The following is a 253357-nucleotide window of genomic DNA, read 5'->3' as shown; positions in this document are numbered from 1 at the left end:
GCCGGGAGGCGGAGACCGGAAGCAAGAGGCGGCGGACGCGTGCGTGCGGTCGGGCCCGCCTGTACCTGCGGGAGCTGCGGCGGCTGCGGCCGCGGACCGTTCGCCGCAAGTGCGAGGTACAGACCAGCCCGAGAAGGGTCTGCGGGAACCTACAAGGGGTGATGCCTCGAGGAGGTTTGGAGTAGGCAGACGTGGAGTATAAAGCTGTTCCTACCCAACTGCGGTAAAGCTCTGAAGTCTCTTAGATTCATTAAGGACGTCAGGTACTTGGCATTTCACACGCGCGCTTACGTATTCTGGTGATGCTCACGTTTGGCCACATTCATATCCCAGACCCACGCTGTGGTGTTTGCGCCAGTCCTGCTCATCATGGCTTCGTAGCGTCTGCTCTGGGGCTGCCCAGATGACCGGCGTATGTGGACCGAGAAAAGATACCGACTTCTTTAGACCTCCGATTTTCAAATTTAGCATAAAAATATTTTAACATGCAGAAAAAACAAAAAATAGTGACACGGTAGATTCCAAAAATTAAGGTTGACACGGTCGCTTCATCTACTGTTTTCTTTTTCTTTGCTGAATTGGACAACCTGTTTCCCTCCTGTTTTATAATGCACCCCATTTTTAGTAGACTGTTAACATACCAAGTTGGCTAAATTAAAAGAGATTGTTCACACTCAGCACTGGCAGGTATTTGGGTAAGAGGCGCTTAAACAGTGGATTGAAGAGGGAGAATTACTGCTCATTTAAAAAAATTAAAAAAAATCATAGATGGCAGGATTCCTGCAGAGGTGGTCCCAACAATTCCTTCTCTGCCTCTAACTTAACGTGTTATCACTCTCATCAAGAAGTGAAGTTTATGGGGAGCCTGGGTGGCACATTGGGTTAAACATCCAACTCTTGATTTCAGCCCAGGTCGTGATCTCAGGGTTTTTTTTGTTTGTTTGTTTTTAAGATTTTATTTTATTTTTTTTTAATTCATGAGAGACACACAGAGAGAGGCAGAGACACAGGCAGAGGGAGAAGCAGGCTCCCTGTGGCAAGCCTAATGCAGAACTGGATCCCAGAAAAAAAAAAAAAAGAAAAGAACTGGATCCCAGGACCCCGGGATCACAACCTGAGCCAAAAACAAACACTCAACCACTGAGCCACCCAGATGTCCCTGATCTCAGGGTCTTCAGATGGAGCCCTTTGTTGTGCTCTGCACTCAGGACGAGTCTGCTTAAGGCTCCCTGTCCCTCTGCCCCTCCCTGCCTCTAAACATAAGTAAATTAATCTTCAAGAAAAAAAAAAAGTGAAGTTTATTCCCCCTTCCTTGATTGTCCTTATTACTTGCTTTGATCAACAGAAAGTGGTGGAAGGCCTCATCAGACTTGAAGAGGCAGAAGAGAGCATCAGTGAACTAGAAGATAGAGCAATAAAAATTATACAGTCCAAAGAACAGAGAGAGAAAAAATTAGAAAAATGGAACTTCATGAACATTCCAATACACATCTAATGGGAGTCTGAGAAGGCAGAAAAAAAATATATGAAGACTGCATTGGAAAGTTAGTAGTGTTTCTAGGACTTTCAGCAAGGCCCAAAGAGGACTGGCAGCTTCCACTTTCATCCCCTCTGTATCCAGCTACCATGTAAAGAGATGTAGTTCAGCCTAGCCAAGTTGACTTTTTTTTTTTTTAAGATTTTATTTATTTATTCACGAGACAGAGAGGCAGAGACACAGGCAGAGGGAGAAGCAGGCTCCATGCAGGGAGCCTGATGTGGGACTTGATCCCAGGACTCCAGGATCATGCCCTGGGCCGAAGAGGGATCCCCCCAGTTGACGTTTTAAAGCCATCACAGTCCATCCCATGTCAACTTGACACACATTTTACAGGAACTATTATAAAAGAACCCTATATGGCATTATCCCTTACTCAAAAACTATGTTGTCCTTACCATACATAATATTCTGGAAAGGCTGTAAGAACTAATGGCATCTTTAACTTAAAATTAGCAAAACTTGGGGTGCCTGGGTGGCTCAGTCAGTTAAGCGCCTGCCTTCAGCTCAAGTCATGATCTTAGGGTCCTGGGGTCAAGTCCCACATTGGGCTCCCTGCTCGGTGTGGAGCCTACTTCTCGTCTCTCCTTTCCTCTTCCCCTCCCCCCCCCACTCATGCTCCCTCTCGCTCTCTCTCAAATAAATAAATAAACTCAATAAAATAAATGCCTAAATTTTAAAAATAGCAAAACTTTTAGAAACCCTTTGGCAACCCAGCCAAACGTAGTCCTTAGGGCCAGAAACCCTTATGATTATGTGGATCACTCCCTTGGAGATAGAACAGTTATTCCCCTAAAAACTGATTACTGGAAAGCCCATTTATTTAGAGGTTCCAGTTCCAACACTCTACCCTGCTGCATGCAGACATGGCAAAATATTGCAGGAGAATCTTATACCCAGTCTTAGCATCAGCAGGTTAAGGCCACCTACCCACAGCATCTTCCTAAATAGCCTCTTTATGATCTTCAGCCATGAGATTTTTATCTACAGGAAGAGACATCAGAGAAAACTCTTGAGGGGATCCTTGGGTGGCTCAGCGGTTTAGCGCCTGCCTTTGGCCCAGGGCGCGATCCTGGAGTCCTGGGATCGAGTCTACAACAGCCTCCAAGCATTGAGCCTGCTTCTCCCTCCTCTTGTGTCTCCGCCTCTCTCTCTCTCTCTCTCTCTCTCTCTCTGTCTGTCTCTATCATAAATAAATAAGTAAATCTTTTTAAAAAAATGCTCTTGAACCTCATTGTATGGGACTTTATCAGGTACTGTCAACAAAAATACAGCAGTGAAACTTCAGGGAGTTAATTCTTCAGTATATATTTCACAACTAAAAAAGGAATTATTCAGAAAGTAGATGTAATACAACTGGAAGCCTACTCCACTAGAGGACTTCAGACAGGATTCTCCAAGACACTTTAGAAGCACCTGATCTTCAGAAGTATATCTCTAACCAAAGACTTCTGGAATAAGTAGGTGACCACAGATAATAAGTAGCTTCTGCCCAAGATGTCAGACCAAGATTTCTGTCAGTCCTGTCTTGTTTTTTTTCCTGCTTGCTTGTATTTTTCTTATTCCTATAGATACGTGGTTTTCTGCTTGCTGATATTTTTCTCATTCCTACAGATACGTGGTTGTTATCCACCCATAATGGTCCTTTTTTCTGTTTTCTGTCCTCTTTTCTATAATTAGTTCAGAACATATTCATTCTACCATTCTTAAATTATCCTAAATGGTAAGCACTACTCTGTCTTAGCTGCTGAATATGCCATCCATTGCCAGGTCACCAGTGTGTGTGTGTATGAAAGCAATTCTGGTCTCATCAAATGAGACTATAGGGAATTATAGTCAACGGTTTTTCCACTTGTACCTACAGGGACGAATGATCTTAAATCAACCTGTGACTACTAGAGTCCCTGTCTCCCATAAAATACTAGTTATTACACTCTAATGATCAGACCACAAGTAACTATAAATTTGAATTTGACAGCCTTTCTGAATATCTTGACCTCAGCCAAAGACTCCTCTTTGAGAATGAATTCAAAACAAGCAGCTTGGGTAGCCGGGATGGCTCAGCAGTTTGATGCCACCTTCAGCCCAGGGCGTGGTCCTGGAGACCTGGGATCGAGTCCTGAGTCAGGCTCCCTGCATGGAGCCTGCTTCTCCCTCTACCTGTGTCTCTGCCTCTCTCTGTGTGTCTCTCATGAATAAATGAAGAAAATCTTTGAAAAACAAAACAAGCAGCTGACACCCCCACAGGTGTCTCTGCACTCCTGATGTGCTTTCCCAGACATACCCCGCTCCTTTCATTTAAAGAAGCCCCATTCTTCCAGTTGCTAGGGCCATCTAGATCCACCCTAGACTCCTCTAAAACTCTTCGTGTAAACAACCAAGAAATACTGTCATCTCCCAATTAAAAAAAAAAAAAAATTCTAGCATCTGACAGTGTCTTACCACCTGTTTCCACCCTCTGGCCCAAACCACCAGCATCCCTTACTAGACACCACAAATGGCCTCCTAACTGGTCTTCTTGCATTTGCCCTCGTCTGTTTTTTTTTTTTTTTTCTTTTTTTTTTGGCTACTCAGCACAGAACCTGATAAATCAGTCCATGCAGCTTTATAGTATAATGGGTCAGTTACTTATCACTTATAGGAATCCAAATAGGTAACAGAGCTAATATAAAGCTTTGGTCCCAATCTCATGTCATGAACAACATGTTTCCCCTTGACTTTTATGTGTCCCTACTAAATTCTACCTCCTTTGCAGCCAGGACAACTGCCTTGTTTTTCTCAGACTAAAACCTAATGCAGTTTAGGAATAGTATCCTGAGATCTATGTACAGAAATCCCTTGTACAGATTTCCTAACTGTAAATCACCAATGCTGGAATATCTAACTCAGGAGCTCCATAATGAGGAGCTTGATTATTCAGGCACTCTGGTGAATTGCTAACTCATTGTTTATGTGAACCATCAGAACAGTATTTCCAATGGAAGGAAATAAAAAAACTTTAAGAGACCTATAACTGACTCTGGCAGATGTTATTAATAATATCACCTTTTTCCCCAAAATAATAATAATATCACCTCTTCACTACGTAGAAGATCTGTTGATCTGCCTTATTTTTACTGGCACAAGTAGTTACAGGCAATTTCACTGCTCTAAATTTTTCATTGATTAATCATGATGGTATCTGTACCATGGCTATAATTTCTTGCTATTCTTAGATGCATGAAACAGGCATGGTAGCACAGGCTGTAGAGTGCCTTAAAACATTACTTGACTCAATGCTTTTGCACAGCTGCTCTCTTATTACATGATTGCTATGATGATACAACAACAAAAATATCTTAAGATACAGTTTATATGAAGACAACTGAACAATCCCCAAGTTGTGAAGATCTGAATGTCTAGTGTCTCTGAATTGGCTAACCTCTCTCAAGCAAGAGAATGACCAAAGAGGAGGAGCTGAGGGACTAAATATACCAATGGACAATGGACACACCAGATAAGACAACAGACCTCTGCCAACCAGCCTGAAAGGCAAACCACAGCCTCTACAGCAGTCAGCTCAGAACAGCCAGAACTTGGTCAATGACTGCGAGTTCTATTTTGTTTGCCCCCCACTTTCAACTTAGGACCAACCGTAGAAAGCCAAATAAGTTTCCCAAACCAATCACATAAGATGTTCCACTCCTAGTTAACTGACCTCCAGCTTTCCCATGCCAACAACCTCCAATCAGGGCATACCTGAAGATTTCTTCTCATTACAAAGCATTCTTACTTTCTGTATGCCTCTGGATCTCTGCCAAATGCAGGTGATAGTAGCTGATCCTTTGCTATAACAAGCTCTGAAAAATAGCCTTTGTGTTCTCATTTGAGTGGGCTTCACTTATTTTCACAAGTACAGAGCCCTTCATCTTACAGAGAAGGCTGATACCGGAGAGTTATGGATATGGCCTCACACCCAATTGGCTTTGCAGTATTTGGGTCTCAAGAAACAGATTCCTGGTCATCTGTCAATATACATCATACTCTTTTTCCTTAATAACAGAATCCCCCAAATTTTAACTGGGCTCTTTGCTGCCCAAAGACCAATTTCTGGCCTCCCTTGCCATTAACTGTGGTCCTAAGTCTAAGTTCTTGCCAGTGGTCGATAAGTAGAGGAATATCTAAAGTGTAGTCTTCGTGTTTATGATTTATCTGAATACTAATTGAAGAATTGAGGCTATGGAGAAAAAGGAACCCTCTTGCACTGATGGTGGGAATGCAAACAGGTGCAGCTGATGGGAGAACAATGGGAAAAGAATGTAGATAAAATTAAGTCCCCTTACAACGTACAGCCCATTGACAAATACTTGGATGAAAAGAAAAAAATAATTGAAGAAGCATTTTCACATTGTCTTAAGTGTGTCATAAAGAACTTGGCTGGTCTTTGTCCTTAGTTCCTGGAGTTAACTAACTCCTAAACCCATGTTATTTCTTCAGTGAAAACTTTGGGCTATGAAGCTCAGGTGAACCTCTCTAGATGTCAGTACTCTGCAGTTACATATTGATATGCCAGCAGGTGATGTGTTCCTGGGAAAGATGAAAGCTTCACATTTGAGATGCTCCCAGACCTCAATCTATGTGCCTCTTCCTTAGGTTGATTTTGATTTCTATCTTTTTGCTATAATAAAATTATCATAATAAATATAGCCCTTTCCTGGTTCTGAGATTTGCTCTAGAGAACTATCAAACCTGAAGGGCTGGTGGGAACTCCCAAGTTTGTAGCCAGCTGGTCAGAAGAGTAGCCTAGGGACCCTCAAATTTGTGGTTGGTATCTGAAGTGAGAGCAATCTTGTGGGGTACTGTATCTTTAACCTGTGAAGTTTGGCCTAATTCTGAGTAGTTGATATAAGAAGTCATTCTAGTGCTACAAAATAAAATAGCAATGAGTTTTTATGTATACACATACCAACCCACCCCCAAAAGATGGATCAATGCCAATCTATATTTGAATTTGAAAAATAATTATAAGAAGCAACACTATTTTTCTAAGAAAATATTTAATTGGTAGTTTTCTAGAAGGAAAGTTTTTCATCTAGTACAAAAGTATGAAGTCAGGAGCACCTGGCTGGCTCAGTCAGAAGAGCATGTGACTCTTGATCTTGGAGTCATGAATTCAAGCTCCATGTCGGGTGTAGAGATTACTTAAATAATATTTTTTAAATGTGATATATCTGTACAGTAAGATATTTTGTTTTAAAGTGTGAATTCAGGGTACCCCAGGTGGCTCAGCGGTTTAGCACTGCCTTCAGCCCAGGGTGTGATCCTGGAGACCTGGGATTGAGTCCCATGCCGTCTCCCTGCATGGAGCCTGCCTCTCTCTGTGTGTCTCTGGTGAATAAATAAATAAATCTTAAAGTGTGAATTCAGTCAGAAGCAGTGAGTAAATGTAGGCAATACAATATTTTTCAACTTAATACATGGTTAGTAAGCACCTACTGTGTGCTCATTTGAGAGGAAGTATGAGAAATTATCTGAAGCAGCTAAAGTTTCAGGAGACAAGAAAGTGGCAAGCTGATAAATGATTCAAATAGATCAAGACAGTAATAAAAACTATCCCAAGACATCTTTCATTTTTAAAAACTTTAAGCAAACATAAGTGCTTTTACAATTGCAAGTCAGTAAGATAATGACTTCACAGTAGTGTTCAAGAGAATTCTTCCCTGGGCATCTGGGTGGTTCAGTCAGTTCAGCGTCTGCCCTCAGCTGAGGTCATGATCCCAGGGTTGTGGGATCAAGCCCCACATCTGCTTCTGTGCTCAGCACGGAGTCTGCTTGTCTCAAGTCTACTTGTCCCTCTCCCTCAGCCCCTCCCCTGACTCGCGTTCTCTCTTAGGTAAAGAAAATATTTAAAGAAAAAAAATGAGAATTCTTCCCTGATGAGAGGGTGTTTGAACAGGGTTCTGACTGCCTATTAGGCTTTAGAGAAGTGGAGAGGGCATTCCAGGCTGGTGGAACAGGCAGGGGACTGTGAAGGCATGTTTGAGGTATGGCAAGCAAGTTCATCTGTAATAGAGGTTCTTGTCAGGAGCAACAGGAGGTTAAGGCAGAGTGAAGAGGGCATTAAATACCCAAGTGAGGAGTGGGAATTTATCTTGTGGGCAGTACAAAGACTTTCAGATGGGGAAGTCAGTGCACACTGATAAGAATAGTTACCACCGCAAAGATAACAAGAGGGGGGACACCTGGGTGGCTCAGCGGTTGAGTGTCTGCCTTTGGCTCAGGGCGTGATCCCAGAGTCCCGAGATCAAGTCCCGCATCAGGCTTCCTGCATCTCCCTCTGCCTGTCTCTCATGAATAAATAAAATCTAAAAAAAAAAAAAAAAAAAAAGATAACAAGAGGGACAGATGTTAAGCAAAGACCAGTTACAAAGTTTCAGGTATCCGGGTATATAAAGTGACTTAAGTTGGGATTAGAAAAGGGCACTGGGAGAAAAGGTAAGTCAACTAAGCTGTTACTAATGTAATTACATTTGCTATTTCTCTCCTGTACACCTTGGCTTTCTGGGAAGAAATTCCCATGATTTCTAGGTTCCCAGACTGGCATTTTGATTTCAGCTGTCCAGATGCCTCCTGTTTATCCTATCTGCCTGCACCCCTCTGCATTACCCAACTTGTGGGGCCCCTAGATTCTCCCTGTCTTCATGGATCACTTTGAACCAATTCCCTGAAGTCTAGGCTCAGCTTCCTCATATGGATTTAAAATGCTTGAGGGACTGTCTTTAGTATAAACTAATATTTTTAGTCAAGACTCTTCTGCTCTATGCTAGCTCCTACTCTTGGCTTCTCCTCATAAATTTCAGATGCAACATGATATGAACTTGAGACCCAGTAAGCTTAGGGTTAACTACTACAGAAAATACACACAGATGGCTTAAAGTAACAGACAAGATAGGAAAAGTAGTTTAGCAATAGTTGGTGTATCTGTGTATTTGATATTTTATGAAAACAATTTTACTGAGGTGTTATTTACATACCATAAATTTTACCCATTTTGTGTGCACAATTCAATGATTTTGTTCAACCATCACCATAAACCAGTTTTAGGACATTTGCATTACCCCAGTAAGATTCTCTGTAACATCTGCATTTACTCCCAGTTGCTTCTCCCAGCACCAGGCAACCACTAATCTATTTTGCCTCTGAGGATTTTGCCATTTCAGGACATTTCCTATAAATGGAACTATGCAATACATGGTGTCTGGCTTGAACTAAGAATAATGTTTTTGAAGTTTTTATTTTTTTACATATATTTTAATGTTTAAAAAGATTTCATTTTATTTCAAAAATTCCAAATCTCACAGCATAAAGATTTAATAAAAATTGTTTTTTGGTCAACTTTAAAAATACCACTCCGTTGCCTCTTAGAGGTAACATTTAGTGCATGAGGTTTTGTACAGAAGACCTTAAGTCTCTCAATCTCAAAACCACAGCTGTGAACCAGAAGGAAAGAGGCCCAGCCCAGTGCATGGTATTTTCAGATGTTTTCTTAGCCCTAAAATAGGGTGGAGCTACATCACTGGTGGCTCTCCATCTTGTTCAGCCTCCATTCTCTTCACCCACACAATAACACCTCTGCTCCCATCAGTAACAGGATGGGGAGGTGAAGCACAGTGCAGTTATAGAGAGCCTCCACCAGGTAGAAAATCACCAAATTAGTTGATTTCTCAGATTCCTTTCAGCTCTTGTTTTATGAATCTCAAGTCTGAAAGGAACTTCCCCCACATTTGTTAAGTTCCCAGGGTTTCTCTTTGGAAAGTCTTAGTGTATGCTGAAGCCTGAACTATACTAGTGGGTTTTCCCAGTTTCACCAAGTTCAGAAAGTCACTCTAGTGCACATTCTCTGATGTGCAGAGTGAATGGAACATATGCCAAAGGCTTTTCCACATGCAATACATTCCCAGGGTTTCTAGTAGGGTGAGTTCACTGATATTTATAAAGGAAAGAGATTTGGCTGAAGTCTCTCCCACATTCATCATTTCCATAGTGTTTTTCTCAAGAATAAATTGTCTGATGTTTACTAAGAGATGAGCTCTACTAGAAGGCCTTCCCACACTTATTGCTTTCAAAGGGCTTCTCTTTTGTATGTGTACTTGGTGCTTAAAGAACTATCACAGATGGCTTTTATCACACCTGCAGTCTCTCTCCAGTTTGAGTTACATATTTACTTACTGAATAATATGTGACTGAAGGCTATGTCATACTCATTGCATTGATAAGGTTTCTCTTGCCAGTAGAAACTGTCTTATGTTGAATAATGTGTGTCCCCTGACAAAAGCCTTTCCAAATCAGTCACATCTACTTGATTTCTCACCAATATAGCTTCTCTGAAAGCCCACCTTCTCTCTTGACATCAATAGAGCTTCTCTTTAGCATGTACTGTCTGATGTTGAATAAGACATGTTTTTCAACCAAAAGTCTTCCCACATACATCACACATACAAGATCTCCCTCCAGTGTGTGTCATGTGAGTAATGTGTGCACTCCAGCTTCCTACATTCACTGAATTTACATGGCTTTTTTTCCAGCATGACTTTTCTGATGTTTAATAAGAGATGCAGTATGAGCAAAGGCTCTCCCACATTCATTACATTTGTAGGGTTTCTCTCCAGTATGAAATCTATAATGTTGAGTGAGAGATGAACTCTGGCTGAAGGCTCTCCCACATTTATTACATTGGTAAGGTTTCTCTCCAGTATGAAATCTATAATGTACGATGAGAGATGAGCTCTGGCTGAACGTTCGCCCACATTCCCTGCATTCATAGGGCTTTTCTCCAGTATGAGTTCTCTGATGTTTAATAAGGGATGAAGTATGACCAAAGGCTCTCCCACACTCATTACATTTGTAAGGTTTCTCTCCAGTATGAAATCTATAATGTAGAACAAGAGATGAACTCTGGCTGAAGGCTCTCCCACATTCACTGCATTCATAGGGCTTTTCTCCAGTATGAGTTCTCTGATGTTTAATAAGGGATGAAATATGACCAAAGGCTCTTCCACATTCACTGCATTCATAGGGCTTTTCTCCAGTGTGACATCTCTGATGGCGCCTAAGTTCTGATTGGAAATGGAAAGACTTCCCACATTCATTACATTTACAAGGTTTCTTCCCTGGATGGGTTCTTGGGGAGTTATTTCTCCCTGAAGTCTGTCTGAATTCTGTATCACATGTATAGGATCCTTCTCCTATAAGAACACTGTGTTGATTAGCAAAGACTGATCTTAAGCCTAAACTTCTCCCAAGTTCACTCCATTCATGATCAGTCCTTAGGGCAGTAGATTTGTGAGTGATTGATATTTCTTTCAGATGGGTCTCCTGGTCTTTTGGATGTATCTCTAATTGGTCATCATGACCACGGGTTGCTTTCAGTTGGCAGAAGCAGAGTTCATCTCTGATATGTTTTTCCACTGGTGCTGTCTGGAGTAAATCTTCTTTGGAAATTCCCTGATTTAGTACTGATTCCTTGACTTTAGGCTTTTTCTCCCAGTCTGAGGGGGAAAAAAACAAAAAACACACAAAAAAACACAAAAAACCAACATTTTAGCATTACTTATTCCATGTGCCCAGAGGAAGTCCTATAATGGATGTAAGATAATAAAGTTTTAAAATAATATCTGAGACATACACAGTTTCTTTCAAGAATAGTATATGTCCAAAGAAGGTTTTGAAGTTATCAAGAAGTGATAAGCAAGTGAATGGAGATTAGGAAAATCTGAAAAAACAGTGTTTGGATTCCAGTACATAAGGTAAATCCAAAGATCATAAAGATGAGAAGATGGTAGGAAGATGTTCTCCACAAAGTCCCCTCAGCCCCTCAGTAATATATTGTATTACTGTATATAATTGAGATAGGAAGAATAATTCTCCCCAAAAGACATCCATGCCCTAATCCCAAGAACTTGTAAATATGTTACCTTACATGATAAAAGGGACTTTGCAGATGTGATTAAGGGCCCACACCTTTAGATGGGGAGATTATCCTGGATTATTCAATGGGCTCAATCTAATTACATAAATCCTTAAAATCAGAGAACATTTCCTGGCTGGGTCAGAGAGATGTGGTGTGAGAAGGATTCAGCCCACCACTTCTGGCTTTGAAGGTGGAGGAAGGGCATCATGAGCCAAGGAATGTTAGCAGTCTCTAGAAGCTGGAAACATTCCTCAGTCTGCAGCCAACAAGAAAACAAGGATCTCAGTTTCACAACTGCAAGAAATTGCTTCTGCCAACAATTCAAATGAGCAGAAAACAGATTCTCCCCTAGCCACTCCAGAAAGGAAAACACCTCTTACTGACATCTTATGTGAGATCCATGTGAGATCCATGTCAGATTTCTGACCTATGAACTGTTAATAAACTTGTGTTGTTTAAAGTCATTGTATTAGTTTGTTTCAGCAACAGCAGAAAACTAGTACAATAATAACACTGCTGGGATGCCTGGGTGGCTCAGCAGTTTAGTGCCTGCCTTCAGCCTAGGGCATGATCCTGGAGTCCCAGGATCGAGTCCTGTGTCAGGTTCCCTGCATGGGGCCTGCTTCTCCGTCTGCCTGTGTCTCTGCCTCTCTCTTTCTCTCTCTCATGAATAAATAAATCTTTTTTAAAAAAATAACACTTCTGAAGAGGTAAATGACTAGTGATGCCAGATTCTAAGTCAGTAGGTCTTATGTGACCCCTGGAAATCTGGATGTTTAAGAAGCTTCCTGAGAGATTCTGAAACAGCCATGTTTGTAGAGCACTGTCAGAAGACATATTTATCTTAAGACTAGATCAATAGGTCATACCCTTGTTCCCATTCTGGATCAAAACGATCAAGAAAATATTCATGAAGCAGGGATCAGCAAGTTCCCTCTCTGTCCTCTCTTCTAGGCTCCTTTAATGAGGCCCAGCCTGGGGGCGCCTGGGTGGTTCAGATGGTTAAGTGTCTGCCTTGGGCTCAGGTGAGATCTCTAGGTCTAGGAATCAAGCTCCACATCGGGCTTCCAGCTCAATGGGGAGACTCCTCCTCCCCCCACCTTGCCCCCCTTGCCATTCCCCCTGATTGTGGTCTGTTTCTCTCTCTCTCTCTCTCTCTCTCTCTCTCTCTCTCTCTCTCAAATGAATAAATAGAATCTTAAAAAAAAAATAAAAATAATTCTTAAAAAATGAGGCCCAGCCTGTGCTCTCAGGATTTGAGCACTGAGATTTACCTGTGATCCAGGGCTATGATTCTACCTCAGAGATAGACATTAGCACAGACTGTCACCTTCCTCCAGTGTGCTTGAACTACACATGGCAGGTGGGTCCAGAATTCTGCTCCAAGAGGTGAGACCTGTCAAGTACTCTCAAGTCACCTAGGAATGCATGGTCTCAAAGAAATGACAACAGACAGCAGGGAGTAATCTTTGTTCCTGGAACCAGCTCTGTTGAAGCTCAGCTTAATCAAACTTGAAGGTCTTCACCTTGATCTTGACATCCACCTGTCTGTCCTTGCCTATAACTCTTTAATATATAGGCCACTCAGCTGCACTGTTTGGTCTTTCACTCTCTTAACCCTGCTGATACAGGACAGCCTGGCCATTTACAACTGTCAGTCCTTAGATTCCATCGAACATTGCCCATGTGACATCTAGTGATGCTGAGTGGCTCCAAGAACCCAGAAGGGGTGGGCAGAGATAGGTATCAAAGAAAGCATAAATGCTAGCGAAGAAAATGAACATCTCTTCTTCTGACACCAGATATAATTACAAAAGCCAAAGAGTATTTAAAATACTGCAGTGGAGGGCTCCTAACAAGTGGCCTCACCTCAAAGGAGAGCCCCCTGACCCCCAGGGGCTCAGGACAACTTCTCGCCCATGGCTGGTTCTTACTATGTGTGATGCTGCTTAGGTCTCACTCACTCACCTGTTGAGATTTCTCCCTCTAACACACAGGGCTCTTTCCCTTCCTCCAACTGGGAGATCACATATGGTTTAGACACTGGAAGCCCTGACGGTAGAAAAAGAAAAGGATCATGACTGCATATGTTAAAGGCCAAGGGTTTGGCCCTAGGTCTTTCTGGGGGAGAAATACTGTAGGTGTAGAGAGTCTCCAAAGAATAGGCACTGTAAAACATCAGGAGCAGAATCATGAAACTTATTACAATTTCATATGGAACAGGACCTTTCTTAGGTATGAGGACCCCAAAGACAGTGTAAATGTCTGATTCCATAACCCCAGGGCAAAACTCAGCCAAGAAGCCTAGAAACTCCAAGTTTTTAAACACCAATGAAATAAAGATGGCAGGCCTAATGGGCAGACTTTGGGCTTTGGAGGAGCCGAGCTCACCCAGAGAGGCCAGGTTCTTGAAGTTCTCCAGCATCACTTCACTGTACAGGTCCTTCTGAGCAGGGTCCAGCTGCCCCCATTCCCACTGGGTGAATTCCACAGCTACATCCTCGAATGTCATCAGGTCCTGAAACATAGAAAACACCCTTGGACCCTTAGGGAGTGCACTAACAGCCCTGAGGAGAAGAGAGGGTGGTGTCTGAGTAGAACCTTAGGATGTACAAGGGATTCCAAGAGTTCCTAGCTATCCCAATGCCCCGTTTTGGGGTTTGTCATCTCAAAAATATTTTAAGCTGCTCTAGGAATTGTATTGTCCTTTCTATTTGGTATTCTATCCAATGCCCACTTTTGTCAATATCATGGTGCTTAGAAATATAATTAGGACCTCAAGGGAATCTGGCCTGTAGAAACATTCTGCTTAGGTAAGGGAAATAAATGCAATCCATTTTCAACAGGTTTTACTCTCAAATTAGTTGCATTTAATTAGAATCAACTAGAAGGAACAGACTAATACGTTTTTCATTCTTTAAAAAAAAAAATTATCTACTTATTTGTGAGAGCATGTGAGTTGAGTGTGGGAGGGGCAGAGGGAGAGGGACAGAGAAACTCCAGCAGGCTCCTCACTGAGCTTGGAGCCTGACATGAGGCTCAATCCCACGACCCTGAGATCATGACCTGAGCCCAAACCAAGACTCTGATACTTAACCAACTGGGCCACCTAGGGGCCCGTTTTGCATTCTCAAATACACTAGTATCAGCAGTCTCCTATTTTTGAAACATGTGACCTATAATTTTAATGACAATTTTACTAAGTCCAAATCAAATAATTTGGGATTTATAATTTATCACCCCCTCCCACTAGCACAGGCACACAGTTCAGCAGAAGTATATCAAGTGGCCTTATAATAAATCAGTTAAGTCTTTTGTGAGTTGGATTACCATGAATCCTCTCCCCCAAAGCCTAATCACTTTTTAATTCCTACTCATTCAGTTCCGGAATGTGCAAAACTGACAGTAAGACCCTGGATCCCATGTCCCCATAAGGTACAACTATTCTGGGGGTCCCAGCCAGAACTATCCTGTCATCATCTAACAGCAATTAGAACACGTCCCAGTTGACTTACACTGTATAATAATCCACATATCTGACCTAAAATGCAGATAAATGAAGGCAGTATAAATTTACTTTTTCCAAAATATGTTTAGAAATCAAATCCCATTTAGGCATTGATTCCATTGGATAAGTAAAAAAAAAATTTTACATTAACACAAAAGTCTGTCCAAAATATAAAATATGGAAAACTCACTACTATTTGTTCAAAACAGTCACTGGCTCTCCCTACAGGATTGAGTTCCCAGCCCCACTGCCCTAGTGGTATTCAAATAATCTGCTTTCCCAAATGGAATGTAAAACATGTAATGCAGACAAGATATAAACCTTTGTTGGTATAAGTCTTTGAGGATTTGCTGTTGTTATTACAGCATAACTAGCCTAAAGTGACTCATTAAAAAACTGGTACTCAATATAGGGTTCCACCATAACAAAAACCCTAGAACATGTGACTTTGGCTTCAGGGCCGGGTAGTAAAGAAACTTATTGGTGAGATGGCAGCCCATGTGATTTGGTGGCGAAATGTGTGCTAAAACTGTTGTCTGCAATAACTGGAAAGATGGACAACATAAGCATGAACTTGTGATGTTTAAGAAGAGGCTAGGACATCAGTAGTGTGAGTTGCTTGTTATTGGCAGAATTTGACAAAATACTACAAGAAAAAGAAATGAGCTCAAGAGTTTACCAGTTTGACAAAAATAAAAAAGGAAAGCAAAAGAAAGTGTCCAGAAATTTCAAGACTTGCAGAGTTAGAGATTTAACCAATTATCGTTTCCAATTGGTCAAAGGCAACATAGATAAGGCTTTTGCATGACAAAAGATTATTAAAATTCAACCTAAGGGAAGAACCAAATCATGAGTGTGGTAGTCAAACCTTTTGTTTAAATCTCTGAATAATTTCAGATAGCTCCCAAGAAATCCCTTTCAGGGCAACTAAATTGCTTAGTGACTAAAAGAATGGTTGTCCCAAGATAACACCCAAGCTCCGTAATTAAGCCTAAAGAAAGGAGCATATTAAAAAAAGATCTCTGGGTTAAACTGTTGACATATAGAAATGATAGAAAACAAATAGATTAAAAGCTGATTACAGTTCAAGAGTTACACTGAAAGTCCGTGACTTGAGAAAATTCTTGGGCCATCAACCTACTCAGGCAGGATGAAAAACCTGCTTAGCCCTCAAGTGACATTATTCTCCAAAATCATTTCATTGACCAAGGAGGATACTGCAAAAGGAACTTGGGAGCAGAGCCAAGAGCTAAGGAGAACACTGGACTGAGAAGCTCCACCTAGGAAGCAGAACCAGGACTTAACCAAAAGACTTCCCAATCCTGAGATCAGTGGGGCTCACCAAGTCTGCCAAGTGGAATTTCATAGTTGTAAAGGACCTGAGACTGCTGGGCTCCCCCCATGCTTCCCCATTCTGAATAGGGATGCTTATTATGATTATCCTATCTCCATTGTTCCACTGTACATTGAATATATGGATTGAGGCAATTTGTCCTTTAAGCTCATTGTCTCCAGATCCAAAGGAGAAACATCCAGACCTGAAGGTGAGGCCATCACACCATCCAGGACTTTGATCTTGATGCTCCTACTAGTTAACTAAATGGAGTTTTGGGTTATCTTGAGGAGAGAATTTGTGTGGAGGAAGGGAAGTGAGTATTTGTAAGAAAACAGACCGTATTAGACTGATTGTGTTCAAAATATTCACTGCTCCTCCTCTGGCACCCCTCACTGTGGGAGGCTTATACTTCCCACTTCAATGATGTTAGTTAGGCTTGCCACATGACTTGCTTCAGCCAAAGGGTTGTGGGCAGAAGCAACACCTGCCCCTTCTGGGCAGAAGCCAGAACCACTTCCTGGTTCTGACATTGCACTTTTCCCTGCCACATAACATGTCCCAGCACAGGGTTGATCTTTCAGCCTTAATCACAGAGCAAAGAGGGTTGGAGCAATCACAGCTCATCCACTACTGATACATAACATAAAGAAGAAATACACCTTTGTTACTATGAGCCATTGAGATCTACAGGCCATTGTTATTACCACATAACTAAATTAAGCTGATAAAACTCTGAATCTCTACATTGAGGCCAAAGAGGTTTAAACTCTATTTATTACTCTACTAGTTATTTGTAAGAATTCCCTATTGGTGGGGGTTCCCCTACTGGCTAGAAGATTAAACTCAAGTGTCTATCCTTAAGCTAGAATACATGAAACTACCATATTGTGTGCTAGGAAACAACGCAGGCTGGCATCCACAGCCCTCCACTTGGTTCTCCAGCCTACTACAGCCAAATTTGAATCCACTTCGGAATCAGTCACCATTACCTCCTCTACCTCCATCACAGCTGAAGCTGACAAGGACTAAGCAGTTACTATTTGCCGGAAGACTCCAGCAACAATATGAGGTAATTGCATTATTGAGTGGTTAAGATCTTAGAGCCAGACAACCTGGATCTGAAACTAGGATGCCTTTCTTATGAGCTAGATAACCATGAACAAGTTACTTTATCTCTCTGTGCCTTGATTTTCTTGGTTACCTCTCTGTGCCTAAGTTGCCACTCTTCAAAATGAGAATGTTTGAAAGATGAAATGAGGCAGTATAAGTAAGTTGTGTAGAGTAGTTCCTGATACATATTTGGTTCTGAGTACATAATGGCTATTGCTGTTTTTATCACTATCATTAATGTGATTACCATCCTCATTTTACAGTTGGCAAAAACAATGCATGGAGAAGTTAGGTGAGTCTCCCAGCCAGGAAGTAGTGAGTTAAGTCTATTTCCTCACTAATCCAGGAAGATAACATTCGAACAAGGACACAGCCTCCCCACCTATCCATACCTTCAGACCTCCTTGTCCCCTCTTCTCCATAAGCCTTCCCCCAACCTCTCCAACACAGGGTTATTCTCCTTTCACTAAACCTTGAAGGAAAGGCCTATCTGTGCCACTCCTCTCCGTCATTAACCACGGATATCCTTACTGTGACTGGGGCTGCATCCTGAGCACCAGAGTCCTCCCCTTTCTGTGGTAGTGACACATTTTCAAGGCCAAGGATCTCTCACATTACTTGGTACTCACTGCAGTGCTCATGACAGAAATAAACCACAGGCTCTGACTGCATACTGAGCAGACGGGAGAGGGTTCTGGAAAGGGACAGGGAGGCCAGCATCCACCTTGATGAGCTCAGCCTCCTGCAGAGCAGGAATTGGGGTCAGTCTGGCGAACAAAGAGGCCCCAGAGAAAAGGAGGCAAAGACACCCATAGTCCAGTAATTTGAGGTAAAATGAAGAGAACCCCAACTCACCTGGGGCCTGGCTTTCAGGAATAAACTGGTTGTTCCCTTTTCTCCTGGGTATCTCTCTGGAGGAAGAGCAGGGTCCTGAGAAGGGAGAACTAGGAAGGCGAAAGGAGCATAAGGAAAGCTAACCCTATGGCCTTTGCAGCTCCCAGACTCCCCAAGCTGGAGATCCCTGAAGAGTCCATGTGTCACCTCCGTGGTTCTGGGGACAGAGCTGGGTCAAAGGGAGCTGAGGGGCAGCCTCTAGCTATCCCACACAAGGGAGAAGTACACAACACTCCACTCCCCTGTCCAAAGGCCACAGCAGGCTGCAGATAACTGAAGTATCACTATAGTCTGGCTGCTCCATTGGACAGTTGTTTACTGGGCATCCAACATATAGGTCCTCTACTAGGCCTTTTAAAAACATAAACATGGAGAAGACTTTCAAGGAACTTTAAATCTAGCCTGCCATGTAAGGCAGGTTAAGAATACAAGACAAGGCCCAAGGCACAGCCAGAGAGGGATATAGACTTTAAGGAAAAGAAGTTATACCTTTCCCCTTATCCTTGGGATCCCAGGTCAAAGGTCAATTCTTCCTGAGTTCCCAAGCACCAGTAGGTCTCTGCAAGCACACTTTGCAAGTCCCTCTATGATAGAGTTTTGTTTCATACTATTTTTAAAGCCTGAATACAAACAACTAACCCCAGCCATACCAGAGTAGTGATTATAGCTAACAAAAACAGAAGCATGGAAGTGGCAGGCAACATAGTATAATATAGGTCAGCACTTCTCAAACTTTAATGTGTGTACAGATTCCTGAGGATCTTGTTAAACAGACTCTCATTCAGTGGATGTAGGGTACGGCCTGAAAGTCCTCATCTTTAAAGAGTTTCGAGATGATTCCTGTGCTGATGGTCTACAGAACACAGAGCATAAAGGAATACATGAGGAGTGGTAGTCTCTAAGATGTGGCCCAGTTCTTTTGGCCAGTCTTGCGACCTTGACACTGTGTGAAGAATGAAAAATCAAATTAAAATGCCCATTTGAGGAAGGACAGGAGATTCTAAATTTACAAAGGAATGGCTTAAAACCTCCTGGGTCACCTGGTTTGCCCGGTCCCTAATACTAATGAAAGGGTGGCTAGAGGAGGTACCCCCCCATGTACACTGCTAATCTCCTACGCACCTGAGCTAGCAGAACTAGAGGAATCTCACTACTTATTGAAGCAATAAAGGAAATGATGGCGAGGCTCTAAATGGCCCCGCTGCTATCTGATCTCTGGCCAAGGGCCACTCCCTCAAGCCTCCTCTCCCACCCTCCCTGCTCTCTGGCCTTTGGAAAGTCTTCCGTGGCCATGGAAGACTGGCCTCTACCACAGTGTCTGGACACTGGGACTTCATGCTCCTGGCCCTGAAAAATCAGGAAATACCACAGGGAAGGCGGCTGCAGCCTCTGCCCCATCAGTGGATTCCCCGGCCTCTCCCTCGGGTCGTCCTGCGCCTCGGCCCGCTACTAACTCCCCAGAAGGGCTTCTGGCCCTCTGCACCCTCGAGAGCCAAACCTGATGCAGTGGAGTCCATAGCTGGGGCTAAGGGGCGACGTCCTTTCATTAGGTCCAAATCTCTGTCCTGTGGCCTCAGCCCTTCGGTTCAGGGAGCAGAGAGCAAGCTGGGTGACACCGGGCATTCCCACTGCGCGCGGAGACGTCCAGCCCACCCGCGGGGACCAGAGCAGGGCAGCCAAAGCCGGACGCCCGGGCGGGGCGGTTCCCCGCCTTCGGGCGCGCTCTCAGACCCCTCACGAGCCGGGCCCGGGCCCGCTGGCTCCGCTCCGCCGCCCGTCTCCTCGGGACCGGGCTCTGGGACCCAGTCCCCACGCGGACCCACACCCACAGTGACGACCACACCACCAGCGACCTCGGTGCCCAGTGCTCCTCCGCGGCCCTAAGACAACCGGGATTCAGGGGAGAGCCTCCCTGGGGCAAGGACCGGCCCTGCAACTCTGTCCCGCAGCTCCAGGCCTCCACAGCCCCTGCAGGCGGGCAGGCGGAGGGGCTCTCCCAACGCCGTCACGGACTGGGGCGCCGTGCCCAGCGCAGGCCTGCCCGCCCCAAGGCGCGGAGCCCACAAAGAGTAGAGCCCACGGCGGCTGGGGTACCGACCCGACACCCGTCCCGCGCCTGCGCAGACGCGCCGCGGCGCGGAGGTCAGAGAAGGGAGGGCCCGCGGGGCGGGGCGGGGCGGCGCGGGGCGGGGCGAGGGGGGCGAGCGCGCCTGCGCCCTGGAGCCCGAGCGACGGGTTTCGGGCGCTGGGTCCCGGCGTCCCTGGGAGCTGCTGTGCTCCCACCCCTCTAGGAACTGGGAGCATCCCCTATCGTAGGCTCCGTAGCGGGGTTTGGGGCTGTCCAGCCAGAAGCCACTGGAAATTTTTAAAAAGAAGCCTGGGCCCTACCCTGATTTCCAGGAGGCTCCCTGGGCGTAATTCTTACCGGCTGCGCAAGAGATACTGACGGCTCTTTGCTAGATACGAAGCGCTGCTATGCAGGCTGTCCCGTGCCTCTCCGCCTTTTTCCCACCGCCCCAAGTTCTCGAATAAAGGACCATGGACTCCTTCCTGCTCCAGAAATGAGTATCGTTTAGGACTTGAAAGAAATGTAGAGACGGTCTGAATATTAAAACAACGGCTCCCCGGTGGCAGTCCTCGACCAGAGAAGGGACCTGTGGGGACTGAGAGTGGTTTGTTGTAGACCCTATCTAGGGGTTCAGGGACAACCCATTAAATCAGGGCAAAACCTCCCATCTTCCCATCTTGCTTTCAATCTCTGTGTCACTTTTTGCCGGCACTATAGTGGTACACATGGCCAGGATGGCACAGCAAGTGGCACAGCAAGCCCTCTTCTCTGGGGTGGGGAGGGAGCTCCTGAACCTGGCGGGGGGGAGGGGGAGGTGGTGGTGGGGGGGGCGTCTGCCAGGAAACCATGGCTGGCCCAGGAATTTCTGTTCTCCTTTGGACTCTGGAATTAAAAAGGTGAAGAGATGGACAAATGAGAGAAAAAAAAAATTCATCTCATTGGTAGCTTAGCAGGACTAGATAGAAATAGAACTGCTTCAGATTAACTTGAGGGGTGCCACCTGTCCCTGACAGGCCATTTGGCATTGGCCTGCTACAGAATCTGAAATTTTGGTCCTCTTAAATTTAGGACAGAGCTTGAACCAAGGCCTGTGTCACGATACACATTTGTTACCCAGGGGAGTCAATCAATAGCTTAACAGGGATATCCCTTCTTCCATAGTGCTCTGGTGTGCCACTTGATGTCAACTACTTTCAGAGTAGCTCTGGTTCCCAGCAACCTGGTAAATTTGTGCATTACCCCAACATTCCCTTTTGCTGCTCCTTTGCAATCAAACATTCCTCCCATTCCAACCCTTGTGACCACTGCTCTGTTCTGTCCCTAGAGTTTTGCCTTTTCCGGAATGTCATATAAATAGCATTATACAGTATGTAACCTTTTGAGAGTGGCTTTTATCCCTCAGCATTAAGACCTTGAGATCTGTGTTTTTATGGGGATCAAGAGTTCATCCCTTTGTACTCGAGTCCAGCTGTCCTGTAAGGAAGGCTGTCCTAAGGAACTATAGAGCACATCTATTTACATGCTAACTACCAGAACACTTGCCCACATTTAGCTGCAGAGAAACATACTTTAAACATGTGCCCAGCTAAAATTCTATTACCATGGAAGATGGAGAGAAAAAATGGGAAACAACAAAGTTTAGGAATAATATTGATAAACTGTAGTTTACCCAGAGGAAGAACAGGTAGCAAGAACATCTCTAAATCAAATTAGCCTGAAGGAGATGGCTTACCCAATTTTAAGAACTAATTATAAAAAACAAAAATGTGAAAGGTCCTTTTGTTTTTTTTTTAAGCTTTTTTATTTATGTACTCATGGGGGACACACAGAGAGAAGCAGAGACATAGGCAGAGGGAGAAGCAGGCTCCTCGAGGGGAGCCTGATGTGGGGACTTGATCCTAGAACTCCCAGACCACGCCCAGAACCACCCAGGCATCCCTGAAAGGTCCTTTTGTAAGACAAAACTGAAGCACAGATTTTTCTACAGGTCCTCTGTGTGCTCAGACATCCCTCATCACACAACCTCCAACTTTCCTGGGTTGGGAGCCCCATGGTAAAAACAGAAACGTGTTCACAATTAAGCCTCAGGTATATGCAGTCATTGAGGGTGGACTAAAGATGCCCAGTGCTGGCCATTTTGAAAAAAAGTATTACAAAAACAAAAACGTAGACATAGAAAGCCATTCCAATCTGGAATCAGACTTGGGTATGAAAAGAAGCAGTGTTTTTCAGGTATAGTGTGAAATTGTGCCTATTTCTCTCCCACCCTATCACCCAGCTTCTGATGATACTCATGCACTCCAGGAAAGAAAGCTAGTAGAAGTAAATAAACAATATTACTACTAAGTAGCCAAACCTCTTTGCTAGAAGAGTAACCATCTCCTCCCCCTTAGAATGAGTGACAAAAATTACCACTAAGGGCCATGCTATTCTTCTAAGGTAGCTCCTCTAAAAAGGCCCCATGACATAAAGGGGTGATGCTTTCTTCTGTGAGAGAGAGGTAGGTAGGTGGATAGATATTGGAAGGATGTAGATCTGAACAAAGAATACCAGTTAGCAGCAGCTATGAAGAGATGCTTAGAGAAATAAGGCCAAAAGGTGTCCAAGAAGTCTTACAACTAACTGCAAGAGGTGGCCTAGGAAGAACAAAGATTGCTGGTAGAAGCAACTTAGGAGGCAATACAGGCAAGCAGAACTGTGAGGCAGAGGAGTATTGGTTGAAATAGGGACACTGCAAAGCTACTAGCCAGAGTCCCTAATTACAAGCAATCCATCATTTTTTTTTTTTTCATTCCACTCCATCCCTACTTCTCATAGAGAAACATCCATAAAAGGGGGAAGGCTGAAATCCTATGTGGCAAGTTTGTTTTAATGGTTACAGATTCTCTGACACACAGTCATGGGTATATGGTGTCTTCCTTTGAATCTGGCCAAGCTTGTAACTGCTTCAACCAATAGTGTACAACCAATAGTGTACAAGTGACACTACTGATTTTCAAGGCTAGGTCAAAAAAGGCGAAGGGGCTTCTATTTTGCTCACTGAGGTACTCTCTTGGAGCACTGAGCAGCCATACACCCTGCCTGATTACCCTGAAACCATCTACTGTGAGGTAGTCCAAGAACAAAGAGAAACTACAAGTAGAAACTCTGGCCCATGGTCCCAACTGAGCCCAGCCGCGGCTGCCAATTCAGGTACCAGACACAAATGGAGAGAGAAGCCTATTTGAGTCCTCCTGAGGGTCCAGAAATCATAAAATGGTGAAGCAGAAGCAAGCCATTGCTGCTGAGCCCTGTCCAAATTCCTGACCCACAGAATCTATTAGCATGATACACAAGTTTTAAGCTACTAAGTTTGGAGTAGTTTGTTACATAGCAGCAGATAGCCATAACATCCTGAAGTTTGTCAGAGCTCACAGCTGGTGGGCCTAGCAGAAATCTGTTTTACTCTAGACTTGGTGGGTAAATGTTGTTTCTTGGTTAGTTGGTATCCATATGTCCTTGCTCTTTTACACCAATCCCTTGAAATTCTTGGAGCACCTTGGTGATTCAGTCAGGGTCCTAGGACTGAGCCCTGTATCAGGCTCCCTGCTCGGTGGAGAGCCTGCTTCTCCCTTTCCCTCTGCTACTCCCCCTGCTTAGGCTCTATCAAATAAATAATTAATTTAAAAAAATAAATTCTCTTAAACTTTCCAGCAACATGACAGATTGGATACCTTGAATAACTCTCCTAATTGAAAACACTAAATATGCTGAAAAGTTCTAGAACACCTTTATAAACACACTGGTGATCAAGCACAGAAGTGAGGAATTTGCAGATTTAAAAAAAAAATTGAGAGCTAGAACTCTGAGAAGTGAGCAGGGAAGCAAATCTTTTACATTGCTAAACCCTGGAGAACTTAAGTTTCCACGCTGACAGCTACTTGGGTGAGCAAAGATAAGAGATAAAGCCTACGGCTTCACCAAGGTTGGGGAATTCTAGAGGGAACTCATTGAGGACCCCCAAATTTCCATTCGTGGTATCAGGCTAAATAAATTAATAACAACAAAACACCACACAGGAGGAACAGCAAGAAAAATATATCAGTCTCAGACATCTTACCTTTAATCAAGTCCTTATTCTGGAAGGTCCAAACCCTTACTACAGTATAAGACTGTCCCTAATCCAGCCCCCAGTTATGGTTATCAGCCCCTAAATATCCACTGGCAACTCATCTTGCTATTAATTCTCCCCACTTTTATCCTCTAGTCTTTATCTTTGCAGTACTATTCTCTCTGCATTGATTGAACTTCTCTTTCTTCTTCTTTTTTTAATTTTTAGTTTATTTATTTGGAGGGGGACAGAGGCAGAGGCACAGAGAATCCCAACTTGGGCCTCAACCCTGAGATCATGACCTGAACCCAAATCAGGAGTCGGAAGCTTAACCACCTGAACCACCCAGGTACCCCTTATTTCTTCTTAATAAAGTACATATCCTTTTTTAAGTGTGCCAGTAGCGTCCTATAATTGGTCTTTTTCAAGTGTAGGAGTTACAGGCCTTTTTCAACTTTCTCAGCCATAGTTGATTGCTTCCTGGTTGTTCTTGCATGGCGTCTTAGAGGTGACATATAGAACACACTGCATTGTGCTGTAATACTTTTACATTCTGTTTTTTCCTTTGGACCATGAGTTCATTGGGGGCAGTAACTGTCTTACTGGTATTTGTAACAATGCTTTATCTACAGTAGGCATTTCAGGTTTTTTGTTTTTTTCAGGGAAAATGTGGACTTTCACTACTAGATCCGAAGTAGGATTTTATCATATTCGTGTAATCTCCAGTGTTTTCTGAAGCGCTAGCTCAGTGGTTCTTAGCTTTAGCTGCACTTTAGAATCACTTGAAGGTCTTTGTAAACTCTCGTTCCTCAGACTGGACCCCAGGTATCAATATGCCCAAAGCTCTTCGGGTGATTGCGACATGCAGCCAAGGATGAGAATCCCTACGATGTCTCCGACTAGGGCCCTTCCAGCAGTACCAGGAAGACAGGCTGGTGTGCGCTCACACTGTCCGGGGTCTGTCCAGTTGAACACACGTGTATCCTGGGCGCTCCTCTTCCCGCACAAAAATGTGCGCATACCGTGCCTCAGGCCCAGCCTCGTCCTCAAAACCAAATTCTGTGTCTCTCCAGCCCAAATTTCAGAACCAAATCCCCGAAAGTGTACAAGCTGAAGCAGAAACAAGCCTCTTTGAAGCGCCAGGGGACGCGTCCTCGGTCTTCCGGGCGGTGAAAACCAAGGCTAGGGACCGGCCGCATAGGTCAGACACATTTCCTTCCGACGGCCCTTCCATCGGAGGCCTGGAGGGGACGTGACATCACACGTAGGCGGTACATCCAGGGTCCCATAAATCTCCCAGGCATCAAACGTTCCCTCGCCCAGCTACAGCAACTGGGACACCACGACCGACCAGGTCTAAAGCGGACTCTTTCCCAGGAGCGTGCGCTTGCGCAGAACTTCAACGTCATATTGGAGCGCGCCGACCGCTTAGACTTCTGGGGAATGGAGTCCCTGTGAGAAGGCCAAACATTGGGAGCGCGGACGTCAGAGCCTTTGCGCAGGCGCATTGGTTTCCCGACCTGAAGAGGCGCCGTCTTCCTGGGTCCCGAGCACTCTGTGCCGGAGGTGAGGGCTGCTGGCGTTTGTCTTCGAGATGGCGGAGTGAGCGCAGCGGCCGAGAGAAGGGGACACTGAGAACTTGGGGGAGGTGCTGTAGAATGGGGGACGCGAGCGGAGGCAGCCTGCAGGAGAGAGAGTGAGAGTGTGTGTGTGTGTGTGTGTGTGTGTGTGTGTGTGTACACGTCCCAGCTCCGAGAAGCGCAGACAGAAAGTTGCCGCTCGCCCGCTATGTGTGCGTGTGTTCCGTGGAGTGTGGGCACTGTTACGAGTGGTCTTTCAGTATACACTCACTATATGCTAGATCCCAACTTTCAGATTGGAAGTTTAGATTCTTCCTCCGCTCCTCTCGTCCTCGTCCCCGTAATGGGTGTTTAATAAATATGAGTGGAATTGACACTAAATCTGTGGGACAGCCCACTGCGTCTCCCTCCCTCTTTCTCAGAAAGCGTCTCAGAGTGTCTCGCTTAGCCCCTCCCTTGGGCGTCCTTACGAGGCCCTCATTTAAGGGTAGATAACATTTTTTAGACCTCCTCGTTGAACATTTTATTTAATTTTAACCATGGCAGTTCAGCTTTAAAGCTGGTTGGAATCCATTGTTGACACCGAGGGTTGTTACTTAGTTTTAGCTTATTGACAAGTTTAATTCTAGAAGTAACTACGTCTCTAAAGATATCCGTGGTTTAAAAAAAAGGGGGGGGGGATATTCCTGAATTGAGTCTGAGATGCAGTCCTTTTAAGATGTTGGTTTGACATATTTGGTTATCCATTAAACCAATAATTAAAGCTACCTTAATGCCTAATGTGTCTGTTTCAGCTGTCAACATCATGCACAATCTTTTCTTAGCTCAGAGGAACAAGTGGTAAAACGAATGCTTTAATATCACTCTTTAGTTGCATCCTCTTGATGAGGTTGGGCCTTTCATGTAGGAGGCAGGATTTTTTTAAAAAAGGTTTTATGTATTTATTCATGAGAGACAGAGGCAGAGATAAGGAGAGGGAGAAGCAGGCTCCCTCTGGGGAGGCCGATGTGGGATTTTCTGTCCTAGGACCCTGGGATCACAACCTGAGCCAAAGGCAGATGCTCAACCACTGAGCCACCCAGGTGCCCCGAGGAGGCAGGATTTGAGGAAAACAAAAACAAAACAGGAAATAAGTAGCAAAGCATTAGGCAGATTTGAGAGGGAGCTGATTTTAACTGAAGTGTCAAAAAGTAGTGGGCAACAAGGGTGGAGAAAAGTACACCGGCATGAGGACACAGAGGATCAGGACAAAATACAATAAGCAGCATGGATTGTATAGTTCCAATCTGGAGACTGACAGGAATAAAACTATTTGGGGACAGTAATTCTAGAGGTCACATCCAGGACTAGAGAAAAGAAGGGACTAACTAGTGGCAGAGAGCCAGCTAGGAATGTAAAGTTAGTCCTTCATACCTGAAGTATGGTGTCAGTGGTAGGGAAGGATAAAAATGATAATGCAGAGTAAGGTCGGAAGGACCTGGTAACTAACTAGATTTGGAAGGAAAGAGAGTAAGGTAAAAGTTTGAGTTGGGGCATCTGGGAAGATAATAGAACATCTCACAGAAATGTACAGCTAGGGAGAGGGGTTAATTGGGGGATTTGCATAGGGGAAGATGTTTTGAGGTGCTAGCAGAATGCCTAAATCAAAATTTGCAGTCACTTGGAAATGCAAGCTGAGTTTGGAACAGGTATTGGGACTAGACTGGGAAGCATTTCTGTAGAGGTAGAAAATGGAGCACCAGGTAGATGGACTGTCTGAAGAAAAGCAAGAAGAACATTGTTATAAAGACTGAGCATTGGACAGCATCCGAGTTTCCAGGACAAGACCGGGGAAAAGAGGCACAGGGATGTGGTTTTATTGGTAGGAAGAAAGTCAGGCTGGTGCAGTATCATAGCAGCTACAGGAACCACTTAGAGAAGCAGGAACTTGTCAGAACCATCAAAAGCTGCAGAGAAATAAAGAGAAAAGGACTATTGTAATTAGAGATAGAAATGCATTGGTAATTTTTGAGGATGCAGTTTTGGGGTGGCAAAAGCAGAATAATGGAGTCAGAAAGAGGAGGTGGAATTGATAGGTGTGTGTTACCAAGAAGTTTGATCATGAAAAGGAGAAGCTCAAATGAAAACTTGCTAGAGACAGGCTGTGGGATGCAGTGAAGATAGTTTCAGATAGATGAGGGTCATGTATGTTGGAAGATGTGGGAAAAGAAGCTACTGGTGAGGTGGAAGATGGTGGAGAAAGAAAGACTGTATTATGCAAGGAGCAGATTCTGAGAGGCAACAGTAGTGGAAAAGGAAGTAGGACGCAGAGGACACTCAGGGAAAGACCTGGAGACAGACAGTTCTGTTTCTTTGTGCTCACACTCCATGTTAACCTTGCACATAGCGGGTACTTAGAGATATTTGTTGAATAACACGATGAATGAGTGGATGCATGTGGGCTGGTGTTGGGCAGTAGAAAGGAAAGCAATTTTCATTTATTAAACAGACCATAAGATAAATCCTTTACATTAACTGCCTCATTTACTATTTATAACTACTCTGTGAAGTATGTATTAAACAACTGGAGGTCCACTTTAAGTTTAACTAATCTGCCCACGCCTTCACAGTTAATAATTAAATGCCTGTGGAATGCTTTTTTTTTTTACCACACAGACCTGTCTCCTTTGGAACTCACTCTTGTGAGTGCTCTGCCCAAATTGGAGGGTAGCCATGGAGGTTTGGAACAGCTACAGAACAAGGATGGGAACAGTAAAAGCTTTCTAGGCAAGGACTCATTTGAAGATCTAGAATAAGATTTGAAGACTTTTCCTCCAGAAATACTATTGAGAGCTAGGACTAGGACAAGATAAAACATAAGTGATTCCATTTGAATTTGGTGGATTTGGGGAGCCTTGGGTATCACTCAGAGCCTCCTCCTGAAGTGACTGCCAGGGGAGGGAAGTCAGCCTGGCAGGGAGCCCATGGATAATGAGCACCTTGGGAATATCCACTGGTTACTTAATGGTTGGGGAGCTTTTATGCTCACCACTGTTTGTAATTTGTTCAATGCTCACTTTATGAAGTCATAAACTAATAAAGCTTTGAAAATTGTCTAAGGATTTAAACATTGAGCAGTTTCAACTACAATTTCAGATGTAATTCAACTGATTTGTTTGAAAAGCTCAGATGCTTTAGACAACATATTCAAATACTTTGATTCCAAAGTTATTACTACACTTACACCTACTCTAAAACAGCAACAACACACTGTAATTAATATTTTCATTATTTCTACCTTCCTAAGATTATAACAGTATTTTAAGCTAATGCTAACCGGTAGCATATTATTTTATATGCTTTATTTGTCTTCTATTTAAGAATCACAGTAACTGTATGAGATGGGTACTTTCATTATTCTAATTTTACAGATAAACTGAGAAAAGGTGAGAAACTTGCCTAAGATCATGCAGGTAGTAAGAGGCAGAGCTGGAATTCTATTTCAGGCAGTCTGCCAGAGTCTGTATATCTAATGATTATACTCTCCTGTATCTCTAAATTCTAATTTTGACATCTAACTGGGGCCCAAGAGTAATGTTTTAAGGCCCTCCTGGAAATGGAGGAATCTTGACAAGCAAAGGAAAGAATACTGTCTTAACACAGCTTGCATGCTACTGATGATATCTATTTGTTTCTATTTGTGTATATATCACCCTGCCTCTTCCTAAACGGATTAAAATTTCAATTTCTCCTCAGGTCAAAATTTTTATTTTATAGTTATACTAAACATGTTTTTTCCAGTAAGTTTTTTTTTAAGGCTTTTACCTTTTGCATAGGTTTTAAACATTTTTGCAACCTGATATTCACCCTCAAGGTAGTATTCTTTTAAAGTTCTGCTTGGCCAGTGTTCAATAACCCATTGTCCCATAAATATGTATTGATCTGATCTTTTGGTGTTTTTGAAAACTTAACTGCACCTTATTAGTATCTTATAACTAATAAGATGAGATAGTGGGATCTATCTCCTAAGGGAGGAAGAATTAAGTCTGCATGGTTACTTTGCCTCTTTAGAATCTGAGGTTGATTCGGTATTGGGGCACATGCTCTTTTTTCTTCCTCACCCCAGTACTGATGTGTCTGTTTGGGGTTTGTAGTTCCTGATTCTAGGATTACATGGTTTATCCCCATTCTCTAGGTTTCTTTTTTCATGTTTAGGTGAATTTATACAAGTACATATCCTAAGGATACTTTGTGAATAGTCATACAATTAAGAGGAAAAAAACCAAAGTACTTATTTATATTACTAAAGGCAGTAAACCTTGCTCTCTTTGTACTACCACTTTTAAATATATTAATTTTTCTAGTTTGAGTATGGAACTCATGGTCTTTCAGAATTCAAACTATTTCATTTAGCAGTAATACTTTTTACAACTTGGCCAGTGGAAACCACAGTCATTTGATTTTCTCCTATCCAAAGATGAGGGAAGAGCTCAAATTCTAAATATTCCAAACTGTACTCATTAGCTTTCCTTCCAAACCTTCTTCTTCTATCTTTCTCATCTCCAAGAATGGTACCATTGTGCACACTGTTGTTCAGTTGAGTGACCTGGAAGTCTTCCTTGCCTTTCTCATTACCTTCATCCTCCACTTGCAGCCAGTCTGTTGTCTCTTCTTCTGTCTTGACTCTAGTTTCCCTTGTGTCCATTTCTGCTGGCACTACTTCTGTTCAGTTTTGCATCATTTTTCTTTTTTTAATTATGAGATTTCTCATTGGTCTGCCCCACTTCCATTCTTGCCCTCCTCTAGTCCCATTCTGCTACAGCTACCCAGAGTGGCATGGCTGCCTGTGTTGGAGGGCCCCAAGATCACCCCATGTTAAGGGAAGGACATGGAGCTCAGCCTATAGTTGCACTCATGGCTGAGATTATGCCCATGATCTTGCAAGGATGCACAGCTAGGTCATAAGGGGAAGAGACAGGTAGAGTCTAGAGGAATCCTTATGGAGGCTTTCTTGTTCTCTCTTCCAGCCATGAGGGGTCATACTGAACCATCTTCTCCAGCAGTGCAACAACATGCATGTGATATTCCAGCTCACAAAAGCTCATTAGAGACTCAGAGACCAATTTTTTTTTTTTAATTGAGGGCTGGTCAGGTAGGCAGCCTCTGCATAACAATACCAAAATTCCAGATCCTCTAGCAGGAAAGCAAGTGTTCAGCATAAAGCACATTGTTTGCTCAAATAGTTCAGGCATAGTAGACCATCCCTCTCTCTTAGATAACCCTCCCAAAACTGAAGTTCCCAGACCCTAGCCAAGGGTCAATCTCACAAGTTGACCCTTCTAAGAATACCAGTCTTGAGTCTGCTATAATTTTTCTATATCCCCTTTCCTTCCTGTTATTTTTCCTGTAAAGTAAATACATACTTATAGAAACAAAAATCAGGATATAAAGAATTGTAAGAAATAAAATAAAACCACTTATAATGCCACCACTCAAATTCCACTTATATTTTAGTATATATTCTTTCAGTCTCTTTTCTATATATATGTGTATACATAAATAAGTGATTTTAAGTGTCCATTCTTCACTTAATATTTGTGAATTTGTTTAGAAAAAAATTTTTTTAAGATTTTATTTATTTATTCATGAGAGACACACAGAGAGAGAGAGGCAGAGACACAGGCAGAGGAAGAAACAGGCTCCATGCAGGGAGCCCGACATGGGACTCCATCCCGGGCCTCCAGGATCACACCCTTAGCTGAAGACAGCGCTAAACCACTGAGCCACCCAGGCTGCCCTAGAAAAAAAATTTTTAGCAAACAAAACATCACAGACAAAGTTGAACTCTCCTGGTTATCTGTCCCAATCCCGTATTGGGATAACTCACAATTTAGTGCTTATTGTCCCATACAGATTTTTGCAGATACTATTTACCTATTTTTAAGGTTTTTTAAAAAAGATTTTATTTATTTATTCATAAGAGACAGAGAGAGGGAGAGAGAGAGAGAGAGAGAGAGGCAGAGACATAGAGTGAGAAGCAGGCTCCATGCAGGAAGCCCAATGTGGTGGGACTTGATCCTGGGACTCCCGGATCACGCCCTGAGCTGAAGGCAAACACTCAACTGCTGAGCCACCCAGGCATCCCAGGTTGTTGTTGTTGTGTGTGTGTGTGTGTGTGTGTGTTTTTTAAATTAAAGATTTATTTATTTGAAAGAGAGGGGTGTGAGCTTGGTTGGGAGGGGCAGAGGAAGAGAAAGAATCTCAAGGAGACTCCCCACTGAGCACAGAGCCTGACTTGGGGCTGGATCTCACAACCCTGAGATCATGACCTGAGCTGAATTCAAGAGTCAGGGGCTTAATCAGTTGAGCCATACAGGTACCCTGATCTGTTTCTAAGTTTTATATAGATATTACACAGTAATTCTAAAACTTTCTTATTTTTGCTCAGTAATTATATTTTTGTGATTTATTATTAACATAAGGCTCTACTTCATTCATCTTAATGTATAATATTCCAATACACATATTCACACACATGGAATAAAAATTTATCCTTCTGATGAACATTTAAGTCATTTGCAGTTTATCACTAGTGATTGTTTACTCAGTGATTCGTAATGCCAGCTCAGTTGTATATCAGGTTTCTCTACATGCTTGGATATGTTTGGGGATTTTTTTTTTAATTTTTATTTATTTATGATAGTCACAGAGAGAGAGAGAGAGAGAGAGGCGCAGAGACATAGGCAGAGGGAGAAGCAGGCTCCATGCACTGGGAGCCCGATGTGGGATTCGATCCTGGGTCTCCAGGATCGTGCCCTGGGCCAAAGGCAGGCGCCAAACCGCTGCGCCACCCAGGGATCCCTGTTTGGGGATTTTTTTAGTCTAGTCTATTGGTCTGTTATCTGTGTGGCTATTTTCTTATGAAAATAAAAATCGCATTATAGCATAGAGGTTAAAAACTGATTGACAGACCTGGGTTCAAATTCTACCTCAACTTCTTAAAAAGCCTTAATTTTCCTAATCTGTAAGATAGTACCTACCTACCTTATTGATTTATGAAGGTGGAATTAAATTATCCTTTAAAAGAGTGCTTAGTTCGTGTGTCTGGGTAGCTTAGTTGATTAAGCATTTCACTCTTGATTTTGGCTCAGGTCATGATCTGAGTCGTGGGATCGAGCCCCAAGTAGGGCTCCCTGCTCAGCGGGGAGTCTGCTTGTCCCTCTTCCTCTGCCTGCTTGTGTGCTCTCTTTCTTAAATAAATAATTTTTTTTTTTTAAAAAGTGCTTAGCGCAGTGCCTGGTAAATAGCAAATGCTCAATAAATGCTAGTTATCATTAACATGATGTTAAATGGTATTACAGTGCATGTATGGGCTAGGCCACAAATTATTTACTCATATCTCCTGTTCTAGAAACTTAGGATATTTCACATTTTTCCTGTACTGTAATAATTAGTAAGATAATAAATGTAAATGTAGCACTCAATAAAGGTTAGTGTTAATGATGACTAAGGATGGATATATATATATCCTCACTTATTTCCTTAGGACAAATTCCTAGTAGAAATTTACTGAGCCAAAGAATATGTGTGTTCCAAGCCCCTTTATACAGATTGCAGTGATCTTTCTAAAACACAAATCTGATGATAACACTTCCATATTTAAATCCCTCAGTGATTTCCATGCCTGTGGTCCCTCTTCCGTGTATGGGACCATACAAAGCTGTCTTTGATCTAGCTGGTCTCTGTCTACTTCCCCACAGCACTGCTCACAGTCTAGACCTCTGCCATTCTAAACTAGTTACAGTTGTTAATCTTTTCCATGTAACGACCTGCCTCCTCGTTTTTGAAAAACTTGGTGCATTTTTCCTGCCTAGAATGTTCCACCTCCTCCCCCAAATCAAAACTTACCTTACAGGGACAACTAGGTAGCTCAGCAGTTGAGCATCTGCCTTTGGCTCGGGTCATGACCCCGGGGTCCTGGGATTGAGTCCCACTCTGCAGGGAGCCTGCTTCTCCCTCTGCCTATGTCTCTGCGTCTCTCTGTGTGTCTCTCATAAATAAATAAATAAAATCTTTAAAAAAATTAAAAACTTACCTTACATCCCACTTCCTCCAAGAAACTTACAACCTCCTATCTGGGTGAGCAAGCCTCTGATGGGCTCTCATAGTCTGTTGCGGGTATCTCTTTATGGTACGTATCACGTGACATGTTATTTGGGTTACCTGTTTTTCCTGTGTTCTAAGCTATAAGCTTTTGGAGGGCAAGGACAGTGTCCTATGGTTTTTGTGTTTGTTATAAATCATTGGTGCTAAAAAAATGTTAGTTGGATAGTTGAATAAATATATCCCCCTTGACTGCAGGAGAGTAATCAGTGAGCCACCTCTTTTCCTTATTCTTCCTGGAACCACATTTCCCTTCCCATTCATGAATCCCAGAAATGCTTGATTTAACTGTGTTTAAATAGACTCTTGACTGTGGGAAACTGAGACCTACTCAGCTAACTCAGTTGAGTAAAGGAGGTTTAATGATAGGATTCACACAAAGCCTAAGAGCGTTAGAGTGTTAATGGAAATCAAAGAATAAATAAGGCTAGTCTAAATGCAGATTGGAGCTCAGGGTGGTACTGCATGAATTAAAGGACTCAATGCCACTAAAAACTCTTAGGGCTTTGCTCTAGTGCTTCACTACTAATGTGACCAGGCTCTTCTTCCCCCTGCCTGTGACTAGTCTGTGTCATGCCTCCCACATGTTCATAGGTTTTGTTTCCTTTGGCTCCCCTGATCCTCATAGAGGATCCTCCATCATAATATCTTTTCCACTCATCACCCACCTGTTGTACCGACATTTCTTAGTTCACATTCACCTTCTCAAGCTAGATCACATTTCAGTCTACTGGCCAGCCTGTGCATTGCCTTCCTGTGGCCTAAGTTAGTGTGGCTCCGGGAGGAGACACAGCATCATGTGGAAAAAAACGTAGCTTCTCTGTTAGTACAGGATTGCAAATGGGGTATTTTTTCTTTAAAGAGGCTATGGGTATTTACTTGACATGTCTTATCCATTTAGTCATTTGTAAAATTTCTTAGGTTTTTCATCTGGTAACCATCAGGGCAATATTGAATGTGAGTTCATAAATCAGAATAAGCTTAATATGTTCTTGATTCCCAGGAACAGAACTTTTCCTCTGGGATCATGGTAAAACATGCTATTCAGGACCCTACTGTGTCCTGAATAGCAGTATCTGTGGCCTTTCACTCCAGTTGTGGGTTGGGTTGGGGTTGCTCCCGCGCTTGCTTTGCTTTGCCTTCCCTTTTTGTAGGGTATTAAGAAAGAATGAGTATATAACTCACATATTTGGAGATTTCTTGTTTTATGGTTCAGAAAACTACAAACCAAGACTGGTCTTTCTCATACCGTCATTCTCATCCCACACCTCTTCCTCATTAGGACTCTGCCCTTTTCTACAAGGAGAGCACATAGGAGGGAATGGCTGCTGTGTCTCCAACTGCCAGATGCCAGGTGAGGTAGACTTTGTGTTTCTGAAATACTCTGTTAGTCTCCAGAATATAACCACTTTTCTCTCTTTATGCTGGAGTTTCTTCAATCAAACCTAACCAGGTGAATGAAGGACTCCATAGAGAATGTGTCTTTCCCATTTGATTTGTGGAATCCTTCAGTGACCTTTTCTTGCCTTGAATGTGTGCCCATCACCTTGTCACCAGGCACACAGCTACTGTGGCCTTTGCTCTGAGAGATTTTGCCTAAAAAATGGTGGTACAGGTGGGCTCGGATGGCTTAGGGAACAGTTCTAGTCCTGACTTCCCTTCAGTGCATCCATCTGAGAGCAGACCCCAAGTATTCCAGGAACTGTTGGGTTAGGCTGGAGAATAGGACACTTGCTATAGAGCACCTCAGTGAAATAGTAGAGTCCTGAAGAGAAATGAATGTGGGTGGAGACATGTGGCTTGCCTCATTCTTGCCCAGGGACACAGAGTCTTGAATTCTATGCTCTGGCTTAGAACTTCAACAAGCACACTGGAGATTCATCTGGAGTTTTAGGATTGGGAAAAGATGCAATCTTATACAGTCACAAAGCATTAGCATGAAATGAGGGGATCATAACAATCTCATCAATACCATCATTTTAAGGATTTGTAAAAAAAAAAAAAAAAACAAACCCAGATAATTGGTGGAATTTGAATAAGGTTATAGATTACAGTATAATATCAGTGCTAGTTTCTTGACTTTTATAATTATACTGTGATTATACAAGAGAATATCCTTGTTCAGATAGAAGCAAATGTGGAAAATGTTAACATTTGGGGAAGCTGAATGAAGGGTACATAGGCATTCTTTGTTCCATTCTTGCAAATTTTCTGTAAGTATGAAGAAGAGCCCCTGAAACTCACAGGCTCAGCTGTGACTAGAAGAGTTAATGCCAAGAACTTCATGCCTCAGAGAATTATGCCACTTTCCCCCAGTGCTTCAAAGCTCTATTTCAAAACCCTCTCTCCACAACCTCAGGGCTGTCATCTTTAGGACTGTTTTATCTGGTCCATGTAAAGAGAAGGGGTATGAGCAAGGGGCAATGTGATTGTGTTTCCAGGAATCAGTGACATTCGAGGATGTGGCCGTGATTTTTACAGATGAAGAGTGGAGGCATCTGGTCCCTATTCAGAGGGACCTCTACAAGGAGGTGATGCTGGAAAACTATAAGAGCATTGTCTCATTGGGTAAGGAGAGTTTTCCATAAGAAGTTAGACTCTGTATTGTGTTGCGGGGGGGAGGTTGAGGGGCCAATAAAGGATACCTCTTTTCCCACCTGAGTTCTGAAGCACTGGAAGACAAGATAGAAGAGTAGAAGGAGGGACGCCTGGGTGGCTCAGTGATTGAGCATCTGCCTTTGGGTCAGGGCATGATCCCAGGGTCCTGGTCCTACATCAGGACTTGATCCCAGGACCTTGATACACAGGGAACCTGCTTCTCCCTCTGCCTATGTCTCTGACTCTCTCTCTGTGTCTCTCATGAATAAATATTTTTTTTTTTTAAAAAAGGAAGAGTAGAAGGATATGGCTTAGGTGTACAACAACTGTGGGCTTCTCAATCCTGAACCCCAGCATTGGACAGACTTGCTTCCTGAGCCATAGGCAGATTGTACAACCGTGGCCTTTCTTGCTCAGCAGCCTGTCCCTACAATATAGTTTGTCCTTCCTCCAGAGTGAGAGGGGGGAGGGCAGACATTAGAAACTGAGTTACATATGCCCAGTTCCTCCCCTAGCTCATCAGTCAGGTAACTTACTCAGCAGCAGCCAGAGGACTAAGGGTACCATCTTGTTAGAGAAAATTTCTCCTCAGAGAAGCAGGGAGGGAGAAATACTTCCCTTTAAAAAGAGGGCTGTATGGGTATAGAAATACAGGGCTATAACTGAGAGTTGGTCACTAGAAATGTGTTTGATTTTGAATATTTGGGAAAGAGAAATATTTTCTAATTGGGCCCAAGGATCACCTGTCTGGTTGTATGCTGATTATCTGCTGACAAATCAGCCACATGCATTGCCTCCCTGTGGCTTCTTGTTTCTGATTCTAGGAATTCTATTTTCCCCAATATTTCATCCCACCAAAGCCTGTGACAAAGGCTCAGCAATCTCCCTTAATGCTCCCTGAACATTCTATACTGTTTTTCCAATTTGGCCTATTTAAATTCTTGACCTGCTTGGTATAAAATCTATAGTGTGATTCCTTTGACTGTAACCTGCTGCTTCTTTTACACTACTTCTAGGATGGGTTCTATTTCTTTAAACAATCAAATATGGATAGATTCACTGTAGAAATTTGTCTCAAGGAAATCATAGGATTAGCAACCCCTGATATACAAAAGTGTTCATCACATGATTGTTTGTTAATAGCAAAAACAAGTAAAAACAGTCTGAATGTCTGTCAGCAGGAGATTAAATTAAGATTATTCCATACAATTAACATCATGTAGCCATTAAAGTGGTGAGGTAGATCTGTACTAATTGAAATAAAAAATATTTTCTGTTTATTATTATGTGAAAAAAATCAAGTTTACACATCAGCATTATTTTATAGCCCAGATTTTAACAGAATGTATGTATAGATATTTTTCAGTTTCAAAATTAATAGAAAAAATGCATACAAAGTACAAAAGGTGATTTTTCTTTTTATTTCTACTTACCTTTAATTTTCCTACAATGAACATGACCTACTTGTTTAAATAAAAGCTTAATATTGAAGGGTAAACCAACAAATAAAATTATACATTTTTACTCAAGATGATCTGTTTTCACTCTTACTTCCCTGAGCCAAGGATTCTTTCCCCCTATTCCACCAGTGCTAAAGCCAGGACATCCCATTCTCTTCAGTGGGGAGGATAAACACATTAATTCATATGATTTTATCAATGTTCTGACCAAGTGCTACTTGTTCCTTTTTAGAGCCTCAGTCTTCATCTCCATTCTGAGCTCCCTGCATTCTTTTGCATTACTTTGTACTCTGCGCTCCTGGTGTGCGCCCTCTACCTTTCCATTTTCTCTCAGAAAAATGTAGAGGCTGGGTTTAAACTTTGGGATAGTTGAGTATTTTCATCCCATACCTGGCTTGTTTCTTTCTCCCTGAGCAGGACTTCCAGTTCCTCATCCTGAAGTCATTTTTCAGTTGAAGAGAGGGTATGAGCCTCAGATAGTTGATCTTCATGGATCCGAGGAGAGAGAATGTCCAGAGAATATCTCTCCAGGTAATTTTGTGTGAACAAGGCAGGGCAGAGTTTTGTTTTGTGGTTGTCATTTGGGTGTGTGGGAGGAAGGATTGGGTACTATTTTTTTTTCACACTCACATCTTCTGCTCTAGAGTTTATTCTCTGTCACCCACCAGCTTTCCTTTTTTTTTCTCCATACCTGAAAGTGTTACTCATCTTTATCCACCAAATGTTTATTATTCTCTCTGATATGTCATGTTGCAAAAAAAGAAAAAAAAAGATCTCTCATGTTGCCCATTCACACTTTGATATTCCTCTTCCCCACTATCACCCCCAACACTTAGCATATGCTTCTAATTATCCTGGCCATACTTTCAATGGAAAGTCTTCTCTCTTCTGAGCTGTCCACTATCAGCTCTATTCTAGACTGTTCCCAGCATGTATAACCACCTGTGGGAGCAAGCGGGGCAGTCACCATGCACTACTTTTCAGATTTATTGTAACATGTCTTCTTTCTGCTGTAGTATTTTCTAGCCCAGGAGAGAAACTACATCTATATTTTCTGTCCGTTCCAGACTGGGAGACTAAGCCTGAGATTCACGGTAGTTCAGATAAAGAAAAATCAGAAGGCACAGTGAGGGGGAAGCTTGAAGTAGAAGTTCCTGTGTGCCCTAAATTTGAAGTTCATGCACTAGAGAGTGAGTCGGAAGCAAGGAAGGAGAGCTCTGCAGTGCCGACTTGCAAGAAGTCCCTTTCCCAGAAGGAAAACTTGCAACAAGAGTCCACCCCTCTCAAGAAAAGTCTTACTAAAGGGAGAGACCAGGAATGCAGCAACTGTGGGAAGACCTTTTTTGACCACTCATCCCTTATCCGCCACCAGAGGACTCACACAGGTGAGAAGCCCTATGACTGTCATGAGTGTGGGAAAGCCTTCAGTCACAGGAGCAGTCTCAGTAGACATCTGATGTCACACACTGGGGAGAGCCCCTATGAATGCAACGCATGTGGGAAGGCTTTTTTCGACCGGTCGTCCCTAACTGTCCATCAGCGAATTCATACCGGAGAGAAGCCCTTTAAATGCAGTGAATGTGGAAAAGCCTTCTTTGACCGTTCGTCCCTTACTCGACACCAGAGAATCCACACTGGGGAAAGCCCTTACGAATGTAATCAGTGTGGGAAAGCCTTTAGCCAGAAAAGTATTCTTACTCGCCATCAGCTCATCCACACTGGCAGGAAGCCTTATGAATGTAATGAGTGTGGGAAAGCCTTCTATGGTGTCTCATCACTGAATAGGCATCAGAAAGCTCACACTGGAGAGCCTCGCTATCAGTGCAGTGAGTGTGGGAAAGCTTTCTTTGACCGCTCATCCCTTACACAGCATCAGAAGATTCACACTGGAGACAAGCCATATGAGTGCACCGAATGTGGAAAAGCCTTTAGCCAGAGATGCCGGCTTACACGACATCAGAGAGTGCATACGGGAGAGAAACCCTTTGAATGCAGCGTGTGTGGGAAAGTGTTCAGTTCTAAATCATCCGTTATTCAACATCAACGGCGTTATGCCAAACAAGGAATAGACTGAGTGGGGCGAAACCTTTAGTCAAAGGACCTCCATAGAAACTCAAGATAGGTCTTCCCCATCATAAGTAAATCCATCATGTGAGCATTCTTCCTATTCTGGCTTCTACTCTCCTTTTGCATCTCTGCTACCACAATGTCAATAAACGTTCTCCACCTACCATGTTATAGAACTGATGTGGGATGCCAGAAATTAGAATGTGACTCTGAGGGGTCGACACTTTGCAGAAGTTTGTCAGACAACAAGATAAACATTAGGAGGTGATCCTCAGACATGCCTCTTGTCTGAGGCCCAAGGTACCATTGCACTTTAATAACTGGAGGCTCGAAGAGGAGGGAAGGCAAAATTAGAGCAGCACTATTGTTTCCAGAAAAGTTCTTTTTATAGCTGCATCCCTTTTTCCAGGGGCTTTTTTGGGCACCAACCTTGTTCTTTGTGTCCCATCTTTTAGGTCCCTACTACTACTACTACTACTAGATAACTGGCACTTATTGAGCGCTTATTATGGGGTAAGCACTCAGCAGAGAGTTTGGCAAAGAATAGACTGTTTGGTTCTCTCACCAACCCTATGAAGTAGAAGTATGTACTGTTATCATCCTTGTTTTACAGACGAGCAAACTGAAGTTTAGATGTGTTAAATAATTTGCCCAAAGTGACACAGCTAGTAAAAGGTGAAGCCAATCCTTGAATACAAGTCTACCTTCAAAGTCTTTTCTCTTAACCTTTATGCTGTATGATTTGTTTAATAATTTATGTACATGTATGATCTCCTCAACTAGATTGTAAGAACTCGGAGGCATGACTTATGTGTCTTTGTAGCTCACACAGTGCCTTGCACATAATAGGTGCTCAATAAATATTTATCTGCATTCATGACTTTTCTACTTAACAAGCTCTCTTTAAATAAAACACCTCTTAGATGTATATCCTTTCTCTGAATTTGCAGTCTAGCCTACACCTTTATCCTCTCAGGCTCCCATTACTGTGACAGTCATTTCCTTTTTTTTTTTTTTTAAGATTTTATTTATTCATGAGAGACACAGAGAGAGAGAGTCAGAGACACAGGCAGAGGGAGGAGCAGGCTCCATGCAGGGAGCCAGATGTGGGACTCGATCCCAGGTCTCCAGGATCAGGCCCTGGGCTGAAGGCGGTGCTAAACCACTGAGCCACCGGGCTGCTGGTGATAGTCATTTCCTAATTGGAATTCTTCCCTCTTCATTATTGAACAGGGGTATGCTAAGCTACGGTGCCATAATAAGTAACCCCCCAACTGAAGATTCATGTCTCTCATAAAATCTGATGTGAGTCAATCTATCGCACTCCATCCTTATTTAGAACATGTTGCCTCTAAGGTTATCATGAAAGAGAAAGCTATAAGATATTTTAGGATATTTTTAAGGGCCATCATGTCTGTCCACATCTCACAAACCAGAACCCAGCACCAGAGGCTAGGAAAGCAAACAAGCAATATTTGGTTAACATCAACAACTGTCACAAATTACATTTTGCACATTACTAACATTTTGCACATTACTGTTAGACCAGTCTTTCTAAATAATCCCTTCCTGCTCATCATTGCCTTACCCAAGACCTAAAATAGCTCCCTATTTAATGAAAGCTTCTTTGAATATTTCAGGTCTGCCTTGATGTGATTCCACCTCATTGAACTTTTAAGTTCTGACCTTCAAACCTCTTCTATACCCTGGGCCCAGCCCTATGTTTTTATTTTATTAAAGGTCAGGCACTAGGCAGCTTTGACTCTAGGCATCTGCATTCCCTACCTAGTTGCTTGAGGTGAAGCCTGGAAGAGGACTTGATTCTGAAAGACTGTCTGGAACTTAGCTCACCCTGCATGAATCCCAGTGGACCAAGATGCATTTCTCCTGGGAGTTAAGAGTCAGATTCAAGGAGCTGGATTGCCAAACAGACCTCTCTCCAGCCTACTAACGACTTTTCTTAAAGCAGATGAGTGGCAGGGAAGACTTTTCACATGTGGACTCTTGAAGCAACTTGAGGAAAAACACTTCAGAAAGTGCAGAATCTATCTGAGTGGATAATATCTGGTCTTATTTAATAAGTTAAGTAGGAAATAAAAGGGACTATGACAAACTTTTGACTGGTGATTCTGAGAGTTCTGAATCTTTAATTTATTCCCTTTTTAAAGGTAAATTGAGGATCAAGTATTGCCCTAAGCTATTTTGCCATTGTCAGCACCAGGAGACTAGAACAAATTCAGAATACTGATGGACTTTGGAGCATGGTGATAAATGAAACAGAATGGGGACATAAATTCTGTAGTTTCCCTTTGTTCCCTTTTTAAATTTGGTGATCTACAAAGCACTTTTTTAAAATGTGAAGTACTGTTCCACCTCTTACTAAAAATTCTAAGGGAAGGGCCATTTTACATTTTAACTGATATCTTTCAATAGGGCATACAGTACCAGAGAACTTGAATTTTGAGATTTTAGCAGTAACAGAGAACTTGAATTTTGAGATTTTAGCTTCACCAAATGATCATTAGTAGTATCAAATCTTGGAATCAGGAATTGGTCAAACTGGAAGTAAAGTATGCCATATTTTTAAAATTGAAAATGAAACTGGTGGAATTAGTTTTAATATTTCATTCAATAAATATTTGAATTTAATTCAAATATTTAAAATTTTCACTCCATGTTATTTCTACATGTAATCAATATTTAAATTATTGAAACATCCTTTTTAATTTTTTTAAATTTTATTTATTCATGAGAAACACACAGGCAGAGACATAGGCAGAGCAAGAAGCAGGCTCCCTGTGGGGAGCCCAATGTGGGACTCAATCCAGGACCCCAGGATCGAGACCAGCCAAAGGCAGATGCTCAACCACTGAGCCATCCAGACACCCCCCTACATCCTTTTTTAAAAAACTAAATCTTCAACCACTTTGTATTTAGAGCATATCTCAAATTCAGACTAGCCACATTTCAAGTGCTCAGTAGCCACCTGTGGCCAGAGGATACTGAATCAAACACAGATTTGGATAGCCATCAGGAGATTTTAGAGGGAAAAGATAAAGGGGTTATTCTGATCATTGGAGATGTTGGAGGAATGCTTGCTTCTGTCCATGTGGCAAGCACGCTGCACCTGTAGAAGGCAGTCTTCTGCTTTCAGTAGGTCAAGTGGGATCCAAGTCCTGGAAGTCTCTTGTTACCATCCCTCAGACACATTTTTAACAGATCTCAAAACAGCTGCTTTGATCTCAGTGTACCTGACTCCTTTGTTCCGAGTTGGATCTTTTGTTATCTCAATTGGGGAAGAGATTTTACTTAGGAACCTCTAACAACCCAATCCGGATATGGAGGAGGAAATACCTAGGTTTGCCAGTTAGTGAAAAATAAGATACTTTGTGTGATCATTTCACCTTTTTCTCAGCAGGATATTAGAATCCATTATGATCTGGAGGGAGGGGGATGTTCTATTAGAATGGCAAAGCATGAATGGGTGCTGGCAATAGACGTACCCAGTAGAAATCACTGGAGCTCCCCCACCACTCCAAAATTGTCAATATAAAACAGTGAGGAAAATTATAGCCATGATGATAAAGTTGGAGGACCTGGGAGTGATTCATCCCACCATTTCCTTTCCAGTTCCTTGATTTGCTAGTCAAAAAGCTAGATACTAAAAAAAAAAAAAAAAAGCTAGATACTAGAAGTTAACTATCTCTGATATTACAGAAGACCTAATGTAGTGAAGTCACTGTGGCTAGTTCTGTGCTTTGCCTTGTTTCTATTTTGGAAGATAGCTATAAAGTGCTCTTTGATATGTAGCCACTGATCTAGTTAACACATTCTTTTCTTTTTTTTTTTTCTTTTTTAATTTTTATTTATTTATGATAGGTACACAGTGTGAGAGAGAGAGGCAGAGACACAGGCAGAGGGAGAAGCAGGCTCCACGCACCGGGAGCCCGACGTGGGATTCGATCCCGGGTCTCCAGGATCGCGCCCCGGGCCAAAGGCAGGCGCCAAACCGCTGCGCCACCCAGGGATCCCCTCTTTTCTATACCCATTAAGTTGATCCACCCATAGCAGTGTAAATTTAACTTCACTGAACATACTAGCAATTTACTTTTATTGGTCTGCCACTGAGATATTTATTTTGTTTGCATTATACCATAATTTGATAAAGCAAGATTTAAATAATTAAAATACTGAAGTTACTCATTACACTAATGACAGTATCTGTTAAAAAGAGAAGGAGTAAAAGCCAAGAAACAATATGTAATCAAGTTGGTCACTGCCTTGGGCAACTGAGGCTCAATCCCACTGGGACCTGGGGAGTCTTGTTGAATAAGCATCAGAATTGTCTGCTTTGAAGTGGGGAGCATTTGTCTACTGGCTCCCATCCCCCGTTGGTTAAGTGTTGCTGCATGAACACCAAGGGTTTCTGTAGTCATTCCCTGTGGCGTAATCAAAGACTAACACTAGGGAGGAAAGTGACAAGTATGGGGTACAACTGAAGCAAGGGCTTATCTGATTACGTTTGTGCAAAAGATGGCTGAGGTAAAATTTAGGCCAAGAGAATATAAGGTAGTGCACCCAAGGTGTTTGGTATGAGGGTAGAGAGTGAGCTCATTTGAAATTGAGCTTGAAATGCTTGTGAAATATCCAGACATACATATCTGAAATATCCAGAATGTTCTGTAGGCAGACTGAAGCTGAAGAGTGATCTCAGATATATGGATGATATCTGAAACCATAGGAGTGGTGGGAAATAGCTTATGAAGGTGTGTGTAGGAAGAGACTAGGATCTAGGATAGGTCCTTGAAGAACACTGAGATTTAACAGGAATGAAGAGAGGAAGAGCCCATAAAAGGAGAATGAATAGAAGACAGGGAGGTAAGAGAAACATTAGGTGAGAACAGGGTCAAAGGAAAGACTTTGAAGAAATAGAATAAAAACCATTCAATGTCGCCAAGTGGTCAAGAGGTCATTAGCCTTTTCACGAAGACTACATGGAAGGCAAAGGAGGAAAACTTTGCTCCTCCTGAAGCAGAAGCCAAAGCAAAGGCTTTTGGAGGCTGAGGCTAATAAAGCAGTGCTGAAAGGCGCCCACAGTCACACACACACAAAAAGGTGGCATCTACATTCTGATGGCCCAAGACACTGCGACTCGGAAGGTAGTCCAAATATCCTCCAAAAAAGCTCCCCCAGGAGAAACAGGTTGACCTCTATGCCGTCATCAAACTCCCCGTGACTATGGTGTCAGGCATGAAGAAATATTAACTGATATAATTGCAAAGCCCAAGTGTAGCCCTTGTTTATTGTTATAATTGGAAAGGGCAGTAGAATGGACATTTTTTTAAAAAGGCAAATTTGTATACCTAATTACGGGCAAATACGGTAAGTGAGGGAGAAGATGAAGTAGCAGATGCCTGAGGAGCACAGGCTGAACTAGATAGAAAGCTGCCTAAGAAGAGAGGGACCCGCAGTAGGGAGTCGGCCTAGGGCAGGTGAATAGGCCCAGGAGACAGCTTTGGTTCTTCACTCCTCTGCTTCCCTTCATTTAAAAAAAGAAAAAAAAATTCCTTAATCGACTTATTCCCGAGAGGCACAGGCAGAGCTCCACGCAGGGACTCCGACGTGGGACTCGACCCCGGGTCTCCAGGATCACACCCTGGGCCGGAGGCGGCGCTAAACCTCTGGGCCACCCGGGCTGCCCTCCCTTCCTCCTTACTACAAACGTCTCCTAGCCCTTTTGCACTTGATCTTAGCCAAAAGGCCGAGAAGCGATCGCTACCACCTTTTGAACGACGCATTCAAGAACCGGATTGGTACCTCAGGGGGCGGGACCTCCGAGAAGGGGCTGGGCCTCAGGGTTTCCGCTGCGCCCGCGGCCTTCTGGGAGTCGTAGTTTCCGAGGGCACTTCGCGCAGGCGCTCTGTGGTCCTTGCGCCTTGTGGGGCCGCTGCGAGCCGGCTGGCACCCAAGGTGAGGACCACGGGTCGGGCGTGGTGAGAGCGGCGGCCGAGGGAGGGAGGTGTTGAAGGAAGGGCAGACAAGGAAGGAGGGATGCGAGGCGCAGTGAGGTGAGGGTGGAATCGAAATGGGGGTGTTTCGAACTATCCCTGGCTCCGCCCCGAACTATCCGGTATCCTTGACCTTGATCCGACCTCCTGCGGGGCAGGATGGAGGCGCCCGCTGCATTCCCTGCGGGACTCTGGGTGATGACGTGGCTGCGAGGTGAAGTGAGATGTCGGTAGCCTGGTCCCGGAGCGTGAAATGACGTGCTCTGGGGTGCGCAGGGCCGCGCTCCGCAGGGCGTGTTCCCCGGCAGAATGGCGCATTTCCTCCCCTCTCCTTCCTTGCGAAGCCGTGCGGTCCTTCCCCTGCTTACCCGGGCTAGGGGATCAGTACAGCAGGATTGAACTGACCCCGCTGAAACCTGCATTCATTGGCTGAAAACTGCACTCATTGGCTCATTTCTCTGTTCCCTGGGCCAGGTCCAGGGGTTTCAACCTCTTCCACCAGGCTTGTTGGAGCTGCCCAGCGGCGCTCCCTCTTCTGAGTACTGCTTCCCAACACCAACCAGACTTCGTGCAAAACTTGGTATTTCAATTAATCAGATATTTCTTGAGTACTTTATGGAAGTAGCTTTCTTAGTTTGAAGAAAGCAAGATTTGATTCCCAAGATTTACCGCCTACTTGGAAGGATAAAGATACAAAGATACTTATATACTGGGTGATTGAATCAGAAATCTGAGAGTTCAAAGAAGATAAAGACCCCGACTCTTTGTTTGATGATGTGGGTCCATTTGGTTGTAGATTGGAAAAGAGTTTCTAGGCTTGGCTGGAAACATCCTTAGCTTATTTTAATGACATTGGTGGGCATCTTAAGGTTAATATCCCCTTTTGGTTCTGAGTCATATAGGATGCCCTGTCTGCTCTATACTCCCAGGACTCCAAAGAGCACTTAAGAGGTGAGGTCTGGTAGCAGAACATGAACAATGAAACCTCAGGTGAGGAAGATGGAAGCTTGCCTTTGCTACCTGTCTTAGGTCTTCTTGGGTTGCAAATTACCAAAGCCCCGCACAAACTAGTATGAGGGGGATTCATTTTGAGGATACTTGGTTAGGTCACAGAGCCCCCAAAGAAAAGACTACAGGTGTGTAAACTGGAACTGGGGACGGAACAAATTCAAGACTCTCTCTTAATCCCTTGCTTCTGCTTCTGTATGTATTTAAGTTTTATATTTCCCTGTCACTGGTGACTGGCTTTTTCGGCTCTCAGATTGTATGACAAAATGTGACTCTCGAGGTCTCCCAAGTTTTCATGCCCTCAAGTGGAGCCTCATGAGAAGAGATGGACTTTTTTTTCTTGGTTCCACTTCCAAAATTTCATGGGAAGGATGCCCATCAGTTGGTTCAGATGCCCATCAGTTTAGGCCAGGAAATAGAGTCAGTTATTATTGTATGGATGTGGGTAAAGCAATTTCCTTGAAAAGTGTGAAGTGTTGGCAGAGTTCAAGAAACAGAACAATAGCTGCAGCTTGTTGCCTGTCACTCACCTTGAAATATGACTACATATTCCTTCTCTAAGAACTACTCTCCTTTGTGCTCCTTGGAAATGGCTGAGTGGGCAAGAGGTGGAAACGTGATCTAAGGTCATTGATCTCTCAATGACTAGCAACCAATATGGTCTTGAGAATTCTAAGCAGGAGACACAGAAGCATTGGCCAGTTAATTGTGGGTGTGAGATCCATAAGCCCTGGAGGGCTGGGAGTTGAAGACCTCATTGAACCTTCTCTGTACAGAGGAGAATGTTCTAAAAACATTCTCTTGGGGGATGAAGAGATATAAGACCCATCTAGCCCTTGATGGCTTTAGAGAGCACCCTTTGTTCTAGCACCATTCTCCTTTGTGGTCACCTCCTAGCACATGTCAGATGGCCTGCATACATAGAAATTATAAGCATAATCTTGCTATTGGCCATTCTAAATGTCCACTGTGGCACATCCAGGTTCTCTATGTAGAGATCTTAAGAGCAAGAGAGAAAGATGTGCAGGACCATCATTATCCTTCAGTATCCAGCAGAGTATACAAGTCTATTAATGAAAATAATAAAATCTAATTGGTAGTGGATCACAACCATAATTAGAATCCAGAAGATGGTGCCAAATGTGACTTATCCTACTGGATTGTGTGGATTGTATTACATAGATCAGCCTCAGACGAGCACTGATAGGTCCCTTTACCCTCTTTCTTTTTCTACTCTTCTGCGCTCCCTAGTGGTACTGACTCCATCTTGCAACAGCCTTTGTAATAAAACCCTGACAGGATGCTGTTCTAGCATTCTCCGTTGGCAACCTTGGGGAGACGATTGTTCCTGGCTCCTCTCCTGGAAGGGTTTTTCAGACTTCTCTGAATAAAACTTCTGTTAGATGAAGGAATCTTTCTCATGAGAATATTATTACCTCTTATGTCTTCCAGGTACTGTTATATCACAGATTGTCTCCCTATCAGGCCCAGAGATGAGTACGACTAGAGACTCTTCATCCTATTCCAGATGTATAGTTACTCTGTGGAGTCTGCCTTCACTTTCTGATATTTGAGTGCTGACAGCTTTTTCCCCTTGTGTCCCACACCTGGACAAGCTGATAAGGAAGCCTGAATGCTCTCTTCCTGGGCATTGGCAAGAGATTCACATCACACAGACCCCTTCCTGTGGGCATGTGGGAATGCTCATTCTGGCCCTAACCACAATAAAAACCCAGTCTCCTTTCCTCACTCAAGCCATTTGGGACCTGCTTAAGGGGCTTGCCCTGATCTCTCCAAGAGACCTCAGTTATGTAAGTAATAAACCCTTTCATACACTTGGTCTGTGTTTGTGTGTATGGCATCATCATTCTCAGTATTGGAACCAAAATTTGGGTGGGGCCTGTCTGCCTCTGCCGGTGATAATACCCTCTTGGACACCCTAGCTCTCTAGCTAATCCTTTATTTCCCATGGTCTTCTGTGATGCCAGCCAGTGCTGTAGGGGCAGTGGTCAATCAGGCCATCCTGGTTGATCCTGCTGCCCTTTTTCTCTTGCTAGAGAAGCAAATGTATTCAGACATGGACTCACCATTGAATAGCTGGGTGTCGTTCTGTGCATAGCCTCCTAGTTCTGTAGAAACAAAAAAATGACTGACAGGGGTGCTTGGCTCAGTTGGAAGAATGTACAACTCTTGAGTGTAGGGTTGTGAGTTCAGGCCCCATATTGATGTGGAAATAAATAAATAAACTAAAAAATGGCTCTAACAACAACAACAACAACAACAAAATGAACCTAAATAAACTGGCTGGAATTTCTAGCATCTGGTGTCTGACTCCGTTTCTGGGTTGAATGAGATTCAGTCACTTTATTGAACCTGTACTTGGGACCTTTGGCAATCAGGAAGGAGTTAGGACAGGAAGCCAGTGTTCTTTAGATCCTGGTAGGGGCCACAAATGTCATGAGTCCTAGATGCTGTTTAATTATAGTATCCTTATAATGCCCCTTGTAACCTAAAAATAACACCAGAGCTGTCTTGAAAGTATTTCTCATCCTTAGAACTAAATAAAACTTGACTAATACAGTAATACAGTAATTTGCTTTTACTTTTTTATTCCTGCTCGTATAGGCTTCATAGTAGCCTTACAAAAAAATGTTAGTATAAACAATCTCCTGGTCATCTTGAATTTGAAAGTCAAATTGAGTTATTTATTAAATGGCTTATTTATGTCAAAATACTACAGAACACAATCCTTATAGATTTATTAAATGGGGTAAAAATCAACTTCATTGTAAACTATTTGATTTTTTATTAGGTTTCTGATGTGGGTTCTGTTCCCAGGAAGCTGCTAACTCAAGAACAGAGTTGTGGCAATATCCATAATTTTCATGCCCTGGGAAAGGGTGAATTTACTTCTAGACTTGCTTTGCTCTTTGTAGAGTATTGAGAGTGAGGGCTGTTTCATACCTAATTGATATGTAGAAGTTTTTTTTTTAAAGATTTTATTTATTTATTTATTTATTTATTTATTTATTATTTATTTATTTTTTAATTTATTTATGATAGGCACACAGTGAGAGAGAGAGAGGCAGAGACACAGGCAGAGGGAGAAGCAGGCTCCATCACCGGGAGCCCGACGTGGGATTCGATCCCGGGTCTCCAGGATCGCGCCCTGGGCCAAAGGCAGGCGCCAAACCACTGCGCCACCCAGGGATCCCCCCAGATTTTATTTATTTATTCATGAGAGACACACACACAGACAGAGAGAGAGAGAGAGAGAGGCAGAGATACAGGCAGAGGGAGAAACAGGCTCCATGCAGGGAGCCCGATGTGGGACTCGATCCCGGGACTCCAGGATCACGCCCTGGGCCAAAGGCAGGCACCAAACCGCAGAGCCACCCAGGGATCCCCCAATATGTAGAGATTTTTAGTCTGGGTCAGACAACTACAAAATGGGATTGGTCTCTTTTATGTTTCCTTCTCTAGCTTAGCCAACTCTGGCCTGGGCCTTTTCCAAGAGAATATAGAAGAGGAGAGAATGGCAGCTGTGCCCGTAACAGCCAGATGGCAGGTGAGTTGGCCTTCTCCTCAGTCCAGAGCTTCTTTGCCATCCTTGGAGATTGGTCCTGTTATGGTAGAAGTTGGGCTCTGTAGAGATGACTAGTACTTTTTCTATCTTCAGATTCTCTTCTTTCTCACCATACAACACAACTGTAGGGATCTTCTGAATGGCCTTTCATAAAGCCTTGGTGACCAGCCTCATCATGTGTTTTGTAATGATTGGGGAGCAGAGGATTGGGGCAGCTATGCCCTTAGCAATGAGCTCAGGGAGTGCTTAGAGAACTTTCATGAGAATATAAAAATTCTGAATCATCTAGTCTGGTATATTCTATTCTTTTCAAAGGGATACCATATTTTTTATCTTTTTTCTCCAGTTTTAGTTGTTAAATGTATCTTCTGCTCCTCATATACTTATCAGAGATCTTCCCTTGACTTAAGGATCAGTTGTTCAGGCTGAGATCTCATGGATCCATGAATATTAGAGCAGGAAGGGAATTTAAAGATAATCTAATTCTTTAATTTTATAATTTAAAAAAATTGAGGCATATAATTAAAAAAAATTTGAGGCAAAAAAACAGTATCCCTGAATTTTAGAAGCTCTGCCATGGATACGATGACATGAGGTCATCACCAAGAGTTTCATGCCTCAGGTCACAGACCTATAGTTCTTTTTATTTTTATTTTTTTAAGATTTTGTTTATTTGAGAGAGAGAGAGGAAAAAAAAATAATCACAAGCCGTGGGGAGGGCAGAGGGAGAGAAAGAAGCAGGCTCCCTGCTGAGCAGGGAGCCTGACTTGGGCTCTAATCCCAGGACCCAGAGATCATGACCTGAGCCTAAGGCAGACTCTAACTGACTGAGCCACCCAGGTACCTCATCTTTTTTTTTTTTTTTAATTAGTCTCCACACCCAGTGTGCAGCCCAACATGGGGCTTGAACTCATAATCCTGAGATCAAGACCTGAGATGAGATCAAGAGCCAGACACCTAACTGACTGAGCCACTCAGGTGCCCCTAGGACCTGTACCTCTTATGTAAAATATCCAGTGCCCTTACATCATTAAAACCATTTCTTTTCTATTCCATGTGTCTTCTGGTGCTGTATTCTTTTGTCTTCCTTGGTGAGACATAAAAGAAGACATATAGATGAGTAAGAACATGTTTGTCTTTTCAGAAGTCTCTTAAATTTAAGGATGTGGCTGTGAAGTTTTCAAAGGATGAGTGGAAGCAACTGGTCCCTGCTCAGAGGGCTCTTTACAGGGAAGTGATGCTGGAGAACTATCAGGATTTTGTTTCTTTGGGTAAGCATGACTTTCTGCAGTTACTCAGAATCTGCCATTGTGTGTGTGTGTGTGTGTGTGTGTGTGTGTGTGTAAAGAAGATGGCCCTTCTTTTCTTATGGGGGCAGACTTGTACACCTTTGGATAGATCCCCAGGAAGGGTATGAAAAGTTTGTGAGTTCATTTGCCTTTTATTGTTTGTATTTAATTAATGACTGTCAACACTCAGTAAATGGCCATTTTGATCTGGATAGAGTCTGTAGGATAAGTGAAATTTGGTCTGAGACCCTAACTTTAAGCAAAAATTTTTATTATATAAAATGGAAAATGCCCCTTTCCTGGGAATTGCCATAAGACAAAATTAGATAAATGTTTCTCTGTTTTTATCTAAAATTGTGAAACAAAAAAAAATAAATAAATAAAAATAAAAATAAAATTGTGCAACAATGGAAACAACGCAGGCACTTGGTAATAGTTATCTAGGTAAATGAATCATTATATATCCATAGTGGACTACAGTATAGTATGGGCCTTGACCATGAATGATATTTATAGAGTTAGAAAGATACTAATGATATATTATTAAATAATAAAAGCAGGATATGAAATGATTGGAACCTAAGTACATTTACAATGTATATCTGTATGCATAGAAAAAGTCTGGAAAACTACAAAGAAGGAGACATTTTTAAAAACACAGTGATGAACACCAAATTTAGTATAATGGTTACCTCATGGGGGGAAAAGGGAGGGGATTAGGGAGGGGCTTCAATTTACTGTTAATGTTTATTTTTTAAGTCAGATGGTGGTTTGTAGATATTTGAGTCTTTATGCCTTTTGTATGTCTTAAACATTTAATAATGCATTTAAAAACTAAATATAGAAAATTTATATTATTATATAAATTTATTTATATATGACATTTATAAATGACACTACTTTAGGGATGCCTGGGTAGCTCAGTGGTTGAGCATCTGCCTTTGGCTCAGGGTGTGAGGCCGGGGTTCTGGGATCAAGTACCACATTGGGCTCCCCATAGGAAGCCTTCTTCCTCTGCCTATGTCTCCGCCCCTTCTCTGTGTCTCTCATGAATAAATAAATAAATATTTTTTTAAAATAAATATCACACTTTAAATCATTAAAAGCCAAAGGTATTATAATTTATCTTTTTAAAGATTTCTAAAAAATTATTAATGTTTTCAGTTTTAAATGTTTAATATTAACTGCATCTAAATTGAATAATATTTCTTAAACTGTTCCAGTTTGATTTATAGTTGCATCAAATTCAGTATAATTGCACAGAAGTATAATTAAGGGATACAAATCTATTATTATTTTTAAAAACCACAAAAGAAAATGGGGTAGCTTCTTCACCTTCATCCCTTGAGATGCAGAACCTTCTCCATATTTCACTTCTCTAAGCTAAGAATTTTCCTTCAACTCACAAGAACACTAGTTCCATTTGAGGAGGTTCCTAGATCAGAGAAGAATTCATGAACTACTTCAATAGATCTAATTTGGATTTTCTAGAAAGTCAGTTTTGACTTCCCTTCAGAGAAGGAGAATTAGCATATTCTGTTAGAAATGAGCATATGTTTTTTGGATACTTCCATCTTCCTCCCTAGAGAGAAAGGGGATTTTATTACACCCTGGGAGGGTTGTGAATTTCTATCCCAAACAGCCATTTCTCATTTTGTCCTTTGGGAGCAGGACTTCTAGTTCCTAAACCTGATGTGATTTTCCAGTTGAAGAGAGGTGACGAGCCATGGAATTTTGATTTTCAGGAAGATGAAGAAAGAGAAGTCCCAGCAAACACTTTTCTAGGTATGTGTGAACTAGGCAGATGGGATTTTGCTGGACAGTTCACTTAGAGACCACACCTTGGGATGGTCATAGGCCTGTGGAGATGGTCACTGCCGTACTGGGCCTTGGTCTGGAGAACTTATGCCCAGATAGCCACGTGGCTTTCTTGTCACCTTTTTCAGGTTTTTGCTCAAATATGCTGTCTTTTCAGTCAGGCCTGCCCTGACAACCCTGTCTGTAAATTGAACTCTCTCCACCTCTTTCCTCCTCCCCAGCCCTGTGCTACCTAGCTCTCTTCTCAGGGCTGTCTTCCTAACATACTATATTTTTACTTCTTTATTTTGTTTGTCCATACCTACCCTGATTAAAATGTAAACTCCATCAGAGGTTTTATGTTGTTTACTACTGGATCCCCAATGTTTAGAACAGTACCTGGTACATAGCACATCCTCAGGTATTTGTCAGATGAATGAACAGGTAGCAAGATCCTACCTGTTGGAGGTTTTCGTTGGGGGAAGTAAGACAGAGGGTTGAGAACCTTATTTGTATTTAACTCTGATAACACTTTTTAATCTTTCCTAGTTACCTTTTACCATATCTCTTTCCTCTTCCTTTAAAAATCATTGTCATTTACAGCTTACTTTCTCAGGTCCTGGCAGGTCTTCCTACTTAAACTCTCTGCTGTTTAAACTCATTGACATGTAATAAACTGCCTAATCATTTCTTTGTGTATCTCCTGTTTTTCTGCATGTCTCCTTCCCTGAAATGCTCTTCTTTTGGCTGTTTGCATGGTTAACATATCTCTCAGAGCTCAGCTTAAATGACACTTCTAGATGTCCATTCTTGAGTTTTCCCTCTAAAGAAGACCCCACTGCAACTTCCATTCACTGGACTTACCACCATCTATATTTTGTTTGTTTACTCTTTGTCTTCTGTCGTGTAGAATATAAGCATCATGGGGGCAGGAACCATGTCTCTCTTGTTCAGTAGAGTCCCAGAGACTTCTGTGCCTAGCACTTTGTAGGCACCTAATAAACATCTAATAATGAATAACGAAAACTTGTTTAGTGGCCTAAGTGCGCACCTTCCACTTCTCTTCTCTGTTACTCTGCCATTTTTCTGTGATGTTTTTCTTTCGAGGGGTTACCAATAAACCAGGCAGGATCTTGTATTCATTCTATTCTTAACACAGATAATGTTCTCTTTTTTGCTCACATTAAGACCCAGTTATATCTGTAATTTCTATTTGTTTTAGACCAGAATGCTAGACTTGAGAGCCAGAACTCAACTCAAAGGCAGGATGTTTCTAAAAAAGCAAAGTCACAAAAGATATTAACGGAAAAACTCAGAAAAGGTGGTCCTCTGGTTCCTGTACTTGGCCCAGAAAACCTCAAGGGCACCAGGAAAGAACATCTTTCAGGGAAGACTTTGAAGAGATCCTCCCCCAAGGAGGAGGACTCGCAAAGATCCACTCCTGCCAAGAAAACCAACAAGAAGGGGAAAAACTTTGAATGCACTGTATGTGGGAAGACCTTATATAACCACTTATCCCTCACTCGTCATCAAAGGACACACACTGGCGAGAAGCCCTATAACTGTCAAGAATGTGGGAAAGCCTTCAGCTATAGGAGTAGCCTTAAGAAACACCTGATGTCTCACACTGGGAAGAGTCCCTTTGAGTGCAATGAATGTGAGAAAACTTTCTATGACCGGCTGACCCTTACTGAACACCAGCGAACTCATACTGGAGAGAAGCCCTTTAAATGTCACGAATGTGGTAAGGCTTTCTTTGTCCGCTCATCTTTTACTCGCCATCAGAGAATTCATACTGGAGAAAGTCCTTATAAGTGTACAGAATGTGGGAAATCCTTTACCCAGAAAAGCATCCTCGCTCGTCACAAGCTCACTCACACTGGAGAGCGGCCTTATGAATGCAAGGGGTGTGGCAAAGCCCTGTTTGACCGCTCCTCCCTCATTCGCCACCGGAGAGCCCACACAGGAGAGACTCCTTTTGAATGTAATGAGTGTGGGAAGGTTTTCTTTGACCGCTCATCCCTTAATCAGCATCAGAAAATTCATAATGGAGACAAGCCCTATAAATGCAATGAATGTGGGAAAGCCTTCCTTCAGAAGAGACCACTTACACAGCATCAGAGAGTACACACTGGGGAGAAGCCCTATGAATGCAGTGTGTGTGGGAAGGTGTTCAGTTGCAAGTCCTCTATCATCCAACATCAGCGACGTTATGCCAGGCCGACTTCAGAGTATCATAGAGGTGCTTCAGGCCAGCAAGGGACTCCCATAGAGACTTAAGATGCTTTTGCTCAAGATAATGAAGATTTTTGTTTGAGTACCTTCTAACTACTGCTTATTCTCATGCCTCCATTTGGTATTAGAGTCTCAATAAATAGTCTCAATGGACCATGCCATAGACTTCCCCTGGGATGCCTCATACTTAATATAATACTCCGAGGATCCCCAGATTGGTCAGAAGCTCTTCAATCAATATGTTTTGTAAGTGTTTGAAGGGGACCCTAAGATAAGCATCATATATTTGTATTTATTTATTTACTTATTTATTTACTTATAATTATTTTTTTATTTCTAGATTGCACAATAAGAACAGGAACTATTTCATATCTGTCCACTGTTGTGTCCCCCGTGTGGTGCCTGCCACTTATTACATATTTTCTCAATGAATGAATACCTGTCTAGTCATAAGAACTTGAGTCCCCAATCAAAAGCACTTTCTAGAACTAGAAACTTGAATAAGAAAATTAACATGAAGCTAATATGTATGTAGGACTCTAAATACCTTCACTATAATTGTGCTATTAGCTCTCAATCCACTCTTCTTGGACGTTTCTAGAGCCCTAGTTTGGGTATGCTCTGTTCTTCACTCAGGATCCTTAGTTTCCCTGAGCTTTGTCTCTTCTGCCCTCTAACCTGAACTTTGACCTCTAGTAGACTAACCTATTACCCTTGTTTCTAGGTTAGTGGTTGCGTTTTTGTGTTATATTTGTTGAATCTCATTAATAACTAAAATTCCTTATCCTGGCTCTGCCATTCCATCTATACCGTGAACACAACACCTTCCCTTTCTCATATGTTTTCACATAAAACTGTTGAAGGGAAAAATATTCACACTGAAAGTTCAAAGTCCAAATGCAAGCCAGCTGTAGCCACGACAGCTGGGTGGGTTCCAGGCTGAAGAAGTCAGCCACAGTGAACCAGGAGATGGGGCTATATCTATCTCAAAAAATATCTCAAAGCCAAAGTTAATACCATAGCTCATCCAGGGGTAGTCATCCTTCGGTGCAAAAGCAGCAGACATGAGGATGTAACTGAGAGCCAGGCCACCACATCCTATTAGACATGATCTCTTCCTTGCCAGAGCATCAGTATCTGTGAAACCAAAATGCATACTGTCCTATCTACAACTACACAGGAGATATAGATTGGCTTCCTCACACCTACATCTTGAGAATTCCTTCAGTAATAAAGCAGTAATTCCACAAAGCAGCCTATAGAACATGAGTACCTAGATGAGGAGGAAGAAAGGTTCCTCACTTCTAGGTGTTTTTTTTTTTTTTAAAGCACAGTTATTTTCATTTCTTGTACCATATTGGTATTACAATGGATGAAGGTAGAGAATTAGCGTGGCATACTCTTCTTTTATCTTGTTAATGGACAGGAATCTGGAACCTTGGGCAGGAAAAATGGAGTTAGAGTACAGACCTGTAGCAGAGACCACAAAAAAAATCAGTCCCTGTGATGATCAAAGATCTGACCCCTTGTATGATGCCCAGCCTATCGAACATGCCATAGGTATCGTGTAAAGATATAGCTTCCTTTCCATCACACATGCATATGAAACCTGTGCAAAGTCTGCAGAAGAGGCAATTGACTAAATATCCCAGGATCAGTAGTTCAACTTATTAATCCAATTTAAAGAACCTCATGATTAAGTTACTTGCAAAAGCCAGTGTTGAGACTAAGCATTGACTAATGCTTACTGTGGCAGAAGCTATTAGTTGCCTAACTTGTAGTCATACTTCTTTTCTTTCTTAGTAAGAAATCCAAGTCTCTTCTGAGTAACAGAGTGCTCAACTATATTGGTCAGCCTCTCTTATAGTGAGGTATGGCTAGTCAGGCTAATGAAATACCGATATATCAAATGTCAAGCCAATATAGTATGTTGATACATCAAATAGTAGGCAAATGATATGTTGGTACAATTGGAATTTGTTCAATAGGACTTTTGGAAAGTTGCCTTAAAAGGGAGGGCCAGGGCAGACCTGGTGGCTCAGCAGTTTAGCGCCACCTTCAGTCCAGGGCGTGATCCTGGAGACCCGGGATCAAGTCCCACATCAGGCTTCCTGCATGGAGCCTGCTTCTCCCTCTCTCTGTCTGTGTCTCTGCCTCTGTTTTTCACTTTCTCTCTCTCTCTGTGTCTCTCATGAATAAATAAAAAATCTTTAAAAAGGGGGGGGGCAGCTAAGAAACCTCCTTTTGCCTTTGCCCTTCCCTTTTCTACCTGGAATGTGGATTTAGTGGCTGGAATTCCAGCAGCCATTTTGTGACTTTGAGAATTTTTTTTTTTTTTTTTTTTTTTGTGGTGACTTTGAGGATCTAAGCCGTGCCTGAAGAATAGGAAAGGAGAAAAATAGAAGACCTCTGATTCCTTGATGATCTTATGGAGATTCCACACCAGCTCTGGACTGCCTATTTCTGATCTTGCATGAGAGAATAAACCCTTATCTATTTAATCACTGTATTCACAGCCAAATGAAATTCCTATTAGAGTTGATGGACAAAGAGAAGCAGAAGGAATTTATCTGATCAAGTTCTTCCTGTTTCCCTCAATCTTTCAGGTTGCTTCATCCAGCCATTTAGGGAGGCCAAATCCCACAGCCCATTGTGTGACACTTCAGCAAGCCTGGAAGTGGTGCAAGGAACCAGAAACTTGAGCTGTGCAGTTGTTTGGCCTGTGGCAAGCAAGGGGGAGAGACTGCCACTCCCAGGCAGTTAACTGCCCAGCTTTGATTGAAGATGGTGCAGTCAAATGTGAATGGGTTCATAGGTTCAGGCAGCTGAGGTGGAACAAAGCACTAAGGGTATGTGCAGAGGCCCAAAGGTAAAACATGATTTGACTAGGCATATACTCATGCCCAATTTATTGCCTTTGCTGTTTATTTCACTCCAAGTTTGATTGCCTGTCTCAAGTATGCCTTCCTTTCTCCCTATTTGAGACCTGTAGCACCTCTCTCTTCTGTTGAATCTCATGTCCTTGAGACCTCCATGTGTTTGCCATCCAAATCCTACCTTCACGTTTTCAGTTTTGCTTTCTTCCATGACTAATGGATTCCTTGTTTATCTCTCCACCTATCAACTTCAACCTCAAAGTAAATGGCCTTTCAAGGCACTGTAGCTTCTTTAGGAATGCAAAGATGCTTTCCTTTTTTTTTTTTTTTAAGATTTTATTTATTTATTCATGAGAGACACACAGAGAGAGGGGCAGAGACACAGGCAGAGGGAGAAGCAGGTTCCATGCAGGGAGCCTGATGCGGGACTTGATCCTGGGACTCCTGGATCACGTCCTGGGCAGAAGGCAGGTGCTATACCGCTGACCCACCCAGGCGTCCCTAAAGATGCTTTCTTGGTGGGATGTTGTGGCAAACACGAAGACAGACTAGAGGAAACAGAAACCCTCACTAAATTTAGGAAAACCCTTAAGAGACAATGGGGACTCATTGGGGACCAGTGGATTTTTATCTTAAAGGGCTCCAACTCCACTCTACTATGGAACACCAATTTATGTGCTGGTAGTGTTCAGGGCTACATTATTTCTAAAGTAGAGCCTCTGTAAATAAACGTAGGGTTATGAAGGAAGTCCAGGTTTTCCAAAAGCACACAAATGAAAACCGAGAAAAGCAATTAGAGCAATATTAGTTTTAGGCATTTACATCTTCTCTACAAGTATAGAGAAGAGTATACTCAATTATTGATCATCTAAGTAGCAATAAATACTCTAGGATACTCCTCCCATAGAGCTTAATCTGTGGTGTACATGTGTTGGAGACACCCAATAAGCAAAATTAATGATATGTTAGAGATAAGTGCTATGGAAAAAAATTAAGTGGTCAGCAAAGGCTTCACAAAGAAAGGCTTCGAGGAAGTCCAAGAGCAAGCCATGTGGATACCTGGAGGGTATCTACCCAGGATGTCTATCTAGCCAGAGGAACAAGCACAGAGGCTCCATATTGGAAGCATGCTTCTTTCCATTCAAAAATGACAGGCCAGTGTGGCTGCAGTAGAACAAATGAAGGGAGAGTGGTAGAAGATGAGATCAGAGAGTTTGTGTGTGTGTGTATAGTGCGGATAGGATGTACAGGGCAAGAGTAGGAGTGAGACCCATTAGCAGGCATTTGCAGTGATCCGGAAAGAGAGGTTGGGTGCTTAGACCAGGGAGGCAGCAGTAGAGGTGGTGAGACGTGGTCAGATTTTGCATATATTTTGAAAGTACAGCCAGCAGGATTTGTAGAGGAACTAGATGTGAGTTGCAAGATAAAGAGAAGAATGATGACTCCAAGGTGTTTGAGCAACCAGAAGGATGATCTGCCATTTACTGAAGTAGGGAAAACTGCAGGATAAAGAATTATGGCATTGGGGAAGGAAGGGCATCAAAATTTCAGTTTTAAACATCCCATATAGGAGATACTTATTAAACATCCAAGTAAAGAGGCTGAGGAGAGAGCTCAAGTTCAGAGAAGAAGCCCATGTTAGAGATACAAATTGGGAGTTGATCACATTTGGATGCTATTTAGGACATCTAGACTGAACAATATTATTAAGAAGTGTTCACAGAAAAAGAAGAGTGGCCCAAGGATTGAAGCACAGGACATTCCAACATTTAGTTGATTCCCAATTGAGCAGCTTCAGCATCCCTTGGGAACTTGTTAGAGATGGAAATTCTCAGGTCCCACCGCTGAATCCTGAATAAGGGTGGAATTCAACACTGCGTTTTAAGAAGCCTTCCAGGTGATTCTGATCATTGGTAGTTTGAGAATCACTAGGTTAGAAGCTGGGGAGAAGAGAGTAGAGACTGGGAATGACCAGGAGGAAAAACAGTTTTTCCAGGAGGAGGGAGTAGTCAGTTTTATTAACTGCTGGTGATAGGTAAAGTGAGAGCAGGACAGAACTGACCATTGGTTTGATAACAAAAGAAGGAGGATTTCTGTGATGGGGTTGGTTAACAAAAGGAAGGTATTCCCACGTGTTCAGACAAGTCAACTAGTGGTGCCTTTGTTTTAAATTTATTTGAGAGAGAGACAGAGCATGAGCAGGGGGAGGAGGCAGAGGGAGAAGAAGCAGACTCCCTTCTGAGTGGGGAGCTTGATGTGGGGCTGGATCCCAGGAACTTGAAATCATGACCTGAGCCACCAGGCACACCAGGTGGTGCCTTTCATATGCAAGTTTTTCAAATCAACTGCTCACTCCGTGGCTCTTGCTGATGGAGGGGAGGTGGGGGGGGGAGGCTCCTCCCACCTGTCCTTTGAGCTAGTATGGCTGTGTTCTCTATAACATGCCCTCTCTCCTCTCAGCCCTAGCTAATCGGATCAAAAGCAGCCAACCTTATAAACCAGTTAGGAAATAAGTGTAACTATCTGTATAGCAGAAACCCAGTGTAATAGTAACTTATATAAAATAGAAGTTTACATCTCTCACATTAAAGCTCAAGCTCTGTTCCACCAAATTGTCAGGGGCTCAGTTCCTTCTACGATTTTGGTTTGTCGTTCCTTGGTTGTTAACCTTACCCATGTAGTTCATGAAAAGTTGTGTTCTGGCCAGCATGGAGGAGCCTTCCTTGTCCCTTTTAAGAATCCCTTTACTCCCATTTCTCTGGCCAGAGGTAGGGCTCATAAGAAATGTAAGCTTTACTCTAGGAAGGTTTAGGTCTACCTAAAAGTTGAAAATGCTATTAGAGAAAGGACAAATGGACATTGTGGCTTATACCCAAACAGGGGCAGTTAGGCTAATTTGACTTTCTTTCTTGGGAATTTGAACTAGAGACAAAACTGGCTACTTTATTGAGGGAAGATACTTGAGAACGTGCACCATCCTGAAGATACACCCAATCCCAGCTGCCAGCTCCTCGAACTTCTCTGGAGCCTTGGGAGACTTTCATGTTCCAGTCGCCTTGAGGTCAGCGGTACCAGTTATTACCTAATAACTTCTTGGGGACCTGTGTCTGGGTTGAGGTGATGTCCAGGACTGAGATTCCACTTTTCATTATTCTGAGATGCAGCCTGGAAAACTACTATAACCTCTGTCCCGGCCACAGTGGAAGGCGCAGAAGGGAAGCGATGCGGGCGGGGTGAGCATCCTTTGGGATGCAGGCGCCTCCCCTCCGAGGGAGCACCGCAGGTAAGGAGGGCATCCTGGGTAGGTGGGGGGTGCCGCCCAGCCCCCGGCCCGTCAGCCTCAGGGCAGTGAATGTCCCAGGCGAGTCGGAGTTTAGCGCGGCCGCGTACATCTTCTGGGCCGGGCCCAGAGTCGGCATCGAGGAAGGGGCGACCTTTCGAGCAACCAGCAAGGGGTGTTCTGAGGGGCTCAACGCTCTTGAAGACCCAGTAGCCGCGCGGCGTCGCCGGATCGTCAGCCCCGAGTGGGGAGGGCCACCTGGCCAGCGTCCCGCGGAGTCCTCTGGGAAGCGGCGTCCGGTGACGTGAGCCGCGCCCCGCGGAGGGTTCTGGGAGCTGTAGTTCAGCCTCGAGTTCGGGCCGGCGCAACTTGGCCCGGCTGACTCCTAGGTACCTTTGTCGCCAGGCCGGCGCTTGCTGCGCGTCGTGCGGGAGGTCGAGCCCGGTGTCGAGGAGGGCTGGGCGCGGGTCCTTCCAAGTCTGAGCGGCCGGAAGAAGGGCGGCGGGAGGACCCCCGGGTGGCGCCAGGCTGCTCTGCGAGGGTCGCGCGCGCGTTCCCGGGCCTCCCGCGTGCAGCCGAGCGGTGGACCCCCGGGGTTCCGCGCGCGTTCGCTGCACCCTTCTCGCGCGGCAGTCGTCACCTGCGCGGGCCGGGGGAGGGAGTCGCCATGGAGCCTGGGGGCAGAGGTGAGAATTTCGGAGGGATGCGGCCGCAGAACCTGCTGGAGAGAAAAAAAGGGGAAAGGCTGCCCTCTGGCTGGGGCAGGCTCTGGAAGGAGAAGCATCACGTCTCTGTGAGACGACAGCCCTTTCTAACTGGTTGGACTCAGGTTGGGATTTTGAGGTACAGCCCTGCTGGTCTTTAGGATGATGTATGCCTCCCTTGCCCCCCAAAATCACCAAATCCAGCAATTAGGCTTTTGATAATGACTTCGTTTTGTCTGCACAGGAACCCCGTCAGGTGGTGGAAGGAGATTGCTATACCCATTTGGCAGGTGGGGAAAGTGAGGATTCCAGAAGTCACAATTTGTTTAGAATTCTGGAGTTTTTTCCCTATAAGACCCATCGCTTTTCTAAGAATGGAGTATTGTATATGAAAAGCCGGTGTTCAAAAAAAATTTAACTAGTCTTTCATCCTGTGAGCGTGGAATAGAACAAGAATGAATCATTACGTGAGGCACAGATGGACACACGGAGAGACTTTGAATATTACTTTGACTCTCACTCAGATGAGAGATAGAAATATGTATTTATGTGCCCAGATTTTTTAATTTTATTTATTTATTTATTTATTTATTTTTATTTTATTTTATTTTTATTTATTTATTTTTTTATTTATGATAGTCACAGAGAGAGAGAGAGGCAGAGACACAGGCAGAGGGAGAAGCAGGCTCCATGCACCAGGAGCCCAATGTGGGATTCGATCCCGGGTCTCCAGGATCCGCCCTGGGCCAAAGGCAGGCGCCAAACCGCTGCGCCACCCAGGGATCCCGTGCCCAGATTTTTGTAGCAGAGTCCTACTAGAGTTTAAGGGCAGAGGAGGATAGGAGGAATGAGAGGCAACGATCATACTTGTCTTGATTCAGCGATGTTGTGGGATTGTCCCCTGATTTCCTGTGTTGACTTTTCTTAGGTGACAAGTAGCTGCGTATGGCAGTTTCTGCAAGTTTACTGCAAGGCAAGAGTAATCATCATGGCTCCTGTCTCCACTTGTAGGGTTACTTTCTGAGGACTCAGACCTTCTCTATGCTGGAAACCCAAAAGAAAATGGCATGACCACTGTGCTGCTGACCCCCACACCCCAGGTAAGTTTAATTTCTTCTTTTTTTCTTTTTGTTCTCAGAACAGAAATCCGGTTTCTTCCATTGTTATGGAGTTGCTCAGCTCTGATTCCTAGACCACTGATAAAATGATGAGTGATGAACTGACAGTAAATGCTTCTTGCAGAAATTTCCCTCCAATATTACTCTGCAATTCACTTAGTGCTCAATTCACTCTTACTAGCTCTTTGGTGCTATCATTGGTCTCATAGTCAGATGCCACATAATAAAAGCCAGTTTCCCTGCCTCACAGAATTTACTGAAGAAATAAGATAGAGATAAGGAGAATAGTTAATCAGCAAGAAGATATATATATATAAAGATGCAGAAATAACTGGTACAGACAAGTCATAAAAGGCCTTGGAGGGCAGCCCCGGTGGCTCAGTGGTTTAGCGCCGCCTTCAGTCCAGGACATAATCCTGGAGACTTGGGATCAAGTCCCAAGTCAGGTTCCCTGCATGGAGTCTGCTCCTCCCTCTACCTGTGTGTCTACCCGCCCCCCTCCCCACCGTGTCTCTCATGAATAAATAAATAAAATAGAAAGAAAGAAAAGAAAGAAAAAGGGATCCCTGGGTGGCGCAGCGGTTTGGCGCCTGCCTTTGGCCCAGGGCGCGATCCTGGAGACCCGGATCAAATCCCACGTCAGGCTCCCGGTGCATGGAGCCTGCTTCTCCCTCTGCCTGTGTCTCTGCCTCTCTCTCTCTGTGACTATCATAAATAAATTAAAAAAAAAAAAAAAAAAGAAAGAAAAAGAAGAAGAAGGAAGGAAGTAAAAGAAAGAAAGAAACAAAGAAAGAAAGAAACAAAGAAAGAAAGAAACAAAGAAAGAAAAAAGAAAAGGCCTTGGAAAAGGTTTTCTATCCTCTAGAGTATTTGGGGAAAAAAATACTGGGATAAAAGCTGTACTTTGGAAAGTAAGAGTAGATAATTAGAGAATAGAATACAGGATTATTCTAAGAGAGAGAAACTTAGTTTTTGGCAAAAAGCAAGTTGGAGGTCTTCAAGGGGTATGTGTGTCACTGTAGGGCGAGCTGGAATGTGGTAAGGGAACCTTAGGTGTGTTGTAGCCAGAGTGCAGGAAAACCTACACAAGGTCGTATTCCAAAGGTAAATAAAGCCCCAGGAGTCTGTAGAGGCCCAGCAAGATGAAAAATTCCTCTCTCTGATTGAAGGGAAATTAGTCAAGATGCTTCTGTAGGATCTGTCCTTAGACACTAGGGGAATGGCAGACTCTGTAGTAAAGGCACTGGGACTATTTGACACCTTCAGACCTGCCTCACAGTGCATAGGTCTGAAACGCTGGGGGTTCTGATTGGAAGTTGTAGATCTCTTTCAGAGGAAAGGGGAGAGAAAGTCAGTAGCCTCCACTGGACAGTTTCTGGTTGGTCTTTCTGTGTCTTCCAGGCCTAGCACATGCACACTGAGCAGCAGCTCCGTAAACAAGTTTGATTGCTGAGGTTTTCTCAGGGAACTAAAGTCTGAAAGGAACTGCCAGTCTGTTACTAAAAGCATTATTTGTAAAGAGAGGAGACTGTACATACTGCATTGCTGTGTTGATTACTCCTGAGGCATATGGTCTTAAGGGACCATGAACTTAAATAAAAAGGGTAGTGATTTCATACTTCAAGTATTAAAATGAAGTGTTAATGTATGTGGAATTTAAGATACAAAACAGGAGCATAGGGGAAGGGAGGGAAAAATAAAACAAAACAAAATTAGAGAGGGAGACAAACTGTAAGAGACTCTTAATCCTAGGAAACAGACTGAGGGTTGCTGGAGGAAAGGAGGATGGGGTAACGGGGTGATGGATATTAAGGAGGGCATGTGATATAATGAGTACTGGGTATTGTATAAGACTGATGACTCCCTAAACTCTACCTCTGAACTAATAGTATATTATATGTTAACTAATTGAATTTAAATTAATAAAAGATTCAACATAAAAAAATAAAGATTTAATTATTTTGAGCAGGGAATTTTCCAAGTAGGTAGTTCTCTTAACTTTATTTTATTATGTGAATTGTTTTACCTTTTGGAGGGCTATATCATAAACACTAGAATGCTGACTACAAATAGAATGACCCAGGATATTCATATGTATGTTCAGGGAGCTATGGCAAAAGTGGAGGCTCAAAGAGAAACTAGACTGTTTATTTGCTAGCATCTTGGGGACTGGTCTGTTTTAATGTATCACAATTAATGTTGTACAGGACTTTTTTTGTATAGAATTAGAAAAATTGTTAGACATCTGTCTTATCAGCAGTAAATAGATTCAGCTACAGATTCAGAGGAGCATTACCCACTCTGCTCCCTTGCCCTGCATTTTAGTAGATAATCTGAACTTTGTACCTGTCACATAGACCCAGGTTAGGCTTGTACCCCTGCAATAACTGATAGCCTTCTCTTCCCTTCCCCACATCTATTCTCATGCACACTTTTACAGAATACCCTGTTTAAACTTATTCCTACTTTTCTCATGTTCATTCATCTGTTTGAGAAATACTTAACAGTGTTCCTGCTCTGTACTAGATAACTAGGGTTGCTTCAGTGAGCAGAATTAGACCTAGCCTCTGCTCTCATGATGCTTACCATCTAATAGGAGAGACAGGCATTAATCACAAAGTCCCTTCAGTGTATGTACAACCCAAGAGAAATGGAACATGATGCTATAACTCAGAGAGCCAGGAAAGACTTTCCTGAGGAGGTAACACCTGAGCTGAGATCTGAAGTGTGAGTCAGATTAAAATAGCTGAAAGGATGGGGCAAGGGGGGAGCATTCAGGAACAGAAAGCAGCATGTATAAAGGGGTAAAAGGGAATGTGGCACACACTTCAAGCAGCAGAAAGGCAGCCACCCATTGGAGCGCAGGGAATGTGGAAGGAAGAGTGTATGGTATAGGGTAGAGAGGAGAGGGAACAGCGGGTGAAGAGAGGGGTGGGTGTCAGGCTGATCAGGGCCATTATGAGAAATAGCAAGAACACTCTGGGAACTTTTATAATTTGGGCTTGAGATACTGTTTTATAAATAAATCTACATTTGGTGACATGTACAGCAAACATCTTAATTTTTCATTTATATGGAATTGCTTTTATTCTCAAAGAAATACTAGAGAGAAAAATATTTCCTATTTCTTGAACTCCTTATATTTTAAAACCATACCACAAAGAAAATAGCTCATAATTATATTTTCTCCCTTCCCCATGTCTAAAAGATAAGTATTTTTGTAGTTTTATAATTTATTTTTTTATTATTTTTTATTTTTATTTTTATTATTTTTTTAAATTTTTTTTATAATTTAATTTATTGATACATAAACTAGTAACTTAGTACCTTCATGTTTTATAGCGAAGGTTCCTTCCTACTTGCAGGTTACATGTAGTTCTCATGCATGGAGGCAAGAAGCGAGTCTGGCTACAGATATGCCAGAGAATCTTACTGTTGGAAAGACGGTAGAGGTCATTTTGTCTAATGTCCTCCTGTCCTTCCTGTCTTCCTTCTCTTATGCTCTCAGTTTGAGTCCTTCTCAGAGGCTCCTGGAAGATCCCTTGGTGAGCACTGGTGTGTTTGGTTTTTCAGGAGTCATTGGTGATCAGGGATATGGCTGAGGCTCTCACCCAGTGGGGGCAGCTGAACCCTCCTCAGGGAGATGTGCCTAAGAAGCATAGGAATCTGGTCTTGCTGGGTAAGGATGGCTTCCTCCCCCCCTTTGAACTTACCCAGTGTGATGCTTTTGCTTTCTCAGTTCCTGGGAGCTCTGAGAATCAAAGATTCTTAATCACTTTGTAAGTCCTGAGACAGGCAATGTCTACTTTTGTTTCTGGATAAATACCTAACTCTCCCAGAGTTAGAGACGGACACCTTTTGAGTGTATTTTTCTAGGAGGCAACATCCTTCTTCTCTACTCCCTGACTAAGGATGTTGAGACAAAGTTCTAGTGAAGACACCTCTTGAGAAATGGGTGCTTATTGTTTAAAGGGAGAGGTAATAAACAAGTGACTTAGTTATTCTGCTCAAATAGACCCCATATCTATCTTCCTACCTGCTTCTGAGCACTTCTGAGGGAGAAATCTAGAATCGACCTCTCTCTTTCTTTCTCTTATACTGTCTTCCCTAATGACCAAGGAAATAACCCTGAATAAGCTCTTTACCAAACTAATTTTTCTTTTCCCATGAACAGGGCTTCCAATTTCCAAGCCTGATGTAATCTCTAAGTTGGAGTGTGGGGAGGAACTACAGAGAGAAGTCTCAAAAGCAACTCATTCAGGTGAGTGATGATGTAAAACCCAGATGGTCAATGGGCATCAAATGGGTCAAAACATCTTTGAAGTGCTTGTGGAGGAGCGTTTCCAGATTTCACGAGACCTATGGAAAATTTAAAGTGAAGTTCCTTTCTCCCGTGTCACACTCCAGCTCTGTGGATGATTATCTGTTATAAATTCATACTTTAAAAAAATTTTTTTAGAAAGTAAATACTTTCTACCCTTTCAAACCAGTTCTTTTTTCCAAATAAGGTAAAATGAAGTCAACATTTCAGTATTTGATAATAATATGCTTGGGTGTTAGGCTCTAAAACCAGGCTTTTTCATATATGTTATTTTATCTCTGTAGGATAATGTGACTTTTTGTCTCAGACCAATGACTAAAAATTGGTCTCTGAGTTTCCCCTGCCTTCCTCTTTATCTAAGCAGAGGTAGCATAGAATAGTGGTTGAATGCAGACTTTGGAATCAGTCTGTTGAAAGCCAATCTCAACTACATCCTAGCTCTGTGAGCTTTAACCAGTGAATGTTCCTCTCTGTGACTTAAATTCCCCAACTGTAAAATGGGGATAATGATAGCACTTAACTCATAGGGTTGCTGTGAAGATCAAATTAAATAATCCGAGAGAAATGCTTAGGATGGTATCTGGCCAAATGCTAAGCAAGTGATAACTGTTGATTAGGTCCTGGTAACTTCTTTTGAAAGATATTATAAATTTGACCTGATCATTTCTATCAAACTGGTTAGACTACCTGCTAATTATACTTTCCTTAGTCTTAACGTTGTCTAACTGAGGCAGCATACCACTGCTAGATTCCCCACTCTGCCAGTCTGTAGTCCTCTACCTCCTTTCAAGGCTTTTGTTACTACCTGCCTAACCACTTCACTTTCTTTATTCTCCAGCTTGAACCCTTAATACCAGATAGGTAGTCTCTTACTTTCCTTCATTAACTGTGTGTTCTCCATGAATTTTGGGGAATTTAATTCCTCCATTCCCCTTAGCTGAAAGTCTTTTGCCTTTAACTTCTTTCTACCCATTTCCCCTTTAAAATCTGAGGCACTTCCCTGATTATGATAGGTAGTTGAGAACGTTATATTGTACTGATTTATTTCATGTAGAGTCATGGTTAGAATGGATTTTTTTATTAAGCTTTTATATATTTGAGAGAAAAAAAGCATGAGTGAGGGTGAAGGGTAGAGGGAGAGGGACAAGCAGACTCCTTGCTAAGCAGGGAATCCAATGTGGGGCTCCATCCCAGGAACCTGGGATCATGACATGAGATGAAGACAGACGCTTAACTGACTGAGCTACCCAGGTGCTCCTGGAATGGGTATTAAAGAATGTTTAAGTTTGGAAATATTTAAACATTTTTTAGCATTTTTAGCTTTTCTCCCAAAATTCTCACTAGGAAACCGAGGATTTAGGACAGGTATCCTGACAGGTTGGGAACCAATCTGAGCATATAGGGACTTGACCTTCTTCTCCCTATATGCTACTCTTTTGTTTTAAAACTTCGTTCTGTTTAACTCTTTAAAGTTTGTTAGGTATGGGGGAATCAGAGGTGATCAGTTGCTTCCTTTTTTTATATTTTATTTTTTATCCTTTTTAAAGATTTATTTATTTGAGAGAGAGAGAGAGAGTGCAGAAGTTCAAGGGGCAGAGGAGAGGGAGAGAGAATCCCAAGCAGACTCCATGCTGAGACCGATGTACTCAAACAGAGTACAGAGGCTGAGAGCCTGGAGCTCAGTCCCCACAACCCTGAGACCATGACCTGAGCCAAAAGCAAGAGTCGGATGCTTAACTGACTGAGCTACCCAGATTACTCACTCACAAAGCTTCTTAATCACTAAGCTTTATGATGATGTGAATTTTCTGATCTGCTCTACTCTGAATACTAGCTTAGAGAATACGTGTCTCGAGATGCCTGGGTGGCTCAGTGGTTGAGCATCTGCCTTCAGCACAGGTCATGATCCCAGAGTCCTGGGATTGAATCTCTCATCAGGTGCCTTGCATGGAGCCTGCTTCTCCTGTCTCTGCCTCTCTCTGTGTTTCTCATGAATAAATTAAAAAAAAAAAAAGAATCTGTGTCTCATCTTGAGACAATGGAACCAACAGAGATTTTCATTTAAGAGTGATGGTTTTGAAGGTGAGTCTGTTAGCAGTGATTGGGAAATCCTGAGATAGGGAAAGACTGATGGCAAGGAACTCAACTAACAGTGGTCATTCTCAAGACCTGAAGTGCAGAGGCTCCAGTGAGGGGGCAAGAGTGGGCCATCCCTGAAAGACTACCTTTTTCTGTCTCTGCAGGTTTTTAAATCTCATCTGCCATTTTCCCGCATGACCTCTGCTTAGTCTTATTCTCTGTTATTCTTCCTCATCTCCTACCCTCCTGCACAGAAGAGTGTTGAGTGCCTGCTCACTCTTTCCCTTTTGTGCAGTTGCACTTCTTTGCCAACTCATCTTTCTTTTCTCAAGTTCTCTCAAGATTGCAAAGCTGTTTTTTTTTTTTGTTTTTTGTTTTTTGTTTTTTTTAGAATACAAATAAAAGTTTATTGTACAAAATTGAGGCCTTCATATTTCATAGCTCAATAAGGCTAAACAAAAACTAAGTTATTTTTTAAAATTCACAAAAATTTCTTTCACTCACCCACATCCCAACTATTAAAAATGGCCTGACCAAATGTTATCAAAACAAACACTTTAAATAACACCAAGTCCTTTAAAGACAACTATGCCATATGTTATTTTTTGGCATATGTGATCTTCATGGCATGGGACGGTGTGATTTTAAATCCCTGTAAAGCATCCCTGGCAGCTCCAGCCTGTCCATCATTTTCAAATTCAACAAAAGCAATGTCATGCCTTCCGGGTACCAAATGTACTTCTTTGAAGCCCGGAAACTGATTAAACAGCATAGACAACATCATCTCATTAGTCTCTTCTGGTAAATTGTTGAGGAATAAAATATAGTTTGGAGGGTAATCAGGGACCTGAGGATTTGGTGTTGAATTTCCTTGGGTATTTGCTGCATTTGGTGTTCCCTGACCAGGTTTTTTGCTTGCAGTGGTTGCAGTCTGTTCCACAGTTTTTGCTTTTTCCTTTTCCTTCTTCTTTTCTTTGTCAGCAAAAGTGCCACGCATTTTAGATATTATATCCAAATCTGTTTTTGCATACTGGATTCGCATTGGTTTGCCATAAAATGGAAATCCTTGTAACTGTCTCAAGGCATTTGTGGATGAGCCCAGTTCCTTAAAAATAACAAAGGCTTGCCCCCTCATCTTCATGGTCTTTAAAGCTACAATATCTACCACATGGCCAAACTGAGAAAACAGGGCGTATAGGGATCTCTTCAATTCTTCTTTTTTAATTTTGTCATTCATATTGTTAATGTAAATTGTATGATTTGGTCTGATATCCATGTTTGCAGTTAAACTGTTCAAACTGCCCGAGGCCTGCACTTGCAAAGCTGTTTTTGAGAGCTTTCAAGTTCCTATGTTCCTTATAAGCATTTTCCATTTGTTTGGTTTTCATTATTTTCCTACCACAGCAATTATTTTTCTTTCTCATGTAGGACATGATACATGTGTACTTTTGTTTCTTTCAGACTGGGAGACAAGACCAGAAAGCCAAGAGCTAACTCCAGAGCAGGATATTTCTGAAGAAGAATCAGCCCCTGCGGTGTTAATAGAAAGATTTCCAAAGGAAAGTTCCAGTGAATGTGAGGATTCTTTAGAGAGTCAGCAGGAAAACCATGAAAAGCATTTAATACAGGAGGTTGTCACTCAGAAGAAATCTTCTAGGGAGAGAAGTTACCAGTGTGATGAATTTGGGAGAAGTTTTAGTCAGAGGTCATTACTTACTCAGCAGCAAGGAGAGAGACTACATAACTGCAATTTGTTTAAAAAGAACTTAAAACAAAATTCAGATCTAATGAAGCACGAGAAAATTTGTGCAGAGAAGAAACCTTGGAAATGTAATGAGTGTGAGAAAGCCTTTAGTTACTACTCTGCTTTTGTCTTGCATCAGAGAATTCACACAGGAGAAAAGCCCTACGAATGTAATGAATGTGGTAAAGCTTTTAGCCAGAGCATACATCTTACTCTACACCAGAGAATTCATACCGGAGAGAAACCCTACGAATGTCATGAATGTGGAAAAGCCTTCAGTCACCGCTCTGCCCTTATTCGGCATCATATCATTCATACTGGAGAGAAGCCCTATGAATGCAATGAATGTGGGAAGGCCTTTAATCAGAGCTCATACCTCACTCAACATCAGCGAATTCATACTGGAGAGAAACCTTATGAGTGTAATGAATGTGGGAAGGCCTTTAGCCAAAGCACATTCCTTACCCAGCATCAGGTCATTCACACTGGAGAGAAACCCTATAAGTGTAATGAATGTGGGAAAGCCTTTAGTGATCGATCAGGCCTTATTCAGCACCAGAGAACTCATACTGGGGAGAGGCCTTATGAGTGTAATGAGTGTGGGAAAGCCTTTGGCTACTGTTCAGCCCTGACTCAACACCAGAGAACTCACACTGGGGAGAAACCCTATAAATGCAATGATTGTGCCAAAGCCTTCAGTGACCGCTCAGCCCTTATTCGTCATCAGAGAACACACACTGGAGAGAAACCATACAAGTGTAAGGACTGTGGAAAAGCTTTCAGCCAGAGCTCATCTCTTACAAAGCATCAGAAAACTCACACTGGAGAAAAGCCCTATAAGTGTAAGGAATGTGGAAAAGCTTTCAGCCAGAGTTCATCCCTTTCTCAACATCAGAAAACTCATGCTGGAGGGAAAACCAAAGAATACGGAAAAGCCTTTAGTGAGCATTCAGCATTTGGCCAGCAAAAGAGAATTCATACTGGATAAAGGCTATGTAAATGTGGTACATTCAGAACATATTTATTTAACAATCACTAAGCGTGTGAGGGCTACAAAAGAATTTCAGAGTGTGTTACAAAAAAAGATATTAGTTGAGAAGTCATTGCTGATACAGGACATAGCTTACTTAGAATGTGAAGGAGGGGTTTTACATTTTTTCAGTGCAGCAGAGGACTTTGATTTCCCTGGGGAAAGAGGAAGATTATTTCCAGCACCCTAAAGTATATGAAAGCTTCCAAATCCTTGTGAGAGAAATAGGGTGTGTGATGATGGAAAGAAGACATCTTGTCTGGGTTGGGTAGTCTCTTAATGCTAAGGAAATGAAGCTTGAAAGAAATGAGGGGTTCTTGAGGGAAATTGCAGAGGCAGAAATAAAAGATTGAGAATTCATGATGAGTTTGTCCAGGGTTGGGAGTGGAGGTGGAAGGGAAGGTGTCCTTAGTCTTAAGTCCAAGATGCTTAGGAGATAGGTGGAAAGGACCAAGAAAAAGAACTGGGAGAGTGAACTCAAGAGATGTTGATTGAGATAACTGCTCAAATGAGTACTCCCAACTAGGGAAAATAGTAGACTTTTTAGTTGGTCAGGTACAAAGTCTCCACCCTGAAGCCAAGGAATGTTGGCCTGGCAGTCTGCTTCTGCACTTTTTGTCTTGGAGACCTTGCTTAGTGATTCCCAGCCTGCTAAGAATCCTGTTTAACTCCAGGGGTCAAGACTGACAGCCTACAAAGAGAACGCATAGAAGAGACCTTTGATGTTCTCAGTCTCATTTTAAGCTAGGTTACCTGAAAAATGTGCTTATTTATAAAGATTTTACCTCAATCGTATATAGTTTGTACTTAGATTTATTCATAACCACAGTAAAATTAAGTTGTAGACCTGAGTTGACACCACATATTGGATTGTGAAAGATGTGAAAAGACTTTGAAATACTTACCTTTCACCATCTTTCTCTTGGGTAGAGGCACACGACAGCCTTGTATATATATTGTTTTTTTCATTGAGACTTCGAAGGTTGTTGCACACATTTTGCGGATCATGTTTTTAGTTTTCACAAGTTTGATGATGTGTCTGGATATGGATTTCTTTGAGTTTATCCTGTTTTCTCAGCTTCAATCTGTAGGTTTATGTGTTTTGCCATACTTGGGCAATTTTTAGCCATTATTTCTTTGAACATATTCTCCAGCCCTCACTTCCAGGACTTTGATGACACACATGTTAGATCTTTGAATGTAGTTCCTGAGGCTCGCTGCTTCTATTTTTTTTCTAGTATATATTATTTTTTATCTCAATCTGCTCAGGCTATCATAACAAAATAATGTAGAATGGGTGGCTCAAACAAAAAATAATTTCTCCCAATTTTAGGGGCATGGAAGTTTAAGATCAAGATCTCAGCTTTGGCCTCTGGTGAGGGTGCCCTTCCTGGGTTGCAAAAGGCCACCTTCTTGCTATGTCCTCATGGCCTTTTTTTTTTTTCTTTTTGGTGTTTGCATGTGGAAAGAGAGCTCTCTCTTCTATTTCCTATAAAGCTGCCAGTCCTATCTGGTAGGACCCCACCCTCATGATCTCATTTAACCTTAATTACCTTTGTGAAGCCCTGTGTCCAAATACAATCACATTGAGAGTTAGCACTTCAACATATGAATTTGGGGGGCACACAGTTCAGCCCATAGCGTTCTGCCCCTGACTCTCCCAAATTCATGTTCATGCAAAACCCATTTGGTCCATCCCAACAACCCCTCAAATCTGAACTCATCCCAGCATTGAGTCTGAAGTCTTACCTAAATATCACATAAATCAGATATGAATGACGCTTGAGATAGAATATATCCTGAGGCAAAATTCTTGTTCAGCTGTGAACCTGTGAAACCAGATAAGTTATATGCTTCCATAATATGACTGTGGGACAGGTATTTGATAGATACTCTCATTCCAAAAGGGAGAAAGAGGAAAGAAGGAGTGAGGGGTCTCAAGCAAGTCCAAAACCCAGCAAGACAAATTCCATTAAATCTTAAGTCTTGAGAATGATTCTGTTTGGCTTGATGACCCACATTACAGACCCACTGAGGCAGTGATGTCACCTTTTCGACCCACTGGTACAGCAATCTCACCACCAAGGCTCTGCTGGGCAGCCCTGCCTCCAGAACTTTGGATGGAGGTCAACCAGCCTATTGAAACTGAGGTGATGTCCCCACCTTTTGAAACAGGAGGCAGCCTGATGATCCTGACATTGACATTGACTTTGTTGAAGCATAGAGCACATTTGTATCTGAGTAGCTTTATTGTACAGTCCTGTAGGATATAAGAAGTCTGACAGTCTTCCTCCATTTGTTTAGTTTTTCTTGAGTCCCCACTGGCATGTTTCTGCTGGTGTAATCCCATTTTTATTCCTGGCTTCTGTGGAGATGGCTGAACTTAATCATACCCATGAGTCACATCCATGATCTCTTTTTCAGGTGGTGGTTAAGCCACACCTTTAGTGTTCTTTATAGAACAAACTTTCTCATACTTTGCAATATGGGTGGACAGAATTTTCCAAATCTCCCAAGTTCTGGGGTATGTTGTTGTTTTTCTTAACAATTCCTTCTTCAATTTCTCTATCACCTCTCTCATTTTGTTATAAGCAGTAAGGAGGGCCCAAGCTGCACCTTCATCACTTTGCTTGGAAATCTCCCATGTTAAATGTCCACAGTTTCTTTGCTCACAAGTTCTACCTTCCACAAAACACTAGAACACCATTCAGCCGAGTTCTTTTCCACTTTACAACAGGGTTGCCTTCCTTCCAGTTTCCAAACACGTTCCTCATTTCTGTCTGAGAACTCATCAGAATGGTCTTTGACATCCGTATTTATAGTGTGCACCTCAAAAGTCCACCAGCCTCTACCCAAAAGGTGCTTCCACATTTTTAGGTATTGGTTAGAGCAACGCCCTTCTTCTAGGTACCAAAATCTGTTCATCTGCTTGAAGGCACCATAACAAAATACTATAGACTGGGGGACTGAAACAACAGAAGTTAATTGCTCACCATTCTAGAGGCTGGGAAGGCCAAGATCAAGGTGCCAGCTGTCTTGGTTTCTGGTAAGAGAATTCTCTTCCTGCTTGTAGATGGCCACGTTCTTGCTGTGTCCTCACAATCCGTCCTCAGTGCACGTGTGTGGAGAGAATTCTCTCTTCCTCTTCTTACAAGGCTACCAATCCTATCAGCTTAAGACCCAATACTTATGACCTCATTTAACCTTAATTACCTTCTAAAATCCCTCTCACTAAATACAGTCACGATGGTTAGGGCTTCCTTTTCTTTTTAATATTTTATTTATTCATGAGAGATAGAGAGGCAGAGACACAGGCAGAGGGAGAAGCAGGCTCCATGCAGGGAACCCAACGTGGGTCTCGATCCCGGGTCTCCAGGATCAAGCCCTAGACTGAAGGTGGCACTAAACAGCTGAACTACCAGGGCTGCCCCAAGATGGTAAGGGCTTCCAACATGAATTGGCAGTGGTTAGGGGATGGTTGACACACAATTCCATCCATAGTAATTTTCTCTCCGTCACTCAAAGTTGGGTATTTTATATTGTTCTGTCTTCAACTTCACTCTTTCCTTTGCCCCTTCCATTCTGATGTTGACTCCATCATTGGGTTTTATTTCAGTTATATTTTCAGTTGCATTTGGTTCTCTGTATTCTATTTACTGGAACTATTTTTAAAATTTGTGTCAAGCATGTTTGTCATTGCTCATTGAGGCATTTTTATGATGGCTATTTTAAAATCTTTATCAGTTAATTCTAACATCTGTGTCATTTCAGTGTTGGCCTCCATAGGTTTTCTCATTCAGGTTGAGATTTTCCTGGTTCGGTGTGTGATGGTGATTTTCAGTTGAAATCTGAGCATTTTGAGTATTAATGTTATGAGATTCTGTGTCCAATTAAAGCTTCTGTGTGGCAGGCCTCCTCTAATACTGTTCTGTGGAGAAAGGATTGAGGGGATACTGCTTATTGCTGTAAGTTGGTGTTGGAAGTGCAAGTTCATCATTGGCCTCAACCAACACCTGGATAAAGGTCCTCACTACTGCCAGGAAGGGGTAGGAGTTACAATTCCTCACCAGGTCTCTACTGACATCACACCATCAAGGAAGGAGAGAGATGTCCCTGGGTAGGATTGGAAGCCTACTCTCCACATGGTCTTCAATGATACTGCCAATGTGGGATGGGGAAAGAGTTGGTTTGGAAAATTCTGTCCCTGACTTGACCCTCTCTGATGCCACTGTGGTGTGGGGGTGGAGCACTGAGGAGCCTCATTATGGACTGGTGAGCGTAGAATGTAGGCTCCCCACTTGGTCTTTGACTGGAGTAGGTTGGGTATTGTCTAAAAATTTTCTGTCTTGCTAGGCCACTTCTTTCCTCATTCTTTGTCCAAAAAGAATAGACTTTCTTGGGCCTTTTTTGTTTTGTTTGGTCTGAGCCCATTGACATTTCTTAGTTGGTAGCTTCTTCAGAATCCAGTCTGGGATAGATGAGGCAAAAGGAAACACAAGGAACTCGTGCTGTGTTGTTCTTCAGGTCCTGAGGTCCCCAGCCAGTCTGTATTCTCTCCACCTTTCAGAATTTTATGTTGTTTTATACAGAATGTCCATGATTTTTAGCTGTACTTTGAGAAATAGGGAAAAGCACTACTACATATTTCCCATGACATCCTTTCATTTGACACCAAAATAGCAGGTCAAGTTGTAAAAGTTTTGTGGCATACATAGGTCATTTGCAACCAGTTAGGATTAAGTACCAAGAGGAATGCTCACATGTTCCTCAAATTTAAGTTGCCAAGTTGGTAGGTAGAAACTACCAGGCTGCAAGGTTCATCTAGCTTTCAAGGAACTATAGTGTTTAAGTTGAGGAAATGCCAGTATTTAATTGCAGATTACAAATTTCAGCAGGAAAGATAGATGTGTTTAAGAACATAAACATATAAACTATAGTGTTAATTTTTTTAATTTTTAAATTTAAAAATTTTAATTTTTAAATTTAAAAATTTTAATTTTAATTTTTAAATTTAAATTTTAAATTTACATCTGTCTTTGTTCCAAGAGCATGTGAAAACTACTGGAGAATTGAATTCATGGTTTTGGTGTGTGCTTTTTTTCTATTATGTGTTATCTATATGTAGATATCTGTTTATTTTAATTTCATGTATAACACAGGATATCATAGAGAACCAATAAAATAAAGAATGAAAATAATTGGGATTTGGGACAAATCACTTCATCCTTTTAAATCCATTTCCTCATTTATATATATATATATTTTTAAGTGTAATACCTCCTTCAGAGTGGCTAGATTATGTAGATAATGGATGCAAAGTGGTTTGCAAACTATCAAGTGCTATATAACTATTAAGTATTGTTGATATAGTCCTTTATGAGCTGTTCATCATGTATGCTTTATGATGGTGTAGTCCAATAAAAATGGTGAATATAATGGAATGTGTCTTTTTGTATTTTTTTTAAATAAGTTTTCTTGGACAGAAGTAAAATCTGCATCTTGAGATGATCTTATGGTTTTGTTTAATCTGTTAATGTGGATTTTCTAATGTCAAAGAACCCTTGCATCCTTCGGATCATCTAATTTAGTGTTTTTTCCCACTTCTGGAAGAGTTTATTAGGGTTCTCCAGAAACACACAACTGATAGGAATATATATATATATTCTAGTGGATAAACAATGATATTTATTATAAGAGATGGACTCATACATTTATGGAGACTAAAGTACCATGACCCTGTTGTCTACAAGCTGGGGACCCAGAAAAGCTGGTAGTGTAATTCCACCCCAGGTCCAAAAGCCTGAGAACCAAGAACACCTAGGGCAGAAGACCAATGTCTGAGCTCAGCAGTCAGGCAGGGAGACCCAATTCAACCCTTTGCCTTTTTGCTCTATTTAAGTCCATAGCATATTGGGTGATGCCCACCCACACTGAGGAGGGCACTCTGATTTTCTCAGTCCCTCAATTCAATCTTTTCTGGAAAACACCTTCACAGACCCAGAAATAATTTTTAACTAGATATTTGGACATTCTTGACCCTGTCAAATTGATGCATAAAATTAACCATTGCACTAATACATTTTTTACCAGTTAGTCTTATACTTCTATTTGCCTTTCCCCTCTTCTTTCTTGTTTTCTTTCAGATTGATTAATAAGTTTTATTTTTTCCTTTATAGGTTTGAAATGTATATGCTCTTTCTATTTTTTTCATGGTTTTTGGTAACATTTTAACAAGCTAAATTATATAAAAATATGTTTCACTGAAACTCTAAAATTAATCAATTTCATTATTGTTCCCACAAAGACATTAAAGACTTTAGAATGTTTTAACTGCAATCACTACTGTATCTGCTAGTTATTGCTGCATTGCAAACCAGTCTGAAATTTAGTGGATTTCTTTTTAAGATTTTATTTATTTATTTGAGAGAGAGCACATGAGTGGGGCAGGACTGGGGGGTGGTGCAGAGGGAGAGGGAGAAGCAGATTCCTCCCTGAGTGCAGGTCTCCATGTGAGGCTCAGGACCCCAGGACCTTGAGATCATGACGTGAGTAGAAGACACTTAACAGCCACCCAGGCACCCCTAAAATTTAGTGGTTTAAAACAACAGCTATATATGATTCCTCATGAATCTGCAGGTCAGCTAGATGGAGCTACTGATCTGATCTCAGCCGGGATCGGTCATGTGTCTATAGTCAGGAGGTTTGGCTGTGGCTAGCTGGCTGAGGATGGCCTTGAATGGGATGGCTCTGCTCTTCTCTTTGCTCTTCCAGTGCACTAGCTCAGACATGCTCTCCTGGTGGCAGAGGTCCGAGAGAAGAAAGCATGCAAGGCCGTTTGAAGCCTCAGCTCAAAACTAGTGCACCCAGACTTTCATCACATTCCATCAGCCGAAGCACGTCACAAGGCCAGCCTTGATTCAGGAGGTGGGGAAAGAGACTCCACCTCTGCATTAAAGGAGCTGTACAATCACATCACAGAGGGTGTGGACACAGGGAGGGGCAAAGAACTGGGTCAGTGTTTGGAACACATACATCACACTCCCTCCTCCTCCCCCCACCTTAAGTATTGTAAAGCGCTAACATTGTCATATTATTTATTTTATTTCATTTTTTTAAAAAAAAACCCTTTTTTTAAGATTTATTTATTTATTTATTTATTTATTTATTTATTTATTTATTTATGATAGACACAGAGAGGAGAGAGAAAGGCAGAGACACAGGAGGAGGGGGAAGCAGGCTCCATGCTGGGAGCCCGACATAGGACTCGATCCCGGGTCTCCAGGATCACGCCCTGGGCCAAAGGCAGGCACCAAACCACTGAGCCACCCAGGGATCCCCCCATTGTCATTTTTTAGATTAACCCACATGTTTATCTCTATTCTTGCATTCCAGAAGACCTTCCTTCTGGAGGCACTTCCTTTCTTCCTGAATGACATCTTTTAGAGGTTACTCTGGTGAGGATCTGCTGATTGCAAAATGTCAGTTTTTGTTGACTGGTGTCTTTTATTTTTCCCTAATCCCTGATGTATATTTTCACCAGGTAAAGAGTTCTAGACTAGCTGTTATTTTTCTCTCAGAACTTTAAAGATACTGTTCTACTTTAATCTGGCTTGGTTTTTCATGGTTTCATAACCATGAGTTATGAGCTTAAATTTTACTGACCTCACTATGTGGGAATATTGAAAAATGTATTGTGGGGTGTTTCTCCAGAAAAGAATTGAGTAACTCTTTTGTCAATGGAGATTTCCTGGACCATGCAGGAAATACTACCTAAAATGCCAAACCCTCCTGGGATAAGTCTGTAATTATGATTTACTGGGGGGAAATTACCCTATCCCCCCAACTTCCATCACCAAGTATGGGGAGTGCTCAGATAAGTGTCCCTGTGAGCTCCCCTTTTTGGTGGTTAGATTTATTTTCTGCCTTCTTTTCATGAAGGGTCTCAATCATATGTGGTGTCCTGGACTGAACTAACCACCCTGCTTTGGGCCAAGTCCTTGCCTCCTGGCCTCCAGTGGCTCTGGAATCCCAAGTTCCAGGTTGTCAAGATTGGCATGCAAGACAGGAAATTTCTGATTTCTTTTGTCTAGATAAATTGAAGTATTTTCAGGGGAAGTGGGTGGCTCAGTCAGTTAAGCATCCGACTCTTGGTTTCAGCTCAGGTCAGGATGTCAGGATGGTGAGCTTGAGCCCTACATTGGGTTCCACGCTCAGCAGAGAGTCTGCTTGGGGATTCTCTCCCTGTCCTTTGGCTCTCCCTCCTGCTCACTCACACTCTCTGGCTCTCTCTCAAATAAATAAAATGTGTGGTTTTTTTTTTTTTAAAGAAATGGCAGTATTTTATTAACTTGATTAACTTTACAATGAGACAATTGTTGCCACAATAACTGATACAGCAGGAAGGGAGCTCAGGATCCTGCCTCCCTCCCTTCCTTCTCCTTTTTCTTTTCCTCTAAGGCATTTGCTTTATCTTTGTCTGTATACATTTTCCTTTGCTAAACTGTTTGAAACTAAATTGCCCACATTGTGGTGTTTCACCTTGATATCATATGTTTTGTAAGAGTATCTAACAGCTTGTACTTGCTCACCCTGTATGAGCAAGTACATTCTCCAACATAAGCACAATGCTATCATTCAAGGAATATAACATTTATTCAGTAATATTCAATAATATCATCTAACATACAGCCAGTTTTAACTTACCCACACTTATTCCAAAATGTCATTTACAGCCCCACTGCCCAGTTTCCAATCAATGTTGGCATGTTGCACGTTTGTCCTGCCTCTTTAGTCTTCTTCGGGATGGTCTTTCTACCTCTCTTTCATACCAGTAACATTTTGAGAAGCCCAGTCCAGTTGTTTTTGTCAAATGTCCCACAATCTGTGTTTTTTTTATTACTTTCTCATGATTAGATTCATATTAAGCATATTTGGCAAGAAATCTACATAGACATTGTGTAATGCTCAAGTCACACCAAGAGACTCAAGATGCCATTTTGTACTGTTATTCCTAATGCTTAATTTGATTACGTTGTTTACATCTGATGCAGTGCAAATTCCTTCATTGTAATTAATAGTCTCTCCTTTTGGACTTAATAAATTATCTATGAATACTTAGTTTCCCAACAACAACCTTCACCCAGTGTTTTTGGACTTCTTGATGATCCCTGCCTGAATCCATTATTAGTGCTTACAAAATGGTATTTTTCTAATCCTACCATTCCTTCTACATCAAGTAGCTGGCAAAAAGAAGAGCTTTCCATCACCATCTCCCACTCTGTTTTTGTGGCATCACTATGGGTTCATAGACTTCTTTTTCTAATTTTATTTTAATTGAGGTTAAACATTCCTAAAGTGTATAAATCTTCAATATGCAATCTGATGAATTTTTACATATGCACAGACCCACTAACCACCAACAAGCTTTAGGTCAGGATACAGAACATTTCCATTATCCCAAAGACTCCTCCTTGTCTCTTTCCAGTCAATCCACCCCACCCCACCTTATCTTCTCAGCCTCTCACCTTTCTGTCCCCCAAGGGAAGTACTGTTTTGGTTTCTATTTTCTTTAACTAGTTTTACCCATTCTTGATCATCATTTTTAAAATTCATAGAGTATGTACTTTTTTTGATCTGCCTTCCTTACTCCCCATTTTGTGTAATTCAATCATCTTGTGCGTGTCAGTAATTTGTCCTTTTTCGCTGATGGTATAGTATTCCACTGTATGAATATACGGCAGCTTGTTTATCCATCCTACTGTTGATGGATATTTGAGTTGTTTCCAGTTTGGGGCTATTATAACTGTTATGCACATTCCTGGTAGGCATATGTTTTTCTCCAGAATATATATATTCCTGGGTCATGGAACACACATCTATTTAGAAGATAATGTCAAATGGTTTCCAAGACTTTAGCAATTTACAACACCTCTATCAGCAAAGTATGAGAGTTCCAGTTTTCAATGCCTTGTAACTTTAGTCTTTTAGATTTTAACTGCCTGGTTCATGTGTAGTAATCTCTCGTGGTGGTTTTAATTTTCATTTTTCTGATAACTAATGATATTGATCACTCTTTGGAATGCTAGGTGATATTTGAATATCCTTTTAAAAAGTGACTAGTTAAGTCTTTTATCCATTTAAAAGGATTCTTTTTGATTCATTTGTGGGAGTTCTTGATATGTTCTTGGCACAAGTCCTTTGTTAGATATCTGTACTGAGAATTTGATCTCCCATCATTTTGTGATGATGAAAGGGAGAAAGTGGGGGCCCTTCATGCTAGCCCCTCCATCCTTTCCTTTGAGTATGTCCTTTTTTGAGAGAGAGAGAGAAAGAGAGGGAGTGCTTGTATGTGTGCAAAGGAGGGGAGGGGCAGAGGGACAGGGAGAGAGAGAGAGAATCTTAGGCAGACTCCATGCTTAGCTCAGATGCAGATAATGGGCTCGATCTCACGACCCTGAGATCATGACCTGAGCCGAAATCAAGAGTTGGAAGCTTAACCAACTGAGCCACCCAGGCACCCCTAATATGTGGTGAGTTTTATGGAAACTAATGCTGACATAATAGTTTATATGAAGGTTTATTCTCCTGTTTTGCTGCTCATGTAGAATTGGACTCCTCCGAACTTTAGAAATGAAACACTGCAGGCAGGAAGGGAAAAATTCTACCACCGCATTGCAAAATAATTTGGCAGTTGCTTCTAAAGATAAACATACACCTACCCATTGACCCAGAAAGCTGACTCCTGAATATTTGCCCAAGATATGAAAATATTTGTTCACAAAAACACTTACACAGAATTTTCCTACTACATAGTACTATTCTTGTAGCCAACACTGGAAACAGCCCAGATGTCTGTCAGCAGCTTAAGAGAAAGACAAGGTATGGCATAATCACACAATGGCCTACTACTCCACAATAAGCAGAACAAGCTCCTGATGTATGGATGAATTTCAAAAACATAATGTGGAATGAAAGAAGTCAGAACACTACAGTACAGATACGTGATTCTGTATACGTGATACTTGGAACTCTAGAAAAGATAAAACCGATTTTTAAGTGACAAATTAGAAGAGTCACTGCCTCTTAGAGGAGGACTGCCGGGGAGGGGCAGGGAAATTTTCTAGGGTGATGAAAACACTCCTTACCTCAACTGGGGTATGGATTGCACACGTGCGTATCTGTTTATCAAAATGGTACAGCTAGGGGCACTCGGGTGGCTCAGGTGTCTCTGCCTCTCTCTGCCTGTGTCTCTGCCTCTCTCTCTGTGTCTCTCATGAATAAATAAATAAAATCTTTTTTAAAAGGTAGTTAAAGGACACCTGGTTAGCTCAGCGTTTTAGCGCCTGTCTTCTGTCCTGGAGTCCCGGGATCGAGTCCCACATCGGGCTCCTTCCATGGAGCCTGCTTCTCCCTCTGCCTGTATCTCTGCCTCTCTCTCTGTGTGTTTCTCATGAATAAATAAATAAAATCTTATTTTAAAAATGTAGTTAAGATTTATGCATGCAATGTACATAAAATTGTCTAAAGTGTGTGTGTGTGTGTATCATTCATGTCTCTGGGCTTAAAAAGAAAAAGGAATGGAAGGAAATGCTAATTTCCTGGAAAAGACTTAGAGTTAGCTGAGTAGATTGCATTAATTTAACTTCAGGGGAACACTTGGTGAAAAGGGGGAATAGGGCATCTCGGTAGCGGTGCTCAGCTTCAGGACACTGCTGTCCAAAGAGCTCTCGCCTCTGCTTGGTGCTTTTTGGGATTTATTGGCCTTCTAAGAACTGCCCTGTAGTTCTCTTTGGCTTCACCAGGTGGCAGTGTTGCACCAGCCAGGCAGGTGCCTAGGAGGGGTCAAATCTTAGCGATACCCAGGCTCTCTGGAACCACTAAAGAGAACTGGTTTCCTTATGTGATCATCATAATCCACTTTTAAACAGATGATACTACTCATCTCGATTTCCTATGTCATTCTCCAGCCTCAGCTGAAAACAGCTTTTATCTTTTTTCCAAAAATCAGTATCTAGGGAGCAGATGTACCACCATGGCAGGTAATCAAGAGAATATACTTAAGGTCCTGTTGAAACCTGGGCTATAGAAGAGCTCCCCAAATACTGCGATGTAATCTCCCGGGTGGCTGACCTGTGGCATAGCCCCCTTGGAGGAATTAGGAAAGTCTCCATGATTTCCCTCCAAAGCTTCCTCCTTCATGGGCCACGCCACCGTGATTCTCAATGTGTTAATGAGCCCCAGGCTCCACTGATAATTACTAACATTTGTTGAGCATTTGCCACATAGGCAAGAACTCTTTTAAGTGCTGAACATTCATGATGTCATTTCTGCCTTAGTGAGTAGGGACTATTAACACACCAATTTCCAAGAGAAGAGACAGATGAAAAGATGTTCTGTGATGTCCCAGTCCTAGTAAAAATGGAGCTGGGTGTGACCATGGCAGTGGGTCACCAGGGCTACACTAAGGAAGTGGACCTGGGCTCTCCTGGTCTGGCAGCCGAGTGAAACCATAGGAGACGTGTTTTGGCTGACATTTCCAGGATGGTATTTTGCTTGTCATCTCTTCAAAACTCCAGAGTGACCTCACCAATTCATTGTTTGTGGGTCTTAGTACATCCATGGATTTGCTGACATTTGATCCAGGACTTCCAGCTTGTTTGCTTCAAAAGAGAATAAGATGGCTGGTCTCTTTAGAAGCCTTGTCTGTTGGAAAAACAATGAGAGAAATAATTCTGTTTTCTCATCATTGCTTAGCACATCTTTGTACCCTGGTCCTTTCAATAGCCCCTACTAATTTAGGTTGGCTCTTTTTTTAAGTGAACAGAGTTGGAGAGATAGCCCTTCATTCATCCGTGCTTCCAGCATGGTGGTAGATATATAAAGGGGACTCAGTGAATGTTTGTGGATCGAACGAATGGTCTTTTGAATTCTTGGCAAAATGCACCTGAAATTATTTTTAGCTCTAATTTCAGTTTGCCTCATTATGTGGGATGTTCTATTCTCTATTGGACTAATTGTTTTTGGGAAAATGCACTTTCCTACAGGGACAACTTCAAGTCACATTCAGAGCCTCTGGTTTTAATTTTTGGAAGCATTCCTTTCTCCAGGGTTTCTCATAAGGACTCCAATTTATAAAACTTTGTTTCAGCTTTACACATGCACATACACACGGATTTTAAGTATTTCCCTTCCTTTTCAATACACACATTTCCTCAGCTCCAGACAGGCTGCTCTAGCCAATACCTGTGGCCACCCTGTGCTCCTGCAGCCTGGACAGGATAGGAAGCCCACAACACTGGCTTGTCATCCAGTCTCCCATTGGGTCAGGCATGGAAAGTTGTTGCCATAGAAATGACCAGAGGCCTCAGGATGGGGGAGCAGATCCTGACTGTGGTGGGGCGATGACTCTGACCCCTGCTTGTCAGTTGGGAAGAAGAAGCACCTTATGGAAGGTGCCCTGGAGAAGGTGTGGAGGGAGTCTTTGGGACCCTCCAAAATAGAGGCTTTGAGTTGAGGTTCCCTCTAGCTGTGCATGGAGGTGATACCTGAGACTGCTTGCCTGAGTGCCTTCTGGGTGGTTTGGTTCCAAGCAAGGCCTTCACACACAAAATCTAGGGAGTGTCCTATTGAGCCTGTCTTGAATTCTTCCAGTGATGTCTCACTTCTCAGAAACTCAGGTCCAGTGGAGGAGTGAAAACAGAAACATAATTATACTACCAGAGGAGAGGTATGGCAGTGAAGACACGTACCCCAGCCTTGGACCTACCCCCACCCAGTATTGAGGTGGCCCCACTGGGTGGCACAGGTGGAGGCTTAGCCACAGAGAACCACAGGAGGGCACATGAGTCCAGACAGAGCACATTCAATAGCAGAGGGATAGAACCATGACAGACTGGCTTGTTGGGGTGGAAACAACTTCAAGGTGGCTGTGTCTGGGGACGGAGGGTATGGCAGATGTCACTGGAGAGAACAGTTGGTTGTGGGAGGATTGGCCAGTGAAGATGCTAGAAGGTGCTGGGTCCATATGGTGGCTGTATTTAGTTAGGATATTTAGATAGGATAGGTTACGTTTCAGGAACAGAGTAACTACAGATCTCAGTGCGTAATCCAACAAGGAGTTATTTTTCACCCTGAGCCATGTGTGATGCTGGCCAGGGTTCGAGTGTATGTGGGGGTGGGAGGGTGAGGGGTGTTGGGTTTGGCAGCTCAGCTAAGGCCCAGGGATCCAGGCTGCGGGCGGCCACCATCCTGTAATGTCACCATCCCGCTGCACAGCTCCAGGGAGCAGAGAGCAGAGAGTCCTGGACCTCACACCTGCTCTGCCATGCTTTAGCCAGGGGGTAACTCATTTTCCTTCGCCTTCCAGCCCGGTGCCCAGGATTAGCCACATGGCCCCAACCCAACTACGAGGGACGCTGGGAAAGGCAGTCTTCCTCAGCCCGGGGAGAGGAGGCTGAAGCGGGGCGGGGTGAACACAAAGGCCGGTCTTTGCCACAGCATTTAGCAAACGTGGGGTTTGCTGAGGGACAGGACTTTATTAGGGGGCGCGAGAGGCCCTGAGGTATTTTAAGTAGAGGAGTGTGATGATTGGGGTGTCACGTGAGCCTCCACGTGGGCGGCGGTGTAGCTCTGGGACAGGCAGTCCACCGCCCTCGGTGGGCGTGGGGTGCCGAGGCCCGGGGCTGCTCTGTAGCGAGGCAGTGCTGCACAATCTCAAGGATTTTTCTGCCAGAGAGAACCAGAAGAGGGGATTCCAGCTGTGCCCACTCACTGACTGGAAGCAAAATCCATTTCTCTCTGCAAGTTTCCAGGGTGTTCCGGGCTACCCGAGGTCTACCCAAGAAGAGCTACTTGAGTCTTCTTGTCAGAACTGCAGTTCTGGAAAAATGTGGAGTCCTGGAGCCTGGAGGGTCTGCCTCCAGCACACATGCCCGGATCCTGCTGTTTCTGGGGCTTTCCAGAGCTGCCTTCTCCTTCCTGCTGCGTGGCTCTGCCTTCCAGCCCTTGACTGCTGCTGTAGGCTGAGATTTGCATTCACCTGCCTGGGAAGAGGGGGGGGTATCTGCACTCCCCTGGGTCTCACTTTGACTCTAATTCCTGCTGTGCTCAGCCGCAGCCGCCCCTTACCAAACTTCTGGCCACCCGCGGGTCTGCCAACTCACTGATTCACACTGACTTTGAAGTAAGTCTGCATCTGGGCTCTGTGCTCCCTGCCTGGCTCCTGGCTGGGTCTAGGTCCTTGGTACCAGCTTCTTCCCTCAGGGCTTCCCCTCCTGGCTCCATCCTGTGGACACCCACAATCCCTATACAGGTTACTTCTGAAGGGACTGACCTGCATTTGGGCCCAGTTCCTTCTTCACCCAGGTGTACCCCTGGCCTGGCCATCGAGGGGAGTCTGCTTCCTCAGATGGCAGTAATTTATCCTATGGGTCACCCCACTGGGCAGTGGCACTCCACTAGCCCCTCCATCAGAGACATGATGTTCTCGGTCTCCTGAGTTTCATTCTCTGACCCTCTGTTTATATTTTCTTCAGTCCTCTATAATTTGGTCTTTGAATACTTTTATTGCTTTGGGACTAGGAGAGTAGAACATACATGTATCGGGCAGGTAGACATAATCCATTCCCTCGTAGGTTAAAAGTTCTTTCTGAACTGTGCTCTGAGAAAAAAGACACCTGTAGTCATATGCATTTGAGATACCCAGGGTGGCAGTAACAGCTGGATCAACCCAATGTCCTCCTTCCCTTCTCCCTAAGCCACAGAACCCTGGCTTCCTTCCAGGAGGCAAATCGCCCAGCCCAAAGAGCATGCTTCCCAGCCTCCCTAGAGCTATGTGTGGCCTTATGATCAAGCCCTGGCCAAGGAAATGTACATTGAAGGTCTAGGAGTGACTTCTGGGAAGGCTGCTTCAAAGAAGGTGCCTCAGGCAGAAGGAATATCAACCCCTCCTGACCATACCCAGCCTAGAATGTGAATGTGATGGCTGGAACTCCAGCTGGATCTCCAGCCACCATCTGTTCCATGAAGCAATCACAAGGTCAGAAAGTACTTTAGGGTAAGTAGACAAAACACAGAAGGAGCCTGTGTTATTATTGCTTCATGGAACTTGCAGGTTAGCCCTGGATGGCCAGCCTCCAATCTCATTTCATGAGAGAATACCCACTGTTATTTTGGATTTTCTGACCTATTCAATTGAATATAATCTGAACAGATACACCTGACATAGAAAAAAAATTAATTAGGAAATTCAAGAAAGTGGGAAGCTCTACATTAAGGAAACCTATCCTAGACAGCATTCCCAGAATGACCCTTGAAGGTTCTTGTCTCTTGGTTGTTTAGTCAAATGATATTCTCGATGTTGCTGTGATAGGATTTTGCAGATGTAATTAAGGTTACTAATCAGCTGGCTTTCAGATGGACAGCCTATCTGGGAACATCCAGGTGGGCCCCATGTGAGTCCCTGATCCCAGACTAGGAAGCAGAAGAGCCAGGAGAGAGAGTAGAGACAGGTGGGAGAGGCCAGAGAAAAGCAACACATAGGGAGTCAGAGGGATTCCAAGTGTGAGAAGGACCGGATGCACCGTTGCTGGCTGAGGCATGGAGGGGTCCCACTGCGGGGAGCTGAAAGCAGCTTCTAGGAGCTGAGGATGGCCCTTGGCTGACAGCCAGCAAGGAAACGTGGCCCCAGTTTGAGGCACTGCTCTGCTATCCTCTCCATTTGGAAGTCCATGTTCCCCTGTCATCTGCACTGAGAAGGCACAGCTTACAATCTTGAAGGCCCTGCTCCATTCTCAACCACCTTAGATATCACTGCTCTGATGTGCTTTGCACCTGGGGGTGGTCTTCCTGTCCCCTCTGCATGTGGAAGACAGGGAGCCACTCTGGGACACCTCCAGAGGCAGTGCTCCACTACTCATTGTTTGTGTTTTTTTTTAAGATTTTATTTTATTTTTCTCAAAGATTTTATTTATTCATGAGAGACAGAGAAAGGGGCGGGGGGCAGAGACACAGGCAGAGGGAGAAGCAGGCTCCATGCCAGGAGCCCGACGTGGGACTCGATCCTGGGTCTCCAGGATCAGGCCCCGGGCTGAAGGTGGTGCTAAACCGCTGAGCCACCTGGGCTGCCCGCTCCACTACTCATTGTATTTGGACATCACTGCGGCTGGCTCGCTCTCCTTGCGTCATTGGACTGCCCTCTCCGCTTGGCAATGCATTTCGAAGGCACGGCTACAGTGTCCTGTACATTTGGAGGTGCTGCTCTACGCCCTTTGCATTTCAGTGGCACAGCTCTGCTGTCTACTTCATTTTATTGCTCTGCCTCCTTTGTCATCTTGACTTGGAAGTCCTTCCCTCACTGTCCTCTACATTGGAAGAACCAGCTGGAGCAAGGTGAGAATGTCACTGCTCCAGTCACTGACCCCATCTGTTTTCCTGCCGGCATGTTAGCCCATTCTTCAGAGCTCTGATGTTGCCTCACTGGGGACCCAGGGTACCCCAGAGGCTGCCTACACCCTGTCAGAGAGTTCTCGACACCTTCAAACATCCTGGGGACAGGTGTGAGTTCCCAGATCCCAGCTACTCACAACTCACTAAAGGCTTCCCAAAAGGTGTTTCTGGGGTTTTTCTGGGACTCAGGCTCCTCCCTGTGACCTCCTGCTTCCTGCCCCTTATACCTCGAGAACAGCTGAGGGACCCACCCTCTCCCTACACCTGCTTCTCATGCACAGCTCCCCCAGACCTGTATTGATCCAGTCCCCCAAAGCCTGGACAGAGGCCCCTGCCTATGGTGGATGGGAAAGGTGGGGGTGGGGATGGCCACAGGCAGGAATGGAATCCTTACACCCTATTCCATGCCCCTGCAAGAAACTTTGGAGTGCGTGAGGTGGGGGTGCCCCTGCCCTTCAGAATGAAGTCTGCTTTCCCTGGAGGGGGGCTGGGTCTGCCCGTGGCAATGGCTCTCAGTCCACCTGGCCCATCAGAGCCTGTGGAGAGCTCACAAAACCTGCAAATACCAGAAACCTGCCCCTGGAGAGTCATGTTTAGTGGGGTACAACCCAGGCATCTGCAGTTAATTTTGTGGGGAGCTGAATTAAGACTTAACCCAACTGCCAGCTGCATGGAAGGCCTTCATCTCTGCCCTTGCCCTGTTCTTCTTACTGGCTGAGCATCAAATCTTGTGCTCAAATGGCAATTCCCTTACAGCCCCCCAAAAACCTGTTCTCCAAGCTGAAGGTTTGGGGACTTGCATCTGAGCAGGAAGAGGTCTCCTGCAGGAGTGAAGAGTTTTGCTATTGTTCCTGTTCCTTGAAAGCTGGCTTTTCTTTGGGCAAGGGTAGGTGATTCAGGAGCCTCTCCCACAGTTTTATGATTCTTCCTTGTGTCTTAAGGACAGAGAACAGAGACTGATGTTTAACTCCCACCCCTAGGGCAGTCACTCCTAGGAGAGTATGTCTACATTTAATGTTCCGTGATACCTGTGCTGTTTTGTTTTGTTTTTAAGATTTTATTCATTCATTCACTCATGAGAGACACAGAGAGAGGCAGACACATAGGCTGAGGGAGAAGCAGGCTCCCTCCGGGGAGCCTGATGTGGGGCTCGATCTCAGGACCCTGGGGTCATGATCTGAGCCACCCAGGTGCCCCGATACCTGTGTTTCAATTAGCAATACTTGTACACTGGATAAATGTACTATATGACACTTGTCATGAGATTTGGCCTTCTCTAATGAAATGGGGGTAAGCATAGCATTCTCTTTGTAGGTCACCCAGAGAGCAGAGATCTTCCCTTTCAAAGAAGCCCAGAAAAGCAACTCTCCAATTCCTTCCTGCATACAGTGTCCTCCTCCTGGTGGAATGCCACTGGGGGGATACTACTGAGGGGCCTCCTGTGGGGTGCAGGAGTGCCTGGGATCTGAGTGTCAAGGTGTTCCTATGTCCTCTTCCATGGCCCAGAGGGACCCTAGACACTTCCAGCTCCATCCTCATTCTGAGCGATGCACTAGCTACATGAGAAAAGGGAAACAGAGCCCTGAGAAGGCGGGTCTGGGTTCATCTCGTCCTTCAGTGGCTGTGACCTAGAGTTGGTGGCCAGGTCTGTAGAGGCTCAGAGAATACAGGTGGGAAGTGGTGGGAGAAGACAGGCAGGCCAGGTCCGTCGGCTGCTTTTAGTATGAAAGACCAGAAGCCAGTGGGGGCTTTTCCCTGCCTGTCCTGTCCCTCTTCCTGACTCTCAGATAGTCCTGTCCTGGACTCAGGTGGCTTCCTATGGCTTGGTACTCTGGCCCTGTCTCATCTGGTCATGGCTGTCCAGAGAGGGCATTAACGTTCCAGAGCACGGCTCAGCAGCCCAGGACAATGCCACTGGGCCTCTGCAGGGGGATCTTTGACCTCTCGAGCTGTCTAGCATTACAAAGTCGTCTTAGGTATCTGGCCTCATTATTGACTCATGCATGCTAACTTGTGGTCAGCTGATCCATTATGGTCTTTTTGTCTCCACAAACAGTTATGAATCTAGGAATCTGTTTGTGAATTGGTCATAACATTTCTCCTGCTTCCTTTTCATGCTGTAAGCTTGAACCCACCATTCCAGTGGATCAAGATTCTTTTGAAGGATCCCGTACCTCACCTCTTGGTTTCATGTAGTTGGTGCTGAGCAAGAGGGACAGGTTCTAACCTAGAGCAGCCAACACACCACCTGAAATCCTCATAGACTCTACTTTGTTTATCGACCCTCTGTGACCCCATGTACTTCAGTCTTCTGGTTGTGGCTGGGTGGGCTTGTCTTTCTGGTCTAGCTCCCCTCTTCCAGGCCTGCAATCTCGAGAGCCTCTGCTGCCACATCCTGTGTCCTCCCAGAGCAATCTCAAGGGGACAAAGGGTGGAGCCACTTTTTCCTAGCTGCAATCTAAGCTCTCTCTACTTCAGACTTTTGCCATGGAACTCCTGGGCAGGGCATCTGGGCAGGACGTGCCCAAGAGGACAAGACTCGGGTCAGGCAGAGCTCCTGAGGGTCTGGCCGGTGAGCACCCAGGAGGAAGAAATGGATACGTGGCACCTCCAAAGAGGGAACATCAATAACCTTTCCTTGCAGTTAATGTGGTAACGGGAAGAGACTGAACTGCATAAGATGTGACAATAGGATGTACAAGAAGATGTTGCAGCAGTTCACCTCCAACATTGTCTGTTTGCTTTCTCAGGCAGGCTGTAGAGGGGGCAAGGCCCCTGGATCACATGAGGCTCCAAATTGCCCCAAGGTTCTGCAAACCAGACTCAGTCTTCTCAAAGGGCCATGGCTACAAGTGCCATGGGTTGAGGAGGAAGGAAATGTCAGTGTCAGATGTGGCCTGGGCCCTGACCTTAGAAAGAAGGGGTACCCCAGGAAGCAATAGGTAATGAGGAAGAGGGAGCTGGGTAGCCTTGAGGAGGTATGGCTCAGGCCAGAAGATGCTGTCTCCCTAACTGACACAGAGACCAAGATGAGAGACTTGAGAACAGGATGACCCTCTGGTCTCAAGGAGACTCACCTGGCCATGCAGAGAGTACACAGCCTACTCAGGGGGCCAGGGCTGGAAGGACTGAAGTCTTTAGTTGACTCAGATCCTTCCTATGACAAGTCCTTCTGGAAGATCTATGAGTAGTGGGCTGCTTCTTTTAGCATAACAAAGTGCAGCCATCTCCATGTGCCTGGGCCTCTGCCATCCTGACTATGACCACTTCTGACAAGGCTGCCTGTCCTGACATACTTGCTGCCCAGGCAGCCATGTTGAAAGCTGCACCTGGCTTGCAGTGGTTACCACAGGGATACTAGAGCACTTTGCTGAAAACCCCACATGCTTCCTGTACCCTCTCTTTGGGCTGAGACCCATCCTTCATGCTTAGCGAAACTCATGAAGAAGTTCCCAGGGACATGCCATTCACCAAAGAGTATCCTCCCTTTCTCATCCCACCCCACTCCTTCCTTGTCTGCTTCACTCACCACCACATGCACACAATTTCAGCTTGGGGTCTCTCCCATCTATTCCTTATTTATTTATTTATTTATTTATTTATTTATTTATTTATTTATTTGAATTTTAAGTAGGCTGCATGCCCCACATAGGGCTTGAACTAATGACCCTGATATCAAGAGTCGCACACTCTACTGACTAAGCCATCCAGGTGCCACATCTCCCATCTATTCTTGAATCACATTCACTTTCAGATCCTCTGGCTGAGATAGAATATTCTATCTTTAAATTGAAATCTGCTTTCTACCCTAGGGAAACATTTATGGAGAATACTTTGTGTGCCAGGTTCTGTGTTTTGGACTGGGGGCAGGGAGATGTGAGGATGAATACAGTACAACTTCTATGTTGGGAAGATAGAGTCACGACCAGGATGTATGGACCAACCTGAAGGACCCCCCAACTGACTCTGGGGAAGGGACCCAGGAGCCTTCCAGGGAGGATGACCATTGAGTCAAGTCTTGAAGGATGAACAGAAATGAGGTAGGTATAAGCAGAGGATGAGATACAGCAGGGGAGCAGGCCAGCAGGGACAGGACAGGGTGGGTAGAAGATGAGAGCAGAGCACCGTGGGACTGTCAGGGGGTGCTTGGAAGACAAATTAAGGAATTCACCTTCATCCTGAGGCCGGAGAAGGAGCCACTTGAGAATTTGAAGCCAGAGTCACATGGTCTGATCTGCATTTTCAATGGTTCTTTCTGGAGAAAATCTCAGGAGGTGATATTGGAAGGATGCAGTTGAGAGTGGCTGGATGCAAGAATGGGGACCAAGAGTCAAGGATGGTTTTGTGGCTTGGCATACATGGTAGTAGAAATTCTCCAAAATATTCCCATAAAGTTACACCTTCTTCCATTCTCATGGAATTCTTACCCCAAAGCTTTTCAGAATGATACACATTAGGGATCCCTGGGTGGCGCAGCGGTTTGGCGCCTGCCTTTGGCCCAGGGCACGATCCTGGAGACCCGGGATCGAATCCCACGTCGGGCTCCCGGTGCATGGAGCCTGCTTCTCCCTCTGCCTATGTCTCTGCCTCTCTCTCTCTCTGTGTGTGTGTGACTATCATAAATAAAAATAAAAATTAAAAAAAAAGAATGATACACATTAGGTGGCATACATGTTTGGTGGCTTCTTGGAACAAGGTTCTACTCCTGGGACTGTGGCCACCATCTTTTGGATGTTGCCTCCTGTTTAGAGGACTGTCCTTACACACCCATACCCATGGTGCTGGGCTCAGCACTGTCACTGTAGCATGAAAGATTGTCATCATGGGCTAGACTATGGTGGCCTAGGAGATACTGCCTCACATGTACGCCATGAGCTTCTCTGTGCTAGTTTTCAGAATGTGGCCCGCAGTACTGTGGGCTCTGGTGACAGTAGATCTGGGGACAGCAGGTAGACTCAGATCGGCAGGACAGCCCTCTCTGTCCTGTTGGATGCAGAGAGGTGGTCTGCAGAGGGTCCTGGCTAACACACAGTGGGGAGAGGCCTCAGCCCAGACAGACCATCTGAGACAGAGCGGTATGTGCTCGATGGGTTTCCTGTTCCAAGTCCTGAGCCCTCCTGAGGCCGAGCTCCACCTCCCAGGCTTGGACTCCTCAATTGCCCTGTTACTCTATAATAAATTCTCACTTTTCAAATCCTTCAGCAGCCTAACTGGGTCTCTGAATCTTGCCATCACAAGAATGTTGACTGAGACAATGTGTTCCAGCCTTGACTGTCTGTCCCCTTGTGTTGGTTTATAACCCATTCCCAGGACACAGCATGAACATCTGAGCCAGAAAGAAGTGGAACCAGCCTGCTCCTTTCCTATTTCCTTAAGAACTTCGAGGCAATCCCTGCTCTCTATTTCCAGCAGGTGGCACATGAGGCAGCTGGCCAGCCACACCGGGTGTCCTGGGCCCTATATTCTGAAGGGCAGATCCCCTCCTTGCTCAGGGCTCCCCCTCTACACTCCCCACACTGACCTCAGGGTCATGGAGTTTGGAGACCATTACACTTTTGAGGACTGTGAGTCAGGGGCAGGAAAGTGGCCCAAGATAACCAGAGACAGCTCATTCCAGATCAACCAAAGAATTTCCATGGAGGGCAGAGGGTCCCAGTGGGTCACAGGAAGAAGGGACATGCAGGTGTGTCAGAAAGGTGTGGCTAAAAGGAGGGGACAGGACAGGACCACCCTTGAACTCTTCTCCATACTTCTAGAAGCCCAGCAGCTCTGCTGCCCCCCAGCCCCACACCTTTGGAGGCTGAGGCTGAGGCTGAGGCAGGGGGATCCCTGCTGCCGATCCGGCCCAGCCCACCCAGCCCCAACACAGCCACTTGTCTTGCCCTGCTGCCTCCAAGGAATTCAACTGTAGCAGCAGGTTCATGGCTTCTCCCTGGTGCCCAGAGCTGCCCCTCCCCCAGCCCCTCTTGCTCTCCAAAGGGGGCCGGGGTGGAGGGGACAAGTCTGTCTCGTCTGATGATAGATTGTTCTTTCAGGATCCTGCTCAGGAAAGAGATTCCTGGCCTCATCACTGACTCAGGAAAGTCTCTTCTTAGGAGCCTCACTTTGTCCACCTGTCAAATGGTCAAATTCAGTATCTTTATCCACCGTCCTGCCCCTTAGGCCATAAAAGAGTTTGGTATGTTTTGTTTCTTCTTGGGGGAAATCTTACCTTCAAAGTACAGTGCTTTTATTATAGACACTTACGAAAACAATAGCAGTAGCGACTCATGGCTTAATTACAACAGTTGGTAAGAGGGAGAGAGTGGGAGGCTGCACAGGGTGGGGGCAGGGCTGCTTGTTTCCTGACCTGGAAAACTGGGGCCTAAGCTCCCCTGCCACCAGTGCGCTCAAGTCAGGGAATACCAGAAAACCCCACATGGACTTCACTGCACCACGGGTGGGTTATAGCAAGATAGGAAAGGGTCTTTTCTGGGGCAGGACTGACATTAGGCAGTGCTCACTGGGTGGGGGTGGAGGAGTATTAGGGGAGGAAGGGGGTAAGTTCTTCCTAACAGCTCACACTGGAGGAGAGAGTAGAGAATGGAGGAGACCAGCTCTTCCTCTTGGCAGCCTCCAGGGGGCCATGGTGCCCCTAGGCAGGTGCTGGGCTCAGGTGAATGGGATGGAGAGGATGAGGGATGGCTACAGCTGGCCTTTAGCTGTCTGGCACAGTCTCAGAGCAGAGCAGTCAGGGGTCCCCCTCCATGGGCTGGGGCTGGGCCTCCAAGGCAGTGCTGGTCCTGGACCCTCCCTGGACCCAAGGAGCCAGTGCCCCCAGCCCATTCTGCCTTGCAGCCCTGATCCTCATCTCTGAGTCACCCTTTGATGAGGTTCCGTTTCCTGTCTGCACCCCGTTATTAACTGGACTATTTCTTCTCTGACTGTACTCTTGTCCTGGCTCAGAGGAAACTGAGGACAGCCAGAGGAGGGGTGTGGATTCTGCTGCAGGCTCAGCCCTGACTCAAATTTAGGTTACTTCTTTCCCTGCTCACCCCATCCCCCATGAGCAGCCCTGAATCCCTATGCCCCTCCCTCACCCCTGCCAACCAGGAACATAGCTTGGGGGGGGGGGCAGGTCACAGACCTAGCCCCTCCCTCCAGGGCTCCCATTGGAGAATGGGGCTGCCACGGAAACTCATAAACTTCTACTACTTCTGTGAACATGAGTAAAACATGTTTATTGCACAGAAAATAGGAAGTACAGATGAGCAGGAAAGAATTAAAAACGGCCACGATCCTACCGGAGACAGTGTTTTATACCTTCAGTCCACGTGCTGTGTCGTAAGCAGCTGTTTGCACTTCTTAAAGCATTGTGACTATCTTTCAGGTCAAAAGAGCCGTTTCAACATCATTTTCTTTATTGATTTTCCTGCGTGTCCTCTGAGATGCTCGTTTCACCATTTTCTTGGTGGTGGTGGCCGTCAGGATAGTTTCCCTATCGTGAATAATGTTGCCAGAAACATCCCCCAACCATTTAGCAATATTTCCCCACAACCTGCTCAGCCACAGGCACCCTCTGGGTGCCGGGCACACAGCCATTTACAAAGCAGAGACGTGTGCAGACACATCTCTGGCCCTCTGCTTGATTAGCTCTTTCAGCTGATGACTGGATGGGGCATTGCTGGGCCAAAGGGCACACCTTTGCCGGGGTTCACCCTCCCCAAGGATGTGCCTGTCCCAGGGGCGCCGCTGAGAGCCACTCTGGGCGAAGCCTGGTGGCCTCTCGGCTCCAGATTGGTGTGGCGGTGGGCGCAGGCCCGACCCGAGGAGACAGAGCAGGCCCCAGAGGAAGCTGGGGAGGAGCCCGGTTCCTGGGTTCCTGGGTCGGTGCCGTTCTCGCCACCCCTTGGGCCCTGGCTTCGCTGGGTGCCTGTTTTCCCAGCCTCAGATTGGGCTGTTGGGTCTGGGTATGGAAGACAACATTTGAAATCGGGCCACCCTAAACAACCCAGAGCAGCTGAGGTGTCTCCCCGAGCCGGCTCCCAGGCGGCCCTCCGGGGGGCTCTGGGGTGCGGAGGGAGAGGGCGCCCCGCTCCCACCCCGGCCGCCGGCCGCCGAGGGCGGTCCCGGCCAGGCCCTGCCCCTCGCCCCCACCTCAGGCCTCCGCCCCTGCCCTTCCAGCGCTGCGGGCGGGCGCCCAGGCGGCTCGGGAGCCCAAACCCGTCGGGCCGGTTTTGAGAGCCCCGGACGCGGGCTGGCGAAGGATGCACCGCCTGCCCCGCGCTCCGTCCGCACCGACCGCCGCCTGAGCGCGTCCTGCCTGCCCCGCGGCCCCGCGGCCCCCATGGCGCGCGCGCCCGGCCTCCTGGCGCCCCTGCTGGGGCTGGGGCTGGGGCTGGGGCTGGGGCTGGGGCTGGGGCTGGGGCTGGGGCTGGGCCCGCCGGGGCCGGGGGCCGCGGACTGCGGGTCCCTCGGCGGCGCAGAGCGCCTGGCGTTCGCCCCGGCGGCCGGGGTCCACCGGCTGGCCCCTCGCGTCCGCCCGCCGGGGCCCCTGAGCCCCCTGTACGGCACCGTGCGTCGCTTCCTCTCCGCGGTGCAGCTCAACCCCTTCCCCGCAGGTGAGTGCGCCCCTCCCTTGGTGGGCCTGGGAGCTAGCGGGTCCCCCTGCAGCGCCGGGCTCGCCTTCCCCACCCGGCTTCCTTCCCAGGAGCCCCCCAGGCCCAAGGGCATCACCTGGAGACCTTCCTGCGTGACCTTGGGCAAGCCCCTTTTCCTCCCTGAGCCTCAGTTTCTCTGCCCTCAAGTGGAAGAACTTACATTAGAAGTTCTCCCAGACCTGGCTAGGATTTTCTCTGGGTCTGGTGGTACTAGGGGTTGGGAGGACCAGCAGGGGCTACAGCCCTGTCCCTCTCAGCCTGTCCCCTGCCTCTTGAAGGAAAGGGCTGCTAGGCCAGTCCCCTTTTCAGCTTTTAACCAGGCTGGTGGCTTCTCCACTGCAGAGCTTAGCTGTAGGGCCGCCGAGGAAGGGTCCGCCAGGCCTCCTCTCAGCCACTCCCTGCCGTGGCAGCAGGAAGCCTGGGCATGATGGCACAGGGCTTGTCCTAGGGTGCCATGGTAGTGGGAGGAGCCCTTCCAGAGAGCCCACCTTCTCTCCTGGCAGTGGGGGTAGACACAGGGGCAGGGCAGGTGCTGTCCTCAACCCCCACCAGCTTGACTCTTTCCTCAGAGTTGGTAAAGACTTTGCTGAATGAGCCGTCCTCTGTGAAGGTGGATGAGGTGAGCCCTTGGGGGCCGGTGATGGGCGGAGGGAGCTCAGGGATGAGCATGAGGGACAGAAGTAGAAAGGCCTCCTCAGCTCAACCCATGGCCCACATTGCTGGGAGGCCGCAGGGTGGGGTCTCGGGCATCCCTTCCTCCCTGCCATGTACACTGACAATGGCACACTAATTTCAGGCCGAAGCCCTGCCACTAACCAGTGGTGGGTGGGCAAACCTGGACCTCAGTCTCCTCATTTACAAGATGATAAATAACAAGGACACCATACCCCTTGCATGGGTTCAAGGAGATGTGTGCAAAGTGCCCACTGTTTGTGCATGCCCTCCCCTTCGGGTTTCCCTGTGGCGTCAGGCAGGAAGCAGCTGCGGCCTGAGGGTCAGGACAGCCCCTCAGTCCCGCTGCCTTGCCCAGGTGGTGCGTTATGAGGCGGGCTACGTGGTGTGCGCTGTGATTGCCGGCCTCTACCTGCTGGTGGTGCCGATTGCCGGACTGTGTTTCTGTTGCTGCCGCTGCCACCGGCGCTGTGGGGGCCGAGTGAAGACGGAGCACAAGGCCATGGCCTGTGAGCGAGGCACCCTCATGGCCTTCCTGCTGCTGACCACCCTCCTGCTACTGTGAGGGGCCCTCGGGTCGGGCGGGAGGTGTGGGCTGAGGCCGGCGGTGCCTGTGGGCATCCAGCAAGCCCCTGCCTCCTCCCCCACGTCTGCAGGATTGGTGTGGTCTGTGCCTTTGTCACCAACCAGCACACGCATGAGCAGATGGGCCACAGTGTTGAAGCTGTGCCTGAGATTCTGCTCAGCCTCCAGGGCCTGGTCTCCAATGTCCCCCAGGTAAGTATGGAGTAACCCCTCACACACCCCCCGGAGTCTGCATGAGCACCAGCCTCAGGTAGAACTGAATAGTGTGGGGCCTGCAAATTAGAAGGGTTTCCCTTTCAACACCTGACTGCCCCCTGCTGGAGAGTTGCTGTAACACATAAATGCACGGTCGGCATCTTCAGGACGGCATCCCGGGAGACCTGGGGAAGGGACAAGAGGGGGGCTGTCAGGTGACAAGGGGAGAGCAGCCTCATGACCCTGTGTTTGCCTAGGAGCTGCAGGCCGTGGCAGAGCAGTTCTCCCTTCCCCAGAAGCGAGTCTTGGAGGAACTGGATGGTGAGAGTTATAGCTGGCTGACATGCTGGGCAGCCCCTGGGTCCCCTGCTCAGGCCTACCTTGGGCAGCCCTCTCTTCCCCTCATCCTGGGCTCCACCTGGGCACACCTTCGCAGAGGCAGGGATTGGGCCCGGCTGGGGAGCACAGAAGTGCTGTGCTGAGGACCAAGAAGCCAGCACCTACCCTGCAGAGCCCAGTGCGGGGCCCAGGGAGGCTGGATGGATGGGTGAAGAGAGCCCCTAGGCTCCTGGTTGCCAGCCCTGCAGAATATCCTGTGCTCTCCAGGTGTCGGCATGAGCATTGGGAGCACGATCCATACCCAGCTCAAGAGCACCATGTATGAAGTGCTGGCCTCAGTGAGCAGCCTGGGACAGGGTGAGTGGGACTGCTGTCCTGGGTGGGCATCTCTTGGTGGCAGGCCCTACCCTCACTCAGCCCTGGATTTCTTATGCCACTGCAGCAAGCCCCTCCCATGACTTCCTGGTGGCTTTATCCCAGGATCCTCAACCTGATTTAACATGCCCTGGGGCAGTTTCCATTATAACTACCGGGATTAATGACCCACATCCCTTTGGTTGCCAGGAGGGGGAGGTGTTCTATCTCCCTCAAGGCCTGTGAGGTCTCCTGGGAACCATGGAGACACCTCGGTCCAGAAGGGGGTCTCTCAGCCCTGCAGGTCTCTATGGATCACCTGCAAGCCCTGAACACCACCTTGGTGGAGCTGAGGAAGGGCCAACAGGACCTGGAGCCAGCTGTCTACGAGCACCGGGAGCGCCTCCTCACCCTGCTGCAGGAGCCCAGCTGTCAGGGCTGCACGGAGGCCCGGAGCCAAGCCCAGGCCCTGGAGCTGGGAGCTGACTTCAGCCAGGTGACTGCCTGTCCAAGTGAAGGGTGTTGCTCTGCCTGCTGCCCCGGGAGTCCCCGGACGTTTCCTGAGGCAGACTCCTGATCCCTTTCCTCGAGCAGCTCCTCCCTTCTCTGCACACCAAGGGTTAATGATAGCCATCCTGGCACTGGAGCCAGAGCTCTTTTGGGCCATGTGCCATGCTGTGCTTTGAGCTTCATGCCTGTTAGTTCCTTGCATTCTCCTTGCCACCTAGAGAAGTGTTCCCCATTTTGTAGGTGAGGACAATGAGGCTTCCTACCATTCTCCTTCAGGGCTCCTCCTTAAGCCTCTCCATAGACTTTGTCATCAGGCCTGGTCTCCAATGCCCCCATTTTAGGTATCCCCTGTGGACGATGTCCTGCATCGGCTGAAGGGTGTCCCAGAGGCCAATTTCTCCAGTATGGTCCAGGAGGTGAGTGCCTGCCCATTCCACCTGACTTCCCCATGACCTGGTAGTTCACAAGTGAGGGTACCTCATTTTCCGCCTTGGGGGGTAGGAACCCAGTTGAACCTAAGACTTGGGTCAGGTCAGGGCTTTACCTACTGCATGGCTCCCTGGACTAAGAGACTCATGATGCTGGTTCTTAAGTGCATGCAGTCTGGTGGGGGAGGCAGGCCTGGAACTCAGAAGGCAGAGCTGGGCCCCTCAAGATGGTGGGAGCTGGGGTGGCAGGGGAGCAAGCACACAAGCTGAGCCCTAGAGGTGCAGATGGGCTGTGGGGGAAGGTACAGCGTGAGTCAGCACCTATAACCCAGGGCCTGGAAAGTGCCAGAGTTGGGGAAATGGTGAGTCACCTGTGCCGGGTGGCTGGAGCCACAGGTTCCGGGAGGAAGGGAATCTAAGCTGAGGTTGGAGGAGCTGGTTGGAGCTGGACTTCAGGGAGCTAGGCCTGGCATCATGTACAGGGTGGATGGAAGAGAACAGGATGGCTGAAAGGCTGCTGCAAGCAAGAGGGGTGGGGAGAATGGGGGAGGCTTCTAGGAGCAATGTTTTGAGGAGCTGAGTCAGGCTGGGCTGAGGGAGCAGAGAAGAGGCCGTCCACCAAAAGAATAAAGGGACGTCCGTTTCCTGACTTCCTGATCTGGGAGCACTAGGACGGATGCCCTCCCTCTCAGCCTGGTGATGTCAAGGGTCCCTCAGGCTGGGACAGCAGGTGGAAAGCAAGAGGCACCTGCCCTTTTGTTCCGGCAGGAAAACAGCACCTTCAACGCCCTCCCACTCCTGGCAGCCTTGCAGACAGCCAATGTGGTCAAAGGTGAGGCCCTGGTCAGGGGCTAGGTTGGCTGCTGAGTGTGCCACCCCCACCAAAGAGGCTTGTGGAGACAGGAGTGGGGCAGTGGGGGTAGGGACGGAGGCTGAAGGTTGTCCTCCATCTGGGCCTGGTCAGAGAGCGGGTCCTCTCCGTGGGTCCCAGATGTTCCTCCTGCCCATCCATCTTCTCCCCGGGTGACTTTTCCATCCCATAAGTCTCTGCTGCTTTGGGCAGAGCTGAAGAAGGTGGTGGCCCAGAAGCCTGAAGGCCTGAGGACACTGGCTGAAGAGTTCCCAGGCTGGGAGGCAGCCTCTCGCTGGAGCCGGACACTGGAGGAAGTGGAACAGAGTAGTCGCCCCTACCTGAAGGAAGTGCAGAGATACGAGAAATACAGGTGCCCAGGAACCCATGGGGGTGGGGGTGGGATAGGCAGCCCAGCCTCCCAGCCACACTGGGCCTGATTTTGAGCCCTCATCAACCCCCGGCTATACTCAGCATCTGCCTCTACTTCAGCCAAGACCCCTTTCTTCTTGGGCTTCTGTCTCCACCTTGGCTATGTGCCCTTGGGACCCCATAAGAGCAGTGGGCCTCCATCTAGCTACTAGGTCCTATGCCAGCCCATCCTGGTGCCTTCCTTCTCAGTGACACCACACCCTCTCTCTGGCAGGTGGATTTGGGGCTGCGTGTTGTGCTCCGCGGTCCTACTTGTGGTGGTCTGTAACCTGTTGGGCCTCAACCTGGGCGTCTGGGGGCTGTCTGTCAGGAAGGACCCCAGCCGCTCAGAAGCCAAGGGCGAGGCTGGATCCCGCTTCCTCATGATGTAAGATGGGCTGGGGAGAGGGAAAGGGTCTCTTCCTCTGGGCCAGCCAGGTTCCTCTCATGCCCATATGTGGAGCATATAGCTCCCAGTGTGGCTACAGAAGCAAGTCCTGGGAATCAAGAGGCTAAGCTCTACTTCTGGCTCTGGCACTGACTCCCTGGGTGACTCTGGGCAGATTACCAACCCATCTGGGTCTCCACATCCTCATCTGTGTAAAAGGATTGGATCAGAGCAGGAATGACAAATAAGAAGCACTTCACCCTTCCAGACTAGGGGCGATTATAGTAATCAATGGGCACTCTCCTGCTAGGCCAGACATAGCCTCAGAATCCTTCTTAACCCAGCATCTAGATAGCATTACCAATAGGATGCCACGCCAGAAATAGAATCTGTTTGCCATCTCTGGACTAGATGGCTTCTAAGGCCATCTAAGCTGCCACATTCAGTTGTATAGGCTGGTGACTGCATAATGTGCCTGACCAAGGGGGCGAGTGAAGGCTGAAATCTAGCCCTTGTTCTATTCTCCAAGCCTCAAACCCCAGCATGGGGCTGTGCCTCTCCTACAGAGAAGCCCTGCAATAGGTCAGCAGCACTGGTCTTATTCAGCCCATCTAAGTTGAGGCCCCTACTGTGCCAGGTGGCTCTGTTGAGGGCTGAGTTCTGGAGCCAGTCACCTCCATGTGCCTTAGGCTTAGAGGTGGGCCATCCTGTCTCTTTGAGCAATGCAGCTACTCTCTCTGGGCTTCTGGGGGGAGCCAGGGCACCAGTGATAGATGATGGTGGGAGGTGGGGGAGGGGGACAGCCAGCAGCTCTGAGTTCTCCTTCCTGGCCCTAGGAGGCTGAGTCTTCAAAGGGCCCTGCCCTGGGGCCGACTTGCTGACCATGCTGGGCCAGGTGTGGTCCAGGGGAGCCAGCCTCCTCTCTCCCACCTCAGCCCTGTCCCTTTGCCTTCCCCAGGGGTGTGGGCTTCAGCTTCCTCTTCGCTGCACCCCTCATCCTCCTTGTCTTTGCCACCTTCCTGGTGGGCGGCAACGTGCAGACGCTGGTGTGTCAGAGCTGGGAAAGCAAGGAGCTCTACAAGGTGATCCTGCCTGCCCCGCTCTGGGGCCCAGTGGGAAGTGGAAGGGACAAGGCTCTAAGGGAGCTTGGGTGGCCTCGCCATCAGCCTGCTCAGGGCTCTTTTCTCTTTGCCCCATTTCTAGTTTGCAGACACCCCAGGGAACTTGCCTCCATCCATGAATTTGTCTCAGCTTCTTGGTCTAAAGAAGAATATCAGTATCCTCCTGGCCTATCAGTGAGTAGGAAGCAGATGCTGGGGGATCTGTGGGGAGGACCTGAGGTGATGTCAGCACCCCCAACCCTCTGTCCTTTTCTCTCAACTTGAATGACTGTAACTCCTCCCCAGGCAGTGCAGGGAAGGGGCTGCACTCTGGAGTGTCCTGCAGCTCAATGACTCCTATGACCTGGAGAAGCACCTGAATATCAGCCAGGTAAGGGAACCTTCTGGAAGGCTGTGGGGATCCCTCCTGCAGAAATCCCTTCCTCTGGCCTTGCCTCTGTAGTGGAACCATATTATTGAACCCGAGAAGTCTGCAAGAGTGATTGAGGTACCTCAGGGGCAGAGGCCCCAGGTGAAAGCTCAGGGCCTGGCCCAGGGCAAGAACCCAGGAGCATTTCTAGGGTGTGTGGGTGGATGGGTGAGTGTCTGGAGGCCATGACCAGCTCTTGCAACTATGCTCCAGGAAGAACTGAACACAGCTGAGGTTGTAGCAGGAAAGGCTGGTGACAGCAAGTGACAGGGCCAGGGGGTGTATATATACTGACTAAGGACAGACATTGGTTGGGATGCTACAGTCAGTAGTGGGGTGGTTGGGGATGGGGTGTGACAGTGAAAAGGATAGTGATGAAGTTGGGAGTCACTCGGGGAGGGCTCACCAGAGGCCCTCTGCTGAGTTTGCACAGCCATAAATGTGGGCCAGCGAAGCTATTTGATAATGGGTCCCCAGGGAAGGTCTGTGTTGCTGTCCACTAGCCAGATAGGTACCAGAGGAGAGCTAGGTCTTCGTGGGGTGGGTTAGAGCGGAGACAGCTGAGAAGCAGAGGCCTCCTGGGAGACTAGCTGGAAGTATCTAAGGTGGGGGCCCTGAATATCCAGAAGGAAGGCTCTGTGGTGACCCCTTACCTTATCCCCCTGCCCCCCTCTCAGTACACTGCCAAGCTGCAGCAGGAGTTACAGAACCTCAAAGTAGACATGAAGAATCTGGACCTGCTGAGCCCAGCTGCCCACCGGGACCTGGAAGCCCTGCAGAGCAGTGGGCTCGAGAAAATCCACTATTCCAGCTTCTTTGTCCAGGTGAGCATGGAACACCTCAGACCAGACCATGGCAGTCAGAGGAGCTTGTAGAGGAGCTGGGCTGAGGGGTGGTATCTTCTCTCATCACAGCTCTCCACATTCCCTCCACTTTAAAAAAAAATAATTCATTCATTCATTCATTCATTCATTCATTCATAAGAGACACCGAAAGAGAGGCAGAGACATAGGCAGAGGGAGAAGCAGTCTCCCTGTGGAGAGCCTGATGTGGGATTCCACCCTGGGACCACAGGATCACGACCTGAGCCGAAGGCAGACGCTTAACCACTGAGCCACCCAGCCGTCCCTCCCTCCACTTTTCTGCATGTTTCTAGGGTCTCTTCCTGTCGGGAGTGTCCACACACCATGTGCGTCCAGCCTGTCCCATCCCGGCTGGGCAGGAATGAACATACTCCCAACCCAATAGCACGTGTCGCTGTTCATGGTCCTGAACCCACTGCTGTGGAGCATGCTGGTGGGAGGTGGCCTCTTCATTGGGTTACACCAAAGGGCGCCTCATTGGTCTTTTTCTTCTATCCTAATGGAGACATATTTCACAGTTTCAGGTCAAACCCACTGTGACCCATGTGTTACAATAGACTTAGCTGATGTGGGGTACTTCTGAATAGACTGGGGATTTGAGGGCTGGGGGAGCCAGAGTGCATTCCCTCCTGGCCTCTCCTGTCTGTCTCTAGATCCAGAAGCCCGTGGTAAATACCAACATGGAGAAGCTGGCCCAGGAGCTGGAAGAACTGGCCCGGACCCAAGTGAGAAGGGACCAGTGACCCCACTGGGCAGGCAGGAGTCAGAGAGAGGCCCCAGAAGTGGAAGAGGGTGGGAGTGTTTGGAGGAGGGAGGAGGGTGGGAGTGTTTGGAGTAGGGAGGAGCACAAAGGCAAAGGCAGAGTATTGTGGGTTCCAACCAGTGGGTGATGAATCTCTGTACCCCCTGGGTGGGCTTAAGAGTTTTGCAGTATCAGTTCTGATTCAAGCTCTACCTCCAATAGGCTGTGTGGCCATGGCAGGTCATTCAGCATCTTCCGGCCTCGGTTTATTCATCTGTAAAGTGGATTATCCTCCACCTCAGATCAGATGAAGTAACTGGTCTGACGTGCCACATATGGGCAAGCATTTCTAAATTCTTGCTGCTCATGAAATCTGCTGGGACAGGTGTGAGGACAGTACGATGGGCTAGACCGCATATGAATTGTCCTTGAGAAGCTTAAACTCTACTGGGAAAAAAATAGCATTTTGCATTTATAAATATTTAGAGCTTAAAAAGTGTTCTTTAAGACATTGGCTTCACACCAAGCCCAGATGATGGGTAGAGCTGGGAGTATTCATTTTTGGCAGATGCCACCACAGCTCAGGCGACCTCAGGTGTGGTTGGCTTAGAGGCACTTAATAAGTTAGTGGTGGGCCTAGAATTTGGACTTCATTCCCCCAAACCTGGATCAGGCTTAGGGAGCTTAAAGAGGCCTTGAGTTTCTGCCTCTGGGCCCAGCACTTTCCACATCTTCTCAGTATGTCTGATCAGTTGGGTAAAGAATATGTTGGCAAAGGATGGCCTGTCCCTGGCAGGGTGCCATTCTCATCTCTGTCTCCCCTCAGGGAAGTTCTATGCTGGGGCAGCAGCTTCAGGAGGAAGCCCAGAGGCTTCAAAACCTCTATCAGGAGCAGGTCCTCCCTCAGCAGAGCCTTGTGGTAAGTGTGCTGGCCCAGGGAGCCTGGAACTTGGGGAAGAAGAGAGGCAGGGAGGGGTAAAAGAGGAGGGAGGGGCAGCAATGTTCCTTCTCTGTGCATCCCTTCCCTTAATCAGCGCTGCTCTCTTCTCCACAGGCTAAGCTCAACCTCACCGTCAGGGCCCTGGCATCTTCAGCCCCAAACCTCCAGGTGGCTGCCAGGGATGGGGAGGAGGGGTGGTGGAGCAGGTGGACAACAGAGGGGGAAAGGAAGTAAGGGCCCTGCTAGCTTGGGGTCTTTTCTACTCTGTTGAGTCCCCCTGGAGGTTGAGGGTAGGGGGTGGGAAGAAATGTGGGTGGATAGCAGATCCTTAAAGACCACTGTCTTTGGCCTCTGTGTCTTAGGTCCTAACACCCCCAACCCAAGGTGAGTGTGTGTGTGTGACATGTTGGATTGATAGATGGATGAGTGAATGCATGGCTGTTCCCTGACTGAGCAGGGTACTGAATCAAGCCTCTCTCCTTTCCCTCAGATGGAAACCTCTAGTGTCTTGGACAAGGTCGCTTACCTAAAAGGAGAGTTGCCTACCTGGGCCACCAGTATCTTGAGGAATGTGAGTGGGAGATGGGACAGGGCAGGAGGGTTGCCACATAGTCAGAGATGGACTCAGGTGCTAAAGCACATGGAGCTTCCACCCAGACTTCTCCAGCCCTGTCCCCTCACCCTGGCTCCCAGGAAATCCAGCTTGGCCTGTCCTGTTGGTGTCAAGCATGGGGGATGGGGGTGCTGGTTCCTGGGACATCTGTCAGCCTTGGGCTCCTCTCTTTCCTGCAGGAAAGTGAGTGTTTCCTGATCCGGGAGATGGGTTACTTTTCCCAGTACGTGGCCTGGGTAAGAGAGGAGGTGAGTGGGAGTCCAGGACCTCCTGACCTGAAGCAGGCTCCTCGTCGCACCGGCTCTTCACACTGTTGCATCCCTTTTCTGTCTCCTATAGCCCCTCGGGGTGCCCTAGGTCTTCAGCTTTGAACCCAAACTCCCAAATCTGACATCTGCACCCCTACTTCCTGGTGGGGCTCTGCTCACTCAGCCTCTGCCACAGCCCTTCTCTGAGGCCTGGGTGCAAGCTGGGCCAGCCGTGGCTCTCTAGAACATGCTGTCCACACCTTGCCCCCATGTCCTTCCTCATGCCGGACCCTTTGCCCAGTTCTCCAACCACACCTCCCCCTGAATGCCTATGCTGACATGGCCTCTGCAAGCTATCCAGTGCCCACACTAGTCAGGTGTGGTCCTGCTGAACTTCGAGTGTGCATGTGTATGTGCACGTGTTTTCGGTGAGTGCGTGTGTGTGTGTGCATGCAAACATGGGAGTAGGGCCTCTCCAGTGAGAGTATGAATTTAGAAAAACGTCCTGGGCACATAGTAGGGGCTTAATACAGGCTGGTGAATGGGATGGAAAAGGCAGGAGCAGAGCAATGAGCCAGTGGCAGTGTGCCTCATCTCTATGTCTCTGCATCCACATGTCTGAGTACAGCTGTGCAGTGGCTCTCACCTGTGCCCCTGGACCTATCACTGTCCCTGTCAGCTTCTTTTTCTGAATATGGGGTGTACACCCGTGGGTCTGAGTGTCTCTGCATGTACCTGCCTTGTGTTGACACTGCAGGTGACTCAGCACATTGCCACCTGCCAGCCTCTCTCCGGAGCCCTGGACAATGGCCGTGTGATCCTGTGTGACATGATGACTGACCCCTGGGTGAGTGCTTCCGGCTCATAAGGGCTCATGGACATTGAGGCCCCCAGGAAGGGGCAGCATGAGCAGGGCCTGTGGTGAAGCGAGAGCCCTACCCCCAGGCCTGCGCACCAGGCCTTCCCCTCAGGCCTGAGAATGCTTCCCTGTGCCTCACTGAGTCAGTGGGAGGACTCGGGGTGGGAAGAAGTCTCTGCCTAGCCCCAGCGAGCTGACCTCACATCCTCTGTTCTAGAATGCCTTCTGGTTCTGCCTGGCTTGGTGCACCTTCTTTCTGATCCCCAGCATCATCTTTGCTGTCAAGACCTCCAAATACCTTCATCCCGTTTGGAAACGCCTCAGGTGAGGAGGCTGCCAGGACTGAGGGGAACATCAAGGGTCCAGGAAGGGTCTAGTTGCTGGGTACTGACCCCTGCCACACTCCCTCCTGAGACCTCGAGAGTAGAGGAGGCTCACGCCTAGCCTAGCTCTGAAGAGTCACACACTCTGAGGAACTCCAGGACTAGAAAGTCCTTTCATATGTCCGCCCCATATCCTTCTTGCTGCAACACATCCACCCAGGCACAGCTTTTTGGAATTTTTCATACCCCTGGAAAACTTCTGAGGTGGGAAGATCAGGGCTCTGGGCTTGTACCTGTGTCAGGGCTGAGGGTCTGTGCCTGCAGGCTCATTCACTCTCTTCGTGTGATGTCACAGCTCCACCAGCTCGGAGGAGACTCAGCTATTCCACATCCCCCGGGTCACCTCCCTGAAGCTATAGGACCCAAGAAGGTGAGTTTCCACACCTCTCCATTCCTTGGTGCCAGGAGTGGGGAGTAGGAAGGGAAGGGAAGGGAAGGGTTTGGGATCTGGGGTCTCTAAGGCCCAGGAGGGCAGGAAGTTTCTGAGACTTGGTGGGGTCTGAGTGTTAGATCTGGCCCATCCAGCCTGAGCCCTGCTGTCCCTATCTTCCCCCTCACCTGTTGGGTTCTTAATCCATAACAGGGATATTTGCTGGCTGCAAGGTGATGCCTGGGGCTGCCTTCCTTCCTCCTCCTTTGACCTGGCCTGGACCAGAGGACTTCTGTTGCTCTTGCTCATAGCCCAGACTGGCATCAGGCCTGGATTGCCTTTCAACTTTTGTCACCTGACCCCATTTTGCCTATTTCTTTCCCACCCCCTTGATGTTCATGAACCCCTTTTTTCATTCCCAAAAGCGCACTTAACTTTCGTTGAGCTACAGGAGCCAATAGCTTCTTCCAAGTGTTGATCCCTTATCCTCCTCGTGCAACATATTAGCACCAGGAAGAGCCTGTTCTCCACCTATTAGAACTGCTCCCTCACCCATGCGTGAGACAGAGGCCCTGTCCAACCCCATTCTGTCACTAGCTGCTCACCCCCTGTCCATGCCTCTCCCACTCCTCTCTAAGCTCCTGCCCCTTTCTGTCCTCTGACCTGCCCACCTGTCCCAGCTTCACTCTGCCCCAGCCCTCACGTCCTCCCCCCAGGGAAACCTCTTTCCCTGCTTTGTCCCCTTTCTACCTTATCCCACTACCTTGCTGGTACCCAGGGATCCCTCCTCCCCAACCAAACTAATCACGTAAAGCCACCAAGCAGGAAGAGTCCACCAGGGCTCTGCCTCATGGCCCTGAAGTGCTCCACTGCCCAGGGACCTGGACCCCCCCCACAGGCCCTGGTCTGGATTTCTGGCCACCCCATGGGGTGAGGGAGGCCTATTTGAAGGCTGAGCCCCTTGCCTGCACCCTGGGATGGAAAGAGTGCTGTCATCCTGCAGCTCCTCTCTAAGCACTGGCTCCCTAGGAAGGGACCTGCGACTTGGGCCGGGGGGGGGTCACCCCCAGCTCCCCAAAAAGTAATCTCTTCGACAATCACCACTCAGCTTTCCAGGGGATCTCAGATCTGTTGGCCACAATTGGATTTTGAACTGTGGCCCTTACTCCTTCTATTCTATGCATGAAGCCTAGTCTATCCCTGTGCCCTTTTTGCATGCTGGATGCTGAGTTCCAGAAACAGGGAAAAGGAGGAAGAAAGAAAAGAGATGGACAAAACCTCAGATTCATTAAAGTATTCTCACTTCCTAAGCCATGGCCTTGGATCTTTGATACCAGCCCAGGCTAGGGCCCTATACGTAGTTGGTACTTAATGAGGTTTTTTTTGAAGAGGAGAATCCAAGACTTACCCTAGCAATCAGCAGATGGGGAGTGGGATACTCGAAACAGGCAGAACTGGCTGCACAACCTGGCTTTATGCTTGGTAGCTAGGACACCTTGAACATGTTCTGTGTGTTCCCTAGACCTCAGTTTCTCCATTTCTAAATTGGAGAGAATAGTCCTGACTGCCTTCTAGGGCTATGAAAAATGTGACATTGCATGGAAAGCCCTTGGCAGGAGCCTGGCACAAAACAAATGCTCAGATGCTGCATCTTTGATGCAGGCATCCTTGAATGTAGCACAACTGCTTTTTTTTTTTTTTTTTGCTTTTCCCAAACCTTTTTGGCTTGTTTCTCATCATCTGCTACCCTATGCAGGAGAACTGTGGCACCCTGAATATCAAGAATGAAACTGATTGGATAAAAATAGAAAAAGAAAACATTTATAAAAAATTTCTGGTTCTCTATCAAAATTCTCTACTTTATCCTTTATATATGTGAGCATACTGCACATGGTAATTTTACAGTTTAATAACTTCCTAATATGGAAACTCTGAGTCTGTTTCTAGTGTCTGTTGTTTATCTTGGTTTTTCTAGGTTTTGCCTTGTCTCCTCAATATACTTGGTGATTTCTGATTGAATGGCACGCATTATATCTGAAAACCTGTAGAAATAATCTGAGGCATAGGATGAAGTTATCTACCTCCATAAGGATTATGTTTACATGGCTTGGAATGTAACTTGGGATCCCATGTGTTGGGATCTAGCAAACCAGGATTATTTTAATCTACTTTTGGGACTGAGATGATTTGCAGTCCCTTGGAGTGCTGGTTTACTTCCAATTCTTTTATATTCTGGGAGTAGACCTCTTTGGGGTCCCAACACAGCACGAAAGATTTGCCAGGCACCCCCTCCTCTTCACGGGTCTAGTTTCTACCTCTTTAGTCCTAGAGGCTAACAGCTCTGCTCAGCACTTTTGAAGTGTCTTCTGGGATCAGTGGACCTCCCGGGGAGAAAGTAGCCCCAAATTCCAGGCACAGGTGTCTGGGTTTCCTTCTTTTCCCAGATCTTGGCCCTATTGATTCTCTACTGCCTTGTTTGCTCTCTGATGCCCCCAATCAGACTTAGAGAAATATATTTTGAGTAGCTTTTAAGTTGTCTTTAGTTTGGGAATTTAGGACAAATTACCTAGTTCACCACAATCAGAAGTAATAGTTCTGCAAAATTAACAGCCCCCCTGTCATATGCACCCCCCCCAACCTCCGTGACTTGGGAAAGGCTGCCATTCATTGAATTTAGGATCCAGAGACCTTCACCCAGCCAACTGAACACTGTTCAAAGGAGCTTGGTTTGGAGAGCATCACTGTAGGCTCTGATAACTGGGATGGGGGTGGCACTCAGCAGGTGACAGAGACGAAAATAGCCACAGAGAAAAATATATTACATATTTTCCCAGTTTTAAAGTGCTGGAGTCCTAAAATGCTAATCCCACTTTATGTGTGAAACAAAGCCCCTTTGTGGTAACATTCTCATCTGTTTTCATGACATTCCCTGAAGGCAGTAGGGATTTTCATCCTTGTTTCACTGTTGAGCAAATGAAGCTCTGGAAAGCTACATGGCAGATTCAAAGTCTCACAAGTTGAAGCCCAGCCAGGCTTTGGATTCAGGTCCCCTGGTCCTGGTGGCCCTGGAGGTTTCCTTCTGGGCCTGCTGCCAGTTTCTATTCCCCACGGGTGTGTGGGAGGGAGGCCCTGTCTCCAAGGAGATTTGATCCAAGTGTCCTTGCTGTCCCTGTGGCAGCAGGGATGACAGATTGAAGGCCCTGGGACTTATGCCAGATGCTCCAGCCTGGCCATCCCAGAGCAAAGGCCCCGTGGGCCATGAGTGCCAGATTCGCCAAAGAAATGCCACGTGGGCCAGGCCGTCTGAGGTCCCAGCTGGCTGACCAGGGCAGTTCCAGCTGGCTCCAGTGTGCAAAGGAAGGGCCGTGTGGGAAGGGGCTGCTCAGGCTACCTGAGGGGACAAAGAAGGGTAACATTTATGGCGTTCTGAGAATCAACCAGGAAGTGTGCTAAGTACTTCACATGAATTAGCTCAGATGCAAGCTATTCACCTATTCATGGTTGAGAAAACTAAGGCCCAACGATACTGGATATGAGCTGAATAGAAGGGGCACAACTTATTCAGAGGCATCAACTGATGTTGGTGGCGTTTCCGGCAATATCTGAATTATCTGGAGTCAGCCTGTGTCCCAGCTCTGGGGCGTCATGGACAGTGTCCCTCTTTTCCATCCTCCCAGAGCCTGGACCTACTTTTCTCTCCTGGTGCCTTGTTTCTGCAAGCCGAAACACCAGGGATTGAAGTGGTGGATGGGCCTTCACACCATGTGCTGCCGGATCAAAGCCTCCTCCCTGTGGTGCACACCCCCCTACCCCCCACGCTCAGTCTTTCCTTGCTCTTCCTGGATGGGCCACTCCTAGAACAGTGAGCATTTGCCCATCTTACAAATGCTGCCCGAACACTGCAGCACCCTGGAGGAAGGTGGGGCGTGTGCTGAGAGCTGACCCACCTCAGCCCTGACCTCTGCCCAAGAGTGATGCAGAGTTTAGGTGGCCCGAAGCCTCACCGCACTGAGGATACCCAAGAGTCAGTCAGGTGGTGAGGTTGGAGGAGGGTTATTTTGAGGTGAGCGGAGTCCAAGGAGAGGGCTGGGATGCCCACCCTTCAGGCCAGAAGGAAGGGGGCTTCAGAGAGCTTCACGGTGGCCCCTGCTGTTTGAGAAATTGCATAGACTGTCGTCTCACCTCCCCCTGTATACTCTAGAGAGCTGGAGACAGGGTGGCTGCTGTGCTGTTACAGCCAAGGAAGGGACTGCTGGCCCAGGTGAGGGATCATGTGAGGGGGTCGGTGTGGGCTCTTAGGCCAGGTCCCAGGAGGCTGCCTGAAGAGTAAACAGACCACAGTGACAGAAGGTGGAGTCCAGGCTCCTTGGCCACCTGAGGCCCCTGTGAAATAGGCTAGTCAGGGGCGTGGCCAGGCCCTGAGGACCCATGGAAGTGCCTGCAGGAGGGAGGGGTGTAACTTTAAACCTCCCACAATAGGGCACAGTTGCTGGGCAGCTCCAGGTCCTGTGGGCCACAGCCCCTGCCCTGCCAACCACAGGCCTCACCCCACCAGAATGAGACTGTGTTATATGAGGTGAGGTGATGGAGAACTGTTGCGTCCCCCACCCACCAAGCAGCTCCCTGGGCCTGCCACGCTTCCATCCCACCACCCGAGGGCGGGCAGAAGAAGAGATTTCAAGGATCAGTGGAAGACACAAATAAAGTGACAGTGACTTTCTAATTCCACAGCTGTGCTATCTCCGCGTCATGGTGACACCCAGAGTGCTGTGGCAACCAGAAGGAGGCTGTTTTGGGGCAGCATACATTTCTTGAGCTCTTGTGTGGGGAGACCCAGACCCACCTCCACCCAGTGGGGCCTTGCTCACAGGCAGAGGCTCTTGGTAGGCTGAGAGCCCAAACCCGGAAACTGTATTGAGGATCTCTCTCTCTCTCTCTCTCTCTCTCTCTCTCTCCTTCTCTCTCCCTGCACCACCCCTCTTAGCCAGGGGCAAGCAGAGCCAGAGCCCAAAAAAAGGGCCCAGGAAAAAGATACAGAGTGGGGGCTCCATGGAGCTGGGTTCGGAGCACTAGAGGATGAGGAATTTGGACTTGGGCCTGGAGTGGAGAGGATCGTGAGCAACAATTGAGGAAGGTCCAGAAGACCCAAGATTCATGGGTGGAGGTGGTGTGGACCCCTCACCAAGGGGAGACTAGAGTATAGCCCCCAACCAGCTGAAAGTGCTGCCTCCTCTCAAACGTTGTAACACAAGGAAACAGCCTTCCTCCAGGCTTGAAATGATCCCTTCCTCTCCCCCTCCCAAACTCCCCACCCTTGGGTTCCCCCTCCTACCCATCAATGTGAGGAAACCACAGCTGAAACCCGTCAGGCTGAAGTGTCTGCAGCCCACAAGGTGAGGCTCTCTTGCAGCCTTTCTTAATAACCTTTTTTGGGCCTGATACACTGCCAAGGAATCTGTGGAAACTCCCAGACTCCCTCCTGGGGAAAGTTCGCTGATGCCCACAAGCCCGCACCACTGTTAGGGCCTCTCAGCCCCACTGAGGCCCATATGAGAGGGCAAGGATCATGGCAGGGACACACATACCCCAGATGGTGCTGTGCCACCTCACCTCATGACAGCTGCAGTGGGAGGTCCCCAAGGCCCATGGGCTTGGGCCCTGGCAGGGGAGGGCAGCTGGCCTGTTTTGTTGCAGCTCAGAGCTCCTTACCCTGGAAGAAAGCATCGTGAGTAGTGAAAGTTTGGTGGGTGTCCCAAGTAGCAAGTGGGTGATGCTGCAGAAGGTGGTGCTGGTCTGGGGACTGGGGTTCTTTGGTTCAGCCTCCTCCCAAGTGAGGCCAGGCCTGTCCGGGGTGACATAGTGGGGACTTCTTAGCTGATGTATGGAACATGCAAGGTGGGGTGGGTTCTTACGCACATGGTCACTTTGGGATGAAAGGAACAGGCTGTGTATCCTGGCTTTGTCACTTTCTGGCCTGCAACCCTGGGCAAATCCCTCAACTTTTTTGGGTCTCACCTTCATCATTTGCAAAGTGACATCCCGACACTTTCCTCCCAAGGCCACTGTGAAGACAGAATGCTTGGTGAGTCCCTGCTTGTGGGAGCTTGCTCAGATCAAAGGTGGCAGTGAGCAAGGAGTTGGCCCGGAGAGCTTGGCCTGTGACCAACAGCTTCCCATCTTCTTTCTGGGGCTCCCAGTGGGAGGTCCAGCCTGTCCAGCAGGACAGGACACCCGGGCTGTCTCCTACCCTGGAAACAGTCCCCCTTGCCTCAGTGGCCCAACAACTCCAGATTATTTTCTTCCTTGGAGGATCTGAAAGTTGGAGCTAATTGGTTGGCTCAAAAAAAAGGGGGGGGCAGTGAAAATTCTCTCGTGCATGCTGCAAAGGAGGGGGGTGTCTCAGGCTCTGTTTCCATGGGAACTGCTGGCACAGGCTGGTTCCTCAGGGTGCAGAAAAGGGAAACTTGGCGGAGGTTTTGGGCACCTGGCTCCTGGGTAGTTTCCTAGGGCTAAGAAAATGGCCAGGAATCCACCTCCTGAGGGACAGGAAGGCTCCCCCTCCCAAACTCAGGGGCCTTTGCTCCTTTCCTCCACCACCACCATCCCCCAGGAGATTTGGCAAGGTCCCTCGGCCTCCCTAATATGGTCCCAATCTTGGACCCAGGTGGGGACAGATGATGGGCTGCCTTGGGATACAAGGAGCACAGGAGGGCTGCCCACTGCACAGCCCCATGTAGGATAAAAGGGAGGCAGTTGAGGGTGTGTGTGTGGGGGGGACAGTTGAATGAGCTGGAAGGAGCCCTATGTGTAACCCAAGTAATGTGGCCCTGGGGGCTTCATTCTTTCCCGTGGTGAGCCCCCATCAGTGAGATTAGAGACCCAGAATGATACCCTAGAAAGGATGCCCCAGCACCAGGGGTGGCCAGAGGATGTCTGCAGGGCAGCTGGAGGGACTCCAGGAAGACCCCAGGCCTCAGTGGAGCCAGATCCCTTTTTTAGTCCATCTGGACTAAATTGGCCTGAGGTTGTCTGTAGGGGCTGCAGGGAGGGAAGGGGCTGGCCTATCCCGGAACAGCCTCAGGGGAGGCCCTCCAGGACCACCCCCCCCAACACCCCGTTGGTGCTGGAGCTCTCCGCACCCCCCACTCCACCCTCCTGTGACCAAGGCAGGGGAGCAGGGAGCGTGTGTTAGAGAAAGAGACAGACAGCGGGGGAGGCAGAGAGCCGCCAGCCCCGCAAGCAGGAGCAGGGGGCAGAGCCCAGCGCCAGGCAAAGGGGCTTCGCTAGGCTCAGGGGGTTGGATTAGGAACCATTTCTACCCAGAGTGGGGCAGAGAGCCCGGGAGGGGGACTGCGATCTGTCGGAGAGGGAGGGGACAGAGGGGAGGGAGGGGAGGGAGGGGAGGGGAAGAGAGAGGAAGGAGGCAGAGCAGAAGGGGTGGAGCGGGGAGAAGCAGGCGGGGCGGGAGGGGTGGGCAGGGGGCGGGCGAGGAGGCGCCTGGAGCAATTACGTGTGGGTCCCAGCAAACATGAGGCAGCTGCCAGCCGGCCCCGCAGTCCTGCTCTCAGCTGCGAAGAGGGGAGGCCGGCAACAGTTTCCTCCGGCGCCCAGGATGCATCGGGCGAAGGTAGGCGCCGGCCGGGCTGGGGGCTCGCCCCGGGGTGGGGACGGAGGGCTTCGGTGGCCCTGGACCAGGGAGCCTGGTTGTGCTTGCTCCTTTGACCTCAAGCCCTGTTGTCCCCTGTAGGGTCACTTTTGAAAAAGTAAGTGTTGGGGTGCCCAGTCTGGGGAGGCTAGAAGCCTGGGGCCCCCCTCTGGACAGGAGAGGCTTTAGGTGTCTGGGGGATAGAAGCTGGACAAGGGAGGACCTGGGGTCAAGCATGTGGCCGGTGCTGCTCTGTCAGTCCCTGGGGCAAGTGTCAGGGCAGCTGACCCTGACCCTGAGCCCCCCGGGGGGCCCACAGCCCTTAGAGGTCGGGGAGGGCTGAGTGCTGGAAGGGGGGCAGTGTCTTAGGTTGAAGGCTGTGAGCAGTGAGTGGCTCTTTTAATTAATTGGGTAATTAATGAACACCACTTCCTAGTGGGCACTGAGCCCCCTGAGCAAGGACACACGATGCTCATGGTTAGGGCTGTACGGGGTTAGTGGGAGGCTGGAGAGAGAAGGCAAAGGAGAACGCCTGGGACGGAGTTCAAGAAATAGTAGCAGGGTGTCGGGAAGGCTGAAGAATAATAAGTAAGTGAGGAAGAGCGAGGGACAGGGAGAGAAGCCGGTTCCCAGACTACAGTTCACACTCAGAAAATCCATCCTGATGCCTTGCGAGCGCCTCACATGTTTGGGCCAGTCTTGCTTGGGAAGGAAGAGGCAGCCTCAGGCTTAGAGCTGGCTGCTCCTAACAGGACGCCGGCTAGGCTAACCGTGGATTGAACAAGGTGCTTGCATTTCTCTCTCATGCAAAAGTCCGGAGGGAGGCCAGAGAGGGCTGGCATGGGCGGGGGGCACCGTCAGCAGCAGCAGGGACTCAGGCTCCATCTGTCTCACTGGCCCCCATCCTTGAGGTTACCTTAAAGTCCAACATCACTGCTGGAGCTCCAGCCAGCACGTGTAGGCAGCAGGAAGCAGAAAGAAGGATTGGAAAAGAGCCCTCAAATAAAATCAGGGTTTTGTGAGCAAGGAAGACTAGATATTGGGCTGGCATCTTGCAGTGTCCCCCTACCTTCACCCCCGCAGAGGTGGATTCCTGCCCCCAACCCCTCAAGGACAAGGGGCCCAGAGTTAGTTTGTGGGTCAAACTAACACTTCCCCAGAGCCTGCCTGGCCCACCCCTGCCCTCTCCGAGCCACCTCCCAGGGATGCCAGGAGGATCAGCAGAGGTGATGACATGAAACCCTTTGAGCCTGGTGACAGGGCACATTGCAAGATGCCTTCTCTCCTATTACCTCAAGTCTCCCCAGCAACCTCCAGGGCAGGAGCAGAGTGTGCCTTGTTACAGGCGTACATGCTACACACTCACTGCACACTCACGCCACAGCCATCACGGGTCCTGAGCATCCACAGACGTTGGTATGAGTATGCACGGTACAAGCACGCCCCGTGACTGTGCCCACCGCTGACTTGTGCTGCATGCACGTGCATCTGGCCCTTTCCTTGGCCACTGTGACTCGACACTGCCCTCTGTACCCCCTACAACCGGCTTGGGCCCCAGGGGATCTCACTGTGTCTTGAGCTTGCTGGTGGCCTTCCTGTGGCTGGCCTGGCCAGAGCCTGGAGTGGGTCCCACACTTTCTGGTGCTGGGCCAGGCAGGGGCAGTGGTCCTAAGGGAAGCCACTCCTGGGTTCCTCACCAGGGGGATTGTGAAAAGCAGTCTTCGACTCTGGTGGTGGCGACTGCAGTTCGGAGCACAGACTGGGAGTTGGCCTGACTCCTTTGCCCTCAGCCGCCCGTCAGTCATGGTTGGCAGCTGCCCTGAATGACACCCCGTGGGTGTTCAGTCCCTCAGCCTCTCCGTGCAGTCCCTGGTCCTTTGTGGACATCCCGGGAGAGCAGGCACTGCTGCTTCCCCTTCTACAGACACCTAGGCTCCGAGAGGGGAGCAGCTTGTGCAGCTTCAACTCCGTGAGCTCTTAGCGGAAGGGAGCAGAGAGCAGCAGCGGGTCTCCTGTGGCAGGCACAAGCTGCTGTTCCAGGTCTTTAGGGAGTGAGGTCACACGCACTGGGAACCTCTACCTACCGGGTTTCCAGCCTTCTTGCACGGCGCATGTGGGAGGTGGGCCTGAATTTGCTCACCCATTTTCAAAGTGCTCAAAGCCCCAAATTGAGACGGGGAGTGAAGTGGCTCTGGCTGCTGCCCAGGTGGAGTCTGAGAGAAGGGCAGGGCTGAGAGGCAGGAGCCCCGAGGTGGCCACTTCTCCCTGCAGGACCTCTCAACAGGCCCCACACCCCTGCATTCTCTCCCTGGATCCCTGGGCAGCCCATGAGGTAGCTCTTGGTATTGTACCCACTCTACAGATGAGCAAATGGATGTCTGCCCTGGATTGTAAGCTGCCAAGTGTTATGGCTGGAATTTGAACCCTGTTCCACTTACTCCAAAGCCCAGTTTCCTAGGGCTTGGTGGGAGGGCTGGGGGTTCCTGGGAGAAGGCTACACACAGGGAGTGGCCTGCTTGTAACCTGGGGTCCCCTGGTTTGGCCATGTGACCTTGAGCCAGCCGCAGATCCCTCTCTGGGTTGTAGATCCCGGGCTGCAAAGGAAAGGGCCCCCATCTTTTTGAATTCAGGATCTCTTTTCTGATCAAAATCTTCCATAAGAGTGGGAAGTGCTCTGCTGATTCAGGCTGGCTTGGGGCCCATCTGCTCTCCCTGCCCCTCTCCAAGGCAGCTCTGGGAACGCCCGGGAGCAGCTGTGGAGGGAGCCCTGGATGTGGCCACTGTGAGGGACCTTGTTTGCAACCTTGTTTGTTTTCAAGGCAAAGAAAGGAGGGGGAACTTGGCAAGTCTTCGTCAGCGGGTCCTCGAGACAGGTGGCAGGGAGGAGGATACAGGGGAGGAGCAGGTCACCACTGGGTGCCATTCCCCCACCCCAGTTCCCTATCCCCACCTGACTGATGTGTCCTCTGAACAGGTGCATCTGTCAGCTGTGATCAGCCTCCATCCTAGGATGCCACAGAGCAGCCATATCCAGGGAGACAGGAGGAGAACCAAAGGGACTTGCAGGCACCAGAGTTGAAGAGGGGGTAGCTAAGCTGAGCTTAGGCAGGACAGCCGAGAGGAGGCCTGTCCCACCTCCCAGTGCCCAGCCTCTCATCTTTGGTATCCTACCTCAGGTCCCTGCCCAGCAGCCCCCTAACCCCACAGACATGGGCCTGGGTGGTGCTCAGTTGGGCAAAGCAGCCGCTGGTCTTCATGAACCTCATTCCAGCTCTGCCCCCTGCCCCCAGCTGCCCATCCCCACCTCCAACACATGCCTCCAGGGCAAACAAAGGGTAAACCTGCATCCACCTGCTGCTGGTGCCATGCCTCTGTGCCCAGTGCCCCCACTGACTCTATTTTAAGATCCTCTCTCAAGACAGACATTCTGAGTAGTGACCTTAGACAGCCAGGTTCCATCCTCGACCTTACCCAGTTGACCCTGTGAGCTTGGGCAGGGTCCATCCCCTCTCTGAGCTTCAGTCTTCCCATTTGGGCCTTAGATACACTCAGCGCCTGCACTGGGCCCTCACCTGAGGCTGGTACCTTGTGCTGACCAGTGAGGGCTGGAAGTAGAGGTGGGGGACACTACCAAAAGTACCAGGAGGCAGGTCTCATGCCCCATTCCACATGTACACACATATGCCCACTGGCTTGTCACAGAGCCCCATCCCCAACATTTGGTATTGGAGAGGATGGTGGCCTGCAGAGGTAACATGGCTGTACCTTGTCATCTGTTAACCTGGCTCTGCATCAGGAGGGTCTGGGCTCAGTCCCACCTCGTTAATGCATTAGCTGTGTGTCCTTGGACAAGTTAGTTGGCTCCTCTGTGCCACGGTCTTCTCATTTTCCTGAGGGGGAATATCAGCAACCTCCTAGATAAATGAGATCTTACACCAGCCTGCTTAGCACAGCCCAGGCATAGGGCGACAGCTCCGTAAATGGTGGGAGAGTTAATGTCACTTTTTTTCTGTTTACTGAGTAGAGCCTGGAAAGAGCACTCCAACAGGAGAATGTCATCAATGAGCAAGCTGAGTCCACTCCTGGGCTGATGAGGCCCCCCTCATGGCCTAGGCAGCACTGGCCAGGTGGGGAGCTTGTGTCCTAGCCCAGGTGGCAGCCATCAGAAACAGGGCAGGGATGACCCGGTCCTCCCTTTCCCTGCTCCAGCGTATGTGTGCTAGTGCAGGTGTTGGCAGGGACTCAGGACAGTCTCAGCTCCCCGCTCACCAGGCTAGCTGTCTGGCCAGCAGCTGTAGGTGCCCAGGGGTAGGTGGAGAATCGAGGCTCCCCAAAGCCTCCCCACCCCAAATCCTCGGGGCCTGCACGACACGACGCCCACTGCCACTTCCTGCCATCTGTCCCAAGTGATGGAAATAGAGCGAGCAACGAGGAGTGTTTGCTGGGGGAGCCAGCCTGTGCTGTGCGGTCCCCAGGATGGCACTGGGGGCAGGGGGCAGGCAGCCCCACATCTGCATGTCCCCAGCTGGCCCAGACTCTGAGGCAGTCCTCCTAGGAGGGAGACTGAGAACCTGAGATCCTCTCCTCCCACAGGCAAGGCCCAGAGAACTTCCCCTTTGGTGGGATGAGCCCTCTAAACCTAGCAACACTTTTAGATCTACTGAGGAGCTTTATAAAAATAGAGCAGCACAGGCCCCACTGAATCAAATAATGAGGCCCCCCCCCCCCCCGCCACGGCCAGATGTGGGGGAAGCTCCCAGGTGATTCTGATGTGCAGCAGCTTTGCAGAGGGAGTTGGCTGTCTCTCTGGAAATCACTGGGCCATCGCTTGGCCTGTCCCTTTCTCTGGACAGCAGACTTTACTCAGCATCAGAGGGATGGGGAATGTTGATAATCACGCTCCTGCTGGGGCTTTGTATGTCACCTCACTTAACCTTCCCCGTGGTCCTATAAGGGCATATTATTATCCCTATTTTACAGAAGAAACAGAGGTTCAGTGTGGTTGAGTAGCCTAGCCGGGAGATGACTGTCTGGGACTCGGGTCCTCGTCTGGCCGACTTGCAGACCCCTTCCTACTGTACTTGGTGGCCTGAAATAACATTAACCTGCCTGAGATCCCCCTCCCTGGCTAAGCATGTCTTAGGAGCCAGAATCCGATGGGTCTTGGTGGTCCTTATGCAACATTCATGCTATTTCTCATCCATACTTGTAAATATTTGGGAACAATTAGCAATCACTTTTGCATAACGCATTTACTCATATGACATTCCTTCTGAGGAAGGGAGCCTGGATGTTTTTAACTAGTGTTTATCAGGACCCTCCATGGCCTCCAGCCATGCACCCCCAACCCCCAACAGGCTGCCACATGCCCACAGGTAACCCCTGCCAAGCCTTCTCTGGGCTTGACTTTGGGGGTTCTCTGGAGCCCAGCTGACAAGAACCACAGAGGCAGAAGTGGCTGCTTGAAGGTCTTGCCTCAGGACACTCTTAGTGGCTTGATCAGATGAGGCCCCACAAGATGAAGCTGTGCCCACTGGGCCTTTCAGGAGGCTGCAAGGGGTGGGGACTCACGAGGTGGGATGTCTGAGCTCAGATCCTGGTAGTTTGTTTAAAATGATCCAGCGTCTCTCTATGGTGTGGTGGAAACACTTAGCTGATGGCGTTCCTCATGCAGAGTCCAGACCTTGCTCTGGGGCAGCTGGAAGGCATGATGGGTTGTCTGCCTCCTCCGCCTCTGTGGTGACAGATGTCACAGTTACTGGGGAGACCCCTTGACCCCCCTACCACTACCCACATCTACAGCAGATCCTAAATACCCTCATATCTCCACGACCCACCCCACTGTCTGGGCCTGGCTCAGCACCCCTATTTCCTCCCCTGGATTTGGGTAGTCCTCAAGTTGGCCTCCCACCTCATTGTCCTCCACCCTTCCTCCACTCTCCAGTGGGCCACCTTTCTGAGACAAGTCTCACTGACTCTAGCTGGGACTTGAGAGGGAGAGAAGAGTTGGGGTCAGGGTAAGCCCTGGCAGGAGGAGGCATCCCCCAACCATCCAACTGACAGATCAGAGAACCATCTAGAAGAGTGCTAGCCAATAGAAGTGTCATGTGAGCCACAGGTGTCATGTTAAATGTTCAGGAAGGCACATTAAAGAAAGGTTTTTAAGTGAAATTATTTTTAATGTATTTTATTTAACCCAGTATAAATATTATCATGTTGATAGGTAATCAATATAAAATGATTAATAAGCTATGTTACATTCTTTTAAGTAAGGCTTTTTTTAAAAGGTTTTATTTATATTTTCGTGTGAGACACAGAGACATAGCAGAGGGAGAAGCAGGCTCCCTGTGGGCAGCCCGATGTGGGATTCAATCTGAGGATCACGACCTGAGCCGAAGGCAGATCCTCAACCACTGAGCCACCCAGGTGCCCCCTAAGTAATCCAGTGTCTATTTGCATTGATGGCACATCTCAGTTTGGACTACCCCCATTTCAAGTGTTCAATATCACAGGCAGCCAAGGACCACTGTCTGGGACAGCTCAGACTCGAGGGTCTCAGCATGGCTGCATCGATCGGGCCCCCCTGTCTCCAAGCTTCCTGGCTGTTGGTACTCTGCCTTCACTGACTTTGCCTTATCTACCACAATCTGTGTGATTGTTTTCTATTTTTTCTTTCACTCACATTTTAAATTTCAATAAATTCATTGAAAGGGGGATCTCTAAATCATTATTGTAAATGGAAAGGGGGAGCCATTGATGAAGGTGAAGGTAATGGGAAGGATGCCATGAAAATAAAACACCAGCATTAAACCTCACCCCCACCCCATGTGGCCTGCAGAGACTCTGAGCTGAGGCCACACCCCATCCCTGTAAAAGACAAGATGGAGATAGAGGAGCAGTCAAGGCATCTACTCCCACACCTCCGGGAGTCTAACTCCTGAACCAGATGGGAGCATCTCCCAGGTGCCCAGTGGGACAGCTCCACCCCCAGGAACCCATATCCTCCAGCCAAAGCCCACCAGGACACACCTGAAGTTGGACAGTTAGATTGACTCCCCATCCACCCTGAGCGAGAGGACACACACCACGGGGGCTCCAGGCAAGCGTGGTAAGAGGGTGTGAGGAAGAACCTATTCTGGGATATGGGCTTCAGCTGGGGGATTTGAAGGACGGTCTAAGGAACCTCAATAAATTGGTGTGAGCATCAAATAAGACAGCATCTCCACACACCTAACCCAGTGCCTGGTCCACAGCAGGTACATCACCAGCTTGGTGTCCTCTCTGGCCCTCCCCTGCTCCCCACAGACCTGGACTTAGATGTGAGCTGAAACCCACCCCGATTCATCTGGCCACATAGGTGCCGCCAGTCTCAGTTCTGGGTTGTCAGGGAATGGCCCTGCCCACCTGCAGCCTCTGTCCTCCAGGGAACGCGTGGGCCTCAGAGAAGGCTGCAGGTCCCTGGCAGCCTGGAATGCCCACACATGCCAAGTGTGCCAATGGGGACTCCGTGTGACCTCAGGGCACAGATCCTTTGGCTTCATCGGTCTCTGTCATCCAACCCTGGCCACCCCGTGAGGCCCATGGAGGATGGAACATGGATGGCTCCATCCGCTGTTGAAATAATACCAGGATCAAGCAGGAGTGGGAGGAGAGGAATTCTCAATTAAATTAAGAAGAACATCAGGGGACTTTCATCTAGGCATTTGTAAATACTTCTTGAAGTTTTCCAGTGTGTGTATATATTGAATACTCTTTTTTGTTGGTATGTCGGTAATTTTTATTTGAAACTTGACTGAGATCATTGTGGAATCACGTGTGGTTGTGAGAATTAATGTAGAGAGCTCCTGGATGGAGGCTGCAGGCAGAGGGGCAGCGGAGCCAAGACGCCGGGCGAGCCTGCCTGGTGTGTGTGAAGAGCATGGGGCGGGCTGTTAGGGTCAGGGGTGCCCCGCCGACGGGGGCTTTGTAGACTGAACAGAGGCATTGGGGTTTAATTGAAATGTAGTGAAGCCACTGGGGGTTCTTAGCAGGAGCTAAGATTTAATTCAAGCTGGAGTTTGCTCACTGATTCAGCTCCCTTCAATTCTATCACCTTTTAGAACAGAGGTGTCTTGGGGTGAAGGGGTGGATGTGTCACCTCTCAGGGCTCCCTTCTTTCTATGCCTGGGAGCTTCCAAATCAGGAGCAGGGTGCCCAGAGTGGCCACTAACATTTCCAGACAACCCAGGCGGACCCTCTCCCAGACAGACAAGGGCCAAATATTCCTGAGGATGACCTGTGGTCAGGTGTCCCTCCCGCCCTCCCCCATGGTCCTCCTGGCAGTCGTCCACTGTGGGGCCTATCTCAGCCACTGTGGGCCCTCCTATCCTCCGCGAGGACCCCTCCCCACTTCACAGAGGGAAGCCATCGTAGACCCTGCCTGGGGGCTCATGGACTCCTGCCCCCACTACGCCCAGCCCCCTGCTTCAGGGAGGACACACATACTGGGGTTCCGTGGTCCGGGAGAGTATTGGACATTCACAGACTGTTACTCTGACATGGTTAGGGGCCTGGGGAACCCCTCAGCCTCCGGGGCCTGGCCCCAGGAAGGCTACGCGGTACAGCCTGCAGCTGGCACCACCTGAACTTTGGAACCAGGAGACCACAAGTACAGAGAGGCCCTGGCGTGCCCCCAAACTTCTCCTGGAGTTAGTTTCTTTAAAGTGGGAGTGGTGGGGCCTACCTTGTGGGATTGTCATGATGATGAGACCGCATTGAGGCCCAGAATAAAAGGCGCAGCCGGAGCCCTCTGCCCTGCCAGTGGGTCTTCCCAGCCTTTCCTGGAGGCCCCCATCCGGGTCTCTCCCCCATTAGTTAGGCCTGGTCTGCACGACAGTCCTCATGATGAGCCACGGGCTCCACGAGGACGGCCCCTGCCAGCCAGCACCGCCAGCATTGTCCTGGGTGAGACAGGGCTCCAAATGACAGCTCCTGGTCCCAATAGAGGCTCTGAGGCCCTCTGCAGTTTTTCCTTCTAACATTTTCCGCTAAGCCCAGCTGCAGAGCCTACGGCAAAGAACTGATGAAGTAATGGAGCACCAGCTGCCCATCTTCCCCCTACCCCTTCCTGGGCAGAAATAAAGGCTTTATTCATTGAAGCCATTTCTCTCCTGAATAGGATCATTAATAATGGAGAAGGTGCCTCTCTGACACAGCCAGGGCAGGACCTATGTGTATGTGTGCACGTGCTAGTATGTGTGTGCATGTGTGTACAGGGGGCGTCCCTTAGCCTCTCTGGTACCCTGAGATCCCTGGCCACCCCTGCTCACCCTCTCTTTCTGCCCCACCAGGCTAGTGTGTGCTCGCCCTCGCTACAGCTCCAGGCACCGCTGAACCTGCCCATTGCCAGGGCAAGTCTCAGAGAAGAGAAGGAATGTGGAGGGTGTTGCTGAGCATGTATGTCTGGGGGGTGGCTTGGAGGCTGACAACTATAGAGACAGCACTTGCAACAGAGAAGGCCCCAGAAATCAGGCTAAGGGGTGTGGACATCACCCTGTCTAGGCAGCTACTTCACCAAAAGCTGACCGAGAGGCAGACTGTCCAGCTCTAAACATGACTGGGCCCATGGAGCCATGAGCCAACCCAGCATCTGGAGTTTTCTCCTGCCTAACAGGAGTCTGTGGGTTGCAGCAGACCAGTTTCCCTCAGTTCAGGGGACATTGGAGGGATTTTCTTCTTCCCCATGTTCAGGAAAGCCATACTGAAAACATGAGAGAGACTTGATGTCCAGATGCTTGCTTTCCTGGCTCCTCTTGCAGCCAGGGAGGAGGCGTATGACCTGCGCTGGGACTGCAGATTCCTCTACTCTTAACCTTGAACCTAGAGCTAGGGACTCAACTGAGAAGACCCCCAGAGCAGCCTCCAGGTCCTAGGGGCAGCAGGGCCATGAGACCAGTGGGGGTCCCAGGCCCAGAGCCCCCAGGATGGAAGCATGAGCAGCAGGGGCCAGGGTGCTCAGCCGCGGCAGATGGACTCTCGCTGACCTCTTTTGGGGGGCGGTGACTGTGACTGAGGGCTGGCTGTCCCTCTGCTTGCTCTTTGCTGTGGTTCGTCTTCCAAGCCTGGCTCTGTGTGTTTTCTGGGGAGACTGTGGCTGGCCCGGGCCCTCCCCTGCTGCCAATTCCTTTCCTGTTGTCATCAGCCTGGGTCAGTCTCTGCTTCTTGCGCCTGAGAGCTGACCAATGCAGGGGCTGGGTTTGGAGCCCTGGGTCTGCAGAACTTGCCCAACTGCACGTCTGTATTTTTGCTTTGGGGAGCCACATATTTTTCAGGACTCTACCAAGGTAGCACATTGAAACTCTACAACCCTGGAAAGATATCACCAACTTGCCACCTTGGTGGTCATTGTCCCAGCCAACCAACCCAACCGCTCAGAACTGGTGCCCATGCAGGGGTGCTTCCTCCTACAGCTGGAACTCAGGCCACATGTCATGGGTCAAGTGAATCTGGGGCAAGACTCTGGGGGGAATGGAGGACAATTTTGCCCAGGAGACTGGGGCCGGCCTGGAGGTCCTCTCTGAGCAAGGGCTCAGGGCTACTCTACCTGTTTCTGCTGCAGGAAGCGATGAAGGTGTCAGATGGCAGCCTCCTGGGGGACCCCGGGCGCACACCGCTAAGCAAGAAGGAGGGCGTCAAGTGGCAAAGGCCCCGGCTCACCCGCCAGGCCCTGATGCGGTGCTGTCTGGTCAAGTGGATCCTGTCCAGTGCAGCCCCACAGGGCTCAGGTAGGGGCTGGGGCGGGCTGGGATGAGGGCAGGGGTGGGGGTGGGGTGTCTGTTTGGAGCTCTCTTCTATCTGAGGCCTCAGAGGCCACCCTGGGACCCCAGCCCAGGCCATGCCATCTCCATCTTTGTTGGGAGATAATGTTTTCATTCATTCATGCTTTTCCCCATTAATCCAAGCAAGGCACTGAGCTCAAAGCAGGCCCTGTGGAGGGTGGGGACAGAGGATTGGGCCTGTGCTGGGGTGTCCCACCTGGGTTGCTGGGAGGCTAGAGCCAGGCATCAGAGTCTGACAGGCCCGGCTTGCTCTGCCTACCTTTTGGCGGGTAACCTGGGCAGCTCCTGCCTCCTTCCGAAGTCCTCTGTAAAAAGGATGAGCAGCAATGTGTGCAGAGCCCCAGTGAGGAAAACCCTGGTCCTAGGCCCTCTTGGGTCCTGCCCAGGGCACCCCAGTGGCTGTGCTGGCTCTTCACCTCGGGCAGCACTGCGGATGTTCCTGAGGGGCTCAGGCAATGGCTCTCTGTGCTTGCCCTTGGTGCTATTTATTGGCCGAGTGTGACAGAGCAAGGGATGCACAGATGGCCTTGTGCAGCCCCTGTTCTCTCACACATACACAAGCCACAGTCACACCTGTGCACGCCTACTGACACACCTGTGCCTCCACCACACACACATGTGCACACCCACCCACCACACACACACAGGCACATGCACCGCTCACACCCACATGCACACACCCACATACATGTGATCTCATACACAAGGTGCGCGGGAGAGTCTTAAAGGAAAAAGGCAGCTGTGAGCCCTGACAGCGTGTCCTGTTTGTTGTCTCAGACACTCTCTGTAGGATTTCCAGGGAGCCTTAGGCCTCTGATGGGAAAATGGGCATAAACCAGGGCCCCAGGCTCCCAGGCTGGATGTGGGAAGAGAGAAGGGGAAGGCCGGAGGGGCCCACAGTGGGCCAGGGACTGGCTGCCACTTCCCAGACTCCTGTCCTTTATGCACAACCGCACTTTGGGATGCTCCCAGCCCCTCCTGGCCATTCCAGCACCCCCTTTTGCTGTGTCCGAGAGTCCCTGTCACTCTGTGTTTTCAGCCGACCTTTGCTCCAGACTCCTAACCCTTCGACCCTTTACTTCCATTCTGTTCTGTGCTGAGGCCTTTCACAGAAGCACTAGTGCATATGAATATGTATGTGGGGTCCAGGGCGCTCCCCAGCTCCCCCGGGTTATGATGGGGGACTAGATTTTGCCTGTGGTGGAAATGTGAAGTCACTAAAAGTTCACACAAACAGCTCACCTGGGAAGCTCACACCTTTACAGTGCTGTTAGTTCTGCAGCAGGGTCAAACAGCTCCATTTGCTCTCAGGACAGAAACCCAAGAGCAGAGGTGGGCCATGGCCCTGTGGCCCTGTGGTGTGGCCAGCTGTGTGCGCGAAGGGGCCGAGTCTGTTCCAACTGACACAGCTTGTGCTACTTGAGTCTTGAATACCCCGCGGGTCTTGCCCCCAGGCAGTTTTTTTTAAGCGGCTCCACATCCAATGTGGGGCTTGAACTGACCCCAAGATCAAGAGTCACAAGTTATATTGAGTGAGCCAGCCAGGCGCCCCCTCCAGGCTTTTCTTCGCAACAGCACAAGACCATCACCTCAGTGTTCCTCTCCGTCTCTCCCTGATCCTCTCCACTCGCACCCCTGCCTGACCCCCATGCTTCTTCCCTGCTGAGCCCTGTCTCCAACTTCCAACTCTGTAGGCTGGAGTATGATTGGGGCTGGAGTATGATTGGGGCTGGAGTATGATGTGCCACCTCCTAGCTGGGGCTTTTTGCACCCCCAGGTGTGGGTGGACATGGAGGAAAGCAAGCTGCGGGGTGGGTGTGGTATGTTCAAGGTCACAAGAAGACCTTGCATATACCCCACCTTTAGCTCAGGGCAATTCATGGAGGTCAGGAACCTGTGCTGAACTGTCAGGGTGTGTTTGCTGGACTGGTCACAGCCCAGAGCATTGGGTGCCAGAGTGGGGGTGGGCAGAGCAGGGCCCAGGACGCCATCCACAGTTTGGGCCCAGCCAGGTGCATTGCCCTGCATGGACATGTTCCCCAGACACTGTGCCAGGCACTAGGAGGCCACGTGAAGCATGGAAAAACCAGATCCTATTTCATCATATGAGGTAGGCACTCATTACTAGTCAACTGAAGCTCAGGGAGGTCACGTGACTCAGCAGGTCACAAGTGTTAGGGGCTGAGCAAGAGCATCTTCCATATGCTCCAGGCAGGGTAACCCCTACCCCCCATGTGTGTCTTCCACGTCTTTTCTCTTGGGGAAACCTCTAGCATCTCTGGAGGCAGCAGCCACCGTCACAGACTAAGGAGTCAAGTCCCCAGGGCCCCCCTTGTCTCCATGAGGCATGGCTCCTTGTATGCCCCTCAGGGGTGGCACTGCTGGTGTAGTCACACCGAGGGCTTTGTGTGCATGTGAAATGCTAAACTGTGCACAGATGAGGTGCTTCTGCTCCTTCAGAAGGCTCTGGGTACAGAGAACAATCAGTGCCATTCAGTGTCGCTCTGTCCTTGAGCTCAGCGAGGCCCGGCCATGGTGTCCTGAGCAGTGGGTGCCTGTGGAAGGCAGGCATAAGGCCAACACCCTACACCCTTGTTGTCAGGGGTTTTTCCATTCAGAAGAAGCAGGTCAAAGAGACAGATTTCTGGGACAGCTTGGGGGAAGAAGCCAAGGCCCAGTAAAGCATACAGATGTCCCCGAGGTTCAGGCGACCTTGTCAGGTGGGGCCCGGGATTCAAGAAGGCAATGGCTGCACCACCTGCTGCTATGCCTGGCAGTCCCTTCCGGGCTGCGAAGGCCCCACATGGTGTTGGGAGCTGGTCTGCAGCAGTGGCCTCTGAGATGGGCCCGGGAGCCAGGGAGTACAGGGCAGGCGGCATGACGGAGGATCACCCATCCTAGGCGGAAAAGTGTGTCCCTCAGCAACATTGGGGAGCCCATTCTTAGTGACCCAGAGGCTGGGACTCTGACCCACTCTGCGTTGTCTCCCTAGCATCTAAAATTCCTTTCTGTCAGGATACCAGAACATCTCTCCGGGAGCATGGCTACGCCATTAACTGGATAGACCGGCTTCTCAGGTCTGGCTCCCCATGAAGACAGCAGGACTGGGTTTCTTCAACTATAAAACTATCACAGAATAACCTGGGGTCTTGGCAGCAGACCACTGAATCCAGGCTGGCTGGTTTAATCAGAGAAGTATTTACTCTAGACTGTTGGGAAGTTCACAGAAATTCTGGGGGACCAGAGAAGGAAGCCTGGGCCCTGCCTGCCACCCCAGGAAGTGCCCCCACTTCCCTAGCTGTTCTGGTGGGAACACTGGAGCAGCAGCCACAGGCTCCCGTGTGTTATGTGCAACTGTCCTTACACAAACAAATTCCTGCCCCCTCCCCCAAGGCAGAGACCCAAATTTTCATCCACCACCACATTCATCTCTGGGTAACTCATTTCTCTTGGGGTTCCATCAAGCCCATGGTAAGATCATAAAGCCACTGGCACCCTGATTTTAAAAAGTGGTAGTAGAAAGGTATGAGGGCTAAATGTAAATTAACTTGTCTATAATCTGTAAGGATATATAAATATACACTGACAGAATTTTAACATATTTGAAGTACCAAGATATGTGTCACATTGTGTTTCAAACTGAGATGCCAGATCAGATGCAGTTTCAAGGATTTATCTGAAAACTGGCCACGTGGCCTTTGAAGCTTTCACCCTTATCAAAAGTTTAGAAAGTTGGATAGTTGGAGTTGCCAGGTGGGGGGAGATGATTAGTGAAGAGGATTTCTCTGGAGAGAGTGTACTGGGTCCAAACTCTGAAGTTGAGAGAGCGATGTTTTGTCACCTAACAAAATACCCCCAAATACCACCATTTTGTTTTCTCTCATGTCTATGGATGAGGAATTTAGGCAGGCTTCCCAGGATGGTTCTCCCACTCCACATGGCATTGACTATGATTATTCACTTGCTTTTGTTTAGCTGGTGGCTGGGCTGGGCCAAGACCGTTCCACACATGTTCCTGTGTCTCTCCACAGAACTTCTTGGACTTGCTCACCACATAGCTGTCCCCAGTATAAGGGGGCTGGCTTCCAAGAGGGGTGTTCCAGTAAGAAAAGGCAAAAGGGCTCTTGAGGCCTAGGATCCAGAACTCACATAGCATCATTTCCACTGAATGTTATTGGTCACAACAAGCCCTAAGCATAGCCCAGATTTGAGGGGAATAGAAATAGACTACCTTTCCATGGAGTTGTGGTAGGAAATTTGTGACTGTCTATAAGGCCTCAGTTAAGGGTCCTTGGTGGAGTGATCCAAACTTTCATTCCCCCGGGATCTGAGTTCTTGGTCATCCTGCCTGTAACATCCCACTAACATTTATCACTGTATTCGGCAAAATTAATAAATTCCCTGGAGAAGTCAGTAAATTTGGGACATAGCACTCCCCTCCCCCACCTCATGTAGCTGCAACCTTCTCCCCTGGATCCTCAGGCTCATTCAAACCAACACCCACTATATCAATTTGGCTAAGTGGTATGAGGAGCCCAAAATGCCCAGGTGGCAGCCTCAGTCTCCAGCCTAGAAGCTGCTTCCCTTAAGGAAGAATCCGTGATTTGGGATATAAAACCTCTAATCTGGAGCCCAGAGTATTAGAGATGGGAAGCAAAAATGGAGGAGGGGGTTGTTGAGGGCTGCTATGAGGGCTGACTGTCATCCTCTTGGTTTCTGGATCCATCATTCTGCTAGAGAAGCAGCATATTCAGTAGCACATCCCAGCATCTGACAGGACAGCATCTGAATAACCTCATGGCTGGTGCTCAGACCAGGTCTACAGTAGGCTCTTCCACTGCTCAGTAACGCCAGCTGCTTCTGGCTGTGGGGAATAGGATAAGGTCAGTGGGTCTTGCAAACACTGGCCTTTGGCCATACTTCTTTGTTATCACATGAGTCCCTTGGTTGGTAGCAATGGTGTGGGGGACACTGTGATGGGTGATGGTGTTGGCAGAAGCAGGGCAGGCAGGGATGAAGGTTCATATGCAGAATGAATGTCAGTTCCAGAGAGGATAAGTGGTGGTCCTGCCAGGAAGAAAGGGTACAGTGTAGCTGACCTGCCAACTGGCGGCTGGCTTGTCACCCTGCTGGCAGGCTGGGTACTCAACAACAGCTGTAGCCACATCAGCCTGGTGAGAAGTTCTTTTACTGAACCCCTAAGTAATCTTAGACCATATGACACTTTGTTGGTGAGCAGTGCCAGGCAGCAAGGAATACAGGCTGCCAGGCCATCTTGTCTACCTGGCTACTGAGCTCTTTCTCAGGCCTGGTGCCCTTTGGACAGCAATTACCATGTTTCCTCTTTCCTTTCCTCCACCACCCTGACTCCTGAACAAATGTTTCTCACAGCTGTCCATGAGTGAGCATAAATCCTACCCCAGACCTTCTCTTCTTCCAGGAAATGTGGGCAAGCATATGTATTCAACACTCTGCCCATCAGGAAGATTCCCCTTCTCCATCGTCCTTCCCTGCTGAGTGGGCCACCATGTCAACCTACTGTTGGTGCCAGCATTTCTTGTAGCTCTGTCTATAAATTACATATAAATGCTTTTCTCTTCATTTTTTAAAAATATTTTATTTATTTATTCATGACACACACACACACACACACACACACACACACAGAGGCAGAGACACAGGCAGAAGGAGAAGCAGGCTCCATGCAGGGAGCCCGACATGGGACTTGATCCCGGGTCTCCAGGATCAGGCCCTGGGCTGAAGGCAGCGCTAAACTGCTGAGCCACCGGGGCTTCCCTGCTTTTCTCTTCAGATGGTCTTAGGGGCTCCCCATGAGGTCACAGATACGGGTTGAGAGGAAGCTGGCAGTGCAGCAAGTTCCATGGGGGCCTGAGTCACTTGCTATACACTTACCTGAGCCCTTCAGACCCTCTGCTCCTGTGCTCAGACGTTGCATCTGCACATGATGATGGAGTGCTGCACACACACGTATAGGCCTTTAGAGCTGGGGGAGAGGTTGATACTCAGTGCCTGATGGGCAGCTGAGGTCCATGCTACCTGGTGTCCCTCAGACATTCCATCTCCATGAGAACCAGTAGTGAGCTGCTAGCTCCATGTCAAAAGAAAAATCTTTGCCAAAGAAAGCATGGTTTTACTCAAAACCTAGGGAGACCATGGAGTGTTCCTACTGGGAACTGACATTGGTCCTGCAGAGCATGCTACCTTGCCTTAAATGCAGGGTAGGCTACTGAATGTGCAGGGTTATCAGGCCCAAGGGGGCAGAGCTGCTTTTTTTTTTTTTTTAGAGATTTTATTACTTATTCATGGGAAACACACACACAGAGAGAGGCAGAAACATAGGCAGAGGGAGAAGCAGGACTCGATCCCGGATCCCAGGATCACACCCTGAGCCTAAAGCAGATGCTCAACCACTGAGCCACCCAGGCATCCCAGGGGCAGAGCTGCCTGTATGCAGCCTGACCTGCTGCACAGCCTCGCCTGCTCCCAGTAAAGCAAACAGTCTGGAGCAGTGTGCTTCACAGTGGTATACAGGAAGGCCATCCCACACTGCACTTCCTTTTACCAGCTGGGAGTGCAAGGTGCAAGAGTTTGTCTTTCACTTTGGAGGGAATATTTTGACTTGGCTGCACTTGCATATAACAGAAACCCCAAATAACAGTGGCTTAATTTAGACAGAAATATGAGAAATCTGGGTTAAGCAGTGGCTGGCACTAGTTTAGCAGCTTGGGAATGTCAGAATCAAGGTTTTTTTGGGGGTATTTTTGTCCTTTTCCTCACAGCCCCAAAGTAGTTGCTTTGGCTCCAGCCATAATGGCTTCATCCTAGGCAAGGGGAAGGAGAAACTGGGTGGAAGGAGGAAATGGTAGTGCCTATATCAGGAAAGCACACTCTCAGGGAAATCTCTGGAAGATTTATGCCTGCATATCACTGGCCAGAACTGAGCCACCTTGACTGAAAGGAAGTGGGGGAATGTTGGTTTTTAAAACTGGGCACATTTCCACCTCCAATAGAATCTGAATTCTGTAGGTAAAAAAGAGAAGGAGAACGAGTACTGACATGGCGTTCTCGGCCACACATACCTTGTGAGGTTGTTTTGATGACTGAATGCACTGGTGGCCAGAAGGATCTGAGCAAACTGCCTGGTACATATTAGGTGCCCAGCAAGTGTGGGGCTGAGGGGGAGGGACAGCAGTTTCTGCCCGGTCATATATTTGTTTTCCTCTACCCTTCTCGTCAGAGGGACCCCTTCCCATGTCCCCATTGTCCACTCTAGGACATCAACAGCACTGTGGTCTGGTGTCAGTGAGCAGAGACCAGAGGTCAAGAAATAGCCAAAGTCAGGGCCTCACCCACCCACCCCCAGCTCTGCCCAGGGCCCCCTGGCCCCTGAGCTTCCCAGGCAGAAGCCTGGATGGGAGCAGGCTGCTCCCTTTCTGGCTGCAGAGAAGCCCTGGGACATGGGTGAGGCCCCTTGCAGTGAGATCACACTCTCACCCGAATATCACACCAGTGGCACCTCCTCCACTGGTGCTGAGAGCTCAGGAGCAATGCCCAACCCCACCCTCACCCCCTTCCCAGCCCAAGAAGCTGCAGGAGCCCTTCTGTCTCCAGGAAGAGTGAACTCTGGGGTCCTGGGGAGCCAGAGCCAGGCACAAGGTGAAGGGGCTGGCCTGAGGATAGGAGTAGAGGCTGCTACAGGAGGTGCTGGTCAGGCCCTGGGGGCTCTGCGCTGAGGGCTGAGGGGCAGGTGGTCCTGGGGAAGGCTGAGGGAGCAGGAGGCAGAAACAGAGGACAGAGAAGGGAAGGGAAGTCCAGAGAGGCCAAGACACTGAGGGTCAGGTTGAGACCAAGACAGTGGGGAGAGAGCGTTCTAAAGGAAGGCTCTGAATGTCAGGTTGGAGAGAGGCAGGCAGAGAACAGAGCAGGCTGGGGGTGGCCTGCACTGTGGCTGGTCACACAGAGCTGAGGGCAGGAGCTGGGGTCCCCAGGATGGGGCCAGGCCCAGGAGTGGTGGGGCGCCGGGAGACCCCAGGCCCAGCCCGGGGGCCTGCTCTGAGGCTTCAGGAGTGCCACCATGGCTGCAAGAAACACCTGGGAGACATCATCAGCTTCTTCTTCCGCTTCATCTCTGGGAACCTGGCTCGAGGTGAGGGCTGCTTTGATAGGACCAGTTAAGGGAGCAAAAAGAAGGAGGTTTGGGACTCAGGACCAATGTGCCTGCCTCCAGTGGGGCAGGGGCAATCAGAGGGGGCAGTGGCCCTGAGAGCAGAGCTGGAAGGAAACCCCTGGCTCGGGGAGCCCTGCCCTCTGACCTGCAGGCCGTGAGTCCCAAGCCAGGGCTCCGGTACTCTTCGGGCCTGGGGAGGGAAAGGAGGTGGGAGGGGGTTTCCTTCTCCAGGTGCACAGACTCAGGCTCAGCCTGGCTGGGAGGGAGCAGGAGGCTTTGGGGCCAGCCCACCTGCCTTGCACACACTGATCCCCTCGCCCCGGCCTCTCCCCTCCTTCCTCCCCTCCCCAGAGCCCTCTCCTGCTTCACCAAAGAGATGTGTGACTTCTGCAGTGAGGAGTGAGGGAAGTGCTTGATCAGTGACCACCATATTTTAAAATCTATAAAACCAACCAACCTGGAATTTTTGGCAGGGATACAATGGGGCTGCCAGGCTGCTCAGGCCTGGGGAGGAGCCCTGTGTGGGAGTGACAGGTGCCACTTCTCTGCCTCCTCTGCCCCTCATCAGGATGAGTGCTCAAGGGCTAAGCAGGACAAAGACCCAGGATCAGTCATGGGGACCAGAAGGCAGGCACAGGGAGAGGGGCTCCTGCGCTTCGGGACCTGGTGTTTTCTTGGCCAGGTGTGCTGGGGAAGGTGGTGTTGGGAGCTCCAGACACTGAAAGGGGAAACCTCAACAGCTCCAGGCTTCTGGGTCCTTTTGTCTTATCCTGTTATTGGAGGGATATGAAGGAAATTAGGCTAAAGTAATTGCATGATTCTCTAAAGAGATATCAAATGACATCCCTAACACATAAACATGAGTCAGTGTAGACATGTGATATATTGGCTTTCTAGCCAAAGATGAAAAAAAAAAAGTACTTTCTGCTGCCCAAAGATGTTCAAAGACACTGAGGGACAATGTGCCAATACTGAGCTGGACAAATGCTTGACCTTTTGTCCCCTCTCTGGAGGGTAGGGGCGTTGTCCCTTGCTCTTCCTCCCTGCCCTGCCCTGAGCATCTGGCACAAAGCCTGGAACATGAAATCCTTGTCAAATTAATGAATAATATTTTAAGAAGAATAAAAGCACAAAATTTAGCATATAATCAAACATATCAGTCATCTCAAAATCGATCAAATAGTAATGGTTCTAAATACTCAAAAGCTGGGATACCTGGGTGGCTCAGTGGTTGAGCATCTGCCTTTGGCTCAGGGTCCTAGGATCGAGTCCCACATCAGGCTCCCCACAGGGAGCCTGCTTCTCCCTCTGCCTATGTCTGTCTCTCTGTGTGTGTCTCTCATGAATAAATGAAATCTTAAAAAATAAATACTCAAAAGCTATAATAGATCTCTAGGAATAAGAAGACACGATTCTGATCTAATGAGGTTTGCAGAGGGAGATCAGATGGAGGTCTGAGTCTGAAGCAGGGGTGGCAACCTCAGGGGCCTCTAATGGGGGACTCAGGCCAATGTTGCTGCAGGAAGTCGGAGCCCAGTCACAGCCAGCTTTTCAAAAGCAACAGAAGATCTGTCTCTGCTGGGGTTGCCCCTTAGCCCCTCCTCCCAGCTGCTGACCTTCCCCACCCCAGGCAGTCACTGTGGGGACGATAGAACTTTGCAGATGGTAGGCTACTTCTCTGGGAGTGGAGACCCCTGAGGGTCAGGCTTAGTGGGAGAGGGATGTGCCTGGAGTTACCAAGTCTCTGGCTGGGACCTCACTAGCTACTTCTGCTGGTTGGTCCTGCTTGTTCCTGCTGGTTGGTGATCTTGAGCACCTCTCCTGCCTGGGTTCTTCACCTGTCCTAGGGGGATATGTGTCACAGTACCTGCTATACAGGGCTACTAGGAGAGTCAGCAAGACCCCTTGCTTCCTGGGTTTCAGTGAATGGGAGTCTTTATTACCCAATAGCTTCATGTACCTTTTTCAAACCTTTTTACATGCTTGATCCTCTTGCAGGCTCATGGAGGCTTTTTCTCACTCCCTTTGTGTGTCTCTCTGTCTCAGTCTGTCTTGAAAGGAGGAAAGAGGCTACAGGTCAGTGTCACCTAAGAGTATAATCTGCCTCCCTAGGCTTCAGGCTCCTCATCTGACCAAAAAAAAAAAAAAAAAAGAAAAAAGAAAAGTCACAAAGACTTGAGCTTGCTTGTCTACTTCTGAGCTCCTTCCAGGTCAGGTTGGGATGCTGGTTCTGGGATTCACAGTAAGTGGGGGTACCGGGGAGCCATCTGGGACCAGGGAGCAAGGAGGGCAAGAGCAGGCTGGTGTGAACACTGAGATGCTGCTAAAACACAACCTTTGGCGACCAGTGTCTGGAATAAGCCAGTGGAGGTGGTGATTCCTTGTTACCTCTGTCCCTGTCCATCTTCCCTGTGTGATTGCCCTTTACTGTCCTTGGGAGAAATTCTGTTCGGGTCCTGTGGGCATCTTTCAGGTGTTAGTGGGTCCTCAGGGTATCTTGTCTGGGCCAGATCAGAATTCTAATCTCACCCCCAGGGTCTGAGGGCGCTCTGCAGAAACGCATCCTCTGCTTCCAGGACCGTCACCCGATGGGTGTCCAGTTCCCTCCTCTTACCCTAGCTGCCTCTGGCCATTGTAGCCATGGCTGCCACCTCACCTCCTCCAGGTGTGGGTCAGACCCACCTGGCCCCAGGGACACATGCCCAGACCCCAACAGGCTTCCTGGAAGCCCCTCATTGGACAGAGGACTAAAGCCACCTTGGTGTAGGAGGAGGATAAAATGCATAGCACACCAACCAACCTTTCCAGAGATGTTCCCTTTCTCTTCTCCACCAACCTTTTCCTTCTCTGCCCCCTGGTGGGGTGAAGAAGGGTGGATCACAGGACCGGTTACCTAGTCCCTTAGTATGACCTGCAGAGTGGTCTCGGCCATTGGAGCCTCTGCCCAAATTCAAGGAAAGTCACATTTAACACCTGGATTTGAGACATGGAGTCCACATCAAGACGGGGGAGAGCCCTATCTTCTGAGCCACTCGCTGCACACTGCCCAGGCCCAAGGCTCCTAGGGACAAGGCATGGGGCAGTGGCAGGGAAGGGCCAGGAGCCAGGAAAGAGGGCCTGTGCTTCCGATTGAGGACACAAAGCCTTGAGGTTCCAGACAAAGCTGGGCACAGCTGGCTTGCATTGTCAAAGCATCATTCTCTGTGTGTTAAAAATATCGTTCTTCCACAAATAGACAGTGAGTATGTGTCAAGGTTCTATTGAAGTACTTAATAAGGAAACCAGCAGAATGACAAAGCTGATTCAAAAGAGAAAGAAACAGGGATTTTTAGAGAGGGTGGAAATAAAAGGGACCCTGACATATGACCTCTCAGTTAGGCTGAAACTAAGAAAGATCCAGGGCAGGGAGACAGCCACCCGAAGCGTTATCTTCTCTGCCAGAGAGAAGAGGAAATCATCACCTCTTATCAGTTTTATAGGCTTGTAAAATGTTTGGGACCTCATCAATTATACCGCCTGCTTCTGCTCCCCTGCAGAGTCTGATGCTCTGGGCAGGCATTGGACAATGCCCTAGCAGGACTGAGAGGCTGTGCAACACTCTCTGCACCTTATTCCCATAGTTTTTAAGCAGAATACCATCTCTGGCACTCACAGCTGATCAAAGGTAAACTGAGGCACGTTAAAAATCTCAAGAGTTTGTTTGAGCATGCATCAATTCAAACAGGGCGGCGCTTACCAGAAGGTGGTTAGGACTGCTCCAGGGACAGGAGCGAGGGGAAGGGTTTTATAAGGAAGATACAGAAGTAAAGCAAGGAAATATTTGATTGGTCATGGCTTAATTGGTCGCCTTCTGTGGGAAAGCCCGGTTGGCTGTTTGTGATTGGTTGGTCTTAAATTGCCTTGACTCTGGCTTAGGTTTGGGTTGGGTTGCATAGAGCCAAGGCATTAGAGACACCACAGTCCAGTGGCCTCCTTGTTTCTTCTCCTTAACAATTCCTCCCCTTTCGGCCATCCTTCATACATGAGGGATTAACTGACAATTGGACATTACCGGCGCCCTCAGCCACCCTCGGGGTTAAGTTCTGATCTTGTCATGAAACACAGATTATGATGTCAGGATGCAGAAGAACCACGTTTGCTGTTCATCTCATTGTTCATCTTGTTTCTGTTTCTCCAAGCATAGTGAGACCATCTGATGTACTTCTGATGGCTGTGAATCCATATTTCAGACCCTCGGGAGAACACAGTGTGCCAGGGAGATCACAGTGATAACTCTCAGGAGAATAATACCAAGAGATTGAAGTGTGAGAGAATGTGTCTGAAGGGGCATCAACCTGTTTTAGCCAAGTGCTTTGTTTGCCAATTTTTTGTGTTTGAATGTCTGCTATACCGAGGCATCGATCCAGGTACAGCAGAAGGTAACTGCTCTATGGCACAGACTCCTTGCTCAGCCAACAAGCAATTCAACAAGCAAAGCAATTCTGTTACCTAAAACACTTTATCGGCTTAAAATAACACCATGCCAAGAGGCATATTTTGGGTGGCATCTTTTGCTGCCCTTTATTCCCTCCCTTTGAAATCCCTTCAAGAAGTTTCACAGCCTAGGGTTTGAGTTGGTGGACTGTGCCATCCCACTGAATGCATCCCTTAGTGCTGAGAATACATCAGTTCAGTTAAATAGTTGTGTCTTATTTCAGAAAGAGGTACCCAAGGGGTTCCCAAACCTAGGCCTAGATGGTGCAATCAGGTGTTTAGTAAAAGGCATTTCTGTGGAAGCAAAAGAAAAACAAAGGTTAATGGTTAGAGAAGAGTATAAACCAGAGCCTAGAGGGGAGCCAATCCAGAAGATTTCTAGATGTTGGGCTCCTAAACATACAACTCAAAGCATCATCTTTTATAGTTTGGACGTCTCTGGTGGTGTCATCCATGATATGGAGAGCTTTCTTTCTTTCTTCTTTAAAGATTTATTTATTTGAGAGAGAATGAGAGTGAGAGAGATCACAGAAGGAGAAGGAGAAGCAGACACCCCACTGAACAAGGAGCTCGATGTGGGGCTCCATCCCAGGACCCTGCAGGGATCATGACCTGAGCCGAAGGCAGAAGCTTAATTGACTGAGCCACCCATGTGCCCCTATGGTGGACTTTCTGAGCAACAGGCACAAAGCTTATCCATACATGAGCCGTTGTGATCATTTCTCTAAAGTTTATATCTAGTTGTCTAGCATTGGTTGGCAGGGCTTCAAGGAAAGGGCAATTTTTGTTCTTAATGAGTCTAAGTCAGAGGAAGAAAATTAGAAACATTAGTTTGGAAAGCTGTAGCCAGATTTCAGAGAAAAATCAGAAGAATTTAGGATCCAGGCCAGGTTACAGGTAGATAACAAACCTCAAAGGCAATGAACGGGACTTGAATTTGATATCCACAGGGGTATGTGATAGTTTTCTACAGAAACTATAATTTTACAGAAACATAGTTTTTCTCTCAATTACCCAATTTCTAGTAAAGAAAATTAGACAAATTTGTTTGCAAAATAAGTTGTCTCATTAAATTTGGCCTCATAATTTATATAAGAATGACAATAATAGTGATTTTACTTATATCCTTAAATATAACGTTCCAGTTAAAGCTCGGTCATATCTAAGGGGCTTTATTGGATACATTAAGTCATTCCTGGTTTATTAGATTTTTTAAAGCCTCATTAATCTAAGAAGTCAATCCAAGGACTTGCCCAATTGTGCCCTGTTAGGAGAACAGATTCTTATTGAACTTAACAAAAGCCTTCATTGTCTTGAAAAATAAGAACAGCCAGTATGAGTTTCTGGATTCTGGTGGAATCAGGCAGAGAGAAAAAAATTAATATACTATTATTATTATACATTATGTAATAATAATTTATATGTTCTATATTTGTTTACAAAGAATACTTTTCCAAATTGCGGTGTTAAAACTTTTTTAAAAAAGGAAAAGAAGCATTTTTTAAATCCAGAAAACAAAACGTTGAAAAATCGGCCATGCCTCAAACAAAGTAATAAGATTTATCATTATCCTCATCCCATTCAGTCCCACATCATTAATTCTTTTTATTTTAAAGATTTATTTATTTATTTGAGAGAGAGAGAGCAGAGGGAGCGACAGAGGTACAGAATCTCCAACAGATTCCCCACTGAGCACAGAGGCTTACTGAGGGCCCCATCCTATATGACCCTGAGGTCATCAGCTGAGCTGGAATCAAGAGTCTGGATGTGTAACTGACTGAGCCACCTGGGCGCCCCTCAAATCATTAATTCTTGATCCTCAGCAGTTTACAATGCCATCATTTTTCCCACTAGGGCTTTCACAGTTTAGTGGTATAATCTTGAAGTTATTAGGGATCTGTACCTGTCAGAATTCTTTCCATGAAGCTCTTTGTAAAGGAAGCCCTTCTGCAAAAGCATTGGAGTAAAACAATAACTGTGTGTAAATATCAAAAGACTTAAAAGTGACCATGGTTAGGGACGCCTGGGTGACTCAGTGATTGAACATCTGCCTTTGGCTCAGGGTGTGATCTGGGATCCTGGGATCCAGTCCTGCACTGGGCTCCCTGCAGGGACCCTGCTTCTCCCTCTGCCTGTGTCTCTGCCTTTCTCTCTGTGTTTCTCATGAATAAATAAGTAAAATCTTTTTTAAAAAAAGTGGCCATGGTTAAAGATCTGAGGAGAGTTCTTATAATGCTGCTAATGAGGGATTTTCATTATTTCTTTGACATACATTTTAAGATAATAACTAGCATTTATGATTGATAACATGATACCAGGACACATGAGATCTCTAGGAATTTCATATAATTTCTGGAACATGTAACATCAGTAACACGTATCCATACAAATATAACTTAAAGAAGGCTTAGCATTACTTCTTTGACAATTCTTTCCACTTAATGTAATACATCAAATAAGCTTAATTTGTTTTATGGCTCTCTTTTTTTAAGAAAAGAGAACTAGGGCAGCCCGGGTGGCTCAGTGGTTTAGCACCGCTTTCTGTCCAGGGCCTGATCCTGGAGACTCCGGATCGAGTCCCATGTCGGGCTCCCTGCATGGAGCCTGCTTCTCCCTCTGCCTGTGTCTCTGCCTCTCTCTCTCTCTCTCTCTCTCTGTGTCTCTCATGAATAAATAAATAAAATCTTAAAAAAATAAGAAAAGAGGACTAATCTGTTGAGATGTTCTAGAGTCCTCTGGAGAATTCGAAGGTAGATTAAGGCCAAAAAGACTTCATGTAGGATTTGATTATAGGAAGTTTATAAAAGGTTTATTTATATCAAAAGGTTTGAAAAGTTGATTAAATATGATCTTGATAATCTAGTCGACCAAAATGATAAAGACTTCTAAGGCAAATGAGGTTTTATGAAATAAACACACACAAAAAACCTTAGCTCTTTTAATAGTAAAGACTCTTTTCTCCCAATTAATCAAAGACCTTATAAAAAGAACACAAGAAAAAAAAAAAGAACACAAGAAATTACTTTGGTAAAATTCAATCTTTGCTTTCCAGGTGGATTATCCAAAGGTGAAGGAAAACCCTTCGGAATCTCTTATCAAGAGCAGGCCTATCATCCAAGAATACTTTGTTCTTTTAACAAATGAAAGAGAATTACATTTTAATTTTGCATAGGCATACTATTACTATTAAAGCTTATTTTAAAAATCCTTCTAATAAATCCATTCGATGTCAGCCAACCTGAACACATGAGATTTTCCTCTCTGTCTCTTCCCACTTTCCAGATTCATTTAGTTTTTGTCCTTCATTCTCTTCCTTCTCATTCTGAAATGACCAGTTAGTCTACTGCAGGGCAAAATAACTCTGTTTTCCCTTAACAAAAACACATTTTCATATTTTATATCTTTTCTTACCAAAAATACGTCCTACTTTCCTTGCATGCAGAGTTGTTTCTCTCATTATTTCTAGTGGTTTTGATTACGTATATCAGATGTTTTAACCCTTAGAAACCCTAATTTCTAGTTAACCTAAGGAGTGAGCACTTGTGGATAGTTACACCAGCATTCTATAGATTGGCAAACTTATTAGTACATTTCATAATTTCTAGGAGCATACTCTTCCCCATAGAAAATTTTTCCACATGGCACAAAACATGTATATCGACAGAAATCTCTTCAGTTGGTCTGCATTAAGAAGCCAAAGGTAGGGATCCCTGGGTGGCGCAGTGGTTTGGCGCCTGCCTTTGGCCCAGGGCGCGATCCTGGAGACCCGGGATCGAATCCCACATCAGGCTCCCGGTGCATGGAGCCTGCTTCTCCCTCTGCCTGTGTCTCTGCCTCTCTCTCTGTATGACTATCGTAAAAAAAAAAAAAAAAAAAAAAAAGAATCCTTAAAAAAAAAAAAAAAGAAACCAAAGGTAGACAAGCCTAGGTTCAAGTAATGAGTCCTCAGTATTTTATCTTATTAGGAAACTATTGAGAAAGGCAGTCTCATGCCCCACAATCTTTGATGGCCACTCCACCACCTAAGAGAGGGCCTTAGGCCTGAAACACTTCCTTACCAAGAGGTAAAAAGCTCACACAGCCTGTGTTGGGCTTATCACCTTTCATGGGCATATCCCTCCTTGTTTACCTTTCTGAGTATTCTTTTGTCTCTGCTTAAAGTGTGTGCATCATATGGTACCTGGACAACCCAGGGTTATATCTGTCCTCCGCAAGGAGGGGCAAGGAGGGATGAGAGGGGTGCTCATAATAGTTCCACTGCAGCATGAGAAGGGTGCTCATAATGGTTCAGTTGCCCTGTATCAGCTACCAGGAGAGACCTCTAGCCTTGCGGGAATGATGTCTACTCTGGAAGCTGATCTTGCTCTGTCTCTTCTCTATGTAAGTGAAGTGTTGTTCCACCTGATGCTTGGCTGATTTGTGTTTTCACTGGCAACTCTGATCCCAAGATGCAGTGGGCAGAAGTGGTTAGAGTCCTCTAAGTGGGACTGGTAACCTGTGCTCTGTGCCCTATTCTGTTGGGATTGGTAACAAAAAATAGGTGGGCTTTGAATTGCCTTAAGAGCTGCATTTCTGTTCTTGCAAAGACAAACTGGATTGTAGTCTGACTGATACCAAGGGGCTGGACCCACCCAGCCAGCCACATAATGTTCAACTTGCTTCTTTATATCAGAGAGAATATTTCCAGTAAGATGGAAATCAAGAGTCCTACATTCTAGATTTAGAGCGGTCTTTGGGATATTTTAACTGTTTCACAAAGGCTTCATATTGCTATCCTTCCCTTTTAGCTTTGAAGGCATTTAAAAAGTTCCTGTCAGGTTCTGAATATAGGTCTCCAGTTTTGCCACCTTCTTGTCCATAGAAGTCCTCTTAAAAAATTCTTTCAGGGATCCCTGGGTGGCGCAGTGGTTTAGCGCCTGCCTTTGGCCCAGGGCGCGATCCTGGAGACCCGGGATCGAATCCCACGTCGGGCTCCCGGTGCATGGAGCCTGCTTCTCTCTCTGCCTGTGTCTCTATGTCTCTCTCTCTCTGTGATGACTATCATAAATAAATAAAAAAATTTAAAAAAAATTCTTTCAAATATCATATCATCAGGCTTGCTTTAGGGCAAACAACAAATATTCCTGGCAATGTTAACTCTTTAAAAGGGACCATTTTGGGCAGCCCGGGTGGCTCAGCAGTTTAGTGCCACCTTCGGCCCAGGGCATGATCCTGGAGACCTGGGATCGAGTCCCACAGTGGGCTCCCTGAATGGAACCTGCTTCTCCCTCTGCCTGTGTCTCTACCTCTCTCTGTGTCTCTCATGAATAAATAAATAAAATCTTTTTAAAAATAAAAGGGACCATTTTGATTAATTTAGTCTTAGAAGCTTCTGTATACCAATCCAAAATGTATCTCACTGTTTTGGGGAAGTTTGGGACCTTTTTTTCTCTAGGGCATCTCATAAATGGATACACTTATGTAGGTTAAAAGTCCCCCACTGTGGCCATTGTAATTCCAGATTATCTTTGATAAGCTTAACCCCCTTGATCAGACAAATTCGGGGTCTGGGCCCATGGTTTTCATGCATTTAGTTAGCCAGAGTCCTAAATGGAGGAGTCCCAGACTCTCTTAACTTGAAAAAAACCTGTTTTCTCCTCTCCTTCCTTTAAAACAAAATTATATTTACCTGAGGCCTAACCCTGGGTTCAGTCCTGTTTCAGTAGGATGCAGTCTAGTTGAGCTGGAGAGCTCATCATGTTTAAGTTGGACCCTGTCTGTTAAAATAAATGCTTAAATGAAGTCAGAGAGCTGATAATGCAAAAGCTGAGAAGCTTCATCTTCTGTGAGGGACTTACCCATGACCTTCATTCAGGCACAGGGAGAAAGCAATGAGCACACAAGGCTCAGCAGGTGCCTACACCTAGCTGCTTGCTGCTCCCAAGGCCCATCAGGGTCTCCTTTGGATTCCACTTCTGACACCAGAGCTGTTAAAAGGTAAACTGAGTCCCACTACAATTTACAAGCTTATTTGAGCCTACTTGATTTGAATCGGGTAATGCCAAACCAAAGATGGTTGAGAGCACTCCATCCATTGGAGCTAGGGGAGAGGTTTTTTTGTTTTGTTTTTTAAAGAATATACAGAAGCAAGGCAAGGAACTTATTTGACTGACCATAGCTTAAGCCATTGCCTTATTTGGGAAAGCCTAGTTGGCTCTTTGTGATTTGCTCTTTAGTTTTGTTGTCTCAGATTCAGGTTCCTTGGGCTTAGGTTTTGGTTTGCTTCCACAGGCTACCAAGGCATTAGAGCCATCCCAGCCTAATGACCTCCTTGTTTGAATACTTTAACATAACTCTGCACAGAGCAAATGGCTTCGCACCTCTCAGCTTCTTCATCTGTAAGAGGGTCATAGGAATAACCAGGTCATGAAGAAGGTTATTGTCAGCTGCACATGAAAATCTTTGCACCCATGAGGTGGGCTTTTACCTTCTCCATTTAACTACCATGGGGGCTCCCGTACTGGCTGGCTGTGTATTGGTGTGTGACTTTGGGCACGTGACGTGGTCTCTATGAACCTGTTTCCTTAGCCACTGAACAGGTACGACAGTGGTTTCGAGGGTTCTACCAGAGCCTGTAAAAGACAAGAGCAGTGCTACTCCTTGTGATTTCAGTGGCAGGGCTGAGATAATGGGGACTTACTGTGTGACTCACAGCTTCAATTTCTTCTTTTCTGGGCTTCAGTTTCCTTATCTGGGAAATAAGAGCTGGAGAGGGCAATTTTCAAGGTCAAGGACCAATTATAAATTTTGTGCTTTCCCCCCAAACTCTTTAACCAGACACAGGGACCTGGGAGCTTGGTGTGCATTTTTGGGTCCTGGATCCTGGGCAAGGTCTGCCTTAGGACTACTGCCCACTCCTGTCCTTCCCTGGCTAGATGTTCTCTCCAGGTCCTGAAAGACTCTGTGCCCTTTTGCCACTCAGAGAGCCTCCCAAACCTCTCCCCAGGGCCTTGCTAAGGAATGAACTTCAGTTCATTAAAAGCCAACTGTGAGTAGTTTGATGCTCTTCCTCGGCTTGAGTGGGGAAGGCTCTTCAGACAGATATGATGGGCTGCTGAGGTCCCTGCCTCTGCCTGCCTGGCCTCCCCTTTGCCTGCTTCCAAATGGTCAGATCAGAATTGGTAGGAGAGGGGTGGCTGGGGATGCAAAGAGAGGGTTGGCAGGAAAGGCACTGACTGGGAAGGTGAGCAGGGGGTGCCCCACAGCATCAAAGCACCACACACACACTATGCTGGGAAAGAGTTCTGGCACAGGAATGTGGTGATGGGGCCCACGTCCCCGTCCTCTTGGGTGGAGGGGGGTTGGGGGTTATTTGGGGTGGTGGGGAGGAAAAACAGGAATAGCTTCCAGATGCTCCAGGATGGGAGGAAATGTTTGTGCTGGCCTGTGGCTGCTCAGGAAAAATAAAATCTTGGTGACTGAGCAACTGAGGCTCCAGGCAGACGGTCACAGGCTGGATTGCCTGATGGATTGGCCTGGCCCCTTCCTGCCCCCCCCCCCCCAAAAAAGGGTAAGATCTCCCTTGGGGCAGGTATTTCCCCATAAATCCACCAGGGGGCAGCAGGAACACACGTCTGCCACACCGGACCATTTTAATCTTTAGTCACCAGCTCCGCTTTCTCCTGCCACCAGCTCTTCCCGCTTCCCCTCCTGCCTCCGCAGCTTCTCACCTTAGGAGCATAGGGACAGAGGGATCTGGAGTTCCTGGGCTTCCACCTCCCTTTCCGGACACATCCTGGCTCCTGATGTCCTGAGCTAAGCCCAGGACAGGCTAGGATCCTCTCCCCAGCAGGCCTCCCCTCCTGTCTGCTGCCCATGACGGGCCTGCCCCAGGCGCTAGGACTCAGTGTGCCTTCGGGTGGCAATTGTTCCTTCTTGGATCATCCCCAGAGGCCTCAGGAAGGCAGAGTGACTCCTAGTTGTTACATAGGCAAGCCGTCTTTAGCCATCCTCCTCGGGTGTGGATCAGGGGACAGATTCAGGAAGGGGTCGTGTCCACACCCTGGGCTTGTGTCTGATGTGGGGTGGTGGGTTACCTACAGTGATCTAATATGGATGCTTCCCAAAACAGACAGAGCAGGCTCCCGACCACCCATCCGTAGGCTGGTACAGGTTTCCCAAGTGAAATGAAGAAAGATAGGTGGTGAACTGACTGTCTGTAAACTAACTGTATTCCCTTTCAATGGTTCACATCTTCATTTCTTCTGAAATAATGCTGAAGAGAGATGGCAGCTAGGATTTTTAACATATTTTTTAAAATGATCTTGCACTGCAAAATAAAAGATGAAACGTTTATGGCCTCTTCCAAATTTGCGGGGAAACATGAAGGGGTCTATACAAGCCTGACTAATGCTGGCTGGTGGAGAGGGGGGCTCCAGTGGTGGGGGTGGTAGGCAGAGGCCAGGGACAAGGTGGGGAGGGCGGGTGTCTTGGCTGCGACCTGGGAGGACATTCTCCCCACCACTCTTCAGAGCAAGGGGCAGCCCTGAAGCAATTCACAGGCCTGGGGCTCCCCCTCTGGTGGCCAAGAGCTGTCTGTCCCAGAGAATTGGGCCTGAGCGGCAACCAGAATCCTGGTAATAGAGTGAGGAGTGGCAGATGACACAGTCCTCAGAATAGTGCAACCGGAGCAGGTGAATGAGTGTGAGGGAGTGAGTGGAAGGAAGAAAGGAACAACCAAGGAAGCAATCATTTAGGAGTATTGACCCGCATAGTCCAGCAGGAGGGAGGAAGCCTCATACCACCCTCAAGTTTTCAAAAAGAGAACAGCAGTAAATGGAAGGGTTGGCAGAAACCAGTAAGCCATGAGCATCTTGGGGCCTGAGCATGGTGACTGCATGTGGAGGGGTCCCAGCCAGGGAGGAGGCTCATGGGACCAAGGCCACCATCATCCCCTACCCCTAAATGGAAGGGCCGCTCAAGGAGCCTGGGGACACAGGTCAGGCTGGTGGAGAGGGCAGGGCCTTGGGCTGGAGTATGCAGGCCCAGGGAAGACAGACTCCCCCCACCCCTTCTCCTGACCCATAAGCCAGTGGTCCCAGCAGAGAGCACCAGAGGGTAGTCCTCATTACTGCTCACTCCTTGCTTCCTTTTCTCATTTCTGCCTCTCCCATCTGAGGTCTCTCCCTGGAGGTAGCCCCTGCAGGGCGTACTCCACTCAGCAAGCAGCCAGAGGAGACTTTGCAAACATAAGTGAGTCATCCTCCTGCCCAAACCCTTCAGTGGTTTCCCTTGAACCTTAAATAAATTCAGGGCCCTGCTCTTCCTCAGCGGTGTGTCAGTGCCTGCATCCTCTCCACCTAGAGCATCTGCACAGGTGGTCTTTCTCCCCCTTCAGGCTTCCGTTTAAACGTCACCTCCTCAGAGGACTGGCCCCATCATGTCACCGCAGGGCCAGCACACACCGGGTGCCTGACCAAACAGCATTCTGTGAAGACTGCTCTTGGTTTTGGGGATTCCAGCCAGACTGTCCACTAGGCCTCAAGCTTTCCTGCATATGTGGAAGTAGCAAGACTTCAGGAGGCTGCCCATCCAATTCAGTTCCAGGGATCAACTCGCCCACCATTAATGGCCAATGGCCACCCAGGATCCCATTGTCCCCCTTGCATTTAAGGATCCCAATCCAATGGCTCTGAGGTGACATATAGGCTCCCTGCCTGCCCTTCAAGGAAATGCACATGCTTTTACCCAATATGCTTCGAGGTAGGGTCACTGTCTCTGTTTATAGCCAGTTTGCAGAGAGGCTTCTGAGCGCTGGCTATGGCCAGAGCAAGAGGCTGGGGGAGGTGAGAAGGGGACTGCAGGGGGCAGAGCGTACTCCCTGGGCCCTCAGCTATCTTTACTCTGACCCAGCTAGGTGAACATCACCATAAACCCCACCTTCTCAGAGCACCTGAGACTTGGGGAAAATCTCGCCCATCTGTCCGTCCATCCATCCATCCATCCATCCATCCAGTATACATCCATGAAGCACCGCTGAGCCTGACACAGGTTGGGAGGGAAGAGGAGCTGGGAGGCCTTCCCTTCTGCCCTCCCCCACCTGGCAGGGCCTTCTCTGAGCGCTACCCTCACACACCTGGGAAGCTGCCGTGGTTGGGCTTCAGAGCCAGGCTTGAGCTGGCAGTATTTGGGGACCCGCTGCCAGCCTGTGCTGGACGAACCTGGAGCTTCAGGAGCCCTGCATCTTCCGGAGGGATGGGAGCAGAAGCAAGGCCCTAGGTCTGGTTTGTCCTTGCCACCTCCCCCACCCACCCCCCCATCATCCCTGGGCCTGGGAAAATGAAGCAAATAATGGTGGCAGACTCTACACCTCCCCACTCCCTGGGGCCTTCATCTTGGGCCGGCTTAGTTCCCAAGGCACAAAAGGGGAAACTGAAGCCTGGAAAGGAAATGGGAGCTGTCCAAGGTCATGTAGCTCTGGGAACTCTCAGGTCAATGCTCTTTTCTCTACACCCCACCCCCCAACCCCCACCCCATAAGCTGTCTTAGCCTCAGGGTCCGGGCTTGAGAAGCACAAGGGGCCAAGAGAGAGGCTGAGGGCTCTGTCCCAGCACTTGGAAGAGGCAGGTAGAGTACGCTGTGGGCAGCTGCGCCATTTCCAAGCACTGAATGCACAAGGGAAGTAGTTGAGTTGAGTCTGTGGGAAGGCTGGAAGCCAAAATGTGTGGCTTGGCTGCACTTGTACGTGTGTGCTTGGGTGTGTGTGAGTGTGTGCACACACTTGCGACCCACATGCCCTTTATGATCAAGGTGGGCTTTGGGACTGCCTGTGTGTTGGGGAAGGTGCCAGGTGCTATTATTAAAGCAACATCCTCAGTCCTCGACCAGGAGGTCCCTAGAGATGGCCAACTGACCCCTGGCCTGTGCAAGCCCCCTCAGAGCCAGGATCTCAGGGCCAGTGGGCAGAACACACCCTGGCAGAGGAGTAAACAGAAGCCGGCTTCTCTAGCTGTGGCCTTTGCCAGTATGTAGATGTGTCCTCAGGCATGTAGGCTGCTGGCTGGGGGCCAGGCCACCTCTTGGTGGTGGAGATGCCATAGAAGAGGAGAGGCAGAGATCGGATCTCAGCATAGCCCAGAGGTTTCTAGAAAGGGTAGGAGGGACCTGGACTGTAGTTCTGGCTCTGCTGCTTACCAGCTGTATGACCTAGGGCAAGTCACTTTACCTCTCTGAGCCTTAGTTTCCTTATCAGTAAAATGAGGAGTGACGACAGAACTTTCCTTTCTAGGCTGAGGCAAGGATTGAGTAAGATACAGACATAACGCAGGAGTGCCCAGCACACGATGAGTGCACAGTAAATGCTCTGGCTCCTGGCTCGAGGCTGAGCCTTAGAGTGGCCCCAGCCGGCCGCGACACACTGATACGGCTGTCATCGAGAGTACCTGGCTTCTGAGACTCAGCCTCGTCTTGCATTTTAATTAAGAGTCCAGGGTAAGACCAGGACACCAGCATCTGCTCACGTGCAGTCCTCCGCCCCGACCCACTGGGCCTGGGCCCGCCTGACTCACACTTGCCAGTGTCAGCCACTCTGGGTGTTGCACTGGGAGCGCTCACGCGCCCCGAGGTGGGCCTCAGCAGCCCATTTTACAGATGAGTCCTGTGGTTCCGGGAGGTTGGGCAACCTGCCCAGGGTGACCTAGCCAGGAGCGCCCGGCTGTATCTGATACCGCAGCCCGTGCACTTGGGGAGCCTCTGCATGGGGGACACTGGGAGGAGCTCAAAGCTGCAGCCCTGGGTGGGCCTGCGGGGGGCCACTGGGCAGGGACCCCTGTGTTAAGCGCGTGGCTGGCGCACACATTCACAGTTAAGCCGAGTAAATATTTACAGCCATTATGGCAATTGATTGCCTTCGATCCTGTGTGCTGCTGTGAGAGAGGCCTGCTTACTCATGCTTTCTTAAAAACAGCCTCTTCTCTCACACGTCTTTAATAATTCAGCTCCTAATTGTCTCCAAACGCAAACCTGAAAATGCTAACTCAGGGCCTTTGTCCCTGGGTTCCTCCATCTCCCGTCCTCCTTGCTGGGGGCTGGGGGGGGACTCACCCCTTTTCTGCGGCAGACCCAGGCCTCCAGGCCCTGCCTGCGACCGCTTCCGGGAGGGGCTCAGCCTGCTGGCTGCCAGTGTGCCCCACCTCTGGCTGTTGGCAGCAGCCCTGAGGAAGAGAGCCTTGGAGTAACTGAGTTGCCAGGCTGAGTGGGGAGGAGTCAGGAGCAGGAAAGTGTGGCTGCGGCTCCCCAGGGAGCCCTGCAGTGCTGAAGAGTAAGGGGGGCAGGAGGGAGGACCTGGGGGCAGCTTGAGGTGACCAGGGAGGCCAACCCTGAAAGGGTCTCACTTGAGACCAGTGCCCTCAAGGGACACACTTGAGGCCAGAAACTGCTCCTGCCCTGGGCTAGGCGGGTGGGTGGCTGGCATTGCTCCCTGGCACCCCCTGGGGGCCATCTCCATAACGGGGAGTCTGGGAGAGTGGATGGTGTCCCAGACCTGCCCTCCTGGCAGCGTGACTGGGGCTCCTAATAGCACCACTCTGAGCTCTACTTCCCTTCTTCCTCCAGGCCCAATCACGGGAACACAGGGGTTCTAAGAACATTTGCCTAACCTTCCCCCCAAGCAGAACATCTGCCCGCTGAAATCCTCATGGCTGTGAGGGCCAGGTCCAGTGAGGCAGACACCATGGCAGGTGCAGCAAGGAGGGAACCGGTCTGTGATGGCCCGACCTGGCCCAGTGGCCAACACTGCAGAGGGTCTCTGGGCCAGAGCACTAGGACTGTGGCTCTCAGTCCCTGTGAGGTCCCTGGGCTTATGAGGGATCCATATAAACATAGGGGACTCCTCCATCCTCCAGCTCCAGGCCAAGCCAAGACCACCCAGCTGTACATTCATTCATCAAGCTATCAAGCTTTTTGGCCAGGTGCTGTCCTGGGCCCTGGGGAAGTAAAAGGGATCTAAGATCAAAATCTCTCTAGTTTATAGGCTATAAAATGAGGCTGATATATAAATTATATATTTGAAAGTAATAGGGCTCCAGAAATTACACAGAACAAGGAAAAGGGGCAGAGGGTTCAGGGAAGGGCTTGGAGGGAATGTGTGACATTTGAACAGAGATGTGAAGCGGGGAGAGAAGAGCCTAAGGGAAAGCTTTTCAGGTGGAGGGATGGCATAGGCCAAAGCCAGAGGTGGGGGCAAATGAACATGTCTGGAGAACCGGGAGATGCTCAGAGAGGTCACGGGTCAAGGCAGAGTAGAGAGGGTCTGTGTGAAGCCCAATGTGGGAAGCTTTAGCTGTTGGTGGGAGTAAGGCGGAGCCCAGGGATTTGAGCAGAGCAGTGTAGGGAGCCCGGGAGCCACTTCCAGCTCTGAGCCAACCCTCCTGCTGCTGCTGTGGGAGGGTGGCGGTGTGCTTGTGGCAATCAGGCACACAGGCTGGGGCAAGGTGCAGGTGATGGAGGTGATGAGAAGGAGGCTGGTCCTGAAGGCATTTGAGGGTGGAGCTGAAAGGATTTGCCAACAGATAAGTGGTAGGGTGTAAGAGAAAGAGAGGAGGTTAAAGATAATGATGAGGTCAAGATATTTGTCCTGAGCATCTGGAGATCTAAGCAATTGTTCAGGGTGGTGGGAAATGGAGGAGCAGGCCTGGCATGGGATGAGGGAGGTGGAGTGCTGGAGGTGGTTCCTCAGCTGTAGCTCATTAAGTTTGAGACATATAAGGACATTCTAATAGAAGTGTTGAGGCAGTTGGGACATGGGATACTTGGGGACTGGAGAGAGAAAGTTGGGGACTGAAGAGAGAAAGTTGAGAATACATGGGATTTTTATTTTATTTTATTTTATTTATGAGAGACACACAGAGAAAGGGGCAGAGGGAGAAGCAGGCTCCCTGCAGGGAGAGACTGGTGTGGGACTTGATCCCGGAACTCCAGGATCACGCCCTGAGGGAGGGCAGATGCTCAACCGCTGAGCCACCCAGGCATCCCCATACATGGGGTTTAAAGCCAGGTACACACACGGAAAGGTTTCTGGCTCCTATGCCCATCCCCTGACATTTGCAGAAGGTTTCTATTGTTTATTCTATTCAAAAAAGCACTTATCCATGTTCTGGAAAGTGACTTTCATCTTAACCATTGGTTGTGATGAGGGCCCTCAGGTTTTCATGCTTCTTGATCTCTATGTGGGCCCTTGGCACTGCTAGGCCTAGCATAGCAGGAGTACCCACTGGCCAGGGCAGGCACTTGGCCCATCCGGGCCAATGAGAACCCTTTCCAGATCCTTTGACAGTGAATGGCCCTGTGTCTGGAGCAGAGATACAGTGACACAGAGGCATGGCAGCTTCTAGTACCCAAGAATAGAGCCATGTGGAAGAAGCCATTTGGGTGTGAGAGGTGGAGAACAGTCTGAACCCACGTTTCTGGTCGTTCTTGTCCTTTTTCTCTTCCTGTGGTTTGGTTTAAGAGTAAATAAATCCCTTTGCCTGAGCCAATTTGATCAAGGGAGCCCTAATCTCAGCCATCAGATGGAGAGAAGAGGCAGGGACAAGAGCGCCTGGGGAGGTTCAGAACACAAGGGCAACACAGATTCTCCTAAGCCCTGGAAAGACTGACTACCCCCAACCAGGCCTGTGAGGAGCACAGGACACACAGGTAACTGGTTTCAGAGGCCAGGGCCACATGCAGTGCTGATTGAGGTCAGTACTGACAGATCAGTACTGGTGATCTGATACTACTGAGTGCATCGTTTAAATAGATATACAAGGCCTGTATGGGTTCACCTGGATTCCCGACAGAGGTCTGACTATTGGTTTCCTTGATTGTTGATTCCTCCACTAAGAAACTTAGGGAAACAATGAATATATGGGTGAGGTTCATGCACAGCCAAGTTGGGTGGTTTTGAGGTTTGTGGTTCAGGGCCTCCTCCCCATCCTTTCCTTGTATTCTGGGTACAGCCTCCATGAGGGCCCTTGTTTGGGACCCAGTAAAGCATCCTTACCAAAGGATAAACCAAATGGCACACAACTGTGGAGCATGATCCAGTGGGCATCCCTGCTTGGGAGCTTGGCGAGTATCACCTTCACACTTCCTCATTGCATACTCCTGGGAAAGGAGGTGGTTAGGAGGATTGAGAGCCTGCGGGTACTTTACTTACATTAGGTAAGGGAGATCAGGCCAAGTGACCACAGTACACACTTGCTTCCAGTTCTCCCTTGAGGGACAGAAAAGATAACCAGAAAAGAATGAAGAGGGGTACTTTTGGTGAGCCAGAAATTGTGAGGAATCCCCAAAAAGGCAGAAAGCAGATGGGATCACACCAAAGAGGGAATCCAGGGAAAACATAGTGCAAAGGTGTGTCGAAAATGCCGTGGCTTTCAGACTTGGGTAGGTGGCGACAGAGGGCAAAAGGGGTGCAGAAGTAGGATCATCCGGAGAAGAAACCCCCTCGCCCCTCCACCAATCCCTTGTCTTTGCACAAGGGTGCCTACCCCGGATCAGAGCTAAGTTTGGGCATGTGGACTCATGTGGCATGAGCAGTGCCCAGGGTGCCTGGCAATGTTCAGGGAGCACGGAGAGCCTAGTCCCAGAAGACGAGCCACAGGTACACCCTATGCATCAGCCACCCCACCCTGCCTCACCCTCCCTCCAGGGATAGAGCCACATGTACTTTACACGCAGACCCTGGACCAGTGCCTGAGAGCCACCCAACATTTGAGGAAAACCAACACCATCAAAGAGAGGCATTAAGCTCAGAGAAATGAAGAAGCAACACCCAAATCAACAAGAGTTATACTAAGACAAACAAAAGCAAAAGAACAGAATAAGGATCATAAATGCCCTCAGAGATCCAAGAGAATATTATATACGTACAAGAGAATTACAATCTTGGAAGGAAAGCAGATTGCTGAAATATGGGAATGTGTCCTGGATGGGTGAATAGCAGAATGGTTGCCCTAAAAAACAAATTAATGAGCTTGACTCTGTAGCTTAGAATTTCCATCAAGTTGTATTTACTGAAAGAGAAAAAGATGAAAATATGACAAAGAATTGAGTCATGGGGCAGTTCTTGCAGTTTCAACTTGCAACTAAGAGGAATAAACAGGGATGGAGAGAACAGAGAGGAGGAAATACCTGTTCAGAGAAACTATGGGAGTCATTTCATTTACTCTTCCAGCAATGCAGTGAGGGACCCCGGGGAGAATGAAGTGATTTCTCTGGGGCCCCACAGCTATCCAGAGAATCCACTCCTGGTTCAGCCTCCCCCCTCCCCACTGAGCTGGGGGCCACACTAAAGGAGACGTGCTGGCTGTCCTGAGAGCTGACATGGTAGGATAGTGTTTCTCCAAGTGGGGCCCATGGGATAGTAGCATATGGCACGTGATCAGGGAGCCTGTGGTCAAATACATTTGAGAAGTACTAGTCAGATGAGAGTAAACAAATTTTGTTTTTGTGACCTTTGGGAAGACTTTTGGCCTCGACTTTCCTATCTGTTCAGTGGGACTCATAATTACATCCCCGGCTGTCTTCCAGGTATTTTTTTTTAAGATTTATTTATTTATTTATTTATTTATTTATTTATTTATTTATTTATGAGAGAGAGAGAGAGAGAGAGAGAGAGAGGCAGAGACACAGGCAGAGGGAGAAGCAGGCTCCATGCCGGGAGCCCGAGGTGGGACTCGATCCCGGGACTACAGGATTGCACCCTGGGCCAAAGGCAGGTGCTAAACCTCTGAGCCACCCAGGGATCCCCTGTCTTCTAGGTTTTAACGCTCAAAAGAAACAATGCGTGTGACATTGCATGTATGATTGTACAAATATGAACTATCCTGCCTTGTGTGAGTCCCATCCCTAAGCCCTCTGTCTACTTGTGCTTCAGCCTGTGATGCGCAGCTGTACAGACTCATCTTCTCAAACTGAGAATTTCATTTGGAAATTTGCTCCCCAGATTCTATTCGTTTGGTAAAAAGGCTTGTGGTGTGAGGAGACAAGGGTGTTCACTGCAGGGCATGTGTGTCTGGGCCTTGAGCCCTGGCCCTCAGGTAAAGCAGGACAGCTGGAATCCATCTGCCACCATGTCAGCAGGAGTGGGGCTGTGTGTGTGCCTCCCACCCCTCAGGCTGCTGCCCTGTGTCTTCTAGATACTTAAATCTGGGGAGATGAGGGCTGAAGAAGGAGACTTGACCAAGGAGTTGAGAGGCCTGGGCTCTTGTCCCCACTATGCTACTGTGTGACTTCACAGCCCCCTGCTGGGTCTTACTTGTCTCATCTGTGAAATGGGAGGAAATCACTGCAGCCTCTCCTACCCCTAACCTGGTCATGCAGCAGCTAGAGAGGTCATTATAAGGAAGAAGGAAGGGTAGGGACAGCAGAGGAGGGAACAAATGCCTCATTGCCCTTGAGATAAAGCCCTTTCTGAACCCTTACCTTGACCCTTGACTTCCTGGCCTCTGGCTGGCCCTGCCTCTGTCCCCTGATCCTATGGCCTCTTATACCAGCTTGCAATCTGACCCACCCGCACCCTCCCAACCTTGACCTGCTCACTCCAGGTCACTCTCCTGCCCTGGAGCTACATGGTCAAATCCTCTTCACATTCCTCTTTGCCTTCAGACCTGGGCTTGGAAGTGTTCCAGCTCCTCTGGGAAATCTGTCCTGGGCCTTGGGTTGAGATGGAGATCTTCGCAATATGTCTTCCACCACCGTCTTTGGCCTGCCCCATTATAATTATCTCACAATCTGTCTCCCCCTCTAGAATGTATGCTCCTTGAAGCCAGCAGCCACGTGTAACATGTTTAATGCTGTATATTCTGGGCACAGAATAGACAGTAAGTAAAATATTTGTTGAATGAGTAAACGCATGAATGAGCCTGGCCTCCTTCTAACTCTGAAATCCTGTCTCTCTGGATTGAAGGGAGTTTCCTTTTATTTTTTTTCTTTAGATTTTATTTATTTATTCATGAGAGACACACACACAGAGAGAGAGGCAGAGACACAGGCAGAGGAAGAAGTAGGTTCCATGCAGGGAGCCCTACATGGGACTTGATCCTGGGTCTCCAGGATCACGCCCTGAGCTGAAGGTGGCGCTAAACCACTGAGCCACTGGGGCTGCCCTGAAAGGAGTTTCAAAAACCACTTTTCCTCCACTGGGCCTAGCAAACAGACTTCTCTGGTTCCTGATCCCTCTTGCACAATGGCAAGAGAAGAAGGGAGATGTTGGACTGTTGCTGAGGACCTTCTTGGAGCATGTGCTCAGGTTAGAACCCTATGTTTCTGGAGAGTACTAGGAAGGGCAAGTCCTGCAGCTCCATTGTTACAGTCATGAGTGGGGATAGTAACAGAGGTGTGAAAATGAGACAATGTTATGCACATGAGTGTCTAGGAGAGTGCCTGGCATATATTAAGTGCTCAGTATATGAAGCTGCTACTATTCTTATTCCCCAATTCCCTCACTTCACTGAGCTCAGGGAGAAGTATGGATTGGCTGACTTCCCAGCTTGAAGGAGGAGGCAAGGGTTGATCTCAGATCTGGGATTTTCAGCTCCCAGCCCAGGACTCTGGCTTCTCCACTGCTGCTTCCCATCTCAGACCCCAAGGTTTTGGTTCCAAGCCATTCGTCTGCATCGAGCTGATGCAGGGCATCTGGAATCAGCACACCTCCCTGAGCTGCCAGAGGCCACTACAAGAGCTGAGACACCAACACCAAGCATCCCGGATGGAAATTCCCCAAGACACCCTTGGGCCCTCGGCTTGAGAACAAACAAAGAAATGCTTATGTCCAGACTTCTTCACAGATCAGCAGCAAGGATATGACTTCAGAGCACTTAGCATCAGTGTCATAAAACATGAGGATTGATGACCCCGTGTGACTGGGGTGAATGCCAGGGAGAACAACCAGGCTCGGAGTTGGCCAACAATGCTTCCTGTGTATATTTGGTGCACAGGGTCCCGGCCTAGATTCAGCAGAGCATTAAAATGACATGATGCTAATTAACATGGGCATGGAGCCCCTGTCATGTGCATGGGTACACCTGATTCTCATGACAATATGATGGGGTGGGCCAGGGGCTAAGGAATGTTTATCCCCCTTTGGAGATGAGGAAACCAAGGCCCAGGGAGGTGAGAAGCAATATAGGTTAGGCGATACAGCCTTTGATCTCCTGATTACCTGATCCTCTTGCCAACACAGAGAGGTGGGAAAGCCAAGTTCAGCCAAGAAAAATTCATTTGCCCAAAGAAACATGGTTGACATTGTATAAACTATAAGTGTCTGCAGTGAAGTTGCTTAGAAGAACTATACATGGCCTTAACCAGTCCTATCATCCTGAGACTGGTTGGTTCATCTGGCCTGGACATGTAGGGTAAGAAAAGACATAGGAAGAGACTATAATTCCTCCAAATGATAAAGGGAATAGGAATCTTCTATCACAGGGATGTAAGGAGTGGCATAAGGGGCTCTGAAGACAAGGTGCCCTCAATTGCCTCTTTCCAAAACCTGTTCACTATTGTTAGACTCTTGTGAATCCTTGGGACAGTAGATGGAGATTTGGATATGCCTTGTGTGCAGATAGAGGAATGAAGGGAGATCCTCTCTTCCTGGCCAATGTGTAATCAAACATGGTCATTGGGTAATTGAAAGAGTTTTCCTAAGTAGGCAGTGAAGAGTCTACTATTTCGTAGTGACAGTTGGAGACATGTCCACATGCTAAGCAGCTCAGTGCTCTCATGCCTTCTAAGTCTTTCTAGACCATGAGAACCATAGGAAGAAGAACTGCTCAATTAAGGAACATGAAGTTCCTTTCCTTCCAGAGACCACTGGCCTGATTCTGGGGATTCTCAAGATGCTGAGAGATCCCACGATGCCTGTGAAGGGCAAAAGCTTATTCCCAGAGGCTGATTCTGACATGGTAAACTCCATATCTATAGCTAGTGGAATGTGTCTACTGATGACAAAATCTCTCAGTTTTTGGGTAACTCAGAGTATCTTGACTTGCCCTTCATTTTTGAAAGACATTTTTACTGGGTATTGAATTATAGGTTGACCAGTTATTTCTCTTTGAGCACTTTCAAAAAATGTTACTCCACCGTATTCTGGCTTCTATGGTTTTTGTCATGAAGTCTACCATCATTTGTATTATGTCCCTGAATGTCTTTTTTTCTCTAGATGCCTTTGAGATTTTTTCTCTACCTTTAGTGTTCAGCTGTTTGACCATTATATGCCTAGCTGTGGTTTTCTTTGTATTTATCCTACTTTGTTTTTTTTTTTTTTTTTGAGCTTATTGAAAACACAATTTGAAATCTTTCATGAATTTTGGGAATTTTTCTGCCATTGCTTCTTCAAATTCTGATTCTGTCTCTTGCTCTCTCTCTGCTTCTTCTGGGACTCCAATTACACATTTGTTGGGCTTATTTACTTTGTCCCACATCTTCCTTATATTCTTTTCTGTTTTTTTTTCTCTGACGTTCATTTATAGTCCATTCACACTTACTGTAATTATTGATGTGGTTGGATTTTCATCGGCCATTTGCTGCTTGTTTTCTATTTGTCTCTTTTTTATTCTCTGTTCTTCCTTTACTGCCATCTGTACTGTGAAACATATATTTTTAGTGTATCATTTTAATTCCTCTGTTGGTTTTTAACACTGAATTATTTCTACTTCCTCGCTTAGTGGATCTTTTGGGGATTACGATATAATTTTAATTTATAACAGTTTACTTCAGAATAATATTAACTTAATTCCAGTAAAATATAAAAGCATTCCTCCAATATATTTTCTTTTTTCTCTCCTCGCATATGCTATTAACATCACACATATCACATTCATATATGTTATAAGCCAACGCATACAGTGTTATAAGTATTGGTTTGTGCAAACATATCTTTTAAAGAAATTAAGAGTAAAAACAAGAAAAAGTTATATCTACTCAGTCTTTTTTTCTTAAAAGATTTTATATTTATTTATTGTTTATTTATTTATTTATCAAAGAGAACACCAGCAGTGGGAGCAGTAAGCAGAGGAAGAGAGAGAAGCAGGCTCCCTGTGGAGCAGGGAGCCCAATATGGAGCTCAATCCCAGCACCCTGGCATCATGACCTGAGCCAAAGAGAAATGCCCAACTAACTGAGCCCCCCAGGTACCCCTTCTTAAAATACTTTATTTATTTGCAAGGGGAGAAGAAGAGGAGGATGAAGAGGGACACACAGACTCCTCACTGAGTGCAGAGCCCAACAGGGGGCTCAAAATTAAGAGTTGGACACTCAACCAACAGAGCCACTAGGCGCTCCTTTACTCACTCTTTTACATTTATTCACAGAATATAAGTTGCTGGCACCCTTCATTTCCCCCCCCCTGTGGATTTGAATTACTTTCTTTCAGCCTGAGGGACGTCCTTAAGTATTTTATTATTTTTTATTATTTTTAAAGATTTTATTTATTTGTTCATGAGAGAGAGAGAGAGAGGCAGAGACACAGGCAGGGGGAGAAGCAGGCTCTATGCTGGGAGCCCGATGTGGGACTCGATCCCGGGACTCCAGGATCACGCCCTGGGCCAAAGGCAGGGACTAAACCGCTGAGCCACCCAGGGATCCCTTAAGTATTTTTTTTAAAGATTTTATTTATTTATTCATGAGAGACAGAGAGAGAGAGAGAGAGGCAGAGACACAGCAGAGGGAGAAGCAGGTTCTCTGCAGGAAGCCCAATGCAAAACTCAATCCCAGGACCCCGGGATCACAACCTGAGCTGAAGACAGATGCTCAACCACTGAGCCCCCCAGGTGTACCCCTTTAGTATTTCTTATAAGGCAAGTCTGCTAGCAATGCACTCTGTCTTTGTTTGTCTGGGAATGTCTTTATTTAGTCTTCATTTTTGAAGGATGGTTTTAGCTAGATGAAGAATTTTTGGTTGATAGTTTTTTTTTTTCTTTCAGCCCCTTGAGTATGTCATTCTACTGCTTTCCAGCTATTTCCATTATTTCTAGTGAGAAGACAGCTCTTAATCGTATTTTTCCCAGTGTGTGATGTGTCTTTTTTCTCTTGCTGCTTTCAAGATTTTCTCTTTGTCTTTGTATTTCAACTGTTTGATTGTGATGTATATAGGTAGTGATATCTTCATGTTTATCACATTTGGGGTTTTTTGAGCTTCTTGTATATGGAGATTTATGTTTTCCATCAAATTTGGGAATTTTTGGCTATTATTTATTCACAGGTTTTCTTTGCTTCTCTTTCACTCTCTTCTTTTCTTCCAGGACTCTCAATCACATTTATGTTGGTATATTTAATATTGGCCTACAGGTATCTTAGAATCATTTCATTTTTCTTCAATGTTTTTTCTCTTTGGTCTTCAGATTGGATAATTTCTATTGATCTATCTTCAAGTTTACTGATTCTTTTTTTCTGCTAGCTCATATCTGCTATTGAGTCCCTCTAATGAATTTTTAAATTTCAGTTATTTCACTTCTCATCTCCAGAATTTCCGTTCATTTCTTTTATATTTCTGCCACTATATTGAGATTCTTCATTCACTATGTCATTGATCACACTTTAAGTCTTTAAATATGGTTCTTTAGTTCTTTGAATATATTTACGATAGCTGCTTTGAAGTTTTTCACTGCTAAATCCAACATCTCACCATACTCAGAGACAGTTTCTACTGACTATTTATTTCTGAAGCATGAGTCACATTTTCTTGTTTCTTGGCATGTCTTGCAATTTTTATTTAACACTGGGTCAGGCATATGTGCAGCTTCATGTAGTAGATGGTGTCTGCTTCCTTTGCAGGTCACCTGTGTTGTCAGGGTTGGAGGCAGTGAGAGACAGATGTGGGTTCCAGCTTGTTTTCACTTTTTCTCACTTCATATCCATCCTTTTCCCCTCTATTCTGATCCTGCTGACCTCCAGCAACTTCAAGCATATAGAGAGACAACAGCCTTCCATGGACTTCTTACCCAGCACCCCCAATTGCATAAGGTCTTGTTCTTATTATAAAGCCTCTATTCCTTATCACTCTATGTTCTATATCTATATTCTGGATAAGTCATAGTGGTTTTGCTTCCATGATCAACCCTAATGATGCAAATTTCCAATTCTCTGTTGAAATTTAAGCTTCATCTTTTCATTCATTTTGTCCATTTCCTTTTCTATTTTTGAAAACATACTATTTATAGTTATTGTGAAGTCCTTATCTACAAACTCCAAAATCTGTCATACATGTGTTTCTATAAAGTTCATGATCAGCCACTTTTCCTTCTTCTTCACATGTCTTATACTTTTTTATCACATGCTGAATGATATGCTTGTTATGCATGTGAATGGTATGTTGCATGGGCTCTGGGTTAGCTTCTGTCCCTTGAAAGAGTGTTGAGTTTAGTTTTGGCAAGCAGTTAACCTCCTGGCAAACCACACTCATCCTGTGAAAGCTTGCATTTAGGCTTTGCTAAGGTATATCTGTTTTAACTTTTTTCTTATTTATAGAATGTAGCTCTTAAGTCACTGTTGTAATTCTAAAGTATGGCCTTTCTGGGACCTAAACAGAAAGCCTAAGTTGTTCACCAGTGATTTGGCTGAGCTCAACCTTCAGTATTTCCTCAGGCTTGTATAAATTCCAAAATCTCTGTTTAGCTATTAGTTTCTTCAGCCACTATTCTCTATAAGCCCTCTTGGAATCTCTCTGCTCATGAACAGCCTAACAATTGACCAAGGGATCCAAGAGATGTTTTCTTAGGGGTCTGTTCCTTCTCTGTAGCTCCCTCATTTCCAGAGACTTGCCCTCTCAAATCATGGCTGCCTTAGCAATCCTGAAGTCTGATCTCTATTTCCTCCATCCAGTGTGACCACCATGCTAGGAGGTTTTGCTGCCCGGCATTTTGGAAAATGTGCTCAGAAATAAAGAAGAAGTGAATGTGGGGATCATGTAATAGGATTCTCAAGGATCATTGCCCTATGTTAATTGATGCCCAGTGCCCACATATAGTTACTTTACATGTTTTGTCCAGATTTTATAGTTGTTTCCATCGATAAGGCAAATGTGATGCCAGCTACTTCATCATAATTGGAATCTTCCTTTTCTGCACTCAATAGGGCTGAGAGAGGTAATGTCATTTGTATAGGTAAAACACAGATGTGTTCAAACTCAACTATGTTCTTGCTTATTCTCTGAGTGTTGGTAACATGTACAATGAATTCCTTTCTCTGTGATAATAACAGAAGCTTCAGCCTTTATTGAATACCTCAAAAGGGTGAAAGACACTGTTCTAAGTACTTTACATGCAGTAATTTATTTTACACTCATAATCACTCTGTGACATAGGTATTATCATTTTCATTTATAGTTGCAGAAACTCAGTCTTGTTGAAGCTAAGTTACTTGCCCAAGATCACATGGCTAATAAGTGGAAAGCTAGGGTTTGAACCCAGGCAGTTTGTCTTCAAAGTCTGCACTATTAAGCAATATGCTACACAGTCATTTAAAAACAATCTCGGGCAACCCCAGTAGCTTAGCAGTTTAGCGCCACCGTCAACCTGGGGTGTGATCCTGGAGATCCAGAATCGAGTCCCACATTGGGCTCCCTGCATGGAGCCTGCTTCTCCCTCTGCCTGTGTCTCTGCCTCTCTGTGTGTATGTCTCTCATGAATAAATAAATAAAATCTTTAAAAAAACCCAATCTCAATATTTAAAAACTTGTTATAGAGGCACCTGTGTGGCACAGTTGGTTAAGTGTCCAACTCTTGGTTTGGCTCAGGCCATGATCTCAGGCTCATGGGATCAAGCCCCATGTTGGGCTTCACACTCAGCATGAAGTCTGCTTCAGATTCTTTCTCCCTCTCTCTCTCTCTGCCCCTCCCATTCATGCTCTCCCTTGCTCTCTCTCTCAAATAAATAAATAAATCTTTGAAAAAGAATTTCTTGTTATAAGTTAAAAGAAAAATCACTGTAGGAGCAGAGCCTTAAAAATTATAGCTTTTCCTCCTAGGCTGCATTTGGAATATGCAGGATCTATAGGCTTCCTTCATTTCTGTCAATGAAGTTCCCTCCTTTCCAGTTCTTCAGCCTTTACCTAGGTGCAGGCAACCTTCATCTTTCACCCAAGCTCTTCCCTGTCCTCATCATAGGCTTCTCTGCCTACAGGCTTGTTCTTAAAGCAGCAGGGCCAGAGAGGAAAGGCAGGAAGCTAAGCTAAGGAGTGCTGGTGAGGACCAGGGCCAAGAAAACCAACCCAACCATTGGGCTGGAGGATAGAATAACCTGGAGGTGGTGAGGAGAGCAGCAGAACAAAGAGCTGCGTTTCTCAGCTGGGGACTGAACATTTATTTTTTATTTTTAATTTTTTTTAAAGATTTTATTTATTTATTCACGGGAGACACACAGAGAGGCAGAGGGAGAAGCAGGCTTGATCCCAGGACTCCAGGATCACGCTGTGGGACGAAGGCAGACACTAAACCGCCAAGCCACCCAAGGACCCTCTGGGGACTGAACATTTAGAAGGAAGCTCCCAGTAGCAAGAGTGGCAGCTGGCAACTGGCAAGTAGCAGGCAGACATTAGGCAAGACAGGGGCCCAAAAGAGTCAGTGGTCAGCACACGAGGTGGATGTGGGGGGGGGGCAGGGATTGTGGGGCACATCACTCATTTCTCTGTGGTACTGCCTTCAGGATATATTCAAACCCCAGCTTTGCCTCTTATCAGTGGTGAGCACCTCTGATATACACAGTGGTGTATATCTCTTAAGCCTGTTTCTCCTCAGCTTCATGGAACAGAAAACCTGAGTAATGGTGACTTAAATGAGATCAAGGTTTAGTTTTCTCAAGCAATAACAAATCCAGATGAAGGTAGTTGTTAGGTTTAGTTTGGCAGCTCAAGTCATCATAATTCAGTAAACTGTGTCCTTCTCTCCTGGCTCTAGGTATAGCTATCATAACCCATTCCAGAAAGAAGTGAAGAGAAATAGCCAAAAAAGGGCATATGACACTGAGTCTGTCCCACTCCTTCAAGGTGGTTTCCTAGGAGCCCCACTCAATGACTTCTGCGTATAGCTCATTGGCCCAAACTGTGTCATATGGCCATCTCTAGCCACAAACGAAGCTGGGAATGTAGTTTTTCAGCAGAGTGCATTGTTGCCCTCAACAAAATTAAGATTGTGTTAGAGAGAAAGAAGGGAAGAATAGATCCTAAGTCTATGCAACCAGAAGTCTCTGCCACAGGGGAAATGGTGTTATTTCCTCCATAATTAGGGTCGACATGAAGAAGAAACCAGGTAATTCTTGTAAAGAATCTCTCAGATACCTGGCTCAGTCCATAGCAGGGAATATTCTCAAATTTGAGGAATTTTTCAAATAGCCCACCTAAGAAAGTTCTCCACAAGAAATTGACTGTAGAGTGCTCACCAGGACCACCCACAAAGTGAGGGCACAATAAATATTTGTGGCATTGACTTATCTAAGCCCCATCCAAGGAGAGAGCATTCGTTGAGACTGGTGAGACATAGTCTGAAGTAGGGCGTTGGGAAGTGTGCCCTCCTCTGGGACCATAGAGCTTTCCAAGTTTTCTGCTAGTGCAAGTTAGGAAGGCCAAGAGTTATTGTGGGTCTTGATTATTCACAGGATTTTTGGGGCCAGACTTCTACCACACTGTAATTCCCTCAAAGACTTGGTCAGTTTCTGGCCCATTTTCTTCTAGTTGGTTCTGTGTTCAGTAACCACTACCAAAGTTCTTTTCTGAATACAGTTCTCCCATAGCTACTTTATTTCTTGGCTTTCTTGTTCTACCCATTTCTGTCTCTCACTTGAGGCCGTTTCTGTTTGCCTGAAAATTTGGCTGATAAATCTTAAAGGACCTTTGAAAAATGCTTTCTGCAACAATCTCATTTCTGTTGTTTGGTCCAAAAGTATTTCCTTTTCCAACATTGTGAAGACTTCAATATCTCATATCTTCCTCTTCCTTTCTACCTCTATTTTCTTTTCTTTTTTTTTTTTAAAGATTTCATTTACTCATTTGAGAAAGAGAGAGAGTGCAAGCATGCGGAGGGAAGGGCGGAGGGAGAAGCAGGCTCCCCACTGAGCAGGGGCTGATCCCAGGACACTAGGATCATGACCTGAGCTGAAGGCAGACGCTTAACTGACTGAGCCACCCAGGCACCCCTCCACCTCTATTTTCAAAATAGCCAGCTCTCACCTCACTTTATTTCTTTCTTTAAGAGATTTTTAAAAGTTTCTTTCTCCCTTAACATCTCAGGGTGAGTGTTCCAGCTTGGTGGACGGTTCTGTCCCATGTGGTCATTCAGGGAGTCAAGTCCCTTCCACCTTGTAGCTCCACTCCCTCCTCCCCTTCCAGACTTGTCATCATCTGCATGGCTGAGGCTGGTCATCGACATGTCTGGGTCCCAGCCAGCAAGAAAAGAGAAGAATGATAAGGAGACTCACTCACTGACTTAAGGCCTCAATCCCCAGAGCAGCACCCATCCTTTCTACTGTTAAGAACTTAGTCATATGGCCACAACTAATTGCAAAAGGGTCTGAGAAATGCTGTCACCACTGAGCAACCATGTGCCTAGTTAAGGCTTTTTTACTATAGAAGAGAGGCAAATGAATTTTGGTGGAGAGCTAACAGTCTTTTCTACAGTAGTGCTCTCATTCCTCTTGCCAACAAGAGATTTAGGCATGACACGTGAAATAATTCCAGCCACGAAACACAAGGAAGTGTTCATGAGAAGCTTAATGGGTAAGTCTTCTTCACTATAAAAAAAAGAGAGAGACATAGGAAGAGATAACCTTTCTTTTCCAGGACACTGTCATGTTAGGATGTGATGTCTAGAACTAGGCATCCATCTTGTGTCATGAGGGGAGCTGGTTGTGGGTAAGGTTGACTCCTACGGTGTCCCCTCCAAGGTGTTTCTGGCTCTGAGGAAGTGGGCATCTCTAGGAACAACAGAGTCCCTCATGCTTGTCTTGGGTTTCTTTCACATCCATTGGCTTGTTGATTCTCACAGCTCATTGTTTGACAGGCAGGTAAATGTCACCAAGCGAACCCACATTATAAGAAGGAAAGGGAAGCTCAGAGAGGTGGTGTGCCTTGGCTAACTCTGCTGGTTAGGGTTAGAACTAGGGATGTGGCCCTGGTTCTCTTGGGCTCCCAGTCTGGTGCTCTTGTTAGTGATACCAAGACAGCCTCTGCTGAAATAATTGGAGGAAAAGCATCGTCTGACATCCCATTAGTTATCTAGAAATACGTTGAGGCCGGTGCTACTTATACCTTCAGAAAATTTACAGTCTGGTAGGAGAACAGAAGCAAATAAATGAACACATAAGTAAATAGCTAAACTCACATTTTAAGACCTGCAAAGAGGGAAGGGGACTAGCAGAGACTAATAAAGGCAAACAGGTCAGGGAAGACACTCCGCAGAAGTGACATTTAAGCTGGAACCCAAAGGACAAGTAGGCACTAATTAGCTGGGTGAAAGGGAAGAGGAAGAAGAGGAAGAAGAGCCTTCAGGTCTCAGGGAAGAGCATGTGCAGAGATCTGGAGCCTTGGTCCTATTCAGGTAGCTGCAGATGTGGCTGGGGTCATGTGAACAAGGGAAAGGAGGACCACACTGGTCTAGAGGGGCAAGGCAGGATTGAATTAAAATCGCAGGCTATAGAGCTAGAATATTTGAGTTCAAATCCTGATACTGTGTAGTATAAGCTGTGTGCCCTTAAGCAAAGAATTAGCCACTCTGTGCTTCGATTTCTTCTTCTTGTCAAGTCCCTGCCTTACTGGGAGCTGCGAGAAATGAAGATAAATGGTATTGCACTGCCTGGTACATAGTGAATTCTTAGTAAATGTCAACTGCTCTTATAGGTCATATTAAGGATTTGGTCTTTGTTCTATGAGTAATGAGGGTTGCATCAATCAAGACCCTTTGGTTGCAAGGAACAGCAGCCCACCTCACATTGGGGTAAGCAACAATAGGGAGACTTACTGGCTCATGTAACTGAAAGATATATGGGTTTAGGTGTGCCATCAGGCACAGCTGGGTCAAGGCATTTAACATTGTCAACTGGGCTGGGGCCATTCATATTTTGTTCTGCTTTCTCAAGAAATAACTTCATTCTCCAGCCTGCTGGCCCCACATGGTGCCAGGGTGGCCATTCAGCTGCCACAGTGAAAAAGAGTGTCTCTCTCCTGCTTTCCCAGGGCCAGTCATAGAGGTATCTCATTGTCCTGGCTCCTAGCTGGTGAGCTATGGCAGCTGCAGCTACCTGGTGACAGTGGAGCTGAGAGGAATGAGCAAGAGGCACAGTGCCAGGGTTTGTTGGTAGACTGGGCAGGAGTGGGCCAGGAAGATTCCAGGCTAACCCAGGGTTTGGGCCTGAGCAGCTAAGTCAAGGAGTGTGAAGGAGGGGCAGGTTTAGGGAAGGTTGATAGTTTAGCTTCGAATGCATTGCATTTGATGGGCCTTGGGACATCCATGGGGAAAAGTCCTAGAGGCATTTCTTTGGGATGAGGAACTCTACTCATGGACATTCTTGTCTGGTTCCTATGAATATGAGAAGGAGAGATAAATGGAATAATGACTATTCTGTCCACTAGAATGCTCTAGAACCAAGGGTGGCTTGTTCTCTGCAGGAGTTGAGACAAGAACTTGCTGAGCTGTTTTGCTGGGCATGGGTCCCTCAAACAGTATGTGTGGCCCAGTCCCTCCTTTAAAAGTCAAAAGATCTTTTGACATCCTTGGGCAGCTGGATGGTTAGTAGGCTGGGGCACCCAACTAATGTTGGTGAATCTGACAGGGTGCCACCCCACAGAAGCTGACAGTGCAGTGTGGTGAGAGATGAGAAGCACGAGATGACATGGAAGATGTCTGGGCAGAGAGCCAAAACACAATGCAGAATGGCATGGCCCAGGCAGCGGAGGCCATGGCGGTTCTGAGGAGAAGGGGGTTGATGCAGGGCTGGCATAAGCTGGGGAGGCTTCCTGGAGGTGGAACTGGAGTGGTATCAATATTCTAGGCATAGGAAGACCATGACCTCAGGTGTGGGGTGCAAGGCTAGGTTTGGGGTGTGCCCCAGCCTACCCCAAACAGCTGGAAGTCTAAAAACTTTCTAAACTGGGCCAGGACACCAGGGCCTCCCAGAGCCTCCCAGACATCCTGAGGTCTTCAAGTGAGAGCTCAGGACTCTCCAGCCTTCTACTATCACCTGGGGTGGAGCGAGTGGCTCTCTCCACATCGCCCCTCATCTTTGCCCACTCCTAAGGCAGTCCTCAGCACCCCGTGCTGTGGAGATTTCTCTGGATGTGCCCCTCCCTTAAGGCAGGGAGCTGGCGGGGAGCCCTGTCAACACCCAGAATGCCCTCTGCCACAGGAGGCACTTGGGGGATATTAGGGAGGGTGCAGGTGGGAAAGGCCTGGCCTGGGACTTCATCGGTGTGGGGAGGATGTATGGGGTCTAGGGGCTTGTCTGCCAGCTTCTCTGCCCAGGTCCTGTGGAAGTGGAGAGTGTGATGGGGCCATCAGCCCAGCCTCAGTGGACCTGGTTGGCCCTAGAACTGGCATGCGCCAAGCTAGTGAGTGAGCGGGGGAGTCAGCTTCCCATCCATTAGGCCCATGGCCCAGGCTGCTAATGCCGAGCGGACATTCTGCTCTCATCCCTGGTATCCACTTAGGCATCGTTAATATTTTACACCGCATAGCCAGGGGATCAATGTCTCATTTATAGCTCAGTGTTTATGAGCAGTCATTGAAGCTTTCCCAGGGAAGATGCTCAGGAGCACCAGGGGAAACTGAGGCAGGGAAGGAGGGGTGGACCAGCCTCAGGAAGACCCTCCATATGGCTTCCTTTGCTTGCCCGCTTCTCTATCCCCCTATCTATCTCACATCTGGTACCCTGTACGTACCCCGCTCCAAGAACACATCCTAAGGAGCCATCAGAGCCTGTGACACAGGCCAGCCCTTGTCTCACTTGATCCTTTACAAGCCCCTCCCTGGAGAGGCTGGCTTGTCATCCCCATTTTAGGAAACAGGCTTAGAGAGGTTAATGTACTTTTAACCAGACCGTTGATTGAGGATTAGTGGCAACTAGCTGGGACCTACAGGCTAGACTTCACTCAGCTCGTAAAGTGTGTAAATTAGAGTACAGGAGGGGTTTGAGCCTTTCTAGACTTAACACACTTTAGCAACTCATGTGCTGCCACAGAGCCATGCTCTCTGGCGATCCTTGGCGTCTCTGCTTAGAACTCTTGCTTTGGTCAGTGGAGGCTCACCACATGCCCACTTAAATGCAATTGAAAGCTGTGCATTTACAGTTCTTTAAAAATATCTCCAATAACTCAGACCTTTAACCAGGTGTGTTAAATACTGAGGTGGAACCACACAGGCCAGAAGAAACCCAGCAGCCTCTCTCCCCTCCTCTTCCACTGGAAACCGTGCGGTATGCTGCGCCGCGACAGCTCTGGAACCCAGGAGACCTGGGCTGCACCTGCGCCCCTTCCCTAGTCCACCCTCTAGGTCTTGGTTTCCTTAACTGGAAAGTGGGCAAGAGAAAGCCCACCGGGGCGGCCCTTAAGGATTACAAGTAAACATAAAGGCTTGGTTCCTGTATGCCAGCTCCAGAGGGACCCTTGGCCGTGCACGCTCCGCCTCTCCCCTCCCCCCCCCCCCCCCCCCCCGGGCACCAAGCTCTGTGCCTGGGGCACAGAACACATTCAGCATTTGTTGAACGAATGACCGAGTGGGTAGCAGGGCTTATGATGGAAGCTACTAGTGCTCGGGCCCTAGGTCCAAGCAGGCGTGGAGCGGGGCTGGATTTCCCCTCCACTTAGGCAGCGGGAGCGGGAGAACTGGAGAACTCGGCGTGCCAAGCAGCCCCTGCTTCCCGCCCTCTAAGCCCCGGGCGCGGGCGAGGACGCCTGCTGAGAGCCGTGCCCGCCGGAGGGCAGCAGAGAGCCGCGACTCCCGCCTCGGGTCCGCGAGTTCGCGGACTTGGGAGGGTTCCCGGGCTCCGCCCTGCCACGCCCACTCCTCTCGCTTGGCTTTCTCCTTCCTCTCCGACCCAGCGCCCCCGGGCTGGAAGGGAGCGGTCCACAAGCGAGTTGGCGCTCCTGGGCACTGCCCGCGCGTTGCACCTGGCATCCCTTTAGCTCTTTCCTACAGCCGGAAAGGCAGGCATGCACCAGTCCCTCCGTGTGGAGGAGGAGTCTGCAAGTCCGTGACTCGACCAAGGTCATGCTGCAGAATCAGGGGTGGAACTCGGTTCCGTAGTCTCTAATGCCAAAGCCCACACGTCTCCAAAAGCCTGGCGCGCACGTGCGTTTCCGGAACTGGATAACTTTGGATACCAACTTTTTTCATTTGCATCGGGGGCCAGACCAGGGCCAAGTTCAGTCTCGAGCGGAGAGCTGACGGTGCGGGAAATACCCCGGGGCGAGAGGGTTTCCCCGATCCCCCAAGGCCGGCTCCGCGCTGGCGGGCGGGGCGATGCGCGGTGGGGGCGGGCTCCGCACCCCTCAGCCCGGAGTCTGGAGCCCCGACTCCCTTCCTCTCTGGTCCCCGGCCCCCTCCCCAGCCACTCCCCAGCCACTCCGCCCTGCACCGGTAGGTGGAGGTAACCGCCGGCCGCGCGGCCTCCCGGGGGCGGGCTGGGTGGCGGTGGCCGAGCGCCAGGCGCGGTCGGGGGGCTGGGCCGCGCGGGGCGGGGCCACCTCCCTCCGCCCCTTCCCGGGCTGGCGCGGGGGGGCCGCAGGGGACGCCTCCTCGGGTGGTCGCCGCGCCTAGGCCAATGAGCGCGCGGGGAGCCGCGATGGAGGCTGGGGCGGCCGGGAGCGCCCGGGACCCCCGCCGCCGCCGCGCCCCCGCGCCCCCGCGCCCGCGGGGCTGGAGAGGGGGCGAAAGAGGCGCGGCGCCCGCGCCGGCCATGGAGGCGTCTCTGGCCCGCGTCGGCCGCCCGAGCTGCGCTCCGCGCCGCCGCCGCCGCGCCTCGAAGTTTGCCGGCTGACTCGGAAAGTTGCGCTCGGGCTCTGCCGCCGCGCCGCGTCCACTCCCGGCCTGCCCAGTCCGCCGCCGCCCTCCGCGGGGCCGCGGCCCGGTCCACACCCGCAGCCCCGCCTGCCGGGGGATGTGAGCCGCGGCCTCCCCCAGAGGCCGGGCGGGCTGCACCGGCCCCGGCGCCTCCCGAGGCTCGCGCGGGCGAGGGGCACGGCCCGGCCCCAGGAGCTCGGGTCGCCATGGGCATCCAGGGCATGGAGCTGTGCGCCATGGCCGTGGTGGTGCTGCTGTTCATCGCCGTCCTCAAGCAGTTCGGCATCCTGGAGCCCATGTCCATGGAAGGTAACGCGTGGCCCCGCGCGCTCCGCCGGGCCCCCAGTGCGCAGGGAGGGAGCCGCAGTCGCGCTCCGGGGCACGGGTCCGCGGGTCTGGCCCGGGCGGCCCTGCACCGGCCGCCTTGGCCGCCGTCCCCTCGGACTCCCGAGGGCTGGTCCAGGACTAAGCGGACGGAGGTCAGGGGCTCCGAGGGGCCTCCGAGGGGCTCCGAGGAGCTCCAGAGGGGCCGGAGCTGCGGCGCTTGGGGGTGGGCGTGAGCTAGATGCCTGGTGACACCCTGAGCCACCCTAGGCCTGCGGGTCCTGGCCGCCCCGGGTGAGCATAGCCAGCTTGGGCCTCCCGTTGGCGGGAGGTGGCTCAGGGTGAGGATGACTGGAAGGATCTTCATCCCAGGGTGAAGATGGTGGCAAGTGATAAGAGACCTCAGCCACATCATGGGACTGCCCCTTTCGCTTCCACCCGCATCCCTAGGCAAGGCTCAGGCCCACGGGATCAGTAACCAAATCCTCAGGCGCCACATTTCTGTCCCAATAAAATATTAACTGAGGAGACAGACCTGCTCTTAAGTCAGACAGTGGACAGCCTCCCTGGGACCCCTGAGAGGCACCCTGGGAGCTGCTTCCCAACCTTGGATACCTCCCTAAGACTTCCGAGCAGGTTAGGAGGAGGAGCCCCTCTAGGGCACACCCATTCTGAAGGGGACCTTGACCCACTGGGATGTAACTCCCCCTCTACCCAGTTCCCCGGAGGCAGTTGCAGCCCCTACCTCTGTACTGTGCAGACGGGCTGGCCTGTCCTGTGCCTGTTACCTATGCTCCCTTGCTGTCCTCTCAGGGGAGGATGGGCTTCCTGCCTGCCTCAGCACTCTGCTGACCTTGCCAGGCTCCTGCTCCTGGGACTGAAACCCAGAGGTCTAGGCAGGAGAGGAGGGAAGAACGTGTCCTTGCCTCTGAACTGCCTGGCATCCCCTCCAGCCTGAGGATGTGCCCCAAACCCCTGCCAAGGGCTACCAAGGACGGGAAGGGGCACAGGGCCTGGAAGCAAGGCCCTTCCTCCATTTTGCCTTTGGAACCTAAAGCAGACTCTTTACCTGACGTCCATGACTGTGTGCCCCTAAGAAGCCATCAGGCTCCACACCTCTTCTGGATGAGTTCTCCTGCCCAGAGAGAAGAGACATATTCAAGGTGGTTCTGAGAGGTACCACTGTAAGCTTTAAGTTTTACTTGGAGAGGAAAATTGCCCAAGCGAGGCCTGTGCTTGTCTGGATGCTGACCCTGACTGGGGAATCCAGCACAGGGGATTTGTTGGGAAACGGATTTGCTTGGGATGAGGTAGAGGGATAAGCATCCTGCACTACTGTGCCCCTGAGGACCTATGCCTCCCATAGGGCACTAGTCTGTCCTGTAACCCCTCTCCTTTGCCCATGTGAAGTCTGTGATGGGTGTGAGGAGTGGTTGGTACTCAGGGAAGCCATGGCCCCTAATGGATCTTCCCCATTTCCTGGCCCCTCTCGGGCCACCAAGGGGCTGAGAGCACTCATGGCCTCATTCTACTTGGTACTGCAAAACCTTCCTGAGTGAGCCAGTTCCCTCACAGGGCTGGGCCTATGAAATGTGCTGTTGTGATTTCTAAGGAAAGGGGATTTCTTTACAAGGTGGCTGGTATGCACAAGACTACAGATGCTGGATTCAACCTTCTAAAAAACCCACTTGGGGCTCTACTGAGTTTCTCTTTGCTGGTGCAGTTGCCCACTTGGGCCCCCTTGGAGTTCTGATGTCTTGATGTAGTGGGAGGAGTGTAGAGCCTCAGTGTCAGCCAGGTCTTAGCTGGGATCCTGTCACTCACACATGCTGGCTGGATAAGCTCCCTTCACCTTTCTGAGCCTCAATTTCATTACCTGTAAAGTGGGCTGTGTGGCAGACTTATAGCACCATTCTTGGCGTATAAGAGCACAAACTTTGTGAACCATTGACATCATGAGTGATTAGCAATGGAGTGATTACGCGTAGTGACAGGACTGATTCATGGTCGAAAACATTCTCTCACTCAAATGGGCCTCCTTTCCTGCATCAGAGGGAGGGAGTTATAAGTTCCAGTGTTCCATGTTGACGGGAAGTGGTGTCCTTTAAGTAAGTGCCTGGCAGGCCCATTGGCCAGGCAGCATCTGAGGGTCAGTGTCTGAGGGAGCCCAGGCCTTGCGGCCCTAGCCTGGTTGGGAGCTGGTACTGAGGGAAGAGAGCTGGTGCCCGGCTCCCCGCAGGCATGCGTGGATTCAGTCGTGTGTCTCCTGTCCTCCCGGAGCCTCCGTAGTTCCCATCTGTGAGCCGCCAGGGTTATGATGCCCCTGGGATTGTTAGGAACTAATGGATCTGGGTTCTAGGCATGCAGCCTTCTAGAAGTACATGCAGAGGCTGAAAGGCCCTCTGTCTGCTTCTGGGTGACTCCGTGGGGCAGTTCCAGCCTGGTTTGGCCACTAGCTTACCAAGTGACTTTGGTGCATTAAACATTCTTAAGCCTTAATTTCCTTATCTGTAGAATGAGGACAAAAGAATATGTTCTGCTATCTGCTTCACAGGGGTGTGGTGAACTAAAGCACTGCACAACTTAAAAGCTGAACTCAAGTCTAAGGGACTCACAGGGTGGGTGGGGCACACAGGTACAAAGTGACTCGGGGCTGGTAACCCTTGGTGCTTGTCTGCAAGCCCTGACACCAGACCTTTTTGTCTACATCTGTGCCCAAGGCTTGACTTTGGTCACTGCCTCTTATCTCAGTTCACATTTCCTAAGTTCTAGACGAGTAGCTCTCAACTGAGGGCAGTTTTGCTCTCCAGTGGAAATTTGGTAACGTCTGAAGACATTTTTGATCATCACAGTTGGGGAGAGGGTACTATGGGCATCTAGCAGGTAGAGGCCAGCAATGCTGCTAAACATCCCACGGTGAACAGGATGGCCCCTACAAGAAAGAACGATTAGGCCCCAATGTCAGTAGGGAGGTTGAGAAACCTTGTTCTGGAAGGAGCACTGGGAGCTAGGTGGCCAGGAGCTAGAACAGCTGCTTCTCAGCCCTGACTTACCGACATGCTGTCATTAACTTGGACAAGTCACTTTTCTTACCTGAGCTCTGTTAGCTCATCTGTAATGGGATGTTGGAGGGGAGGTACCATCTCGCCTGGGAACAATCCCTGACCCTCCTGGCTCCCTGCCCCTGTGGCTTGGGTTAGGTGATGCTCTTCTGAGATTTTCTGCGTCCACATCCTCACCCCACCTGGGCTTTCTGAGGGGGTCAGTGACTTGTGTGTATACACTTGTGACCCTAGAGTGTGCCTATCACTCCCTGGTAAACAGCGGGTATTGAGTAAGTGTAAATTATATGCCATCACCAGCATACATTCTCTGGGCACCCTTTGTGTGCCAGGCTGTATGAGACCCCACCAGGAGCACAAGTAATGCAGAGTCTTGGCCCTCCCCTTAGGATACCCCTGGGCAGATGCCCTCTGAGGGGAGGACCCTCTGGCTGGGGGTGGGAACAGGGAGGTGGAATTGTGACAGTGGGTGTGTAGGTGGGTGAAGAGACAGAGGCGTGAAGAGGAGAATGGGGGGTGCCCAGGTGGAGGTATGCATGGCCAGCCCGACCCACCAGCCCTCCGCAGTGGCCCTCTGTGCACAGCTGCCTGCAGAGCCCTGGCAAGCACAGGTGGCCTGGGAACCTGCACGATCCGCAGCTGACTCCGGGCTCCAAGCAAGGCCCAAGGGGGTGGCAGTTACTCCTAATCTTTCTCTTGCTCATCTTCTCCATCCAGCACCCTCTTCTGCCTTTGCTGAGGCCTGCGGATACTACATATCCTGGCTGCCCTTTCTCTTGGCAGGGTCTCCCATGCTCTATAACCTGCAAGTCCCTTGGCCTAGGTGGCCTCTAGGCAGTTTCCAGATCTGATGCTGATGGCAGTGGCAGCAGCCCACATCTAGTGAGTTCTCTCCTGGGGTGTATTGTAATCTTGTCCTCAACAGCAGGCCCATTCTAGAGATGAGGAAGCTGAGGCTCTGGGAGGCTAAGTCACTAAACTGAGGTTACCCAGCCAGAGAGTGGCAGAGCCAGGAATTTTACAAACTCCAGCACACCTGTCCTGGATGCCTCTCTAACTCCACACCACCGAGGAGCCATAGACATGTCCCAGCCTCTTACAGCACGTGTGTCAGCAACCCAGAGCGGAGACAGCTGCCTGGGTACAAATCCAAAGTGTCCCTCGTTGAGCCTAAGTGTGTGGCTGTGTGCAAACTCGTAAAGCAATGCCCAGCACAGAGTAAGCACTTTATAAGTATTACCTCTTGTTACTTCTTGCCAAAAATGCCCTGGCTCCAGTTCCCCCCAGTGTCATACATCACTACCGTGTACTAGAAGTTAGTGGGAGAGGCGGATTCACTTGACAGGTCCTTCGTCGTGATAGGCGGACTTCCTTATGTGCTCTGTGAGGTCCTCCCAACTGGATGGCCGGAGACTCCTGGGGTTGGGCCCTGGGAAAGGGAAGGGGAGAGGTGGGCTCCAGGTGGGTGGCTTCTGCGGGGTAGGGAGGTGGTCTGGAGCTGATCCTGAGCCTGATGCTGCTGTAGGATGGGGGACTTGGGCAAAGCCCCTACCCTGCCCCCCCCCCGAGTGCCTCAGCTGTGGTGTATCTAGTGGTTTCATAGCCCCTTAGCCATGGAATCTCGGACAGAGTCTTAAATAGAAGCCCAGTACCACTGACAGAAGAGGTACTGCTAGCATTGGAAGGGGAATCTTGCCCTGCAGTGGTCCCTGAGGCTCCTCGGGGGGACCTCCAGGTCTAGGGGTCACCTGACCAGCAGGGGCTATCAGGGCTGACATCTGCCAGCCAGGTAGGAGGGATTGGAGCCAGCCAGTGTGGACAGCACTGTGAAAGAGTTTTGCTGCGATGGGGAACTGGGATGGGTGCTGGCTGGCAAGCAAGAAGGTGCAAGAGAAGGTCTTATAGCCGCTTCCAGGGGAGCCTGGCAAAGGTGAAGGCAGCCCAGGGGCCTTCACCAGGCTCATGCACTCAGGAGGCAAAAAAAAAATGCCTCTCACCCAGTACCTGGTACATCTTTGATTTGGAACCACCTTTTCCAAGTCCCTACAGGTGCGTCCTGCCCAGAAGGGGCCATGTGGCATGGGGTCAGGATCAAGGACTGGAACTTCAGCTCCCTGGGAGGAGAGCCCAGTTTGTGATTTGTCAGGTTGTTGTATAACTTGGAGACATTCTGCTTTAGAACGCCAACAATAACAACAATTTTTTAAGAACAAATTTTTAAAAGCCTCATGCTTTCACTCCTTTAACAAAATATTTGTTTGATGGAGAGGTTAAATCTTTGTTGCTGAGCCCTGGTTATCAGTGATGGGGGGTAAATAGTGTCCAGGACAAGCCTCTGGAAGGGCGAGAGGAAGGCTGAGCCCAGGGAGAGGTGAAAGGGAGACAGGAGAAGCAGGCTAACTTCCCAATCTGGCCAAGTACAGCTCCTCAGGGGTTGGAGGAAAGCTGTAGAAAATGCTTGTTTAGATCCATTAATCACCAGACCCCCCTGTAATTGCAGAGGGCGATGTGACACCCCTGGCAGGTCCTAAGAGGTCTGGCTGCATCTCTGCTGAAACAAAGCAGGGGGATAAGCCTGGGATTTCTCTTGTGGATGAGCCAGGAGAGGTCTCCAGTGTCCCCTGAGAGCACATGGGGTGCCTGGCATTGGGCCAGACGCTGTGGGAGTCAAGATGAAGAAGCCAGGTCCCCTGTACCTAAGACAGTTCCAGACAGTTCCAGTTCCTTGGTACATATGTGTGTAGAGGGAGTGAAAAGAAAGTGGGAGTTGAGGTGGAGGTAAGGGGGTGAAATCTCCCTTCTTCTTCTTGTAAGACCACCAATCCTATTGGATGAGTGCCGCCCCCTAGGACTTCATCTTACCATAATTACCTCCCAAGCTGTATCTCCAAATATAGTCACATTGGCTTAAGGCTTCAACATACGAATTTTGGGGAGATACAACTCAGTCCATAGCACCCGTAAACATAGAAGTATGCATCTGGCGGGGAATCATAGCCAAATGAAGAAAAGTAGAACAGAGATGAGAGAGAGATAGGCTTGGTGGGGGGTGGCACCTCAGAGGAGGTAACATTTGAACAGATGAAGGAGGTGTGGGTTCTGAGGGAAAAGCAGTTGAGTGAGAGAGGATAGCAACTGGGGGCCCTGCAGAGGGAGTGTGGTGGGCTGGAGGGGTGCAAGGGGCCAGAATGCCTGGAGCAGAGGGAGCACAGGCAGAGACATGAAAGATGAGGTCAGAGCTGGGCCGGGGAAGGGGCCTGGGGGTAGCATGCATTTATTGGCTATTTACTGTTGGGTTTTTTTTTTTAAGATTTTATTTATTTATTCATGAGAGACCCAGAGAGAGGCAGAGACATAGGCAGAAGGAGAAGCAGGCTCCCTGCGGAGAGCCCGATGCAGGACTGGATCCTGGGACCCCAGGATCATGACCTGAGCCGAAGGCAGGTGCTTAACCACTGAGCCACCCAGGTTATTGGTTATTTTTATATTCAGAGCTTGGGGGAGGTTGAACAGAGGAATGCACAGGACATGTTTTCAGCAGCTTCCTTCAGCACTATTTGCAAACTAGACCTAGGGGACCCAGGGCAGAAGCAGGGCAACACGCCAGAAGAGCTGATGGAGCCTTGGACCAGCGTGGGGCCAGTGGAAGTAGCAGAAGGTCTAGAGGTGAGGTGCATATTGAGAGTTAGAGCTGGCTGGCCACACGTGTGGGTTGAGCGCTGGGAGGAAGGTCTGTGCCCAGAGTTTTGGCCTAAGCTCCCGACAGGATGGAGTTGCCGTCCCCTGAGCTGGGGAAGGCTGTGGGTGGAACAGGTTCTGGGAGGAAGATCAGGAGCTCAGTTTGGAAATGCTCCATTTGAGAACCACCTAGACATCCAAGTGCAGATGGCAAGCAGGCGAGTGAGTCTGGAGCTGCGGGCAAAGTTAGCCCACATTCCCCAAAGGAGACTTGACTTTTAAAGTAGCTTTCAGATTTTGCAGATTTAATAAATGTTACCTTTTTTTTCCTTGTTGTTCTCAGATGTGTTTTTCATGCTAATTATTTTGAACACCTCTTTGTGTACCTATCACCTTTTTCAGTTTGCTCATCTCTAACTTGCCCATGTATATCCTTCAGCCATTTCTTTTGGGATTGCTGTCTTTTTCTTATCTTCCAAATGTCCTATTTTGTCCAGACCAGAGGTATATTCTCTCTCTCTCTCATTTTCTCTTGCTCTGGGTACTTAAAAATTTTTATTATTATTTTTTAAATTTTTATTTATTTATTAGAGAGAGAATGAGCTCAAGTGGGGGAGGAGCGCAGAGGGAGAGGACCTCAAGCATACTCCATTCTGAGTGCAGTGCCCCACACGGGGCTTGATCTCACAATCCTGAGATCACCACCTGAGCCTAAATCAAGAGCCTGACACTCAACTGACTGAGCCACTCAGGCGCCCCTCTAATTACTTTTAAACATTTTAGTTAACCTCTAACAAATTCAAATATACATTTGATACATATATTAAAAAGAATAATAAACACTAATGAGCTACCTTCCCCACCCCCAGAACTAGGACCCCACCAGCCTGCCTCTCTCTGAGTTTCTCCCCTCCCACCCCACAGAGATTACCACTAGCCAGATTTGCACCTGTGGGTACTGGATTTTTGTTCTTATGTATAATTTTATTTCTTACTATCCCTCCCTACAAATTATTTGGTTATTCTTGGATTTGAATTTTGCAATAAACGGAATCACACTGGTCTCCTAGGACTGGTTTTTCATCCAACAATCTGTTTCTAGGACACATCCATATTGCTGTGTGTTATGGTTCACTCACTGCTATAGGACATTTCATCCAGTGGATGGCCCACAGTCTATTTATCTGCTTTATTATCAGCGAGCAAGTTGATTCAAGCTACTGTTATTGTAGAGTGTTGGGGTGGTGGCTCTTCTGCAAGTCTCCTGGGCATTGTTTCTCTAGCACTCTGTCTAGGGGAGGGTTACCTCACGTAGGGTATGCAGATGTGTGCAGCATTAGAATGAAAATGCAAATACTTCCCCACTGTGCCTGCTTGTATCAGTTATGCATGCGCCCTAGCATACTGAAAAGTTACCGTTGTGCCTGGGTGGCTCAGTCAGTTAGGCATCTGCCTTTGGCTCAGGTCATGGTCCTGGGGTCCTGGGATGGAGCCCCATGTGCTCAGCAGGAAGTCTGCTTTTCCCTCTCCCTCTTCTCCTTACCCCCTGAAAGTACTCTCACTTGCCCTGTCTCTCTCTCTCAAATGAATAAATTTAAAAATCTTAAAAAAAAAATTTACCATTGATTTCCTTCCTCTCCCCAGCCAGCACTTAGCATTGGTCAGCCTTCTAATTTCATTTTATTATTTCCTGCCGATCTGGCTGTTGCATTTTCAATGTAATTTGCATTTTCCTTTTTATTAATGAGGTTGAGCCATCTTTCACACATTTATTCATCTTTCCCAGTTTCCTTTTTTGATGATTACTCTAGATATTCTTCTTTTGACTATTTTAAACACTGTACACTGTCTTCTCCCATTCTGCTGAGTGTCTAGAACTGTTCACGCTGCCCTTTTTTGAATAGAAATCTTTGATTGTGATGTAATCAAATTCATAAATTTTTTTCCTTGATGGTTTGAACTTTTGAAGCTTGAAGAAATCTTTCCCCATCCTTAGGTAAGCAAGAGATTCTTTTACATTTTAACTCTATAACTTACCTTTCACATTTGGGTCTCTAGTTTATCTAGAGCCCACTTTTGCATGTGGCATAAGAAAGGGATCCAGGGGGTATCTGGGTGGCTCAGTGGTTGAGCATTTGCCTTTGGCTCAGGTCATGAACCCCAGGTCCTGGGATCAAGTCTGCATCGGGCTCCCTGCATGGAGTCTACTGTTCCCCTCTGCCTATGCCTCTGCCTCTCTCTCATTGTCTCTAATGAATAAATAAATAAAATCTTTTAAAAAGGGAGGGTATCCAGTTTTCTATGCTGAGCCAGTTTTCCTAAAACCACCTACTAGACAATTTGAGACTTCCACAAATCTTCTGTGATGTTCCTGCTATACCTCAGTCTCTTTGAGCTCTCTGGTCTGTTTTTTGGTGTGTTTGTCTGTTCTTATACCAGCCACACAACTTTTTATTATAGTGACTATGTATATGTATTAGCATTTCATAGGGGAAAAATCCTTCTTTTCCTTTCTAGATTTTTATGGATTTTTGTTCCTCCATATACATTTCAGAGTAATTTTATCAAGGTCCTCAAAAAGCCCAACTGGATTTTTAATTGAGATTGTGTGGAATTTACAGATTCCTGTGGGGGAGAAGTGGCATCTTTATATTATGTGGTCCTATCTAAGATGGAATGTCTCATTTATTCAGATTACCTTTCTATATAGAAACCCTTTGAGTTTTGGTTAATACTTAGATAGTTTTGAGTTTTTATTGCTATCATGAATTGGTATATTTTTAATTATATTTTATAGGTGGTTATTACTAGGGTAGAAAATTGCTATTGATTTTTGTAAATTAATCTTATGTCTGGCAACCTTACTAACTCTCATGTATATTAATTCTTTTGGTCCCTGTAGGGACCAAACATCTACAAGTAATGTTAGTTTTATCCTTTACTTCCCAATTATAATATTATTTCTTTCTTTCTTGAAATTTCCTTAGAGCATTGGCAGGATATCAACTAGTGGTGATTGTAGCCAACCTTGGGCAGTCCCAAATCTTAAAGGGAATGTGTCTAAGCCTCTGACATTCAATCTAATATTTTCTGTAAATAAATATGTAACTTGCAAATATAAGCTACATCAAGTTAAGAAAGTTCCCTTTAATCCTAGTTTTCTTAAAGTTTTTAAACAAGTTTTTAAACTTTCTTAAAGTAAACAAATACTTACAAACAGATGTGAATGTTTATCAAATACCTTTTCTGTATTAAGGTTTTCATGTGATTTTTCCCTCCATAGAAAACCTTGATCATGGTGTACTGGTTTTTAGTACAATTGGATTCAATTAGCTAATATTTTGTTTGAGGTTATATCAAAAGTGAAATGGGCATGTAATTTTCTCTGTTTGCTATTCCAGCTTTATTGAGATATAATTGACATTTAACATTGTATAGGGGCGCCTGGCTCCATTTGTTGAGCATCCAAATCTTGATTTCAACTCAGGTCATGATCTCAGGTTGTGGGATCAATCCCCAAGTGGTGCTCTGCATTCAGATGCAATCTGCTTGGGATTCTCTCCCTCTGCCCCCCAATAAATAAATAACAAAAAATTATATAAATTTATGAAATTATTACTATAATAAGGTTAATTAATGCATCCATAATCTCACATAATTACCCTTTTGTGTGCAGGGGGGTAGTGAGAACATTTAAGATCTATTATTTTAGCAACTTTTAAGTACACAACACAGTATTATTAACTATAGTCAACATGCTTTACATAGACCCCCATAACTTACTCATTTGGTAACTGCAAGTTTGTGCCCTGTGACCAATACCTCCTCATTTCCCCCATCCCTCTTCCCTGGCAACACCAATCTACTCTCTGTGTCTATAAATTTGTTTTTTTTTTAGATTCCACATGTACATGAGATCATATAGTATTTGTCTCTCTATGCCCTGACTTACTTCACTTAGCATTATGCCCTCAAGGTCCATCCAATGTCACTGTAATTTTCATTCTTATATGGCCTTTCTATGATTTAGGAGTCAGGACTACTATATTGATCACTGGCCCAGCAATATGGGGATCACTGATGATTCTTTGAAAAGCATTTTGTGTGGACTGATGGGGTCAGTGCCCCATAGGACTAAGTTCAAGAGAGAATAAGAGATGAAGTAGAGACAGTGAATTAAAGAAGAGAAGAAAGAAATAGCTGGAAGGGACAGTAGGGTCGAGGAAGAAATAGAAGCAAATTTGGGAATTTTTGTTTTATTTTTTGACCCTTAGGGATAGAGGATTAAGTTATTTCATATTCTTTAGTTCGTGGGACATTATCAGTTTTGACCCATTTAAAACCCCTTTCTTATTTTATTTTTTCCCTTTATCCCCCCATTTCCTTCTACTTATTCTAGTTTCTATTTCATTTGTTTCTAATCTACATACAGTAGAGTTCCCTTTTTTTGGTGTCCAGTTCTATGAATTTTGACAAATGCATAGTAATGTAACCACTGCCACAGTCAAGGTATAGAACAATTCCATCACACAAAAGAATCTCTCCTGCTGCCTTTTTTGTCATCTACATGTCCCTTGTGCCACAGCCCCCTGTACCCACTGATAGATTGTCTTTCCCTATGATTTCCGTGATTTTATCTTTTCCAGAGTGTCACTTAAGTAGAGTCATACATTGCATGGTCTGGATTCGTTCACTTAGCTAGTGCGTTTGAGGTCCATCCATGTTGCTGCCTGTATAATAATTGGTTCACCTTTATTGCTGAGTGGTATTCCACTGTATGAATGCGCAACACACTGTTTATCCATTCACTGGTTGAAGGCCATTCCGGTTATTTCCAGCTTTGGGTGATTGCAAATGAAGTTGCTCTACATATTTGCATAAATAGTATTGTGTAACTATAATAGGTTTCGTTTCATTTCGGTACCCAGGAGTAGGAATTCTGGGTTGCATGGCCAAGTGTATGTTTCTAAGAAACTGCCTAACAATGATTTCTAGACAGGCAGTACCATTTTCATTTCCACCAGCAAAGTGTAATGGTTTCAGTTACTCCACATCCTTACCATCCCTTGGTATTGTCAATATTTGTCAGTTAAGTGATTCTAAGAGGTACGTAGTAGTATTTCCTTGCGGTGTTAATTTGTATTTCCACAATTGCAGGTGGTGCTAAGCACCTTTTTATATGCTTGTTTGCCACCTGTAAGTCCTGTAGGTCAAGAGTCTGGATAAAGTTCTTCATATAATCTGGATATATGATTTGCAAATATTTTCTCCTAGTCTGTAGTTTACCTTTTTATCTCTTTTATTTCTTTTTTTTAATAAATTAATTTTTATTGGTGTTCAGTTTACCAACATACAGAATAACACCCAGTGCTCATCCCGTCAAGTGTCCCCCTCAGTGCCCGTCACCCATTCACCCCCACCCCCCGCCCTCCTCCCCCTCCACCACCCCTAGTTTATCTCTTTTATTTCTTGAAGAGTAAAGTTTTGTTATTAAAAAGTACGGCTTATCAAAAAATAAAACCAAATCAAAAGTGCAACTTATCAGTTTTTCTTTTATGGATCATGCTATTGGTATTGTGTCTAAGAACTCTTTTCTTAAACCTAGGCCATAAAGATTTCCTCCTATTTTTTTTCCTGAAAGTTTTATAGTTTTATGTCTTATGTTTAAATCAAATCTGTGCTCTGTTTTGAGTTAATTTTTGTATGAGACGTACGGCCCATGTACCATGGATATATATATACCATACATGGGTTCCTGGCCTATGGCTTGCTTTTTGGGTTTCTTAATAACTTTATTGGTTTTTCCTCTATGTTTGTCTGTTTCTTTTTCACTGATTTTCACTCTTATTTTTATTATCTCCTTTTTTCTAATAACTTTGAGCTTAATTTGCTCCTTTCCTGGATTCTGAAAAGTGTAGATCTAGAAATTTATATCATTGACTTTATATCTTTTTCCATGGTAATGAAGTAATTTAAAGCTCTGAATTTCCCTCTGAGGGCCAGTTTACCTGCATCCAGAAAATTTTGGTATGTTGAATTTATATGATCATTCAGTGCAAAATATTTCAAGACTCTCCTTGTGATTTTCCTTCTCCGACTTATGGGCATATTAGAAGTGTGTTAATTTCCAAGAATTTGGGATTTTTTACCTATCTCGTGTTTTTTTTTTTTTTTTTGGACTTTGATTTAATACCATTGTGGTCAGAGTTTTGCTTTATATTCCAGCATCTGATATATGTGGGAAGCACAGAATGTGCTCCTGAGAAGAATGTGTATCCTAGTTGTTAGGCATAGGGTACTATAAATATTAATTTGATCAAATTCGTTGATAGTGTTTTTCAAATCTTGTGTATCTTTACTTGTACCATTTATTGGGAAAAGGTGTTAAGATCTTCAACCTTAACTGTGGTTTATCTGTTTCTCCTTTTAGTTTTGAATTTTTTTGCTTCACATATTTTAAAGTTGTTATTGGATATATGTATATATTTCATATTGCTCTGTCTTCTTGATGAATTAATCCTTGTATCATTATAAAATGTTCCTCTTTGTCTCTAGTAGTACTCTTTGTCTTGAAGTCTACTTTTTCTATTACTAATAGAGCCACAGCAGTTTTCTTATCCCATTCCACTCTTTCACTTTCCATCTGTTGCTGTGATTTAAGGGTATCCTTTTTATAAGTAGCCTATAGTTGGGTCTTGCTTTTTCATCCACTCTGAAATGTCTGCCTCTTAGTTGAAGTAAGCAACTGATTTTTAACATCCATTTATGCTGCTGTATCCCTTCAATCTCCTGCATGGTCCGTAGTGTGCACCCCCCCCATGTTGTGCCCACCCATCCTGCCTGTGATGGACTCCTGGGAGGTCTCCAGCATCCCTGTCAAAAATACCATTGCCATGAACATCCTTGCACAGCCCCCTGGCTGGCTCAGATTCTATTTGGGATGTTTACCCAGAGTAGACTGGCTGGCTTGCAAGGTTTGCCTATACTTAATTTGACTAAGGATTGCCAGATTTAACAATATGTCCACATGGTGATGGGAATGATCCAGAAGGGAGAGCAAAAAGATGATGAGGAAGGAGGAAAGAGTGGGGAGGCTTGCTGCAGCCACATGCTTGAAACAGTGGGGCTGGGACCCACTGTGCAGGTGGAGGGGTTTACCTCAGCTGGGAACCTGGGCAGTTCATTCCCAGAGAAGGAGGGAAAGCAGTTGTTTGGGCCACTACAGGTAGATGAGTAGATGTCGGGGTGGGAGCTTGCAGTTTTCTTCTGTGGCTTCTGTTTTCTCAGTGATGTAGGAAGCAACCTGACAAAGGATGGGGGTGGAGGCACTGGGAATTAAGAGAGAAGGAAGGTATGAAAAAGTTGTCTTGGAGATCAGGAGCATGGATGGCCCAAGGCAATAGAGCCTGATTGCTGGGCACTTTGCAGGGCATGGTGGCCCTTAGCGAGAGGTAGCGGTACTCGTGGGAGGGGCCTGGGTTCAGGGCAGCCCACCAGGACTCAGTGGACTCCGGTTAGCAGTGCTCCATGTCTGGTACTGCGCTGGGCTCTGTGGGCACAGGGTGGTCAGTGCAGGGAGGCTCACAGTGCTCACCCTGCAGGGGAGCCAGTGAGCAGCTATGAGATAATCATGGGCTTCCTGTTTTGCACCGCCAGGGGAGGCCAGGGGTGGTGACAGTGCCCTGGGGATGGTGCTCTCCATTTCAGTGGGAAGTTCTGTAATTATATGAGCATGCCTTTTAGCAAGGCGCTCAGTGCTGTTCTGTCTATAGCTTGATTTTGTGTTGTAGAAGTAATTCATACTGTACCAAAAGAAATAAGAAAAATGTAAAAAAAAAAAATTCATAAGTAAAAAAGTAAAGAACACCTGAAATTTGCCTCCCCCACCAAAGGTAATCATGGTTCCTGCCCTATGGGCCTGTGACTTAAATGTGAATGACACTCTCACTTAAATGTGAATGACACTCTCACACCAAATGCAGCCAAACAGCAGCATGTTAGGCTGGATGGGCCAAAAGTGGTGACCTCCTCATCCCTGAGAGAAATCAGAGAGGGCAGCATGGAGGAGGTAGTCCAGGAATTGGGTCTCAAAGGCTGAGGTCCCTTGAGTTTGTCTTGCTGTCTTTTTTCCTCCCATCTCCCTTTGTTTAGTGTCTCTCTAGAATAAGGCCAGCTCCCACCCCCATCCCACATGTGGCTGAGAGGGTGGACACAGTCTAGATGAGGCAAGTGGGAGGTGGGGGCTACTCCCTGTGAGGAGCAGAGTAGCCATGAGGCACAACTCCTGAGTGTGTGTCATTCTATAACAGCCGCGCCATTTGTGCAGTGCATAGCCTGTGAGGCCAAACGTGGTAGTCATGTAAGGAGAGTCCCTCCACCCCTACTTTAGCCCATGGCCTGGTGCCCACACCGGAACAAGAGGAGGAGCAGGGGCACTTGTTCCACCCACCCTGGGTCTCTGTCCCCTTCCAGATAGCAGCGACAGCGAGCTGGAGCTGTCCACAGTGCGCCACCAGCCAGAGGGACTGGACCAGCTGCAGGCACAGACCAAGTTCACCAAGAAGGAGCTACAGTCCCTCTACAGGGGCTTCAAAAACGTGAGTGCTACCCATCCTTCCGGGAGAGGCCCTGATCCACTTAGCCCTCCTGTCCCAGGCTCCAGGAAGGAGGAACCCTGGCCCAGAGAGACCTTCTAGAAACTTCTCCATGGCACAGCAAATATCCTAGGGGCCTTTATGGATGTTTTGTGGGAGAGCTATCTGGGGGTGGGTCATGTCCCAGAATCAGTATTCTGAAGGCACCATCCTCCTTTCTGTGTGTTCCCAGTCCTGGTACAGGGGAGGAGTGTGGAGGAACCAACTGCCACTGTCCCACCCACTTATCCCTCCTGCATTACCATGCCCCAACGCCAGTTTTTCCCCAGTTCCCAGGCTCATAGAGCTCAGGTGGCAGTATCCCCAGAGGGAGGAGAGAAGCCAGGCTCTGTGGAGTTTGGGCATGGGGCTGGGGATGGCCAAGGTCACTGAAGGGTGGCTCCCTGCCGCAGGAGTGTCCCACGGGCCTGGTGGATGAAGATACCTTCAAGCTCATTTACTCCCAGTTCTTCCCTCAGGGAGGTGAGTCTGAGGCCAGGCCCCCTGGCTCTCCCCAAACCCCCCATGGCCCCACTGTGGCAGCTCTACAAACAGTGGGTGTCACTTTTACTGGGAGGGGATCCTTGCCTTTGGCCTTTGCCTGCTGGAGGCCTGGTGTTGCCTCTGTCCTGTTGGAAGGGCAGGGAAGTCCAGCTCAGGATGCAGCTGGACCCCACAGCGGGGCTGCCTGGAGTGGGAGCCCCAGAACCACCCCAGTGCTCATCCTTGCTCTCCCCAGATGCCACCACTTACGCACACTTCCTCTTCAACGCCTTCGATGCCGATGGGAATGGGGCCATCCACTTTGAGGTAGGTCCCCCTTGACTCCTCCTGTATCCCCTACCCCCTGTAGCCCTTGAGGGGAGGGTGGAGGGCCTCTCTGCCCTGGTGCCTCTCTTGGGCCTTTCAGAGGCCCAGACAAGATCCTGGGCATAAATGGTTCAGGGTGTCATCCCGAGAAGGAGCAGACTGTGCTCAGCTGGCCCTGGGCCTAACTGTGGACTTAGGGAAATGTGACGTTGCCGCCTGGCCACCCTATTCTCACTCATCCTCCTCTTCCATTCCAGCCCCACCAAGCCAAGGGAGCGTCTAAGGCACTCTGAGGTGGTAGGAACCCAATGCGAATTCGCATTTGGAAAGGGGGCGAGGCTTCCTCTGGGGTCTGTGCTCCTGGCAGGGTTTCAGACACTCAGCCCCAGAATTTAGCCCTGGCCACAAAACAGGTGGAGCAGCCAGCCTGAGTGGAGCGGCAAGTGTAGCGTGCTGTGGCGTGCCCGCCTCAGACAGCTGCCCCCCAGGAGGGCCTTGCCTGGACTGTGTGGGGCAGGCGAGCAGGCTGGCCGAGCTGTGGGCTCCACCTCGGCTTGGCCACACGGGACCCATTGAGAGAGGCCCCGTCTGTGGAGCCCAAGCCCCTAAAAATAGCTGCAGGCGAAAAGCTGAAACCTCTTTGGATGGGAGAACCTTGCTGAGAGCCCGGCCTGATCGATAACCACCCTGCTCCACTTCCAGGGCCAAGGGCAGCTGACAGGAAGGCAGAGGAACAGGCAGGCGGGCTCAGAAAGCCCCTGGACGAGCCGGGGTGTAATAATAACCTGTCGGTAATGCCTCTCAGTTTATTTTTATGCCTCGGCCAGCCTGCACACTGACACGGGGCCGAGCGGGCGGGACGGCCCGAGGCCACAGCCTTGCCCTGGGACCGCAGGGGCCCCCTCCCTCCCCAGGCTGCAGTCTCGGGGCTGCTGCCTGTGTAAGTGTATGCTGTCGTCATCTTTTCTGTCTTCGCTAATACCTGCACACGGTAAAAACCCAAGCACCGCAACAGTAGACGGGGAGAACTGATTGTCTTCCGCTGTGACCAGGCTTTTGTGTATCCTTTGGGGGGCAGCTAAGATTTCCAGGAATGAAGTGTGAAGAGGAATCTGTGAGGAACCCAAGCAGGGCTTTGCGAGATAGTTTTTCTTGTTCAGAAATCAGCTGATCGAACAGCTCACCAGAGTCCCATTGTACGCCCCCATGGGTGTCAGGAGGGACTCTGGCACTTTCCTGTGGTCTTTGCTCTCGCTCCCCTGAGGGAGGGGTCTTGTGGTCCCTTTGAGGTGGTAGGTGGTGGGTCTCTGTGGGGAGTGCATCAGTGGCTTAGTTGCCGGCACTGGTGCTGAAGCCCATCTGCTGGGCGCCTTCTCAGAAAGTCAGGCATCTCTGGCATCATCCCGGGCCTTCTTCATGCTTCTTTGCCATGAAATCAGGTCCTCTGGTTTCATATGGGTGTGCTTGTTTATCTTGAAGACCTTCTTGATTTCAGTGTTCTTCTCTAGGAAAGCTTTTTCAGAGAGGAGGGCACATATGTCCCCAAGGACCTTCCAATCAGCAGGGCCTAATGCTGGGTGCACCAAGGTTTGGGATTCCTGTGGCAAGAAGGACTGCAAGAGGTGGGGGTGACTCTGGGCCTACCGGAGACTGAATCCATGTGCCCCTAAAACAAAGTCAGATCAGCTTATTGATATTTATAATGATCCCAATTCTTGTTATAGATTCTTGAGAGAAAAGACACATGTTAGCTAAAGTGTATTGATGTGGTAAAAAAATTTCAGTTCCCTACCCTTACCAAAAAGAGTACCAGAAAACAAAACGGCACACAGGCCAACCTCATCTTTGCCAAGCGGGAACAGCGGTCCCATGTCCCACCTCGGGCCCGCCTCCTGTTCTGTTCCTCTTGGGTCCTCTGGGATTTGCCCACAGGAGGGAGTCTGGTGTTGGCCTCCACAGCCCAGGCCCAGCCTTGGGCTTACAGATGGTGGTGGGCCAGAACCCACTATGCCATCCAGGGCCTTTCTCATTCAACCCACTCATTGTGCCAGCACACTGCTGCTCCTTTGGAGAGTTGGGGCCAGTCATGTCTGGAGGAAGGTGTGGCCGCCTCTCCCTGAGCTCCCTCTGCGGTAACCCACTCCCTGTGTCATTCATTGGCTAAACCTCATGTGACTGCAGTAACCAGAGAGGATGCGAGCCCGTAATCACACCCTGTGTTCCCCCTGCTCCCAGCTGAGCTCCTGCTCTGTGCTCTACTGGAGCACATTTCCATTCTCCATTTTCATGTTCTTATGTACACCTAGGGGTGTCTTAGCCTGGGAACGGAGGCCTGTATCACTGTGCCACAGCAGAGCCCCTCATCCTCCCCCTCCCCAGGCTCTGCCTCTGGGACAGGCACGGAGCAGGGGCTGTGGATGTGATGGACTTCATCTGCCTTGGAGTTAAGATCAAGGAGTTACAACTAGTGACAGTCTCATATGAAATTTCCCTTGTAGGGCTGGACATTTAGAACGACCAGGTACTCTGGCTTGCGCTGGCAGGACATGGGGTCAACTGTGTGTTATGAAGGATGAGCCAGTGGCCTCGCAGGGGACATTCCCACTCATCTCTGTCCTAGTTCCATCCCCACTGTTCTACCTACATGCGCAGGGACACAGAATGGAGACGTTCCTTGGCTGTGGCTGACTAGGAGGGCTCTCAGGCTTGGGTTTATGAAGATAAGACGGAGTGGGGGGCAGTGCTGCTGGCACCCTCCTATGGCCCACATGAGAAGCGAGGCCCTGTGCAGTCCTCCCTATTCCCTGCTGCCTTGAGTGGGGCTCCATACCTTTGCCTCAATCCCGAGGACGTGATTTCAGGGACGTCGTACCTCTTCACTAAATCATGCACAGGCTTTAGGGATGATCCCCCAAACCTGGGCATGTAGGAACTATCATCTGTTTCTCCTGTTTCTCCATTTTCGTGTTCTTTACTTACACACACGGCTGACTTTATGAGCCCAGCAGATTTACAGGATGGGCTTTGGAAACCCAGCAGTGAACCACCAACCCACACAGCTGTTGTAGCCAGTTGCCATTGTTTGTGTCCATGACTTCTAGGCACACACGTGTTGCCCCTTCCTGGCTGCCCGGTCTCAGACTTCCGGCTCGCTGTTTGGGGGTGGGGGTAAGGAGTTGGGCCTCCCATGTGCATATACGCCTTTCCTGTCATCCCCTGGCTTTCTGGAACTGTAGGATTCAGGCGAAACAAGGATGGTGGTTTACTCTCATGGCGTGAATTGGATGCCCAGCTGAGTGAGTCTTCTGATAAACTGAGTCTGTTGTCCTTTCTCTCGCACCTATTGTCATTTTGCCTCCAGTGAACAGTGGTCCTGATGTTTGACTTGCCTGGGGGTGTGATCTCATCATTAATTCATCCCCAGGCCTTTCTCCAGTCGTTGGAACAGGCATCTCCTGGGAGACGGGGGATGCTCCCCAGCCTGTTTCCCCAGGCTTGGGTCTCCTGATTCCAGAATTCCTCATCTTCTCCTGTTTTATCCTCTTTCTTCAGGGGTGCAGCTTCTAGCAGCTTTCTGCAGCTTCCTATGAAAGAGTATATGGGAGGTAACTTCCTGCAGCTTCCTATGAAAGAGTATATGGGAGGTCACTTAGCTGTCTGGAAGCATCTTCACTGTATTCTTGCTCTTGCTTGATACATTGTGTTGGACCAAAGCAGTTGCTGCCAAAGGCAAAGCATCCTGCATCCTGACCCTGTGTACAGGGCCTGATTTTGTTTTTTCTGTTTGGTTGGGTTTTTCTCTCTGGAAGCTTGTAGGATCCTGTTTTTGCACCCAGTTTACTGAAATGCCATCTGACCGGTACCTGCAGGCAGCACTGCGGGCTGTTTCCACTGTGCGTGGCCTTGGCAGGAGCTGGACACTCCCCCAGCCTTCCATTCTCGGGAGTCCTTCCGTACTTCTCTGGTCTGCTTTCCTCCATTTCCTCTGTGTCTCCCTGGAACTCCTGCTGTACGAGCAGTGGTTCCTCCATGGTGGATCTCTTGTGATCCTCTTTTCTGTTTTCCAGCTTTTTTGCCTTTTTCACACAACTTTACAGAAGATTCCACTTTCTCTTCCAAACCTTCTTCTGAGTCTGTCATTTTGCTTTCTTATTTTTAATTTCCAAGAGCTCTTTCTTGTTCTCAATCATTCCCATTTTGTAGCATGCTATTTGTATTTTAGGGGTGACAGATTTCTAATCTCTGCTTCTAGTAATTTTTGTTGAGGTTTTTTTCCTCCTGTAATAAATTTTGTTCCTCCAGACTGCTTCCCTATTTCCCTTTGTCTCTGTCAGGTACAGGCCTCAGAGTCAGAAAATCTGATGTTTGAGTGGCAGCCCAGCCCTTTGGGGCACAGCCGGGGCTCCCTGCAGTCTATCGTCCTCCACTCCCTGTTCGAGACAGCCCTTCTCTGCTTCCTTCTCAGAATAACCTGGGAGGACCCCATGGGGCAGGGAAGGCTCAACCTGCAGGCTTTCCGGGAAGTAGAAGAAAGGGCTTGCTTTCTACCAACTGTTAGACCAGTTGGACTTTTCACACGGATGCTGCTGGAACATTCATGTCTTATAACATTATAATAAATTATCTGTCATGCCTCAGAAGTGACTGCAGCACACAGGTATGTCACAACCCCAGAGCTGAGCACTGTTAGTTTAGCTTTTAAACTCTAAGTTTTCAAGCACCTTGACATGCAGATACTTGGTAAACTAAAAGTAGAGCACTCCTCTTTATTAGAAGAGCACCCCCAGTTCTTATCTATCAGTAGCCGTGTATTAAATGGGTCTAAGATACGATGAATTTGAATATCTTTATTTGAGATCAGTACCAGCCACCATGCCATCCCCAACACACACACACACACACGCTCACACACCCGTACATACACGCACATGCATATACTCACACGGTGTTGACCTAACAGACACCATCTGCCTGGACTATAACACAGGCTCCTCATGTGTAGAGGCGTGAAGCCACATAGAAAACTGGAAATAAAATCTGGGCTCTGGGCTGTCACTCCTCACCCTCCCCTCCCTCCTTAGGACTTTGTGGTCGGCCTCTCCATCCTCCTGCGAGGAACAGTCCATGAGAAGCTGAAGTGGGCCTTTAACCTCTATGATATTAACAAGGACGGCTATATCACCAAAGAGGTACAGGATGGGGGGGCTCCCTGCCCCTCTCCCTCACTGCTGCTTCACACTCCCAGCCTCTCTCCTCTACTCTCCTGCTGTCCCAGCTGTCCTGTCTCCCTTTCCTGTTCAGAGACATGACTCTCAGCCCAGCGCTGGAGGGGAGAGCAGCCGGGGGGCTCTCTTCCTCTCCAGGCTCTTGGTCATGGACACCTGGGTGCAGGGAGCATGGAGCTTGTGTGGCCCTCACTGTACATCTTGAACTAGTTCAACAAATGTTCTTAGATTATTCTTTCTCACAGGGAAGTCCTGAGGGAGACACAAGTGGAGAAGCTGGGGACAGAGGGCAGGAGGAGCTGGCCTTGGCTTCCACCAGTCAAGGGGGCAGTGTGGTCCCTTAAGGCAGGTGGGAGTCCTCACCATACAGGCCTACAATCAGGTTTTGGTTAGCCCAATCATTTTTTGGTATATGAAATAGTCGCTATAGTTTCAAATTTTAGAGATGGCACATCAAAATCTCTCTCCAACTTCTGGAGTCAGAGGCTTGCACTGCCTACGCTAGATGGGAGTGAGCTCATCAGCTGGGGCACCCTCCTGCTCAGTCACTGCTGCCCTGGAGGTGCCGTCCACCCTCTGATGGGGCCCTCCCCTTGGGCCCTGGTACCTCCTACGTCCTTGCAGCCAGGCTCATGCCAGCCCCTCTGGCCTCCAGGAGATGCTGGCCATTATGAAGTCCATCTATGACATGATGGGCCGCCACACCTACCCTATCCTGCGGGAGGACGCGCCTCTGGAGCACGTGGAGAGGTTCTTCCAGGTGAGAGCTCTAGCCCCGGACTTGAGGGGAAGGACAGATAGAGGAGGGAGGGGGGTCCTCCTCTTAGGACAACCCTGCAAGCCACTCCCCTCTGTGAGCCCCCGTCCTGCCATGAGGAGGTTAAACTTGCATCCCCTACCTGGTCAGGATCCCAGTGAGCAAATGAAAACATCATCCCCACTCCCCGATCCACTGAACCTCATCTCAGGGCAGGCCAGGGCTTGTGGATTCAATGGGGCTGACACACAAGGCCAGTGTTCTGGTGCCTTCCAAGAGCCCTCCCAGCTCCTCCAGAAAAACAATGCAAGAGGATTGGGGTTGGGAGTAACCTTGCTCTGTGTCCAGGGGGATGAAAGGGACTAAAGTTTCCACCTCCCATGTACTGGTGGTCCCTCCTGTGCCTTGGTGGCCCCATCTGCCCTGGCTGCCTGTCAGGGAGATGAGGGGGTCAGAGGAGCATGGGGATGCATTCTGGGAAGTGTAAGCCCAAGGAAGCTGCTGGGAAATGGCTGGGTGTGGGGAGCAGGCTGGGGAGATGCCAGAGAGGTCAGCTGTGCTACAACGGTAGCTGAGGAGGGCACTTTATATGGCCTGGATCCAGAGTACAAGCCAGAGGGGACAAGTTGGGATGGAGCAGACCCAGAGACTCACTGAGGGCTTGGCTTGGGTTACAGAAAATGGACCGGAATCAAGATGGGGTGGTGACCATTGATGAATTCCTGGAGACCTGTCAGAAGGTAGGTGGCATTAGGGGTTGAGGATACCCAGGGTCCCCTGCCAGTCCCCAAACCCCTCCTACCTCCAAACTCCATGTTTGCACTTTCCTCTGAGCCCGTTCCATTGCCACCAGCTCCTGCCAGCCCTCAATCCAAGGGCATGCCATTCCTCAGACTGCCCCGTAATGCCTCACATCAGAGGGGACAGACATGGGCCAATGGGAGGATGATGGGCCCTGTGGCCCTCAGTACAGGGTCACACTGTGATCAAGGTGCCTGGAGGATCCCCCAGCATTGCCATGGATCTTCCTCTTCAGAGCACCCTTGGGGCCTGTGACCTGTGCCTCCACTGGCCTTAGCCACCAGCATCACTCCCAGATTGGCCTCTCAGGTATCTCTGGCCTCCATCTGAGTGCAGCCAGGGAAATGTGTCCATCAGCAAGTCAGCAGCCCCCAGATGGGCTTGCAGTCAGACTCTGGGGCTGAAGACAGGCTGGGCCTGACCAGCTGCCCCTTCACTCAGTGAGACAGAGTGATCACTGTAGGGTTCTGAGTCCCCGGCAAGAATCTGCTCAAGGTAGGAGCAATTTGGGCACTGCCCTGCCCTGTCCACCCAGGGTCTGACCAGGCCTCTCATCCCTCTTCTCTCTCCACACAGGATGAGAACATCATGAGCTCCATGCAGCTGTTTGAGAACGTCATCTAGGACATGTCGGTGGGGAGGGGTCCTTGGGTGGCCACTGCCACCTCTGCCCCCAAAGAAATCTCAGTCCTGCCAGGAGCAGCTTCCATGAGAAACTTTTTTTCTAATATATTTGCAAAAAGTGAACAGTTTCCTCTAGACACACACACACACACACACACACACAGCCCATTCCTTTGGGCTGGTAGAGGGGGTGCAGAGGTCAGGGAGGGACTGAGTCTGGCTGGGAGTTGGATCCAGGTGATGGGAGCCAGACTACCCCAGCCAGCCCCTGTCCAGGCCAGGGGGGGTGGGGCTGCCTCTGGAGGGGGCACTGAAACAGCAGTGTTTGCAGGCTGCTGGCCATGGGGTGCTGCCAGGAAGGAGCTCAAGATCCCCTACAGCAGAGGGTCCGGTTTCCAAAATAAAGGCCCCTCTGGTGTGTGTCCCCTTGCCCCTCCCTCCTACTACCCTTCCTTCTCACCACACATGGGCCAAGTTCTGGGAGCTACTCTGGCCTTCTTGTCCTTTAACCACTCCCTGCCCACTGACTGCACTCCCAGGACTTCACCACAGGACAAGGGGGGGCAGGCAGTGGGATCAAGAGAATTGGGACTAGGAGAGAGAGGTAGTAATGGAGACAGCCTGCTGTTTCCTGGAAATGCTTCCTTGGATTCCCAGGAATTGCCTGCCACTCCACTGGCAAGCCCCAGTGGTAAGGGGCCACTGGACAGTTCTCTCCATCCTGGGAAGGGGGCCTTTCAAGCTCAGGGATTGGGTTTCTTGGTGGAGAATCAGGGGGACTGTCTGCCAAGTCCACTGAAATGGAAGAAGCCTTCCCTTGCCCTAGACCTAGCTCAGTGGGAATGAAGTGGGTGGGGCCACCGTACCCCTCTGGCACTAGAGTGTTCAACCCCAAGGTCATTATAGGTTCTAAGAAGAGGTCACAAGGCTCAGGGACTGGCAACCAGGGAGCCCAGGTGGCAGAGCAGGCCTCCTTTCTGAGCAGCTCATCTTCCGCGGCCCCCCACTACCACTTCCTGGTTAGGGTCCTCTAGCAGTGTGGTCACCCCTCTCTACACAGCTCATCCAACCCCATACACAAAGCACAAGCACCCAGAGCAGCTCAGGTGGCAGCCCACAATGCAAGCCAAGGACACTTGTTCCAAGATCAGGCCCTCCTAGTGGGCTGAGGCCTGCGTTGCAATGGCCCCGATGCAGGTAGCTCTGGGCAGGAAGCATGGGGTCAGTTCTGTACCTCAGAGCAGTGCGGGCTCGAAGCCCGTCCCCAGCCCAGCCCGGCCCAGCTCACCAACATTCAAAAGCACAAACCGTAGGGACTCTCCCTGTCTGGGTTCTGCTCTGGGGATGGAGGCTGATGTCAGCCTGAAGGCAGAGCCAAGAGTGAGAACTGAGGGGCCTGAGGCAGAGTGGTAGGTCAACAGAAACCTCCAGGAAAGAGAGAGAGGCTGCTCTCATTGGCTCAGGCCTCCCCAAGAAGGAACCCAGTACCCCCCTGGTAGCGTGGGCCTTTCTGAGGAACATTCCCGTACAATACATTCCACCGGCTGCCACCCCCTCTCTGCTCAGGCCTGGCCCAAGGGTGAGCAGGGCCCTCAAAGGAAAGGTGGAATGGCGGAGGCCGTGGCAATTGGCCTGGTTTGTCCACGGGGACCCCTTGGCATCCACACCACACAGGTGGCCCTCTCCCTCAGAGTTGTACTGACACCCCATCTCTAGTTTGGGGTGGAGGAGTCTTTCTTCCCTCCTCCAGGAGGGCATCAGCTTTCCCTGGCTCAGGGATCTTCTCCCCCTCCACCCACCCCCACCCCCTCCCAGCTGGTGTAGCTGTGCTTCTAAGGGGCCGAGGCCATAGGAGAGTGTCACCACCATGCCCCCTGCCCCCTCTTGGCCTTGGGCCAGACCGGCTGCACGTCCAAGCAGGAGGGGTCTGTCTCCCACACTGGGATGCGGACTGGCCGCATGTCTGCATGGCAGAAGCGTCTCCCTTGGGTGCAGCCTGGGAAGGTGGTTCCTGTTCTCAGCGCCCACCAATATTCAGTCCTGTATATTTTAATAAAATAAACTTGACAAAGAAGAGGGACTCTTGTTGGCTTTATCCCAACTCTGGATTTCAGTCCATCCCCTCCTATCCCTGCTGCTATTAGCCATGGCTCCTGCCCAGTGCGGTGCTCGTAAATATTTAACATTCCCTGAATTGTAGCATTGCCAATTTCCATGCTCATTTTATTTCAAGCTCCCACTGTGATGTCACTGAAGGTGGAGCCAGGAAGAGATGCCCACAGTTGGGAAGCCTTTACCAGAAGCTCCAGCCCTGCAACCTCTGCAAAGCCAGTGGAGCAGGCTGACTTTTTGAGGCGCCATTTATATTTCATTCCCAGACCATTTTTTTTTTTCCAGTTCCAAGAAGTCCTTTCTGCTGTGTCCCCTTGGCTGGAGGGTGCAGGTTACAGGGCAGAAGCAGAATCTGCCTGAAGACATCTTTTTTTTCCTGGCTTTATTTTCAAAAGTGTAAACTCAGTGAGAGTTTATGCTAGGGGAGGAGTAAGAAATGCGAACCTGGCAAGGAGGAGAGGAAGGGGTTTTCCCAACTCAAGGATGTGGAGCAGGGAGGTTCTGGGGGATCTGCAGTGCTTTAAGGACCAGACCCCATGCCATGTGACATCACCTCCACAGTGAACACAGACCCAAGCCTCCATGAGTCACCAGGTTTGGCTGATGGGCATCTCAGCAGTAGTTGGGAGGACAGATGACAGGAATCCACTTCCACCACCACACACACCAAAGTCTCCACTCCACTTGTGCCCCAGGGGCTTGGCACAATCCAGGTAAGGAAGCCCTGAACTTACTGTCCAGGATGGGATATCCTGCATTTGCCGTGGGCTAACCACCATGCTGAGCATGTTCACTCTGGTCACAGCCTAAAGGGCACAGATGGGAAAGCTGAGTTAAAAGACATTAGGACCGCTCAGTCATTGAAGAATGGAACCAAGCAGGTAGCTCTAGGCTGGGTTTAAGCACTGAATCGCCTACTTCATGATGGTCTACAGAGCTGAGAGTGGGGAAAGCCCATCTATCCATCATCCATCCGTGATCCATTCTCCATCATCCATCTATTTGTATATCTGTTTTTCCACTCATCTACTCAGCACCTTCCTGACCTGGACACAGTACATAGGTGGTGACCAGGGTATGCCTTCTGTGTAGCTGGGTGGCAGTGAGAAATCCAAAGGAGCCCTGGGATCAGGGTTAGAAGATAGTCCTGACCTGGGCCATAACATTTATGTGGCCTTAGACAAGTCTCATCCTCTCGCTCTCTCTCTTTCTCTCTCTCTCTCTGGGTATTGGTGTAGAAGAGAGGAGGGAACACTTTCCAACTCATTTTAAGGAGTGGTATTACCTGGATTTTTAAAAAAAAAAATCAGTCATGGATAGGATAAGAAAGAAAAATCACAGGACATTCTCAACCACAAAAGAAAGATGTAAAAAATCAGAATATCAGTAAACTCATTTCAACAATGTATGTTATATGTACATGGTATATGTAATATAACAGATTTGGGTTTATCCCAGAAATGCAAGGTTTAAATAAAAAATATAGGCACTTTAGTTTCCAATAACATAGAGTGTCTAGGTAACTAGATTATTCCTTCCATTGAAAACAACCAAAAATCTAGAATAAAATAATTTCTTAGATGCATCATTGAACTGGGCAAAAGGTAAAGCATTCTTGAACCAGGAACTAAGTGGATGTGGAAATTTAGAAATGTAAGTAGAGCCCTGAAAGGAATTTTTTTTAAGCAGGTGAGCTTGGCTGTGTTTGGTTTCACATCTTTCCAAAGCCTAAGGTATAAGAGATAAAGCCCAGGAACAATCTGGGTGAGGAGTCTATCAAGAAATCCTTTCTATAGTGAACTGGGGGCCCCAGTTACACCCTTGAAGATAAAGAGTGTGAAATAGAGGCAAATCCAGCCATTCCCACCCTCTCTCCCAGGAGGCTGCAAGAAAAGTTGACTACCTCAAGCCCCCAATAAAACAGTGGGAAAACTAACCCTTAAATTAGGAAGCATGAGGGGTGCCTAGGTAGCTCAGTCAGTTGAACATCCAACTCTTGATTTCAGCTCAGGTTTTATCCTGGGGTCATGGGACCGAGCCATGCGTTGGGCTCTGCAGTCAGTTGGGAGTCGGCTTGAGATTCTCCCTCTCTCTCTGCATCCGGCCCCTGTGCTCACATTCTCTAAAATAAACAAATAAATAAATCTTTAAAAACATATATATTAGGAAACATGAGCTAAACTTTATGAGTTTGCATCCCAAATTCACACAGAAAAGATGATTGAGAATGTAATTTGTAGTGATATCTGTAAAGTCAAAGGAAAATGAGCAGATTTCAATCAACAATGACTTAGTATTCAAAGAAACAAGCATCATAAGTGAGGTTTACCAGAAACAACAGGCTGCATCAACAACCTAGAGGTCTCCATATAATGGAATTATCAGACACAAGCAGAAATGACTATATTTAATATGTTAATAGAAATAAAAGCCAAACTTGAAAATGCATGTAGAAAACACTATATTGAATGCCTAATCATATCTTAAAAAAAGAATCAAGAAATATTTTTATGACTGAGTATATATTATGACTAAATTTAAAATTCAAGGAATGAGTTTAGCAGTAAATCAGACCCAGCTGACAAAAGAATCAGTGACTTGAAAATCTAAATCTAGAGAAATGATTCAAATTGCAGCTCAAACAGAAATAGAATATATAGAGGTAAATAGAGAATATAGAGCAAGAAAGTAAACCTTAAATCTCAATGGATTCCTTTAAGAAATGGGAATGGCCAAGAAGTTCCAGACTTGACTAACACTTTTAGCCATTATTCTCCCAGCAGAAGGGGACAAGTGTTAAGGAATTGACTCACATGATTGTGGGGGCTGGCAAGTCTGAAATCTGCAGGGCAAGGTGGCAGGCTGGACACCCAGGCAAGAGTTGAAGTTACAGTCTTGTAACTTCAAAACTCACAGGGCAGGCCAGAAGGGTAGAACCTGGAGCAAAATTTCTGTGGTAGTCTTGAGGTAGATTACTTCTTCCAGGAAACCTGTTTTTTCTCTTATAAAGACTTTTGACTGACTGAATAGGCCCACCCACATTCTGGTGGGTATCCTGCTTAAAGTCTACTGATTTTTTTAAAGATTTTTTATTTATTTATGAGAGAGAAAGAGAGCACAAGCAGGGGGAGCAGCAGGCAGAGGGAGAGGGAGAAGCAGGCTCTCCAGCGAGCAGCGAGCCCAATGTGGGGCTCAATCCCAGGATCCCGGGATCATGACGTGAGCCAAAGGCAGGCACTCAACTGACTGAGCCACCCAGGCACCCCAAAGTCTACTGATTGTAAATAGTAAGTTCATCACAGTATACCTTCATAGTGACATTTAGACTAGTATTAGGCACCATCGTTTAGACAAGTTGACACAGAAGATTCATCATTACAGACACCCATACACTAAGAAAATCAAACAAGTTCCAAGCAGGCTAAATAAAAGGAGACTGTCACCTAAGACATAGTATACTGAAACTACAGAACACCAAAGACAAAGATCACCAAGCCAGCCAGATAGGAAAGAGCAACAGACTGACAAATGACATCTCATTGGTAACAATGAGGCTAAAAGATGGTGGAATACCTTCCGTTTGTTCAAAATAACTGCCAACCTGGAATTTTAGACTGGGCAACATAAAAATGTTTTCAGACAAATAGACACTAAAGAAAATCTGAGAGATTTACTTTATCTCCCCCAGCTACAAGGTCTGAGGTGCAAGGAGCATGAAGAGCCCAGAGAGCAGTAAATATGTCCATTCCCCTGCTCCAAGCACTGGCTCTGTAGAACTTGGCTGCTCGCTGCCTCTACTTCCCTGGTGTGTGCAGTGTGTCTTTCTGCTACCAAACCTCTTTCCCTCTGGAGAGCACAATCTTGCTGCCCCCAGAGGAATCACTTGTACTGTAGACCAATCCTTCCCCCCCGTCACCCCATCCTGCTGGATGTAGTTTTTCACTGGCAGAGCCATCAGCAACCTATGAATTGGCTGTCATGGGACAGGTGTCAGGGCTAGTCCAGTCACCTTTGTGGGCCAGGATGAAGTGACTCCCAACCAGTAATCAACAGAAGTCCAGACTAGAAGGGGTGGAGCTGCCCAAGGTAGTTGGGGTGCTGGGGATTGAGGGAGGCTTCTTATGGAAATCTTCTCCTCCCCTCTACCCTGCTCAAGGTAGAGAAGAGCTGTGTCCTTACACATTCCCATAACATCCAGACATGCTACGCCTCTGAGGCCCTGTGACATTTAGAGCATAGAGTTCACGCTTTGGTTTTGGAGCTTTGTTTCATCCTAAACACATCAGTTTACTTCGCTGAGCTTCAGTTTCCATACTGTAAAATGAGCAGAAAAACAATCCTCCAACTGAATTGTTACAATGATTAAATACGAATATTTACTAGCCTCTTGATAAATACAAACATCCTTCTTACCCTACTGAAGTTTTTGTGTCTTTTTTCCCTTCTATAGAAGGGTGACTCCTATCAACAGGCCTCCAAAGAAAGGACAGATGTTTCAAAAGGAGTTTCCAGATATTAGAAATAAACATGTATTGGTTCCCAGTTTCCCTGGTAACTTCCAAAGCCTATTCGAGGACCAGGTGGCTAAGTCAGGCCACATCAGGCAACCTGCTATCCACATGTCCCATCCTCCTGCCACCACTCACTGAGTAGTCACACCGACCTGCCCCAGACAGGAGAGAGGACACAGAGCAACTGCAGAGGGTCCTGTAGCCAGGCTTGTCTCATTCACTCACACTGGCCTATCCAGGAAGCCCCTCCTTGTTACCTTTATTACAGGGAATGGGAAAAGAGGCCCGAGACACTGGGTTAGGAACCCATACCATGGCCCATCATGTTCTGCTGCACAGCTTTCCAGAGTAATGACCAGCCTACAATTTATTTTTTTTTAAATTTTTTTTTATTATTTATTTATGATAGAGAGAGAGAGAGAGAGAGAGAGAGAGAGAGGCAGAGGGAGAAGCAGGCTCCATGCACCGGGAGCCTGCTGTGGGATTCGATCCTGGGTCTCCAGGATCGCGCCCTGGGCCAAAGGCAGGCACTAAACCGCTGCGCCACCCAGGGATCCCCGCCTACAATTTAAAAGATGCATGGCTTCTCTTTTTCTCCGCTATGTGGAGGTTTTATTGGGAACACCTTTTGCTTGTGATTACAAGTGCTGTGCTCCCCGTTGACCACCAAGGGGCGACTGCACCCCCAAATGGGCCTCCTCACAGAATTCCTGCCCTCAGGTTCCCTGAGGAAACTAATTGGGAGGGGAGCAACTTGTCCTTTCTTTTGCAGCCCAAAGATATTTTCCTATTTCTGCCTCATTCTCCACATGGTTTTTCTTCAGAAAACTGACTTGATCAAGTAGTAATTACACAAGAGTCTGCTGAGCTGGGTGCTGGGCGAGAGGACACATAGTCCCTATTTTATTAACCAGGACACACATAACTCCTCATCAGACTACATAACTGTTACCACACTGAACTGCTTTAATTCCAGCGCACAGCAAGTAAGTTAATGTTTGGGCTCACAGGTTAGCCTTGCCCGTGAGGCTTTTGAAAATCCCGGAAAAAGGCTTGAAAAACCCAATGGCACCCTTTAGGGCCTAGAAACCAGACAGGAGATGGTAGTTTGTCACAGAAACATCTGGGCTGTCAGAGACCCTAGGGGAAGGAGTCATGTAGAGCAGGCTTCAAGCAGCTGAGAGTGTGATCCTGACAACCAAACTTTGAAACAACCACACCCTCCCCTATAAACACTTGTGAGGACTGAAGTCTATTTGCAATCTCTCGGCACTCTTCTGTCCCTAACCTTTGCTCAGTTGCCCTGGAGCCCTCAGTAACAGCAACACTGTCCAAGTTCACCCTGCCCCAGAGGCTCCCAAAGTTGCAGAGCTGTCTCTCCTCTGTGAGCTTCTAATCATTGTTTGTCTGCTTTGGGTGGTTTTCTGCATCCCCCTTCACACCAGGCAGTGACACTCCAGTAATCCTCTTCCCTGCCCCTGCCAAGTTCCACATTCCTTAATCTCCACCAAGGGAGCCATCATTCTACATTTATTAGACACCTTCCACACACCAGGTGTGGGCTGCAGTGTGAGGAGACCACTGTGGATAAGCCACAGTCTCTGCCTTTGGGAAATTCAAGTCCTCCGGGGACCCAGAAGGCAAAAAGTCCAAGGCAGTGATTCAGATCATGAGGCAAAGTTACCAAGAGGCACACAATGAGGTGGGCATGGGGTGGGGGACAAAGTTCTTCCAGAAGGATTGCTGGAAGACCTGTACTTCCCATAGAATTGTGAGTAAAACTAGAAACAGGGTCAAACTGAGGAACTGAGGGACTTTCCTCAGGATAAACATTTGTGGTGTCCATTTAGAGTGGTTGGGAGCCTCTTTTCCCTGTCTGTCCTGTCTTCCCCGACACAGTCCAGACAGGAGCTGTGCTGCAGAGTCAGTTAGGCTTTGAGAGCTAGTGTTAGGCCCTCCTCAAGCCAAGTTCTGTCATCCTGGACACAGTTCCTTGTTCTTTGCAATGCCCCATTAACCTTCTCCATCCCAGACAAGCCTCCAAGGCCTCCAGACACTGCTGCCAACCCAAAGTGGGTACTGGGCCCCCCCTCCCTGCCCCCTCGCCCACTCATATGAGCCCTAACCCTTCAGATTAGGGGCATACCAGAGGCCAGTCTTCTCTGGTTTCACATGGGCCAGCTAGAATCACATGGACTTTGTCTGAACTAGCGTGTTGTAAAGAGAACGTACAGAATCCAGCTGCCTGCAGAGTTCAGAGATTAGAGAAGAGTGGGGTATAGGTAGGGTCCAATCTGCACAGAGAATGGTGCCTGCGGGCCAGAACCAGAGATAGTGTGGCCAGGAGTAACCTCTCCCTAAGCAGGGCCAAGATGAAATCTGTAAGAAACTCTCTGCCCATTGCACCCACATCCCTCCCCATTCATGCAAGAAATTGCACATATATTAAAGGGGAAGATCTTATAGGGTTTAATTAGACCTTCCTCAGAGCTGAGAGGTCCCAGAGAAGGGGCAGTGTAATGAGACTGGCCTGAGAGACCCTGGAAGGGCTTCAGGCTCCTTCTGACCAGGCACTTGGGCGCAGCCTTGTCTTGGGTGCCGGTGGCACCAGTCAGGGGACTGTCCAACCCACAAGCCTCCCTCTGGCGGCTGTCCTGACTGCCGAGCGCCATCAGTCTTAGGACAGGGCTCCCTGACAACTGCCACGTACTTTTTCATCCGTTTCTCCAGCAGGAAGCCCCAGCTTCGCTCTAACTCACCCTGCACCTTGATCTGGACACAGGGCGCCTCTCCTCAGCTCTCTTAGCTGGCTTGGAGCATTACTGAGTCCTCCTGTGAACGCAGGGTCTACGTCTACGACTTCGCTCTCGCGGGCGTCCCTGGGCACCATGGGGACGAGGAAGGTCGCCTACCTTCCACCTCCCGGGCAGCCTCCCTCTTCTGCCGGCAGTAACCTGCGAGCCTCTCCTGGGGAGACCTCCTTCACTCCCCCTCCTCAAAGCCTGGAGGGCCCCATCACCTCCAAGGCCAGACTAAGCCAATCGCGGCAATGCCTTTCCCTGTCTGTGATTGGCCGAGGGGCGGGCACCTGACCCGATTACAGCCAATGAGGTCCAGGCAGACACGTGCTGGGCATGCTGGGAAAGAGGCCGCCGTCTCCCGGAAGCTGGGGGGTGAGTTAGCGGTGTAGCTGTTCCTGAGGTTCTGTTGACCCTGCGGGGAGCTGCAGGAGCGAAGCTTGTGCAGAAGATGGCCTGGCTGAGGGGTGCAGAGAGGAAACGAGGTCCGTCCGGGGAGGGCGAGTGGCGGCGGGGGGTGGCCCTTGAGCTCAAAATCAAACTACCTTAATAAGCCCCTCCCAGTCTCTAGACTCTGCTTATGAGCCACTAGTAGGGATCCCCTCCTCACCCCCCCCCCAACTCCTACCCCTTAGCCAGCTAGAACTGGGTTGACTGGCATTTATACTGAAAAATTCTCAGTTGCTGTGGCCTGTAACACCAAGCCCAGCGGTGGGGTGGTGAACGTGCTCTCCAGACTCCAGCAGGCCCTGAAGGAAGGAGGGTCCAGGGCCGGCGCCTGCTGCTGTCTCTCCTGCCAGACTGTGGGCATCTTGGAAGCGGGCGCCATCGTGTTCCCTCCTGGGGCCCAGGAGGGGCACTGTGGCTGGCACATGGGGGAAGGGAGTGGTCCCTAAGGCTGCGGAACTGAAGGTTCAAGGGAAGGAGGCGGCAGCAGACAGCCCAGAGTAGGGCCAGGTGTCAAGCCCTGAGCCTCCCACAGCACCAGAGTCTCTTTGAAACATCTCCTCAGGCCTGCACTGTAGGGTCCCTCAGCCTGAGCACTCACCCCAGCCCAGTCCCTCTTTCTTCCATTTTTCCTTTCCTGAGCAATTCTGGCTGTCCTGACCCAGGAGGAGAGCAAATGAAGCCAGGCAATACTTTTTCCTGGTTTTGAGAAATTACCAAATACAGTAAAATCTCCAGAAACTAAAAATAAAGCCCCAAAGAGCAAACCGTCAGTCCCGGACAGCCAACTGCCAGCCCAACCAGTATTGTGAAATCCTCAAGTTCCCTGCTTTGTTGACAAACTTCCGCAGCCCCGAGTGCACAGAGCAAATGGGGCCCAGAAGGAGGAGACTGTGGTCTCTAACTTGTGTCTCCACACCCCAGGCCACGTCCCCTGTGTGTGTGAGACAGGCATCTTCACTCCAGCTCCCACCCATCCTAGCCCCCAGCCCATTGCTTCATCATTCATTTGTTCCCTGAAAAAACAAGCAACAACTGTTGTACACTCAGCACTCTGCTGGTGTTTGAGGATAAAATGGCAGAATATTGGCAAACTCTTCCTTGGTGGAGCCTACAGTTTCTTCAAGACAAGGCATTAATAAAGTAACTCATTCAAAAGCGTTTAAATTTACAACCAGTGGGCATCCCCGGTGGTGCAGCAGTTTGGCACCGCCTTCAGCCCAGGGTGGGATCCTGGAGTCCTGGGATCAAGTCTCACGTCAGGCTCCCTTCATGGAGCCGGCTTCTCCCTCTGCCTGTGTGTCTCTGTCTCTGTCTCTCTCTCTCTCTCTCTATGTCTCTCATGAATGAATAAATAAAATCTTTAAAAAATTTTTACAATCAGTGCTACAACCACAAAGGTGAGGTCTGTGGTTTTGCGAGAACTTTACAACAGTCCACATGACCTCAGGAGGCTTCCTAAGGAGTGGCATTGGAGCTGAACCTGAAGGAAGAGTAGGAGTGAGCCAGGTTAAAGGGCTGTGGTGTGGGAGGGAGACAGTGCTACCCAGAACTGGACTACATGGATGGGGCTTGGAGTCAGGAATCCTGAGTGTAAATGCAGGTAAAATGGAGAGGTCCTCTGAAGGCTTGGGCCTCAGCCCGAGAGCAGCAGGAAGCCACTGATGAGTGTCCTGTCAAGTCAGTGTTTTGAAAATGTCCCTCTGGCCGGAGCATGGATGCCAAATTGGAGGGGGCCAGAGAAGATGCAGGGAAACCAGAGAGGGGGCTGTTGTGGTCTGCTACTGCAGCATAGCAGTCCTTGGTTGTTACCACATCTCACAGTGATGCTTGTGCAGGGTCTCTCTTGCACTTAAGTTAGACAGTGGCTGGGGTGGGAGTCATCTGATAATTGAAGGTTATGGCAAATAGGGATGCTATATGGAGCCTTTGGAAAGCACGGATCAGAGAATCATCACGGTCCAGGTTCTAGGACTGTGGAGCACATCTATATACCCTCTTGTGAAATATCTACTCTCACTTTGAGAACAGCTCTGGCTTGCTGTTGGGGTTTGTTAGAGACTCAGCACCTAATCATGGGATATTAGGTGGCCATGCAGTCTGAGCTTCCCAAATAATCTGGGTGTTGTTGAGCCCCCCAGTTATAACGTAGGACGTGTGCAGCATCAATCTGCATCAAATGGAAATGGTAGCTAAGAGTCCAAGCTCAAGCTGGTGTGGAAGATACAACTAAGTTGCATGAGCAGGTGACGTAGATTCTTTTCACACCAACTCCAGTTCCCATATGTGGGGCTTTTTTTTTTTTTTTTTATGAGAGAGAGAGAGAGGCAGAGATACAGACAGAGGGAGAAGCAGGCCCCATGCAGGAAGCCCGACGTGGGACTTGATCCTGGGTCTCCAGAATCACACCCGGGGCTGAAGGCGGTGCTAAACCATGCAGGGCTTTTTCTCAACCCATATGCAGAGCTTCCTGGAATGGTCTTTGGGATAAGTTTATTGAAGATGAAAAAACTCAAGCATAGTTTACAGATGGATTTGGATGATTTGATGCTAGTACTTCCCAAAAGATAGAAGGCAGCACAGCATGACTCTCACCAGGGATGACCTTGAAGATCAGTGGTAAAGAAAAATCTTCCTTGTGGTTGGAACTTTGGGCAACATGTTTGATTTTCTGGAGTGAGAAATGGCCAGAGGTATGAATCTACTGGTTATTGACTCAAGATTCAGTCATTAATGGTTTGGCCATGTGGTCAAGGACTTGGAAAGAACAGGAATGGAAGATTGAGGTAATAGGGTTCTCTAGAGAACAGAACCAACATTGGTAGATGAATAGATTTTTTTAAAAAGATTTATTTATTAGAGAGAGTGAGCATACACATAGAGGGAGAGAGAAACTTAAGCAGAGTCTGTACTAAGTGTGGAGCCCAACATAGGGCTTGATTGCACAACCCTGAGATTATGACCTGAGCTGAAACTAAGAGTTAGACACTTAACTGATTGCATCACCAGGTGCCCCGATAGATATTTTAAGGAATTGGCTCATACGATTGTGGAGGCTTTGTGTGTCCAAAATCTAATGGAGTAGGCCAGCAGGTTGGAGACTCAGAGAAGAGCTGCAGTTTGAGTTGAAAGGCCATCTGCTGGCAAAATTCCTTCTTGGTGGGAGTGGGCGAGTATCAGTCTTTGTTCTGTTAAGGCCTTCAATGGAATGGCACATGCACACTGTGGAGGGCAGTTTGCTTTACTCAAACTCCACTGATTTAAATCTTAATTTTATCCAAAGAACACTCTCACAAAAACAGAATAATGTTTAACCAAAGTTCTGGGCACCATGGCCAAGCCAACTTGATAAGTAAATTACCATCACAATTGATGAAAAGTAAGTCTGGAGAAGAGGTATGTGGATGGACCTCCCTGAAAGGACACAGACTTTGAAGAGAGTGTACATGTAAATGCCCACCAAAAGGCGTCTGTTGCAGAGGAGACACTTAAAAATAGATGGACAAAAATGGCATACTCTGAATGTTAGTTAGCCTCACTCCCCGCCACCCTAGTGCTTGCTCAGTGGGCGCATGAACAGAGTGACCGGGATGGCAGGAATAGGGTCCATGGCATGGTCTCCGCAATGTGTACTTCCTCTTAACCAAGACTGACCTAACACTGCTGTTGAGTGCTAATCTGCAGAGACAAGTGCTAATCCCTGGTATGGCACCATTACTTGTGGGCACCAGCTAGCCATCTGGTGGCAGATGGATTACATTGCTCCATCATGGAAGGGGCAGAGATTTGCCTTACAGGACCCATATTAGTAGTAAAGTTTAATGAAAAATACAACAACACCAAAGGTTAATGAAAAAGTATAGAAACCAAAATAGGCAGAATGACTGGGGGCTCAAACCTTTTGGGAATGAGAGTTTAGGTCACTCCTTTAGGTAAAGAACCTTGACCAGTTGAGGTTCTCATTTAGGGCAGGGGAAATACAGAATGTACAGTGAAGGAAGAAAGCTAGCAATATTGGTTACAGCCTTGTGACAAATTACAGAAAGAATTGTAGTAGTTTTGCTTCTTTTTTTTTGAGTTTTTCTTCATTGATTTTTTAATCATTTTTTTCATCATGATACTTTTTAATTCCCATCCCCCTATCCCCCACCTCCCCTTTTGTAATCACCAGTTCTCTACACTTAAGAGTCTGTTACTTGGCTTGTCTCTCTGTTTCCTTTGCTCATTTGTCGCTTAAATTCCACATATGAATGAGATCATATGATATTTGTCTTTCTCTGACTTATTTCTAACTGACTTATTTCTAACTGATTTCTCTAGCTCTATCATGTTGTTGCAAATGGCAAGATTTCATTCTTTTTTTAAAAGATTTGATTTATTCATGAGACACACACAGAGACAGAGAGAGAGAGAGAGAGAAGCAGGCTCCATGCAGAGAGCCTGGACTCGATCCCGAGTCTCCAGGATCACGCCCTGGGCTGAAGGCAGCACTAAACCACTGAGCCACCTGGGCTGCCTGATTTCATTCTTTTTTATGACCAAATAATATTCTATTGTGTACACACATGCGCAACACACAAACACACACACACACACACACACACACACACACCACTTCTTTGTCCATTCATCTGTTGATGGAAACCTGGACTGCTTCCATTGTTTGGCTATTGTGAATAGTGCTGCAATAAACATAGGGGGTGCATGTATTCCTTTGAATAATTTGTGTTTTTGTATTTTCTGGGTATATACTCAGTAGTATGATTACTGGATCATTGGGTAGTTCTATTTTTAATTTTTTGAGTAACTTCCATACTCTTCCACAGTGGCTGCACCAGTTTGCATTCCTGCCAGCAGTGCACAGAGTTCCTTTTTCTCCACATCATTACCAATACTTGTTTCTTGTGTTTTTGATTTTAGCCATTCTGACAGGTATGAGGTGCTGTCTCCCTTTAGTTGTGATTTGCATTTCCCTGATGATGAGTGATGTTGAGCATCTTTTGATGTACCTATTGGCCATCTAGATGTCTTCTTTGGAAATATCTGTTCATGTCTCTGCCCATTTTTTATTGGATTGTTTTCTGGTTATTGGGTTGTATCAGTTCTTTGTATATTTTGTATACTAACTCTTTATTGGAGACATCATTTGCAAATGTCTTCTCTCATACAGTATGTTGCCTTTTAGTTTTGTATATGATAGTTACTTTTGCTGCATAGAAATTGTTTATTTTGATGTAGTCCCAGTAGTTTATTTTTGCTTTTATTTCCTCTGCCTCAGGACACATATCTAGAGAAATGTTGCTGTGGCTGATGTCAGATTATTGCCTGTGCTCTCTTCTAGGATTTTTATGGTTTCAGGTCTCACGTTTAGGTATTGATCCATTTTGAGCTTATTTTTTTGTGTATAGTTAAAGAAAGTGGTCCAGTTTCATCCTTTTGCATGTGGCTGTTCAATTTTCTCAACACCATTTGTTGAAGAGACAGTCTTTTTCTCATTGCATATTCTTTCCTCCTTTGTCAAAGATTAATTGACCATATAGTTGTGCATTTATTTCTGGGTTTTCTGTTCTATTCCATTGATCTATGTGTCTCTTTTTATGCCAGTACCATACTGTTTTGAAAACTATGACTTTGTAATATAACTTTAAGTCTGGAAATGTGATACCTCCAGTTTTGTTTTTCCTTTTCAAAACTGCTTTGATATTTGAAATCTTACATGGTTCCATACTAATTTTAGGATTCGTTGTTCTAGTTCTGTGAGAAGTTTTGCTTTTCTATTTGACTGTTATGTTTGGATAGGCTAACCATTTGTTCTTCTCTCCTTCCCAATTTTCCTTTATACACAAGTTATCAGAACTTAATTTTACATTTTAGGCAACAAAATATTCTAATCCAGAGCTGATGCTAAAGTTAAGGAACAATTAATATAGCCGGTGATGGATACCATGACTCTTGGGGAAAGAGTGAGACCTTCTTCACTCCTAAGAAGCATAACCCCATATTAGATAACAATCAGTTGTTTTCTTGATATACAGAACCCAAATGTGTGTCAAGGGTGCATATGGAAGCACAGTCGTCAAAGGGTTGGACTGTGCCAGTTACCTATTTATTGTTTGGCAGCTTGAGATTCACCTTTTTTTGCCTACTCTATAAAAATGGATGCAGGCCCTTTAAATATTTTCTCCTTGCCAGCTGACACTGAAGCATTGTCTGCAGAGGGCACTGGAGAGACATTTTAGAAGGAAAGGATTTTGCTTTCTGGTTTCAGCATTCTCACATTCAGACAGACTCCTGCAGCATGGGCAACTTCTCCAGCACCAGGATCCTGTAGCATTCCCCACTTCTCCAGTGCCCGCTCCTGCAGTACCTGGTACCAGCAGCACCCGTGGCCAGCAGCCTTCCTTGGCACCCCCTCCCTCAAGTGGCTTTGTAACAGAGTACTTGCAGTAAAATGTGGCCAGTACCCTAGAGGGTTGATTTTAAGTGAGCTCCAGATTTCTAGTTGATTTCACCAGTCCAGCACTAAACATCTCTGCTGTCTCCAACAAGGTCTGGATCTCAGCCCTGGCGGGTTTCTTCCTTGGGTTTAGTCTTAAGGGTTTGACTTCTCTTTGTATCTGATACTTTTATATTCTTCAGAGTCTTACTGGGCAATCCCTCATGGCTCGATCCCGTTATAGTTAACACTTCCTTAAACTTAAATCTGTTCAAATTATCATGGAATTTCTTTCCTGATTGGACTCAGACAGATACACTTGTATTGAGGGAGCCAAAAAGAGGCTCTACCACCTTTTATTACCTGGCTGTTATTGTGTCCTCCCAAAACTCAAACACTGAAGTCCCAACCTCTAGTACCTCAGAACTGTATTTGGAGATAGGTCTTTTAATGAGGTAATTAAATTAAAATGAGGCTTTTAGGGTGGGCCCTAATCCAGTATAACTAGTGTCCTCATAAGAAGAGGAAAGTTGGACACACAGACACAAGGGGTGCATGCATAGAGGGGCAACCATGTGAAAAGCCAGTAAGAAGGTAGTCATCTATAGGCCAAGGAGAGAGGCCTGAGAAGAATCCGACCTGCCAACACCTTAATCTCAGATCTCCAACCTCCAAAACTGTGAGAAAACAAATGTCTGTTCTTTAAGCCACCAGTTTTATGGCAGCCCCCAGCAGATTAATACACTAGCCTCGCAGTCAGGCAGGGTCATCCACCACGCTCTATTTCGTAGAAATGAGTCACTAAGTTCAGCCCCACGGCAAAGGGGATGGAAATAGATACCCCTTATTGATGAAGGAGCATCAGAGAATTTGTGGACATATTTTAAAATCATCACAAAGGCATAGCAGGAAGGCAGCCAGATAGAATATAATAGTCATTTGGCTTTGGATGCTGGGAAGTCTAACAATTCAGATTTGGGGGAGGTACTGTTGCTAGGACATGAAGATGGGTTGGAAATGGAAGTGAGAGTGTGGGAAGCGAAAAGACTGAATTCTGGTTTGGGAACTGCCCAGCTGGACAGAGGGTCCTGACATTGCCGGAGAGACAAAGATCATGTCTGATGTGGAAAAGTCATAAACTCAGTCTTGGACATATTGTTTATGGTGCGTTGGAGACATCAAAATGGAGATGTCCAATAGTCACTTGGATTCATGAGAGACTTCTTTCTTTGGTAATAATTAAACCATCACGCATGAAAAAGATTGTTTAGGAATACTACTGAGTGAGAAAAAGGTAAGGGGCATGCCTTGAGAGATGCCAACATCCACAGGTTGGACAGAGGAAGGGAAGTCTGAATGAGACTGAGATAGAGGAGGGAACTAAAGTGTGTTATAGCTGGAGACTTACCAGTTCAGATCATGTATGGCTGCAAGTAACAGGGATCCAAAATAACAGTGGCTTAAAAAAAGATTTTTTCTTTCACTTGTGTGAAAGACCAAAACCCCCATCTGTCACCCCTAGCAACCATTAATCTGTTCTCCATCTCTGTAATTTTGAGATGTTCTATAAATGGTATCATACAGAATGTGACCTTTTGAGATTGGCCTTTTTCACTCAGCAAAATCCCCTTGAGATCTATGCAAGTTATTGTGGATATCCAAAGTTGTTTCCTTTTTATAGTTCACGGTATGGATGTACCCACATTTTGTTTAGCCAGTCACCTATTGTAAAACATTTTGGTTGTTTCCATAGTTTTAGCCATTACAAATAGAACTGCTATGAACAATCATGTATAGGTTTTCATTTCTCTGGGATAAATGCCCAGGATTACAGTTTCTGGGCCATATGGTAAATGCATGGTTAGTTTTCCAGAAACAGCCAAACTGTATTCTGGAGTGTCTATAGCATTTGACATTCCCATCAGCAAGATATAAGAGATCCAGTTATCTGCATCCTTTCTAGCATTTTCTATTGCCACTATTTTTTTAATTGTTCTAATAATTGTTCAGTGAAGGCTCATTGTGGTCTTAATTTGCATCCCCCTGATCTCTATAGAGATGTTGAACATCTTTTCATGTGATCATATGCCATCTGTTTAGTTTCTTCAGTGAAACATCTCTTCATGTCTATCCATTTTGTAATTAGATTGTTTTTATTTTCTCTGTTGATTTTTCAGGGTTTTTCTTTTTCTTTTTTTTAAACTGAAGTGTAGTTGACTCCATTTTACATTAGTTTCGGGTATACAACCTAGTGATTAGACAAGTCTGTATGCTGTGGCAGTTTTTATGTATCCTAGATACGAGTTCTTTGTCAGATATACAGTTTGCAGATATTTTTCTTTGCCTGTAGTTTGTTCTTTCATCCTCTTAACATCCTTTTGCAGAGCAAAAGTTTTTAATTATGATAAAGTCTACTACTTGGTGTTTTTTTCCCCTGTATTATGCTTTTTGGGGTAATATCTAAGAACCTTTCACTAAGCCATATGTCTCAAAGATTTTCCCCTATATTTTCTTCTAAAAACTTGATAACTTTACATTTTAAATTTAACTCTGTGATCCATGGGACCCCTGGGTGGCTCAGCAGTTGGGCGGCTGCCTTAGGCTCAGGTTGTGATCCCAGGATCTGGGATCGAGTCACACATCGGGGTCCTGTGAGGAGCCTGCTTCTCCCTCTGCCTGTGTCTCTGCCTCTCTCTGTGTGTGTGTATCTCTCATGAATAAATAAATAAATCTTTAAAAATAAATAAATCTGTGATCCATTTTAAGTTAAATTTTGTATAAGATATGAAATTTGAGTCAATGTTCATTTTTAAAGAGATGGATGTCCAGTTGTTCAGCACCATTTGTTGCAAAGACTATCTTTCCTCCATTGAATTGCTTTTGTATCTTTCTCAAAAACCAGATGAGCATATTTCTGTGGGTCCATTTATGGGTTCTTTTTTCTGTTCCATTGATCTGTCTGTTCCTCTGCCAATACCACATACTCTTGATTAGAGTAACTACATAATAAGTCTTGAAATCAGGTTGACTGATTATTCTCACTTTATTATTCTTTTGCAAAATTGTTTTTTTTAAGTTTGGGGGTTTTTTTTGATGATTTTATTTATTTATTCATGAAAGAGAGAGAGAGAGAGGCAGAGACATAGGCTGAAGGAGAAGCAGGCTCCCTTCAAGGAGCCCGATGCAGGACTCAATCCCAGATCCCAGGATCACGCCCTGGGCCAAAGGCTGATGCTCAACGCTGGGCCACCCAGGCATCCCTGCAAAAGTGTTTATTCTAATTCCTTTGCCTTTCAATGCAAATTTTAGAATAGTCTTTTTTTTATTTTTTTTTAAATTTTAGAATAGTCTTGCTAAAAATCTATGGGACATAGGTAGGAATGTATTAAACCTGTATATCAGTTTGTGGAGAATTAACATCTTCACTATGTTAAGTCTTCCAATCTATGAACACGGTATGTGTCTCATTATTTTGATCTTTTATTTCTTTAAGATTTTATTTATTTATTCATGAGACACACACACACAGAGAGGCAGAGACACAGGGAGAGGGAGAAGCAAGCTCCATGCAGGGAGCCTAATGTGAGACTCGATCCAGAGACTCCAGGATCATGCCCTGGGCCAAATGCAGGCGCTAAACCATTGAGCCACCCAGGGATCCCTGATCTTTTATTTCTTTTGTCAGTGTTTTATAGTTTTTAGCATACAGGTTCTACACATGTTTTGTTAGATTTGCACCTAAGTATTTATTTTTGAGCAAATAATACTATATTTCTTAATTTCAGGATGCACATTTTCATTGCTAGTATATAGAAGTACAGTTGATCTTGTACTCTGTGGCCTTCTGGAATTCACATATTATTCCCAGGTTTTCCCCCCACTATGAATTTTCTATGAAGACAACCATTTCATTTGCAAATAGAGATAGTTTCATTTCTTATTTTCCAATCTTTATGCTTTTTCCCCCCTTTCATTGCCTTATTACACTAGCTAGAATTTCCAGTACTGTGATAATTCAGAGTGGTAGCAGGATGCCTAGGTGGCTCAGTCCATAGGTGTCTAACTCTTGATTTCAGCTCAGGTCATGATCTCAGGGTCTTGAGATGGAGTCCCAAGACAGGCTCTGCACTCAGCAAGGAGTCTGCTTGAGTTTCTCTCTCTCCCTCTGCCCCTTCACTTACTTGTGCTAAACATACATACATACATACTTTAAAAAAAAAAAAGATTGGTAGGAATGAGAATTCTCTCTTTGTTCCCAATTTTAGGGGGAAATTCAATTTTTCACCATTACCTATGATGTTAACTGTAGGCTTTTTGTTAGATATTCCTTATTAGAATAAGGAATTCTCTGAGAGTATTTGTCATGAATGGGTGTTGAATTCTGTCAAATTTTTCTACATTAATATGACTTTGTGATTTTTTTAAGCTTATTAATATGGTGGATCTATTGAGTAATTTTTAAATATTGAACATGCCTTGCATTCCTGGAATAAACCCTATTTGGTCATGGCAGAGAATTTTCTTTCTATATTGCTGAATTATATTTGCTAATATTTTGTTAGGGACTTTTGCATCTGCATTCATGGGAAATATTGGTTTGTAGTTTCCTTTTTTTTTGGTACTGTCTTTGTTTTCTGATATTGGGTAATACTAGCTTCATAAAATGAATTGAGACATGTTCCTTCCTATTTTCTGAAATAGATTATGTAGAATTGGTGTGCATTCTTTAAACATTTGGTAGAATTCTCCAATGAAACAGTCTGGGACTGGATGTTTCTTTTTTAGGAGTTTTAAGTTGCAAATTCAATTTGCTTAATAGATACAGTGCTATCCAAATTCTCTCTTTCATTTTGGGTGAATTGTGATGGGCTGTATTTCAAGGAACTGATCCATTTCATTGAGGTTGTCAAATTTATGTATGTAGATTTGTTCATAGTATCCTCTTACTATCTTTTTGATGATGGTCTTTAATGACATCACCTGTGTCTTTCTTGTCCAGAAGCAGAAGTCCTCTCCTTGGCATTTGGAAGGTGTGGTCCCAAACCTTTGCCTAAGTTATGTATTCCCCTGTCGCCCTGTCTCCCTGATCCTTACATGATGGGTCTCCTGACTGGGGTTTATGCCAGGATCTCTCTACCACAGTCTTCCTGATCAGATTTACCCTCATTTCTATCCATATGCAGACCTCTTCCTTCAAGCTAGACTAGAACCCTAAGTTCCTAGACCTGTGTCTCCAACTGCCTACCCTGCAGTGCTCCCTTGAATGTGTTACAGGCACATTGAATACAGCCCATCCAAAACTGAGTTCACCATCCTCTCCCCAGATCTGCTGCCCCTCTAGAACCCTAGTCTCCACGAATGGCAGTACCATTTACTGGCCAGAGACCTAGGAATTGGCCTTGGACCTCCTCCCCCTTTCACACCTACTTCTTGTCATCATCATTGAGGGCTGTCAGTTCTACATTGTAAACATCTCTGGATTCTTACCATCTTTGCCACACACCAAGCCACCCACCTGCACCATTGCTGTCACCTGCATCACTCTTATCCGGACACTTTGCCTTGGAAGAGTGACCAGAGCAAAAGTTCTCAAATGCACATCTAACCATAGCACACCCCGTGAGGTCTCCTGTGTACTTAGATAAGGCTCAGACTCCCTTTCTTGGGACAAGTAAAGCCCTGGATGATCTGGCCCATGGTTAAGTCTTGGGCATCTTGCCCAGATCCCTTTGTAAGTCTCCCTATGCCAGAGGCCCACAACCCTACTGGATTGTAACTGCCTGTTTAATTAAACAACATGTGCACTAGAATACCTGTTCTCTGATTCTGGAGGTTATGCTTCCCACTCTCCTGCCCTAGGCCCAACACAGTGTAGGTGAAGATAAGGCTGCTTGAAAATGGGAGTAAAGGTTGCACTTGGGGTCAAAATCGCTGGTTCCACTACTCACACTCCTCGTGCCACCTTGAGCAAAGCACTTCCGCCTCGGGTTTCCCATATGTAGAATGGGTGCAGTCATTCTTCCTCTTTTCAGTGATATAATCAGAAAACAAATATTCGTCGCTGTGAACCAGGACGCCGTAATTTGGTCTCCTCCACCACCTTTTCCCAACAATCTAAATGGTGCCTGGCCCGAAGCAGGGCCCAACGCAGGTGGCCGCAGATTTTCAGGAAGCACTCGCTGTCAGATCGCTGCAGGTGCAGGGAGCCTCAAGTGTCCGGGAACTTTGCCTCAGGCGAAGGTTGGCCCCACCTGCACCAGCTCCGCCCAGACGGCTGAGGAAACCCCAGAGAGACCAGCTGCCCTCTGGCGCGAGGCCCGCCCCCTCCCTGACTTGGCTTCCGGGGCAGAATGAGGCGCCCTGCTATTGGCTGTTGCTCTCTGACGTCACCAGGGAGCGCCCGCCTGTGCGAAAGTGTCCGAGCAGCCGCTGCGCGCGCTGCGCTCGCAGATCCCTAGGCGGAGTCGCGGTGCAGGTGTGCAGGCGCCTGCTGACCTTTGCCCCCAACCCCGTGAGCCCAAACCCGACAGCTCAGGGCGCTTGGCAAGACCTGCCGCCGCGGCCAGGTAGGTTGGGGGTGTGGGCCGGGCCGGGTCTCAGCCTCCCTCCAGGTCTGCCGCAGAGGTGGGCACGGGCCCCGGATCCTGGGCCGCTGCAGATTACAGCGACGGGGTGGGCCCTCGTGAGGTCCCGCCGAGCGCCGAGGACTGAGCTGGGGGACTGGTGCAGGGGGCCGAGCAAACGTGATGGAACGTGCCGCCCCATGTCTCTCAGACTGCGAGGCTTGTGTGTTTCTGCCTGGAATCTCTGCCTCTTTGCCTAAGGACCCTTTTCTAAGAGTTGAATTGAGCTCGTGCTCTGTTGCACGGTGGTAATTCCCGCAAAAGCACCAGAGTCACTTTCTAATTCGTACTTTGGCAGATGATTTCTTTAAGCTTCATTCCTGCTTCTGTAAAATGGGACGTTGTACCAGAGGGGATTGCTATCGGGCAGAATGAGAACCTGACCGTACCTGTCATGTGGGAAGGGCATAGTCCGTGGGGCCTGGGGTAATCTTGGAGAGCAGGTGACCAGCCTTATCCCTGAAGCAGCAGCCAGCCTATGACCACATTTTCCCTGGCTGACAGCAGACAAGGTGTCCGTGGGCCTCTAGATGTGTTGGAGGTCCAACCCCCACCACCTCTTGAATACTTTAGCCCAAGCCAAGAATTTCAGTGTCACCTGCACTTGGATTCAAGTCCCGGCTCTTTTCTCTCCTAGGGATCTTGGACAAATCCCTTCATCTTTCTAAGCCTGTTTTTTTCATCTGAAGTGGGGCTAACAGTACCTACCTTCCACAATTGTCAAGAGAATCTAATCAGGCGTCGTAGGTAAAGCACTTAAAATAAGACCTGGCATTCACTGAGAGCAGTAAATATTTCATCAGTGTGTGGAACGTCTGCATGCATTTTGGTTTTAACAGATTTTTTTGACAGCATGTTGTATAAGACAGGAGGGTGGAAATGTCAAAGCTCCTGGTTTTCTGGTTGAACTCCTTGGCCACTGCAGTGGTCAGATCAGTGACCTGGGTCTAATGAGTCTTTAACTGAACATGGCAAGTTGAACCATCAGGTGAGGACCAGGAATCTGGGACTACCTCCATGTGCCTGAGCATAAAGGGCTACTTTTTAAAGCAAGACCATGCAGGGCAGGGACTGTTTGGAATGAAGGACAAACTTAGAAACAAGAGGGACGCTTAGGTGGCTCAGTGGTTGAGTATCTGCCTTTGGCTCCTGGGATCAAGTCCTGTATCGGGCTCCCTGCAGGGAGCCTGCTTCTCCCTCTGCCTATGTCTCTGCCTCTCTGTGTGTCTCTCATGAATAAATAAATAAAATCTTAAAAAAAAAAAACAAACAAGAGAATGGGGTTTGTCTTTGAGTAAAGCCTATAACTCAAAACAGGACCTGAACCCTGTTGATACCTTCTAAGTGATTTGAGAAGGGAAGACACAGCCATGTTGACAATCACCAAGCTTTCCTAAGTAGTGAAAAGTCAACGCAGACTTCTCACATTTGCTCATTCAGCAGAGTGTAGTATAAGGCCTTCTGTGTGCCGGGTACAGTGCTGGGCACTGTGGACTCACAGTGAAAGAGACAGATGTAGACCCAGAACCCAGAGAGGAGACAGCCCAGTGATGCCTATCAGGCTTATAGGTCCTGCTCTTTGTCTACAGCCTCTTCCCTCAGGTAGCCTGAACTTCAGCAGGAGAAACTAAATAATTACCGTCTGGAGAGGTTTGTGCGGGCTGCTTCTAGGAGGCTAGGATAGCCTGGTAGGGGTTTGGACTTGGTAATGTGAGCAGTAGAAAGTATTTTCAGTAGAGGGGTAATAGGATCAAACTGGCATTTTTATGCCAGTGGGGGCGCCTGGGTGGCTCAGTTGGTTAAGCGTCTGCCTTTGGCTCAGGTCATGATCTCAAGGTCCTGGGATCAGCCCTGCATCGGGGTCCCTGCTCAGCAGGAATTGTACTTCTTCCTCTCCCTCTGCTCCTCCCCCTGCCCGTGCACACATGCATTCTCTCTCAAATAAAATCTCAAATAGATAAATAATAGATAAATGCATGCATGCATGCCTATGAAAGCTGTGAAGCTAGTTTCACCAGTGGTCACTTGTCCATGCAGGGCCCTACTCCTAGCTAATTTCTAGTCCTGCGTATTTTAGCTCAGCACAACACAACTTCCTCGGAGAAACTAGACAAAGGCAGGATACTTTGTCTTCACAGCAGCAGTCCCAGTTGTTGGGTCTTACTTACGACATCAGTTGTTCACATCAGTCTCTCCTGAGAGCAGGATGGCAGAGCCGAGGGTGTCTGATCTCTAGTTTGCTCAGTGCCTTGGTGGTGCCAGGGACAGTGTAAGCCTTCAGAAAGCACTGGTTGAAGGAATGCTGGAATCCCTGCCATCTAGATTAATGCCTGGCATGAAGTAGTCCTCTAGAAATGTTTCATTCCACACATTGAATTGAGCAAAAAAATCACATTATAAAGTATAACAGGGTGAAACAACTAATAAATGTGGACCACTTCCAGGAGTGTGCTGTGTCAGGCAGGGATGGCTGATGAGGCCAAAGGGCTTGGGCTGCAGCTCAGAGAACTATGGATCCTGCTGGTGGTTTCAGTGTCCTCTGTCCCCTAGGACCCACGTTTTTCTTCATAGGTTCTGATGCTGGTCTCCTGTAGAAAGTTGCTCACAACTCTGCTGCAGGCGCAGAAGTGGCCCTTTCAACCCTCCAGAAATATGAGACTGGTACAGTTCCAAGCACCCCACCTGTTGGGACCTCACCTGGGCTTGGAGTCAGGGAATGGCGGGGGGGTCATCAATCTCAACACCTTCGACCCCACACTGCCCAAGACGATGATGGAGTTCCTGGAGCAGGGAGAGGCTACTCTCTCAGTGGCAAGAAGGTAAATCAGCAGGCAGCATAGCCCTACAATGGCTGCCGTGCTACCCCTCCCCCTTCCCACCCCTATTCCTGCCCTGGGAAACCACCACTCTTTTGCAAGTGAGGAAGGTAACCCTACCTTTCCTTTCTCACCTATTCTCTTAGTGAAGAGCCTTAGAAATCTTGTATGACATCCTCAGGCCCAGGGATGGTGATTAACTATCTCAAGGCCACACGTTCAGTGGTGGAGCCAGAACTCTCCTTTGTCACACTACCTTCCCCAGGGGATTAAGTTCCTGTCTACCTGAGGAGTCTGGGACCTGGGCTCCCAGGAGGCATCTTGGGAAGCTTGAGGGAGTCTTTGAACGCTTGGCTCCTTAGAGGAGAGAGGACTGCAAAGAGATGTTCTTAAAGGTGGTTCTTGGGTTTGGGCTAGATTAGGTAGGGACTTCCCTCAAGCCAGGAGCTGTATGGAATCTGATAAACAGTAAATTAAGAACCACTTTAGTTATTATTTTTACATATTAAACTGGTAAAAATACAAATGTTTTGACAGCGCAGTGTTGGTAACAAGTATGTTTCCTATATTGTCATAGTCGCGAAAGATTGGAAACTACTTCCATGTCCCTCATCAGGTAATTGGGTGTATCTGTACTGTGCAGGTATACACAGTCATATCAAAAAAGGGGAAAGCTGTATACTGTTCTGCAGATATCTCCCAAAAATATATATTTTTAAAAGATGTATTTAGCGTACTGTCATTTGTGTAAAAAAAAAAAAAAAAAAGCACAGGAGGAGAAGAGTATATGTAGAACAACCATGAAGAGCTCCATAGGACATAGTAGCTGTGTCCATAGTAGCTGTGGAGAAGGGTGATTAGGGGAAGGGGTGGAAGAGAGGGCTTTCCAATCCCCTTACATGACATGTATTACCTAATGGGAGAAAGGAAATCAACACTGTGCTGATAACAGTGGTCTGATATCAAAGGATAATAGTTGGGTTTGATTTGCATACTGATTGTGATGGTTGATAGATCTAGAAGATATATTTATTTGAAAAAGCAAAACTTGCAGCTGCGGTAGTACCTACCACCTCAGCATGCCCAAGCGTTGCCGGCCTGTTCCTAATCAGTCCTTCTCTTCTGCTCTGGTCTCTGCAGAGCTTTGGCTGCCCAGTTGCCAGTCCTACCACGGTCAGAGGTGACCTTCCTGGCCCCAGTCACACGGCCAGATAAGGTGGTATGTGTGGGAATGAATTATGTAGACCACTGCAAAGAGCAGAATGTTCCTGTGCCAAAGGAGCCTATCATCTTCAGCAAGTTTGCCAGCTCCATCGTGGGGCCCTATGATGAGGTCATCCTCCCACCAGAGAGCCAGGTCAGTGCCTCCTCATAGGCCCCCTGAGTCACGGGTCCAGCATAGGGGGCTTAGCACTCAGCATCCAGCCTAAAGGAGCTACCTGTTGCTTAGTAGTGCATTCAGCAGAAACTACAGGGGATTATTCAGTGTAAGGCTGGTCTCAGGTAAAAAAAAAAAAAAAAAAAAAAAATCAACATATTGCAAAAATAATATACCTTAATTATTTTAAAAAATTCCGCATGCATCTTCTAAGAATAAGTACAATGTCCTATGTGACATGTCCTAATAACCACTATCACCACTAAGAAAATTAACATGAATAATACCCAATATGTAGTCTAATTGGGAATATTCCCAGTTGTCCGCAAAGATGACTTTTTTGCTTGTTGAACCAGGATCTTTCAAGGCCATGCAGTGTACTTGGTTATGTCTCTTTAGTGCTTTTAGTCTGGAAGAGGGATCACAGACTTTTTCAAAGGGTCAATCAGTAAATAATAGACTGAATGTCAGAGTGTCTGTTGCAACAACTCATCTTTGCCCCTGTCATGTGAAAGCAGCTGTGGTTGATACATAAATGAGTGAATATGGCTGTGTTCCAGAAAAACTATTTGTAAAAGGACCCAGCTAGCTGGATCTGGCCCATGGGCCATAGTTTACTGACTTCTGATATCAAACAATCCCCCTGCCCTTTTCTTTCATGCCACTGACTTGGAAGAATCCTGGCAGGTTGTTTTTAGCATATCCACACTCTGTTTCCTCATGATTAGATTTAGGTTAAACATTTTTGTCAAGAATTCTACATAGGTGTTAGTTCATTTGGGCTGCTGTAACAAAATACCACAGACTAAGGGGCTTTTAAACCACAGAAATTTATTTCTGGAGGCTGGGAATACAGGATCAGGTGCCGATACATTTGGTGCTTGTTGAGAGCTGACTTCCTGGTTCATAGGTGACTGTTTTTGCAGTTTTCTCACATGGAAGCTCTCTGGGATCTCTTTTATAAGGACATTTAACCCTATTCATTAGGGCTTTGCCTTCATCACCTAGTCACTTCCCAAAGGCTCTGCCTCCTAGTATCATCACATTGGGGGTTGGGCTTCAAGATTTTGGGGGTAGGGGTATATGCAGTCTGAAGCACCAGATGTGCACTGCACCCCATTGGGAGGCTTATGTCAGATGGTCCTAAAGTTTGGTCACTTGGCTTATTTGACATTCACTAGATCTCTTCATGGAAAAGGTGCATTTCACTGTGATAATAAACAGCCTACAGGGTGGGAAGCTGAGACCCTGTGACTACCTTTTGCCCCACAGCATTTCATCCAGGAGCCTCACCTGAATCTATTATTGTATTGGGGGTTAGAAAAAGGCTTTTTTTCTTTTTTTTAAATCATGCTGCCTTCTATTAGCTGGCATTCTGTGAAGGAAAGCTTCCTCCCTTATTTTTTTTTACTCCTTTCCCCTTAGTAGTACTGTGTATTCCTGATTTTCATTTTTATCCAAGATGTTGTAGTCCATCACTTATATTCCTTTTTATACTTAAATGGTCTCAATTTGGCCAGTGGTTGGCTTCAAGTTGGTCCCAGGCCTGTCACTTTTTGGGTACTTCCTTGCTTTCTGGCCAAGATATTCCAGGCTCATCTTGTACCATCTTGGACCTGAGATTAGCCATTTCTGCCAAGGAACCTAGTTCTGTACAGCAGGGAGCAATGCTAGAGACCAGGTGTCAGGTGTGCTCAGAGCAGTTCTGCTTGTTACCATTAGAAAGAGCAGGTAGTTTCAAAGGCTAAGTTGTATCTATCTTATAGTTGCATTTTGCTTATTATGGGAAAGGCTAAGCATGGTTTCCTTTTTCTGTGGCTGTGCCCATTTAAGTGAGTTAATACCTGAAAGCACTTAGGATGCTACTGGCACACAGTAAGGTTAGCTATTACTTGGTATTCATTCTTTTTTGAAACCATCAAGTGACTTGTAAAGTCAGTGCCCAGACTCGTGTTGCCTTTTTTTTTTTTAATTTATAATCTCTACATTCAATATGGGGTTCAAACTCACAACCCCAAGATCAGGAGTCACATGCTGTACCAACTGAGCCAGCCAGGCGTCCCTCATGTTGCCTTCCATCTGTAGTCACAGTGGGGAGCTGTGCTGCCTGCCACTGCCCACGTTTTTGGGTCTACAAGCCACACTTTCCCCCTCTCGTTCCTACATCTGGCTCATGGTAATGACAACTGTGGGCCCACAGCCAACCACACTGTTGAGAGACCTAGGCCCTGAAGCACAGTGTGCAGCCCCTCAGCATGAGCCCCCCACAGAGCCAGACAGTTCACTGCTCCTTTCTCTATAGGAGGTGGACTGGGAGGTGGAGCTGGCTGTGGTCATTGGAAAGAAAGGCAAGCGTATCAAGGTAAGGTGGAAGAGGCACCAGCTGTCTCTGGCATTGGGAAACAGCACCTACCTGCTCCCTGACTGCCTTGTTCCTTACCTGTCTTTGGCTAGTTCTGGCAACTAACATGGGATGAAGCTTTATTATGGGGATTGATATCACCATGATGCTCTAACTTCCAATCCGGCCAAATCCCCTGTCCCCTAAAGGCCACAGATGCCATGGCACATGTGGCCGGCTTCACTGTGGCTCACGATGTAAGTGCTCGTGACTGGCAAATGAGACGCAACGGAAAGCAGTGGCTGCTGGGAAAAACCTTTGACACCTTCTGCCCCCTGGGCCCTGCCTTGGTGACCAAGGACAGTATAGCAGGTAGGTCTTGGATAGCCCACATGGGGACTCTTCCTGCTCTTGCGTGGATATGTCGGAGTAAACGAAAAGCCACACTCAGGAAATTGGAGGTGGCATTGCACAGGCCTCCTTCCATGTTCCTCACCCTAGAGGTGGTATAACTTCCTCTAGCTGCCACTATCCATGAGCATCTTTAAGTTGGAAAGAAGAAGTTGGCTGTTGAGCATTGGAAAATGGCTGTCAAAAGCCTGTGCCTTTTCCCCAATAAGGGAGAGGTGAGAGCACAACAGGACCCCCACAGCCAGTGTTACCAGGGTAGCACCAGTTCTAGTGGTGCTACCACTAGAAGCAAGGGCACAGTGAGTCCGGAGGAAGGCCCATGATTAAGAGGGCAGAGCACAGCCATTTGTGTGGGGGCACGTCCATACAGTCCAGCTTTACACCACCCCATGCAGACAACATCAGTAAAGTGAACTTGTGTTTGGCTGCTCTGAGGAGTGGGGGGTAAGCGTATAAAGCGAAAAAAATGAAAGTGCTCATTAGTCTGGACATTGGTAGAAGTAAGCAGTCCCTTGCTCCCCTGCCATCAGGTGGAAGAGGTGTCAGTGCCCCTGCCTAGGTGGTTACCCTGCTGCAGTTGACAGCCTCTGCTGGGGACAGAGGAGAGTCTGGGCCATCCCCTTCTTAACCCACCCAGCTGACCACTGGCAGATGCTCTGCTAGATGATGGATGCATGAGGACCTGAGAAGGCCAATGTCCATACAGAAAGTTCCAGAGTACGGAGTGCTGACTGGGCATAAAGTGCCAGGAACACATGCACGGAGACAAAGCAGACAGACCTTTCACCTGGCCAGTCACAAAGCCACCCTGTGCATTTGCTGAGTAAAGGGAAGGGTTTGAGGGAAAACAAGGAAAACCTCAAGGTGGTGCTTTTACACTTTTCAGATCCACACAACTTAAAGATCTGCTGCCGAGTGAATGGGGAGGTGGTCCAGAGCAGCAATACCAACCAGATGGTATTTAAGACGGAAGAGCTGATAGCTTGGGTCTCCCAGTAAGTGGGATGGGACTCTACTCCACACACCCACCTGAGGCTGAGCCTCCCAGCCCTGGCTCTGGCCACCTCAGTCCTCGGTCTCACCTGCCTCTTCTGCCCCAGGTTCGTCACTCTTTACCCAGGGGATGTCATCCTGACTGGGACTCCCCCAGGTGTTGGTGTATTCAGGAAACCTCCAGTTTTTCTCAAGGTAGGTTGATTAAAGGCTGGAAGGGAACAAAGACCCAGAATTCCTGGCAGGCTTGAGAAATCCAGGCCTGTATGAGGCCAAAGGACTAACATACTCCTGGCCTGCTCTGTTCCAGAAGGGCGATGAAGTTCAGTGTGAAATTGAAGAACTAGGCATCATCATCAACAAGGTTGTGTGATGACTCTCCCAGAGGCCCTGGACTTAACAGGTGGGACATCCATTCCCACACAGTGTCAGCTGCCTCTTCCAGGCAGAGGGAGAGGAAGCTGGCTTTCCTTGTCAATAAAATTCTCAGCCAAAGCAGCAGCTTGGCTTCTGCTACAGTTTGTCATCTTTTTAGGGTTTCAGGAAATAAGACTGGGCACTCTCACAGGGTGGGGAAGGAGAGAGTAGATAACCCAAAAAAGACACTCCTGGGCTTGGGAATAAGACTGGTCCAGTCCCTTTGTTTAATACACCAAAGGATGGAAAATGCAAGAGACAGCAAGGGACAATGAAGCACAAAAGATTTTATAGTTCAGGTAAGGGTATGCACCCCTCCGCCGGCCCCAGTCAGTCTTCTGGCTCCAGGACACAGCCATGTTCTGGGGCTGAGAAGTCTCAGCATAGGCTCCACCCCGCACAGTTCTAGCTACAGATGAACTGCCGGATGAACTGTTCCAGCTTCTCCTGATTTTCCCGGCTGGTGAATGTAGGGGAAAGGTAGAGCATGGGGCCTGCAGGGCTGGGTGTCTGCTGTAGCACCTGGGCCACAAGGGAAGGGCTGTGAGTGCTCATCATGGGGACTGTGCCTGTCTCCAGCAAACTGCAGACACACCTCAGGACCCTTAGGCCTTAGTGTTTGAGTGCAAGAAACTCGAGAGTAGGATTAGACAGTGGTTTAAGAGACTATGAGGGCCAGGAAAACTGTCCTACCTTCAACTGCCGCCACCAAACCTATTCTTGGGAGACACTAGGTAACCAGCAGGGTGGGCACAGCTAGGCTGCTCTGGGCAGCTCTATCAGGGTATAGGGTTGGGAGGAAGGAGGATGGTGAGACTGGCTCCTCTTACCCCCAGGTCTCTGAAGGTCCAGATAGCACTGACAGCAAGATTTGGGTCTGCACACTCTGGAAGGAAGAAAGAAGTAAAAGCTTTAGGGAGAAGCTAGGAACCACTGGGCCCAGGCTTCTCCTGTGCTGAAAGGAGGAGCTAGCCAAGGATAGGGCTCAGACTAGATGTGAGGACCCTCTCTACTATACAACCCTCCTTCCTGGAGTTGCGTGATGTCATTTCCCAGCAGGGGGCAGCAGCCACCGGCAAACCCTTCCCCGCCTCTGGGGAGCCTGGGCTGGCTACTTGGGACTCACCAAAGAACCCTTCCTCCTGGGCATTGGCCTGTAAGAACTGCAAGAGCTGCTTGGTGTAGCCCAACTCTGTGGGAGAGAGAAGACGTAGGCCTGGGGCCCCAACCCTGTGCTGTCAGCCTCCCCATGTAGCTGGCTAGGGAAGCACGGGTCCTACCCGTATCAGGCAGCTGTCCCTGGTGGAGGAAAGTAGCAGCCTGTGCAAAGGCCTTGAGCAGCGGGTTAAGCAGGCGGCAGAGGAAAAGGAAGAAGTCAGGGCAGCGTGACTGCTGACTGAGCTGGAGAAGGACAGACCAGAGTGAGGGCAGCTCCCAAGAGGGCTATCTGCCCCCCAGCCCCAACATGGCTTCTCCCAACTTACCCTGAAGTACCGGCCCTCAGCTTCCTCGAAGTCATCACTGTCACTATCAGTAAAGTCCCCACTTGGTCTCCACAGCAGCTTTGCACTTAAACGCTGCCGCCCTGTGTCACAGGCTGGCCGGGAGCCCGGGGTCTGGGGGCCGTGGGAGCCATTGGTCCCTGACAGGTTCAGCCCTGAGCCCCCTACTTCCCTAAACCAGGTACATGGCAGACCAGGCATGCAGAGGTGAGAACAGACCAGCAAAGGCAGACCTAGGGAGCCCAAAAGGATCCCCAGGGCCATGCCAGACCACAGCACCTGCTGAGACGACTTGCAGGGTGAGAGGAGGTGTGCACTGACCCACAGCTCTGTGGACAAGAACTGGGCAGGGCAGGAGGCATGCAGAGAACCCCAGAGGTACAACTGTCCAGGCCTGTCCTAATCAGGCAGATGTGGTAAAGCCCAAGGCAAAGGCGGCAGAGGCAGGACCTAGACCTCCCTGCCTGCTGGGCTAGGGGCATGCCCACCCCACAGCATGCTGGGGTAGGAGGAGGAGTCTGGGGCATTTGTCACTAGGGGTGGGAGCAGGTGGCCAAGCCCCACACTGGGGCTTTGTCTCCAGCTGCCCTGCCTACCTCCTCAGCAACCAGGAGCCCACACTGGATGAGACGGTCCAGCACTTCCTGACAGTAGCAGTAGGAAGACTGGCAGGGCTGAGGAGAAAAGCATTCGTGTGGCCTCAGGAGAACCAAATGATGGGCAGGAGCCTGGCCAGAAGCAGGGCAAGGGAGACCGACCACCATAGGAGGACCTAGGGGGAGGGACTGGGCAGGCACGGGCCCCTCTCGTCAACCAAGATGGGGAGGCCCAAGACCATGCAGGGCTGGGGGGAGAGGCCTGACCTGTAGCAGCAGCAGGTCCTGTGGCAGCAAGTGCAGCAACAGGAGGATCTGGCGGTACAGCTCGTTCTGGCTCAGCAGCTCAATGCCCTGTAGCTCCCAGGGCCCCTCAGGTGGCACTCTGCCTGCCAGCAGCCCTCGAACAGCACAGGCTAGGGGAGGAAAGGGCTGGGCACAAGTGCGGAAGCCAGTTGCCTCATCCCTACGCACATCCCACCCAGCCCAAACCCTAGGGACTCACCACCCACAGCCTCACTCAGGAAGGCAGGCAACAGCTCCGCGCTCAGGCGTGCCAGGTGTGTGAGACCTGGGCCCAGCCGAGGAACTACCAGCAAGTCCCCCTGCTGGACGTGCAGCAGGGCCACATGTGCCTGTAGCAGGCTCAGTGTGTGTTGCACAAGGCACCGCAACTGCCCTGAGAAGCCCACGTCAAAGCCACGCAGCAGCGTCTCCTCTGTCAGCCAGGAGAACTCCCCCAGGAGCTGTGACAGGAACACACCCTGGGGGGTGGAGGGGGCAGGGCAGTGCAGGAGTTGAACAGGATGCTCACACCCCTCCCTCAGCCTCCTACCATTCCCGTTCCCTACCTTCTGGTGCTTGAAGAGCAGCAGTGTAGCCATAATGGCCGTGCTCATTACTGCCGAGCTTGTCACGCTGGCTGGGACGGGGAATGGGAAATGCTGGTCAGGGCCTAAAGGCCAGCGGCCTAGTCCCTTCACACCGCCCCAGCAAGTTTTCCTAGTCAAGAGCATTCCTCCCACAGCCCCCTGGCAGCAGCCACACCCCACACACACAACTCCACCCCAGGTAAGGGGAGAGAAGGCCTGGTCCTCGAGTGCCACACTTCCTGTGGAAAACCAACGTTTATCAAATACATGCTGGGAGCTCAGGGATCTTCCTTCCTCTCACAGGCCCACTCACCAACCCAGTCTGCCACAGAAGAGGCACTGAATAGTAATAAAATTGGTAATACAGTTCTGGGTACAGAGGGTGCTCTTAAGTCCCTTACGTACATAATTCTGTGCAGCTGACATCACCTTCATTTACAACTAAGGAGACAAGACTCTGGTGAAGTGATGAGCCCAAGGCAGAGCCAGGTATGGCTCATCCAGCCATCTACCCCCTACACAGTGCACCCTCCACAGCCTAGCCAACCTGTGTGCATTTAGTGGCTCCCTCAGGTTGTCCCTGGCTTCCCTGCTCCCCCGGAGCAGAGCGGGTTCCACTCCTCTTCACATGTCCCAAGTGGGCCACACAGGAGTGCATGTGCAGAAAACCACTGGAAATGGAGGGGCCCAAAGACTGGCTGACCCAGTAGAGCAAGTGCTCAGGAGCCTTCTCTAAAAGGTCCAGACCTAGCCCTCACCATTCAGGACATGACGGCTCAGCCTCCTGACCAGGAGCTGGTCCTCTTCCTTAAGTGCCAGAAGGAGCCCAGTTGCTGGAGTCCAGTCTTGTTCCTTTTCAGTGTCTGGGACAACAGTACTGGGATAGAGACATAGATCACAGGATAAACGGACCAAACTTAAAAGCAGTTATGGGGAAGCCCAGAGCTTTCTCAAAGGTGAATGTGTTTCCCCATCCCCACTCCCAAGGCAAGAGGTGGCTCCGGTAACTCTAACCCTTTCCAGGTCTGTGTGCCATCTCCCACGGTCAGATTATAGGCAAGGAGGGGTGCCTGGCTCTGTCTAGATGACCTATGGATATCTGGAGAGGGAAGGCTGGAGCTGGTGATGTGTTTGTGGGTATGGGGGAAGGGGGTGCCAGCTCACAAGCTGGGGCCAAAGGGCTGCCTGCCTTGCCCCCGAGACTCATACACTCCCCTGCCCCTACCATTGGCCCAGCACGATGGGCTGCAGCAGCTGCTCCAGGGTCTGCCTGCTGCCCCAGCAGCTTCTGGCGTTGATGGTGTATTCCTGTCCAGGACAAGGCTTTTAGGTGGCCTGCCCTGGCCCACTAGGAAACCTGCACATGACCCACCTGAGGTAGGCAAGGCTATCCCTCCAGAGGCTGAGGGCCAGGCCACCAGAAGCCCTGGGACACCACTGTGTGGCACCAGTACCCCAGGTAATCCCAAGCCTTGCCCAGCAGGCTGCATACCTGTAGGGAGAAGGGCTGTGCCAGATGCACACGGACACAGACCCTGGGGCTGTGGCCCCAGCTTCGTAGGCTCCGCAGGACAGCTAGAGCTCCTGTCCACAACCCCAGTGGGGCCAAGGCCTGCAGAGAGGGAGAGGTTGAGTGAGCAAACTGCCTGGGGGCACTGTTTTCTGCTCTGCTTTATTTGGGCCCCTAACTGGTACATGATCATGACCTCTGCAAGCTCATTTTCTCATCCATGAAACAGGAGAAATCCCTCTCTCTCTTTTGAAGATGAAATGACCAGATAACTATCATAGCATTAGCAAGTGCCACAGGATGGTGACTGGAGAATTCCTTTGCACTGTCCCCTTAATTCTAACCCAAGGAGGAGACGGCCAGAGGACACAATAATGTGTCCACTTGGGGGAGTCACCAGGGGCAGAACTCACGTGGTATATATCACAGGGTGCATCTGGAACCAGGTCATAGGTGATGGCCACTGGCACTAGCATGGCATCTGGGACGACACCCACCTGGACAGCCTGTACTACCAGTCCCAGCCAGGTCTGGCCCAGGGCTGATAGCCGAGGCCCCTGGGCCCCAGGCAGCTCCTCCAGGAATATGAGCAAGGGCTGCCTGCTGACCAACAGCTGCTCTATAGCCTGGAAGGGGGTTGGGAGAGGCAGGCATCAAGGCCAGAACAGCAACAAGCCCCTGTATCCTGGTCTGGTACCACTGGGGGCACTTACGGCATGGACGACAGCCCTTGCAAGGACCCCCTCAGAGCTGTCCAAGGTGAGGTTGGCCTCTGGGGGCAAGAAAAGCCCCCCAAGCTTCTTTAGCAGAGCTCTGTGGGGCACAAGGCAAAGCTTGATGAGAGATGGGGCTCAGGAGATAGGACCAGGCAGGAGGCTAGTAAGAGCCTCGGCCCACCATGGCCAGCCTGGGTCCTGCCTGAACACCCTGAAGCCAGGCATGACCCTAGGGCTCATAGCTGACCCCATCTGAGCCCCATAGGCTGAGATGGCTGAGAGTTGGGAGCAGAGAGGCCAAGAAGAGGGCCTCTGGGAAGCTCCTACCAGCACCACCTCCATACACATCCCCACCCACCCTTGCCCCAGGTTAGGCACTTCATCTCTATACGTGTAGGAGCACCAGGCTTTTACCTGAGGGCAGGGGAGCAGGTGCGGGGGTCCCAAGCCACACGGAGCACACCCAGGCCTTGGGAGAACAGCACAAAGGGCAGCAGGATCCCATCCAGGAGTGACTTGTGGGTAGAGAGGAAGACAAGCGGCAAGCCCTGCTTGGGGAGAGCCAGAGGGAAGTGCCAATCCGCCCCCACCCTGAAGATGCAGGAAGCTGAAACCCAGCACCTCCAGACCCAGGGCAGCCCCAGAGGGAGGAAGGGTTCAGCTGAGCAGTTCTTTCTCTGAGCACATTTCCCAAAAGTAGAGGAGCTCTGTCAACAACTTTTAAGGTAATGCACTGATGTAATGGTTGTTAAGACCATGATGAAAAGACGTTAGAGGAAGCCCCATGGGAGCAAGACCGTGAGACACGACGAGAAGGTCGTCAAAGAGCAGTGGATTTTTCCCACCAGCTGATGGGGCTGGTCCTAACTTAGGGCTTGAACTAGCCTCTGCTCCTCTGTTCCCGCCATCCCCATCCCAAAGGAGGGCGGGCCTTACTGCCTGGGCGGCCTTGTGGACCATCTTCATCTGGCCCTTGTGGAGCTGCACGTTCAGGAAGACACAGTTCAGGAACCGCAGCAGTGCCCAGCTGAACAGCCTGGAGAGTGACACCCAGTCTGAGGTGTGTCAGGGCCACACCCACAGAGCAGGGCCCTTGGCACCTCAAGAGGCTACCCAGCACTCCTGCGAGGCAAATAGTTACCATCTCCACTTTATGGAAGAAGGAAGTGAGGCTTCTATACAGAAGCTGCCGAATAGTAGAGAAAGCTAAGAAGTGGTGATATGGAGATTAGAAGGGAGGCCTGACACCAAAGCCCACACCTGTGAGATGCAGTTACTTTCCCAAGACCTCATGGTGCAACTACCTCAAATCAGCTTCAGAGCATCTTCCTGCCTCCATTTACCCCAAAAGAAATTAGAGGACCAAGACTCCCTTCAGGCATAACCTTGCCTGGTCTTTGAAAATTGCTGGGAAAGATGAAATACAAAAAGGAGGGATTTAGTGATTCAAAAAAAAAAGGATAACTGAAAGGGCCAAGTCTCTGATGAGGCATTCCCCAGAGGCCTGATGAGGGGGACTGGTGAAGAGAGAAGCATAGATGCAAGCAGCATGCTCTCATCCAATGGCTTCTACTTCTCCATGAAGCATGAGATGGGGGCATCAGTTAACAGCAGGTAAATGTGAGGAGGAGGAGTCTGGATCAGTCTTGGCAGATGCTATATGCCTCTTTGAAAATCTCAAAGGAAACATTCGGCTGCTTAGGTACAGAGAAAGCAGGTAGGTGGGTTCAAACAAAACCAGTGACTCCTTTGCAAGGGCATTATCATCATGATGAGCCCTGGAATCGAAGCAAGGTCAAGAGAATAAACAAGAGGAGGGGTAATGGCTGGTATAAAGGTGGTCAGGTCAAGGGACTGGAAGTCTCAGCAAAGTCCAAGAATTGTCACATGGAGGAGCTGGTCAAAGTTCCCGACCTCTACTTCATGTCCTAACTAAGCAGTTGACCTCTGAGCACCTTCAAGATAGCTGAGCCCACCATGCAGTCCTGTGCCTTCTTTCCCTCAGTGACTCATTCATCTCTTGGTTTTATTTATTTATTTTTTTAAAGATTTTATTTATTTATTCATGAGAGACACACACACAGAGAGAGAGAGAGAGAGAGAGGCACAGGTACAGGCAGAGGGAGAAGCAGACTCCACGCAGGGAGCCCGACGTGGGACTCAATCCCCGGTCTCCAGGATCACGCCCTTGGCTGAAGGTGGCGCTAAACCGCTGAGCCACCCGGGCTGCCCTATCTCTTGGTTTTAAACATCATCTACATGCCAAAGCTTTGCAAATCTATGTTCCTAGCCCCAACCTCTTCTGAGCTTCAGACTCAAAAGCAACTGCCTCTTCAGTGTCTCCACCAGCATGTGAGGTATCTGAAACTTTTTACGTCCAAAACATCCTTTGTGGGCCAAACTCACTCCTCCCCAAGACTGCCCCCTCCATTCACACCACCAGGTCCTCTACCAGAAACCTGGCTCTCCCGTGATTTCTCCCTTTTCCCCTCATTGCCCCCAACCTCACCCTTCCATCCATCAGTGAGTCCGGTGAATTTCACATTGGTCTTTGAATCATTTTTCCTACCCCTACTGTCACCACCCCATTGCCTCATCATGGCATCTTACCTGGACTAACAAAGCTTCCCAGTCTTCTGTTCACTACTCTTGATCCTGATTAATCTTGTTAGCATTTCCTGCTTAAAACCTTTCCATTGGTTTTCACTGCACTTAGAAATCAAATCCAAACTTCCTAAATGGTCCTGCATGTCTTGTCCCTTCTATGTCTCAATTTCGTCTCCAACAGCTCTCTCCCCCTCAGCTTCCAACCACAGCTTCTTGAAAAAACCTGGCCCTTTTCCTGTGTCCATAGCTCATGCTAGTCCCTCTAGTAGGATTGTTCCCTCCACCCTTGCCCCCTCAAGGTTGGCTCCTTCCCCCTTTTGTCCCTTACAAGTCTCTTCCTTGCCCACACCTATTTTCAATCTTAGCCCTTGTTCTGTCCTTCTTGAAGCCGTATGTTTACCCTGCCTTGTGCATACTTCCATTCTCCAGAACAGTACCCTGCATCTAAGAGGAGCTCAGACCTGTGTCAGATGAGTGCAGGAGGAAGCATGGGGGCTTATAAGATGGGGGAACCAGCCACCGCATCTCTCTCCACAGGAACCTGATCTGGGGAGAGGAAAAAGGATGGAGAGGGAACTGGAGTCTGGGCCACAAACAGGGGCTCCTAGGGTGACTCCCAAGCCCCTCTTCCCAGGATAGACAACACCAGGCCAGCAATGGTGAGAACCTGGGCTGAAAGCTGGCTCAGTTCAAAGCCTCACCCAATACCTGACTGGTCCCATCCAGAAGCCAGCTGTCCTTGAAAGATCTCACAATGTCCAGATCAGGGGCTCCCTCTGGTAAGCATATCATCCAACTTCCCAAGAGGGGAGTGCAATCTTTCCCCAAACCTAGCCAACACCCACTCTTTAGAAGGGCAGATGCCCCAGCCTAGAGAAGAGTGCTCCTCAACACAGTTACCTGAGCAGGAAGGGGCAGAGTGGAGCCTGGAGATGACCCAGGATGCGCTGTACCTCTTTCTTCGCAAGGCCTGGCACCTGGCCTTCCCCAGCCCCTGCTGGGACCCTCCCTGAGATGACATTCTGCACCCTGTGGTGTGAGGGGGAGTGGTATCAGGCTGGGACAGGCCTAAGTTCTCCCAGATAACTTCCCTTAGCACCACAGCATCCCCAGAACACAGACTCCAGTATTTATCCTCCATCTTTAAGGAGGGGTCCTGGGCAAAGTTAACACTCTAGAATACAGCCCTCTAAACCACCCCCACCTGGAGTGCTAGTCATCCTTTCGAGGGTCTCAGAAGTGCCAGCCAGACTCCAATCCCTGCTTCCTCACCCAGTGTTTTCAATGATCTTCTGTGGGGCATCCCGACAGGGAGGTATGTGCTGCTCCAGTGACCATAAGAAATAGCAGAGCCTCCGAACCAGCCAGCCCCGAAACCTGGACACAGAGCAGGAAGGGTGGTGATCTTTCAGAGGGCCTATTATACCCCATTAGGGTCTACAGCAGGTATTCCACCGGGAAGGGATCACACCCGAGTCCCACGGCCTGGGAACACCTGAGTTTGGCTTATCACAGAGCAGGAAGCAGCAGTACCTGCCCATCTGTGTCCCATTGCCTCCCCTCTCCCTAGTGAGTGGGATACAGGTTTAGGGCCTAACACACAGTGGGCAATCCATAAATGCTCACAGAAGAAATTGCAGGAGAGCTCCAAGCTTGCCTCTCCCCACCTGTGGGTATGGAGCAGAGGGCAGGGCCCCTTCTTTTTCCACCAAAGGAAAAAATAATGACACCACAAAACAGGGACCCAGCAGCCCTGCACCCAAGGACCCTGCCCACCACCCTCCCCTACCTCCCAGCTCTGACTACCTGGTGTTCTCCTCCTTCACCAGGATCACATTGCAGAAGCCTAGATCCATTATGCTTCTGTGGAAGAGGGACTCCTGCATGAGAGGGGCCAGGGACGGCATGTACTTAGGGGCCATCACAAACCAACACAGGAAAGCCCTTGCTCTATATTCTGTAGGCTTTACCTGATGGAGTATGGAATATACCAGGAGACAAAATTACAGCACAGCATTTCACTTCTCAGATCCTGAGACTCACTCAGGACAAAGGGTCTCATATAGTCAAAATAGAAGTGCTGCATGCTCTACAGAACACCCTCTTGGAGAATAGCATATAATCTCTAAGAGTTTCTTTTGTTAAGAGCAGAGAACATGTAGACCGGATCTGTACCAGGACCCTGGGGCTCCTTGACACCAGTGCATGGTATGGATGCATGAGGTCTTCAAGCATGTTGAGTGCTATATGACTTTAAGTGGGCAGTGTCCCCAGAACTGAACAAGACTCATGCAGGCCTGGCCAGACTCTAGCCCTCTGGCCATGCCCTATCTCCTCTCTTTGTACTTCCCCACCCAACTCTCACAGGCCTGGAAGGCAGCCCAGACCAACAACACAACCAACACCAGTGCATCCAGTCCCCTGAAAGAGGAGAGACAAGAGCAGAGGCATGGGTAGAGGAGAGCTAAACATAAAGGAAGCTGCTTCCCAGAGCCGTGGCTCCCATTGTCAAGCTTCCCCAAGTTTCCCTGGTGAGGCCCAGTCCTACCATCACTCACCCAGCTCTTGGGAGTGCAGGTCTGGCAGCAGCGACCCACAAAGGGGCGATATTTCCCCAGAAATGGGGTAACAGTCTCCAGCTTCATCCCAAAGCCTGAGGACCACAAACTGGTCTGGAAAAGGGCCACAGGAAGAAATTAGAGGACTCAAAATCCCTGGAAAAAGAAGGCAGCTCCAGAAGTGAGGGGACATATGAGGTAAGATGAGAGGACAGAATATTGGGAATAGGAGGGGCCACCCTACCTCCTGGGTGTTCTGGGTGTTCCTCTGCTGGGTTTGAAGTCTGGCTTCCAACATGGTATCCATGGGGGCCTATAACATCTGGGAACTAGCCACTTCTGCCTCCCTCTCTCTCTCCACAGGAACCTGACCTGGAAAGGAAGAAGGATAGAGTGGGAACTGGAGTTTGGGCCACAACAGAAGTTCCTAGAGTGGCCCCCCCGACCACCCTCCCACCCCCATCCAAATCCTCACCCCCAGGAAAAACAGACAACATCCAAGCCGGCAGTGGTGAGAAGCTGGGCTGGAAGCTGCAGGGAACCTGGCTCAGATCAAAGCCCCACCCCATATCCAACAGGTCCCACAAAGGAACCAAAAGGTCTGTTTCCAGATCAGGGACGCCCTCAGGCTAACATGAAGAGTATCAGCTGTCTTATCATCAACAGCCCCCCTACCATCTCAAAGCACAGATGGGAGCTGTAATGGAGACTGAGACCCCTTATGTGCACAGGGAAAGAACAAGGCTGGATTGGCAGGAAGGAGGCATCAGACTGCAAAGAGGAACAGGACTGTTGCCATAGGGCCACCAGGTCCTCCTCAGCGGCTCTTCTCTCTTATACCACAAAGAGAGTACTTGATCCATCCAATCGTTACAGGAGTGTAGGCACAAGGTACAAGGCGGGGGATGGTTGGAGAGTCAGAACACAGAGAAATGCCATATAGACCTGTTTCCAAGGAGTGCTTATTTGGTTGGGGACAAGGCAGACTTTTCCAAAGTGCATCCACTTTTACATAGTACTCTTGACACAAAAGCTCCCACTTGGTATCTCATCAGCCCCTCCTTTCCACCACAATATTCCCCTGAACTAACAAACATCTTCCATGAAACATCACTGAACCCCTCCCAGCCTAGAAACTGTGGATACTAAAAAACCCCTCTATCCTAAGTCCTCACCATGTCCCTGATGGGTGGGATGATCCAATTATTTATGTTACCCCATCACACAATGCACATCCATGGGGAAGTGCCTTCTTCCCTCTTCCTTCCCCCACCATCCCACCAAATTCTGTCCTGGGTGTTCTTGGTGGCTCTATATGGCTCTAAATCCATGATGCCTCTGGATTGCTGTCTAGTTTTTTCCTCTTCCTTGGTTCCCCTAGCCCAGGCTTGCTGGGCAAGAAGCCTCCTCCAGTACCAAGGTTTCATTTCCCCATATCATCTGAAAGTCTCCTGGGGTCAAGAGCTGCAGTGGACACATCTCCATATGCACAGGGATCAGCCCTGCACAGAGAAGGGATCCAGGAAGTGCTAGATGAGACTGTAACTTCTTCTCCCAGAATTCCTCTGGTCTCTGCCTCTCCCCAGTTAGCACAGTTTAGAACTATGAAGCTAATAGGTAGGAGGATCGATATTCCTCAGTGCACAAGCTCTGCTAGACTCATTCCAAATGCACTTCCTACTTTGAAAAACGTTCTCACAGCCCCACTCACAGACATTGGCACAGGGAGTCCCCAAGCCAGGCTGCAATTTGAGGGGCTCTACCTATTTTGCAAAGGAGGAGGTCTGCTCCCCAGCCTCAGACCATCTCCATTCTCAAAATCAAATCCCAGATCTGTGCTAACCCTAAAGGGGTAACATAAAAGACAAAGCAAGAGGTAACTCCCATTTACCAAGTCAACAACTCAGCTCAGAAGCTCTAGAGGTCAGTTCTGGAATAGATCTAATGTTCAAGTCCCCAAAATGGAGATGCCTATCAGTTTGTAGCTCCTGCCTGGACATATACACGGCAGAGGTGGTAAAATGGCATCCCAAGGGCCAAATATAGCTCATAGGTGTATTTTCTTTGGCCATAAAATATTCTAAAACTTGATGATTTAACCTCAACATTTAAGTGTAGTAAACTTGTGAGCAGCCCTGGTGGCTAAGCAGTTTGGCGCCGCCTTGGCCCAGGGTGTAATCCTGGAGACCCGAAGTCGAGTCCTGCGTTGGGCTCCCTGCATGGAGCCTGCTTCTCCCTCTGCCTGTGCCTGTACCTGTGCCTCTCTCTCTCATGAATAAATAAAATCTAAGAAAAGAAAAAGAAAGAAACTAGTAAACTTGTTTTACTAGAAAAGGGGGTTTCTAGCTGCTGTTATTATTTTAAAAATCGAAACCCTTGGGGATCCCTGGATGACTCAGCGGTTTGGCGCCTAAGGCCCAGGGCGTGACCCTGGAGACCCGGGATCGAGTTCACATCGGGCTCCCTGCATGGAGCCTGTTTCTCCCTCGGCCTGTGTTTCTGCTTCTCGCTCTGTCTCTCATGAATGAATGAATGAATGAATGAATGAATGAATGAATGAACAAACCGAACCTCCAAACCTGAGACCTGGCATCCCTGGCTTGCACCCCGCAGGGCCCGGGCTGGCTGGAGCCCCGCAGCGTCACGTGGCTTCCCATTGGCCAACATCACCCACACCTGCCGCCTGGCCCGGGCGCGCAGCACAGTCTGCGGCCCTTCATCGAGAGAGAACACCCAAATCTGGTCGCTGTTCGGAATGACTGTTCCCTACGGAGAACCCCGGCTCGAACATGGCGTGCCGGGGGAGGGGGAGGGGGAGGGGGGCTCAGAACTCCAGCCTCTCACCAGACCCCTGGCAGGGTTCCCCGAGCAGCCCCAAGACAGAAGGAAGGGCGCCTGCGTCCGAGGCGGGGTCGAACGTCGGACCTGGGCGCCTCCCCTCAGTCTGCGCTGACGGACCCCACAGAGGGACGCATGACTCGGCGGGCCCTGCAAGGTCGGCCCTCCGTCCAGCTCTTGCCAACCCCAGAAAGGTCGTCCGGGCGGGCTCCCAAGGTGGGAAGGCCCCTGGACCGCCCTGGGCCTGGTCCGACCGGGCCCAGCGCGGGAGCAACCCCACGGCTCTCACCTCACGCCCGCCGCCAACTCCCGCCAAAGCAGCCGGCCCGCGAGGCAGCCGGAAAGCACAGCCTGCCTGGCTCCGCGTTCCCGGCTAAAAGCCAGCCCCGCTTAACCAATTGGGACGCGCGCCGGGCTCGAAGCCCCGCCCCCTGGCGTCCGCACCACCGCGCCAAGCTGTGCACGGCGTGGCCACGTGACCGTGTGCGGCGCTGCCCCCAGCGGGGCCCCGGCGGGCCGGGCGCGGACCTGCTGCAGGCTGCGTGCCAGACCTGTTTGCTCTCCCCGGGAGGCCGCGCGGGCGCGTGGAGCCCTCTGGAGACGCCCTTGAGACCCCGGGGTACCCCAGGATCTAGGGCAGCCAGGTTCTAATGAAAGGGTTTCTCAGGATACACACGGCCTCCAAGCTGAAGTTCAGAGTCTAGCGAAATCCCAGGTTGGGAACCTGTAGGAGAGAGAGAATCACCAGGAGCGAGTTACGGATGGTGGGAACACAGGCCGCCCAGCGTCGTTTCCCTACTTGGGTAGGACTCTCCCGCATAGGCAGGGAGGTGTGTGTGGGTCACCTGGATTCCAGCGGGCCTTGTGACCAGTGCGTTTATTGGTGTGGGTTATTTGAAACTCCTGTCTCGACCGTAAGCTTCAGGTGAATGAAGACTGTATTGGTTCATTCTTTTTTTTTTTTAAGATTTTATTCTTTTATTCATGGTAGACATAGAGAGAGAGACACACACAGGCAGAGGGAGAAGCAGGCTCCATGCCAGGAGCCCAATGTGGGTCTCGATCCCAGGTCTCCAGGATCATACCCTGGGCGGAAGGCAGGTGCCAAACCGTTGAGCCACCCAGGGATCCCCGGTTCATTCATCTTTTGACTGTCCCCAACACACAGCAGGGGAGCAGCAGGTAGCAGGCAAACCACAGAATAAATGAGGGAAGGAATGACTGCTGCGTCCCCACACTGCACCCCTGTAATGAGCTTACCTGTCACACAAGAGATTCCCAGGTTCAGAACATTGTTGACACTGCGTGAGCAAAACCACATGGAAGCCTGGCTGGGTGGGAGGGAAGGTGGTTCACATCCCTTCTCCTTGAATTACCACCCCTCATCATTCCCTCCAGAGTATAGCCATCTCAATGCCTTCTTTGTGCCACTTTGTGTGTGGCTACCCAGGCCATATATTTTGTGTCCACTGACTTTAACCCGGGTTTGTGGTGTCCTGTCAGCACTTGCAAAATCCATGTTTTCCATCTTGCTTTCTTTTGTATCTGGGTGCACTGGCCACAACTAGACCTTGAGATTCCAAAGCGGAAACAAATTAAAAAAAAAAAAAAAACCACCTTTATTTCAAAGTGTGAGGTGCCTCCTAAGAGTACAGACTTGAGTTTGCCTGACACCTCCTTTGTTCTGGGAATACTATCTGTATAAGAAGTTGAATTTCACAGTTGTCTGGGGTAAGTTCCCCCCTTTCCTCCTGAGGGAGATTTGTTGTTGAGATGTAGCCCCGAGCATCCCTAAGATGCTTCAGACTGGAAAGTTGCACAGATTGTGACAGCAGAAACCAGGTGTGTCAGCGAGCAGAGTTCTGTTCTTGGTCATGTTGCTTCTTTGGAAGAAATGTGTTTTGTTTTTGTTGTTTGCTATAATTTGCACATTTGAAAGGAAGCATCAATTCTCAGACCTGGATCAGAATTGAGGTATTGAGGACTCAGTGTACTTTTCTCCAAGAAGCCACAGAAAACCTGGGGCTGCTATGCAGCCAGAACTGCAGGCCAGCTGCTTTGGAGAACAACTGGGGCTGGCCTGATGTTGGAAGAAAGAGAGAAGCTCCTTTGGGCTTGGCCCTACCCAATCTGGACTGGAACTCAGGAGCCCCACCCTGGGTTCAGGCCAGATCCCATCACCCAGCATGTCCCGATGCATATAGCTGACTCCCTGGGCCCAGAAAGACAAAGGCCCTCCCTGTGGTTGGCAGCCCACCAGTGTTCCCTGAATGAGTTGGGCCTTCCTGCTATATATCATCTGGAAAAGAGGACTTAGGCTGGCATTCATTTAGGCAAAGGGCCTCTGGCCCCCCTCTCTGGGGCTTGTCACAGAGTTTGGAGAAAGGGCCTCTTTCTCGATTATCACCAACCACCACCTCCATCCTCTCCAGTCTAGGAGCTCAACACAGTCACTGTTAGAGGTAACCATTGGTTGTGTTCTGCATTGTACTTCCTTTCTATTACTCCAGAAACTTCCATAAAGTCTTGTTAAATATTGCAGTAAACAACACAGCTGAGAATGGAGGAGTGGAATCTTGGTACTGCTGGCTGGGAAGTGGGAAAATGGATGCTGGGAAGCTGCAAGCAGATGCTCACAATACAGGCCACCTGCTCCCTGGCCAAGGTTGACAGTTCTGTGGAGGAAAACTGGAGCCAAGAACCTGGGGTGGGGGTGGGGAGTGGGGAGTGGGGAATGGGTAGTGGGAATATGAAGTCCTTGTGTAATAATAGGAATCTGGGATTCGGTGAAGACCAGAATAGTGTGAAAAATTAAGGAGTGGATGGCCTGAGGGAGGAAGGTATTTTGTATTACAGGATTCTGTCTTCCACCCTAATATTTTCATCAAAGACTTAAATATTGACCCAGAAGGCACATAAAGCAATAAGGAATAAAGAGTACTTGCTGACAGAATTAGGATACAAAGAGATTCCGAGAAAAAGGATATTAGGACCAAAAAGAGCTCCAACATAAGAGTGTCTGGTGATGCTGAGGAATAACAGTTGAGTAGAGTGAGCAGAAAGCTGGACTTGTTGTTGTGGTCTCTCTGATCAATGGGACTCTTTTCCTTTCCACTGTTTATAATTCAAACCCAAGCCGAAAGATAATGGGCTGGCCCACATAACTAGAAAGTGTAGGTGTGTGTGTTACCTTCTGGCATAGCTAGATCCATTGATCAAACGATGTTGTTAGTCTCTGGTTCTCATGTCTGTACTACTTGTCTCTGATTGGTTTTATTCTTCCTTACAGTTCTCTCCTATACCAAGATGATTGCCAGCAATCCAAGACTTACACCCACCTGCCTTAGCAACCTTAGAAAGAAATGCCTGTATCCCAACATCCATATGAAAACCCTAGGAAAGACTAATTGGTCCTGCTAGGTTCGTCTGCCCACCCTCTGGAACAATCACTGTCTAGGGAATATGGTGCCATATTGGCTCCACCTAGACCATTTTGCAAAGTGAAGGAAACAAGTAGATTGACCACCACAGAAGGAATGGAATGTGGAGAGGTTGGTTTCCTCAGGCAACAGGTGCTGGCTGACCAGAGCAACATGCCCATCATGGTTTCTGCTTCTGACTTACCAACACTAGGCTGGTACCATTTGTCTGGTCTCTGCTGTATTCCAGGGACCAGCACTGTGGACTCTTGATAAATGTTTATTGAATGATGAGGGAACTTCCTTCTCGGTGAACCTTAGTTCTCTTCTTCTGTTGAATGGGAATAATATTCTGTATACTTATTTCACATGGTTGGAATGTGGCTCAGGAAGACTGTGGAGTGGTTGGGTTTGGAAACACGTGTTCAATCTTCCAAATATCACTGATGGTGGTGAACCAGCCAGTGCCATCATGTGATGCTGGCCAGGGCAACCCTGGGAAAAGACAGGAGTTATTCTGTTGTTCTATGATCCCCTTGCCTCTTGCCCCCACCTCAGGGGAGCCCAACCCTTCTGAGTGGGAGGCTCAACTTCTCACCATATGCATTTCCTCCATCATACTTGGGTTTTGTCTACCCAGAGAACACAGGTTCTATAATGGTGTTTCCTTCCTATTGCCCATCTTGGTTGAAAAATGGAGGAAGTGGTGCTGAGGAACATTCCAGACCCATTCTTTCTTCCTCCTTGGAGATTTCCTCCATAGCACTGATTTAGCAAACTTCATCCATTGCCTGTTAATTGCTAGGTGGGAGCAAAGTGTGAATATAGACCCCTTCCAAGTAGACCCCTCCCGTGCTCACCTTAATATGTAACAATGTTACTTGTCCCTAAATTAATCTGTAACTGTAAGCCCAATAAAAACTCCAGCTATAAAAACTTACTCTGAAATGTGTGAGGAGGAATAAAGGTCTATGGATGCCTAAGTAAAAGGAGGGTGGGCAGGAATCTCCCTCTCCCAAATATTCAGGCATACTACAATGACATTGTTTTAAAACAAACAAAAAATCAGTATGGTTTTAGTGAAAGAATAGACTTCTCTCCAGAGAAGACCTACAAATGGCCAATAAGCACATGAAAAGATGTTCAACATTGCTAATCATTAGGGAGATGCAAATCAAAACTATAATGAGCTACCACCTTGTACCCATTAGGATGGCTACTAGGAAAACAGAAAACAAGTGTTGGTAAGGATGTGGACCATGAAATCCATGTGCCACTGTTGATGGGAGCGTCAAATGGTACAGCCACTAAGAAAACTATATGGCAGTTCCTCAAGAAGTCAAGAATAGAACTACCATGTGATCCAGCATTTCTAATCCTGGGTGCAGACCCCAAAGAATTGAAGGCAGAATCTCAAAGAGATATTTGCACACCCATGTTCATAGCAGCATTATTCACAATAGCCCCAAAATGGCAGCAACCCATGTCCATGACAGGTGAATGAATAAACAAAATATGTCACATGTGTACAATGGAATAGTATTCAGCTTTAAAAAGCAAGGGGAGGGACACCTGGGTGGCCCAGTGGTTGAGCATCTGCCTTTGGCTCAGGGCGTGATCCCAGAGTCCCAGGATCAAGTCCCACATCGGGCTCCCCGCAGGGAACCTGCTTCTCCCTCTGCCTATGTCTCTCCTTCTCTCTCTGTGTCTCTCATGGATAAATAAAATCTTTAAAAAAATAAATAAAAAGCAAGGGAATTCTGACACATGCTACCACGTGAAAGGAACTTGACATTATTATGCAAAGTGAAATAAGCCAGTCAGAAATAGACAAGTACTATATGATTCCACTTATATGAGATACTTAGAGTATTAAAATTCAGAGAGACAGAAAGTAGAATGGTGGTTTCCAGGGGCTAGGGCAAGAAGGAAATGCCAAGTCAGTGTTTAAGGGGTACAGAGTTTCTGTTTTACAAGGTGAAAAGCATCCTGGATATGGATGGTGTGATGGCAGCACAATAGTGTTTATATACTTAACACTGTTGGGCTATACACTTTGTTAGGGATCCTGTACCACAATTTAAAAGCCAACAACAAAATTAAAGTATCATACTATGCCTATGTGGTAGGCATAATTCTCAGATAAGCCCCAGTGCCCAAGTCCTCTATAATTCTCTCCCCTTGAATATGGTCAGGACTGTCTAAACTTGCCTTTAACCAATATATATAACCAATATATATAACCAAATATAACAAAGGTGATGGAATATCAACCCCTGATTAGGTTATGCAGTATGGAAAAGGTGAAGAGAATTTGCTGATGTAAGGGAAGCCCCCAGCAATTGACTCTAAATTAATCAAAAGGGAGATTATCCTAGGTGAGTCAAACCTAATCTGGTGAGTTTTCTTTTAAAAGGGTGTAGAGGGCAGAGACTCTCCTGCCAACCCTGAAGAAGCAGGTCAACTTGAGTTCTACAGCCACAAGGGGATGAATCCTGCCAACTGCCCGAGGCAGCTTAAAGGCAGATCTTTGTCTACTGGAGCCTCTGATGAGAATGCAGGCTGGCTGATACCTTGCTTGCAGGCTGAGTTGAAGACCCAGCTAAGCTAGACTCAGACTCCAGGTCTACAGAAAATAGGAGGTAAAAAAAAAAAAAAATGCATGTTATTTTGAGCCACTGAGTTTATGGTAACTTGTTACACAGCAGTAGAGAACTAATGCAGCCTACTGGACAGGCCAAACTTAGTTGAATAAAGACTAGTGTTAGTGCTGAGTGGAATGTGGGGATGTTGCCACTGTGGGAAGGTAGACCAGAGGAACCATGGCGGGGGTGCTGCAACCAACAGCACACAGCCCTCCAACCCTGCAACTCCATTCCCAGGTATAGATGCAAAAGAAATGGACACAGGTTCATAGGACATGTATAGCATGCTGTTCACTGCAGAGTTCTGCAGCACTGCAGAGTTGTGCTAGTGACGAGGGCAAGAATTGTCAGAGGGAACCTCAGTGTCCATCCCGGGGAGAGTGGAAAGAAAAATGGGAATGATTCCTATCATGAATTTTGCAGCAGCTGGGAGAGACTAAATGCACACACAGCCACATGGATGGGCCTTAATGCTGAGTTTAAAACATAAGAAACAACAGGAGAACCAAAACACTACCATCTGCAGAAATAAAGAAAAATATAAAGACAATATCCATTTTGTAGGAACACCAACAAGGAGATGGAGGAAAGAATCCCATTAGCAGGTTGCTTCTGTGGAAGAAGTAATAGGAGTGGAATAGAGATAAAAGAGAGTAAAGAACACAAGAGAGGGGTTTTATGTTGACCAAAGATGCTGACGTGCCAAGGAATTTAACCCAACTTAAGAGTTTAATGATTGATACCTGAGGTCCAGCAGGAGCAGAGGCAGAACAAGGTGGGCTCCTGCAGAAGGGGCGGCTGGGCAGGAAGGGAAAGGAGGAGGCAGTGCTAATCAGGTGGGGTAAACACAGCTCTTGCCTGGAGAACAATAAAGGAGAGATTAATTCTGCCTTCAAGGGAGTTGTGCCTTTACATGAGTAATGACTTTTAATGGGAATGACAGGAAATCCAGCTAAAATTGTTTTGTTTTTTAAAAAAGGGAATTTATTGACGCAAGTCACTGAAAAGTCTAGAGTAGGTTCTAGTTAAAGATGGATTCAGGAACTCATATAATGCCATCAGGATGTCTGTGGGTGCTCTTCCACTCTCTTTTTGTGGAAGGATTGTTTTCCTTCTTACACTGACCCCTTTGGATGACAAAGATGGGCCCCAGCAATGCCAGCTGTATACTCTCTAGCTTACAAACTCAGAAGGGTGGGTGTCCCTTGCCCAGAGTTTTCCACAAAAGCCCCAGGATTAACTCACTTTTTTAGCCCAGAAAGAGTCACATGCCCATGCCTGAAGCAATCCCTGTGACTCTGATGGCCACACTGGGGTGGCATAAGCACCTGGGATAGTTTGGGAATCCTGATACCGGGTCCAAGCAAAAGTTCAGCAACTTGAAGACTGAACAGCAGAACGTGAGGGCCCTTGCTGCCTGGCTCAGGCCTGGCCATCCCAGAACAGCAGGCACCACCAGGGTCTCTGAGCAGAACAATCAGATCTACAATTTTCAGGCTTCACTTGGCAACTAGTGGTGGGTGGCCTGTGAGTGGTGACATTTAGGCCCTCTAGCATTTCCTCTGAGAAAGAAAATGCCTCAAGAAGTGCCTCCCTCTAAGCCATTCTCCCTGCCAGAGTCCCTTTCCCAGAAAGCAAAGAAGCTAGCATGCTCAGAGTGTTTTCAACACAAATGATTGAGGGAATGCCCTCTTGGGGTCCTGGGTCATTGCGAGAGAGCTCATATGGAAGCAAATCTATATAAACAGTTGCCAGAAATGTACTTAACTGGCCTGTATTCATCCTGCACCAGGAGACCTGCAGAGACAGAATGCTCAGTCCCTCAACAAAAACCCATTCTGGGCCAGCCCCAGGGTCTGGGGATTCTCCAGCACTTAACCACTGGTCTTTCTGCCCCATCCAGCCCACAAGCAGCTGGTGGGTGTGTACTAGCATTGTCTCTGGGGGCACTGGGGGCAATGCTGGGATAGGCAGGGCTATGGTAGGGGGAAGGACGGGGAGGGGGGGGTGTCTGAAGACCTTTCTTTATGCGGCCCCCTCAAACCACTCTCCCCCACTGCCTGGGGTTTTGAACACAGTTCTCAGCCTTTCTCATGACTATAGTGGGCAGCATGGCTATATAATAAGCAGCCAGTCACAAGAGGCTGAGCTCCAACTATGTGGGCAAAGAACTCCAGAATGGGGCTGCTTGGTGCTGGTCTGCACCTGGAGACCAGAGGAGCAGGAAATGGAGCAAAGGGAGGGGTGTGGATTAGTTAGAATGCTTTCAGCCGAAAGGAATAGAAGGCCCAACTCAAAGGGGCTTAAACAATGAAAGCGAGGTATCTCCTGCACACAGAAGCCCTCCCCAGGGGAGGAGAGCTAAGAGCTGCTGATTTCAGTGCTATAGTGACATCAGTAGAGAAGCAGGTTTCTTCTTCCTTCCCATGCTGTCCTCTGCAGGCCGACTCTTTTCTTGGAGCAGCTTCTCTCATGAACACAACATGGCTGCCACAGTTCCAAGCATCACATCCAGAGGAGACCACCTCTTCCTGGTTACATTTTCGGGATTTTTTTCTCCTGGTTACATCTTTTTAAGAATAAAGGAACTTTTTTTAAAATCCCCCTAACCGCTTTTCTGTCATCATATCTCACTGGCCAGAATTTCATCGCACACTCATTCTTGGCCAGTCTCCAGCAGAGGGCACTGGCTTCAAGGGTGTAGTCTACCCCATTAGTACAGGATTCTGATACTCCAGCAGCATCTGCTGCATCAGGATGCAGAGGCTCTTCTCATCAGATATCAGGGAAAGAGTTTGGGGTTCGAGCCCTGCTGCTTTCTTCACTAGCCGATGTCTGACCCTGGGCAAGTCAGACCCCTTGTCAGTCACCCACTTGGCAGGCATTCTCTCTTCACACCTTGCAAACATAATCCTGATTTGGCTTGGAAGCAATGTGTGCAGCCAGAGGAGGATCACAATTGCGTAAACACTTGTGGCAGCACCTCTGCCCCTTGTTAAATATATGCCTGGCAGCCTCCGTTGCAACCAGGAGTTACCATGTGATCCATTCCCGGGCAATGATAAAGAAGGGGGACTCTGTTGTGGTCCTTCTGGGAAAGATTTTCTTCTATATGGAAAGCCCTCTCCTCTTTTCTCCCCTCTGTCTTACTCCTTTCTTTCCAATTTTGTTCACCAATAAGTGAGGATGTGATGTGAGGAGCTATGGGAGCCATTTTGCAACAATGTGGGAAATACCAAGAAAATCTCAGACTTGCCAAGCTCACACTTTCACTTTATTGAACTGTGAGAGTCCTAAAATCACATAGATTTGTTATGTGAGTAAAAGCCTTCATTGGTTGAGTTCTCTTTACTTGTAGCTGAACATACCTTAACTGACACAAAGCTCAGTTTCTTCATCAATAAAATGAAAAGAATGACTCTGATGATAGCCAGTCTCCTTTGGGTTCTCTTCCTCATTGATAAAGGAATCCCCTTAGAATTCACTTGTTACAGCACCAAGGAACACTAAGTTCCTGCTGACTTTCCATCTGTCCTTGCACACCTTAGAGGACAAAATGGTGATATTAGAGTCTCTGAAGCCCTTTCCTTTCCATGGATAGAGGAAACTCCACCCATCACCAAAATTCCCAAAGGACACAGCTGAGGATCAGTTACAATCACGTATAAGAAAACTACAGAAACCTGACAATATTGTCTTAAGCAAATAAGGCTTTGGAGTTTTTCCTCAAGTAATAGGAAGTCCGGAGGCAGGAGGCCACTGGGATTGGGGTGAGGTTATCAAGGACCAGGTCCTTTCAGCTTCCTACTTGACCATCCTTGGCAAGTACCTCTGTCCTCATGGGTCTCACAGGAAAGCCCCACTCAGAGGATACCTGTCATTGGTCATACTGGGTTGGGTAACTGTTTGTGGCTTTGAGGGAGAGGAAGGGCAGAATGGCTGGCTGTTGGGTAGACTATTAGCCACATGGGTCACTAGGTTTGGGATCAAAAGACCT

At 47.7% G+C, this 253357-nt stretch overlaps 9 protein-coding genes across 25 annotated transcripts; 6 read left to right on the top strand and 3 right to left on the bottom strand.

Annotated features, from left to right (window-relative positions):
- Nucleotides 1-6683: 6683 nt before the first annotated feature.
- On the bottom strand, nt 6684-20441 carry ZNF514 (zinc finger protein 514). 7 transcript variants are annotated; one of them, XM_055327621.1, is made up of 5 exons: nt 18824-20441; nt 18296-18384; nt 13878-14004; nt 13455-13538; nt 6684-11064 (listed from the first exon to the last, which is right to left on the bottom strand). In XM_055327621.1, exons 3-5 carry the CDS (start codon nt 13996-13998, stop codon nt 10082-10084), a joined length of 1188 nt encoding a protein of 395 aa, XP_055183596.1. In that variant the 5' UTR covers nt 13999-14004; nt 18296-18384; nt 18824-20441; the 3' UTR covers nt 6684-10081. The 7 variants fall into 7 exon arrangements, with proteins under 7 accessions (XP_055183596.1, XP_055183597.1, XP_055183598.1 ...); XM_055327622.1 differs by having other exon boundaries at nt 18296-18370; XM_055327623.1 differs by having other exon boundaries at nt 18296-18351.
- A 5561-nt stretch (nt 20442-26002) lies between these two features.
- ZNF2 (zinc finger protein 2) lies at nt 26003-42591 on the top strand. The gene is made up of 5 exons (XM_055327326.1): nt 26003-26058; nt 35497-35568; nt 36656-36782; nt 38690-38803; nt 39340-42591. The coding sequence occupies exons 2-5, from the start codon at nt 35536-35538 to the stop codon at nt 40344-40346; spliced, it is 1281 nt and encodes a 426-aa protein (XP_055183301.1). The 5' UTR covers nt 26003-26058; nt 35497-35535; the 3' UTR covers nt 40347-42591.
- Nucleotides 42592-46239: 3648 nt separating this feature from the next.
- Nucleotides 46240-56329, top strand: LOC129510947 (zinc finger protein 2-like). Of its 3 annotated transcripts, none has more exons than XM_055327325.1 (6): nt 46240-46309; nt 48808-49166; nt 50839-50923; nt 52086-52212; nt 53902-54015; nt 55250-56329. In XM_055327325.1, the coding sequence occupies exons 3-6, from the start codon at nt 50891-50893 to the stop codon at nt 56305-56307; spliced, it is 1332 nt and encodes a 443-aa protein (XP_055183300.1). In that variant the 5' UTR covers nt 46240-46309; nt 48808-49166; nt 50839-50890; the 3' UTR covers nt 56308-56329. The 3 variants fall into 3 exon arrangements, with proteins under 3 accessions (XP_055183300.1, XP_055183298.1, XP_055183299.1); XM_055327323.1 differs by having other exon boundaries at nt 53899-54015; XM_055327324.1 differs by lacking the exon at nt 46240-46309 and adding an exon at nt 46367-46407 and having other exon boundaries at nt 53899-54015.
- Nucleotides 56330-62347: 6018 nt separating this feature from the next.
- On the top strand, nt 62348-78826 carry ZNF892 (zinc finger protein 892). 3 transcript variants are annotated; one of them, XM_055327319.1, is made up of 5 exons: nt 62348-62421; nt 64134-64222; nt 67814-67919; nt 68415-68501; nt 72102-78826. In XM_055327319.1, exons 1-5 carry the CDS (start codon nt 62388-62390, stop codon nt 73370-73372), a joined length of 1587 nt encoding a protein of 528 aa, XP_055183294.1. In that variant the 5' UTR covers nt 62348-62387; the 3' UTR covers nt 73373-78826. The 3 variants fall into 3 exon arrangements, with proteins under 3 accessions (XP_055183294.1, XP_055183296.1, XP_055183297.1); XM_055327321.1 differs by lacking the exon at nt 62348-62421 and adding an exon at nt 63042-63104; XM_055327322.1 differs by lacking the exon at nt 62348-62421 and adding an exon at nt 63080-63104 and having other exon boundaries at nt 64051-64222.
- Nucleotides 71028-71950, bottom strand: LOC129510949 (U2 small nuclear ribonucleoprotein B''-like). Its single transcript, XM_055327327.1, has one exon. The coding sequence runs from the start codon at nt 71914-71916 to the stop codon at nt 71239-71241; it is 678 nt and encodes a 225-aa protein (XP_055183302.1). The 5' UTR covers nt 71917-71950; the 3' UTR covers nt 71028-71238.
- Nucleotides 78827-98878: 20052 nt separating the features above from the next.
- Nucleotides 98879-115587, top strand: PROM2 (prominin 2). Of its 3 annotated transcripts, none has more exons than XM_055327392.1 (24): nt 98879-99459; nt 100068-100117; nt 100529-100731; nt 100827-100947; nt 101208-101271; nt 101557-101646; nt 101940-102139; nt 102495-102569; nt 103350-103413; nt 103645-103804; nt 104078-104230; nt 105189-105312; nt 105434-105525; nt 105637-105721; nt 106438-106584; nt 107277-107348; nt 108192-108284; nt 108420-108473; nt 108796-108876; nt 109098-109166; nt 109924-110013; nt 110243-110349; nt 110704-110778; nt 110992-112713. In XM_055327392.1, exons 1-23 carry the CDS (start codon nt 99186-99188, stop codon nt 110765-110767), a joined length of 2532 nt encoding a protein of 843 aa, XP_055183367.1. In that variant the 5' UTR covers nt 98879-99185; the 3' UTR covers nt 110768-110778; nt 110992-112713. The 3 variants fall into 3 exon arrangements, with proteins under 3 accessions (XP_055183367.1, XP_055183366.1, XP_055183368.1); XM_055327391.1 differs by lacking the exon at nt 110992-112713 and adding an exon at nt 115510-115587 and having other exon boundaries at nt 99046-99459; XM_055327393.1 differs by lacking the exons at nt 98879-99459; nt 100068-100117; nt 100529-100731; nt 100827-100947; nt 101208-101271 and having other exon boundaries at nt 101948-102139.
- Nucleotides 115588-118286: 2699 nt separating this feature from the next.
- KCNIP3 (potassium voltage-gated channel interacting protein 3) lies at nt 118287-200894 on the top strand. Of its 2 annotated transcripts, XM_055327615.1 has the most exons (9): nt 118287-118405; nt 129021-129186; nt 190437-190561; nt 191011-191080; nt 191337-191407; nt 196489-196596; nt 197288-197392; nt 198067-198129; nt 198767-200894. In XM_055327615.1, exons 1-9 carry the CDS (start codon nt 118307-118309, stop codon nt 198812-198814), a joined length of 855 nt encoding a protein of 284 aa, XP_055183590.1. In that variant the 5' UTR covers nt 118287-118306; the 3' UTR covers nt 198815-200894. The 2 variants fall into 2 exon arrangements, with proteins under 2 accessions (XP_055183590.1, XP_055183591.1); XM_055327616.1 differs by lacking the exons at nt 118287-118405; nt 129021-129186 and adding an exon at nt 174736-175209.
- Nucleotides 200895-221523: 20629 nt separating this feature from the next.
- Nucleotides 221524-230178, top strand: LOC129511196 (fumarylacetoacetate hydrolase domain-containing protein 2A). 3 transcript variants are annotated; one of them, XM_055327758.1, is made up of 9 exons: nt 221524-221684; nt 222379-222488; nt 224313-224560; nt 225698-225914; nt 228238-228297; nt 228486-228648; nt 229574-229682; nt 229788-229875; nt 229991-230178. In XM_055327758.1, the coding sequence occupies exons 3-9, from the start codon at nt 224319-224321 to the stop codon at nt 230051-230053; spliced, it is 942 nt and encodes a 313-aa protein (XP_055183733.1). In that variant the 5' UTR covers nt 221524-221684; nt 222379-222488; nt 224313-224318; the 3' UTR covers nt 230054-230178. The 3 variants fall into 3 exon arrangements, with proteins under 3 accessions (XP_055183733.1, XP_055183732.1, XP_055183734.1); XM_055327757.1 differs by lacking the exon at nt 222379-222488; XM_055327759.1 differs by lacking the exon at nt 222379-222488 and having other exon boundaries at nt 224292-224560.
- A 178-nt stretch (nt 230179-230356) lies between these two features.
- GPAT2 (glycerol-3-phosphate acyltransferase 2, mitochondrial) lies at nt 230357-240932 on the bottom strand. Of its 2 annotated transcripts, XM_055327349.1 has the most exons (21): nt 240703-240932; nt 240459-240572; nt 239707-239780; nt 239173-239277; nt 238801-238929; nt 236230-236329; nt 235708-235841; nt 235291-235390; nt 234991-235203; nt 234560-234679; nt 234293-234375; nt 233826-233944; nt 233047-233117; nt 232701-232959; nt 232463-232611; nt 232196-232273; nt 231582-231713; nt 231378-231498; nt 231224-231289; nt 230928-230983; nt 230357-230619 (listed from the first exon to the last, which is right to left on the bottom strand). In XM_055327349.1, exons 1-21 carry the CDS (start codon nt 240763-240765, stop codon nt 230503-230505), a joined length of 2403 nt encoding a protein of 800 aa, XP_055183324.1. In that variant the 5' UTR covers nt 240766-240932; the 3' UTR covers nt 230357-230502. The 2 variants fall into 2 exon arrangements, with proteins under 2 accessions (XP_055183324.1, XP_055183323.1); XM_055327348.1 differs by having other exon boundaries at nt 232701-233117.
- Between the last annotated feature and the right edge of the window lie 12425 nt (nt 240933-253357).

Source organism: Nyctereutes procyonoides, unplaced genomic scaffold, assembly GCF_905146905.1.
Source record: "Nyctereutes procyonoides isolate TBG_1078 unplaced genomic scaffold, NYPRO_anot_genome, whole genome shotgun sequence".
Taxonomy (NCBI): Eukaryota; Metazoa; Chordata; class Mammalia; order Carnivora; family Canidae; genus Nyctereutes; species Nyctereutes procyonoides.
The sequence above is the reverse complement of the archived record's forward strand: the minus strand, read 5'-3'. Positions and strand labels throughout refer to the sequence as shown.

What these genes read in the sequence shown, in the direction of transcription:
- ZNF514 (XM_055327617.1), bottom strand. Translation starts at nt 19,881, where the DNA reads ATGAAAGGACGTCGCCCCTTAGCCCCAGCTATGGACTCCACTGCATCA. An exon ending in TATGGACTCCACTGCATCAG is followed by an intron (nt 18,385 to 19,832) that starts GTTTGGCTCTCG and finishes TCGCCTTCCTAG; the next exon opens with TTCTCCCTTCTCAGGACCCT. An exon ending in AGAGGGAGAAATCTCAACAG is followed by an intron (nt 11,065 to 13,454) that starts GTGAGTGAGTGA and finishes TTTCCCCCTCAG; the next exon opens with ACTGGGAGAAAAAGCCTAAA.
- ZNF2 (XM_055327326.1), top strand. Translation starts at nt 35,536, where the DNA reads ATGGCTGCTGTGTCTCCAACTGCCAGATGCCAG. An exon ending in CTCCAACTGCCAGATGCCAG is followed by an intron (nt 35,569 to 36,655) that starts GTGAGGTAGACT and finishes TTGTGTTTCCAG; the next exon opens with GAATCAGTGACATTCGAGGA. An exon ending in TAAGAGCATTGTCTCATTGG is followed by an intron (nt 36,783 to 38,689) that starts GTAAGGAGAGTT and finishes CTCCCTGAGCAG; the next exon opens with GACTTCCAGTTCCTCATCCT.
- LOC129510947 (XM_055327323.1), top strand. Translation starts at nt 50,891, where the DNA reads ATGGCAGCTGTGCCCGTAACAGCCAGATGGCAG. An exon ending in CCGTAACAGCCAGATGGCAG is followed by an intron (nt 50,924 to 52,085) that starts GTGAGTTGGCCT and finishes TTGTCTTTTCAG; the next exon opens with AAGTCTCTTAAATTTAAGGA. An exon ending in TCAGGATTTTGTTTCTTTGG is followed by an intron (nt 52,213 to 53,898) that starts GTAAGCATGACT and finishes GTCCTTTGGGAG; the next exon opens with CAGGACTTCTAGTTCCTAAA.
- ZNF892 (XM_055327319.1), top strand. Translation starts at nt 62,388, where the DNA reads ATGCAGGCGCCTCCCCTCCGAGGGAGCACCGCAG. An exon ending in CCTCCGAGGGAGCACCGCAG is followed by an intron (nt 62,422 to 64,133) that starts GTAAGGAGGGCA and finishes CTCCACTTGTAG; the next exon opens with GGTTACTTTCTGAGGACTCA. An exon ending in CTCAAAAGCAACTCATTCAG is followed by an intron (nt 68,502 to 72,101) that starts GTGAGTGATGAT and finishes TGTTTCTTTCAG; the next exon opens with ACTGGGAGACAAGACCAGAA.
- LOC129510949 (XM_055327327.1), bottom strand. Translation starts at nt 71,916, where the DNA reads ATGGATATCAGACCAAATCATACAATTTACATTAACAATATGAATGAC.
- PROM2 (XM_055327391.1), top strand. Translation starts at nt 99,186, where the DNA reads ATGGCGCGCGCGCCCGGCCTCCTGGCGCCCCTGCTGGGGCTGGGGCTG. An exon ending in TGGGAGCTGACTTCAGCCAG is followed by an intron (nt 102,140 to 102,494) that starts GTGACTGCCTGT and finishes CCCCCATTTTAG; the next exon opens with GTATCCCCTGTGGACGATGT. An exon ending in TCCCTCAGCAGAGCCTTGTG is followed by an intron (nt 108,285 to 108,419) that starts GTAAGTGTGCTG and finishes TCTTCTCCACAG; the next exon opens with GCTAAGCTCAACCTCACCGT.
- KCNIP3 (XM_055327615.1), top strand. Translation starts at nt 118,307, where the DNA reads ATGAGGCAGCTGCCAGCCGGCCCCGCAGTCCTGCTCTCAGCTGCGAAG. An exon ending in CCAGTTCTTCCCTCAGGGAG is followed by an intron (nt 191,081 to 191,336) that starts GTGAGTCTGAGG and finishes TGCTCTCCCCAG; the next exon opens with ATGCCACCACTTACGCACAC. An exon ending in ATGGGGCCATCCACTTTGAG is followed by an intron (nt 191,408 to 196,488) that starts GTAGGTCCCCCT and finishes CTCCCTCCTTAG; the next exon opens with GACTTTGTGGTCGGCCTCTC.
- LOC129511196 (XM_055327757.1), top strand. Translation starts at nt 224,319, where the DNA reads ATGCTGGTCTCCTGTAGAAAGTTGCTCACAACTCTGCTGCAGGCGCAG. An exon ending in ACTCTCTCAGTGGCAAGAAG is followed by an intron (nt 224,561 to 225,697) that starts GTAAATCAGCAG and finishes TGGTCTCTGCAG; the next exon opens with AGCTTTGGCTGCCCAGTTGC. An exon ending in GACCAAGGACAGTATAGCAG is followed by an intron (nt 228,649 to 229,573) that starts GTAGGTCTTGGA and finishes TACACTTTTCAG; the next exon opens with ATCCACACAACTTAAAGATC.
- GPAT2 (XM_055327348.1), bottom strand. Translation starts at nt 240,765, where the DNA reads ATGGATACCATGTTGGAAGCCAGACTTCAAACCCAGCAGAGGAACACC. An exon ending in AAGATCATTGAAAACACTGG is followed by an intron (nt 238,930 to 239,172) that starts GTGAGGAAGCAG and finishes CTCACACCACAG; the next exon opens with GGTGCAGAATGTCATCTCAG. An exon ending in CCAGGAGGAAGGGTTCTTTG is followed by an intron (nt 230,984 to 231,223) that starts GTGAGTCCCAAG and finishes TCTTCCTTCCAG; the next exon opens with AGTGTGCAGACCCAAATCTT.